This window comes from Melospiza georgiana, chromosome 22 (genome assembly GCF_028018845.1).
Source record: "Melospiza georgiana isolate bMelGeo1 chromosome 22, bMelGeo1.pri, whole genome shotgun sequence".
Lineage (NCBI taxonomy): Eukaryota > Metazoa > Chordata > Aves > Passeriformes > Passerellidae > Melospiza > Melospiza georgiana.
The window spans coordinates 9,426,449-9,631,593 of record NC_080451.1 but is presented as its reverse complement, the minus strand read 5'-3'; the positions used below and the strand labels follow the sequence as shown (position 1 = coordinate 9,631,593).

At 42.3% G+C, this 205,145-nt stretch overlaps 9 protein-coding genes across 18 annotated transcripts; 3 read left to right on the top strand and 6 right to left on the bottom strand.

Annotated features, from left to right (window-relative positions):
• Positions 1-2,936: 2,936 nt before the first annotated feature.
• Positions 2,937-22,646, bottom strand: SSU72 (SSU72 homolog, RNA polymerase II CTD phosphatase). Its single transcript, XM_058039430.1, has 5 exons — positions 22,503-22,646; positions 16,719-16,862; positions 5,859-5,998; positions 4,650-4,768; positions 2,937-3,587 (listed from the first exon to the last, which is right to left on the bottom strand). Exons 1-5 carry the CDS (start codon positions 22,580-22,582, stop codon positions 3,486-3,488), a joined length of 585 nt encoding a protein of 194 aa, XP_057895413.1. The 5' UTR covers positions 22,583-22,646; the 3' UTR covers positions 2,937-3,485.
• A 2,348-nt stretch (positions 22,647-24,994) lies between these two features.
• Positions 24,995-27,679, bottom strand: FNDC10 (fibronectin type III domain containing 10). Its single transcript, XM_058039161.1, has one exon. It carries the CDS (start codon positions 27,677-27,679, stop codon positions 27,005-27,007), a length of 675 nt encoding a protein of 224 aa, XP_057895144.1. The 3' UTR covers positions 24,995-27,004.
• A 3,581-nt stretch (positions 27,680-31,260) lies between these two features.
• On the bottom strand, positions 31,261-48,116 carry LOC131092577 (Golgi integral membrane protein 4-like). 2 transcript variants are annotated; one of them, XM_058039350.1, is made up of 13 exons: positions 47,553-48,114; positions 44,127-44,201; positions 42,935-42,984; positions 42,462-42,515; positions 40,536-40,686; positions 40,222-40,304; positions 39,755-39,892; positions 38,764-38,921; positions 37,721-37,893; positions 36,892-36,953; positions 36,312-36,476; positions 34,504-34,575; positions 31,261-32,666 (listed from the first exon to the last, which is right to left on the bottom strand). In XM_058039350.1, the coding sequence occupies exons 1-13, from the start codon at positions 47,737-47,739 to the stop codon at positions 32,556-32,558; spliced, it is 1,479 nt and encodes a 492-aa protein (XP_057895333.1). In that variant the 5' UTR covers positions 47,740-48,114; the 3' UTR covers positions 31,261-32,555. The 2 variants fall into 2 exon arrangements, with proteins under 2 accessions (XP_057895333.1, XP_057895334.1); XM_058039351.1 differs by having other exon boundaries at positions 32,547-32,666; positions 34,491-34,575; positions 47,553-48,116.
• A 9,262-nt stretch (positions 48,117-57,378) lies between these two features.
• MIB2 (MIB E3 ubiquitin protein ligase 2) lies at positions 57,379-102,111 on the top strand. 3 transcript variants are annotated; one of them, XM_058039339.1, is made up of 19 exons: positions 57,379-57,637; positions 70,011-70,331; positions 71,815-71,986; positions 81,162-81,268; positions 83,265-83,459; positions 85,045-85,187; positions 86,805-86,912; positions 87,945-88,049; positions 89,074-89,236; positions 90,670-90,803; positions 92,579-92,727; positions 93,389-93,545; positions 94,114-94,268; positions 94,750-94,876; positions 95,710-95,940; positions 96,674-96,852; positions 97,740-97,924; positions 99,672-99,737; positions 100,211-102,111. In XM_058039339.1, exons 2-19 carry the CDS (start codon positions 70,085-70,087, stop codon positions 100,450-100,452), a joined length of 2,865 nt encoding a protein of 954 aa, XP_057895322.1. In that variant the 5' UTR covers positions 57,379-57,637; positions 70,011-70,084; the 3' UTR covers positions 100,453-102,111. The 3 variants fall into 3 exon arrangements, with proteins under 3 accessions (XP_057895322.1, XP_057895325.1, XP_057895323.1); XM_058039340.1 differs by lacking the exon at positions 57,379-57,637 and adding an exon at positions 65,844-65,864; XM_058039342.1 differs by lacking the exon at positions 87,945-88,049.
• A 6,374-nt stretch (positions 102,112-108,485) lies between these two features.
• On the top strand, positions 108,486-121,726 carry MMP23B (matrix metallopeptidase 23B). Its single transcript, XM_058039331.1, has 8 exons — positions 108,486-108,786; positions 111,870-111,979; positions 114,578-114,717; positions 115,597-115,764; positions 117,241-117,405; positions 118,558-118,668; positions 119,780-119,906; positions 120,906-121,726. The coding sequence occupies exons 1-8, from the start codon at positions 108,619-108,621 to the stop codon at positions 121,078-121,080; spliced, it is 1,164 nt and encodes a 387-aa protein (XP_057895314.1). The 5' UTR covers positions 108,486-108,618; the 3' UTR covers positions 121,081-121,726.
• A 1,024-nt stretch (positions 121,727-122,750) lies between these two features.
• Positions 122,751-140,750, bottom strand: LOC131092615 (cyclin-dependent kinase 11B). 7 transcript variants are annotated; one of them, XM_058039399.1, is made up of 20 exons: positions 140,663-140,750; positions 138,963-139,094; positions 137,646-137,761; positions 136,967-137,091; positions 135,798-135,936; positions 134,719-134,849; positions 133,003-133,125; positions 131,605-131,703; positions 131,384-131,515; positions 130,607-130,672; positions 129,847-130,022; positions 129,338-129,428; positions 128,982-129,103; positions 128,580-128,685; positions 127,941-128,062; positions 127,701-127,808; positions 126,347-126,463; positions 125,934-126,082; positions 124,626-124,815; positions 122,751-123,518 (listed from the first exon to the last, which is right to left on the bottom strand). In XM_058039399.1, the coding sequence occupies exons 2-20, from the start codon at positions 139,071-139,073 to the stop codon at positions 123,426-123,428; spliced, it is 2,316 nt and encodes a 771-aa protein (XP_057895382.1). In that variant the 5' UTR covers positions 139,074-139,094; positions 140,663-140,750; the 3' UTR covers positions 122,751-123,425. The 7 variants fall into 7 exon arrangements, with proteins under 7 accessions (XP_057895382.1, XP_057895384.1, XP_057895383.1 ...); XM_058039401.1 differs by having other exon boundaries at positions 129,847-130,016; XM_058039400.1 differs by having other exon boundaries at positions 131,605-131,700.
• A 1,068-nt stretch (positions 140,751-141,818) lies between these two features.
• Positions 141,819-153,148, bottom strand: SLC35E2B (solute carrier family 35 member E2B). The gene is made up of 9 exons (XM_058039474.1): positions 153,044-153,148; positions 149,827-150,358; positions 148,834-148,969; positions 147,864-147,991; positions 146,887-147,007; positions 146,368-146,421; positions 146,036-146,108; positions 145,687-145,832; positions 141,819-144,462 (listed from the first exon to the last, which is right to left on the bottom strand). Exons 2-9 carry the CDS (start codon positions 150,140-150,142, stop codon positions 144,222-144,224), a joined length of 1,215 nt encoding a protein of 404 aa, XP_057895457.1. The 5' UTR covers positions 150,143-150,358; positions 153,044-153,148; the 3' UTR covers positions 141,819-144,221.
• A 134-nt stretch (positions 153,149-153,282) lies between these two features.
• LOC131092568 (uncharacterized) lies at positions 153,283-162,630 on the top strand. Its single transcript, XM_058039334.1, has 9 exons — positions 153,283-153,340; positions 153,493-153,574; positions 154,451-154,604; positions 155,620-155,765; positions 158,178-158,354; positions 159,312-159,425; positions 160,594-160,680; positions 161,490-161,637; positions 161,964-162,630. The coding sequence occupies exons 1-9, from the start codon at positions 153,330-153,332 to the stop codon at positions 161,993-161,995; spliced, it is 951 nt and encodes a 316-aa protein (XP_057895317.1). The 5' UTR covers positions 153,283-153,329; the 3' UTR covers positions 161,996-162,630.
• A 1,147-nt stretch (positions 162,631-163,777) lies between these two features.
• Positions 163,778-187,501, bottom strand: NADK (NAD kinase). The gene is made up of 12 exons (XM_058039333.1): positions 187,431-187,501; positions 182,447-182,660; positions 178,037-178,120; positions 174,332-174,461; positions 173,422-173,530; positions 173,088-173,173; positions 172,722-172,824; positions 171,748-171,899; positions 170,692-170,791; positions 169,348-169,505; positions 168,120-168,202; positions 163,778-167,059 (listed from the first exon to the last, which is right to left on the bottom strand). Exons 2-12 carry the CDS (start codon positions 182,617-182,619, stop codon positions 166,915-166,917), a joined length of 1,323 nt encoding a protein of 440 aa, XP_057895316.1. The 5' UTR covers positions 182,620-182,660; positions 187,431-187,501; the 3' UTR covers positions 163,778-166,914.
• Positions 187,502-205,145: the final 17,644 nt, after the last annotated feature.

The following is a 205,145-nucleotide window of genomic DNA, read 5'->3' as shown; positions in this document are numbered from 1 at the left end:
GGCACCGAGCGGGGAGCGCGGGCACCGACCAGGGAGCGTTGGCACCGAGCGGGGGTCGTGGGCACGGAATGGGGATCGCTGGTACCGAGCGGGAATCACGGGCACCGAGCAGGGGTCGCGGGCACCGAGCAGGGAGCGTTGGCACGGAGCGGGGATCACGGGCACCGAGCAGGGGTCGCGGGCACCGAGCGGGGGTCGCGGGGTTGTCACGGGCGCCGAGCGGGGGTCGCGGCCCCGCGGGTTCAAGGGAGGCAGCGGAGCCGCCCGGAGCGGGGAGCAAATCCCAGCCCGGCTGGAAACGCTCCCTCGGAAAATCCTCCCTCTCTTAACCCCCCCGAAAGGCCGGGCTGGGGCGGAGGGACCCCGGCAGGGCTGGGACACCCAGAGATTTGTCCCCTCTCTGTCCCTAAGGGCGAGGGTCCGTTTGTTCCACACCGTGCTATCGGTCTGTCCGGCTTAGGAGCTGCTGGGGAAAAATGGAAAGAAAAAAGAAAAGAGAAGTGACCAGGCGGTAACTTTTTGCTTGTTTGGTTGCTGTTCCTTTCACAGCGAACGGGGCGAGGTGGAGGGAGCAGCACGTGGGGAATGGGCGGCAGCTCAGCTCGGTGTCCTGCAGAGCCTCCCCTCATCCCCACCTTCCTCACGGTGACTTTCTCCTTGCCAGAATCCAGGTGTTCCCTTTTTTGGGGGCGTCTCAGAGTGACCGAAGCAGAGTTTGCTGGTGCTGGGTTTTGCATTTTTGCAAATTTGTTTCCCTCCTGCTCCTCAGGCCACAATCAGCCTTCTTATGTAATGACTGGTGTTATATAAACTCCATTCTTCAAGGAACAGTCATTAACCTACTACTGGGTATTGAAAATACCAAAATACTGTCACACAATTAAAATCACTAAATGGTGTCCTCAAATTAGAGCACAGATTGCATTGCAGATTTTTTTTTTTTTAATATTAAACCACACACATGAAACATTTGACAAGCCAGGCTCTTCATGCCAAGGAGCAGCAGGGCAGGGAAGGCACCTCTTGCTTTATCCTGTCCTGAGCTCAGAAGTGGATTCTGCCGTGGAAATGCGGAGCTCAGGGAGGAGGCAGCTGGTTACTCTGCCTGCTGTAGGAAACAAAAGCGTTTCTAAAGTCACAGCTGAATAAAACAAGATGAGGAACAGTTTGAGGACAAGTCTCAGCGAGTTTTGTGGAGCTGAAGTTTTCCCACAAGCCAGGCTGGGTCAGTCTCAGCTGGGCTCAGACACTGAGGAGAGATTTTGTCATTGGCTCGGGTAAAGCCATTTCCCTCCCTGTGCTTCTGGAGCAAAAGCCACCCAAAAATCCCTGCTGTGGTCGGTCCTGGCTGCTGGGGATCCCAAAAATCCCTGCTGTGGTCGGTCCTGGCTGCTGGGGATGCCAAAAATCACCGTTGTGGTCAGTCCTGGCTTTTGGGGATCCCAAACATCCCTGTCCTGATCAGTCCTGGTTGCTGAGAGATCCCAAACATCCCTGCCCCAGTCAATCCCGGCTTTTGGGGACCCCGACCATCCCCGACAGGTGACGAACTCCAGCCTGGTCCTGGCCCAGGTGTCACCAGCTGTGAGCCAGGGACATTCACACCTGAGCAAAGACCCTCTAATGGGTGAGCTGCCCCCACAATGGGTTTGTTAACGCCTTCCTAATTAACAATGGGTTTGTTAAACTCGTTTCTAATTAACAATTAGCAGCACTCCCACCCTGCCTGTGGCTCCTGCTCAGCCCCAAGCTGTCACCACCACCACCCTCACCCCGAGGGGTGCACAGGTCCCAAATCTGATGCTGTGACCCATGTGGAGATGGGACAGAACCAGCAAAACAAACTCTGCAAACCTCATCGCAAGCGCTGCTCCCCATTCCCTTGCAGAATTCCTGCTTTAAGTGTCTTTAACAATCCAAAAAACCCCAGCACAGGTAATTTTGGGTTATTAAACATGCAAATCTGACACAGTGACCCATGGGGAGATGAGACAGAACCAGCAAAACAAACTCTGCAAACCTCATCACAAGTGCTGCTCCCCATTCCCTTGCAGAATTCCTGTTTTAATATAAAACAGCCCGAAACCAGCCCAGCACAGGAGATTTTGGGTTATTAAAGATTCCCAGCCCCAAATGTGATGCCGTGACCCATTTGGAGAGAGGCCAGCAAGGCTCTGAGCTGGCACAGGGCTGAGTTCCACCACAGAGCACAGAGCACAGCCAAGCCCAGGAGTGCAGAGCCTTCACTGAGGGCTTCACTCAAACCTCAGCAGCTGCAGCTGCCAAGAATTTTTATAATTTATTAGAATTATAATCATAATTATCATAATAATTATTGTGATTGTTGTGTTAATCCCAATTAATATTATACTTGTTATTAAATATCAGTTATTGTAATTTAAATTACTATAACTTCTACAACTTTATTAAAAATTCTATAATTTTATTTTATATATATTTTTCTATTATTTATTATAATTTTAACATATATTAATATATAATAGAACATATAATGTAATATAATACATTGATATATTTATTGTATTTTATATATTAAATAAATTTAATAGTGAAAAATTTATATTTTACATATTTAGATAATATATAGCAATGTATTTATATATTATAATTTCTTATATTATATATTATATATTTATCTATTGTATAAATTATATATTGTATATAAATTATAGAAATTAAAATTATTTAAAATTTTATATATATATATTTATACATTATATATCACAATTAATTATCGTGATTAATTGTAATAATAATCACAATTATTGTGATCCCACCTAATCACAACTTTCAATTATTTCTATTGACAGGAGTTTGCCCCCAATTCCCTAAATCCGGTTGAAGCCTCACAGTCTTATTCACCTCACCCAAATATTCCATATTTTACCCCAAAAAGAACAGCCACACTTCCTCAGTTTCTATTCTGAAACCAGACAAACTTAAAGGTTTTTTCATTTTTATTTAATGCTTCCAACTTTATAGCTAATAATATACAGATATTCAATTTTTCCATTGTTCCATTCACATCCTCACAGAGTTCAGCCATTCTGTCACATTGAAATAAAATAAAATAAAAAAAAAGCACAACTGAAATATAATAAATCAAATAAATCCAAAGGCTGGAAAAATACATTATAAACTTATATTCAAGAAACATTCTCTTTATAATTAAAAACCTACTTGTAATAATTAAAGTAGGATTTAAAGAAAAAACTTGATTTGAATTTTTAAATAGGTGGCTTTTGTGTATACTTTTAATTTTATATGTACAAGCCCAACCAGTATCTCTGCCTACCTGTGACAGAATACCTGAAAAAAAACCAAAAAAAAGACACTGAAAAGGAGTTTTTAAACAAACAAACAAACAAAAAAAGGTCAATATTCATTTTCCAAAATACAGTATAATCAGAACTTGAAACACATGCTCCCCTCATCTGGGTTAAGGCCTAAGAGACAGAGGTGCTTTAATAAAAGCAGACAGTATGAAGAAAAGTCCTTCCACTTTTCTCTTCAAATTCCTGTAACAGCTCATCTATTTCATTCTCCATGTCTTCTGTGTGCTGGATCTGCAAGAGAAAAAGCGTCTGAGCAAGCAAAATCCAAGGGTTGGATGGTTACAAAACTCCAATAATCCAATTTTGGGTTTGCTGGGAAACCTCACTGGGCAGGCTGCACCCAATGGGCTTTATTGAACTTTACTGAGATCCCAGAATTCCCAAATTTCTGATTTTATTGAGATGCCCAAAGGCAGAGATACTCTGATTTTATTGATCATTCCCAAATGATCAGACATTCTGTTTTTATAGAACAGATATTCTGATTTTATTAATCATTCCTAAAGGCACAGATATTCTGATTTTATTGATCATTCCCAAATGATCAGACATTCTGTTTTTATAGAAGATATTCTGGTTTTATAGAAGAGATATTCTGATTTTTTTGAGATTCCCAAAGGCACAGAGATCCTTGTTTTATAGATTCCCATAGGCACAGATATTCTATTTTTATTGATTATTCCCAAAGGCACAGATATTCCAACTGTATTGATCATTCCCAAAGGCACAGATACTCTGATTTTATTGATCATTCCCAAATGATCAGACATTCTGTTTTTATAGAACAGATACTCTGATTTTATTGATCATTCCCAAATGATCAGACATTCTGTTTTTATAGAACAGATACTCTGATTTTATTGATCATTCCCAAATGATCAGACATTCTGTTTTTATAGAACAGATACTCTGATTTTATTGATCATTGCCAAAGGCACCGATATTCAGTTTCTATTGATCATTCCCAAAGGCTCTGATATTCTGATTTTACTGAGATTCCCAAAGGCTCTGAAATTCTGATTTTACTGAGATTCCCAAAGGACCAGACACGTTTTTCAGGTTTTTCAGGTGAATATTACTGTCCACTCTACAGCTGCCCAGTCTCTGAATGGAATGAGGATTTTACTGAGCAGCAGTGAAGTCCTGAAGTCTGGAAAAACCCCACAAGCACAAGCCAGGAGAATGTGGAAATTTGCATTTTGAGGTGGATTTTAATGGAATAACTGCAGATGCAGGGGTTTTAGGAGCAGCAAGCCCATGGCAGCCCCAGACTGGTGATTCTGCTGTACTCACACACTGGCAGAGCTCACAGATGAGGAAAGCCCCCAGCGTGGCCTCCTCGTGGTTGTCCTGGATGTCCACGTTGATGACGTGCACGGGCTGACACGTCTCCTGCTCCCTGGAGTTTAAATCTGGATAAAAAGGCACAGCAGCAAAAACTGGGCTGAAATGGGGTCACACCTTACACAAAAAAGTAACAGGATTTTTAAAAATACATAGGTGTTGTGACATTTAAATATTCCAAAGTATTTTTTATAACTTACTGCATATTTTCTTAATAATAAATTGTATTTTATATTATTTTAATATTATATACCACATATTTATTCAATATATTTGTATAAATATTCTAATTATTTTATCCTATATTATTTTATTATTTTATAAAAATAAAATAATCTTAAGTTATAAACATATATTTTTGATATCTATTTTAAAACATATATTTTATAATATACCTTAATGTACTATATTTTATGCTATATTCTATATTGTATTTTATATATTATAATTTATATTATATATTCTATTTTACATATTATATTCTATATCATATTTATATTATATTTTATATATTATAGTATATATTATATGATATATTATAGTATATATGTTGTATTATATTTTATATATATTATATTTTATACTACTTTTATATATAATATATATTACATTTTATATTTTATATATTATATTCCATATTATATTTTATATTATATTTTAATATATAATGTATTTTATATATTATTGCCTTAATAATCCCTTTTATTTCAAAAAACAAGAGGTGGATTTTGACAACATAGGAGTTTGTGATTTTTTACACATCTTTGGGGGGTCACTCCCCACGTGTCCAGCACTGTAATAATTAAACCCTCTTGTTAACATTAATTAATTGCTGTCTGTGCTTCCCTCCCCTGCCCAGGAGGTGTTTAATGGGATGAACTGCTTGGGAATCCTGCAGGGAATGCAGCTCACATTTGTTTTTCCATCAGCTCATCCCCAGTTTGTTCAGTTTTTCAGATCCACGAGCATTTCCAAACCAAACATGGAATTTTGAGAATTCCCTTGCTGTGCACACACACTCTGAGGAGCTGCCAGCACCTTTGGGGACAGGTGCTCACCTCTGTGAATAAATCTCCACCAATAACTGCAGCTCCTGGAGGTTCAGTTCGAGGGAAAAAACCCCAAAATTAATTTGATTTATCAGTTGAATCTCCTTACCTTCTACTACTTGATCATAGACTCTTTCTTCACACGTTAGGATCAAATCAAAAACGTCTTTGCAGTTCTGGAATCTTTCTGGTCGTGGCTTGATTCTCTTATTTCTGTCCAACATGTGTAAAATTCCATTCTGTGTGTATCTGAAGTTGCTTGAGTTAAGTATCTTGAAGGAAAGTCATGGTTTGGAGCAAATGAGCACCACAAGGTCAATTATTAATTTGTAAATGAGTAATTTTAAATAATATTTTGAAATATTTATTTAAAATAAAATATTTTGTTTGCAAACCTAAAAATCAGTGACCACTAAAGAAATTCCTAAGGTGTGACCTCCATCTTGCAGCTGCTTTTTACAGCTTTAAAAGGCTCTCAGAATTTTGCTTGGGAAATTATTTTTATATCCATAAATATGTGACCCCCCCCAACCTTTTTTTCTAAGAAATTTAAGACATTTTTTTAAAAATTTCTGTGCTGCTTTGTGAGCAGGACGTCCTCCATTCCTCCTCACTCTTCAAAGGCCACCCCGAGGTGTTTCAGGCACAAAGCCCTACCTGGAAATGTGAATTTCTGCAACTGAAACTCCAGAGGAAGCCAAAGAAAGCACAGAATCACATCCCACAAAAATATCCTGAGCTGCATAAATGGGGAGGAATGAAGAAAAACAGATTTTGTGCCTGTCAGAGCCTCATCACTGTGTGAAAGGAATCTGTGATGCTGCTTGGAGCTAAATTTATGCTGCTGCTGTCACCTTGAGGCTCTGATTTTACACCCTGAGCCCTTTGTTCAGGCAGGGCTCTCCAGTCCCACTGTTTCCCACCTCTGTGGGATTGCACTTCCATTGGGAGCCCTCCAGGTCTGACTGACACATAAATCTGCTGGCTGCAGTGAAAGCAAACAGCTCTGAAGGGAAAGTTTGAGGGGAAAATTGGGAATATCAGGAAAGTTTGGACTGAGAAAGCCTGGGAGGGGATGCAGCTTTGCCTGACTTTATATTCTTGTTTTTCAGCTGTATTTTTAACCATCTGAGGAGGTATTTTTACAATGTAACACTAAGGATAACAGCCTGTAACTTCTTGACATAACAATTCTGAGAATAAAACAATTTCCAGTATTTGCAGCAATATGTAAGAGGTGATCTGGGCTCATTTCCTTGCTGAAAAAGTGACAGACGGGTATTTCTTTTCAGAAACCACTCCTGCTGTTTTTATAACAAAGGACAAACAATTTCCTGCCTTCCTTTTAGCAGGAGCTCAAATTCTGCTGCCCAGATGTGCACCTGTGTGCTCAGAGCTCCTGTCCAAGCAAACACCCTCCAAAGCTCTCAAATCCTTCAAATGTTTAATTTATATTAAAAATTAACCCAGTTTTCTACCTACAAGAGTCTACTTCATGCTGGAAATAGATTCCCGTTGGAAACAGATTCCTCTGTGTGTCTGCCTCACTGCACTTCAGCTCTGTGTAATTTCAATTTTGCACCACAAACTGAGTGCTGGGATGTTCATCACAATTAAATCTTGACAATTAGCCTGACTTCTGGAAATCAGGAAAATTTGGATTGAGAAAGCCTGGAAGGGGATGCAGCTCTGCCTGACTTGAGCACAGCTGTATTTTTAACCACCTGAGGAGATTATTTTTACAATTAATAGTAAAGATAACAGCCTGTAATTTCTTGAGATTACAATTCTGAGAAAAAAACAATTTCCAGTATTTGTGAAAAAAACCCAATTTCCAGTATTTGTAGCAATATGTAAGAGTGATCTGGGCTTCAATTCCTCTGTGTGTCTGCCTCACTGCACTTCAGCTCTGTGTAATTTCAATTTTGCACCACAAACTGAGTGCTGGGATGTTCATCACAATTAAATCTTGTCAATTAGCCTGACTTCTGCTGCATTGCTTTTCTCCACATCACTCTCAAGCCTTTTTTACTCTTTTTTTCCCTTATTTTCTTAAGGAATTGTCCTTTACAGCCCAAAGCAGGAAGTGCACACCAGCACCCCTGGGAATTTTCCTGGGGTTTGTCATGTTTGGGGAAAAAAAAAAATAAAATAAAAACCACTTGGATGGAGCCATCTACGACCCCTGGTTATTTGCAGAGCAGGGAAATGACAGAATTTCCCAAATCCCATCTCCAGAATATCTGCCATTTCCCAAAGATGCCAACATCTGCCTGCTCAGTTGGGAGGGGAGCCCTCCCTGGGCTCTGCACTCATTTCTACATCACTGCAGCTCAAAAGGGGGAAAAAATAAATTCCACAACATCCCACACACTTCTTTGGGTTCTCTTTTTTCCCTTTCTAGGATAAAATGTTGCTGGCATCTGTCCCCTCGCTCTCCTGAGTGAGCCTGGAGACAGAATTACGCACATTCCCAAACCCACACAAGATTTCTGTTCCCAGCCCGGCTCTCTGCTGCCAACTTCCAGCTATTTTTTAGTTTTTAGTTTTTATTTTTTTTTTCCCAAGGGTCCATCTGCCTATAAAAGGAGACTGAGAGAAGCAGGGAAGATTTATGGATTTCCTATTTGGTTGCCTGGGATCTTTTTTACCTGGAAAAAGCCAGGAAGGGGGTGGGCACATTATTGATGTGCAGGAAGGTTCTGCACATTCTTATCATTACAAGGAATTTATTTTTATTAATTTTATAATTTATTATTCATTAAATTAGCAATAAATTTATTTATTTATTATTCTAAAATTATTATTAATTAAATTTATTATTTATTAAATTTATTATTCCAAGGAATAATAAATAATCCAATTCTTTGCTCTTTGGGAGCTCAGGTAAATGCAAATACAATTTATGAATGGTTTCCACCACACTGGCAGGTGCTGGGTCATTTAAGTCAGGCTCTGCTTTGCTCCCAACAGATTTTAATTCCATTCTCCCTGTCCTGTGCATCCCTGCTCTCTTTTCAGGACTGAATTTTCCCTGATTTTCTGGGCTTTCCCCTGATTTTCTGTGCATTTTGTAGCCCTGCCATGCTGAGGACAACAGAACTTGCCCACATTTCCCTTCACCCACTGCAAACTCTTGGCAGAGTAAATCCACCACATTTTCATAGATTCTAATTCAGATTTCACCTTTAATTTCACCTATAAACAGGCCCAGAGTGTGGTGTAATTTAGACAGAAGACTCAGCAGTGGAAAAGTTTGATATAAAAAGGAGATGTTGCAGCACAAAATTGGGTTTTTCCAACAGGCACAGCATTGCTGCTCATTCTCATGGAGAATTTCTGTTACTGACTGTGCATTCTCTCCTCTGGGCTCAGGTTAGCCCATTCTAGTGATGAAATTTATTTGAAAAAAAAAAAGCAATGTGTTTAGCTAAATCCCTAAAGTTTTCACTGCTTTTGTTACCCAAATTTAAAATTCCTGTCATGGAACCAGAAATGCCTTTTACCATCCAATGGATGGGTCCCTGCTCCAGACATGTGGGTAAATTCCTCCCTCACCCCTCCAAATTTATCATTATTTGTCACTGACCCAAAAATCACTTTTAACCATGAGCACCCAGCTAGAGGTGGCCAAGAGATTCAATTCTCTATCCTGTATGATTAAAGAAAAATGATCTTGCTGATCCAAGTATTTCCTTTTAAGTCCCATGTGAGGCTGAAGCTCACAAGTGGTTTGAGCTGGAAGTGTTGGGGCACAGAAATTAATTCTATTAATTAATTAATAGATTAATCTATGAATTCTTTAGATTTAAAATTCCCATCCCTTGAAGGCCCAAGGGCAGGCTGGGGGAAGCTCTGGGCATCCTGGTCTGTGCCAGCTGTTCCTGCCATGCACAGGGTGGAATGGGATATTTAAGGTTCCTTCCAACCCAGGCCATTCCTGAAAATATAAAACCTAATTTATCAAACCTAACTGGGCAAATGATACTTGCTAAAATGTACATACCCTGTTTAGGGGAAAAAAATAATCTTTAAAGTAATGGCTGGCACCTAAAGCTTCTACATCTTCAAATAAATCTGATTATTTCCTCAAACACTGCATTTCTTCTTTGGGAAAAGCAGAGCAGAGCAGAGTGCTTCTCACCAGAGCACGAGTCTCTTTTCCCTATTATTCTTATTTATTTTTTAGTATCTGCATTATAATCAGAACACCTTGTGTTAAAGTTTGTCTAGAACTTGCTATTTCCTTAAGTGAAATGTGTGAGGGGGTGAGGCTGCCCAAGCATCTTCCACCTTCAGAACCAGCTCCTTTTGGAGGGAATGAAGGCCTGGAATGGGCACAGGCACCAAAATTCCATTTTCCAGGCCCAGTGGGTATGGCTGCAGTGCTGCCTTCACTCCACACCCAGGAACACACTGCCTGGGCTTGGGAATGGAAACTGGGCAGTGTGGAACACAGCAGAGAAAATTCACAAGTCTTTTGTTGGTCCTTAAATTAATAAAGTCTTAATGCTGAACCATTCTATTGGATTCAAACGGAAAAAGAGCAGGGTAAGGTGGGATATTAGGAAAAAAATTCCTAATGCAATGCTTGTCCTTTGGAATGGAAACTGCAGTTTAGAATAAACCACAGATTTGCACTTTATCAAGTCTTAAGCTGAACTATTCTATTGGATTCAAATGGAAACAGAGCAAGATAAGATGGGATATTATGAAAAAATTCCTAATACAATGCCTGTCCTTTGGAACTGAAACTGAGCAGTTTAGAACAAATCAGAGATTGTTCACAAGTCTTCTGTTGGTCCTTAAATTAATAAAGTCTTAATGCTGAACCATTCTATTGGATTCAAATGGAAACAGAGCAAGGTGAGGTGGAATATTAAGAAAAAAAATCCTAACACAATGCTTGTCCTTTGCAGTTGAAGCTGAGTAGTTTAGAACAAACCAGAGATTGTTCACAAGTCTTTTGCTGGTCCCTGACTCGATAAAATCTTAATGCTGAACCATTCTGTTGGATTCAAATGCAAACAGAGCAGGGTGAGGGGGGATATTAGGAAAAATTCCCCCCTGTGAGGGTGGGGAGGCCCTGCTCAGGGTGCCCAGTGAAGCTGTGGCTGCCCTGGAGGTGTTCCAGGCCAGGCTGGATGGAGCATGGAACAATCTGGCACAGTGGAAGATGTCCCTGCCCATGGCACAGGATGAGCTTTAAGGTCCCTTCCAACCCAAACCAGTGTGGGATTCTAAAACAAGCCATCCAAAAGGATCAGGAAGATGCCAAGCTGAATGAGCTGCAAAAATCCTGCATTGTTTTCCTAGTGAAGGACAAGCACCCAGCACTGTAATCCATGAGCTGCAAGGAGAAATCCAGCTGCTCCAAATATAAATCACCATAAATATAAATAACCACAAATAACCACAAATATAAATAACCACGTGGCAGCCCAGCCCAAAGCTGAGGGGTCTGTCCCACACATCAGTGAAGGCAGAAAATACCTTGAGTTTAGCCCTGAGCTCCAGTGCCAGACAAGAATTGATCAGTGCTGAAGAACTGATCGGTGCTGAAGAATTTATTTGGGGTGAGAATGGACAGGTCCAGCTGCCAGAGAGGAAAGAGAGGGAGTAATGGCCAAGGACAGGGACAAAGAGTGGAGAAGGGATGTCACAGATGCACTGGAGGGTGACAAGATGACTGGAGGATGTGGCACTGTGTCTGTGCCATCAAACAGATAAGCCTGCACCTCATCCAAGTGGAAATTCAAGAGGAGTTTGCTTTGGATTGCTGGAATCCAGAGTTTGATCAGCTGGCAGTGAGTGACAGGGAGATGTCACTGCTACAGCAGGTGAGGGAAGGGCTCAGGGCTCACACAGGACCTGGGGCTGCTCCCTCAGCTCTGGGAAGCTGGGCCAGGATCCAGAGAGGAGCAGCAGATGCAGGACTGGGAGGGAGGAAGTGTTTTGAGGAGAAATCTGAGGGAAAGGATGAATGAAACTGCACCAGCATTTCCAAACTGCCTCTGGCACTGCCACCCTTGTGCTGGGAAACTCAGGATTTCCAGTCCCAGCTGAAGGTACCTCAGACAGAGCAAAGCACAAACCCTAAATCGATTAAAAACCATTTAATTGAGCACATTTGGGAAACCTGAGAGTACAATGAAGAGCCAGCAGGGCCACTTGGCACAGGAGGCTGCAGAGAATGCAGCACGCTGGGTGAGGTGTGCAGGGAACATTCCTGGCCTGCAATCAACACCAGTTTAAGGAATTACACTTGAAATGAAAATGGAAATTGGTTTGGAATAAAGAAAAGAGAAGTATAAGCATCCCTAATGCTGGCACAGAAGTTTTGTGTTCATAGGAGGGAACTTCAAGGCAAGAAGCACCGACTGTCACCTCACTCCCCTCCCTCAAACTGGGATGAAAGTGCCAAAGAATGAAATCACTGCAGCTCTGAATGGATTTTACAAAAATCATCAGCCTCAGACTGGATCCTCCAGTCAGAATTGCTCAGAGCACGTCTGGGACTCACCTTGGATAAGGAATAAACCTTTCAGAGCACCCAGAACAGCCAGGATGGCAGAGGGTGTTTCATGTTGTTGAAAAGCATTTGCTGTTAGATCTGAGTCTGGAGTTTCTGCCATGTCCCACAGCTCAAACAGTACTTAAATAATAAATATCCAGCTCATATATTTTTAATATTTTGATGTATTTCCTTTTTAATGTGAATGAAGGCAAGATTAAAGGCAGTGTGATCAGAAGGCAGATGAAGAAGTGCTGAAAATTTGTTGCCTTTGGAAGTACCAAGGTTTTGTGAAGCATTTTACAACCCTTCATGGAGAAAATGGAGAAAAAGGGATTGGGATGCAGCATGTTGATTTGCAGAAATGTGCCTCAGAAGCCTGTTAAATCCAGTTTAAACACTTCTTTCCACCCTCATCCCTTCTCTCCATTTCTAGGAGCACTGAAGAGCTTTGTAAGACATGGTGAGAAAGAAAATGAGACTTGTACTGCTCTGCTTTGGAAGAAGTTTTGCCACTGACACCCAGGCCATGATTTCTTAGTCTTTGCAAGGTTAGCCTTCAAAAAAAAAAAAAAAAAAAAAAAAGAAGAAGAAAATACCCAAATTCAACAAAAAAAAAATCTAAATGAAACATTCCAAAGTGGCTTCCAGAGACACAGCCCCCAGGAGAGAGGCTGACAAGTGCTCAGCAGTTCAAATCCATGAAGAAAAAGCAGATGAAAATGTAAGATATAAAGACATGCATGAAGAGCTTACCTGAAGCAGAATTTAGGTCAGTTACTCCTCAAGACTGAGCTATACATAAAATATCACATGGGCATCCAAGTTCAACAGGAGCTCAGAGTTAAAGCCAGATCCCAGCACCAAGATCAGCACAACTTTCTGGGGTTTTTTTGGCAGAAAAGAATCAATGTCTTCAAGGGAGATGCACAGAGTTCTTCTTCATTTCTGGAATTTTCCTCCTAACTGAAGCAGCTTTAGGGACTTCTTCAGGACATGTTTTCCACCCTCCCCTCAATTTTATAACCTCATGGAGTTAAGGAGCTAAAACTGGAATCCTGTCTGAAGTCAGGGAGGACAAATTAAGAGAGGAGGTAAAAAATGTCAGGAGCAGAGTAGGAGGCCAAGATTGCAGGGTAAGTGCAGGCTGCCTAGAAATCCTAATTAAAAATACCCCCAATCTGTGAAAATCATCTTTAATGGGAGGGTCACAGACACAGCAGTGCTGAGGAAAGGAGAGAAATCAGCCATGGAGCTTCTCACATTGCTAAAGAGCCCAGGAGCAATTCCTGCAGAATTTTGGCCAAATTTCCACTTGAACAGCTCCTATCCCTGGGCACAACATCAACTGCTGATGAAGATTTAAACTGAGTTTCAATTTAAACTGTTTAGCAAGTTTCACTCTTGACTAGTTTCTGCTTCACTTGAAGGCAAAGCTCAGCAGCAATTTTTGCTCTATTTTTGTTTCAGCTTTAAGGTCACCACCACAGAATTAGAATTAAGTCCTCAAACCCCTTCAGAGAGTTGTGAGGGGCAAATAATGATAAGGACAAATAATCCTGATGTGGGGAAGGTGGGTTACATATGCAAATACAAGGTGGTGGATGGGAACTACAGACCCTCAAACCAGGAGCAGAATTCTCTGTTTTATGTCCTAGAAATAACAGAGGAACATTTTAAAAAGCAACATTCAGAGAGTTGTTAAATGGTTTTGGGGCTGTCCTTGATTGGGGCTCAGGGAATTGAAATTCTACATACAAGGTGGTGGATGAGAACTACAGACCCTCAACCTAGGAGCAGAATTCTATGTTTTTGTCCTAGAAATAACACAGGAATGCTTAAAAAAGCAACATTTACAACACTGTTAAATGGTCTTGGGGCAGTCCTTGATTTGGGCTCAGGGAATTTAAATGCTACACACAAGGTGGTGATGAGAACTACAGACCATGGCTGTGCCTCCCTCAAACCAGGAGCAGAATTCTCTATTGTTGTCCTAGAAATAACAGAGGAATGTTTTAAACAGCAACATTTAGAACACTGTTAAATGGTTTTGGGGCAGTCCTCAACTGGGGCTCAGGGAATTTCAATGCTACATTCTAAACACTCAATGGGAGATTGCTGACACTTATTTTAACTCTAAGTTTTAACTGCCACATCTTAAAAGGCTTTGAAGTGCTTCCATTTTAGATCTACTGTAACCACCTACTCAACTGAATCTGTATTCCTGGCTCCATTAATCCCCTACTCCTGTGCTGTGAAATTCAACATATGCCTTCAAGGTATGAGAGCCTGTGCTCTATATTTCACTAATTAACTGCAATGAAGGTGCTTTGCATCTCTGCAGAGTGGGTTTTTAATTGGTGTTCCCCTCCTCAAAAGTGAACAGCAGAGGTTCAGTGATCTCTTCTCTCTAACCTTGCTCTGAGTGAGGTCCAGCAGCTCATTTTTGGTTGGAGCTTTCTGAAGCTGGGGTTGTTTATTTGGGCAGAGGATGTTCCCTCACAGCCACAGTGGCACTGAGCAAGGAGAGCACTCACACCTCAGGTGTCTCCTCACTGGGATTTGGGAAAAGGCTCAGGTGTGCCCTCACTGGGATTTGGGAAAAGGCTCAGGTGTCCCCTCACTGGGACATGGGAAAGGCTCAGGTGTGCCCTCACTGGGATTTGGGAAAAGGCTCAGGTGTCCCCTCACTGGGACATGGGAAAGGCTCAGGTGTCCCCTCACTGGGATTTGGGAAAAGGCTCAGGTGTGCCCTCACTGGGATTTGGGAAAAGGCTCAGGTGTCCCCTCAGTGGGATTTGGGAAAAGGCTCAGGTGTGCCCTCACTGGGATTTGGGAAAGGCTCAGGTGTCTCCTCACTAGGACAGGGAACAAGCTCAGGTGTCCCCTCACTGGGATTTGGGAACAAGCTCAGGTGTCCCCTCACTGGGATATAGGAATAAGCAGAGTGTTGGCAGCAAGACTCAAAATTTCAGAGTACAGATGATGAAAGCAAGGCTGGGAAACAGAATAATCAGCTCAATCATATGGAACCCCCCTCCTTTTGTACCCCCATCCCAACCACACTCCCAGCCCACAGGTAACTCCCAGCCCCTCTCTGAAGTTATGCTCACCCAACACAAAAATCTATTCCACAACTCGCTGATGAGAGCAGGTCTGGTTTTGGTTAAAATCTTTACCCTCAAAACCCACTTCTGGAAATGGAGCTGCTTTCTGTGCTGCCAGTCTTCATCTGAAAACCTTAAATTATCTGAGAATCAAAAAAGCAAAGTCACAGAGGCATTTGTTGGTGCCCTATTTCCCTTGCAGTGGCTTTTGTTTAAAGCTCCTTTATCCTGAGAAAAGGTTTAACTGTTACACTGCAAATATATCTGGGGAACACAGCAAGGCATGGAGCAGAACCACAGTGGTGACTCCAAATCCTGCTGAGAGGGGGAACAGGTTGGCTTCCTGTTGTTTTGGTTTTTCTCAAGTGCTGCCATATTCAGCACAGCAGCAGTGAAGAATTCAAAAAGGAAATCTCAAGTCCTTGGTGCTTGTTAAAATTAATTCTCAGTTTGAGGGATTTTCTTTTAAGCAGTTCTTTTAATCAGGACATGGATATGGCATACCTCATTAAGATGGGTTTGCAAGATTTTCCTTTTCTCTATAGGCAGAAGGATAAAAAAAAATCAAATAAAAAATATCAAATAAACCAGCACATCACATGTGATATATTAAGACTACATCCTACATTTTGAACTTAAAAAAAAAAAAGGATCCTTGTTGAAAAAACATCTAGAATGAGTTCCCCAAGTTTTGTTTGTGGGTTTTCTTATTAAAAAAAATCAACTTCAAAAACAGGTATTTTAAAATAATGCAGCTGGGACATTTTTAGCAGTGTGCCTAACCCTGATCACCTTTGCTCTCCAGGATTAAATGTCACTGGGCCCTCCTCTGGCCATTCTTTATAACCAACTACAGAGTTATGTTCCCTCGGTGCACAGAGCAAATCACATATCACAAAATCCTCAGTGAGAAGGGTGAGCTCTTTAATGAAAGGCATCCTCTCTCCCAGAGAAATATTCTGTAAGCCTTACCTGGCACTTTGTCTGAGCTAAATACAACATTAAAGTCGAGGTGGTCGCTCTTCCCACATCCAAACTCAGGACAGTCTTTGCACTGAGCAGGATCCACAGTGCAGGGGAGGCAATGCACAATCTGAGGGTACTGATGTGTTCACTCAAGAGCTAAACATGGTAACACACTACAAAAGAGCATTTGGGACGTGTGTAACAATTTACAAGGGAGCATTAGAGGCCCACTGTTAAAAAAAAAAAACCTCCTATAAACTTAAAATCATTTAAAGTTCTGCAGCCAAGCAACTCTAAGAGATTCTTAATGGCAAATAATGAATTACACCTTTCAAGGATGAAGCACAGTGGATTTTTTAAAGAGGCCATGCCACAGGGATACAGTTCTTTGTCTTTCCTAAGCAGATCATTGTACATCTGATCATAAGTTGTTTTGAAGTCATAAACATTGGGCTTGTCCGGGGCTGGTCCTGGCAGTTTCACGTGAGTCCCTGTGCCAAAGGATCGCACGCTGAACCCTCGTTTGCTGAAAGACACAAGGGAGGGGGAGGAGACAATGAGACTGCATGGAATTGGAAATTAAAGTGCTGAAGAACATTAAAATGAATTTTAAAAACATCTCTTAAAAACACCTCTTAGCCAGCAGCATTTGAGCAGCCAAACTGCCTGAAGTTCCCACTGTGGATTTTCCTTGCAGTCACAATGTGAACTCACACACATTTCAAGGGAAGCACCTCTATCTGACAGGAATTTTCTTACAATTATGGTACAGAGCTATTTGTAAATGTCATTTGTGCTTTCCTTTTGTGCTTTCCTTTTGTCTTCTCCTTTTGCATCCTGGATTTGCACCAAACCCCTTCAGCATTCATGACAACACAAAGATGGTTTTCTCTTGATACAAATAAATAACTGCACTGCTGATCAATATTGAAGTGTCCTGCTGAGACTCTTTGCTGCCCAAAGTGCAATTTAATTAGCCCAGGACAAACATTTGTGTGCCTGCCCCTGAAAACCAAGCATTGCAATCACCTTTACATGAGTGGGGCAGATGCTCTGCTGGCTGCTCTCTGAAACTCTTGGCCAAAGCAGGAATTACCTCATCCCATTCTTACAAACAACTACTTGTTTATTATTTAAAAAGAGGCAGGAACCTGCTTGTCTTTAGGAGCAATGCCAAAATCTTCTTGCTGATTAACTGAAATACTCAAACCTCAATACCTCCTTCAGTAATACTAAAAAATACAGCAATCTATGGAATAATGGGACAAAAAAAGAGATTTTCTGGTGGTCTAAAGGACAAAGTGACATGGTGAAATAGTGTTGCTATCACCATCTGGGTCTGTAATGACAACAGAACTCAAAACAGCGAGAGCAGGAGTTAATCTGTTTTTTTAAGGACTCACTTTCAGTTTGAATGATTTTAGCAGAGAGTGAATGGAGTGAACAATGTTAGAACAAAAATCAGGTGAACACCCCCAGAGCCCCAGAATGAACCCCAAATCTGCAGGGCTTTCCTGCTTCCCTCTGAGGGGAGTGGGCAGAACAGGACCCAGTGCCAGAGCCGGCCCCAGGCTCTGCACATCCAGGGAAATTCAGGAAACACCAACCCCAAACTCTCTGTTTGCCTTCAGAGGTGTCCCCAGAGTGACCCCAAATCCTTCTGGGCACAGGCTGGGATCTCCTCCTGCCCAGCCTCAACCACAGCCCTGAAAACACCAACCCCCGTTCCTGCAGCTCCTCCTACAGGCACACAGCTCCCCCCTCTCCCTCTTCTGTTCCCCACACTTTTCCCCCAGCACTATTTATTTACAGGGGCCTATTTCTGTAAACAAACAAGATACACGAGGGTTTCTGCTTCTTTCTGCAGGACTGGTGACTGAGAAGTGATGCAAGTGGAAAAAAGTGCAATTTTCTGTCCCTCCCAGCCCTCCATCACATGGAACTGGTGCAGGTATGAGTCACTGTACATTTATTTTCCCTGCAATACTTGGAAGATTCAAGTTTTGATTCTGCTGGATGTGGAGAGAGACATAATATGTACAGAAGAAATTGCAGTGCTAAAAAATTCATGTTTCAATTTGATCTTTTCTTCTATGGCTTCATTTTCTTTCTCTTTGGAACAGCTCTGCTTGGATCACACACATTAAACCTTCACCTCTAATTGCTGTAAAGTCCCTGAAGTTTGCATGATCTCATATAAAACAAACCTGAAATCTTTGACATTCAACACATAAAAATTTGTGCCTCCAAGGCCCATGATCCATTTAAAATTATTTCCTTGAATAGCTGGAATATGAGTTCCTCACATGGAATTTCGTGTTTTGTACCTTGGTGAGTGGTGGTGTCAGTTTTTACACTATATATGCCCCAGGTACAATAAAACATTCTAAAAACATTTCTTGCAACAACTGGGGCACAGGAAAGGGAAATTGCCTGCAGAAAGCCATTAGTCAGGAGCTTTTATTAAATATTACTCAGCTTTTATTAAATATTATTCAGCTTTTATTAAAGAGCTGGACATACCCAGTGTAGTGAATCATCAGGTGTTTGTGGAAATGAAAAATGTAAAAATAAGCAATTCCTACAAGACAATGGGTTTGGTTTTGACCTCGTAAAATTACCCAGATAATGGGGGAAAAATGAGCTTGGGCAAAAAAAATAAAAGTTTAATAAAGACAAACAGACTGTCTCCTGAAAATGTGGAGCTTAAACTTTACAGGTTAATAATGACCTTATTTCAGGGAGTCGTTTCTGTTAATGCTATTAAGGCTGATGTGGATAAACTCCAATTTAAGGACAGAGTGAGTCAGTGCCCAGATCTCAGCCCTCAGTCCAAAGCTCATCACAGAGAGTCACCCAAGAGCCCTGAGCATTTCCCCCAAAGATCTCAGAGCTCACTGAGAATAATTCTGAAATCCAAAACCAACCTGGACTGCACTGACAGGGACCACTGGAAATTATTATTATAATTTGTGCAGCTTCAGACATGAACTTCTGTCCACACCTTTCTCTTGTTCCACTGTTATTTGTGGATCTCTCACATTCTTATTAAATAGAATTTAATTAAATCTTATTTTCAGTTTATTTTATGTTCCTTTCCGATGGCTGCAGGAAACATTGCTAAACATTAAAGCAAATGTAATAAATCCTGCAGTGCCACTGCACTCAGAGTGGGGAAGGATTTCAGGGCACAAAATAAATTTGAATTTTAAAATTAAAATTATTAATTTTACCACATCCCTTTCCACAAGAGGTAGCAGGAAAATAACCAGCAACCCTTGTAGGTTACTTAAAAAATAACTCATGCCACCCAATCAATATTAAAAAAACACCCCCAAACCAAGCAGGACTAAATCACTGTTCACTCACTTTGAATACTAACAACTTGTAATTTGCATTATCACTACAAAGCTGGCAAATGAAAGTGTGCTTTAATATAAAAATGTGAAAATATCTCCTTCTTGGGGTAGGGAGTTAATAATTTAGGATTTCTTACATTAGGCAATACAGATGTCAATACCTGCCTGCATTTTGGGGCTGACAGGAGAGAAATAACAACTTCTAGAAGCAGCACAGGGGCACTTTAAGTTCTCTTACACCTCAATATTAAACTACAAATTTTAACATCAATATGAGAATTAAGTTTTTGCTACAGAGGTTACAATATTTTAATCTCCCTGCCACTAAGATTTCATGTTCATACTCCTAATTTCCTAAAAGTTAGTTTTCTACAACAAGGGACATGTGGCACAATTGTATCAGCATTTTAGAACTTTTTATGGCCAGTAAGTGACACAGAGAACTTGAACTCAGTGACTCCCTTCCAAAGCCATCAGGGTACAACCAAACAAACAGAAATGTGGAAACTGCTGAATAAAAAAGTTTGGCTGTAAGAGATTTACCCCTCTGCCTTCCTCCTTAGAGGGAGAGCCATGGCCTGAGTCTGCATGACAAAATATAAAATAAATGATAAATTCACTTTTACAATGTGCTGGTTTTGGCTGGGGTAGGGTTAATTCTGTCCCAGCAGCTGTGCTGGTGAGTTGTGTTTGCAACAGAGGATGTTTTTGTTACTGCTGTGCAGGGCTCACAGCAGCCAGGCCTGCTCTGCCTCTCACCTCACCCCACCCCGGCAGAGCCTGAAAATCAAATAATGCAGGGTGAGCAGAACCTGACCCAGGGCGGGTCACACAGCACTGCAGCTCGGGGAGGGGTTGTGGTTTCTGACTGCTCCTCCTGCTTCCTCCGCCCTGTGCTGATGCCTCTGACTCTAGCAACCAACTCCAGACAGCCCTTCAGGCTCATTTCTGCTGCAAAATTGGAACAAAGTGTTTAGAACTTGGTTAATTACAAAATATTCAAGCACACCCTGGACCCCAGGCTTTGTTTTCCAGCAGCACACAGAATTTGTGTTGTTTTAAGTCTTGTTCATCCACTAACAAACTACCTTAAAATTTTGTAATTCCTCAGCTTCTTCTGCTGGAAAATTGGAACAAAGTGTTTAAAACCTGGTTAATTACAAAATATTCAAGAACAGGCTGGATGCTGGACCCCAGGCTTTGTTTTCCAGCAGCACACAGAATTTGTGTCTTTTAAAGTCTTGTCATCCACTAACAAAATACCTTAAAATTTCGTAATTCCTCAGCTTCTTCCTCTTTTAATCATGTGTTTTTTCCAACTGCATTGCAACACACTGCCCTCAAGGGGTGAGGCAGCCTGGCTTGGAGCCAACACAACATTTTCCTCAAGTTTACTGCAAATGGGCTGTTATTTCCTTTGCTTTGCCATTTATGCTACTGCTGCTGTAACTACAAAAGGTGTTAATAAAATATAAAGTTTTCTACATAAGGTTTTGTTGTTTTAAATTCAAATCTTGAGAACAGACTTTTAAAAACCACCCTGCCATGTTAGGCAAACACCAGTAACACAGGAAGTGATTTATTTCTGCAAAACCACGGGGGAAGGAAAGGGCCAGACATCAGAAGTAAATTTAACTTGGTCCTAAACACTCAGCTTTCAATTCCAACTCAGTTCCAGCATTATTAGAGGAAAAACAATGTCCTGTTTTCACAGATAAAATCCGATGCCAAGAGTGAGCGTGAAGTGCATGAAATGCTGTCACAGTAAAATGGCTGCCACATCAAATGCTTCTATTATTTATTCCTTTCAAAGCTTTTATTTTTATTTACATGTAGCACACAGCTTATGCACGGTTGTTTTGCTTATTATGCCATCAACGTGTATTTCTAATGTGAATGTTCCTGCAGTGCAAAGGGGAGATTTAGGGACACGATTTCAGGCAGATTCAGGTCTCTCCTGTCCATCTGTCTGTCCCAAGCCTCCCATCTCACCTCTGCAGCCAAGCTGAGAGCACTGGGAGTGCTAAACAGATTAACAATCATAATCTCAAAGACATTTAGCACTCTGAACCGAATGTTCTGGTTCTCCTGTGGGAGGAGAGGGTTCCCCTTCAGGGCACAGAGTGGCTCAGTTTCCACAGAGTGTTAAAGGGTGGGAATGGACTTTAAACCCAACCCATGGGCAGGGACACGTTCCACCACCCCAGGATGCTCCAAGCCCCATCTAAGCTTGCCTTGGACACTTGCAGGGATGGGACAGCCACAATCTCCCTGTGCCAGCGTATCACCACACTAAAAAAAAAAATATTCCTAACATCTAACCTAAATTTCCTCTCTTTCACTGTGTACCTATTACACCTTGCCCTATTACTCCAGCTCTTGATGAAGAGCCCCTGTCCGGAGGGGGGGGAAACCCCAGGGAAAAAGGAACATTTAAGTCTCCACACGCACACGGCGAGACACAGGCCCGGCTCCACCCGAGCGCCCGGCCCGTGTTCCAGCGCTGAGGCCGCAGCTCCGTCAGGGAGGGCCGGGACCCCACCGCGGCCTGGAGCGGGGCGCGGAGACGAGATAAAAACGAGGTAAAAAGAGGATAAAAGGGAGGTGAAAAGGGCGTACGAACAGGGTGGCAGCGAGGTGAAAAGCGAGTACGAGCGGGATGAAGGCAGGGTGAAGGCAAAGTGCTGCCCCGCAACCACGGGCCTGCCGGGCCGGGCGCGGGCCCCACAGCACGGCCCCATCCCTCCGCGCCTCTCTGACAGCGGAGCGCCGGCCGCACGGCGGGTGAGGCGGGCGGCAGCGTTTACCTGAGGATGTTGTGCGCCTCCATGCTGCGGTTCTGGTTGCTGGAGCACACCACGGCCACGCGGAGCGGCGCGGACGGCATGGCGGGCACGGCGCTGGGGCTGCCCGCGCCTCCCTCCCTCCCGGCCGCCGCTCCACAAAATGGCGGCGGCAGCGCGGCGGGCGGGGACGGGACGTGTCAGCAGGGCCCCGGCGCGGCCAACCGCGGCACGGCGCGGGGGAGGCGGAGCGGCCGCGGCCGCCAGCGGGGGAGTGCCGGGAGAAGGGAGCGGAGGGTGCTGGGCGAGAGCGGGTGGAGTGCGAGCTGCCGGCGAGCCGTGGGAAGCGTTGGGCGCAGCGTGGAGGGAGAGCGTTGTGCCACCTCACCGCCGAGGGCGATAAATAATATATTAAAAAATGATATGTTTATAGATGTGATATCGATATATAGATAATTATATATTTATAAGGTGTTCGTGCTCAGAGGAGGAGGAGCGTGAGGGCTTGTCCAGCCTGGAGGCGGCTGGCCTCATTGCAATGTAGAACTTTGTGAGGGGAAGAGGAGGGACAGGCACTGATCTTTATGGGGACCAGATGGGACCCCGGGAATGGCTGGAGCTGTGTAGATGCGTTATCGATATATAGATATAGATAATTATGTATTTATAAGGTGTTGGTGCTCAGAGGAGGAGGAGCGTGAGGGCTTGTTCAGCCTCATTGCAATGTACAACTTCGTGAGGGGAAGAGCAGGGACAGACACTGAACTCTGTGGGGACCAGCGACAAGACCCCGGGAATGGCTGAAGCTGTGTCGGGAAATTTAGGTTGGATTTTGGGAAATGTTCTTTCCCCAGAGGGTTCTGGCTCCTCAGGGAATGGTCCCAGCCCCAAGAGCTCCAGGAGGGTTTGGATGCCGCTCTCAGGGATGCACAGGGTGGGATTTTGGGGTGTCTGGGCAGGGTGAGGGCTTGGAATCTGATCTTTGTGGGTTTCTTCTAGCTTGGGATGTTCCATGGCTGTAACGCTTCTCCTTCACCTCATCCAGGGAAGGGAACGGGGCTGGAGCCCCAGGAGCACCTGAAGGAGCTGGAAAGATGCTCAGCCTGGAGAAAAGGAGGCTCAGGGGGAGACCTTGTGGTTCTGCAGAACTCCTGACATGAGGGGACAGTGAGGGGATTGGGAGTTCTAACATCAGGGGACTGGGATTTCTGACATGAAGGGACAGCTGAGGGGGATCAGGATTTTTGACATGAGAGGATCGCCAGAGAAGATCGGGATTTCTCCCAGGGAACAGAGGGAACAGCCTCAGTTCCCTCAGGAGAGGTTCAAGGTTGAACATTAAGAAAATTTTATCACATAAAGAGCGATGAGGCCTCCAGCGCTCCCACCACCAAAATGCCGTTCCGCGCCAATCCCTGAATCCCTCTGCCTCTCCGGGCTGTGGGATTAAAAAGCCCGTCAGAAAAGCGGGTTTTTAGGGCAAATCTCTCTCAGTTTGGCGCTAGATGGCAGCCGAATGCCGCGGCGGGGCTGGGAGGATGCCGCGGGAAGGGTTTGGATGCAGGATTGAGTCATCCCGAGGAGGAGAATTGGGCTGGACACCCTGGATGAGCCCTGTGCCCAGGGGGATCCACAGCGAGCAGAACACTGCCAATACTGTTCCACCGGGAACACAACACTGCCAACACTGGTAGGATTAAATATGGAATTCAGCATTCCAGCAGGAAACGCTGGCGCTTTTACTGCAAACTGCACAAATTAGAGCACCAAAACTAGGAGTTATTTATATTATTTACTCAAATATTTCACCCGACTGGTGAAATACGCTGGTTTCAGGATTGTTTTCTTGCATTCAGGTCAAAATTATCACGGTGCTCAGCCCAGCTCAATCCCATTTTTCTCTGAGGTTTTTGTCATCTTTTCCCTTTTTCTGCTTCGGTCTCCTTGCACTATTACAATGGCAGGAGGAGCTAATGGAGCAGGAGAAATACAGGGGATAAACCAGGACATCAAAGGAACAAATCTATTCCCCAGCCCAGCTGAAATTCACTAGTGAGGACTCTCACCTCAGTAATTCCTAAAAATATTTTCTGCCCTTGCATTGATATTTTTTTTCCTTTTGTGCTTTCTGAGGATTTTTTTCCCCATTATCACCACAGAACTTCCAGCTCCCACAACCACCATTTTCCTCCATGTAAAACCTCTCCCTCTCTTTTGTATTTTCCATCATCCATTAGGGTTATAGCATTATTATTATTATTATTATTATTATTATTATTATTATTATTATTATTATTATTATTATTATTATTATTATTATTATTATTATTATTATTAAGGGTATCCATTGTAACCTGCAGAAGACAGTCATATTCCAAACTGTAAATTAAATTTCCATTTCCTCACACTTACATCAGTGTTACCACTTGAATTACCCAGTTATCTATAATCCAAACCTCTAGTAAATAAATTGGAATATTCAGAGAGTAAATCTCTTATTTTCCCATTAATGCTGTCATAATTTTACAGTAAGCAATGGAATATTATTATGACCAGTTTGGGCAGACTCACTTTGAGTCAAGCAAGATCTTGAACCTTTAAATATTTATGAGCTTTTCATTTCTCTTCATCATCCTCTTAATTTATTAAGTTCAATGCCAAGGTGGTACAAGGCTCGTTGTTTATACAGCTGGTTTTCACATCTGGCAACTCATGACAAGATGAGGAACAGAACAGTGACATTGCTTGACAAAAGGTGACAGAAATGCACAAAATCAGTGGCACTCCAACGCTCCTGTGGTGAACTGGCTACAGCAAAAAAAAAACAAACCCTGAAACCTTTAAAAGACCAACACTTGTCTTAATGTTCTTCAAAATTGCCTTTTCTTCCAGCAGTCCATGTCCTTAGGGATAAAAACCCAAAAATGAGGCATCAGTGAGGTGCTTCAATCCAGCAAGGTAACAAACACAGAGCAGCTCGGTGGAGTCAGCTGCAGGTGAGAATGAAACACGGCAGGAATAACAAACAAAGGAAAATGTTGATGAAATTCAGACCTTCAGCTCCTCAGCCACTCCCAAGTCCTGGAAGAAGGGATTCTGTTCAGTACAAATACTGGGTATTATTAAGGATTCCACACATTTCCTATATTTACCCTCTACCACAAACGACTTTCACAAGGAAAAGCAAACAGGTCGTTCACCGGTGCTAAACATTTACACAAACAGATCACACTGAACCTGACAGTCCCTTTAAAAAGAGCCTTCCCCCTACTTTTTTGTTTTTTTGCTTTAAGTGCACAGTTCCTAAGTGATAATAAATTAATTTTTTTTGTGTTACAGCAGTCAACTACATACAAACAACACGTACTAAAAACTACCTCACTAAATACCTCTCTGAAGGTAACTACTTTGTGGATATAGTAAATTTCAAGTAATGCTCAGCCCAAGTTGTTTGTTTTTGTTTTTTTTTTAAAGAAAACAATCAGACAAACCAACAACCACTAATTCCGGAGACAAGAACACGAGGGAGACACACTTAAAACTACGAGGACTACAGGAACAGCTACACCAAGAGAAATGGGACAAATTCTCAGCACTAAGGCACAATAGAATCAGTACTAGAGTATGGCTAAAACCTTACTTCACTACAGCATCAAGTGAGGAGTTACCAGGGAGTGTTCCTACGCTCAAAACACTCGGCTACAACATCAGTGAGTTCTGTGGTCAAGAAGCTTCTACCTTAGTGCAGCTGCTTTGCTAAAGGAGGGGATTTCAGGGGGCACTCACTTCTATCTTATAATTAAGGGTTGGTTCCTACTTGCTCAACGAAATGGAGTTTTCTTATTCAATTTATCCCTTTACCTGCACTCTTTGTGAAACTACAACGCGATTCTGATGGGAGAAAAGCAGGTGTTGGATGTTGATGGTCGAAAACCCTCGACCAGAAAACCCCCGTGGGTTTTGGACAGTGGCCCCAAAATTTGTGACCACCGTAAAGCATGACAAAAACCCCACCTAAACCACGAAATTAAGTGGGCTTTGGATCAAGCACACCCTTAGCTATGGGGTTTGTGGTCCCACCAGTCAGTCCTACTGAACTTTACACAACTTTACCCCACAGGGAAAAAATCAAGCACGGCTCTGAGACCAAGAGGTTTTAGGCTTAAAATAAGGGTGTTCTGGAGAGTCTTTTCAAACAGGCCCTCGGTAAGATCAGCCGCTTGCCCTTAAAAACAAGACGATTTCTGACACTTGGGGACCTCTGCTATTGATTTTTGATCCGCTGAGATGCCAAGAGTTCACCACGAACGGCTCCGGCCGAGAAGCCACCGCAGGAGGAAGGAGAGCTCCGAGCTCCGCTGGGAACGCGCATCCCGCAGGTTCGGGCACAGCGCTGCCAGAACAGTCTGGAAAACCTCTTCCCGGAACGGGGGCCGCGGGAGCTGCCGGGCGCCGCAACATCATCACCATCACCATCATCATCACCATCATCACCATCACCATCACCACCACCGTCCCCTCCCGCACTACGCGCGGCGCGCAGCGGCCGCCCCGTGCCCTCCGCGGGCCAGCGCGGGGCTCATGAGGTTCTCGGTGATGTAGGCCACGAGCAGGCAGATGAAGACGAGCATCACGCAGATGGATCCCCCCACGGCCGTCATGGCCACCACGATGTCGCGCATGGCCGCGGGCTCCACGCGGAACTCCACGCACTGCGCGGGCGGCGCGGGGCGCGGCGGGGCGAAGCGCGGCTGCAGGCACAGGCGGTAGCGCACGCTGCCGTGCGCCTCGGCCAGCAGGTAATCGCGACACGCGGCCCCCAGCTCCACGCTGTCGCAGGGGAAGCGCGTGTAGGTGCCGTCCCAGGAGCAGTTGAGCGCGAAGCCGCGCAGGGCGGCGGCGGGGCGGGCGGGCGGCCCCCAGTGCCGCAAGCCCCACTGCAGCAGCACGCTGCCGTTCCGCAGCACGTTGGCCACCAGCGCGCCGCCCGCGGAGCGGTGGGCGCGGCACGCCCGCGCCGAGCACTGGAAGCCGCGGGCCGGCGGGCGGAAGCACAGCCGCGCCCCCGCCGCCGCCGCCGCGGCGCCATCGCCGCCCACCTTGTAGGGGCACCACGGCTCGTCGGGGTCGGCGTTGGGCTCGGCCAGCCCGAGGCACAGCAGGGCGAGCAGAGGAGGCAGCAGGCTGGGCGGGCCGGGCATGCCGGCGGCCGCCGCCGCATGGAGCCGCGGAGAGGCGCGGAGCGCGGCGCCGGTGGATGCGCGGGGCTCGGCAGCCGCCGCGGGGCCGCCAATGGAGAGGCGGTGCCGCCGTTAACTCTCGCCGGGCTGCGGAGCACCCGCCCGATGCGGCCGCTGGTGGCCGCCCGGACGCGGCTCTCGGGGATCCGCACGGAGCGCTGAGACCCCGCGGGGGCGGGGACGGGGTGCTGAGACCCCGCAAAGACCGGAACGGGGATGCTGAGACCCCGCAAAGACCGGAACGGGGTGCTGAGACCCCGCAAGGACACGCACGGAGAATGCTGAGATCCCACATGAGGGGGATGCTCAGACCCCGCAAGGATTGGCACAGGGATGCCGAGACCTCCCCAAGTGTCTGTACAAGGATGCTGAGATCCCCCAAAGGTTGGCACAGGGGATGTGCAGCCTCTCTGTGCCTCCCCCGGGCTCTCTTGTGCCCGCCGGGGTCATGTCCCTCCAGGGCTTGGGGGGCTGCTCAGTCCTGTCTTGGTCAAGTTGCAGATTTCATCTCAGACCAAAAAAAAAAAAAATTCTTTTAATTTGTCCGTAGTTTTGATCTGGTTTTACATAGCATCCTATTTTAACTTTTATAGCAGAACATAAGCATTTGTCTATATTTAACTTGTAAAATAGAATAGTTAACATATGATTTTAAAAAAATCCTCAGAAATGTGCCTGAACACATTGCTGTAGTTCCTCACTGTGTTACCTATTTAGAAACACATTGCAGTTTCCTGTGTATGTTTCCTTTAAAAACAACATTTGATTTATGTAACTTGAAAATACGACAAAAATAAGACCCCAAGGCCTGTTTTCATTTCACAGCCTGAACAAACCCAAACCCAAATCATACCTGGGAGGTGAGGCTTGCATATACACAAAGTATAATTTGTTTAAATAATTTTGCTTTCTGATGCATTGAACATGAATGTTCTGACATCAGGGCACCTTTTCCTGTTGGATTTTTCAAGTGTGTGCTTCCTGAGGAAATCTTTAATTTACCAATGTCAAGTATTTCAAGTTATTTCCACATTAATTTTTCACCAGATTGAATGGGGGTGTCTGCTAGCCTATGGAAAGTTGCCAGAAATCTCCTTTGATACCAAGAGGGATCAATAAAAAACCAGGATCAGCGTAGAAAAGGATGCTGAAGGTGCAGTTATGGCTTGGAGAACACTCAGATACTGGAGCAGAAGAGGTGCTGTGCTGCTGAAGGCACTTCTTGGCAAATTTACGTGTGGAATTGAGCCAGGATGCAAAAACTGGAGCTCTGACAGCCCTTCCTGAGCAAGGTGAGCGTGTTCAGAGAGTGGCTGGAGCCAAACCAAGATTTTCCTCCTTCAAACTTTGTGTCCTTGCCCTGACAGCAATGATTGTTCCAGAGCTGTCATTGCTGTGTCCAGAGAGGAGATCTGGCACCAGCCTCTGTGGCTGCTTGTGATGGACAACTTGTGAGGGACAACTTGTGAGGGACAACTTGTGATGGACATCTTGTGATGAACAACTTGTGAGGAACAACTTGTGAGGAACAACTTGTGAGGGACAACTTGTGATGGACAGCTTGTGAGGGACAACTTGTGATGGACAGCATGTGATGGACAGCTTGTGAGGGACAATTTGTGATGGACAACTTGTGAGGAACAACTTGTGATGGACAATTTGTGAGGGACAACTTGTGAGGGACAACTTGTGAGGGACAACTTGTGATGGACAATTTGTGAGGGACAACTTGTGATGGACAATTTGTGAGGGACAATTTGTGATGGACAGCTTGTGATGGACAACTTGTGAGGGACAATTTGTGAGGGACAACTTGTGATGGACAACTTGTGATGGACAACTTGTGAGGAACAACTTGTGAGGGACAGCTTGTGAGGGACAACTTGTGAGGATCGACTTGTGATGTACAACCTGTGATGAACAACTTGTTATTAACAACCTGTGATGAACTCACCCTGTGTTCTGCTGGGAGATCCAAGGGTCTGGAGTGTGCTGCAGGGAAGGAAAATGGTTGGCACAGCAGTGAAGGCCCTGAACCCATAAAAGAAATTATAACACTCCAGGTTAACTACACTTTCTACTCTTTGTTTGGCCTTGCACTGTGGCTGGGCAAAACCCCAATGATTTATGCAGAGCCAAGCAGAACCCTGTGCTTTGGCTTGGCCAGCCTGGCTGTGCTGGCTCCCTGGGAATCCTTTATCTCATTGTTTGCTCTCTTATCAATCCATCTGTTTCCTGGACTTGTTCTGTGCAGTAAAACCCAGCCTGGGCTATTTCATGGCATTGCTTCAGCATTCTGCTGCTCAGCTCTGATGTTCCAAGCTGAGAAGCCCCAGCAGGATCCCAGATTGCTTCAGAGCCTCCAGCCAGAGCCAGCACCATCACAGGGTTTGGCTTTTCTGCTTCTCCTCCTCTGGATTTATTGTCTCTTCTCAAGGAAACACTGAAGGAGTATCAGAACTCGCTGTGGGCCGGGCAGTGAAGCACTGACAACCTCCAGCTCACAATTTATGCAGCACTCTGCTAATTTTAGCCTCAGATGTGGCCGGGGCAGACGGTCCCCAGGGCAGAGATGTTTGCTCTCAGCTGAGGGCAGCACATGACATATGGTTCCTAAAGCACCCTCCAAGCTGGGAGCTTTGCATTCAGCCGAGTTGCTGCACTTCCCTCCGAGTCATAACTCTGAGGATTACTCACCCTAGACGTGCAAACACAGAGAATCTGCCTCCTAATTTAGATTTTCCTGCAGCCTGAATCCACGAGCAGCCTCACCCCCATTGGGCTTCTATTTCCAGTGCTTGATTCACTTCCAGTCAGGGCTGAACCAGCCAGAGCAGGGAGGGAGAGCTGAGCTGAACACAGCTGGGGTGATGGAACCCTGGCTGCTGAAAATATTAAACTTTCTGTCTAAAATGAAAACTTTCTGTGCTGACAGGCACAGAAAACTGCATTTGACCTGAGGCTGTGGAGAAGAGTTCCAAAATGGAATGATGGAACTGGGATTGTGGGTGTGGGGTTGGGTAGAAAAGAAAAACTTAAAGAGTTTGGGGTTTGGGGATCACAGGTTGGAAAATATAGGAGTTTGGGGTTTTAGAATATAGAAATAAATATGAAGCAAGATGGAGGCTTTAGGGTGGAGCCAGGTTGTTCTACTTTACCTTCTTCCTTCTTCTCCATGGGTTTGGGTGGTTTTGTGTAATTGGACAGAAAAGTCCACATTGAGGATTTCGAGGGATCAGTTATTGGGTTAATAGGGAAATTAATTTAGGTGCCATTTCTTAATTAGATAGTTTATCCTTAAAATGCCTTGTAACAAGAGATAGTTGGCCATTTTGTGCATCTTAAACCCCACCAGGGTTTGGTAGTGAGCTCCTTACTGGGCTCCATGAGCAGCTCTGGCTCTTGGCTAAAAGATAATTTCCTGAAATTGTCCCTTTCCTTTTTCTGCTCCATGCCAGAGCTGGACTTGCACAGCTGATTGTGCTGGTAAGAAACACAAGCAGAATGAAAACAAAGAACCAAATACTCCTATGAAATGTAAATTTCAAGCTCTATTACAACCAGTGGAAGAAAAAAAAAATCAATGCTGTCAGAATGAAAAAGGCTGAGCTTGTTGGAAAATAAATATTGTTTTCCCCAGTGCCTAAAAGTGCTTGCAAAATATGCCACAAACAAGGGATTAGAAAGAGCTCAACTAATTCAAATAGAGAACAAAGATGCTCTGATTTTTTAGCAGGTGATGAGATTCAGGCACAATTCCCTGTGTTTGGTGATTGAGTGCCAGAGTCTGGTGATGAGGAAGGAGGACACAGCTCAGGGCAGGAGTGGGACAGCTCTGCCCTGCTCTTATCACTTAAAGAAGGCTCTGGGCTTTGAGATATCGTGATTAAACCCATTCTCCTTTCATTTTCAATTCCAGCTGACTGTTCCTTCTTTGTCCCTGAGGTCAGGTTAAGTCTTTTGGAGGCTGAGTAAAGTCCCACAGGATTCAATCCACTCCACCAACAACTCCCATCTTGCTGATCAAAACCTCTCTAGAAGACACAAAATTTACCTTGGCTCCTGCTGGGAGGCTGGCAATAATCCAACCAGGCTGGAACTGCATGAATTGGGCTGCAAATATTCCTTTTTTTTCCCTGTTTCTTGGCGTGGCTGTCACTGTCCCCACGGGGAAGATCTCAGGGCAGCCCTCACCTCCAGCAGGGGGGAGGTCTCCAGGGGACACTTTGAGGCCAGCAGGAATGTCACACAGCTCAAGGGCAGGGCAGGGAGAGCTCTGCAGGGATCTGCTGCCAGTTTCTGGAGGGTCTCTGCAGCAGGAAAGTGTCCACATCCACACACACACACATTTTTCTGGCTGTGGTTGGTGCTCCTGCACATCTCCAGGGCAAAGAACAGGAAATTTCCTCTGGATCCCTCCCCACCCTGCTCGGAGGATGTGTTAAAGAAACACAAAATCATTTATGAAGACAGATTCCTTTGTATTTGAGTGAGTCCAGGGACCCCTCTGCTGCCCAGAGGGGGTAAAAAACACCCCCAAAACCAGCCCCAAAAACCCTCTCCAGCTCAGAAAGGGGATGTGAAGAACGAGAGGGCGAAGAACACAGTAAATCAAAAAGTGCTCCTAAGAAAAGCAGCAGGGTAAGACCATCCCCAGTCTGAGAGATCTCAGAGGCAGCAGTGGCCCCACACTGAGATGGGATTTTCATATTTTCATCTGCAAACCCCCTCTTTGTTTGGGGGAGTTCTCTCCTCCTGCCTCTGCTCTGGGCAGTGTTTCCTTCAGGAGGAGCTCCCATCCCCTCATTCCTGCAGCATCCTGGATTTGCAGCGGCTCTCAGAAGTAATCATCCTTCTTGCCAGCACCTCCCTGCCTTCCCACAGGCTCCTTCTGCTCTTGGACAAGCTCCAGGTCGTCGTTGTCATCCACCTCCCCTCCATGATCCTCCTGGGGGCACAGGGAACAGCCAGGAAGGGAAAAAAAAATCAGCAAAAAGGAAATCCTGGAGAAGGAGATCCTAAAGCACACCACGCTATCCCTGAGCAGAACTGTTCCACCAAACCAGCCCAGCTTGGAAACCTGGGAGAACAGGGCAGAACCCACCTCTGGTGGCACCTTCAGAGGTGGTTTAGGCACATTTTAACATCCTGGCAGTGCAATGCAGATGGAAAGAGCAGGAGCTGATATTTTACATCCTCCACATTTCAAACTGTGTCACCCACCCCAGCCAGGCCGTGCAGAGCCTCCAGGGAGGATTTTAGCTCCAAGCATCCATTGGAGACACCTACAAGAGGCCTGGAATCACTCAGGGAGAGGAGACCTGACACCAACCCTGCTCTGCCCACCCTGTATTTCCCTTCATTCCCAAACCCTCAGCAATCCTGGGAAACTGCAGGAAAAATCCTCAGGAGCCACTCACAAAGGGCAGGGAGAGAATGAATGAGACTGGGAGAGGATTCATTTCTATGTCTGAAGGTACCAAGGTGACCCTGTCCAGCTCATGCTTGAAAAATATTGATCTGGCATTGCTGCACCAGCACAGCCTTGGTTCCTGCTGGGATTAATTCCTGTTGTGATTCCCCTAAAATTCCTCCTCTAATTCCTCCTGTGATTCCCCCTGTGACTGATTCCTGCTGTGATTCCTTCTATAACTCCTCCTGTGATTCCTCCTATAATTCCTCCTGTAATTCCTACTGTGATTAATTCCTGCTGTGATTCCTGTGGTGATTCCTTGTATAAATCTTCCTGTGATTCATCCTATATTTCCTCCTATAATTCTTCCTGTGATTCCTCCTATAATTCCTCCTGTGACTGATTCCTGCTGTGTTTCCTCCTGTGATTCTCCCTAAAACTCCTCCTATAATTTCTCCTGTTTCCCCTGTGATTGATTCCTCCTGTGATTCCTCCTGTAATTTCCCTTATGATTCCTCCTGTGGTTAATTTCTCCTAAAATCCCTCCTATAATTCCTCCTGTGAGTCTCCCTAAAATTCCTCCTATAATTTCTCCTGTAATTCCTCCTGTGATTCCTGCTATAATTTCTCCTGTAATTTCTCCTATAATTCCTCCTGTGACTGATTCCTGCTGTGATTCCTCCTGTGATTCTCCCTATAATTCCTCCTATAATTCCTCCTGTGATTCCCCCTATAGTTCCTGCTATAATTCCTCCTGTAATTTCCCCTATGATTAATTCCTCCTGTGATTCCTCCTAAAATTCCTCCTATAATTCCTCCTGTGACTCCTCCTGTGATTCTCCCTGTGATTCTTCCTATAGTTTCTGCTATAATTCCTCCTGTGATTCCCCCTATAATTCCTCCTGTGATTCCTGCTATAATTCCCCCCAGTTGCTGTTTGGGAGCACCCCACAGCTCAGCTGCTGCAGGTGAGTGCAGATAGAAAGGAGGAGGGCACAAAGAGCACAAAGGGTGCTCTGAACACCTGGAAAAGACAGCAGTGGGCTCCAGGTTTGTTCTGAACACCTGGAAAGGGCAGCAATGAGCTCCAGGTTTGTTCTGGACACCTGGAAAAGGCAGCAGTGGGCTCCAGGTTTGTTCTGGACACCTGGAAAAGGCAGCAATGAGCTCCAGGTTTGTTCTGGACACCTGCAAAGGCAGCAGTGGGCTCCAGCTTTGTTGTGGACACCTCACAGAGCAGGCAGAGGCAGACCTGGAGTCCCTGCTCACCCCTGGCCCCCCAAAATCTGAATCCCCCCAAATTCCTGGCTGCCACCCCCACCCCAGGTGACCCCACAGCAGAGAGGAAAGAGGAAGAACCTTGGTGTCGTACAATTTCTTGCTCCTGATCTTCTTGGTAATCCTCCAGTGGCTCTTCCCTGGGCTTGGCAGCTCTGCCAGCATCCTGAAAAACACAGGCAGGCAGGGTTGGGAGTGCCCAGATGTCGGGATTCAGGACATCCCTCTGTCTGTCTGTCCCTGCCAGGGGGCTCAGAGACCCTGGCACAGAGCCCAGGACTCGGTGACTTTGATTGTGACCCATGGAAAAAATTACCAACCTTACATGAAGATCTACAAGGCACAGAAGTTTAAGTAGAATGATAGTGAACTTATCATGGGGTGAAAAATGGATTTTTTGGGGTTTTTAGAATGGGGGTTCAGGAGGCAAGATGGAGGAATCTGGGCATGTCCAGCCTTTCTCCTCCTTCTTCTTCTTGGTCTCCATCTTCTGGGTGATGTTGGCACTTTTGGGTTGGTTTAGAGTAGAAGCTCACTGTCTAACACAGGTGATGGGTATTGGAAAGGAATTGTAAATATTGTACACATAGATTTTAGTATAAAAAGATAAAACCAGTGTGCCTCTGTCTGTCCTGCTGAGAGGACCTCAGCAGATCAGGAGAGAGAATTTTATAGATAAGAAACAATAAACAACCTTGAGAATGAGAACTGAAGAGTTCTGACTCCTTCTTCAAGTGCCAGGCTGGGAAAAGAGACTTTGTGACACATTTTGGGGCTGGTAAAAGAGATTTTCTGACACATTTTGGGGCTGGTAAAAGAGATTTTCTGACACATTTTGGGGTCACTGTGAGCAGCCAAAGCCTGCTGCCAGCCCTGCCAGGACCCAGCTCCTGCCCCACGCCCCAGGGCAGATCAGGGGGAGCAGAGGCACAATCAGGCAGCACAAACTCCATTTATTTTTTTGCCACCCAGTCTCTTTTCCCAGCAGCTGGCAGTTCTCTCTCCTGCAGCAGGAGGGCCCCAGGGCTGCTGCATCTGGAAAATTTTGGGTTTTTTTAGGGTAGAGCTTTAGGGAGAACAGCACAGGCAGATCTGAGAGCCAGGTATTTACATCACTAATTCTTTCCACATTTTCACTAATCTCAAGGACGTGCCAGCACCTCTCTCTTATTTGATTTTGTTGGCCTGGATTTCTTTTTTTTTCCTTTCTTAATCCCACCATTAATCATGATTTTAGAGCCTGACAGATAAAACACTCCTTTTCTTTTTTTAAAACAAGCAACGTTCAGCTGCTTGTCAAAACAAATGAACATTTCCCTGATGCAGAGTCTGGCTTCAGGCAGCAAGAAACACTTGGTGAAACAAATGGATTCCATCTGCAGGGAAGCAAACAAGGAGGCAGAGCTCTGAAATGCTGCTTGTGCTGATAAAAACCACAAGCAGAATGAAAACAAAAGACCAGAAAGTCCCACGAAATGTAAATTTCAAGCTCCACTACAGGCAGTGGAAGAAAAAATAGGTTGGGTTTGAGCAACCTGCCAAAGAGCTTTCTGCTGTCTGCCACATCTCACAGTGGGGTTATGGATCCACCAGGAATTTGGATTATGGATCCACCAGAAATTTGGATTATGGATCCAGCCAGGAATTTGATTATAGATCCACCAGGAATCTGGATTATGGATCCACCACGAATTTGCATTATGGATCTACCCAGGAATTTGGATTATGGATCCATCAGGAATTTGGATTATGGATCCACCCAGGAATCTGGATTATGGATCCAGCCAGGAATTTGGATTATGGATCCACCAGGGATTTGATGTTTCCCTTCCAGCCCTTCACTTCTCTTGCCCACCCATCCATCCCCAGCTGGGATCCCTCCCTGGCCCTGCTGGTTGTCACCTTTGGTGGCTTCTCCTTCCACTCTTCTTTAACTCTGGGCTCCTTGAACTTCTCCGAGGCTCCCACCTTCTCCTCAAAGTCAGGCCTCTCCAGCTCAGCCTCCTCAAACTCGTCCTCCCCCTGGTTGTTGGGGTCCTGGGCAGGATCTGCAGCATCATCTGGCACCTGGACAGGAAAAGCCTCTTGTGGCTTTTAGTTATTTATTTTTATTTATTTATTTATTCCCTCAGGAGGCAGCAACCTGCCTTCCCCAGCAAGCCAGGAGCACTTGCACCTCTCCAAGCCTGTTAGGGTTTGTTAAAAAAACCCCAAACCATCTTTGTTATCCCTCTGCACCCAGGGAGTTTGGAGTTCACAGAAACTTCTGGGTAATTATTGACTGATTGAGCTCTTATTATTGGATGGACTCTTATAGCCAGAGTTGCATCCAGGTGAAACAGGGCAGGATGAGAACGTGAAAACTTCTCAAAGCCAGGCTGGGCAGGGCTTGGAGCACCCTGGGACAGTAGGAGATGGGGTCAGATGAGATTTAAGGTCCCTGCCAAGCTTTGGAAGGGTTTGTGATGCTCTGGTCACTCACCATGGGCTCCTGGACCACGGGCTCTTTCTGGGAGTGCAGCTCCCTGTCAATGACTCCTGCATCTGCCAGGGACAGGGACAAGAATATACAGTATAAAAATATATAAATACAGATATATAAATATATAATGACTAATATATTAAGATATAGGTAATATAGAGAATATATATTATATAATATGTAATGTATAACATATAACATATAACATATAATATACAATATATAACATGATATATATAATATTATATACAATATATATAATATACATGTAATATACAATATACAATATATAATATAATATTATATATAATATATAATTTAGTATATAAATTTTTATAATTATAATTATATATATAATAGATATAATTATTATATATAATATATAATTATAATATATCTTATAATAGAAGTATATGTGTGTACATGTAACAGTAACCCATTGGATAAACTATACCCGGGGCAGTAGAATTAAGCAAAGGTGATAGGTTAGAAAAAACAAAATTAACTTTGTGGCAACTTTCCATTGGATTACAATGTTATATATTGTAACAAAGAGACTTTTGACTACTTTTGACCTACGTCTGACTGCTTTTAAAACTTCCAAATCTCATTTTAAATTTTTAATTTTAAATCTAATTTAAAAAAAATTTCAATCTCACAGCCTTTTAGGCTTATGTTTCTATGTAACATTTTGGTTTTAGCCTGGCAGTAGTCCCATCCCTTCAATTCAAGATAACACTTGGTGTTTCCAATATAAATAAAATGAAATGAAATAAAATGAAATGAAATGAAATGAAATGAAATGAAATGAAATGGATAATTTCCATACCCATTTGCAGCTCCTCCTGGTCGGCCCCGTCCCCGTGTGCCGCTGTCCCTGTCCCGGGGGTCCGGGTGCTGCCCCTGTGCCCATCCCTGGGGCTGTCCTGGGCACTCCTGGGCTGGCCCTGCCCTGGCCCTGGGTCCCTCTGGGCATTCCCTGGGCTCACAGGGACCTGCCAGCTGCAAACAGACAGGATTGGGTGGGATTGGCAGGGAGGAATGATCACCATCGACCCCATGTGCTCCAAAGGCTCATTTATTATTTTATTATACTATATTATATTCATGTAGTATCATAAAATAATGATATATAATATAATGATATATACTATAATATACTATGATACACTACAATACACTGTAATATAATATACTATGATATAATATAATATAATATAATATAATATAATATAATATAATATAATATAATATAATATAATAATGATTATATAATACAATAATGATATATCATATAATGATATATAATGGTATATACTATACTATAATATAGTATATATACTATATATACTATATATCGTTTATATATAGTATGTATATATACTATATATACTATATATATACTATATATAGTATATATAATAATAATAATATATTTTATATATATACACTATATATAGTATATACTATATAAATATACTATATATAGTATATATAATAATATACTATAATATAATGTATATATTATAATATAACATAACATAATACAATATAATATACCATAACATTTTGAAATCAGCATTTCTTACCTCAGAATTTACTTGTAAATACATACTACATAAACCTACTATAAAAATTTAAAAATTCTCTACAAACCTATTCCCCACATCTGTACAGCGTCCACTGGATGCCCAAAATCCCAGGAATTCCAGAAAAACCAGTAAAAAAAATCGCATTTTTCAAGCAAACCCACAATAAAGACAAGTGGAGCGATGCTCCTTTTGGGCACCTTCATCCCAAAAGCTGAGAGTAGAATTCTGTGTCCCCAAACCCAGTGAAAATGCCCATTTTGAAGAATTTTGTGTCACCAACCTGTGCGGGGGCAGCTCTCTGCTCCCTGCTGGGCGCTGCCTGCCTGGCCCTGGCGCATTTTCTGCTGCAGATTTTGGTCCTGGCTCAGGCAGGGCCAGCCCAGGGGCCGGGCTCTGCTCGTGGCTCCTCACCTGGATGTGCATCTCCATCTCCACATCCTGCAAGGAGACACTCCTGGATTTATATAAATATATACAAATAAATAGAAATATAAATCTATTTTATATATATATATAAAATAACAGCCCCAAATCTGGGCCAGAAATTCCTTTTTTAAAGAAAAAACATCCTCAAGTGCTCCAGAAGAAATCAGCAGCCCTGCCCACCCTGCAGTAGAAGGCCCCTCCTCTCACGCAGCCAAAAAGGAAAAATTCAGATCCAGCTTTGGCTGGGAATAATTCAATAATCCCAAAAAAAGGAATAATTCCAAAAAGGAATAATTCCAAAAAGGAATACTTCAGATCCAGCTTTGACTGGGAATAATTCAATAATTCTAAAAAGGAATACTTCAGATCCAGCTTTGGCTGGGAATAATTCAGTAATTCCAGAAAAGGAATAAATTCAAAAAGGAATAATTCAGGTCCAGCTTTATCTGGAAATAATTCAATAATTCCAGAAAAGGAATAACTCAGATCCAGGTTTGGCTGGGAATAATTCGATAATTCCCAAAAGGAATAATTCCAAAAAAGGAATAATTCAGATCCAGGTTTGGGTGGGAATAATTCAACAGTTCCAGAAAATGAGTAATTACAAAAAAGGAATAATTCAGATCCAGCTTTGTCTGGGAATAATTCAATAATTCCAAAAAGGAAAAATTCAGATCCAGCTTTGTCTGGGAATAATTCAATAGTTTAAAAAAGGAATAATCCCAAAAAGGAAGGAAGGAAGGAAGGACAAGAGCAAACTCTGAGCTTTCTTGTTTTAAAGCTCCAGCAGCCTTGCAGAATGTTTATCCTGGTCTTTTCCAGGGAAATTCCAGGGAATTCCACACCTTGTGCCTCCCTGGCTGCAGCTGGCTGCTGGCTGGCACCAGGGGCTGCTGCCCCTTCCTTCCTCCTCCTCCTCCTCCTCTCAGGCCTGGCATCTTCTGCAGAGCTTCCTTGAGCTGCCTGAACTCCTCCATCTGCGCCTGAGGGGAGAGAAGGACACAGAGAAACCTCACAAAGGGTCAAACATCTCCACTCTGGGACCTGGATTCATTATTTGTAGAATATTTATCATTTAGAGAATATTTATCATTTGGAGAATGTTTGCCCAGGCGGTTACCTGGGCATTGAGGGTAGAAGGACGCAGAGAAACCTCACAAGGGGTCAAACATCTCCCTGCTGGGAACAGGGAACTCTAAATATTCTCTAATATTTAAAGGATATGTATCACTTAGAGAATATTTATTATTTGGAGAATGTTCATTATTTATACAATATTTATTCTTTAGAGAATGCTTGCCCAGGTGGTTACCTGGGCACTGAGGAGCTGGGAGTGAACCTCCAGGTGAGCTTTCCTGAGGAGTTTGCTCTCTTCTCTGAGTTTCTGCACTGTGTCTGCAGGAGGAGGAGAACTTTGTTTAAAGAGATTTTTTTTCATTTTTTTCCAAGTGTGGCATCTCCCTTTCTCACCACAAATCCCTCCTGACCTCACAGACCTCTCCAAGCCCAGGAACCACAAACCTGCTCCAGCAATTCCTTCTCTCCAGGCTCTTCCCCAGCTCCTGCTCTCATTTCTCGCCACAGGACTCGGAACAATAATTTGATTTTTTTGTGTTTCCCCCTCACCCTGCAGGTTGGTGACCTCGCTGTCCCTCTCCTGCTGCAGCTGGGCCAGTTTTTGGCTGTGGCTCTCCAGGCTCTTCCTGTGCTCCAGCCTGAGGCTGTTGTGCTGCAGCTGCAGCTCCAGCAGCTGCTTCTTGACATCGTCGTGCTGGTTCTGGGGAGAAAGAAGGGTCAGAGTCACAGAATAAAGCAGGGATTTATGGAAAGGATCTCCTCAGTGGAGACACCTTGGGCAGCACAAGAGCCCAGCCTGGGCTGCACCCAACATGAACCAAAACGGTCCCAAAATGAACCAAAATGATGCCAAAATGAACCCCAGATGAAACCAAATGGCCCCAAAATGAATGCAGGATCTGCCAAAATGGTCCCAAAATGAACCCAAGATGAACCAAAATGGTCCCAAAAAATGGTCCCAAAATGAACCAAAATGGTCCCAAAATGAACCCAAAATGGTCCCAAACAGGATGAACCAAAATGGTCCCAAAATGAACCCAAGATGAACGAAAATGGTCCCAAAATGAGACCAAGATGAACCAAAATGGTCCCAAAAAATGGTCCCAAAATGAACCAAAATGGTCCCAAAATGAACCCAAAATGGTCCCAAAACGAACCAAAGTGGTCCCAAACAGGATGAACCAAAATGGTCCCAAAATGAACCAAAATGGCCCCAAGATGAACAAAAATGGTCCAAAATGGCTCCAAAATGGTCCCAAGATGAACCAAAATGGTCCCAAGATGAACCAAAATGGTCCCAAAATGCCCCCAAAATGAACCCAGGATGAACTAAAACGGTCCCAAAATGAACCCAAGATGGTTCCCAAAATGGTCCCTAAATAAACTCAAGATTGAGTTTATTTGGGGGACCCAATCATAATGAACCCAGGATAAACCAAAATGGCCCCAAAACGAACCAAAATGGTCCCAAAACGACCCCGGGATGAAGATCCCATTTCCCAGGTGTGACAATGCCATTCCTGGCAGCAATCCTCTCCTGATCCAGCCAGTTCCACTGGGAACATTCCTGCCTGGGCTCCAGTGACAGAAGTGTTACCCACAGCCTCACAATGGGCTAAAAAACTGCATTTTCTGAGACAAAAAAAAAAAAAAAATCCCATTTTTTTGGAAATCTCCCACAGTCCCAAGGGCTGGTTTTGTCCTTCACCAGCTGTAAATGCAGTTTAGAAAAAAAAGGAGATGGTTGGGGTTGTTTTGTACATTTTTTTCCCACTCCTCCAATAAAAGGAAGCAGGAGAAAGGGAGCCAGGAATACAAAAAAGCTCTGAGTGTCCCCTGAGAGCAGCAGAGCATTCTGCTCATGGTGCAGTTGCTATGAGGAGGAATTCTGCTGCTGCAGAGCATTCCCAGAACCCACAGAGCTGGAAAATGCCCAAGAGACAGAACTGTACTTCCTTTTTCCCAGCTGGAACCCAGAGCCGGCCCAGCTCAGCTCAGGAAATGCAGCCCAGGGGTGCTGGGGGCTGCTGGAACCCAGCCCTGCTTCTCCAGGCCAGACTAAAATCAGCATTTCTCTGCCAAGTTCAGACCAAAAATGTTTCTTAAAAACCACCCCGGCAGCCCCCAGTTGCATTGCTCCAACAATATAAAAATTGAACACCCAGGTGTGCTTCAGGTAGGGCAGGTGATGAGCTAAAAAATGGTACAAAATGGTATAAAATTGTATAAAATGCCATAAAATACTGTAAAATGCTATAAAATGCTTTAAGCTGAGCCTCTTCCACGGACTGGAATATTTGGTGGGAGCCCAAAGGTGAGCTCCAATGGATAAATCCCATTTTCACACTGAGAGACAGAAAAAGCAGCCAAACCCTGGGTGATAAAAGTGCTGACGTTGCAGCAAGAAAAATTATAAAGAAAAATAGAAAAATTACGGAGAAAATCCCTAAAACTCAGCAGCCAAAGCTCCCTTACCTTCAGGATCTTGTGCTGGGAGCTGAGGGCCCCGTATCTGTTCATGGAGTCTTGCTGGGGAGAGAAAAAAGATCCAACAGTGCCATTAGAACCCAGAAAAATCCAGGAAAGGGAGAAAAACCCACAGAAACACCTGCCCAAACCAGCAGAACATGCAAGGCAGGAAAACGTTGAGTTTTTATCTTGTTTTTTGCCAGGGTTGGGATGAAATGTGTGAGATGGAATTTCTTGTCTGGACTCAGATGGCACCAGAAAAAAAAAATATTTCCCATTGTGGGGCAAATATTTCTCATTGTGGGGCAAATATTTCTCATTGTGGGGCAAATATTTCCCATTGTGGGGCAAATATTTCCCATTGTGGGGCAAATATTTCTCATTGTCAGACAAATATTTCTCATTGTGGGGCAAATATTTCTCATTGTGGGGCAAATATTTCCCATTGTGGCACAAAGCCTGGCACAAAGCACACCCACCTTCTCCTTGTTGAGAGCTTCCTGAGCTTCCAGCTTGTACACTAAAAAATCTGCAAAGGGGAGAAAAAAAAGGAGGCACTTTAATGGGTCAAAGGGTTGTAGTGTTTGAATAAAGCATTGTTCAGCATATATATAAATATTTATATTTATAATAAAGGTTTAATGGTTAAATAAAGTATTGGTCAGCATACATAAAAATATTTATATTTAGAGTAAAGTTGTAATGTTTAAATAAAGCATTCTTCAGTTTACACTTTTATTTATATTTATATGTTTATAGTTACATTTATACTTATAGTTATAGTTTATAATAAAGTTGTAATGTTTGAATAGAGCATTGTGCAGTTTGCACTTATATCTAAATTTATATTAATATCTATATTAATATGTATATTTATATTTACATTTATATGTTTATAGTTATAGTTTATAATAAAGTTGTAATGTTGGAATAGAGCATTGTGCGGTTTGCACTTATATCTAAATTTATATTAATATCTATATTAATATGTATAGTTATAGTTATAGCTATAGTTATAATAAAGTTGTAATGTTTGAATAGAGCACTGTGCAGTTTACACTTATATTTGAATTCATATCTATATTTATATCTATATTTATTTAAATATATATTTATATGTTTATGGTTATATTTATGCTTACAACTATAGTTATAGTTACAGTTATAGTTAGTTATAGTTATAGTCATAGTTATAGTCATAGTTACAGTTATAGTTATAGTTATAGTTAGTTATAGTTATAGTTATAGCTATAGTTATAGTTATAGTTATAGTTATAGTTATAGTTATAGTTATAGTTAGTTATAGTTATAGTTACAGTTACAGTTATAATAAAGTTGTAATGTTTGAACAAAGCATTGTTCTGTTTATATTTGCATTTATAGGCACGTTCATATTTACATTTACGGGTATATTTTATATTTATATTTATATTTATATATATTTATATTTATATTTATATGTTTATATTAGAGGTGTGATGTTTGAGTAAAGCATTGTTCAGTTTCTATTTCTATTTCTATTTCTATTTCCATTTCTATTTCCATTTCCATTTCCATTTCGTTGTGATGTCTGTATAAAGCACTGTTCAGCATTTCTATATTTCTATATATTTCTTCAGCCACCTTGGGGCACCGGGGCCTTTGTGGCCTTTGGGGACAGCTGGGTCTCACCTTCCTTGGTCTTCTTGTGCTCCCCTCTCTCCTTCTGCAGGGAGCGCTCCAGGCGGGACCGGTGCTCGTACACCACTGGGGACAGAGGCACAGCAGGACAAACTCCATTTATTGACACACAGCTTTCCCCACAGGTATTTCCCCACCATTTAAAAAAAAAAATACAGATATTTTTCCCACCGTTAAAAAAAAAAAAAAAAATCAGATTTTTCCCACCATTAAAAAAAAAAAAAAAAATCAGATATTTTTCCCACCATTAAAAACAAAAATTAGATATTTTCCGCACCATTTAAATTCAGATATTTTCCCCGCCATTAAAAAAAAAAGGATTTTTTCCCACCATTAAAATATATATATATTTTTTTTTCCCCCACCATTTAAAAAATAGATATCTTCCCCACCATTAAAAAATGAGATATTTTCCTCACCGTTAAAAAAATTCTGATACTTTTTCCACCATTAAAAAAAAAAATCAGATATTTTTTCCACTATTAAAAGAACCCCAAACAGATATTTTCCCCACAATTAAAAAAAAAAACAGATATTTTCCCCACCATTAAAAACAATCAGATATGTTTCCACCATTAAAAAAAATTCAGATATTTTTCCACCATTTAAAAAATCAGATTTTTTCCCACCATTAAAGAAAAAAATCTGATTTTTCCTACCATAAAATAAAAAATCAGGCACCATGGCAGTGCCAGCATCATTCCCCAGAGCATCTCTCCCCTCTGCCCCTTGCCAGGCTCCCCCAGCAGCCAAACCCCAAAAATGCAGATTTGCCTTTGCTAAAATCATTGGATTTCATTGGAATGTCTGCTCAAAATAAAAATAAAGCAGGGGAGCCATGGCAACAGCTGCGTTTGGGAATGGCAGCTCTGACTCTGCCAGGCTTGGGATCCCAGCACCGGGCTGAGCTCTCACTTTGGGGGGAAAAATTATGAGTTTGGCTCAGTTGTTGGGCTGCTGTTCCCAAAACTGAGGTGCCACTGTCCCACCCTGGGGATGCAGGAGGTGCTGGCACAGCAGGGAGGAATAATTTGGGTTAATTCCTGCATAATTTGGGTTAATTCCTGCATAATTTGGGTTAATTCCTGCCCTGCTGAGCTCTGCACACCCCAAACTGGGGCTGCAGGTGGGAACCTGGCACAGGCATGAAAAAATTTATGAAAAATTCCGTCGCAGATTTGATGAAAAATCCTTTCCTTAGGATTTTTATTTTTCTCCTGAGAAGCTGAGAAGCCTCAGAGGAAAAGAAAAACAATGGTTATCTGCTGCTGTGGGATGCAACAGGTGCATCTGGGATTGGTCTCGTGGGGTTGTTTCTAATTAATGGCCAATCAGTCTGGCTGTATCAGACTCTGAGAGTCACAACAATTTGTTATCATCCTTTTCCTTTTCCTTTCTTCCATTATTTTAGTACAGTTCTAATCCATCATTTTCTTTTAATATAATACATATCATAAAACCATAAATCAGCCTTCTGAAGTCAAGATTCTCATGGAGTCAAGATTCTCATCTCTTCCCATGTTGGGAAATCCCTCCAGACCCCAAATCCCAGCATGCAGCATCCATCAGCCCCAAAATGCTGCCACGACTTTTTAAATCCTGAAACAACCTCTCGAGAAGGAGGTGGGTTTGTCAGTGGGATCAGAAAATTCAATTCTTCCTCCTCCTCTTCTTCCCTGCTTTTGAGGGAGCTAAAAATCTGCAGGATCCATCAGCCCCATCCTTTTTTATTCCCAGACTTTTTTAGTCCCAGACCCAATGTCTCGAGAACAAGGTGGGTTTGTCAGCAGAATCAGAAAATCCAATTCTTCCTCTTGCTTCTTCTCTCCCCACTCTTTTTAGGGAGCAAAAAATCTGCAGCTCCATCAGCCCCAAAACGCTGCCACCACTTTTTTATTCCCAGACTTTTTTAGTCCAACCCAAAGTCTCAAGAACGAGGTGGGTTTGTCAGAGGGATCAGAGAAGCCAGTTCTTCTTCCTCCTCTTCATCCTCTCCCCACTCTTTTTAGGGAGCTAAAACTCTACAGCATCCACCAGCCCCAAAATGCTGCCACGACTTTTTAAATCCCAGATCAACGTTTCGAGAACAAGCAGGATCAGAGAAGCCAGAGAAGAATTCTTCTTCCTTTTCCTCTTCCTCTTCTTCCCCCTCTTTTTAGGGAGTTAAAAATCAGCAGCATCCATCAGCCCCTAAATGCTGCCACGACTTTTTAAATCCCAGATCAACGTTTCGAGAACAAGCAGGATCAGAGAAGCCAATTCTTCTTCCCCTTCCTCTTCTTCCCCCTCTTTTTAGGGAGTTAAAAATCAGCAGCATCCATCAGCCCCTAAATGCTGCCACGACTTTTTTAGTTCTGGACTTTTTTAGTCCAGACTTTTTTAGTCCACACCAACCTCTCTAGATCGAGGTGGGTTTGTCCCTTGCAGCAGCCGGGACAAAACTCGAGGGAAGATCAGCTCCCTTCCCTCCCTGCTGGCTCCCACTCGGGGCAGAGGGAGCGGAGCCGCCTCCCCGAGCCCGCCCCGCGATTTCACTGCCCCGCATTTGGCCTGACAGGGGCTGGGAACTGCAGCCAAAGGGAGAATAAATGGAATAGAGGCGACACAGCCGAGCTCACCCACCCAGCTCTGACCTCTCTTTGCCAATTCCCACTCAAATGTGAGCCCCAATTCCTGACACCCAAATGGGGGAAGGAAAGAGCTCAGCATCCTCAGAGGCAAGGGATGAACGGGGGACCCTGATTGTGGATGGGAGGGAGAGAATTGGGGCAGAGTGAGCACACAGGGACAGATCCGGAGGGGTCACTCATCTTGGGGCCCTGGAGGGGTCACTCATCTTGGGGTCACTCACTCTTGGAGCTCCAGACAGGGTCATTCACTCACCTGGGAGCTCCAGAGGGGTCACTCACTCACCTTGGGGTCCACTCACCCTGGGGCTCCGGAGGGGTCACACCTTGGAGCTCGGGAGGGGTCACTCATCTTGGGGGTCCAGAACTGGTCACTCAGTCACCTTGGGGCTCCAGAGGGGTCACTCACCCTGGGGTCACTCACAGGGACAGTTCTGGAGGGATCACACATCTTGGGTGTCCAGAGCTGGTCACTCACCCTGGGGTCACTCACAGGGACAGTTCTGGAGGGGTCACTCATCTTGGGGGTCCAGAGCTGGTCACTCACCCTGGGGTCACTCTCAGGGACAGCTCTGGAGGGGTCACTCACTCACCCTGGGGCTCCGGAGGGGTCACACATCTTGAAGTCCCCTCACTCTGGGGATCTGAAGGGGTCACTCACAGGGGTCACTCACTCACTCACTCACCTTGGGGCTCCGGAGGGGTCACTCACCCTGGGGTCACTGACAGGGGTCACTCACTCCCAGGGGTCACTCACTCACCTGTGGCTCGGGAGGGGTCGCTCACTCACCTTGCAGCTGTGCCGACAGCGCTTCCTGCTGCAGTTTGTATTTCTGCGCCAGCGCCTCGGCGCCCCGCACCTGGCTCTGGAGGTGGCCGTAGAGCAGCGCGGCCGAGGCCAGGCCGGCCAGGCAGAGCAGGCCCAGCGCCGAGGGCAGCAGCCCCTTGTGCCGGCGGGAGCACATCCCGGTGCCCATGGCGGAGCGGGGCAGCGCAGCCCGGTTCGTGGCGCTGTTAAACCATCGCCTTATTCCGGCCCCGCCGCTCCTCTCCCCGCGGATCCCCGCGGAAAATGCGGGCTCGGCTCCGCTCCCAGCCGCGCTCTATTCCCCGCTGTCCGCCGGGACATCCGAGCGGAGCCCGAGCATCCTCGGGGGGCGAGGGCAGCGAGCAGCGGCAGCAGGAGGAGGAGGAAGAGGAGGAGGAGGAGGAAAACTTTTGCTTCCCATGTGCTGCTGCTGCGGAGGAGAGGAGGAGGGGGGGGCGGGAAGGGGGTACCGCCGCCTTTGGCTCTTCCCACCGGAAAAAATAACCCGGCGAGAGGAGGAGAAGCCCTCGGGCCCCCTCCCCGCGGCGGATCCCGCAGGAAGCGGCGCCGGGAGAGCGGCCAGGAAGGCAGGAACGCGGCGGCGGCATCCGGGCTGCGGGGCCCGGGGTCCGCCCTCGGCAGCGGGAGGGGCTGCGGGGACACGGGGGGACCGGGGGGGGACAGCAGAGTGATGGGACCCGGGAGCCGGCATCACCCGGAGCCCCCGGTCCGCGTGTCCCGTCCCTGCTGCTAACGGGACGCGGGAAGGGATGGAGCAGCAGAGCATCCTCACAGGAGCATCCTCACACAGGCAAAAGATGGGGTTTGTCCTCACACAGGCAAAAGATGGGGATTTGTCCTCGGGAAAATAGGAGGTGATGAAGGCAGGAGGGCGGGAGGAGGGGAAAGATGGGAATTTGGCTTTTCCCCAATGGTTTGGGGCTGGGAAAAACAGGGACAGGGCAGGGACAGCTTCCACTGGCCCAAGGTGCTCCAAGCCCCGTCCAACCCGGCTTTGGACACTTCCAAGGTGTTCTGGACATGTGGGCTCCTCTCTTTTGAAAGAGCTCAGCTGGTTTTACAAGGTGTGTGATGCTCATGGTTGTACCCAGGTGTGTGATGCACAAGGTTTTACTCAGGTGTTGTACCCAGGTGTGTGATGCTCATGGTTGTACCCAGGTGTGTGATACTCATTGTTTTACCAGGTATGTGATACACATGGTTTTTCTCAGGTGTGTGATGCCCATGGTTTTACCCAGGTGTGTGATGCCCATGGTTTTACCCAGGTGTGTGATGCCCATGGTTGTACCCAGGTGTGTGATGCTCATTGTTTTACAAGGTGTGTGATGCTCATGGTTCTACCAGCTGTGTAATGCTCATGGTTTCACCAGGTGTGTAATGCTCATGGTTTTACAAGCTGTGTAATGCTCATGGTTTTCCCACGTGTGTGATGCACAAGTTGACCTTTAAATGTCCCTTCCAACCCAAACCATGCCATGATTTTGTGCCTCATGGGACAGACCAAGCTCCTGGAGCCTTGCCCGGGTTCTGAGCTCAGATCTGAGAGCCCCAGGTTGGAAATGAATCCTCTCTGACTGTGAGCTTGGCTCATCTCCTATCTGAGCTCACAAGGATATTTCTCCAGGAATTCTGCCAAGCTCCCTCTTTCAGGCACCTGGGGAACAAGCAACGATCACAACAGCTCTCCACAGCAATTCCCCTCTCAGAGTCGTGCCTGGTGGTTGCAGAAATGTGAATCAAATGAGCTGCACAGCTCCGCTGGGAATTGCTTGAGTGGCACTTGTGTCACCCCCACTTGTCATTGGGAGAACTGAGGCGCAGTGTTCCTGTAAGGTAATTATTTATCCAAAATAACTTTTTTTTAAGGTAGGATTTTTTTTACCCCCCTCCCCAAGCATTTTTAAGTGGATTTGGTGGATTTGTTCTGCCAGACCTTGCTGGAAATGGGGTGATTTGGCTCTGACAAAGCTTCCACTGACCATTACAGGCTTTCCTTAATGAATTAACTGATTACTGCAGCTCCTTCTGGACACCAGAGCAGCACTGATGGGAAATCCCATGGCAGAATTTGTGTGCCATGGATTGAGTGTGCAGGACCAGGGATAACCTCGTTCCTATTCCCAGACATTCAGTGCAGGACGCTCCACTGTGCCAGATTTACTGCCCAACTGGAATGTCCTGTCTGCACCCTGAGGACTGAGCAAACCCCTGGGATGAGGGGTTTCAGTCTCAAGTTTGCCTCTATTCAGCACATTCTTATTTTTTCTTTATTTTTTTTTTCCCCTCCTGCACTCATTAATTACTTCCTCATGTGCTGATTCCTAACTGAGAAACACTGGGAGTTTTTGAGGTTTTTGACAGAAAGAAGTCTGGAAAAGGTTAAAATCTAGATGAGGGGATGTTTATCTGAGGAAGATTTGATTGACAAAATGTCTGTGATCAGGCACTTAATACTTCTATAACAAATAACTTTTCCCCTCCTTCCTCATGTGCTGATTCCTGCCTGGGAAACACTGGGAGTTTTTGAGGTTTTTGACGGGGAGGAGTCTGGAAAAGGTTAAAAATCTAGATTAGGGAATGTTTATCTGAGAAAGATTTGACTGACAGAATGTCTGTGAGAAGGCACTTTTGTAATAAATGACTTTACTCCTGCAATAAACTCAGGAGTGTTTAGATTTAACTCAGGAGGGTTTAGATTTAACTCCATTTAACTCAGGAGAGTTTAGGTTTAACTCCATTTAACTCAGGAGGGTTTAGATTTAACTCAGGAGGGTTTAGATTTAACTCAGGAGGGTTTAGATTTAACTCCATTGAACTCAGGAGAGTTTAGGTTTAACTCCACATTTCTGCACCAGATTTAAGGCCAGTGAAAGCTAAAAGCTTCATGCTTGTGTTTTACCAATATTTAAATGATTCAGAGGATTCTTCCTCATACAAATCCCACAACATCCCACATCTCTAAAGGTCTGCACGAGTATTTTTTAGGGAGATACAGAGGAGGAGAAACCCCTGAGGTAACAAATGGACCATAGGTGACATCTCCCTGGAAACCCAACCCCAAATGCCTCAGGGGATTATCTGATCATCTCCTTTTGCTCCTCTAATCCAGGGGTGATCACATCTGATGCCAGCTTTGAAACAATAATCTGAGCAGAACAAGCAATTCCCATGGGAAAGCTCGGGGTGGGGGAGCTTGCACAGAAAATGCCACATTTTCATCCTGCAGAACAAACTGTGAGCACTGACCATCTGTGCAAGCCGCAGCCTTTGAATCAGAGCTCTGGATCCCGCAGCAGGATTTAATCAGCTCTGGGAGTGTTTTCAGCCAGGTTATGTCAATTCTGTCAAGGAAGCAAGAGGGATGGGTGGAAGGAATGTGCTGCGAGGAGGCTGCATTGTTTAGGGGTTGTAATTTTATAAATACACAGATAAATGTGCCACATTTCACGCCCTAAAGGCTTTGTGGGGTTTGGATTTGCCTTCCAGGGAACGCCAGTGCACAGATGAGGGAGGGCACGGGCTGAGCAGGGCAGGAGGAGCCCAGGGGGTGAGAAATGCCAGGCACAAATATTTGAAAGTGTTCCAAGCGGATTGGGAGCACAAACCAGCACTCCTGAGCTGCCCTTCCCCACGCAGAAATTCCCAATTCTTTTCCCCCAGCACCAAAAATGCCCCAAAATTGAACCATTCCTGGGGACCTCGGTGTCTCCGGGGTTAAGGGGTGGGAGAACTGAAGAATTCCTGTCCTCCCATAACAAGAAGTGACAGCTCCTAATTAGGATTCATTAGAGGCAGCCCCGGGGAGATGATGGGACCATTTTTCAGGATGTGTTGCTGAAATTATTTTTCATCTGACGATGACAACTTGGCTCAGTTGCAAATGTCCTTTGAGTCATTTGTTCTGAGCCTAAAAACTGAGCAGATGAGATCCCAGGACCTTCAGCAAAGCCTGGGCATGGCCATGGTACACGAGAAGGGGAATGGAGGAGCAAAATGGGGCAGAAATGAGGTTTTTTTGGGTTACAAGGTAAAATTCATCATCTAGGTGAGCATTCCATAGAAACTGGAGCACAAGGAGATCCACAAGTATTGAATGTCTGGACATTCTGGCAGTTATTTTGCATTTACCTTAAAATATCTGCTCCCACCAGAGTCAAAATATTCTGAGAGAAACTCTTTATTCTTTCAAAAAATTGTCCTTACTCCAAGAGTTTACAGTGCAAAAACTTCCACCATGTGAAATTCACATCCTCTGGGAAAAACCCTCAACTTTGCCTTTTATTTCCACCTCATGTTTTACAGTTTGGACTGAGAATCTTCCTTGCTTTGAGTCCTCGATCAGTCTCTGATTTGGGTTAGTTTTTTCCTCAAAAAAGCAATAAAACACCAGGCAGGATTCTGGAGGTGCAGACCTCCAGAAATCATCACGAATATAACAATTCTATCATTTTCCCTGCATGTGGGTGAAGCACCATTTGTCAGTGAGTTGTTGTGGGGGGTATTTCTGGGGAAAATGAAGCACATTTGAATTGCTGTTAATGAATCAGGCTGAGCAGGTGATGGTGGGAGGAGGAGGCAGCAGCAGCAGCAGCAGATCTGTTCTGGTGCCTCCTCCAGGATGTTCTGCTGCTCTGTGGCACCTCAGGACAACAACAGAGAGATGAGAATTCCTCATCATCCCCCTGCAGAGTTTTCCCTTTGTGCCTGCACAAGCGTTCTGTGGGATCAGCCAGCCTCATCCTCACTTGGGGCTGCTCTGTCTGACTTCATCCCTGCACATACCCACGACACATCCAGCTGCAAAGATCATTTCTGAGCAACTCAAGCTGGCATTTCTGCACGGGAGGTGTCAGCAGGGAGGTTTCAGCCTGGGTTTTGATACCCCCCATAAGCCAAGAGCTTAAATCATCCCTGCTTTGTCACTGTGCGTTAAGTGTGGACAGATTCAGGGTGAGATTTCAGACACTGCTTAATCATCGTTGGTTTTAAATAGGACAGACTTTCCTGAGCCTTGCTTTTGGGTGCTGAAAATCCCACTCAGCATTTTCTGCACATGGATCATGGGAACACGCTCCAAAGGGTTTGGGTGCTGAAAATCCCATTGGTTTTTCATAAAACAGACTTTCCTGAGCCTTGCTTTTGGGTCCTGAAAATCCCATTCAGCATTTTTCTGCACATGGATCATGGGAACACACTCCAAAGGGTTTGGGTGGGTCCTGAAAATCCCATTCAGAATTTTCTGCACATGGATCATGAGTACAAGCTCCAAAGGTGCTGAAAATCCCATTGGTTTTAAATAGAACAGACTTTCCTGAGCCATGCATTTGGGTCCTGAAAATCCCACTCAGCATTTTTCTGCACATGGGAAAATCTGGATATTTAGCAGCTTATTCTGAGTTCCTTTTCTCTGTCAGACGCCTCCTCCACACAACCTTGGCCTTTAGGCACAGCCACCCCAGAATTCAGCCAGCTTTCCACCTGGCACTGCTGGGACACAGCAAAGATCAGAATTCTGACCCAGATTTCCTCATTTTTCAGTGATGCTGACCCAGATTTCCTCATTTTCCACAGATGCTGATCCAAATTTCCTCATTTCTCAGTGATGCTGATCCAGATTTCTTCATTTTTCAGTGATGCTGAGCACTGGAGGGATTCCTGCCTTAAATATTGTGTGGAGCAGCCACAGGAGGAGGAGGAGAGGGCTCCAACTACCCCTCAAAAATCAGAATTGTTGGCTCAGGTTCAGAGTCTGTCCCTGCCTGCTCCTGCTACCCTTAATTATTCTTTTTTTGCTTCATTTTCCAGTGCTAAAAATAGGGAGGGGATAAAGAGGAATCCCCCTTGGGCTTGGGTTCTATTAAGCTGTGTTTCTATTCAGAGGAGAAAATCAAAAGTGGAGCTGAATTTCCTCAAAGTTAATTCCCAGAGCTGGGCACTGGAGGGATGTAGGTCACTTTGCTTTGTTCTGAGCTATAAATAAATTGGTTTTTCCCTGAAAAGTGGGAGCAGACTCATCCTGGCTGCTTTATCCAGGTCACTGCCTCTGAAGGTAAGAGCAGAGGCTCCTGCTGCCACTTCCAGGCTCTGCTTTTAAGGACAGATTCTCCAAAATATTTTTTTTTTCATGTATTAAGTGTGCAAAACAGCACTGCAGAACATGCACTTGGATTAATTTATACTTTATTGTTTTTTATATTTTATAATATATACATTTATATATTTAATATATTTATATTTTATAATATACTATTAAATTATTTTATTTATGTACACAATAATTTCTATATGTATTTTATTATATTCTGTATTATGTATTATTCTATAGTATTATATATAATTATAACAATATAATAGTATATATGATTATAATAGATAATTATATAAATATATTTTATATAATATATACAATATCAATTATATATATTATATTTCTATACAATATATATTATATAAATTATATATAACATGATAATATATAATATGTAATAAAGGATATACAATATATTATATATTATATACTATATACTATATATTATATACTATATATTATATAGTATACATTATACATTATATATTATATACTATCTATAATATATAATATATAATATATAATATATAATATATAATATATAATATATAATATATAATATATAATATATAATATATATACATTTTTATATATCTATACATTAATACATTCTTTTATAGTTTCTATTTTATAGAGATATTTTTTACCTCTACAGATCCATAAAACACATCTTGGCAGCCTATTTTCCCCACCGTCACCAATATATTTTTATCCCACCAACACATTTTTATCCCATGAAATATTCACCTTCAAACAACATCACTAAGGGATCAGGTGTCCCGAATTTTCCACGTGGAAAGTGCAAAATATTAAGGAGATTTGTTTTGGGGGGAAAAAAAAGGCAATTTAAAACATTATTATTATACTATTATTAATATTTTATTATTAATAACATATTTATTTTATATATTTGAATAATAACAATAACAATAAAATACCAATAACAATAATAATAAATAAATAAATTTAATATTTTAAAATTAAAATTTTTAAAGAAATCCACAAAGCCTGGCTGACCCTGGAGTGGCTCCCATGGCTGCCAGAAGGTGCTGAAGGAAAAGTTCATGAATATTTCTGTGGAACAGCGGCATCCAGTGGGCAAAGAGCAATTCCTGCTGATTTCCTTGGAAAACCAGGACAGGCCACAAAAAAAGAGAGGTTTCTCCCCAATATTCAGTACTTTGCAAACAGTCAATTTTATTTTTAATTTTATTTTTATTTTTAATTTTATTTTTAAAAGAGAGAAAGCTTGAATTTTTTTTTATTTTGAACAATTAATTTTAATTCTAAATTTTGTTTTTAAAGCGAGTTTGGCTTGAATTTTAATTCTTTTCAATTTAAAAATATTTAGGATTTAATTTCTATTTTTTAAAGAAAGGAAGCTTGAATTTAGTTTTTTTTTTTTAGTTTTAAAACACTTTATTTTTATTTTTTAATGAGAAATTAGCTTGGAAAAAGAAAACCCAACTTGAGATAACTCAGAGCCTGGATGTGCAAGCTCCTGTTTAGAAAAAGTAAGTTGTAAACAAAAGTAAGTCCTGAATGATCTCAGTATCTATTAAGTGATCCTAAAACTCAAAAAATAAATCCTCAATTATCTCAGTATTTATTGAGCGATCCCAAAACTCAAAAATAAATCCTCAATTATCTCAGTATTTATTGAGTGATCCCAAAACTCAAAAGTAAGGCCTGAATTATCTCAGTATTTATTGAGTGAGCCCAAAACTCAAATTTAAGTCCTGAATGATCTCGGTATTTATTGAGAGACCCCAAAACTTAAAAGTAAGGCTTGAATTATCTCAGTATTTATTGAGCCCAGTATTTATTGAGCTGAAAACTCAAAAGTAAATCCTGAATTATCTCAGTATTTATTGAGTGATCCCAAAATAAGTCCTGAATTAACTCAGTACTTATTGAGTGAGCCCAAAACTCAAATTTAAGTCCTGAATGACCTCAGTATTTATTGAGTGCTCCCAAAACTCAAAAATAAATCCTGAATTATCTCAGTATGTATTGAGTAAGCCCAAAACTCTAAGAACGGATCTTCCCAATTGGTGCTGCCTGCACTCACCTGCCTCTAATTCATTTTTTAATTTAGATTAACACAACTCTGCCTGAGGGAGGGCCCACCACTGACCACACTCCTTGGTGCCACGTTCCTGCTGGCTGTTGGTGCTGGCAAGGTTTTACCTCATTTAACCAGGGTTTTAGGCAAAGGCAGTGGAGTTTTTGTGTCTTCACCTGACAGGAGAGTGCAGGATACTAAAGCTGGCAAGGTTTTACCTCATTTAATCAGGGTTTTTAAGCAAAATCAGTGGAATTTGTGTGTCCTGCACCTGACAGGAGAGTGCAGGATATTAATGCTGGTAGGGTATTAGTGCTGGCAAGGTTTTACCTCATTTAACCAGAGTTTTTAAGCAAAATCAGTGGAGTTTGTGTGTCTTTACCTGACAGGAGAGTGCAGGGTATTAATGCTGGCAAGGTTTTACCTCATTTAACCAGAGTTTTTAAGCAAAATCAGTGGGGTTTGTGTGTCTTTACCTGACAGGAGAGTGCAGGGTACTAATACTGGCAAGGTTTTACCTCATTTAACCAGAGTTTTTAAGCAAAATCAGTGGAGTTTGTGTGTCTTTACCTGGCAGGAGAGTGCAGGGTATTAATACTGGCAAGGTTTTACCTCACCCAGGTGTCTCTGAGCAGGAGAGTGCAGGGTATTAATACTGGCAAGGTTTTACCTCACCCAGGTGTCTCTGAGCTCAGCAAGGGCAAAGTCAGCAGAGTTTGTGTGTCCTGCGCCTGACAGGAGAGAGTCACATGAACGCTGTCATCACTGTTGGCATCACAGACGTGACACAAACGCCTAAATTGCCTCTGAAGGTAATTACAAAAGGAGTAGTCCTGTGATTTAAGGTTCAAGGCCAGGCTGGATGGAGCAACCCGGCCTTGTGGAGGGTGTCCCTGTCCAAAAGGGGGTTGGAGCTGGGGGATCTTTAGGGTCGCCTCCAACCCAACCCATTCCACGATCCAGGTGTTTAAATTCACCTCTGGTGGCACTTCAGCCACCCACGATCTCATTCCAGGCACAAGGCTGGGACAGGAGGAGTTCAAAAAGGCATGAATTCCCTTCATGCAATCACAGAACGGTTTGGGCTGGGCGGGGACCTTGGAGATCACCTCTTTCCACTCCCTGCCATGGGCAGGGACACCTTCCACTGTCCGACCTTGCTGCAAGACCTCCAACCTTCCACTGTCCCAGCTTGCTCCAAGCCCTGGCATTGAACACTTCCAGGGACGGGTGATCTACACCTCCTCTGAGCGACCTCTCGCAGTGCCTCACCCCCTTCACAGTGCAGAATCCCCCCTGATATCCAACCTAAACCCACTCTTTTAACATTTAATTCTGCTAAACCAAGCACTTGTTGGACTGAGCGATCCTAAAGACCCCGAACACGCAGCCCACGAGCATCCCCCCCTCATTCCCTCCCGCGGGCTGCGCGGCCGCTCCGCCCGGGCAAACCGGGCACTGCCCCGCGCCTTCCCCTCACCGCCGAGCCGAGCCGGGCCTGGGGCTCCCCGCGGGCACCCCTTGGGCTCCCCGCGGGCTCCCGGGAGTTGTAGTCGGAGCGCCCGGAGCGGAACTACGGCTCCCGGCTGCCCGCGGGAGCGCAGGCGGGGCGGCCCCGGGGCCGAGCTGCGGCTGCGGCAGCAGCACCGCGGGGACGCGGCGGCCGCGGGGACACGGCCCGGCTCCGGGGACACGGCCCGGCTCAGGGCAGCGGGGGTTTGCTACAGCCACACCGGGAGGTGCCAGGGTAAGGGCGGATCCCAGCCCCGGTGCCCGGCTTCACCCGCGTTCTCCGCCCGCCCGGGCGCCGCTGTGGGCATGGAGGAGGGACGGCGGCGAGCGCAGCGCTGGGCTTGTGGCTCTGGGGATCCTCGGCTCTGCCTTGGCGCTGAGGTACGTGCCTGGCTTTCACCGGGGTGTTCCCCTCGGGATGGGGCAGCTGGAAGGGACCGGGGTGGTTCTGGCTCCTTTACCGGGGTGGTTCTGGTCCCTTTAAACGGGATCGGGGCCGCTTTAGCCGGCGTGGTTCTGGCCCCTTTAAACCCGGGTGGTTCTGGCAGCTGTAGCCGGGATTGAGCCCCTTTTACCGGGGTGGTTCTGGCAGCTGTAGCCGGGATTGAGGCCCCCTTTACCGGGGTGGTTCTGGCCCCTTTAACCCGGGTGGTTCTGGCAGCTGTAGCCGGGATTAAGGCGCCTTTACCGGCATGGTTCTGGCCCCTTTAAACCCGGGTGGTTCTGGCAGCTGTAGCCGGGATTAAGGTCCATTTACCAGGATGGTTCTGGCCCCGTCAACCGGGATTAAACCCTGCTTTAGCCGGGGTAGTTCTGGCCCCTTTAACCGGGATTGAGGCCGCTGTAGCCCGGGTGGTTCTGGCAGTTTTAGCCGGGCTGGTTCCGTCACCTTTAGCCGGGATTGAAGCTGGTTTATCGCGGGTGGTTCCGACACCTTTAGCCGGGCTAGTTCCAGTACCTTTAGCCGGGATTTTAGCCGCTGTAGCCCGGGTGGTTCCGGCACCTTCAGCCGGGATTGGGGCCACTTTAGCCCAGGTGGTTCCGGCCCCTTTATCCCGGGCCTGGGCCCGGCCCGGCCCCGCTGTCGGTGTTTCCCTGGCGGGTTTGAGCCCCGTCCTGTTCCCAGCCGGTCTCTCAGGTAAGGCCGGGCTCAGTGAGCCGGGAGCGCTCATCCCTGCGGGGGATTTCGTTTTCCCTGGAGCGTGTGGGGAAGGAAGCTCGGAGCTGAGGCACGTGTGGCTTTTTCTCTCCCGTGTTTCTGTGTTTCCAGTCTGTGAATGGAGGCCACACTAAACCCAGAATAAACCCGGAGAAGTTGGTGTGGCTGCGCTAAAGACACTGGAGGTGTTTGCTCTCATTTCACTGCCCATGCTCAGCTGCAGAATTACTTTCTGAATGTCACAAATTCTGATTCCTACCTCGCTGGGAAGCAAGCGAGCCCTGGCTCACCTTCATGGAGGTCACTTGAGCTTGGCTTTACTGCTGAACCTCCTCTCTTTTTGGCTAAGAGCCTCATGACATCCTCTGCACTTCTCTCTTGCTATAGGAGGAGTGTATTTGGCTCAAGTGAGATCCCATTTTTATTTCTCCTCTGTTTAGCAACTCCCTGCTTTCCTGAAACTGCTTGCTGTGGAGAATGATGCAGTTGTTCATCCTTCTAGGACCTTCCTCTGTGCTTGATTACCTGTTGAGTTTTTCATTCATGGTTTCAGGATCTGGAGGAGTGAATTGTCATGGGATGCAGCTGCTGTAAATAACCCACATCCCCCATTTTTGTGGTGGGAATGATGCTGTGTGACAGGTAGATAATGGAGATGTGAAAGGGGAAGCTTCCACAGCCTTGGCAGAGCTGGAGAGGTTCTTACCCTATTTTGAGCTTTGCTTTCTGCTCTGAGTTGTAGTGTCTAGGTTTGTGTCTGGAGCAGGTGATGTTTTTTGGTTCCTTTAAAAAGTTCTTTTTTGACTTACAGGGCAGTAGTTGGGTATCTCTGTGTAGTCTCAGCTCTGCCACTGGTGTATCCTCAGTACCTTGTGCCTGTTTTTCACACTGATTTAATTCTGTGCTGGAAGGGCAGGGGTTCTTTAGGGTGCCTGCAGTGTTGTTATTGTGCCTGCAGACTGTCATTTAACCCCATCACCACAGGCCCTGTTTTATTGTTTTATTGAAGAGATATTTCCTTTTTAGGCTTCACAAAGGTGATTGTGTTCCCCATGCCTTCCTCTCTGCACAGCTCTGTGAGTCACTGCCATCAGAAGGAGCTTCATATCTGTGTGATACTTGGCTCAGCACAATTCTCTGCTTATTCTGATTTTGCTGTACAGCATCATATGTTTTGACATTTATTTTGAGCGCATGTTTGGAGCTCCGTGGCTGCGAAAATCTTGTGCCAGATTCGTGCATGAAGAATCTGTTATTCCCCTGCTTTGCTCTGCAATGGGCACTGCTGGGATTGTTTGGAAGAACTGGGATGCCTTTTCCACTGAAACTTTGTCAAACGTCTGGGAAACTGCAGGAAAAAACCCGTGGGAGTGCTGTGAGTGTGGTGGTTGCAGTTGTCTCCTTCCCTTTTTCTGGGGAAGAGGGATGTCCATGGCTTTTTCAGCTGCCTTGATGTGGAAGTGGGTGGCTCCAGGAGCGCAGGATGCTCAGAGCTGTGGCTGCTGCCTCAGAAAGGAGCTCATCCCCTGCCTGCTTTGGTTTTGCTGCTCACAGAGGCTGCTCCTGGTGGTTTCTGTGGAGTTCAGGGCTTTGAGGTCGTGTTGTCCCTGCCTGTTCCCATCAAATGTGTTTGCCCTGCTCCAGAAGTGCCCCTGGGCTCAGGCAGGATTCAGGGCTGGGCTGAGTGTCAGCCCTGCTCCTGCCCTTTCCCTTCAGTTCCTGTTTTCCAGGGAGAGAATGGAGAGTCCTGTTTGAGTTCTGGCTGTTTGTCAGGGATTATAACTCATGGCTTGTCAAGGGCATTTTTGGAGGGGCCAGAATTGTAATGCAGTGTTCTCTCACCTTTCCATTGCTCTCCCTGGAAGCTCTGATGGGAGACAGAGAGAATTCTCTCCCACAGTTCTCCTCAAGCAAAGTGCAGTCTGTTGTTTCTTGGGAGACTTGCAGAACTTAAATATTTCTTTTCCCTCTGTACCAGTGTTTGAAATTTCCAAAAACACAGAAAAAAAAATCTTCCAGAATTTAGTTAGGAGCATGGAATCAGTGAAGTTCCATTGATGTGCTGGCAGGATATTCAGCTGATTGATCCTGGACCTTGAGCCACGTTCCCTGATGGAATCCCAAGGGAATTTAGGGGTTTGAAACTTCCTTCCTTCAGCTGATTGATCCTGGACCTTGAGCCACGTTCCCTGATGGAATCCCAAGGGAATTTAGGGGTTTGAAATTTCCTTCTTTTCCTGTGACCAGGCTGTGGAGAGCAGAACTTGGCGTTGGGATGAGCTTTGTTCCTGGCTCTGCCACCAACCCCGCGTGTACCTCAGTTTCCATTTCCCATCTGCAGGGTGCTCTTGGATTCTCCAAAATCCCCAGAGCACAAAGAAAACATTTGGATTTGTGAAATGCACAGACCTGGGGGTGAACTGATGGACCTGCTGCCCCTCAAACCTTCCTGAGTAAGAAACCAAGAGCTCCTCCTTGCTCTGTGCTGCTCCCTGTGCCTGCCTGGCCAGAGGCATGTCAGCAGAGATTAGGTTTGAAGCTCCTGATCTGCTTTCAGAGCACACAAAGGGCAAGTTGCAGGCTGACAGCAGGCAGGAGGGCAGTGCTGACCCTTCTGGGAGCCTCAAGGGGGAATCTCAGGTTGGCAGGATGAGCTATCAAGGCTCATCAGGGATCCAGCGGGTTTTATGCTCCAGCTGCCTCCTGCCAGGCTGAAGGAGCTTTGGAAAAATTGGAGGAGGAGGAGGAGGAAAAATTGTGTTCCTAATAATCCCTTTGTGCCACCAGTGCTGAGGGTCCCAGAGTTTAAACACCTGTGAGCCACAGCTCTCTGTTTCCTCAGCCCCACTGTTCAACCCTCAGGACGTCAGAGTTAATTCCTCTTCATTTTTTCACTCCTGCAGTGAATCGGGATTTTGATTTTTGAACGACTTTTGGGGGGACACTGGCTGACTTTATGGACAGAAAAGGCAATCGTGTCATTAAACTTATGAACTTTTAAATGCTTGAACTGAGATTTTAGTGGTAAATAGGAGTTGATGGCTGGTGTGAGGGAGGTGCAGAGCTGAGCTTCACCAGGGCTCCACACCATCAGCTCTGGGCCAGATGGTCTCCTTGCCTCTGAGAAATATATTAGAGCAATGTCAAGGAAGAGCACAGCTGAAATCCTCTGCCAAGACAGATTTCTCACTGTTGGAATATGTTTCTGTCTGATCCTCTATTTCTAGATGATTGAAAATAGTTCTGGAAGGGATTTTGCTGAGGCCACCTAGTCCATCCTTCCCCACAAGGCATGATAAAGTGCACTGAAACCCTTCCTGATGGATCTCTGAGCTTGTTTGAGATTTTCCAGCTGCCCTGGGTGGTTGTATTTGACTTTATTAAACTGGGTTTTTTTAATATTGTGGCTTTGTCACTGCTCTGGGCACAGGAAAAAGGGATGCAGGTGGTTGATTGTTGACCTCTTAGTGCCAAGGGCCAGAAAAGTGATGGTGATTCCTGGTAGGAAATGCAGAAAAATCACTCAATCCAATAATTATTGAGGTTTTGTTTCTTTTCCACAGAGATCTTCCATGGAAAAGTTTAAATACCATTCTCCCATTTTTTTCTATGCAAAGATCTTCATTCAAACTTAGCAAATAATTGGGGTTTTTTTTTACTTAAACAACATTACCTAGTGCTTGTGTGTGTGGGCAGGGAGTATTTGTTTTTATTGTGAAGCAATATAAATTTAACTCAAGAGATCTGCTATTGAGGAAAAAGTGGATTCAATGCAGAAGAATCACTCAGTGCAATAATACTGAGTTTTTGTTTCTTTTCCACAGAGATCTTCCATGGAAAAGTTTAAATACCATTCTCCCATTTTTTTTCTATGCAAAGATCTTCATTCAAACTTAGCAAATAATTGGGGTTTTTTTTTTTACTTAAACAACATTACCTAGTGCTTGTGTGTGTGGGCAGGGAGTATTTGTTTTTATTGTGAAGCAATATAAATTTAACTCAAGAGATCTGCTATTGAGGAAAAAGTGGATTCAATGCAGAAGAATCACTCAGTGCAATAATATTGAGTTTTTGTTTCTTTTCCACAGAGATCTTCCATGGAAAAGTTTGAATACCATTCTCCCCTTTTTTTCTATGCAAATATTTTCATTCAAACTTAGCAAATAATTGAGGTTTTTTTTACTTAAACAACATTACCTAGTGCTTGTGTGTGTGGGCAGGGAGTATTTGTTTTTATTGTAAAGCAATATAAATTTAACTCAAGAGATCTGCTATTGAGGAAAAAGTGGATTCTCATCAGCTGCTGAGCTTTTTCAAGGCTCCAGGCTCCAATCTGCAAACTGTCAGCTCCAATTAAAGCAAATGGCTGGAGCTGTTTTTCCTCCCTCCTGGAAAGAACACAGTTCATCAAAAGCCAGAAGGAAATTTTCATCATGAGCAATGAGCAATTATCCCATGGGATGGAATAAGAGAGATCCACGAGATGCCCAGTGTGAACTCTCACTTGGAATCACTTTTAATTCTCCACTGGCCACACCAGCGCTGATCTCAGCAATTTGGAGCCTGAAATTTTCCCTCCCTGGTAGAGAGAACTTGTGCTTTTGTTGGGGTTTGGTTGATGTTGATGTGGAAATGTGAATTTTGAGCATCCCTGACCTTTCTGTGTCGGGTGGGTTAAGCCTGACAGAGAACAGGACTGGAAAGGTGAAATTAAGGAATTCCTCAGGTGTGAGGATTGCTTGGAGAGGCAAAGAGATTCTAAACATTGCCCTTTTCTATTTCTTCTCCCATTTTTTATTGCTGAGCACCTCCGGGTGCTCTCTCTGTGAACTTTCACTTGTAATCACTTTTAATTCTCCACTGGCCACACCAGCACTGACCTCAGCAATTTGGAGCCTGAACTTGTGCTTTTGTGGGGTTTGGTTGATGTTGGTGTAGAAATGTGAATTTTGAGCATCCCTGACCTTTCTGTGTGAGGTGGGTTAGCCCAGACAGAGAACAGGACTGGGAAGGTGAAATTAAGGAATTCCTGAGGTGTAAGGATTGCTTGGGAAGGCAGAGAGACTCCAAACATTCCCCTTTTCATTTCTTTCCCCAATTTTTATTGCTGAGCATCTCAGGGTGCTCCTTCCCAAATTCCTGTGCACCCTCAGCCTCAGTGGGAAAACCAGGGAAGTTTTGGATTGTTCAGCCCCAGTTTAACACCCCTGTCAGCCCTGCCACAGCTTCTGCTGGTTTTTTTTTTTTTTAATTTTATTTGTGGTTTGTGCTGGTGTTTCCTAAAGGTGCTGTTTGCATTTCAGTGTTTCAAAGCAAATATTGACCATTGTGCAACCCAGATTGGTTCCATGCTTCAGTCCTGCAGTTAGCAGGGAGCTGATTCATGAAAAACGCTCTGTGTGTCTTTGCTGCTGGCTGGTCCCTGTCACTTTCTGTTTAATTAATTCTCCACTCGCTGCTGACAAAAAGCCCTTTCTGGTGCCCAGCTCTCAGTGACAAAGCCAGTTGGGGTTTGGTGCAGATCAGTGTTACATTTTTGGAGCAGGTTCAGATTTCTGTGCCTGTGGTCATCAAAGGGAGGTGAAATCTGAGTTGAATTGAAGGTTCAAGGCCAGCTCAGTGCAGTTTCTGTGTCCACTGCAGCTTTTGGGTTCTGCCATTCTCACACAAAATGAACCCAAAATTCAGGGTGTGCAACTTATCTGTCCCTTCTTCCACCTTTAGGAAGAAAAATCATTTATTTAGATCATTTATTCTCAGGTTGATGTCCATTTTATAGGAAACCAGAATGCTGGAATGAAGGGTTTGCACAAAGCTCCTGAATATTAATACATTTATTGGTGCTTCCTTTAGATCTACATCCTTTAACAAGGTGAAATTAATAAATTTACGAGGTGAAATTAATAAATTTACAAGGTGAAATTAATGAATTTACTGGTTTATGTCCATTTCTTAGGAAACCAGAATGCTGGAATGAAGAGTTTGCACAAAGCTCCTAAATATTAAATTTTCTGTTCCTTCTTTTAGACCTACATCCTTTAACAAGGTGAAGTTATTAAATTTACAGGTTTATATCCATTTTTTTGGAAACCAGAATGCTGGAATGAAGGGTTTGCACAAAGCTCCTGAATATTAATACATTTATTGGTGCTTCCTTTAGACCTACATTCTTTAACAAGGTGAAATTAATGAATTTACTGGTTTATATCCATTTTTTAGGAAACCATGAAGAGTTTGCACAAAGCTCCGGAATATTAATAAATTTGTTGGTGCTTCCTTTAGACCTACAATCCTTTAACAAGGTGAAATTCGTAAATTTACAAGGTGAAATTAATAAATTTACTGGTTTATTTTGGAAACCAGAATGTGCAAACTTCATTCCAGCAAAGCTCTCGAATATTAAATTTACTGGTGCTTCCTTTAGACCTACAATCCTTTAACAATTTGTAGAAAATAGATGGAAAAACAGAGCGAGAACCACTCAAATATTACTGAAAGGCAAAGAAAGCAGCTCAGTGCCAGCGTAAAAATGAAATGGAAAATTCACTTTGGGCAAGCCAGATCAATGGGCTGGCATTTGCAAAGGCCGAGTGTTGATTGCAGAGATAAATCCTTGCTGGGGACTGAGCCTGGCTGGTTATTTTTAGCTTTTCCTCCCTTGTGCTTCAGGATGTGCCTGTGCCTGCTCGGAGCTGGAGTGACAAGATATTAAATCCCTGAGCAGAGCCTTATTAATCACCTGCTTGATTCTGTTTATGTAATACAGTTAAATATACTCTGGGAGCACGTGAGGTTTGGAAATCATTTCACCTCACTCAGGGTTTTATTTTTTTTTATTTGATTGATTTGTTTCGCCAGTGGCAGCTGCCCCATATTTGATTTTTTTAAATTTAATCTCAGACTGATTCTATCATTAAAATGGGTTCATTTATCTGCTGTTGGTATTTAAACTACAAAAGCAGCATCTGCTCCTTTCTGCCTTCCCCCCATGTGCCAGTGATGCCATTTTGCACTATTTTAGACCAAATAAAATTCCTGATTGCATGAGGAGAAAGGAAGAAAAATGTCATTGAGGCTTTGCAGAGGAATATCCTGGAATTCCAGGCTGGAAGGGACATTAAATCCCATCCTATTTTCCTGCTCCAAACCTGGCCTTGGACATTTCCTGGGATGGGGCAGCCCCAGCTTCTCTGCTGCAGGGTGTCAAAATCAAAAATATTTTGCTGCTTTTCTGCTCTGTTTTCCTCTAATATCAGCTGGTTTTGTGTGAATTCCAGGGTTTTGGCGTGAATAATGAATATTACTAATTACCTTTCAGGTTTTTGGCATGAATAATGAATATTACCAATTACCTTGGTGATAAACTTAGCAGCTATAAGCCTTGAGCAGAGGTATTTGATCCTGGTTGTGTTATTAAAGAACACAAAAGTGTTTATTTCTGCCTTGCAGGTAGGGGAACAATAATTGATGGTGCATTGAGCTGTGAAATTTGTGTCAGGAAAGGGGGAAAACCCTGCTGAGCCTTATTTCTGTAGGGAAATACAGGAGGAGGGGGAAAAGTGCTAAAACCCAGCAGATTTTAATTCAATATGAGCTGGCTTAATTCAGCCAGGACACCAAAATTATGTTGATATTTTTGATGTGAGAATATGCAAAATTAAGTCTTGAAATAGTGGAGAAAGTGCTAAAACCCAGCAGATTTTAATTCAATATGAACTGGAGGACACCAAAATTATGTTGATATTTTTGATGTGAGGATATCCAAAATTAAGTCTTGAAACAGTGGAGAAAGTGTTAAAACTCAGCAGTTTTTAATTCAATATGAGCTGGTTAATTCAGCCAGGACACCAAAATTGTGTTGATATTTTTGATGTGAGAATATGCAAAATTAAGTCCTGAAATAGTGGAGGAAGTGCTAAAACCCAGCAGGTTTTAATTCAATATGAACTGGGTTAATTCAGCCAGGACACCAAAATTGTGTTGATATTTTTGATGTGAGGATATCCAAAATGAAGTCTTGAAGCTTTCCAGTGGTGGTAGCTGATTAACCTACACTTTTAATGACTTGGTAAGAATTTATTTAATGGCACTGGAAGAGGCAAATAGAATGAAAAGAGTAAGAAATGGACAGTGGTGTTATTTTCAAATTCAGTGTAATTCTGGCTGATTTGGGGGCTGATCACTTGGGGAAATTGGGAATTTGGGGGAAATGTGGGATTTGAAATTACCTGAGGAAGCATCTCCTGCACGGGCAAATCTCAAAAGCGGAGCGATTCACCTCAAGACAATTCAAACTGCAAAATATGGTTAAAGGGAAGAAAAAAAAGCTCTTTTTAAAATTTTTTTTTCTTTTAAACATATCCTCTGTTTACCATGCTGTTCAAATAATGTGATCACCAGGCACTGATTTTTGTCAGCTGTTTCCAGCACTGGCTTCTGTTTGCTGTGGGGCCACACCAGCAGCAACCTTTGCCTCCCAGCAGGTGGAAATCGGGCTGAAATATTGAAATATTGGCAGAAAGTTGCCACAATTATTGCAGCTTAAATTTTGTGGGCTGAAAGCTGAAATCCAACCAATTAATCTTTTTTTCCAATTAACTTTTAGTGGGATTTCCTAAAGCTGAGGCGCTGCTCTTTCCTGTGTCACAGCAGGCAAGGTCACAATGTTATTTGAGGATTCAGAAATCTGAATTATTCCTTCATGCTTACCTGAAATTCCCATGGGAAACTGATGTTTCCTTTCTGAATTATTTCTGGCAGCTCCACCTGGAATAATTACAGCCCAGGCAGCATCAGGGGAGGAGTATTTGCTTCAGTGAGTGAAACATTTCCACTTAGGGAAATCAATAATGCTGAGATTTGGAGCAGCTTTTCCCTCCTGTTGTGCATCTCCCCTGAGGAGGGGATGGGAGAAAATGTGTGGAAAATGGAATATTCAGGTTAGGAAGGCATCCTCAAGGGCTGCTGATGCTTTTTGCAAAACTGACAGCTCCTTTGAAGGATTTCAGCAGCATCCAAAATTTGTGGGAAAGTGCACAGGGAAATGCGGGTTTATGAAGGATATTCTTTGATAATTCCTGCCACAATGGATGTTCTTTGATAATTCCTGCTCTTTGTGGGGCACAAAGAATATTCTTTGATAATTCCTGCTCTCACAGAGAACATTCTTTGATAATTCCTGCTCTCACAGAGGCAGTGAACACCGGTGTGCCTCCAGCTCAGCAGTGTTACATCCACCTCCACAAAAACAAGTGAAAGATCACCCAGGGAGACTTCAGTGATGATGAGGAGGGAGGATGGTGTGGAGTTCACCAGGACAGCTGCTTTGATGCTGCCCTGCTGTGCCAGGGGTTTGGGTGTCACAGCGCTGAGGACAGGGAGAGGCTGGGGCTGAGCACAGATCAGGCTCACGCTGCAAATGTGCATCAGTTTTTGGTTTTTTTTTTTGATGGTTTTGCATTAAACCACTCCTCCACGCATTCAAAAGGGGATGTTTGGCTGGAGGACGGGTTTATTTTTAGGGTTTGGTGGTTTTCAGATGTTTTTATTGGTGGGTGGCAGCGTTGAAAGCGCATCCCAGGGCTGAGCACATCCCCTCAGCTGGGGCAGCTCCCCACACTCTCTGTCCTGGCACTGGGGGAGCTCTGCTTGTGCCATCCCCATTTTTCATCCCTTTGCATCCTTTCTTTCAATTTTTGAGAAAATCTGGGTGTTGTGGATAGCTCAGGAGGAAGATCCAGGGGTGCCCAAGGATGCTACAGGAGATTTTTCCAGGCTCTGCACATCGAAAGCCACATTCCTTTTGTCTGTCTTATGCTTATCCTTGTCAAACAAGGATTTGAGAATCTGCTTGATTTAAGAATCTGCTTGAATTCAGAATTGAGGATGTGCTGCATCTGTGTGGTGTTCACCTCATTGTCATGGCAACAGTTGGGAAGGCTGGCCCTGTCTTGCTGATCTCACTGATATTCTCCTGAATATTAATAAATTTCCTTCCTTTTGGCCTACATCCTTTAACAAGCTGAAATTCGTAAATGTACAAGGTGAAATTAATAAATGTACTGGTTTATATCAATTTTTTAGGAAGCCAGAATGCTGGAATGAAGACTTTGCACAAAGCTCCTGAATATTAAATTTACTGGTGCTTCCTTTAGACCTACATCCTTTAACAAGGTGAAGAAATAGATGAAAAAAAGAGTGAGAACCACTCAAATATTACTGAAAGGGAAAGAAACAACTGAAGTAAGTGAGAACCACTCAAATAAAGGCAGCCCTAAATCTGCTGGGTTTATTGCAGGTGGAGCAGCAGCCCTGCCCTGTTCCTGCTGTGGCTCATGGATAAATAACAGGAAAGGACTGAAATTAATCTGACATTGACCATGTTTTTGTGAAACTGCCTTTGCTTGGGGGAAACAGGCAAATGCTTTTTTCAAATTTTAAAACTTCCTGTATCCTCAAATCAAAACCAAAACTGACTTGAAGGGCAAGTGAAACTTGACAGTGCTGTAAAAAGATGAGATGCATGTGGGGAGACTTCCTGAAAATGGACTGAAATTCACTTTTATTGCTAAAATCCTGCTGTTTGTGTTTTCTTGCTCATTTCCTTCAATTTTATTTACTGTGCTTGCTTGTTTCTGCTGCTGTTGTGTCTCTGTGTTCATTCTTGAGTTTGGGATCAAGGGCTGGTACTGGAATTTTGTAGACTCCTTGCCCAGTTCTCTTCCCTAATGCACAGCTCTCTGGAAGAAGTTTTTGGATTTTATTGCAGGTGCTGATGAGCCTTGGAAGCCTGGTTAGATTTTCTATCACTCCCGTCAATGCTTAAGCTGTGAGAATCCCATTTGTGAACGTGAAAAACTCCAACCGCTTGTTTTTAAAATTTTGAAAGTTTAATAATAATAAAATGGTTATAAAAATAGCAGTGTAGTTAGAGTAATAATAATTTGGACAATTTGGACTAGGATAATATGAGACAATAAAAATAAAGAGTTATGGATGACCAGGTACCTTTTCTGGGCAAAATAAGCCCAAAAAAGGACACAGTTAACAGAGGATTAACCCTTAAAAGCCGCAGCCTGTTGCATATTCATACACCTCATTAGTGATGCATAAATTCCATTTAAATACAGGATTCTGTCTGGTGAGTGTCAACTTCTTCCTCTGAATCCTGTGGGCATCTTCATGGCTGAGTGAGGCAGGAAAAAGTTTCTCCTGATAATGGAGCAATAAATTCTCTTTCTCTGAAAGATTTCGGTGTCCTGTGGCTGCTATCTCCCTGTGAGTGCTTTCTTTAAAAAAGTTATCTCACATAGCATAGTTTCTATTTTAACATTATGTTAAAACTATAGTTAACACACTAAAACTATATTTAACACACTACTAAAAAAATTAATACAGCATCACTGTCTGACATAACACATATGAATATTTGAATATTTGAATATTTGCCAAAAGCCAATCATAAAATACACATTTTTCACAGCGAATAAAGCAGATTTATCTCAGCAAGTCAGGATTTTTCTGCAGATTCTGGGGTGGGGGATGAGATGTGATGTGTGGATCACACTCCCTGAATTTCTGCTGTTTCGTTCACAGGCGTGCTGACCATGCTGGCCCCGCCCGAGACCCCCGTGCAGCAGGAGCACGCGTAGGGTTTGCTGTGCAGATCCATGGAGCCGGACCCCCATGCCAGCATGCAGGTGGGGATGAGGGTTGTGCGTGGAGTGGACTGGAAGTGGGGCAGCCAGGACAGCGGCGAGGGCAACGTGGGCACCGTGGTGGAGATCGGCCGCACGGGCAGCCCCACCACGCCCGACAAGACCGTGGTGGTGCAGTGGGACCAGGGCAACAGGACCAACTACCGCACGGGCTTCCAGGGCGCCTACGACCTGCTGCTCTACGACAACGCCCAGATAGGTGAGCACAGCAGGGCACGGCCCCTGGCACTGCCATTCCTGCCCCTGTGCCAGCCTCTGCTCGCGGCCTGCGCGGCGATGCGCGGCCAGGGGTGTGCAAAATAACCCAGCAGTAATTTAGAGCCTTCATTTGTGCATGTCTGTGTGATCTGTAAAGAGTTTAATTTAATGTTTCTCTCTGTGCAAAGAGTGCAAGGGCACAGCCCCTGGCACTGCCATTCCTACCCACAGCACCCCTGCCCCCTGTGCCAGCCTCTGCTCGCGGCCCGCGCGGCGATGCGCAGCCAGGGGTGTGCAAAACAACCCAGCAGTAATTTAGAGCCTTCATTTGTGCATGTCTGTGTGGTCTGTGAAGAGTTTAATTTAGTGTTTCTCTCTGTGCAAAGAGCGCAGAGGGCAAGGGCACAGCCCCTGGCACTGCCATTCCTGCCCACAGCGCCCCTGCCCCCTGTGCCAGCCTCTGCTCGCTGCCTGCCTGGCGATGCTGGGATTTGTTGGTGGCAGAATAACCCAGTAATAATTTAGAGCCTTACTTGTACGTGTCTGTGTGATTTGTAAAGAATTTAATGTAATGTTTCTGTCTGTGCAAAGGCTCTGCTGGAGCAGGGCATGGGCAGGGGCACAGCCCCTGGCACAGTCACCTCCTGTCCCTACACTGTGTGATGGGACAGCATTTAGCACCACCTGATTTCCCTCTTTGAAAAGGCTCTGCTGGAGCAGGGTTTGGCACTCTGCAGTACTGGAAGGGTGGTTATGAAATCTTGATTTTCCCTGGAATTCCTGTGGATCTCAAAGGTCTTTATCTGGAAGGGTTTGGCACTCTGCAGTGCCGGAAGGGTGATTCTAAAATCCTGATTTTCCCTGGAATTCCTGTGGATCTCAAAGGTCTTTTTCTGGAAGGGTTTGGCACTCTGCAGTGCCGGAAGGGTGGTGCTAAGATCCTGATTTCCCTTGGAATTTGTGTGGATTTTGAAGATCCTTTTCTGAAACGGTTTGACGTATTTGCAGTGCTAGAAGGGTGGTTATGAAAACTTGATTTTCCCTGGAATTCCTGTGGATCTCAAAGATCCTTTTCTGCAGGGTTTGGCACTCTGCAGTACTGGAAGGGTGATTCTAAAAACTTGATTTTCCTTGGAATTCCCGTGGACATCCAAGATCTTTTTCTACAGGGCTTGGGCATTCTGCAGTACTGGAAGGGTGGTTATGAAATCCTGATTTTGCCCGGAGTTCCTGTGGATTTTCCCCGGAGTTCCTGTGGATTTTCCCCGGAGTTCCTGTGGATTTTCCCCGGAGTTCCTGTGGATTTTCCCCGGAGTTCCTGTGGATTTTCCCTGGAGTTCCTGTGGATTTTCCCCTGGAGTTCCTGTGGATTTCCCCTGGAATTCCTGTGGATTTTCCCCGGAGTTCCTGTGGATTTTCCCCGGAATTCCTGTGGATTTTCCCCGGAATTCCTGTGCATCTCCCATTCCCTTTTTTCCCCCCAGGTGTCCGTCACCCCAACATCATCTGCGACTGCTGCAAGAAGCACGGCATCCGCGGCATGAGGTGGAAGTGCAAGCTGTGCTTCGACTACGACCTGTGCACGCAGTGCTACATGAACAACAAGCACGACCTGGCGCACGCCTTCGAGCGCTACGAGACCGCGCACTCCCAGCCGTGAGTCACCCCTCCCTCCTTAAGGAGAATAAAAAAATAAAATAATACAATAAATATCAGTTTAATATGAATGCCATGAATATTATAATGTAATTTAATACACTATTATATGTAATATAATTATATTATATATATGTGTAATATATATAATATAATATGTTATATATAATGTAATATAATGTAATATAATGTAATATAATGTAATATAATGTAATATAATGTAATGTAATAAATTGAATATGTAATATAATATAATATGTAATATATATAATATGTAATATATATATTTAATATATATGTAGTATATATATGTACTATATATATGTACTATATATATGTAATACATATGTAATATGTGTAATATATTATATGTAATATAATTATTATATATTATATGAATAAAAACGTATATAAATTATATAAAATATAGAAATAATAAAAATAGAAATAAAATAAAATAAATAAATACAATAGATAAAAGAAAAATATAAAAGAAAAATAGAAATAAAAGAAAAATAGAAATAAAATGAAAGTAGAAATAAAAGAAAAATAGAAATAAAATAGAAATAAAATGGAAATAAAAGAAAAATAGAAATAAAAGAAAAATAGAAATAAAATAGAAATAAAATGGAAGTAAAAGAAAAATAGAAATAAAAGAAAAATATAAATAAAATAGAAATAAAATAAAATAGAAATAAAAGAAAAATATAAATAAAATAAAAATATAAGAAAAAAAACATAAATAGCATAAAAATATAAGAGAAAAGAAAGAGACCAATAAATGACAGAAAAAATAACAGAAAATTAAAATATAAAAATAAGAATAGAAATAAAATAAAAACAGAAATAAGATAAAAATATAAGAAAAAATAAAAATACAAATAGCATAAAAATATAAGAAAAAAGAGACGAATAAAGAGAGAGAAAATAACAGGAAAGAAAAATATAAAAATAAAAATAGAAATAAAACAAAAATAGAAAAATAGAAGAGAAAAAGAGACGTATATATAGAGAGAAAATAAAAATATAAAATAAAATAGAAAAGAGAGACATAAGAATAGAGTGAAAATAAAAATATAAATAAAAGAGAAATATAAGAAAAGAAAAAGAGACATAAAGAGAAAATAAGAGGAAAGAAAAATATCAAAATTAAATATATAAATAAAATAAAAAATATAAATAATTTAAATTTATTGTTTATTTTATTTATTAAAAATATATAAAATAAGAGAAAAGAAAAAGATACATAAAGAGAAAATAAGATAAAAGAAAAATATAATACTAAAAATACAAATAAAAATATAAACATATAAGAGAGAAGAAAAAGAGTGAGAAAATAAAAATATCAAAATAAAAAGTAAGGGAAAAAGAGACTTATAAAAAGAGAACATAAAAATATAAAAATAAAAAAATATTAAAAAAAGAAAATATATATAGGAAAAGAAAAAGAGACATATAGAAGAGAAAGAAAATAAGAATATAAAAATATAAAAATATAAGAGAAAAGAAAAAGAGACTTATAAAAAGAGAGAGAAAATAAAAATGTAGATTAACTTTAAAACATCTGCAACAAAGTGGGACAAAAAACTAATAAACCAAGAAACACTTCTAGTAGTCAACTTCTAATTTTAATAAATTATAACATCTGTATTATCTCACCCTTCTCATAAAACTAGAAATAAAATAAAACTTTTTAAAACACCTCTCAATTACCCCATCCCTAAGTAAAAAAAATTTAAAAAATTAAAAAATTCAAATATGAGTAAAAAAGATGGGTGCCCTGTGTGAGGGAAGAGGCAGCTCTGCACTCTCAGCCCTAATTTTAATAAATTATAACATCTGTATTATCTCACCCGTCTCATAAAACTAGAAATAAAATAAAACTTTTTAAAACACCTCTCAATTACCCCATCCCTGAGTAAAAAAAATGAAAAAAAATGAAAAAATTGAAATATAAGTAAAAAAGATGGGTGCCCTGTGTGAGGGAAGAGGCGGCTCTGCGCTCTCAGCCCTGCCTCAGGCACTGCAGATCTTTTCAAGAACTGAAATTTCCTGCCTGTGACTCACTGGGGCTATTGCTCACATCACTCATCTCTCTTTCTTTTTTCTCTTTTTATTTTTTTTTTCTTTCTAAATAAAGTAGACAATAAAACCCTTGGCAGCTCCTTAGGGACAAAGGGAGAAAATCAAAGTATTTTCTTCTGGGTTTTTTTCATCTTCTAAGTAAAGTAGAGGAGAAAACCTGTGGCGGTTCCTTAAGGACAAAGGGAGGAAATCAGATTATTTTCTTTTTTTCCTTCTAAGTAGAAGATGGAACCTTTGGCAGTTCCTCAAGGACAGGAAGAGAAAATCAGAGTATTTCATTTTTTTCTTCTAACTAAAGTAGAAGAGAAAACCTTCGGTTGTTCCTTCAGGACAATCAGAGTATTTTCTTTTTTTTTTTCTTCTAAATAAAGTAGAAGGAAAAAAAATAAGAGAAAAAAATAAGAGAAAATCAGAGTATTTTCTTCTATTTTTTTTTTCTTTCTAAGTAAAGTAGACAATAAAACCTGTGGCAGTTCCTTAAGAATAAAAAGAGAAAATCAGAGTTTTTTCTTCTAATTTTTTTTTTTTCTAAATAAAGTAGAGGAGAAAACCTTTGGCAGTTCCTTAGGGACAAAGAAAGAAAATCAGAGTAGTTTCTTTTTTTACTTCTAAATAAAGTAGACAATAAAACCTTTGGGAGTTCCTTAAGGACAAAGAGAGAAAATCAGAGTATTTTATTTTTTTCCATCTGAGTAAGGTAGAAGAGAAAACCTTTGGCCGTTCCTTAAGGACAAAGAGAGAAAATCAGAGTTTTTAAGGAGTCAGTGGTAAATGCTGGGTGGATTTTGGCTTTTGTTGAGCTCCTTTGGGTTCCTCCTTTCCCTGGCAGGATTTGGGATGCTTTGGTCCCTCACAGATTCCTGCTGCTGTCCCAGAGCCCTGCTTGCCGCAGGTCGGTAATTCAGGACTGGGGGGATTTCATGCAGGATTTGGGGGATTTAACCCAGGCAGGCCCTGCAGAGGTTCCAGTCAGTCTCTAAAGAGGCTTTGCTGACACCTTTACCTGCAGAGCTATTTCAGCTCCTAAAATGACCTGAGGTTGAACTTTAGGGCATAGGAAGTGCTGATTTTTTTTTTTAATTTTGCTATATGGGGTAATCTCTTCCTGACCTCCTAATTTGTTATTTTTTATTGTTATTTTTGTTTATTTTATAGTTGCTTAGATCACTCATCTCTCTTTTTTCTTTTCTTTTGTTTTCCTTCTAAATAAAGTAGAAGAGAAAACCTTTGGCAGTTCCTTAAGGACAGAAAGAGAAAAACCAAAGTTTTTATTATATTTATATAATATTAATATAATATTAATATAATATAATATAATATAATATAATATAATATAATATAATATAATATAATATAATATAATATTATATTATATTATATTATATTATATTATAATATATTATATTATATTATATTATATTATATATTTTTATTATATTTCTATAATAAATATAACGAATATATACTATATTCTATATAATATTATATATAATATACATTATATATGCTATACTATATATTATATACAATATATACTATATGTTATATATTAGATATTATAAATAGAATTATATATATTATACATAATACATGATATTTTATATTATATAACATTTTTATATTTCTATAATAAATATAGCAAATATATACTCCATTATATATAAGGTCATATATTTTATACATTATATACTATATATTATATACTATATATACTATATATGATATATTAGATATTATGTATGATATATATAATATTTTATATATTTTATATATTCTATATATTATACATAAAATATTATACCTATAATGTTTATATAATAAATATAATAAGTATTATTTTTATTTCTTGTTTAGTTTGGATTTTATGGCTCTTGTGGGAGAGCCTCTCATCCTTGGCTGAAAGGATGGAACTGAGTTTTGCTGAAGAGCTTTTTTCAGAGCTGTTGTATCCATTTCCTGAATATTTGCTGAATAATTGGGATGTAAATCAGTGTCTGTGAGCAGAGCAGGGCAGCAAAGCAAAGCTCGTCAGTTTTCTCTTAGGGCTGGAAAATTCAGGCACATTCTGGTGAGTTCTGCAAAAAAAAAAAAAGGAAAAAAATCTGGATAAAGGAAAAATCTGGATAAAGACAGTTCCTGAAATAGGTTTCTGTAATCAAACCTGAGATAATCTCCTAGAAAATATTAATGTTGTTCTATTCCCATGCAACACCAACATTTTGCTTGGATCACCTGCTCGGGGTTGGGCTGAATTTCAGATGTGGAATAATTTACCCAGGTTATTTTCTGGACTTTTCTCACCAATAAATCACAGCCTCAGTGGTTTTTCACAAGCCTTGTTTTTTATTTTTTAATTTTTTTTCCTGGCAAACAATGGAGCTGGAGGAGCCAGCGAGCTACACAGGGAAATGTTTTGTGTAATCAAGCACAAGAAATACAAATATTTTCTCCCATTGTGCTTTATCCTGTAGTCACAACAGAAATTGCAGTTATTTTCAGCTGTAATTCTTAAACCAGCTCTGGCTGGTGGAGTTGGAAATCAGATCCAGGAACAAGTGTGTGCTCTGATTTAGGTCTGGACAGTTTCAATAATCCAAATTCCCATCTGTGGCTCTGGGAGCTGAGCTGATCCAGCAGCTGAGTGACAACTGCTGGGTGTTTGATTTCTGGGCAATAATATAAATAATGAAAATTATTTACACAGCAACCTCCTCAGCAGGTGGTATTTTTAACTATTTATTTTAAACTTTGCTTAAAAGAAATAGTTAATAAATAGTTTAATGATAGTTTTTTAACATTTGAGCTAAGAAATTTGGGTGAGGAATGTTTGGAATCAAATTAACTTATTAATATGGGTTTATTTTTTTTAATCTATTAATGGATTTGTATTTTACTTTAGAGAAATTTTATTTCATGGAGAAAACCACCACAGTTTGCCAGATAAATTGCCTGTGCCTCCTTAAAAAACCCCAACCATGAGCACCAAGGTGTATTTTCATACTGGGGCTTCCCTTGTGTAATTTGGATTATTCTGTTTCATTTCTAGAACAGGTATTGACATATGATATATAGACATATTCAGTGAGATATTTCATCTTTATCTTTGCTGGAATTACATGATCAAAACTTCAAGCAAGAGAAACTGACCCAGCTTTGGCTGGGTTTTGAGCTAATAATGAAAGTTGGAGGATGATAAAATGGCATTTTCACTCTGTGTGCTCAGTGGTGTTCCTGCATCTCCTCAGTGCAATATTCTGCTTTTTAATGCTCTGTGGGAACATCTCTGAGTGAAAATCTGTCTGCAGGAACCTTTTTAGTTCCCATTTTGTAGCCTTGGTCTGAAACCTTCCCTGCTGTGGCTTTTCAGAGCAGGAATTGATCCAAATTACTTTGGGGGTTACCAAAAAACCACAGCTTTTATTGGTAAAGATGTGTTATAAGGCTGGTTTTGTCAATAAATATGTCCTGTCATGGAAGGAGAGGATTGAAAAGGAAAAAATCTGGGTAAAGGCAGCTCCTGAAATAGGTATTGGGATCCAGATTACTTTGGGGTTACCAAAACACTACTGTTAATTAATGTGTTTTAAGGATGCAGCTGGTTTTGTCAATAGATATGTCCTGTCAAGGAAGGAGAGGATTGAAAAGGAAAAAATCTGGGTAAAGGCAGCTCCTGAAATAGGTTTCTGTGATCCAAATTACTTTGGGGGTCACAAAAAACCACAGTTTTTACTGATAAAGGTGTGTTATAAGAATATCCACATTTATGATATAAGGGTACAGCTGGTTTTGTCATGAACTTTGCCTTGTCAAGGATGGAGAGGATTGAAAAGGGGAAAATCTGGATAAAGGCAGTTCCTGAAATAGGTTTTGGGATCCAGATTACTTTGGGGTTACCAAAACACTGCTGTTAATTAATGTGTTTTAAGGTTACAGCCTGCTTTGTCAATAAATGTGCCTTGTCAAGGATGGAGAGGATTGGAAAGGAAAAATCTGGGTGAAGGCAGCTCCTGAAATAGGTTTCTGTGATCCTGATCTCAGTCTGGTTCCTGCCTGAGCAGCCAGCAGCCATCTGTCAGAAGTGCCTCCTTTATCCTCTGCTGGAAGAGTTTCAGGAGAAGCTTTGCTGGGGGGATTAGAAAACCTGGAATTTCTTGCTTTGAGGTCACTTTTGTCTGTAGTTCCTGCAAGAAATTAATGATTTGGCTTTTCTGGAGGTGAATCTTTGTGTGTGCTGGCTGGGATGTGGGGTTTGTGTGTCCCATGAGTTGAAAATCTGGTTTAGAGCTGTGCCTTTGTGAAGGATTTAATGTGATATTTATTTATTATCACAGGTTTATGGGCTGCCACTTTACAGGGTTCCCATCCCTTCTACTTCTTGTCCCTTTAATTGTGTTTATTTCTTCAGGTAAGAACTTTCTGCAGCAGAAAAATCCCTCTAAACACGTCAGCCATGCCTGGTGTGAAGGAGCTCTGGCTTGCTGCTGCAGATTTAAAGTAGTTTTTGTTTGAATTTCTCCAGATCAGTGGATTTGGATCTCCCATCCCTCTCTTTAAAGCGGGGCTGATGCTGCTGTTCCAGATGCAGCTCAGGGATGTCAAAACCCAAATCAGCACCTCAGAGAAGCTTGAGCAGGCAGAGCATCCCCAGGGAGTGGTTCCCAGAGAGCCACGACTTCATTCTGGACAGTTCATGCTCCCAAGTGCTCTCTGGGCCCTGCAGTGATTTAATATCCTTGGAATTTGTAGGGCAGGAGTGGCTGCAGACTTGTGCTGTCATAATTAAATTTGTTATTAAAGGCAGCACCATGTGATTAAATTTATCCCAGGGGTATTTTTGCATCACACTGGGTAACTTTGGTGGCTATCCAGTATTTGGAGCAAAACATTGAATTAGATTAAAACCTTGATAAGAATCTTTGGCTGAGGAGATTTGGTGCTTGCATCAGAATCAGGGTCAGAATTTTGGTGAGGCTGGGGAAGGAGGGCACTTCTGGACCCAGAGTTTCAGCAGGACAGGAGATGGAGTTTCTCACAATTTCCTTTTTTAAGGAAACTCAGCTTTCTAAATTGATCAGCTTTGTTTTTTTTTGGTCTCCATCCACAAGTTTCAGAGGAGGTGGCAGGTTAATGTGAGAGGGTTGAGCTGGGGAGTGACTGCTGTTACATGATAATCCAAAAAGGGAACTTCTGCTAAGAATAGAATGAGGGGTGGATATTTTGCTATTTAAACATCCTAAGCTCAGCTTGGTGCTTTATTTTACTATCACTAAGAATCTTTGCATTGAATCCCATCCCTTGTGACAGGAGGCTTTGGAAGAGAGAATTATATTTTTATCACTTTGTCTCAGGGCTTGGCTCAGACATCTTTGATAAATTATTAGAAAAACATTGAACAAAATGCAGTGAAGACATCCAGGCTGCTTCAGAGGCTCTACCCAAATCCATGCTGGTTTTTGGAGCCAGTCTGTAGTGCCTGACAGTGCAATAAAATGAATGCTGAGCAGTGGCTCTTTATAGCTGAGCCTTTCCCTCCACTGTCATTATCTTCTTTCATAACAATATCCAGCCTTGATGGTGCTTAAAGCAGACAAAATCTCCTTCATTTTCCTCCTGCTGAGCTCCAGCCTGGCTAATTAATGAATATTAATTATTAGTCATCATAACAGCAAGGCATTAATAGTCCCTCCCTCTTTTGCAACCCACAGGGTTGGAAAACCACAGGTTAAGAAAAGTAAAAGACTTAAGCATTTGCTGGATAAGTAAACACTAAGTTCAAGCCTAAGCTTTTTATCCTCCTGAGTCTCCACCTTCCCTCTGGAGGTATTAGATGGAAAAGAAATGCTCTGAGGTCAGCCCTGCCCCAGGAAGCTTCCCCTCCCTCCCTCCCCTTGCCCTGTGCAGCAGCTGCTGAACTTGGGCTGCCCTGTCTGGGCTGGGGCTTGCCAAGAGCCTGTCTGGCTCCAGGGCATGGATTGGGGCACCTGGAAAAGGGATTGGGGCACCTAGAAAAGGGGTTGTGGCCTGAAAAGGGATTGTACCTTGAAAAGGGATTGTACCTAGAAAAGGGATTGTACCTAGAAAAAGGATTGTGCCCTGGCTGAGCAGACAGGCAGGACCCTGTGGATTTTGGTGGCTTGGAGACTGATGAGAAGGGAATTTTGGATTGTACCCTGGTTGAACAGTCAGACAGTCCCTGTGGATTTTGGTGGCTTGGTGGCTGATGAGAAGGCTTTGTGGATTTTATCCTGAAAAGGGATTTTGCCCTGGCTGAGCAGCCAGACAGTCCCTGTGGATTTTGGTGGCTTGGTGGCTGATGAGAAGGATTTTTGGATTGTGCCCTGGGTGAGCAGCCAGGCAGTTCTTGTGGATTTTGGTGGCTTTGTGGATTGTACCCTGAACCTGAGCAGCCAGACAGTCCCTGTGGATTTTGGTGCCTTGCTGGCTGATGAGAAGGATTTTTGGATTGTGCCCTGGGTGAGCAGCCAGGCAGGTTTCTGTGGATTTTGGTGGCTGATAAGAAGGCATTGTGGATTGTACCCTGAGTGAACAGCCAGACAGTCCCCGTGGATTGTGGTGACTGATAAGAAGCCTTTGTGGATTTTATCCTGAAAAGGGATTTTGCCCTGGCTGAGCAGCCAGACAGTCCCTGTGGATTTTGGTGGCTGTTTTGACTGTGCCCTGGCTGAGCAGCCAGACAATCCCTGTGGATTTTGGTGCCTGCTGGCTGATGAGAAGCCTTTGTGGCAGCCTGGGGACAGCAGAGGAGCTGCCTCTGTGACACTATGGGCATTGGGAGCTGCTTTAACAGGACATCAGACCCCCTGTTCACCATCACGTAGGTGCCTCTCTCCTTCTCCCTGCACTGGGGGGTCTGTGCTGGGCTGGGGGAGCCTGGAATGTTCCAGAATTCCACAGCCCTGCTGCTCTGAGTCTCTGCTTGCAGAGGTGCTGAGCTCCATCCCTGCCTCCCTGCAGGGCCACCCCAGAAATTCCATTACCCAGAAGTGAGGGGGGTCCTCAGCTGGAGCCGAGCTTTGGCACTTCTGTAACAACAACAAATTCATCTGTTCCTCTGGTTCTGTTTTTGCAGGGTCCTCGTGAGCCCTCGGCAGAACCTGACTCGCATCACCCTGAAAGGGACTTTCCAGGGGGCTAAAGTGGTCCGTGGGCCTGACTGGGAGTGGGGCAACCAGGATGGTAAGCTGCCTCTGGGATGGCCTGTAGAATTTGATTTTTTTAATATATATTTAAAAATATATATTTAAAATATTTTATTTTTAGTATATTTTATTTTATAGCTTATAGTTTAATTTATTTAATATTTAATGTTTTTATTTTCTTTTATATTTTATATTTCCATTTTAATTTATATTTTCTTTTTATATATTACATTTTATTTTTATATTTTATGTTTTAATTTCAATTTATATTTTATATTTATATTTTCTTTTTATAGTTTAAATTTTTATTTATTTTCACATTTCCATATTTATATTTTATATTTATTGTTCATATATATACTTATATTTCTACTTATATTTATTTCATATTCATATTTTTGCATTTATAGTTTATATTTCTATTTTATTCCTATTTATATATTTATCTATTTTTAAAAATATATAGCTCTTTATTTATATATGATTTTTTAGCTGATTTTGGGGTGTAGTTCCTGTCCTGTTTCTGTAGGAATTGAAACCTGGCTGAGACTGCAATGGGACAAAAATGGATTTTTAAAGCTGCTTTTGGGATGTAGTTCCTGTCCTGCTTTCTGTAGGAATTGAAACCTTCAGGCTGAGAATGTAGTGGGACAAAAATATTTTTTTTAACTGTTTTTTGGGTGTAGTTCCTGTCCCCAGGTCAGTGACAGCAATTACTCCAGGGCTGAGGGAGCTTTCCTGCCCCTTTGTCCCAGAGCCCTGCACACACCCTGTGATGTTTACAGCTCCTTTTCCCCCCTCAAGAATTAAGTCAAAAGTTCAAAGGTTTCCAGAGTTGACTCTGCCATTTATTGCAGCTCTGGGTTCAGGGGAGGATGTGGATCCTTGCAGGGTCTGAGAGGAAATAATCAGCTTATTCTCAATACAGCTTATCCATCCTCTGGATTTCACAGCAGCATTTACATGTCTGAGACTGGTGCTGCTGACCTGGGCAGGAGCAGAGAGAGGAGCCCTAAATCCCCCCCTCAGCTGCTCTCTGCTGGGAAAAAAGAAATTAAGAATTTAATTTCTTTAAGTGGGATAACTGAATCTGAAATTAAACAGAGTTTAAATGGGATAACCCAGAATTTAACTGGATAACTATAGCTCCAGCACTGGTTCTGGATAAATCTGGATAAATCTTTTAAATATCTCCCTGGGAGTGAAAAATAAGCTGTTAAGATACACATTGCAAGAATTCTGGCTCTGGTTTTGGTGGAGCTGCCACAGCCATGGGCTTGTCATGAGTAGAACTGCCAGCAAAACCCAGAAACCTTTGCATTGTGCTGATAAATGAGTTCAGCTCCTTCAGATGTTGCATTTCAGGACTATGCAGATAATCAGAAGTTCCTCAGTGAGACAGATCTTGCTGTCCTTGTTTGGAGAAGTCCTGGGGAAGTGTTGGTACTTGCCCAAATTGAGAATCTACAAATGCTGATTGCCTTCACTGTGTTCTCTCTTGGATCAGAGCACAGAGTCCCAGTGCCCAGCCAGATCCACCTCCCCACATCCATCCTCCTCTTCTAGATCCTTCAACCTCTTTGCTTGAGGAAAACCAAGTTTATTTGATGTTCCTCCACCTGCATGGGGTTGGGGAGAGATTTAAAGATCCTGGGTGGATTTTAGCACTTGGATCTTGGATCTTGCAGCACATGGATGGGGTTGGGGAGAGATTTAAATATCCTGGGTGGATTTTAGCACTTGGCTCTTGGATCTTGCAGCACATGGAGGGTGTTCAGGAGAGATTTAAAGATCCTAGGTGGATCTTTAGCACTTGGAACCCGGATCTTGCAGCACTGCTGAATATTTTTGTTGCCACAGTGTGGTGCCATGACACCACATGTGCATCCCCCAACTAGGCCATGCTCCTGCACACCAGGAATCCTCCACTGAATCATTCCAAAATGAACTTTAACACAGAGATTCCCTCCCAATCACCCAAAATGAATTGTCTGTGATCCAATTTTCCTGATTTGCACTTCTTTTCCCCTCAGGGGGTGAGGGCAAGACCGGCCGCGTGGTCGATATCCGGGGCTGGGACGTGGAGACCGGCCGCAGCGTCGCCAGCGTCACCTGGGCCGACGGAACCACCAACGTCTACAGGGTGGGCCACAAGGGAAAAGTGGACCTCAAATGTACTGTGGAGGCTTCTGGGGGCTTCTACTACAAGGAGCACCTCCCAAAATTAGGTGGGTTTGGAGACAAATCTTTGCTGGGTGAAGTCTTTGTTGAGGAGTTGTGATTCACGCGGCCGTTGGCGCTGAAGCCATTTTTAGTTTGGAAGACAAAACCACCTCCCTATTTTCTAAATTTCCTACATAATGAGGTTTATTTGAGAGAATTTGGTTTGTGTGTGAACATCCTGCTTGATCTCAGAGTGATTCATGAAATAGTTTGGACTTTCAGTGTTAAAACCATCAGATCCCCACAGTTCTATCCCAAGGAATGCAAACTCTGCTGGAAATGCAGGAAATTCCCTCTCTGGTACAGAGAACCCAACTTTGCTCACTTTTGTTACATTTGTCAATCCCAAGCTTTTCATTCTTCAGGCAAGCTGGTGTTCACTGTGCTTTTAGAGAGCAAACACTGTCCTGGTGGAGCCAAAAGGGGAAATGTGACCAAAGGGAGAGTTTGGAGAACGGAACAATCAAAAAAAAGTGATGTGAAAAAGTGATGTCTGTACTGGCAATTTGCTGCAATCCTCCTTTCTTCTTAAGTCCAAGAAAACTCCTTGTGTTTTTGGACTTGAAGCTTCATTTTACCCAGGTGTAATTTAGCTGTGAGGTTGTTTTTCTTTCAATGAGGTGCAGGGACCATCTTGGGCTCCCCTGAAGGAAAACAGAGGGGTCTGTTCTGGTGTTGCAGCAGCACAATCAGGGTTTCTATCAGATAAAACTTATCAAGCAGACTTTTACCTGCCCTTCTCAAACTTTTCTCTCCCTGAGCATCCTGGCAAGAGCGTGAGGGGAGGGAAAGGGTTGGATAAGGAGCTTAATTCCAGGGGTAGGGATGGGTGGGAGGGTAAGGAACTCCTCAGAGTTGGGGGGAGAACTAATTTTGGGTGCTGTGTGGGCATGTCTGAACAGCATTTGTGGGTGAGTGGATTGCTAAGAACAGCTCCTGGTGTCTGCCACGGCCTGAGAGGCATTCACAGGGACAAAATGGCTCTTGTTAGAGCTGTTTTATTAATATAGTGTAATTCTATATTTTTATACATATAAAATATAATTTATACTAATATAATTTATATCAATAAATATAAATATATTTATATTTTATTGATATAATTTATATTAATAAAATATATAGATTATATTTATGTGTATAAAATCTACATAATTATAATTATGTAATTATACACTGTTTTGTTAATATGGTGTAATTACAATGGAATTGTAATTGTAAAATTGTAACTTGTAAAATAGAATTGTAATAGAATTTAATTATTAATTTAATTAGAGTTAAATCCTACAGATTTCTCTGCTACCCTATAGAGTGTATAGGGCATGAAAAGGGGTTTTAATATAGTGTAATTATAATAGAATTGTAATTGTAAATTGTAACTTATAAAATGGAATTTTAATAGAATGGAATTATTAATATAATTAGAGTTAAATCCTACTAATTTCTCTGCTGCCCTATAGAATGTATAAGGCATGGAAAGGGTTTTGCTCCATTCTGCCCAAATTAAAGTTAATTTTCAGCACTTGTAAGGCACCCAGGGTGTGTGAGTGCCCCCTGCATGCCTGCGGGTGCTGTCCTTGTTCTCCCCAGGGAAACCAGCAGAGCTGCAGAGGAAGGAGAGCACAGACAGACACCCCTTCCAGCACGGGGACAAGGTGAAGTGCCTGCTGGACATCGACATCCTGCGGGAGATGCAGGAGGGCCACGGGGGCTGGAATCCCAAAATGGCTGAGGTGAGGCCCTGGCTGCAATCCCAGCCTCTCCCTCCTTCTGCACTGCTCAGGAAATCACCAGAACATCTTTGGGTGACCTTAGAGTTCAATGAATCACAAATGCAGATTTTTTTTAGTGATAGGACGCTGGAGTCAGAGTTATTTTTAAGTATTGTTGGATGAAAATGGCCTCGTGGATCTTTGCAAAAGTCTTAGAAGCAAAAAAAAACCAGTCTGGATTGTTTGTTTTTAAATGAGCCACGAGTTTTCTTTGCTGTTCTGGATCCATTCCTTGTTTGGCTTCTTTTGTGCTGTGCATTACTGGTAATTAGAGTTTGTGTTTTGTCAACACTGGGCTCTGTCCTTGGCCAGGGATAAAATTTCTCAGCCCATATCAGATTTTTGGAGCTTAGTCTTGCCTTTAAATTAAGAGCCATCAGTCTGCTGTCACCTGTTGTTTTAAAAAACCCCAGAGAGTGGAGGAAATAAAGATAGAAATGGCATTTATTACTGTAAATAGCATGAATAAATACCATAAAATTATAAGATATGTTAAATATCTATCCTGGCCTAACCTCCCCTATAGGTGAGGAGACTTTTTGAAACCAGGCTTTAAATTAATGTCAAGGCAAACTCTGTTATTTCAGTTTCAACGTGAAAATCTTTTAACTGAACTATTTTAACTTTTAACTGAAATATTTTTTTGGATTTTTTTTTTCAGCCTGGCAGGCAGGGACTTGGCATCTTCTGATGAACTTTAACAAAGCTGCCAGTGGAACCATGAGCTTTTTAATTCCAGCTCAGGAATTAGATTTTGGGTGTTGCTGTGTCTTTGTTGGTGGTTAAACCTCTGTGCTCCTGAATTCCTGTTTTTGGGGAATGCAGGGGTAGAGAGGGATATTAAACAGAGAAACAGCAACCTCCTGTCACCTCAGAAATTGGCATTTTTTTCCCTCTTTATAAACCATGAGCTGCTCAGAACCTGATCTAGAACCCTGCACCGCACAATGGGATTAATGGGAAAATGCAGAATTTAGGACTCACAGGAATTTAGGACTTGGAAATGCTGGGATAAATGGAAAAATCAAAATTCAGGTTTGGGAAATGATGGGATGAATGGGAAAATAGAGAATTTTGGACTCACAGGAATTTAGGATTGGAAAATGTTGGGATTAACAGGAAAATGCAGAATTAGTATAGGGAAATGCTGTGATTAACAGGAAAACGCAGCATTTAGGATTGGGAAATGATGGGATTAACGGGAAGATCCAGAATTTAGGACTGGGAAATCTGGGATTAACAGAAAGATACGGAATTTAAGACTCACAGGAATTTAGGACTTGGAAATGCTGGAATTAATGGGAAAATGCAGAATTTAGGAGTCACAGGAATTTAGGACTTGGAAATCTTGAGATGCACAGGAAAATCCATAATTTAGGTCTGGCAAATGCTGGGATTAATGGGAAAATGCAGAATTTAAGACTGGGAAATGCTGGATTTGCATGAAAATCCAGAATAAAGATTTGGGAGCAGCGTGGATGGGAAACGCTGGGTGACTTAGCTTTAGACACCCTCTTTCCCCACTATGAGAGAGGATGATCTGTCAGAAGCTCTCCCCTGTTGTGTTTCTGTCCCCAGTTCATCGGGCAGACGGGGACGGTGCACAGGATCACGGACAGGGGCGACGTGAGGGTGCAGTTCAACAGTGACACCCGCTGGACCTTCCACCCCGGAGCCCTGACCAAGGTGGGTGCTGCAAATGCTGCAGGAGGGAGGGCACTGAGCCTCAGGGTGTCCCCAGAGGTGCTGAAGGAACAGTCTTCTAAACACAATTTTCCTGTTTTTTAAACTTTTCTATTTGCCACTCCTGAAGGTAAACTGCGTTTCTTAATTTCAGCTTCCAGTCCCTCATCCTTCTGCAGCTGCCTTGCCCTTCTGATGAACCTTTTCTCCAATAATTTCCCTTTGATTTTTTATTTTTTGTTCTTCCTTGTTTTGTGTCTCCACGTTGTTCTTTTTTGCATCTTTGTCTCACTTCTCTTTGATTTCTTCCGAGTCTTTAATCCAGCCCTTCTAATTTGGTGGCTGCATTTCTGAAGCTCACAGCTCTGGCCTTCCCCAGAGGTTTGAGGACTTTGAGAAGTGGATAATTAGAAATAGAGATAATTAGGTTGCTGGAAAACCATAAAATTCTGACCTGAGCAAGGTCAGAATGGTAAAAACTCTCAATACCAGTGGAAAATGCAGTGTCAGAGTGTTTTGCACAAAATCAGTCTGCTCTGAAAAGTCTGTTTTGACACTGCTCCCTTCCTAGCTCAGTGAGCAGAGGGAGCATCTGGCAAATTCCCAGCACAGATAAACCCTGCTTTGCCTTTTCTCTTTGAAATAACAAACATTGAACTTCCTTATTAGAGTGAATTAAAATCTCCAGTGCCAAGCCAGGTGTAAGGAGGAGATGACCAAGAAAACTTTCATGCTTTATCTGGTATTAATAATAAACCAAAAAAAAAAATTAGGAAGCTGTTCCAAATTATTGGAACAACTGTTCCAAATTATTTCCCTACTTAAATGTGCACTTGGCTTAAAAGAGAATTGGGTTGTGTTTATTGTCTTGGTAGCTGCATTTATGTTTTGCAGTTCTGTTTTTTGACTCAGTGGGTGTCCTGTTTGTTGGGATTTTTGGGAGTGGGGTGGAGGGGGCTAATCACTGTTAATTTTTTGTCTCTGTGTGTGTGTTGCTTCATCCCCCAAAAGCTTATGACTTTCTTTTTCTTGTAGCTCAACACCTTTTGGGTTGGTGATGTGGTCCGGGTGATAGATGATATGGAAACGGTGAAGCGCTTCCAACCTGGTCATGGGGAGTGGACAGATGAGATGGCACCTGTGAGTGTGCTCCAGTTCCAGGACAGTCCAGTAACCTCCTGAGCTTCCCCAAGAAGACATGGGCTTGTCCCCCACCCCAAAATTCCTGCTGGGAAGTCCCTGCCCAGCCCCTGCTGCTGGTGGCACTCGGTGACGCCGTCGTGGCCACGGCGCCCAAACGGGACAAGGGGGAATCCAACAAAAAGGATTTGGCTGCCACCAACTCATGGGAGAGGTTTCCATCACCAAAGTCCTCTTTGGCTCTCTGGAATGAGGCAGGGAGGTGGAAAAATCAGCCCAGTGTGGTTAAAATTGGGGTGCAGGTTCCTCCAGGGTGTTTAAGCTCAGAGGAAACATCCCCAGTCCCAGTTTGATCAGTTCTTCTCAGGTTCCTCCAGGAGCAGTTTTAAAGCCCAGAGGAACGATCCCCAGTCCCAGTCTGATCAGTTCTTCTCAGGTTCCTCCAAGAGCAGTTAAAGCTCAGAGGAGCCTGTTCCCAATCCCAGTTTGATCAGTTTTTCTCAGCACCTCTCCCCCAGCCATTTCCAGTGTGTCTGGAAAACCCTTCCATGGACAAAGGGGAATCCAACAAAAAGGATTTGGCTGCCATCAGCTCATGGGAGAGGTTTCCATCACCAAAGTCCTTTTATCCCCTCCCTGACTCTCTGGAATCAGGCAAAAAGGTGGAAAAATCAGCCCAGCATGGCTAAAATTGGGGTGCAGGTTCCTCCAGGGTGTTTTAGCCCAGAGGAACCATCCCCAGTCCCAGTTTGACCAGTTTTTCTCAGCACCTCCCTCCCAGCCATTTCCAGTGTGTCTGGAAAACCCTTCCCTGGCAAAGCAGTGAGAGAGAAACTGCTGAGAACCTTTTGGTGTCCTCGAAGTGGGAGCTGTCTGTGAATGTGTCACTTGTCCAGTGCTTCTTTTCACACAGCAGGAGCTGCAGCTTTACCAAAAAATAAACCCAAAAAAACCCCTGGTTTTTGGGTCTGGGGATTTTTGCAAAAAAAAAAATTTTTTTTTTTTTTTTTTTTTTCCCTTACAGACCCTGGGGCACATTGGGAAGGTGATCAAGGTCTATGGGGATGGAGATCTGCGAGTGTCAGTGGGGGGACAGTCCTGGACCTTCAACCCTGCCTGCCTGACAGCCTACCAGAGGGAGGAGGAGGCCAACCTGATGACCACAGAGAGTGCCAAGGAGCCCAAAAGTGAGGGGCAAACCCGCTCCCACCAGGGCTGGGAGATCTTTGGTGCAGCTCTTGGGGTGGTGGCAAAACACAGGGGTTCTTACCTGGGTGGGGAAGTGAAGTTTGGCTGTGATTTACTGGGCAAGCAAAGCTGGGCCTTGGGAAAATGCGGGATTTAGGAGTCAGGAAATTATGGGGTTAATGGGGAAATGCAGAATTTGAGACTGGGAAATGCTGGGATTAATGGGGAAATGCAGGATTTAGGAATTGGGAAATGCTGGGATTAATGGGGAAATGCAGGATTTAGGAATTGGGAAATGCTGGGATTAATGGGGAAATGCAGGATTTAGGACTCACAGGAATTTAGGACTTGGGAATGGTGGGATTAGTGGGGAAATGCAGGATTTAGGACTAACTGGAATTTAGGACTGGGAAATGCTGGGATAATGGGGAAATGGAGGATTTAGGACGTGGAAATGATGGAATTAATGGGGAAATGCAAGATTTAGGACTCACTGGAATTTAGACCTTGGAAATGCTGGGATTAAAGAGAAAATACAGAATTTAGGACTCAATTAGATTTAGGACTGGGAAATGCTGGGATTAATGGGGAAATACAGGATTTAGGACTTGGAAATGCTGGGATTAATGAGAAAATACAGAATAAAACTTTGCTGTGCTTTACTGGGCATGCAGAGCTGTCTTTGACAGGAAAATGCAGGATTTAGGACTAGGAAATGCTGGTGTTAATGGGGAAATGCAGGATTTAGGACTCACTGGAATTTAGGATTTGGAAATGCTGGGATTAATGGGGAAATGCAGGATTTAGGACTTGGAAATTCTGGGATTAATGAGGAAATAGAGAATAAAACTTTGCTGTGATTTAATGGTCAAGCAAAGCTGGCCTTGACAGGAAAATACAGATTTTAGGACTTGGAAATGCTGGGTTTAACAGGAAAATGCAGAATTTAGGCCTCAGAATTGCTAAGCACAGCTCTGCCCTGGGCTCAGCGTTTGCCTCATCCCTGCCGTGTCTCAGTTCCCTGTTCCATCCTGTTTCCTGTACAAGGACGCTGATTCTTGTGAAACACTCCAGGTCTGTGCCTGGAGCTGTTGTGAAATCAACAATTGTTTGGCCTAATGTGCCCTGAAATCGAGTTTGGGATCACATGGTGCGTGGAGGGGAATTTTTTTGTGCTTTTCACATCTGTTCAAAATTTTTTTTTTGTGGCCTGACCATCTTTATTTCCTCTGAGTGTCAGGATCATGTGGGAGAGAGCAAAGACTTGCCAGGATTTTCTTTTGTTTTTCTGATAGAGATCTGGAACTGTTTGCTCAAATCAGACTTGAGGCAGAAATTACAAAATTTTTTGACTTTGCACTTCTGACACCTGTGTCCCCTCAAACACTGAGAGGGACTGTGGGGTGACAGGTGAATTTTTTGTTTTTTTCAGGTACTTTGGTGACTGTCCTGGAGAAGCTGCTGTCCCAGAGGACAGAGTCAGAGCATGCAGGGTGCCTGGTCATTTGTGCAGCCCTCAACAATGCAGCTAAAATCCGGGAGCTCCTCCAGAAATACCCAGACAAGGCAAGTTTGGAAGACAAAAATGTTTATTTTTCCTTTGTTGCTGCTCTTTAAAACATCATCATCAAATTTTGTACTCAAGCAGGGAAAAGGATGTGAGGAAAACAATACATTTGTCAGGCTTAGTGGTATCTCCCAACAGCTGGAATATTATTTTGCTGCAATTTCTGCAAGGATTGCAATTGCTGCAAGGATTAAATTCACAAATTAAATGTGCATATTTTATGCCTCTAGCTTGTGGCAATAAATCTGAACTGAAGCCCTCACAGCACCTTTGCCAAGCTGGCTTTTCCCAGATTTCCTTCAGCTGTAGAATGAGGGAGAGAGGGGTTTATCTATAGGAAAACAGGAGCAGAAATCAGAGATTTGCTGGAAGAGAAAGGCGGGGCTTGTGTCTGGCTGTGCCTGTCCTTAGAGGACCTTGTAAAAATCACAGTGTTGGAATCAGGAGGGAGAAAAGCTGCCCAGATCTGTGCAGTGTCTTATCTCATGTCTGACTGGAGCAGGGAGCTGGGCTGGACTCGTTGCTGGACAATTTCTGTGCTTGCAGAATTCCAAAATGTCAGGATCACATCTCCAAAACCTCCTCCAGGGAGGGGCTCAGGGTTTAGGAACAGGGCAGAAAAAATAGGAACCACCAAATCTTTCAGTATTGTGTCCTTGGAAACCATGAGGAACAAAAAGAGGTTTTGTTGGGGGTGTGGTTGTGGGGCTGTGACCCAGGATCAGAAGATTAAATTCTTCTAAATCTGATTTAGTGGTTATTTGTCTGGTATTTATTGTACTTCTTTATTTATAAACTTAAATTTAAGTTTATAAATAAATGCAAGTTTATAAATAAACTTTTGGGGATGGGAAGGAGACACAAATACCTGCAATTCTCAGATTGAGCCCAGATAGGAAAGTCCCAAGAATAAGGAATCCATGATATGATCATGGATTTTATTAGACTTCTATTTCTATTTAATATTTATATTAATAAATTAGCTGTTATTTTTATTAGTTAGATTTTATTAGACTTCTTTTTTTATTTAATATATATATTAATTTATTAGCTGTTTTTATCAGAGTCTAACAGAGAGATCAGGCTGGATCTGAGGCTGACTCAGAGCAAGTTGGGATTTCTTGGCAGGGTTTTTCCAGTTTATCAGCTCTGTCTGCCTGGTGTAGATGGAAGAACAGCAGTGACCTCTAATTCCTCTTTGCCCAAAGGACTCTCCCATCATTTTGAGCCTGTGCAGGGAAGTGCTGCCTCTCCTGTGCTCTGACTGCTGCAGGGATAAAACCTTGATTATTAACTTGTTCTCCTTGCCAATCTGCTGAGGTTTTGTGCCTCCTCCTCCTCTCCCTTATCCTCCACTGCTTTCAGAAGCTGCTTTGCCTTTTTTTTTTACCTCTTTTCTTCAGTACCTTTAACTCTCCAAAACTCTCACTGCAGCACTTGAGCCCCGAGGTGTCCCCTGAAGCACCTGCAGCAGCAGCACAGCGGGGACTTGGCGCCCGCAGAGCTTTATGCAAAGCTTAATTTGATTTCCTCACCCATTTTCCTCTCGGGAAGGGAGTTGTTGGCAGAGCTTTGTGCTCTCAGGCACAGAGTGATTTGGCAGCAGGGCTCTGCAATTACAGAGCTCTGTTCTCTCTAAACATGCTGCCCCTTTTCCCCTTCCAGAATGTTCTGGGCAAGCTCAGCTGGGCACGGACCCTGTGGCATTTCTGGGCTGTTCCAGGCACTAAAACGAGCTCATGCCTGAATTTGTGTGTCTCTGCCCTCCCCAAAGGTGGATGCCAAGAACCAGGGCAGGACTGCCCTGCAGATTGCCTCTTACCAGGGGCACCTGGAGGTGGTGAGGGCTCTGCTGCAGGCTCATGCCAACGTGGACCTGCGAGACGACGAGGGGGACACGGCGCTGCACTACGCAGCCTTTGGGTAGGACGCCTCTGCTGCTGACATGCTTTGTGAAAACTCTTTTTGTTAAGGTTTTTTTCCTCTCGAGAAGCTGAGAAGCTTCAGCTTCTCCATGTTTTGTTGTTTTAGAATGTGATTTGGAGAATTGTTTACTTAAAATTGTTTACTTAGCATGTAAAATTGTTTTTACTTGATGACTGCTGACAGCTAATAGTGTCGAGGCTGTGAGTAATCACAAGATTGTATTATTTTATTTTTTTTTTATTATTATTTGCTAGCTTTTTGATGAAATTTTTTTATTCTTTTAGTATAGTTTTAGTGTATAATATATATCATAAAATAATAAATCATCTCTCTGAGATGCAGAGTTCACATCCTCATCTCTTCCCTTGTCCTGGGACCCCTGTGAACACCACCACACACCTCCCCTCCTGCTGGCCCTGATGGAAATAATAATAATAATAATAATAATAATAATAATAATAATAATAATAATAATAATAATAATAATACCACCAACCCAAACAAAACAAACAGAAAACCCAAAACCCCCAGGATTTTTAACACTAAGAGGAAGCGGGGTGGGGCTGAGAGGCTACAAAACCTGATTTCTGTTGCTTTGCAAAGAGAAAGAATTGACTGGAATGACTCAAATCTGCTTTTTTCCCTTGCTTTAAACCAGAAACCAGGCAGAAGTTGCCCGTGTGCTGCTGGCCAAGGGGGCCAGTGCAGACCTGCTGAACAATGCCAAGTGCACAGCCCTGTTTGTCGCTGTCAGCCAGGGCTTCACCGAGGTGGTGAGAGCCCTCTGTGAGCTCAACTGTGATGTCAACCTCCCAGTAAGTTTGGGATTATTGCAGGGAGGTGCTGGAGGGTTTTTTGATTTTGGTTTTGTTTTATTTTTGAGGTGGGGAGGTGCTTCTTTATGGGAAAAATTTGATTTACAGCCTCAAGAGAAGCTTAGGTTAATGTAAAAATACAATACACAGACATTAAACAGAAAAATCACAAACTTATGTTTCTATAGTTGTAAGTAAGAATATATCAAGAAGCTGTATTGATAAAATAGTGAGGAGTTTATAATGTAAAAGTGTAGTTATATAAAATAAGCTAAGAATTTAGAAGTTAAAATAGAAACATACTTATAGACAAGAGGTTTCCCAGGAGGTTTGTTTGGACAAGATTTTTAACATTTTTAAGGCAGGAAGTGATGGTGACTTGGACCCAGCCCATTTTAAGAGTTTATTGGGTTTATTGCATATTATTTATTTATTTATATATAGGTTTTATTGTATTCTGTGCTGGGTCATCCCTCAGAGCTGGTCAGGAGTTCCAGCAGCTCCCAGGGGGTTTCCTTGGGGGTTTCTGGGGTTGGTAACCTGGCTTTGCTTTGCTCTCCATGTGTAGGATTCCCAGGGAGACACCCCCCTGCATTATGCCATCACCCTGGACTACAGAGTGGTGATTGAGATCCTCACTGAAGTTCCCAACATCGATTTCACTGTCCAGAACTGTCAAGGCTTCAACCTGCTCCACTATGCTGCCCTGAAAGGCAACAAGCTGTAAGTTACCTTTATTTTTTTTTCCATTTTTATGCCTTTTTCAGGTGTTAATTTGTCCTGGCTGGCTGAGGAGGTGGCAGATGTGGTTCTGGGTAGTTGGTTAAATATTTTTTGGGTTTGAATAGGTTCCTTCACAGGAAGCTCCTGCCTGCTTTCCCCATATTTCTCAAGCTTCCCTAGGCTGGGAAATCTCCGTGTATGGACAGTCTCAGATATTTGGGTCTTAGTAAAGCCTCTGGAACTCTTCCAAAAATAAATCTGATTATTTTCAAAGCAATGTGGCTTTCCCCTACTTTATTAAAGGTAACTGAAGGCTTTTGTTGTATTCTTATAATTCAGTTTGTGGGTTTGAGGGACTGCTCTTCCTTGCTGGTGTCATGGACATTGCTGACTCCTGAGCAATTTATTCTGAGAATTCAAGAAATTCTGAGAATTCAAGAAATTCATTCTTCCATCTTTAATAACCTCTCCAACCCTGCAGAGCCATCAAGAAGATTCTGGCCAGGGCTCGACAGCTGGTGGACTCCAAAAAGGAAGATGGATTCACTGCCCTGCACCTTGCTGCTCTCAACAACCACATGGAAGTGGCTGAAATTCTCATCAAAGAGGTAAGAAGTAAAACCAAAATCAAGAAAAAGTTTGTCAAACACCTCTCAGTGAAATTGTCTGACAAATTGGTGCTTCTGTGCGGCGCAGATAACTCAGCAAAACTCAGCAAAGGTGCAGTGGGGTTTGGGAGCTGCCAGGCCCCACACTCCCATTTCTGCAGCCCCATTTCCCCCTGGGGCAATTCCTGCTTTTCCAGCGTCCCACGAGGGGTCATTTTACATTATTGAATTTAAAGCATCTACAACATGGTATAACTAAAACTGATAAGCCAAAACCCACTTATTTTATTGTAATTAGGAAATAGTTAACTCCTGATTATGATGGTGTGAATTAAAACATCGGTATTGTCTCACCCTTCTTGTAAGACTAGAAATAGAATAAAAGTTTTTAAAGCATGTCTCAGCTGCCCCATCCCTGGGTCAGAAAAGGATTTTATTGTCTGACAAATCAGCATCAGGAGCAGACAGCTTGGCTAAGTGTTCAGCAAAGGTGCAGTGGGGTTTGGGAGCTGCCAGGCCCCACACTCACCCTTCACATGGGACTGAAAATGGAATAAAAGTTTTTTAAACACCTCTCAGTTACCCCATCTCTGGGTCAGGAAATGTGTTGTTGTCTGACAAATTGGTGCTTCTGTGAGGAGCAGATAACTCAGCTAAACTCAGCAAAGGTGCAATGGGGTTTGGGAGCTGCCAGGCCCCACACCCTGAGTTCTGCAGCCCCATCTACCCCTGGTGCAATTCCTGCCCCACATTCCCTGGTGCAATTCCTGCCTCACCTCCCCCTGGTGCAATTCCTGCCCCACATCCCCCTGGTGCAATTCCTGCATCTGCAGGGTCGCTGTGATGTGAACGTGAAGAACAGCAGGAAGCAGAGCCCCCTGCACCTGGCAGTGATCCAGGGCCACGTGGCCATGGTGCAGCTGCTGGTGAGCCAGGGCAGCGATGTCAACGCCGAGGATGAGGATGGTGACACCGCCATGCACATGGCCCTGGAGCGGCAGCAGCTCTTGGCCCTGGCCCTGGAGAAGAGGGACGGGGAGATGGGAGCCACCCTCCTGGCCAAGGTGAGCACAGTTCAGCAGGACACCCACAGAGTGTGGTGTTTGTGTGGGTTTTGTGTGGTATATATGATATACATTATATATATTTAAATATGTATATATATATATATATATATTTAAATATATATATATATTTAAAATATATATTATATATATTTATATATATATATTTAAAATATATATGATATATATTTGTTATATTATAATATATTATATTGTTGTTGTATTATATTATAATTTATATTATATGTTATTATATTGTTAGTATATTGTTACAACATATTTCATTTTATGTTATATATTATGTTGTTATTATATTATACTATACTATATTATATTATATTGTATTGTACTATATTATACTCTATTATTATGTTAGTATATGTTAATTGTATAGTATTTTATTATATGTTAATGATTTTAATGTTCATTATTATTAAATTTCATGTTGTTGATGATTTATGATGCTTTATATTAATTTATTTTTATTTTATTTTTATTCTTATTTTATTTATCATTGCTGTTATTATGATTTTATTATATTTTATTTACTATTATGAATATATTATTTTTATTATTGCTATTTTATTTTTAGTTTTTATTATTGCATTATCATTGTACTATATTATTATTATTATTATTGTTGTTGTTTTTGTTGTTGTTGTTTTGATGCAAATCAGAGCAGAAGCTCAGAAGCTTGGGAGTACATTTGAGTGTTTTTCTCAATTTCTTTTAGCTGCAGGCCTCTGGCTTCCTGGGGAACGTGGAGCTGAACATTGGGACTGCCATCGCCTGCTACCTGGCACAAGAAGGAGCAGACATTAATTATGCAAATCATCGGGGAAAATCTCCTTTGGACCTCACCACGGATGGGAGGATTGTCCAGATCATCAAAGACTTCTCACAGAAATTCAGGTGAGCCTCAGGAAACCTTGAAAACCAGAATTTCCCCCAGCCCTGGTGCCTCTGCAGCTGCCCCAGGAGCGATGGGTTTGTAGAAAATTCTTGAAATGTAACAGAAAGTTCACATGGTATACATCTCCATGTAAATTTTGAGGTAAGAAATGTTGATTTAGAAATGTAATAGAACAGAACAGACAATTGTTGGGAGAGAAAATGAATTAGAAACAAACTTAAATGTTAATTTTACAAAAAAAATATTTAATACTTCAGAGAAATAGAACTATGCTCCTGGAGGGATGGAGAATCTCTGAGACCCTCTAGAGCTGCTGCAGGAGAAATGGATTTGTAGAAAATTCTTAAACTTTAACAGAAAGTTCACATAGTATGTGAACATAGAGTTCATATCTGTATGTAATTTTTGAGGTAAGAAATGTTGATTTAGAAATGTTATAGAATAGAACAGACTTTGAATTAGAAACAAGTTTTAAAGGATTACCTTACCAATAAAAAGATTTATTATTTAGAGAAATAGAACTATGCTCCAGGAGGGGTGGAGAGTCTCTGAAACCTCTGCAGCTGCTCCAGGAGAAATGGATTTGTAGAAAATTCTTAAACTTTAACAGAAAGTTCACATAGTATGCATCTGTATGTAAATTTTGAGGTGAGAAATGTTGATTTAGAAATGTTATTGAATAGAATAGACACTGAATTAGAAACAAGTTTTAAAGGATAACCTTACCAAGAAAAAGATTTAATACTTTAGAGAAATAGAACAATAAAAGATGAAATAAAATTTTTTAAAACGCCTTTTAGTTACCCCATTTGTGAGTCAGGAAAAGGCCCAGTGTGCCATTCCCCAGTGCTGGAGCAGCCTGTGGCTCACCCTGTGCCCTTTGCAGGGATCGGCAGGTTTGCTCTGAGAGCTCCACCATCACCTGCAGCCTTCGGCGCGTGCACACCACGCCCAACACCATCACCAACCTCAGCGTGTCCAGCGCGGCCGCGCCCTCCGAGTGCCTGGTCTGCTCGGAGCTGGCCCTGCTCATCCACTTCTTCCCCTGCCAGCACAGCATCGTCTGCGAGGGTGAGTCCACACTGGCATTTTTACCCCATATTTTTGTCGCATTTGATGAAAAATCTTTTCGTTAGGATCTTTTTCTCCTGAGAAGCTGAGAGGCCTCAGGAACAAAATGCGGACAATAATTTAATGTCTGCATTATTTACATAATATAATTAAAATTATATATAATAATAAATATTGTTTGTGTAATATAAATATATTTATATAGTTGTATTATATAGATATATACATATATTTATATAAGATAAGTTTGTATTTATATTGCGTATATTTACATGTTATATATTTATATTTATATAATATAGATGATATAATTATATATATAATTGTAAATATGCTGCTGTGGAATGCAACAGGTGCATCTTTGATTGGTCTTATGTCGTTGTTTTTAATTAATGGCCAATCACAGTCAGCTGGCTTGGACTGTCTGAGAGTCACAAGATTTTATCATTCCTTTCCTTGCAAGTGTTCTGATGAAATCCTTTCTTCTTTTCTTTTATATATAATATATATAATGTATTTTATATTTATCAGTATATATAATATATTGTATATTATGTATTATATATAGTGTATAATATATATAATATATAAAACAAAAATATATCATATAAATATATATAATATAATTATAAAATAAAAATATATACAGTAGATTATATATATATAAATATATATAATATATTGTATATTATATATTATGTATTATATATAGTGTATAATATATATAAAATATGCCTTCTGCTGAAATCCTTTTTTCTATTCTTTTATATACAATAAATTATATATATTATATTATATTATATTATATTATATTATATTATATTATATTATATTATATTATATTATATTATATTATATTATATTATATTATATTATATTATATTATGTGTATTTTTATATTCTTTTATATATTATTTATTATAATATGTATACCATAAAATAATTAACCAGCCTTCTGAAACACAGAGTCAACATTCTCATCTCCTCCCTAGTCCTGAGACCCCTTTGAACACCACCACATTTTTTTTTCATGGTTTTCTCCCCAGCCTCCCTCTTTGCCCTGTCAGAATCCAGCCCTGCTCAGACACAGAAGCTTTTGTGCTGTTTGTGTCCTGAAGCAACCCCAGAGTGATTTCAGCCTCTCAGGCAGCCAAAGTTATCTCTGGAGAACACAGAATGTTCTGCCCACCTGCTGCTTGGGATCCAGGGGAATTCAGAGGGAAAATTCTGCCTGGCAGTGCTTGATCCCCCAGAAACCTCCTGAGGAGGATTTCCCTCTCCTCTGGCTCTCCCAGCTCCTCATTCCTCAGGATTTCAGCTGATTTAAGGGCAGCCTGCTCAGACTTGTCAGCAAGTTCATCTCACAGAGGGAGTGAGCACGGGGAGTTTGCTCAGAACTTTGTGCCAGAGCTTCATCCTCCTCCCCAGAGCTGCAGCAGCTCCAGGGGCGCAGAGCAGGGAGGATTTAAAGCGGTTGTGTTTGCTGCTGATCTGATTAAATAAAAGAGTATTAAATAAATAAGTTTAATTAATTTATTTAATACTCTTTTATTTAATTAAATATATATATTTTTAATTTAAATTAAATAAAATATTAAATAAAAGAGTAAGGCACAGCTCAGAAGGCAGGTAGTGACCTCATTCCATGCAGGAGCAATCCCTCAATCACCCAGGGAAGCCTCAGGTTGTTCAAATCTCATCTTCTTGAGTCTGTTGTGTGTTTAATTGTCAACTCTCCTTGTGGCAGAGTGCTCCAGGAGGATGAAGAAGTGCATCAAATGTCAAGTGACAATAACCAAAAAGCTGAAACAAGGTATGTCCTGCTGGGCAGGGCTGTGGGGAGGGTCCTGCACAGGCTTGGTTTGAGGGGCAGCAATGATTTCCAGTCAAATAAGAGCTCATTTATTTTGGCTTTGTGCGTGTGAGTGTGCCTGTTGCATTATCCACCTTTAGAGGAGGAAAATAAGTGGATTTTAATAGATTTTCAAAGGTGTCCTAAGCCAAGCTCAAGCTGCATAAACAGGACAGGACATTTAAGGGAGATTTGCCTGGGCCTGGCTTATTTTGTGTATTGGAAGCAGTCAGGTTTCACATGGGGTGGTTTAACAGTGAAAATTCAAACACACACAAACCACTGAGCAAGTAAAAAAGAGAAGCATCACCCCAAGGGTTTTTATTTGACCCCTGGCTGAGGCTGAGTGCAGAGTGCAGTGTGAGTGGGCTGGTGCTGCTGGGGGGGCAGGAGGGGAGGTTAATGAGTTCATTAAGGCTGATCTCTGCCCACAGACAGCACGGAGGTGGAGTGCAGCCCCAGCTCGGAGTGCACGGAGCAGAGGAAGCTGATGGAGGAGCTGCAGAGCCGCTACCGGCAGATGGAGGAGAGGATCACCTGCCCCATCTGCATCGACGACCAGATCAAGCTGGTGTTCCAGTGCGGGCACGGCTCCTGCCCGGACTGCAGCACGGCGCTGACCGTGTGCCCCATCTGCCGCCAGGCCATCCGCGAGAGGATCCACATCTTTGTGTGAGGGAGGATCTGCATCTTTGTGTGAGGGAGGATCCACATCTTTGTGTGAGGGAGGATCCACATCTTTGTGTGAGGGAGGATCTGCATCTTTGTGTGAGGGAGGATCCACATCTTTGTGTGAGGGAGGATCCACATCTTCGTCTGAGGGAGGATCCGCATCTTCGTCTGAGGGAGGATCCGCATCTTTGTGTGAGGGAGGATCTTCGTCTGAGGGTCTGCTCCTCCCTGTGCCCCATCTGCCACCAGGCCATCCAGGAGAGGATCCACATCTTTGTCTGAGGGTCTGCTCCTCCCTCCATCCTCGAGAGGATCCACATCTTTGTCTGAGGGAGGATCCACATCTTCATCTGAGGATCTGCTCCTCCCTGTGCCCCATCTGCCTCCAGGCTGTCCGGGAGAGGATCCACATCTTTGGATCCATGTCTTAGGCTGAGGATGCTGCTCCTCCCCTGCCCTGACCCTGTGCCCCATCTGCCCAGGAGAGGATCCACATCTTCCTCTGAGGATGCTGCTCCTCTCTGGCCCTGACTGTGCCCCATCTGCTGCCAGGCCATTTGGAGAGGATCCACATCTCTGTCCAAGGATGCTGCTCGTCCCTGTGTCTCATCTGCCCCGGAGAGGATCCACATCTTCGTCTGAGGATGCTGCTCCTCCCCAGCCCCTGTCCTGCCATTCTTCCTCCCTCTGCAGGGGTTTGGCTCCCTGGGAGAAGGAGGGAAGCCCAGGAGGGATGTGCCAGAGGAGGAGGAAGAGGAAGAGGAGTCTCCTCTGGGGTGTCCCTCCCTCACCTGTGCTGCTCATCCACCATCAGCACCGGACCGAGCACGCGGCAGAGCTGGGCTGGACATGGACAGACCCTGGGCTGACCATGAACAGATCCTGGGGTGCTCCAGAGCTGAACAGATCCTGGAATGTTCCAGGGCAGAACTGAGCAGATCCTGGGGTGCTCCAGAGCTGAACAGATCCCTGAGATGTCCCAGAGCTGAGCTGAAGAGATTCTGGAATTCTCCAGAGCTGAGCAGATCCCTGGAATGTTCCAGAGCTGAGCAGATCCTGGGGTGTCCCAGAGCTGATCCTGGGATGCTCCAGAACTGAACATGAACAGATCCCTGGAATGTTCCAGGGCAGAGCTGAACAGATCCTGGGGTGCTCCAGAGCTGAGCAGACCCTGGAATGTTCCAGAGACACCCAGAAGTGCTCCCAGCTCCCAAGGAGGTCCCTGGGACCAGCTGAGGGGACAGGGACAGGGGGGGTGATGTCCCCAGAGCCCCCTGGGCAGAGCTGGGTCAGGAGTCCCACAGACAGAGTGTGTGCCTTAGAGAAAAAGTAGTGAACACTGATTGAGATTGGAGAAAATCTGTTACAACAAATATTTCTGACCTCTAAGTGACACTCTTCTTCTTCTTCTTCCATGTTTTATTTTATTTCATTTCTTTTTTGGCAGAGCCGTGTGTTCAGAGACTCCTGAGCTTTCTATCCATAATGCCAAAGGCAGGTGTTCAATACTCCAATCAAGGTGTAAAGAAAATAAACAGTAATAATTAAGATACGAGGGGGAGGAGGACAAAAAAAAAAAAAAAAAGGGATTTCATTTTTGTTTCTTTGTTTTGCAGCAAAACTTAATAAAATAAAAATATATATTTTCCTGAGCATTAAAAATGAATGTACAAACAGTAGCTGTATTGTTTTCCAGCTGGGTGAAGATTTATCACCCACTCAGTGATCCTGTAAAGTGAATTTTGGTGGAAGTGTGGCTGTTTGTCTGGGTGCCCAAACCTCCTGTTTGTTACATATTGGAAGCAATATTTAAACAAACAAAACAAAACAAAATTTCCAGTGTTCCTCTCCTCCCTTTGTTCGTTAGCAAAGAGGTGGAAAATCTTTTAAAGCAATGTGGAACTGTGTGGTGGTTGTGGGAATATTGATTATTTATAACCCTGTGGTTTATTCACAAAGATAATATTTAGATTATCCAGATATTCACTTGAGTTTGGTACAATTTCAATAGATTTTTTAAGTTGTCAAAATAGATCAGATTTAACCCCTAAATTATTTATTTGGCTCCTACTTAACACCCAAATAACCCAAAGCTGAATTTCAGAATCAGCTTTGGTGCAAAAATCAGAGGTGCAGATTCTCAGTATTTCCTAGAAATCCAAACTGATGGGAATCCCTTTGGAACAATCCAGAAATTTCCCCAAAACCTTTGCTGGAGAAAACAAAAGTGCTCAAAAATACAAATCTGAGCCAACTTTTATCCTTTTTTTGTCCTTTTCTGCCTTTTTACTGTTGGATTTCTTGTTGGTTTTTGGATTTCTTGTTGGTTTTTGGATTTCTTGCTGGTTTTTTGGATTTCTTGCTGGTTTTTGGATTTCTTGTTGATTTTTGAATTTTGTGCTGATTTTTGGTCCTTTATGGTCCCACTAGTCTGTGCTGCTCCAAGAGGACTGGTCCACCCACAAATGAATTATTAATATAAAATTAATTATATTATTTAGATTATATTTTATTATACTTATATTATAATATATAATAATAATTAAATATAATTATATATTATAAATAGACATAATATATATAATTAACTATAATTTAATTTTACTTATTTGTATTGTATTACTTATATTAAATTTATATTGCAGTATAATACATCAATAATTATCAATATTTATAATTTACATTAATTAATACTATTAATAATACTTTATAATATTTATATGTAATATCACAGTATATTATATATATAATATAATATAATATAATATAATATAATATAATATAATATAATATAATAATATTTTATAATAATATATAATATAATAGAATAGAATAATAATATAATGTAATATAATATAATATAATATAATATAATATAATATAATATAATATAATATAATATAATATAATATATAATAATATATTATAATGTATAATATAATATATAATACAATGTGTATAATGAATCTATAATATAGCATATGATATAATAATATATTGTTAATATTTATAATTTATAATTATTAACACATCCCACCAGAGAGCTGGGACAAAAATTTCCCCACCCAGGGGAGCAGTTTTTAGTTCACTGTGGATTCCCTTTGTTATTTGTGTTTTGGGAAACGTTTTTCCCTGGTTTCTCCCCAGATTTCTGCTCTCAGGTCGGGCCTGGGCCAGGCCAGTGCAGCATTTCAGTGAAGCAAAAATTCCTGTTCCTGTGCCAGCTGGAGCCGCTCTCAGCCCGTTTGTTCTTCATCAGAGCATGGACTTTTCTAGGAACATCAGCAGACGCTGATCACGAGGGGCTGCAGGGTAAAAAAACGGCAAAATTCTCTTTATTAGGCCCCAAACATTCCCGTCCTCCCTCCCTGGGGAGCATCCAGCACACAAAACCCTTTTTTTAGCCCATGACCCACAGAAAAATCCAATTTTTCAGTGCCATTCCCACAGGAACTGTGCAGGAATGTTGGGTTGTTGATTTTATTTTCTTTTCCCCCCAAATTGGGGCTTGTTGATTTCTTTTTTCCCCCCCAAGTTGTGGGTTGTTAATTTATTTTATTTTTTCCCCCAAACTCGGTGTTGTTGATTTATTTTCTTTTTTTTTTCTCCACGTTGTGGGTTGTTGATTTATTTTATTTTTCCCCCTAAGCTGAGGATTGTTGATTTATTTTCTTTCCCCCCAAGTTGGGGGTTGTTGGTTTTATTTTCTTTTCTGCCCATATTGTGTAGAGTGTGTGGTGATTATGGGAATACTGATTATTTATAACCCTGTGGTTTATTCAGAAAGTTATTTCACCAGTTCTTGATTTCTAGCAATAACATTTATCCAGATATTCACTTGAGTTTGTTACAGTTTTGATAGATTTTGGTTTTTTTTTAATCTGTGAAAGTAGGAGAGAGGCTTCCAAGTGGAGTTGGGAGCTGAAGGGTGAAATCTCTGAGTGGTTTTTAAGGGAAATTTTCCTGATTCCTGTGCCATGGACCCAGAGGTCAGACAGAGGCACACTGGTGTTATCTTTAATACTAAAAACGACATGTGCAATATTTACAATTAATTCCCAATACCCATCACCTATGTTAGACAGTGAGCTTCTACTCTAAACCAATCCAAAAGTGCCACCATCACCCAGAAGATGGAGGCCAAGGAGAAGGAGAAAGGCTGGACACACCCAGATCCCTCCATCTTGTCCCCTGAATCCCCATTCTAAAAACCCCCCCAAAAAATCTATTTTTCACCCTATGTAAATTCACTATCATTCCACTTAAACTTTTGTTTAGTTGCAGATCTGCACTGGTTTGCAGATTTCTCCATCTTGGGACCCCTGCACCCCCATTCTAAAAACCTCAAAAAAAATCTATTTTTTCACCCTGTGCTAAATTCCCTATCATTCCACTTAAACTTTCATGGCTTGCAGATCTTCCATCTTGGGGTCCTGATTCTAAAAACCCCCACAAATCTATTTTTCACTCCATGACAAACTATGATTCTTCTTAAACTTTCTTGACTTGTAATTCTTCACATAAGGTTGGTGATTGTTTTTTCCCAGGGGTCAATCAAAGGCAGGGGGGTCTGGGGCTCTGTGCTGGGGTCTCTGAGCCCCCCGAGGAATTCCCTGGGTTCTGACAGAGCCCAACCCGAATATTTGCACTGCAGACCCTGGGAAGGTGTGGGAGCATCCCAAAGGGTTCTAAATCTCTGATTTAGCAGAGATTTCACCAGGAGAGCTCAGCAAGGATTTCCTGAGGCTGCGTCTGGGAGTTCTGGATCCTCAGCTGACTCTCACTGCCCTAAAAACTGAGGTTTGTCTTGGCCTCGGTGCTCAGCTGGTTTCTCAGCAAATATTTGGCTTGAACTCAAGTAATTCTGCAGAGCTCTCTGCAGCCAGGCTCTGGTGGGGTTGGATGTGCTGGATTTCCCTGTGGATGGGCACAAAGTGCTTTCCAAGAAATTCTGCTCTGCCTTCTGTCCCTCCCTCCTCAGGATAACCTGACAGGGGATCCTGCAATGTCCCAGAGGGTTTGGATCAGCTCTGCAGCCAAGGTTCCCACTCGGGCAGCACAGGATAAACCAGATCGTGTGCAGCACGATGGGCTCTTCCCGTTCAGAGTCGTCTGTGACTCATGGAAAAGTCACAGAGCTTTCCTTGGCCCTGCTCACCCTCGGTGGCTGCGTGGAGAAGCGTTCAGGAACACTGAAAATGCACTTTGCTGAAGCTCTGTGCGCTCACTCAGCTGTGCTGAGATGGATTCCACAAAAAACTTTCACTTCATGAAGGGAATTCTTGCTCCCCTCAGGCTGTGCTCGCGTGAGTCCCCAAGCTCTGCTCAAAATTTGGGTTCTTCTCTTCACAGAAATGGGTGAGTGCCACAAAAATGGGTGAGTACCACACAAATTAGTGCCACAAAAATGGGCGAGTGCCGCAAAAATGGGTGAGTGCCACAAAAATGAGTGAGTGCCACAAAAATGAGTGAGTGCCACAAAAATTAGTGCCACAAAAATGGGTGAGTGCCACAAAAATTAGTGCCACAAAAATGGGCGAGTGCCACAAAAATGGGTGCCACAAAAGTGAGTGAGTGCTACAAAAATAATGCACTAAGTGGGTGCTTGGAGGCTTTTAGGTCCTGCCAGATTCCACATGGACCTTGGGCAAATCTCCTCACCTGCCCAGTGCTGGTTTATAAACCCAGTTTAATCGTGCCTGTCCAAGGTGCAGGACAAAGCCCTGCCATGGGTCAGGATTAAACTGCCCTGGTCAGGATTAAACTGCCCTAAATTGGGATTAAACTGCCCGAAATAAGGATTAAACTGCCCTGGGTCAGGATTAAACTGCCCTGGTCAGGATTAAACTGCCCTAAATTAGATTAAACTGCCCTAAATTGGGTTTAAACTTCCCCAAATCAGGATTAAAGTGCCCTGCTCTGCTGCAGCAGGAGGAGAGCAGGGTGTGCAGTGCATGAACTGAAATCTCCCTCCTGCTCTGCTGAGTCCTCCAGCTCTGGGAGAGGCCCCTGAAGCTGGGACTGAAGCTCAATGTCCTTCCAGCTCTGGGGTTGATAACAATATTTTTCTTTCAATCCAGGGCTGCCTTGCTGGAGAAGAGCTCTTGGCTGGAGGTCTGGAGCCCCATTTCAAGGCAAGTTTTTCCTTCAAGATTCCCCTCTCCATCAGCATTTTTCTGTCCTCTGCAGGCTCTAAAAGAAACTGAGAATTCAGGCATAGCTCAGTTGAGTTTCTCCCTTGGTGCTGTGATTGCAGCTCAAACCACCAAAAGAGCTGAGTTTGCATCTGTGTGGAGCTCCAAATGCAAAAAAATTGCATTTTTCAGAGCCGTGCACAGGCACAGAGCTGCTGGGGAAGGAGGAACCATCCCTGGAAAGCAGCTGAGGGAGAGCTCTGGACCCTGGGGTTCTGCTCTTCCTCCCCTCTGGAATTCTGACCATCCTTTCCTTGCCTGTCCCTCCTTATCCTTTCCTTTTCCTGTGTCTGAACCACTGCTGCAATTTTCTGCCCTTTTACTGTTGGATTTCCTGTTGGTTTTCAGATTTTTGCGGTGGTTTGTCTTGGTGACAATTGAAAATGTTCATGGAATTGCACACCCAGACTCCCTGGCCTGATTTCTCCTGAGCTGTTTGACAGCTCCAGGCCAGCTTGAGGCTGCAAATATATGAAACTAATAAAACAGCGCATGAACTAGGGTGGAAAAAATTCCAATTCGAGCATTTTTCATTTATTAAAATTACAAAGCTTTTCTGAAACCCTTCGAACGCCTCAGATGCCCCCAAGGAATTTTTGCATGGCCTTCCCCCTGCCTGACATTTCTGGTGGAACTGGGGAGAAAATTCCTGCAGAATTCTGAGAGAGCAGAACTGGGGTTGAGTTCACCCCACTTCAGGGTGAGACAGAAAAGTGCAGCTGTCTCTGAAAACCTGAGAATTTCTGAGTGAGATTTTTGAGCTCTCTCTGAAAACCTGAAAATTTCTCAGTGAGCTTTTTGAGCTGTCTGAAAACCTGAGTATTTCTGAGTGAGGTTTTTCAGCCCTCTCTGAAAACCTGAAAATTTCTGAGCTTTTTCAACTGTCTCTGAAATCCTGAAAATTTCTGAGTGAGGTTTTTTCAGCTCTCTCTGAAAACCTAAAAATTTCTCAGTGAGCTTTTTGAGCTGTCTGAAAACCTGAGAATTTCTTAGTGAGCTTTTTCAACTCTCTCTGAAACCTGAGAATTCCTGAGTGAGATTTTTGAGCTGTCTCTGAAAACCTGAAAATTTCTGAGCTTTTCCAACTCTCTCTGAAAACCGTAAAATTTCTGAGTGAGCTTTTTCCGCTCTCTCTGAAAACCTGAGAATTTCCGAGTGAGATTTTTCAACTCTCTCTGAAAACCTGAGAATTTCTGAGCGAGCTTTTCCAAAAAGCCCTGAATGGATCTGGAGATGCCTCAAAGAACATCCCAGGCAAACCCTCTGAGCCTCTTTGGGACGCAAACCCGGCGTGACACCAGAACAACCCAAGCCCAGCAGAAATTGCAGCTCCCAGCCAGGTTTGCTGCAAGAGGGGCTGCTCTTTATTTCTGTGGGAGTTTCTCATCTCTCTGAGCGCTTTCCCAAGCAGAGAGAGCCCAGCCTGCTCTCCCAGCATCTCATTTTTCACCCGGGACAGCTGTGACAAATGACGTGGAGCATCCCCAGCGACACATTCCAAGGGGCTGATTCCTCTGCATTCCTCTTGCTGCCCTCTCCCCCGGTTTTATTTGAGTTTTTTTCCCTCATTGCACGAAGCTGAGAGCTGCAGATTGCTCACAGAGTTAAAGAGAGGAGTTCATGTCCAGCCCAGCTTGTTTCACTTTGCTGCTGCTCCCGGGCCAGCCCAAATTTCAGCTGCAGTAACTCGATCCCACTTGGCAGAGCCTGAGAGAATCTTTGGCACATTGCAAAGAGGCTTAATGTAAAGTCTGCTTTTTTTTTTTTCCTTTTTAAAAAAATCCTTTTTTTTTTCTTTTCTTCTTTTTTTTTTTTTTTTTTTTTTTTTTTAGGGCATTTTGAAACTCCTCTGCTTGTGTGCACAGCTCTGGCAGCAGCTGCTCACAAATGTGAGCTCCAGGATCACAAATGCTTTCTGTGCAGGGAATGCCTTGAGTTCCTGACCCCAAAAACTCTTCCAAAGCCCTGGAGAAGGCATGGACGGGGCTGAGCAGCTCCCTGCGGGCAGGAGAAGCTCCCCGAGCCTGGAGCACAAGAGGAGCAGGGGCTGCAGGACCTCGCTGGGGATCCTGTGTCTGTTCCCCATCCTGGCTGTGCTGGCAGCTGTGGAATTTCCAGCTGGAGCTGCAGTGCAGGAAATTCAGGTGAGGAGGAGGAGGAGGAGGAGGAGGGATCTGAGCCTCAAATGCCTGGGAGGGGAGGGGGGGGGTCCAGGAGAGGTGCAGGTGTGCTCTGGTTAGAGGCTGAAACCTAAATATCTACATGTCTAAAGGTTTAAATAACTAAAGGTCTAAATGCCTAAATAGATAGACAAGTGTCTAATCTAAATGGATAAATATGTGTAATAGGTCTATAGATAAATATATCTAAATAGATAAACAGATCTATAGACAAATAGATCTAAACGGAACTGAATAGAAACAAATTGATCAAAATAGATAAATATCTTAATAGATAAGTATCTAAATAATTAAATAGATAAATAGATCTCAATAGGTCTAGAGACAAATAGATCTAAACAAACCTAAATAGATAAGTATCCAAACAGTTAATGTCTAAATATCTAATCTCAATAGATAAATAGATCTATAGACAAATGGATCTAAACAGACCTCAATAAATACAAATAGATCAAAACAGATCTAAATAGATAAATATCTTAATAGATAAATGTCAAAATATTTAATCTAAATAGATAAAGAGATCTCAATAGATATAGAGACAAATAGATCTAAGTAGATAAAGATCTGACTAGATGAATATCTAAATGTCTAGTCTCAATAGGTCTGTGGACAAATAGATCTGAAGTATCTGAACAGATAAATGTTTTAATGTCAAATATTTTAATTTAAAACGAGCAGAGCCCAGGCAGGAGGGTTGGGCTCAGCCCTGCAGCTCCTCTCATCCAGCAGTGATTGATGCTCTGCTTTGGATTTTAAGCAGAAGTCACATATTATTTTAATTTTTTCGCTTTGTCTGTTCAGCACTAATGGCCTGAAGCTTTTATTCTCAGTAGTTATAGAAAATAAAGCCACTTTTCTCCCCTGGGGCTGCAGTGTTCCCTGCAGGAGGAGGAGCCAGCAGGCTCTTCCTGGCTGGAATTGTTCTCTGCTGGTGCCCAGGGGCTGGGAGAGCTCAGGGCTCCCCCTGGGCTGGAATTTAATTATTTTCATTAAATAGAACAAATAATATATGATACATCAATATATGATACATCAATATATGATATATGATATATGATATATGATATATGATATATGATATATGATATATGATATATAATATATAATATATAATATATAATATATAATATATAATATATAATGTCTTATCTATTATATGTTGTATATTATATATTATATAAATATAGTATAATATATTCTATATTCTATATTCTAATATAGAATGTATTTTATAAAATATATATAATAGATAATACATATTATATATTATCTCTTATATGTATAATGTATGTAATAGAATATATATATTACCTATTACATTATATATAATGCATATAGTATATAATCTATAATCTATAATGTATGATTGATTATATATAAAATGTAATATATAATATGCAATCTATAATATGTAATATAAATCTAAAATATGAAATATAAAATGTAAAATAGCTATATTATATATTAATATATATATGTGTATATATATATGTGTATATATATGTGTATATATATATGTGTATATATATATATATATATATATATATATATATATATATATATATATATATATATATATAAATTTGCACAAAATGTCTGTCCTCACAAAGCTGCTGCTGGTCTCAGCTGCAGGAAAATCTGAAATCCCTCCTTGGAGGAGAGGAAAATGCTGAGATTTGGTCAGAAGAGAGGGAAATGGGGCTGCCAGCCATGGGCAGGAGATTTTTCCAGCCTTTCAAGCCATGGAAAGTTCCTGTGCTCTCCAGGCCCTGGTGACACCAGGAATGTGGTTTGGCCACTGCCTTGATGCCTCTAGAGCCCAATTTTCAATGTTTTAGCCCCAAAAAAGGGGAGACAGAGTTGGAAAACTCCCAAAAAATCCCAGATTGGGTCCCATTCATTTCCCTCCAGGTTTTAAAGGCTTTTCCAGCTGGAGCCAGACGTGTCACTCCCAATTCCAGGAGGTCCTGGGCTGCTCCCTGCTTTAGAGGCACTCCAGGCTTTGGGGGCATTTCAGAGCTCCGTGCACAAAGAGTTCCCTGTTTCAGGCATTGCTCAGATTTACTCTGGGCAGTGATGGAGGAAATGAGAACTTTCCAGGCAGAGCTGCAGCACTGGCGGTGGCCAGGAGCCTCCTGAGGGCTCATTCCTGCATTTCAAGGAGGAGAGGGGCTGGGTTGGGATGTTTGGGATGGTGCAAGGATGTTTTGGGATGTTTTGAGGATTTTTTGGGATGTTTTGGGATGATGCATGACTGCTTTGGGCTGGTTTGGGATGTTTGGGATGATGCAGGGCTGGTTTGGGATGGTTTTGGCTGGTTGGGGATGTTTTGGGATGATGCAGGGATGTTTTAAGATGTTTTGAGATGGTTTGAGATGTTTTTCTCTGGTTTGGGATGTTTTGGGCTGTTTTGGGGATGTTTTAGGATGTTTTGGGCTGGTCTCATCCCTTGGGTACCCCTCAGGCAGAGCCAGAGCTGCTCCCAGCCCCAGGTTTTGCTACATGGAGGTTTTTATTCTGCAGAACAGAGGCTTTTAGAGAATAAATTGGGATTTACTAAAGGCCTTCAAGAGGTGCCCCTTGGGCAGTGAAAAACCTCTGAGGGTTTTCAGAAACCTCTGGGTTTCCAGCCCAGGGTGGGTGATGGTCACAAGTTGTTCACACAATTGAAATTTGGTCCTTTTACATATCAGGGGTTAATCCTCCAATTGCAGCTTCAGGTAATGAAATCATTCACCCCAATTCTCCCCCGAAATTTAATTTTATACTTTTATTTATGCTTTTATTTATACTTTTCAGGGCCTGAGGCTGTGTGGGGTGTCCTTGGATCTCAGGCCTGGAGGAATTGTTGTGTCTGACAAAATGTGCAAACACTGACTAAGACTTTATTATGGAATTCAGAGTGATGCAGTGCAGCATTTGAGAAATAAAGGCTAAATAAATATAAAGAATAAATATAAAGGATAAATATAAAGGCTAAATCTCAAGGCATCAGCTGTCCTGGGTGTCCTGGAGTGTCTGCCATGTCGTGTTTTGTCTTTAAGGAAGATGTGCCAGGCCCAGCTGTGCCCAGCCCAGCCCCTGCCCAGCGCAGCCGGCGATACACCCTGACCCCCGGGCACCTCAGGTGGGACCACTTCAACCTCACCTACAAGTAAGAACTGGAACAGCCCCAGAATCACCCTGGGGCCTTCTCCTGCTCTATCCAAAACCATCCTGGGGCCTGGATTCTCCTGGGATGTCCAGTGCTTTTGGGTCTTGGCCCTGTGGTTTTTGTAAGAATCGGCTGCTGGGATCCCGTGGGGTCAGCAGCAGGTGGGGAAAGCCACAGGACAATGAGAATCCAAAGGTGGAGAAAGCCACAGGAGAACATGGATCAGATTCATCATTCCTTCATAAAATAATAAATTATCCTTCTAAGAACATGGAGTCAGATTCATTCCTTCCTGCCAGGGGGCACTTCAAAAATACCCCAGGGTGTGCTGTGTGTCCCTGCTGTGCTCTTTTATATTATATAATATTATAAAATAATAAATTATCCTTCTAAGAGCATGGAGTCAGATGTTCTCTATTGTATTCTAAGAACATGGAGTCAGATTCATCTTTCCTGCCTGCCAGGGGGCACCTGATAAACACCCCAGGTGTGCTGGGTGTCCCTGCTGTGTTCTTTAATATAATAACTGGAATGGAATGGAATGGAATGGAATGGAATGGAATGGAATGGAATGGAATGGAATGGAATGGAATAGAACAGAACAGAATGAAGAATAAGAGGAAGACTGAGAACTGGAATTGAAGAGAAAACAAAAATGAATAGAATAGAATAGAATAGAATAAAGAATAAAAGGAAGAATAATAATTAGAATGGAATAGGAAACAAAAAATAATAGAATTATAGAATAGAATAGAATAGAATAGAATAGAATAGAATAGAATAGAATAGAATAGAATAGAATAGAATAGAATAATAGGAGGAAGACTGAAAACTGGAATTGAAGAAAAAACAAAAATGAATAGAATAGACTAGAATAGAATAGAATAGAATAGAATAGAATAGAATAGAATAGAATAGAATAGAATAGAATAGAATAGAATAATAAGAGGAAGACTGAAAACTGGAATTGCAGAAAAAACAAAAATGAATAGAATAGAATAGAATAGAATAGAATAGAATAGAATAGAATAGAATAGAATAGAATAGAATAGAATAGAATAGAATAGAATAGAATAGAATAGAATAGAATAGAATAGAATAATAAGAGGAAGACTGAAAACTGGAATTGCAGAAAAAACAAAAATGAATAGAATAGAATAGAATAGAATAGAATAGAATAGAATAGAATAGAATAGAATAGAATAGAATAGAATAGAATAGAATAGAATAGAATAGAATAATAAGAGGAAGACTGAAAACTGGAATTGCAGAAAAAACAAAAATGAATAGAATAGAATAGAATAGAATAGAATAGAATAGAATAGAATAGAATAGAATAGAATAGAATAGAATAGAATAGAATAATAAGAGGAATACTGAAAACTGGAATTGAAGAGAAAAAAAAATGAATAGAATAGAATAGAATAGAATAGAATAGAATAGAATAGAATAGAATAGAATAGAATAGAATAATAAGAGGAAGACTGAAAACTGGAATTGAAGAAAAAACAAAAATGAATAGAATAGAATAGAATAGAATAGAATAGAATAGAATAGAATAGAATAGAATAGAATAGAATAGAATAGAATAGAATAGAATAGAATAGAATAATAAGAGGAAGACTGAAAACTGGAATTGAAGAAAAAACAAAAATGAATAGAATAGAATAGAATAGAATAGAATAGAATAGAATAGAATAGAATAGAATAGAATAGAATAGAATAGAATAGAATAGAATAGAATAGAATAATAAGAGGAAGACTGAGAACTGGAATTGAAGAGAAAAAAAATTTAATAGAATAGAATAGAATAGAATAGAATAGAATAGAATAGAATAGAATAGAATAGAATAGAATAGAATAGAATAGAATAGAATAGAATAGAATAATAAGAGGAAGACTGAAAACTGGAATTGAAGAAAAAACAAAAATGAATAGAATAGAATAGAATAGAATAGAATAGAATAGAATAGAATAGAATAGAATAGAATAGAATAATAAGAGGAAGACTGAAAACTGGAATTGAAGAAAAAAACAAAAATGAATAGAATAGAATAGAATAGAATAGAATAGAATAGAATAGAATAGAATAGAATAGAATAGAATAGAATAGAATAGAATAGAATAGAATAGAATAGAATAGAATAGAATAATAAGAGGAAGACTGAGAACTGGAATTGAAGAAAAAACAAAAAGAATAGAATAGAATAGAATAGAATAGAATAGAATAGAATAGAATAGAATAGAATAGAATAGAATAGAATAGAATAGAATAGAATAGAATAGAATAGAATAATAAGAGGAAGACTGAAAACTGGAATTGAAGAAAAAACAAAATAGAATAGAATAGAATAGAATAGAATAGAATAGAATAGAATAGAATAGAATAGAATAGAATAGAATAGAATAGAATAGAATAATAAATTGGCCTTCTGAGAACCTGAAGCCAAATGCATCATTCCTCTCTCCCCCTGCTAAAGACTCCGGCTGTGCTGTGTAATCCAATCCAATCCAATAATAAATCAGCCTTCTAAGCACACGGAGTCAGATTCCTCCCTCCCTGCCCCGCTAACCCCCGGGTGTCCGTGTGTCCTGCAGGATCCTGTCCTTCCCCCGGCACCTGCTGAGCGCCAGGGCCACGCGCCGGGGGCTGGCGGCCGCGTTCCGCATGTGGAGCGAGGTGTCCCCGTTCAGCTTCAGGGAGGTGCCCCCCGAGCTCCCCAGCGACCTCAAAATCGGTGAGTGCCCCCCGGGGCCCTGCAGGGGGGGCAATTCCAGCAATTCCAGGGTGTAAGGCAGGATCTGGAGGCAGGAGAGCCCTCCTGGGCTGGGGGGGCGCTTGGGTAACGTTTGGGGCTCCTTTGACTTTAGACAGGCAAAAAAAAGTAATTTTGTCTGCTCAAGGAAATATTAATGTTTATTAAATATTAATGTTTATTAAATATTAATGTTTATTAAATATTTTTATTAATTCCCACAATTAACACTTGCTGGGAAGCTTCAGGCATTTGCCAGGAATGAACCCTCAAATTCTGCAGCTGGGATCCCACAAGTGGGGAAACTACAGGAGAATAAGGATAAGGATAGGAATAAGGATGAATAAGAATAAGAATAAGAATAAGAATAAGAATAAGAATAAGAATAAGAATAAGAATAAGAATAAGAATAAGAATAAGAATAAGAATAAGAATAAGAATAAGAATAAGAATAAGAATAAGAATAAGAATCCACAGGTGGGGAAAGCCACAGAACAAGAATCCACATTTTCTCATGTTCTCATGGAGATTTTTTGTGGATGACGTTTTCTGACGACATTTCTGTGGATGACAGATTTTTTGTGAGGAATTTTAGGGATTGGTTGTTGGTTTGATGTGATTATTCTGCAATTGTTTTTTGACTAATTTTTTGAGAGCACTTACTTTTTTTGTTGTTGAAGGGGTAATTATTAATTTACTCAAATGGGATTGTCAGTCTTTTAGTCAGTTTTAAGGTGGTGAGTGCTACAGTGCTATGTCTGAGAATTGGATGAAGCATTTTGAGACATTTTTGAGGATTTCCCTGTCTCCCCTGACCCCCAGGGGCACAGAAAACCCTCCAGCTGCTGCTTTTCCCCACAGGTTTCTACTCCATCAACCACACAGACTGCCTGGAGTCCCTGACCCACCACTGCTTCGACGGCACCACGGGGGAGCTGGCCCACGCCTTCTTCCCTCCCCACGGCGAAATCCACTTCGACGACCACGAGTACTGGATCCTGGGCAACACCAGGTTCAGCTGGAAGAAAGGTGAGCACAGGGAGAACGTGGAGTGCCTGGGGTTTGGATTTTAGCCTGGGATGGGCCTGAGCTGGGAAAGTGGCAGTAGGAATTGTTGGGGGTTTATTGTGGGGTTGGAAGTTGTTGTTCCTCTGCCCTGAGCCCCAGCTGAGTGGTGGAAATTCCATTTCTTGCTGGAATTATTTGAATTAGTGAAATTATTGGATAGTTCAGCCTCATCCTTCTGTTAAAATCCATGTGTTGGATGCTGCCAAGAGGCTTCAGTGGGTCAAACCTTGGTGCTCCAGAGCAGCTCTCCTGGAGCCTGGCACTGCTCTGGGAATCAGAACCACATGGAAATCACTGGCTGGGCTTTTAATCCTCCTGGACTTCTGTTCCCAAGTTCTTGAACATCCAAAGGAATTGGTGGTAGCAGTTTCTCTCTTGGCTCTCACTGTGAAGGTTGGCCTTGGACAGAGTTAAAGAATAAAGCAGGGATTTAGTAAAAGTCCTCAATGGATCCACCTTGGGCAGCACAAGAGCCCAGCCAGGGCTGCACCCAAGATGAACGAAAATGGTCCCAAAATGAACCCAGGATGAACCAAAATGGTCCCAAAAAATGGATGATGGGTCACAAAATTATCAATTTTAGTCCATTTACATATTGGAGTGAATTGTCCCATTCCAGCTTTAGCCCCTGCAGTCCCACCCTTGTTTTTCTCTCTCCAGCCCACGCTGTTTGTGCTCTGGGCTGAGATTTGGATCATTTGCCCTTGGTGCCCAGCTGGAGCAGGAATTGTTTTGTGTCCCTGCTCTGTGCACAGAGCTCACCATCCCATAATGTGAACCCAGACCCACACACTAAAGCAGCACAGAATGAGAAAAATAGAAAAGCCAAACCTGAAACATCAGTACAGAATCTGGAAAATAGAAAAGCCAAACCTGAAACATCAGTACAGAATCTATAAAATAGAAAAGCCAAAACCTGAGGCATCAATTTGAGCACAGGATTCATCAGTGCCATCATTGTGTGGAGTCACTGCTCAGTTTTTGGGTCCAGGCTCTGAACCCAATATATAAATCTATGAGTTATGAGTTAGCTCTAATTATATCTAAAGAAGAAATTGTTTTGTCTCCCTGCTCTGTGCACAGAGCTCACCATCCCCTGATGTGAAGCTCAGACCCTCAGATTAAAGCAGCACAGAATGAGAAAAACAGAAAAGCCAAAACCTGAGGCATCAGCACAAGATCTGGAAAACAGAACAGTTAAAATCTGAGATATCTGTACAGAATCTGGAAAATAGAAAAGCCAAAACCTGAGGCATCAGTTCAGAATCTGGGAAATAGAAAAGCCAAAATCTGAGTGAGGCACCAGTACAGCATCGAACAACAGAAAAGCCAAACCTGAGGCACCAGAGCCTTTGCTGTGGTTTTACAGCAGGCAGAGCAGTGTGCAAAGCTGCTGTGCACCAGCCCCAGGTGTTTCCCCTCCTCTCCCCTCCCCAGGAGTGTGGCTCACTGACCTGGTGCACGTGGCTGCCCACGAGATCGGGCACGCCCTGGGCCTGATGCACTCGCTGAACCCCAGCGCGCTCATGCACATCAACGCCACCCTGACGGGCAGGAAGAGCATCTCCCAGGACGAGGTGTGGGGCATCCACAGGCTCTACGGTGAGACACGGCCTCCGCGTGGGCAGGGCTGGCCCCAGGTGGCAGCTGGATGCTGTGGAGCAGTGCTGGTGTCACATCCCAGCTCGGGCTCCTGTAGCGTGGATATTTGAAATGATGAGGAGGATTCCATTGCTATCAGAAGGCCAATTAATGACTTCATTATGCTATATTATTTTATATTATATTAAATTACATCTAAACTGAATCTGCCAAGCATCAACTGCCCAGAATCTTGTGATTGTCACCCTCAGTCCACACACACACCTAGGCCCTGACAGGCCAAGGAAACAAAACCCCATCACTTTGGGTAAACAATCTCCACATTGCATTCTACTTTTGCTCAAACACAGGCACAGCAAATGAGATAATAATTGCTTTTCCTTTCTCTGAGGTTCAGAGAATGTGAAGCTCAGAAATATTCTTGGTGTTAGGAAAATTAATCCACAAACATCACAGGTTTATGTCCAAAAAGGAGACAGAGGAGTCCCTTTTTGCTTTATTCCAATAAAGGGAGAGGCCATGGGGCAACCCCTGGGGTCTCTCCAATTTTTGGAGGATGCAGCCTCATTTTTATCCCAATTTCCCAGCCACATTTCCCTTCTCTCTTTTCTCATTTCTGAGGTACTTGAGAGGTTCAGGCTTCCCAAAACACCTGATCCCAAAGATTTCCCTCTAATGTACAACCCTCTCTATTAATTTTTAATTCTTACTGAATTTAGGGGTTTTCCCCCATTTCTGAGGTACTTGAGAGGTTCAGACTTCCTGATCCCAAAGATTCTCCTCTCATGTACAACCCTCCCTTTTAATTTTTAATTCTTACAGAATTTAGGGGTTTCCCCCATTGCTTCTTTCATCTCTCAATGTCCAATTTCATTTATCAGCAAACCTAAAGTTGATTTGTAAAAGCAAATCTCTCTTTCCATTCATCAATCAGTGGAATCCTTCCCATTGTTTCTTTTACCTCCCAGAGCTGGTTTTATCTTCCAGCAGAAAGACAAATCCACCATTCCTCTCATTGGGAAGAACTTTTCTCTGAACTGTGGTGACACTCCTGCCTTAGAGAGTTCCCCATCCCAGCTCCACCTTGCTCCTTCTGCCATTTCACCTCAGGCTGGTCGTTCAGCCTCTCTGACAGCTCCTCTCCTGTCCCAGGCTGCAAGGACAGGTTATTCATGTGCCCAGGGTGGGCCAAGAAAGGGTTCTGTGAGGAGCGCAGGAAGCTGATGAAGAAACACTGCCCGGCCACCTGCGACTTCTGCTACGGTACCAGGGCTGGGGAGGAGGGAAAATGCACAAGGATGGGGTGAAAATACTCAGGGAGGAGGGAAAATGCACAAGGATGGGGTAAAAATACTCAGGGAAGAGGGAAAATGCACAAGGAGGGGGTGAAAATACTCAGGGAGGAGGGAAAATGCACAAGGATGGGGTAAAAATACTCAGGGAGGAGGGAAAATGCACAAGGATGGGTAAAATGCACAGGCAAAGGGAAAAATACACGGGTGGGGGGGAAATGCACAGGGAGGGGGTAAAATGCACAGGGAAAAGGGAAAAGTGCACAAAGAGGAGGTAAAAGTGCACAGGGAAGAGGGAAAAGTGAACAGGGAGAGGTAAAAGTGCAAAGGGAGGGGGGAAAGTGCACAGGGAAAGTGAAAAGTGCACAGGGAAGAGGGAAAAGTGAGGCTGGAACAGGGGAAATCTTCATTTCACACCAGGGATCAGTGACACCAGTGAGCCAGCTTCGTCTCTGGAATTTAATTCCTGTCTTTAGCTGAGCAGGGAATAGCAAGGCAGGGAGAGGGGCTGCAGGGATGGGGTTAAACAGGACAAAAACATCCCCAGCACGGCTGGATGGAGCTGCTCCCAGAAAGGTGATTAATACAGGGTGTTAATCACCTTCTCCAGCCCCAGCTTGTGGATCCAGGTAAGGAACTAATGCAGGGCAAGCTGCTGCAGCTGTGGTAGATAAATTGAGCTCAGATAAAAAATGCTGGAATAAAAAAATGAATAAAAAATATCCCTTAGGATGTCCTGGATAACCAGTGCATCTTCAGCACAGAGAGGTTTTGTTTTTAGGGCCACATAAATGAAAGATGCAATTAGATAATTACAAACCCAGATATTCCACAGGCTTTTCACACACTGGACTCTTCACATCCTCTTTCACAGCTGTGAAAGGAACAAATTGATTTTTATCACACCACAAAATTTTTATATTTGCACATCAATCGTGTTGTTTGTCCATCTGAGAATTGCTCAGCCAGAGGAGGCACTTTTAAATTAATACTTTAAAATCTGCTTAAATTATGATTTTGTGAAAGGGTTTTGGGGGTGACAGAGCTCCTGAATTGCTGCATTTCCTTCTCTCCCTGCACAGAATTCCCATTTCCAACGGTGCCCCCCACTCTGCCCCCACCAAGGACCAAAACCAAGACGGTTTCTGAGGGCAGGAACGTCACCTTCCGCTGCGGGCAGAAAATCATCCACAAAAAAGGCAAAGTCCAGTAAGTGCTCTGCTCATCCAGGAAACCTCACATGCACCCAGAATCCAGGAGGAAAAATCATAAAAATAGGGTGAAGGAAAATGGAGTTTATAATCTGGAGCTCAAGGATAAAATCCCATTTTTTATATATATTATATATAGCACAAAGCTAATTCCTACCATCAAACTGAATTCCCTGGCTTGAATATTTCTATTCTTTAAATTCTGCAAAATAGTTATTAAAATTTTATATATTTATATAAAAGCATATATTATATTATATTATATATTATATATTATATTATATATTATATATTATATTATATTATATTATATTATATTATATTATATTATATTATATCATATCATATCATATCATATCATATCATATCATATCATATCATATTTTTATAATATAACCATATATAGTATACATATTATTATATAGATCTTATATATAGTCTAATAAATATCTATAAATAACAATAAATATATACAAATATAAATATGTAGATATAATAATTATATACTATATGCTTTATATATATTTATAATTTTATAATTTTATTTTTAGTATTTTAATAATTTTTTAAAATTTCTTTTTAAAATGTAAATATTTCTATTCTTTATATTAACTGTAAAATTTAAATTTACCTTTTCAGGTTTTAATTAGTTGGTTGTTACTGAAGCATGCACAGGTTCTGGATGTATCTAAAATTTAGGTTGGCTCAAATCCATGGGGACCCAAATTCCCATCAACTTTCAGAGATTCAAACTCCAGAATTCCTCATGATTATGATTATTAATAATTATCCACCTGAAATAAAGAGTAAAACTCAATTGTGTTTTGAAGTCTCTACTCTACACTTATTCAGCAAAATTTATTATCAGAAATAACTAATATTAGTAGAAGTAACTAATAATATTGCTATTAGAAATAACTAAGATTCTGTAATAACTGTATTTTTATTAGAAATAATTAATATTCATATTTACCTTCCATTCTTTTTCTTCGGCCAGCTGGTACAAAGACAAGGAACTTCTGGAATATTCCTACCCAGGGTATTTATCCCTCAATGAAGATCACATGAGCATCATTGCAAATGCAATTAACGAAGGAACTTACACTTGCATAGTGAAGAAAAAAGAAAGAATCCTCACTACTTATTCCTGGAGGATCAGACTGAAGCACTGAGCCAGCCCTGGATTCAGTTCCTGCTCCTGTTCCCAGCTGGTTTTTGGCATTTTAGATTTTATCCCCAATAGTGCACCTGAATTCTTCATCGGTGCTGTGGTACCTGGGACTGGTTATGGAATATCAAACTCTTTGGATTCCTTGGAATGATAAAGAATTTATCAACTATTTGCTGTACAGAGAATTAAAAACCTTTTTTTTTTTGTATGAAAAGTGTCAGATGGAGCTGTGTGAGCTGCTGCAAACCAGGAGCAGGCTCTGCCCAGCCCCTGGGACTGTGGGATGGCAGGAAAAGGACAAGTTTAACACTCTGAGTGTTTTCCTGCCATTTTTACAGAACAAATTACACTGCTAAGCCTAATTTACTTTTCTTTCCCTTGTCAGGAGGATGAGAGTCACACAAACCCTGATTTGCTCCTCATTCCAACACGTTCAGCTCAAGCATCCACAGAACAGCTCTTACCCCAAGTGGATTCCTGTGGTTTGAGGGTTTTCCTCTTCCCCCAAGAGGCATTTCTTGCTCAGAGCTTGATCCTTGAGGGGTCTGAGCTGCTCAGTTTGGTAATTAAGGGATCTGAGCTGCTCAAAATTTGGTAATTAAGGGGTTTGGGCTGCTCAGAGTTTTGTAATTAAGGGGTCTGACCTGCTCAGAGTTCTTGAAGAGTTTGAGCTGCTCACTTTGGTCCTTGAGGGGTCTGCATTGCTCAGTTTGGTCATTAAGGGGTCTGAGCTGCTCAGAGTTTTGTAATTAAGAGGTCTGCACTGCTTAGTTTGGTAATTAAAGGGTTTGAGCTGCTCAGTTTAGCAATTAAGGGGTTTGAGCTGCTCAGAGTTTGGTTATTGAGGGGTCTGAGCTGCCCAATTTGGTTCTTGAAGGGTCTGCACTGCTCAGAGTTTGGTCCTTGAAGAGTTTGAGCTGCTCACTTTGGTCCTTGAGGGGTCTGCATTGCTCAGTTTGGTAATTAAGGGGTCTGAGCTGCCCAGTTTGATAATTAAGGGTCTGCATTGCTCAGTTTGGTAATTAAGGGGTCTGCACTGCTCAGAATTTGATCCTTAAGGGGTCTGAGCTGCCCAGTTTGGTAATTAAGGGCTCTGAGCCCTGAGCCCAGTGGGATTGGGGTGATTCCCTCCCTCAGGATGGGGTGACGCTGCCCCATCCAGCTGGAGGGGAAGCTGGGAAGGAACAGCTCCATGTCATGGCCAAACTATGCACTGGGGTCATGCTTTAATCCTGCACAGCCTCCCTGGGTTTCTGGGGAAGCTTCTGGAATCAGCCATGTTCAGCTGTTCCTCCTTCAGGCTGAGGGAACACAGGAAAACATCCAGGCTGCTTTTCCAGCTCACCACAGTGCAGCACGGCCACGTCCCAGCCCCAGCAAAGCTCCCCAGAAGGGGCTGAATCTGATAAATAAAATGTTTAAGGTTGGAGTTAATCCCTGCCTGGCCTGGTGCCCAGCTGTGGCTGCAGGAAAATGTGGTGTTTTCAGATCTCCCTGTTCCCAAAACAAAGTGACAGCTTCACAAATCAGAGGATGAGATTGCACCAGGATTCCTCCTCTCCTCTCTCCCCAGAAAGGACTGGAATGTGGCCTTGCACAACCACTGAGGCTGAGGTCTTCTCTGCATGGAAAAAGGGCAAAAAATATAAAAAACCAAACTTTCACAGAAAATAATGTTTCAAGTCTCCATATTAAATCTTTTTGATTTATAAAACAATAGAGTAATTTGTTTTGCACCACTGTAAATACATTTACAGAACAAACAAAAAAAATTCTGGTCAGGGAGTATCAAACCCAGCCCAGCCCTCTCCAAGGATACAACCTCAGAATTGTCATTTTTCTTTTTGCCCCAAATATATTCAGACACAAACAATTTATTACTTAAAATAAAAAATAAACTCTCTTTACTGTCACCAACATCCCACTTTGCTGCATGTGAAGCAATGAAATCCTTCACACTATTAAACAATTGAAAATGTATTTTAATTCTACAAATTTACAAGGAAAAAAAAAAACACAAAAAAACCCAAAACAAACTCAACAAGAAAAAATAAACCAGAAACTGTTCCAGGACTATTATTTCAAGTTGTCCTTTGTCACAGTTTGTGATGATCCTGGGTTTTCAGGTAACTCCAGTCCTCTAATGGAATGCAGCAGTTAAACTCCACATTGATTTATAAAACAAGAGCCTTGGAATCTGTGATAATCTTTGAGTTTTTTTCACAGGGAAAAACATCTGTGCCCCTGACACAGAACAGAACTGGGGCATCAAATCCACTCACATGAATGGTGCTTTTTTTTGATTTTTGGGGATTTTTTTTTCCCCTCTCCTTTTTTATGTTGAGTTCAAAACTTGAGGCTGAAGCCAGGTCCTGCAGCAGATGCTCCTTGGTTTGTGGTGGTCAGATGGAAACCTGTGTCCTTCAGGTCATCATCACCCTGTGAAAAGCAAGCACAGGGCACTGAGCAGGGGCTGGGCAGCTGCACTTACCCCTCCAAAACTCTAAACAGCAAAAATAAAGTATCTCAAGATGAGAAATAAATGTTTGATTTAGTGCCATCACAGTTAAGGTTATTCATAACCTTTAAATATTGCTATTTCAAAATTGGCCATTGCCAAAAGCAGTTGGAGTGTTCCTAATTCTGTACCCACTCTGGACTGCATGAGAAAGAAAAAAATGGACTCTCCCTGCCAGTGCAGGTGAATCTCAGGATCCCAACCAAATCCCAGCCCCAGGGGAGGCTCTGGAGCTGTGCCCAGCTCACACTGACTTTGGGAAGGAAAGCTGGACTCAGGATCCCACGCAAATCCCATCCCAGCTGAAGCCCTGCCCTGTGCCACACTCACAGCTGGCTGTAGCCCTGTGTCACACCCACACTCACAGCTGGCTGTAGCCCTGTGTCACACCCACACTCACCAGCTGGCTGTAGCCCTGTGTCACACCCACACTCACAGCTGGCTGTAGCCCAGCCCTGTGTCACACCCACACTCACAGCTGGCTGTAGCCCTGTGTCACACCCACACTCACCAGTGGCTGTAGCCCTGTGTCACACCCACACTCACAGCTGGCTGTAGCCCTGTGTCACACCCACACTCACAGCTGCCTGTAGCCCTGTGTCACACCCACACTCACAGCTGGCTGTAGCCCAGCCCTGTGTCACACCCACACTCACAGCTGGCTGTAGCCCAGCCCTGTGTCACACCCACACTCACCAGCTGGCTGTAGCCCTGTGTCACACCCACACTCACAGCTGGCTGTAGCCCTGTGTCACACCCACACTCACCAGCTGGCTGTAGCCCTGTGTCACACCCACACTCACAGCTGGCTGTAGCCCTGTGTCACACCCACACTCACCAGTGGCTGTAGCCCAGCCCTGTGTCACACCCACACTCACAGCTGGCTGTATCCCAGCCCTGTGTCACACCCACACTCACAGCTGGCTGTAGCCCTGTGTCACACCCACACTCACAGCTGGCTGTAGCCCAGCCCTGTGTCACACCCACACTCACAGCTGGCTGTAGCCCTGTGTCACACCCACACTCACCAGCTGGCTGTAGCCCAGCCCTCCCTCGGGGGGCCGGGGGCTGGTGCCCCTCTTGACCCTCTGCTGCTCGCTCTTGGCTGGCCAGGTGGGGAACATGGAGGGGTCGATGGGCAGCGGGGTCTCCCTGAAGTACTCGTGCTTCAGCCCGTCCTCGGCCGTGATGCGCCGCGCCGGGTAGTACGTCAGGAAACTGCCAAGGATGCAGGAAAAGGAGATTTTAACCCTCCAAAACTGTCAGGAATGCTCTGGAGGGCTTTGGGATGTTCAGCAGAATTGTGGCACTGGGTATTGGGGTGATTCTGTTACAGGTGTTGGGTGGAATTCTATTGATTTGGTGGAATTCTGTGAGCAGCTATTGGTATAATTCTATTGCTGTGGTATCATTTTAATAGAATTATACCAATACCTAGTAATAGGATTATACCCAGTACCCAGGAATGATACTAACTTAATACAAAATGTCCAGTAATAAAATGACACCAAATGAACAGAATTATACCCAATGTCCTGTAATTGAATTATACCAATTTAATACCCAATGTCCAGTAATAAAATGTACCAAATTAATAGAATTATACCCGATACCCAGTAATAAAATGATACCAAAGTAATAGAATTATACCCAATACCCAGTAATAAAATGATACCAAAAGAACAGAATTATACCCAATGTCCTGTAATTGGATTATACCAAATTAATACAAAATTTCCAGTAATAAAATGATGCCAAAGTAATAGAATTACACCCAATACCCAGTAACAAAGTGATACCAAAATAATAGAATTATATCCAATGTCCAGTAATGAAATGGTACCAAATTAATAGAATTATTCCTAATACCCAGTAATAAAATTATACCAAAGTAATAGAATTACACCCAACACCCAGTAATAAAATGATACCAAATTTATAGAATTATACCAATACCCTTGGATAGATAAAGCTCCAAAGGGACCCAGGGTAATTATTCTAAAATATTTACAATTTTTGCTATTTTAAGAGATATTTTAGACATTCTATTATTGGGTATAATTCTATTATACCCAGTACCCAGTAATAAAATGATACCAAATCAATACCCTTGGATAGAAATATAAAGCTCCAAAGGCATCCAGGGTAATTCCATCAGAATATTTACAATTTTTGCTATTTCAAGAGAGATTTTAGCCATTCTCCTAACACACCAGCTACTCCTGTAACACAGTGTTAACCACACAACCTGGGCATGATTTTATAAACCTTTCACAACACAGAAAATTGGTTTCCTGCCCAGGAATTCCCAGGGTTCCCTGGAATTTGGCACCCACTTGTTCATGAGGTCGAAGCCCTGGTCGGAGAGCAGAGCCCCGAATCTCTTGCGCAGGTTGTTGTAGGGATACTCTGTGAAGGTCATTTTCTTCACTGCTGGCAGCTCGTTGTAACCTGGCCAGATCTTTTCACTGGGAGTGCCCAGATCCTGCAAATGAAAATTCAAATATCCCTTTAATAAACTCAGAGTGCAATCCTTTATTTATTTATTCATGGGGAATTGGGAAGGATCCAGAGAAAACACTAAACAAATCATGGTCTCAGCCTGCTCGAAGTGTGGTAAAGCAGATTAAAGAACTTTTTATTAAATAACTTTTTATTGAGGCTGAATCTCTGTTAAAGGACAACAAGCACTACACCAATGCTCCTGTTTCTAGAATCAGTTAAAATCCCAAAATATTTTCAAAATTACCTTAAAAACTTTGTTAATCTGGTCGATCTCTGACTTCCCTGGGAACAGCGGCTTCTGTGTCAGCAGCTCCCCAAAAATGCACCCCACTGACCACATGTCTATGGCTGTGGAATATTCCTGGGAAGAAGGGAAATCAAATTACAGCTCAGAAAAATCAGGAAGATTTTTCACTGAGTTGTTTGGAGGGATGTTGTGGTTTCTGGGGGTTTATTTGGGTTTTTTTTTGAGCAGAACTCACACAACCAGTCCCACACCCAAGGGCCAGGTCTTGATTATTCTCTCAATATCTCACTGTAATTATTTCAGATTTCTAATGATGAATTATGAGCAATACCCTTGTACACAAATCTATCAGGATGAAAGGTGAAAGTCTCCACACGGATGCCTCTCTTTTCCACTCACAAACAAAGCAGCACAGCTGAAAAATCAGAATTTTTTTCTGACAGGGCTCTTGGCACTGCAGCCCTACAGAACCCTGAATTCACCCAGATTTCAGCTACCAGCAGGGAACATTCTAGAATAATTCTGCTCTCAGATGTCACAGGTTTTAGACTAATTTAAAAAGGCATTTAAAATCCAGCTGCCAAAAGTGACATTTTGCCACAATCCATCAGCACTGAGCACATCAGCTTTCCAAGGAACAAAATCCATCTGCCACCCACCCTCCCTCTGTGTGGGAAGGGTGGAAGGGTTTGAGATGTCATTAGGAGGATAAATAAGTAAGTAAGTAAGTAAATAAATAAATAAATAGTGCAATACATAATAATATAATATTTCCATTATTAGGAAAAATATATAATATTATATCATAAAATTATATAAGAAAAATATTATAATAGATTATATATTTAATAATATATAATAATGATAACATTTAAAATATACAATAATAATATATAATTGTATACAAGAATAAATTATACAATAGTGATAATAATAACAATAAATCTATAATCTATAATATATAACCGTATAATATATCTAATAATATAATATATAATATTTCCATTATGAGGAAAAAGATATAATAATATATTATAAAATTATGTAATAAAATATTATAATAATAGATTACGTATTTAATAATATATAATAATTATATACATGAAGATATACAACAATAATATAAATAATGTAGAATAATAAATTATATAATAATTTATATATTTATGGATGATAGTGATATAGGATGATAGGATGATAGTGATAATAATAGTGATGATAATGATGATGATAGAATAATCAGGATTTTCAGCTATGAATCAATATAATTAATTGCTCAGACATTGATAATGATTTATAAAATCCAGCCAGGTGTTTTTTAAATGCAACCAGAGGAAGAAGAGGAGCTCACCTTGGCTCCCAGCAGCAGCTCAGGAGCTCTGTACCACAGGGTCACCACCACAGGGGTGTAGGGCTTCAGGGGGGACCCATATTCCCTGGCCAAGCCAAAATCTCCAACCTGACAGGAAAACAAACAACATTTCCAGCACTGCTCATTCACCATCAATGCCACTGCACACAACTTTGGGCACAGCTACAACTCTGCAGCACAGAATTTGTCCTGATTTCCTCATTTCTTCCAAATTCTTACTTTTAAAATGCCTGAATGACTGAGCAGCAGGTTGGAAGTTTTCAAGTCTCTGTGAAGGATCCAGTTGTCGTGGAGGTGTTTGACCCCTCGTAGTAACTGAATCATCAAAGTCTTCACTTCTCCTGCAATGATAAAAAAATAAAGAAATAAATGATAAAAAATGCATTGAAGAAAATAAATAAATGATAAAAAATGCATTGGAAAAAATAAATCTACCTTGAATTTGTGTTTTGTTTGTTTGGAGGGCAGGAAGGAGTGTCTAGTTAAAGCACAGTAGGGCCTGCACTATAAAAATGTGTCACAGAACAGGAAAATTCATTTGGGCAGCTGGAATTCCTCCAAATTATACTCAGAAATTATTGTCTCTCATGGGAAGCAGCCAAAATTAAACCCCAGTGTTATTTTCCAGCTCAGCACAGGTGAAACTCCCCCACTTCCACCCCAAACACAAACTGGATTCATTACCAGCACGAGGCTCAGCCAACACCTTAACTTGGGTCAGGTTTTGGAGAACAAACAGAAAAATGCAGGAAATGTCAGTTCCAAGGAACACAGGACATTGCAAAGCAACACATGGCAGTGCCCAGAGCCAGCAGGGCCATTTGTGCTGCCCCCTGTGCAGCTCTGAGATGCCAGCACCTGGCAGGAAAGGCTGTTTCATGGTTTCCATCAGGCTCTTGAGGTCGTGCTCCACATAATTCATCACAATATAGATTTTATCCATGTTGCTGCCCACAACAATCTCCTGCAACACACAACCAGATGAGCAAAACTTACATATGGTGTTTAAAAAGCATCCAAAATCTATTTTAGGAATGTACTGGAAAGAGGATGGAGGCTGCCATTGGAAAAATCCTTAAAAATGGTATTTTTTCTATTAAAAAAATTGCTCTTTTTTTGGTAAAATATCAGATTGTGCCTTATGAGCAGCACACAACTGTTCACAACAGCAAGATCTGCCAGGGTTGCTGGTATTTTTATATTTAAAAGCCAAGAGGAATATTTCAACAAAATGAAAGACATAAAAGATTGCAGCCTTACTCTGACAGTGACAATATTCAGGTGCTGAGCTTTCAGAATTGTATTTATTTCTCTCAGAGAAGTAATGGGGAAACCTTCCTTCTCCTTTTCCATTTTCAGTCTCTTCAGAGCCACGATTTCATCTGTAAAGGAAACACATTTCCCATCACACAGCTAATAATTCACATTACCAGGTGCTGTCTCACTGATTAAATATTTAATTATCTGTGCTGTTCTGCCTTGAAAATGAGCAAGTAAAGAAATATTGCTGGTAAAGAAGTATTTTAAATAGATTTTGTTCATCACTAAAAAATGCAAAATAATAATTTCCAGCCCTAAATAAACACCCTGAGGAAGAGGAGGGCTCTGATACCCACCAGTCTTTTTGTCCTTTGCCCTGTACACCACTCCATAGGTTCCCTCCTCAATCCTGTTCAAACACTGGAATTCCTCCACGCTGCGACATCCCTGAAAATCAGAGACAAAATTTACTCCTCCAGCATCTGGGGAAGGTTTTGCTTTTATAACAACTTCAGCAGCTTCACAGTTAAAATTTACCAGAAGAATTCAGCTATAAACCATATGAGAAAGGTGTCTTTGGGGTTTGTTTTTCATGGAGTTTCTAAAGGAATCCTGTGTTTCAGCAGATTAATTCAATTATTCCATTCACTTTTGCACAAAGGCAGCAACTCAGCACCTTTCACATAATTAATTAGTAAAAATCTCATTTTTATTAGTATTTTTTACACTTTGCTGTTGGCTGCATAAAGAATAACCAGTGTCTGTTTATGATAACAGAACTCTCATCAGGATCTATTTTCAGACAGCAGCAACAAGATAACAGATCTCAATGATATCAAAAATATTGGAGAGGGTGATTCCCTACCTGCAGGGCAGGAAGATATTTGGGAAGCTCCTGTTTCAGCTCGATGGGGGAGGAAGCTGGAGAGTCAGGAATGTACTCCCCTTCTGTCATGGCATTGGAGTGAGGGGAGCCTTCCCCCACCTCCTCCTCCTCCACCTCACTCCCTGCAGAATCCCGGTCAAACCTCGACTCTGGAACTTCAAAAGTCAGAATCAGTGGTGGAAAGAGGAGCTGTGAGGATTAAATAAACTTAATCCTTCATTGATTTAGGGAAATCAAGGTGGTGACATTGAGCACAGCGTGGCAGAGGATGGTGGAGAAGGCAAATTTCTCCTCTTGGCTTTCAGGAATTCACCTACAGTTTCCAGGTCAGAAAAATAAATTCACACTAGAATTGAAGAGAAAATTGACCCAAGACTCTCATTCTCACTCTGGGTCTCATTCTCTGATTTTGATTCCAGTGTTAATGCAGCAGGTCAGAAAAATAAATCTTTTCACCAGAATGGAAGATAAAATTGACCCAAGATTCTCAGTCCCATTTTGGGTCTCATTCTCTGATTTTGATGAGAAGACAAAAGAAATGAAAGAGAAGGAAACATCAGCTCATTAGACTGATTCCCTCTAAACACAAAGCTTGGAGCAGATTTTCAGATTTCAAGGAATTTCTGAGTTTGACATGAGAACAGCATTTTGATATTTTAAATATTTGTAGAAATAGATTTATCTAGCTGCAAAAACTCAGGCAAACACTTCTTTAAAACATTCAATATTTGCATTGTACCAACTGGGATGTGGTTTCCATTCTCCCGTTCCTCCTCTTCACTCATTTCCTCCTCGCTCACCTCCTCTGCAAAACAGAACCAAGTTTGGTTGGAAAAATCCAAATTTCTGCAGCTCCCTGGGAGGAAATCCCTGCTGGAATCCTCTCCCACCTCACCAGGCCTCTGCACTGCCATGAACAAGAAATTCTGTTCACTTCCAACAGGGAACACAACTTTTACCAATTCTCTGGGAATTGGGAGGTGGGCAGGTAAATCAATAATTAATATCTCCTAACTAATTGTAATTATTTTAAAGAAAAACACCCAGCCATCAATCAGAGCCTGCTCTTGTGCCTTTACTAATTAATGACAAGAACAGCTGCACTCAGACTTCTTTACTGAACTACTGAACTTTGAATTATTTTCTGCTGCAAATTTCAGAAGTTTTTTCCAAATGAATGAAGATAACACAAAATGCCAAAGACATTTGGATTTCACCACCCCCCAAAGTGCAAATTGTGCTCTGCAGAGTATTTGATGCCACAGAACCACCTGAACCTCTGACAGAAATGGCTCTCAGGTTTCTGCTCTGGCTCCTTAGATAAGAATTGGTATTACCTCTACCAAAAGGACAGAATGGGACTTGGACTTGGGGGTTCTCTTTTTAGTTATCTTGACCTGTGAGGTCTCAGCCTAGCCTAGACTAAGAGAAAAGGAAAATGTTCAAATAAAGCAGCACAGCATGAGGAGAATAAAGAAAATAAAGAAAATCAGACAGCCCTTGGTGGAATCCTCACCTGCTGATTGCTCAGACACCTCCTCAGAATTGCTTCCTGTCTCCTCCTCCTCCTCCTCCTCTTCCTCTCCCTCCTCCTCAGAGCCTTCACTGCTGGACTCTTCCTCCTCCTCTTCTGAGCCTGATCCAGATTCTGTCCAGGAATAATCAGGCATTAACACTCACAGTGAAATTAATTACATCTCTACAATTAATTACAGCTCCTAAATTGCATTTCATCACCTGAGGAAGACTCTGCTGAGCTGGTTTTTCTCTCACTGTCACTGATGTCCTGCAAGTCTGACAGAGGATCCCTCTCTTCTGGTTTCTCTTCTTTTACTGCTGAAACCACAAAAATTAAAAGCACAGTGCTAATTGAGTATCATTTCCAAGCCTCTGAATTCCCTGCTTCACTTTCTGCTGGCATTAAATCAGTGCTGAATATTCAGTACTGGAAATTCACAGCACTAAAAAAATAAATAATAATCATTTCACACTCTGCTCAATGACAAACAGCTTTTCTGAATTGTAGTGGTGTAGGTTTAACAACCAAAAATATGGAACATTGACCTGATTTTTAAACATGAGGTGTTCCTAAGATGAATTAAAACAGGGGAAAAATGGGGAAAAAGCACCATGGTGACAAAAATCACCAGGACAGGTCCCTGCACACTGGTTACTGTCAGTGCTCACTGCTCCAGTGATCACCATGAAAAATCCCTGCTGGTTAATGGGGCAGGAGCTTCCCAGGCCTTGCTGCCTGCCTGCACCTGCAATTGCAGCTGATTTCATCCTGCTCTGGGTGGAATTCCAGCTGATTCCATCCTGCTCTGAGTGTCTCCACCTGGAATTCAATCTCTACAATTAATTCCAGCTGATTCCATCCCACTTTGGGTGCCTACATTTGGAATTCCAGCTGATTCCACCCTGCTCTGGGTGCCTACATCTAGAATTCCATTGATTCCATCCTCCTCTGGGTGCCTCTACCTGGAATTCCATCTCTACAAAAAATTCCAGCTGATTCCATCCTGCCCTGGGTGCCTCCACTTCTTTTCACAGCTGCACACATCAGAGCTTTCCTCCCTCAAACAAAGGCATTTTTATGCCACTTGTGCAAATTCCCTACCCCAAGAACCTTCAGGTGGGATCATTTTCTGGCTTGTATAACAAAATTCCCCATCTAAGCAGAACTCTGCCTTCAGTATCTAATTATTCTACAAGATGACAGAATCAGTGATGCTCACTGAGGTCACTTTTCAAGGTAATTTAGCTCCTAACCCCAAATCCATCTGGAGCTGGAGTAACCAATCCCTTTTTAACCTGCAAGGCAATTCAGCTGCAGGATTTTAAAAATTCAGTCAGCTGCTTCTTTCACCACTGAAAGGGGGTAATTCATTTAGAACCTTTTCCAATTGCTACTCCTACCCCTAAATATTCCATTTATCACTTGTGCATGTCCTGCAAAACCAGCACAGCTTCAGGAAAGAGACCTTGGTGAGGATTCCAGATTTACGCCGCTGGGGCTGAGCTGGAACTGAGCACCTGGGATGTTTGTTTGAGACTAAAAATGAATTGGATTTGATTGAATTTGATTTTTTACCCCAGCTGTCCCCCAAGACAGTGTAGAGTGGCAGATGCTACCTGGTTTCCTGCTCTCTCCTTGCTCAAGCTTGTCTCTCTGCTGGCGCAAGGGGCTGCGACTCCAGGGTCTCATTTTTACTTTGTCTCCATATTCTTCCCTCACTGTTCTATGGTGTGCAGAAACTAGGGAAAACAAAACCACAAGAAATTGTTACATCTGCCTAGTTAGAGTTGTCCTGTCTGCCACAGCCACCTGATTGGAATGTTTTAATTATTTTTTAACAGGGTAATGGGGAAGAATGGGAGAGGAACCTACTTAAATCAGTATTTAAGTATTAAATTTAAGTATTAAACTTAAGTATATTATATTATATTAAGTATTAAATCAGTATTTAACTCTTCTTTCTGGGAGAATGAAGGGTTTTGATTGATCTCAAATAAAATATGGGTTTGTACTGCTTAGAGAAAGCTGCTGCCACACTTAAAAACAGAAGCAAGCTGCCCTGTATGTTACACAATAAAAACCCTGATTCTAAAGCATTAATGCCAGAGAAAGAAGTGGAAAATATGTAAAAGAATCAAACCAGCTGAGGTTTAGAAGGAGCTGACAGAACATTCAGAACAATAAAATCAATGAAATTAAAAGTTACACAGATTGAGCACTATCAGCATAAAGCCAAGCACAAAAAGGAGCTGTTTGGTATGAGCTGAGCAAGAAAGAGAAAGCAAAAAATATGAATTGTTTTGCTATGCTTGAATAATCTCTGTCACCTGATCACAGGAATGGGCTCTGATTTTTACCTCTGAAAGCTGGGCCAGAGATCCTTGAACCAAAAATGATCTGAGATTGCAAACACCCAACATGCAAAAAGTGCAAAACTTAAACTCTTCAGGCACCAGAAAATCCCACCTGACTCCCAGTGCAGCATTTGCCATGCCTGGAGTACTTACATGACCTCTCCCCCTTTGCAGTTTATTCCCCCAAATCCCTAAAACATTGAATTTTGATGTTTCAACCTCTATCAAACTGAGTTAGGCTCAGCCAAAGAGTTCAGAACCACTGAACACAGTGGCACCTCCAGAAATCCTCTTTTTATGGGAAACCTCCCCTCAGAAATCCTGCTTTTATGGAAATCTCCTCCTCAGAAATCCTGCTTTTATAGGAAATCTCCCCCTCAGAAATCCTGTTTTTATGGAAATCTCCCCCTCAGAAATCCTGTTTTTATGGAAATCTCCCCCTCAGAAATCCTGTTTTTATGGAAATCTCCCCCTCAGAAATCCTGTTTTTATGGAAATCTCCCCCTCAGAAATCCTGTTTTTATGGGAAATCTCCCCCTCAGAAATCCTGTTTTTATGGGAAATCTCCCCTCAGAAATCCTGTTTTTATGGGAAATCTCCCCTCAGAAATCCTGTTTTTATGGGAAATCTCCCCTCAGAAATCCTGTTTTTATAGGAAATCTCTCCCTCAGAAATCCTGTTTTTATGGGAAATTTTCCCTCAGAAATCCTGTTTTTATAGGAAATCTCCCTGACAGGGAGAGGCAAGGACTCACTGACCAACTTCTCAGGATATTCAAGGCCCATAACATCATCACATCATTTTATCTCCCCAAATAAAACTTGAATTTCCTTTTCCCTCCCATGCCAGACCCTCCCCACTTTAATATTTCTTAAATTCTGGTGCTGCTTTAATAAAAAACATTTCTACCCCTCCATTCAGCAGTGTGTAAACAGGTAGGAAAGTGCTAGTAAATCTGATTTATGCAGAGGGAGTCACCTTCTCTCCTGGCTTCCCTCTCCTTCCTCCTCTCCTCAGCTCTCCTCTCCCTCTCCTTTTGCTCTCGCTGCTCCTTCTGCTGCTCCCGGATTTTCCTTTCCCTTTCTCTCTCCAGTTGCTCCAAACGATCTCTGGAAAATAATTTTTGTTATAAATTCTGCTGGTGAAGAGAAGGACAACTGGTTAAATCTGAAAATTGGTTCAGTCTGGTTAAATAATTTTTGTTTGTTTCAAGTTCAGCTGGTGAAGAGAAGGAAAATTGGTTTGCAGCATCAAACCACTGAACTCAATTTCCTTCTCAACACCTGCAGTCAGAAACAGGTGGAGTTTTTCAGGTGATCCCTTAAAAAACAGGTTTAAAAGATCCAGACCAGTATTTCTCCACCCTATCAGGATTTAAGCAAAAATTAAGCCAGTTCAGTTAATTAATCCCATGATAATCCAGGTAATTAATTCCCAGTGAAAATCTGCTTCGTACTTATTTTTTAGGTTGGAAAAACCCCTAAGACCATCCAATCTTTTTATTTATTTAAAATTAATGTATCTGATTTCTTTAAAAATTAATTATTGTATATAACTATATATAATTATCTAAATTTAAATTAACTACATTAATTTATCTTTTCTGACCAATAACTAAATAATAAATTTGACCAATAACCAAACACCAAGATAAAAGTGATTCCAAACCCATGATTTTAACCCCTCCTTCTATAAAATCTTTAAAAATTGTTCCTTGAACTGCAAGCCTCAGTTGATTATTTTTATTTATATATTTTATTTTATTTAAAATTAATTTCATTTAAACATTAATTGCTGTAAATAATTATATATAATTATCTAAATTTAAATTATTAATTGCATTAATTTATTCATCTTTTCTGACCAATAACTATAAGAAATCACAGTCTATCATGCAAGAGCAAGGAAATCTTCACAAAGCTTCATATTTTTATTCCAGTGAATACCCGCAGTAATGAAGCATTTAAAAATAATTAAGTGAAGAACAAAGTGGATTTTTTTGGTTGTTTCCCCACGCCCAGAGCAGGCAGGTGTGGGGAGGGCAGGGGTGGATGTACCTCTCCCTTCTGGAATGTTCCCTTGCCATCTCTCTCCGTTTCTGTCTCTCCCATTCCCGCCGGGCTTTGTCCTGCTCCTCTCTGTGTCTCTTCCTACGCTCGTGCTCCCGTTCCTTCTCCTTCACTCTGGCGTGTTTCCCTTCAACAAACACAAATTCATTTCAATTTCCCTTCAACAACAAACACAAATCAATTTCTGAGTGTTACTGCTCCAAATAATCACCGAAAGCAAAACTCAGGGGGTGAAACTGATGAGAACCATTGCCATGAGCTCTGTTGTTTTCTTAAATTTTCTTAACACAGAAATTCCTGTTCTGAAAGGGGGTTGGAAGCCCAAAGTCTGTAAGTCATATTTTGCATGAATATTTTATTAAAGTAAAAAATGGTTGTTATTAATGGGAATGACTCTAGAAAGGATATTTATTTTTTCTTGGCAGGTACAAAGATCAGAGATCTTTCACTCAGTGAAGCCAAAGAGAATATCTGAATTAAAATAAAAAATGGTTGTTATTGACAGGAAGACAAGGGGAATATTTCTAGAAAGGATATTTTTTCCCCTTGGCAGGTACAAAGATCAGAGATCTTTCACTCAGTGAAGCCAAAGAGAATATACTTGTAATAAAGTAAAAAATGGCTGTTATTGATAGGAAGACAATGGAAATGTCTCTAGAAATGATATTTTTTCCTTAGCAGGTACAAAGATCAGAGATCTTTCACTCAGTGAAGCCAGGAAGAGTACTTGTATTAAAGTTAAAATATGGTTCTTATTGACAATGGGACTGTCTCTAGAAATGATATTTTTTCCTTAGCAGGTACAAAGATCAGAGATCTTTCACTCAGTGAAGCCAGGAAGAGTACTTGTATTGAAGTAAAAAATGGTTGTTACTGATAGGAATATCTCTAGAAAGGATATTTTGGCAGGTACAAAGATCAGAGATCTTTCACTCAGTGAAGCCAGAGAGAATCTTATCAGGCTTCAAGGAGTAAAAGTGACCTCAGAGTCCCTGTGCCAAAGTGATTTCTGTCCTCTGACCACGCTCACACCCCTGTCAGTCCCCTGAGGGCACCAAAACAGCCAAAGAAAATAAACAATTTAAATTCCCCTGTCTATCCAGCTGCTGGGTTTCCCCCAGCCTGAGTTATTTTATTTATTCTACTCCCAGAAGCACCTTCTGCAGAGTGGCTCCTGTGCCTGCGTTTCTCTTTCCTCTTCTCATCCTTCCTGTGATGGGTTTTCTCTTTCCTGGACATTTGCTGGGGGGGTTTGATGGCCAAGGAATCATCTTCTTCTCCCCTGGAAGGCAGGACAGGAATGAACTCAGGGAGGGGACAGGGGAAATGCACACATTTCCTTGGCTGGAAAAGATTCCTGGTTTGTTTTGGGTTTCCACAATAAATCCAAACTGGAACACAACACTTAAATTGGTCTCCTTGCTTGGAAAAGATTCCCATTTTATTTTGAGTTTCCACAATACATCTAAACTGGAACACAACACTTAAATTGGTTTCCTTGCTTGGAAAAGATTCCCATTTTATTTTGAGTTTTCACAATAAATCCAAACTGGAACACAACACTTAAATTGGTTTCCTTGCTTGGAAAAAGATTCCCATTTTATTTTGGGTTTCCACAATAAATCCAAACTGGAACACAACACTTAAATGGGTTAAATCTGGTTAAATCTTAACCAGTGCTTCACAAGTGTGTGCTACAAAAAGGATTTTCCCTTCTAAAATTTGATTTTCCCTTCGGATATTTGAAACCTTTTCTCAGGACATTAAAAGGTTAATTTAAGGATTTGAAAGGTAAATTTCAGGAATTTTTTCCTCTTTTTATTTCCTCATGCTCACCTGTCTTCCATGGAGTCTTCCCTCCTGTAGGGTGAGTTCCTGATGGTGATTTCCATGCGATGGTCTCTCAGCTCCCCCTCCTCAAGAGAATCCCTCTTGGAATCCCTGTCATCTGACTGAGGCAACAGGGAAAAATCTGTTTATTTGTATGGCTCAAAGGGAATAAAATGAAATATTACTGAAATCTTCCTCTGCTGGCCCAAAAATTCAGCCTGGATTGGTCACCCCTGTGAAATCACTGATTTGTGACAGCAGCACTTTGGGCTGAAGTGCATTAATTTGACAAAATTAGATAAAACTAAACAATGGGGAGGAGTGCAATAATTACTGTGTGGTATTTTCTGCAATAATTATTTTGCACACAGCTGAACAAAACTAAATAGCAACAGAAAAGTGATTCCAAACCCAGAATTTTAACCCATTCTTCTATAAAACCTTTAAGAATTGTTCCTTGAACTGCAGGCCCCAGTTGATTAATTAATTTTAAATGAATTAAGATACAAATATATAGATATATATAAATAAATAATTTTTCTTTAAAATTAATAATTACATATAATTATATATAATTATCTAAATCTAAACTATTAATTACAATAATTTATCTTTTCTGACCAATAACCAAACAGCAACATAAGAGTGATTCCAAACCCAGAATTTTAACCCATTCTTCTATAAAATCTTTAAGTTATTCCTTGAACTGCAAGCCCCAGTTGATTATTTTTATATATATTTATATATCTCATTTATTTAAACATTAATTATTGCATGTAATTATTTAAATCATTAATTGCATTAATTTATTTCTCTTTTCTGACCAATAACAAAATAATAACTTTTCTGACCAATAACCAAACAGCAAGATAAAATTTATCCCAAACCCACAATTTTAACCCATTCTTCTATAAAACCTTTAAAAATTGTTCCTTGAAATGCAAGCCCCAGTTGATTATTTTTATTTATTTATCTATCTATTTAATTTAAATTAATTTAATTTAAACATTAATCATTGTATATAGTGTATATATATATATAATGATCTAAATTTAAATTATTAATTGCATTAGTTTATTTCTCTTTTCTGACCAATAACTATAAGAAATCACAGTATATCATGCAAGAGCAATGAAATCTTCACAAAGCTTCATATTTTTGTAAAACTTTGGAATTAGAGACCACACAGAAAAAACTTCAGCTGACAGAGCATCAGAAAAAATCACCAGAAAATCAGGATACAGGCAGTGCACCCCATTAAAATGCAGTTTTCTATTAACAAAGTAAATAATTTAATTAAATGAGTCCCAAAGTGCAGCTTACATTTTTCATACGTTTGATCTCTGCCTTCTCCTCTTGCTCCTTCCTTCGTTTCTTCTCCTGGAGAATCTCATCTAAAGTCTTCACCTTCCAAGAATCCTTTTCATCACCCATTTGAGTTCCAAAAAACACCCTCTGCAAAAGAAGCAGACATTGAAAAACCCCACAAATAAATAGAAACAAATCTATTTTACACCCATTTATTTAATGTTTTGTTTTAGAGTAAAGCCATGATAGAGCTGATTGATGGTGGACCAAAAATGTTTGTTTTACACCCAAAGAAAGACTCTGTAAGAGCTCAGGGAGCTGCTGGAGGGCAAGAAAACCAATTTATGCCCATTATTTAATAATGACCTGATGTAATAAAGCTGTGGAAAAAAAGAATGCAGGATTTATGGCAAAACTCCTGAGATAAGGAAGAAAATAATGAAGCCAACTGTGCTGAAATCAGCAATCACTGAGGAAAAGGTAATTCCAGCACAACCACAGAGAAAGGCACTAATTAGCAGGAGAAGTGGAAGAATAATTAACACATAGAAGGCAGAATATTAATTAACAAGAGTACTATGTCACTGTCTGTGTGTGTGCCTATATATATGTAACTATATATATATATAAGTGACATAGCATATATATAAATATGTATATAGTATTGAGATTTATAAACAGCAAAAATTTGCAGCAGGGGTTTGATTTGTGGAATACTCCAAGCACCTAAAAGGAATGGTGGATTTGTCTTTCCAAACCAGCTGTGGGGCTGCTGGTGGATAAAACCAGCCCTGGGAGAGAAAAGAAACAAGGGGAAGGATTCCACTGATTGACGAATGGAAAATGATACCTGATTTTACAAATAAACTTCAGGTTTGCTGATAAATGAAACTGGATATTGCAAGATGAAAGAAACAATGGGGAAGAAAAACACCTAAATTCTGTAAGAATTAAAAATGAAAAGGGAGGATTGCACATTAGAGGGAAATCTTTAGTATCAGGTGTATCGGGAAGTCTGAACCTCTCAAGTACCTCAGAAATGGGGAAAACCCCCTAAATTCTGTAAGAATTAAGCATTAAAAGGGAGGGTTGTACATTAAAGGGGAATCTTTGGTATCAGGTGTATCGGGAAGTCTGAACCTCTCAAGTACCTCAGAAATGGGGAATGAGGGAAGGGAAATTGAGATAAAAAGGAGGCGGGCTCCTCCAAAAATTGGAGAGACCCCAGGGGATGCCCCATGGCCTCTGTCTTTATTGGAATAAAGCAAAAAGAGACTCCTCAGTCTCCTTTTTGGACATAAACCTCCCCTCAAAACCCCCGGTGTCCCTTCAGAGCCCCCGGTGTACCCCTGGTGTCCGCTCAGAGCCCCCGGTATCCCCTCAGAGACCGTGGTGTCCCCTCAGCGCCCCGGGCGTACTCTCAGAGCCCCCGGTGCCGCCCCAATGTTCCCTCGGAGCCCCGGTGTGCCTTCAGACCCGCCGCTGTCCCCCCGGTTTCCCCTCAGAGCCCCGCTGTCCCCCCGGTTTCCCCTCAGAGCCCCGGTTTCCCCCCCGGTTTCCCCTCAGAGTCCCGCTGTTCCCCCGGTTTCCCCTCACAGCCCCGGTTTCCCCTCACAGCCCCGGTTTCCCCTCAGAGCCCCGCTGTCCCCCCCGGTTTCCCCTCAGAGCCCCGGTTTCCCCCCCGGTTTCCCCTCAGCGCCCCCGGCCCCGCTCACCGCCGCCGCCACCGGGGACTCCGAGCAGCCGCGCGCGGGTCACGCGTCACTTCCGCCCGCCGCCGCGCGCCGATGACGTCACCGCCGCCTCACGGAGCCCTAATTAATGCAAATCGTTAATGAGGCGTTAATTGAGCCCCGCCCGTCAGAACGGCCGCGCTGAGGGGCGTTAATGAACCCGCGGGATGGGCCTGGGCAGCGATAAACGCGGCCAATGGAGGCACTGGGCCGCATTTAACTCCACATCAATTAGTTCAGAGTTTGATGGAATAAATTAAATTTTATTGAATCAATTAAATTTAATTGAATAAATTTAATTGAATAAATTGTATTGTATAAATTGGATTCCAACCCAAAAGCTGCAATTCCTACACGGAAATGAGTGAGGGAGGAGGTGACAGAGGTGACACGGCCCAGAACAGCAAAGATCCCTAATTAGGATCTCTAAAATCACTAATTATCCATCCCCCATTGGAAATATGAGAATATAATGGGAAATATTGATATATAATGGGAAATAATGATATAAAATGGGAAATAACGGGATATAATGGGAATAATGAGAATTTAGAAGCAGAGGGAGTGCTGTAACACCTTCCACCTGCACCTCAGCACATCAGGAATTCACATTTAAGTGAATTAAAAATAGAAAATGTTTTTAATATTTTAAATTATTTCAATTATTAAAATTCACTCTGAGCGAATTAAAAGTATAAAATAAATTAAATGCACAGCTGCAGCTCACAGAGATCACCCTCATCACAGACACCTGGGTGTGGCCATGAGAAATGCAGGCACAGAAACTCTAAAATATTCCCAAAAAAATCAATTTTTCTGTCACAGGAAGAGCTGGCGTGGAAAATTCTTTACAAAGAGCAAAAAGCTCCTTGTTTACACAAGGGAAAAGAAGATTTAAAAGGTTTTTGGTTTGTTTAATCTACATAAAACAAAGGCTAAAAAGATGGCAAAGAAAAATACACAAAGGGACAAAGCCCAGCAGAGCAGGGGTTAAAATCCCAATCCCAAATCCTCCCAGGGTCAAAGAAAAACAATTTAGAAAATCCCAAAATGCTGGGATTTTTTAAAAATCATTTAAAATGATGGGATTTATGTGAGAGCAGAGCAACCTAAAGCAGAAATATGACACAAAACACACTTTTGGTATTTTTTGTAGTTATAGTTTCAAAAATCTCAGTGTATTTGGCAGAAAACAAATTAAAAAAAAAAAAAACCACAGAGCTCCACAGTCCACAGCTTTTATAAAAGTGACAAGAGTACAAAAGAAAACAAAATACCACAGACATATCACATACACAAGGATGAAAAAATTGGCATTTTTCTCCCTCAGATCTTTGGGGAATCTGCCCCAAGATTCCACTGAGGTGTGGAAATGTGATTTTACAGGAATTCCAATTGTAATTTCCTGATAACCGTTATTTTTACCACTATACATCCATGCTCCAACCTTCCAGAATAGTGGAAATTATTAAAATCCACTCATTTTAATTTAATTTTTGTTCCCAAAAAGTCCATGTGAATGTTTTTGTAGCTACATGTGTGCTTTTTTTTTTTTTTTTTTGTCAAAACTGACTGTTCAAAAGGAAAATGAACTTTTAATCTTTGATCTACCACAGAAAACAAATTTCCTTTTAAAAAAAAGGAAACTTAAAAGCAGCAGAAATCAAGATTTGCCTCAGTTTATGGTTAATATTCCTCCCATCTGTCACAGATGCCTCTGAGATTTCTTTATATAATCAGAAATTAGATATTTTACACACAGGTCAGACTCATAACCCTGAGTTTCTAAAAGGCAGCCTTTTGTTGCACTCTTAGAAATAATATTTTAAAAAATCAGTTTCTTTCCTCATGCATAACAAAATGAAATTAAAACAACAAAATTGTTTTTTTACAGAAATACAGAGATTTGCCACCACAATTTTCAGTGGTTTTTAACCTCTAAGCAACTACAAATATTGAATTCAACACTCCATTTACACAGGCTATGTGTGTGAATATTTGCATTTCAGTTTTGTCAATAATGCAACATTTCCACATTAAATTTTTATATTTTAAACCACTACAAATCCTGGATTTGTAGGCAGCAGCTGGAGCTCACCACAGCTCACTTCCCACACTTTGCTTCACTAAAGTTGTTTATTTTTGGGAGAGAAAAGGGTGGGAATCCCAATTTACACCGGGTATGTGTGTGAATATTTGCATTTCCATTTTGTCAATAAATGAACAGAATGCAATATTTCCATATTACATTTTTATATTTTAATCCACTACAGATCCTGGATTTGTAGCCTGCAACAGGAGCTCACCACAGCTCGTTTCCCACAGTTTGCCTCAATAAAGTTGGTTTATTTTTGGGAGAAAAGGGTGGGATTTCCAAACCCTTTTGGAATTATGGAAGCCCCTGAGTGGGAGGGGACCCACAAGGACCATCCAGTCCAACTCCTGCCCTGCAGAAAAATCAAAATCCACCCCAAAATCCCTTCTGGTGCTGTCACGATGCTCCTGGAGCTCTGGCAGGGTTTGGGGGCCCTCAGGGCTCGGGGTGGGACAATTCCCTCCTTGGACTCTTCCATCTCTGCACCACAGCTCAGGAAATGCAGAGAACATCCAGAAACTTCCACGAGGCACCAACTGCATCCCTCTGCCAGCAGAACTCAGTGGTGGGGCCCCATTTTCACATTGTTTGGATGGGGAAGGACAATTAAAGCAATTGTTTTAATTGTTTTCCCACAGGACACCAAAGTTCTTCCACAGCACAGGCCTGGGTGTGATTTGGTGTGAGACACAACAATTTGGAGTCAAGGAGAGACAACAAAGGCCAAGTTTGCCACGTTCCAGGTCCTCTCTTTGGGGCATCAGGTTCCCAAGGTTTTTCTGGATCCTTCCCAGCTCCTTCTTGCTTCAAATCCTGGGTGAGACCAGCCAGGAACTCAGAGGAATCAGAGGAACAACCACAACCAGGAGGAATTCAGGAACTCAGAGGAACAACCACAACCAGGAGGAATTCAGGAACTCAGAGGAACAACCACATCCAGGAGATTTCAGGAACTCAAAGAACCAGAGAACAGCCACATCCAGGAGGGTTTCAGGAACTCAGAGGAACCTGAGGAACAGCCACATCCAGGAGGATTTGAGGAACTCAAGAGAGGGCGATCTGAGGAACTCAGAACAACCCCATCCAGAAGGATTTGAGGAACTCAGAGAAACTTGAGGAACAGCCACATCCAAGAGGATTTGAAGAACTCGGAGAGGAGGATTTGAGGAACTCAGATGAACCTAAGGAACAACCCCATCCAGGAGGATTTCAGGAACTCAAAGGAACATCCACATCCGGAGGATTTCACGAACAGCCACATCCAGGAGGATTTCAGGAACTCAAAGAACCAGAGGAACAGCCACATCCAGGAGGATTTCAGGAACTCAGAGGAACTTGAGGAACAGCCACAACCAGGAGGATTTGAGGAACTCAGAGGAACCAGAGGAACAGCCCCACCCAGGAGGATCTCCATGGAGCCACACTCAGCTGTTTATGATTAACCCATTAATCGTAGGGTTCCAGCTCCTTGGGGACGAGGGGCTCGGTGTCCTCGGCAGGCCCTGAGGGCTGTGGGGCCATGGCCAGGCTCTGCAGGGTCTCCTGCTGGTGCTGCTTGGCCTTGTTGTAGAGCAGGACGCCCACGGTGACCAGGACGGTGCCCACGGCTGACAGGCTGGTGATCTTGTTCCCAAAGACAATGATGCTGAGCCAGATGGACAGCGCGTGCTTGACAGTGCTGGCAACGCTGCGGGGACAGCGGGGACATCAGGGGACAGCAGGGGATGTGAGGGGACACTGGGGATGAGGGGGGCCATCAGGGGACAGCAGGGGATGTGAGGGGACACTGGGGATGAGGGGGGCCATGAGGGGACAGCAGGGGATGTGAGGGGACATCAGGGGACATTGGGGATGTGAGGGGACAGCAGGGGACATTGGGGACATGGGGGCACAGCATGAGGGGACATTGGGGATGTGAGGGGACAGCAGGGACATGAGGGGACGTGAGGGAACATTGGGGATGTGAGGGGGCATTGAGGATGTGAAGGGGCATTGGGACGTGAGGGCACAGCAGGGGACATTGGGGATGTGAAAGGACATGAAGGGACACTGGGGAATTGAGGGGACATTATGGATGTGAGGGGACATTGGAGACCTGAGGGGAAATGAGGGGACATTGGGGATGTGAGGGCACAGCAGGGGACATTGGGGATGTGAAGGGACGTGAGGGGACATTGGTGATGTGAGGGGACATCAGGGATGTGAGGAGGATGTGAGGGGACAGCAGCTCTGCCACATCCTGGCTTTGATGTCAGCCTTGCCCCTAAACACCATCAAATTCCACTCCCAACCCCAACATCCCATGACTTCCCTCGTTCATTTCTTTGCAAAAACCTTAATTTTCCATTTTTTTTAGCACCACCTGAAATTCCACTTCCATCCCCATCCATCCTGGAATTCCCCTCATTTATCTCTTCACAAAACACCTGTTAAGAATTCCTTGTTTTTTTAAACATCACCTCAGATTTTTCCAACCCCAACCATTCTGTGATTCTCCTCATTGTTTTCTTTGCAAAAACCTTAATTTTCCACTATTTTAGCACCATCTCAGATTCTACTTCCAGCCCCAAGTATTCTGTGATTTACCTCATGAATTTCTTTGCAAAACAGCTTTAGTTATCCTTTTTTTAAAACACCACCTGAAAATCCACTTCCTCAAAATGAATATAAAATAATGTTCCTGACCAAAAAATTATAAAATAACATTCCTGACCAAAAAATTATAAAATGGTGTTGCTGGCCAAGAAAGAAATTATAAAAAAACATTGCTGAAAAGGAATATAAAACAGTGTTCCTGACAAAAAGATAGAAAATAATGTTTCCTGATCAAAAAATACAAACCAGTGCTCCTGATCAAAGAAAATTAAATAATATTTCTGATTAAAAAATAGAAAATAAAGCTGAATTTTACCTGAAAGTGACAGGGGAGATTTTGCCCATCAGGGCATAGGCTGTGACACTCTGCAGGTGGAACAGGACTCCATCAATCAGGAGCAGAATTACAATGTCCTGGTTGTAGCTGAAGCTTCTCCCACTTTTCCCAATCACAGGCACATCCTAAAATGTCAAAAAAAAACCAACCAAAAAAAAAAAAGTAGAGTGTTCAGTTCATGAGAAAAATCTAAAAATTATTTTCACCCAACTGTTGGAAGCAGAGAGTTTTATATTTAAATTTTAGCCCAAAAACATACAAGACATTCAGATCCTGAAATTAATTTTAAAAAATCCCTAAATTAAGTAAAATAATGAATTCAAATTACCATGAAAAAGATCCAAGCTGGAATGAGCATAACCACAGCAGCAGCACTTGTGTAGAACTGAAGCTCTGGGGCTCTACAAAGGGAAAAAAAAATAAAATTAAAAAAATTAAAATAATATTTTTATATAAATATTTACATTTTATTTATATTTCTATTTTTAAATATTTATTTCTGGGAGTTCTGAAGCTTGCAGTGGGAGCTCAGGGAGTTTTCTTACCCTGATAAAATAATAAAGATGATCAGATTTACACCTTGGTGCAATAAAATGATAAATATTCAATTTATTTATTCATCCCTAATAAAACCAAATCTGAAATATTTTGAATACTTACGAAAATCTGTATTTATCTCCACTGAGCAGTTTTTTGGAAAAGACGTTTTGCAAACTAGAGAAGAAAAAGAAAAAAAAATTAAATATTAACAAAAAAAAATTTAAACATAAAAAATATTTAAATGTAAATTTTAAAATTAAAACATTTAGAAAATTTTTTAACAATTAAAAAAATTAAACCCCACCATTTAGCTGTATTTTAATTAGGACAAATCAATCAATTCATCAATCCTCAAGTGGATAAATGTTTCTACAATAAATGTTTCTCAGGTGGATAAATGTTTCAACAAAAAGGAGTTTGGGCTGATGAAATTTTATTATTTAACCTCAATATGCTGTTAGATATAAGAGAATAAGTAAGAATAATTTATATTTTTAATAATAAGATGAATTGATTTAAAATGCATTTTCAATACCAACATTTGAATGCACTGTACACAATGAGCCGTGTTAACCAATTTCCTTTCCTCTCCTAATTAAATTAATTGTGTTCCCCCACCGCAGAGCTGCCAGTGCTCACCAGTCCATGATGTTGGTGGACAGGGCTGCAGAGAAGCCCAGGATGTTGAAGCTGATTTCGGTGGCTGTGCACAGAGCCAGGCCCCCCATCACAGGGATCAGGGACAGATTCACCAGCAACCCTGCAGGAAAAAGGGACAGAATCATTATTTGTTATTTTTGTATTGGAGAGAATTTGAAATCCCCAACAGCAAGTAAAAAGGACCACACTGAACTTCAGTTTTTTAAAGCCACAATAATTTCTTGACAGAAAAATAACAACAATCCCCTTCCACCAAACCCTTTAAATACTATAAATTCATTGTAGATTCTTCCAGATTCATTTATTATATTTTATATTATATATTTTATATATGTTATAGATTATATATTACATATTATATATATAATATATATTACATATTTATATATATTATATATTACATATTATGTATATTATATATAACACATTGTATCTATTATATATATTATGTATAATATCTATTATAAATATAATAAAATAGTATAATAAAATATAGTATAAGATTATATGATATAATGATATAACATGATATAATATATAATGTATAATGTATAATATATACAATATATAAAATATGCAATATATATAGTATGTAGTATATATAATATAACATGTACTATGTAGTATATAATATATAGTATGTAGTAAATAATATATATGTAATATATAATATATAATATATAATATATAATATATAATATATAATATATAATATATAATATATAATATATAACAAATATATATAATGTTATATATAATATAATTTATTTATATAGAATACATAATGAACAATGAATATCAAATAATGAATATTGGATAATAAATATTGAATAATGGATATTTATATTCTCTATTATATTATTATGTCATATTTATCATATTTTATTAATTTTAGTGGTCAGATTTCCACCACAGCCAATTAAGAAGAGATTAATTAATCTCATTTCAGGCCTCACCAGTGTATTCCCCCAGAATCATGCGGGACATGATGACAGTGAAAATGGGAGCTGAGCTTTTCACAGTCTCTGCAAATGACACTGCCACATTCTTCAGGCTCACCAGCCCCAGCACCACTGTTGCAAATCTGCAGAAGGAGAAAAATCACAATAAATTAATTTTTAAAATGAATTAATTCATTACTGCACCAGAAGAAATTAAAATAATGCTTCAGGAGCTACTCTTAGGCACTCAGCATAAAAAGAATTGCACTGAAATTTCTCCTGCACCTGTAAGGTCAGATCTTTCAATGTGGCTTAAACATTATTTATTTAAAGCAAATAAAGGCACTCTTGGGCAATGTGGAATGTCTTTGGCTGCAGAGTGCATTTCCAGAAAACAAATTTACTTTTTAACTCACTCCAAGGTTCAAGTGAGCATTTTTTAAGTCAAAGTTTTCAACAGGTTCAGTTAAAAAAGTGAAAATCTTCTATAAAACAGAAAATCACCAAGGAAACTTTATTTGCAGTTATCCATCTTTAGTGTAAATTAGATATGCTCATAATTACCACTGTTTAAACTCTGAAATTAATTGAATTTATCACTTATTTGATTTTCTTTATCAGTTTTGCAGGGCAGAGGAAACAAAACGAGGCATTTTTATTCCCTCCTCCACCACAAACTAACACAACCCCAGCACCCAGCAAATATTTACTTTTCAAAAGATAAATTTTAATAGCCTGGATGACTTTTGAGGCAAAAGGCTGATAAATATTAATGCACTAAACAAACATCAGCCTCAACAGAGAGCAGGGAGAAAGTAAATGGAAATAGAAGTGAGAACTGAAAAAATGGGCCCAAAAATTGAAATCTGGGTAAAGAACAGCAAATAAAAATAAAATTATTCTGGGACATTTCACAAGAACAGAATTTTGGCTTGGAAAAGCAGAAATATTAGCAAAGATAGAGCAGGAAATGTTTTTTATTTACCTCATTAATCCAACAAAGAGCATGATCATGATGAAATTTGGGGGGTAGGAGATTCTGGTCTTGTGCTGGTACAGACAGCAGGGGACAAACATCTTGATGCAGCCAATGAAGGTGGTGGAAAGCATCTGAACAGCACCTGAAAAAGGATCAGAGAGGGGAAATCGAGTCAGGTCACGAGCTGGAACACAACAAATCAACTGTCATGGGAAAATCTCTTACACAAACCTCTCTGTGGTGGTTTTGGCAGTGTGTGCTTTATATATTCTCACTAAAGCCCTTTATTTCTATAAAGCAAATGTTTATAAACCTGGTTCACAGATAAAGTGCCCTTTGTTTGCCTCTTAAGAAGAAAAAAAAGAACTAAAATGGGCATTGCTAAGAGAGATAACCAAAGGTAACTCTTGCACCGCACAGTTCAGGAGAGTATCAACAATTTACTCAAAATTTGACTTTTGTTAAATCCTCCAGCACAGAAAACTAAAAAAAATTACTTTTTATTTTTCCTCTTAAAGCTCCTCTACGAGGAAAATTTCATCTTTCAGCAAGTGGAGGAAAGGAGAGTGGCAGAAACCACTTCAAAGGCCAAAATCCCAAGATCCCTCCCCACACCTTCCAAACCAAACATTTGTCACTTCAATTGAACCATTCTCTCCCTCAGCTTTATCTGGAATTATCAGTCATAGGATGATAGGACTTTAAAGGCCAAAATCCCAAGTTCCCAGCCCCAAATCCCTCCCCACACCTTCCAAACCAAACATTTTCCACTTCAATTGAAGCATTCTCTCCCTCAGCTTTATCTGGAATGATCAATCCCAGGATGATGGAACATCCTGAGCTGGAAGGGATCACCCAGCCCAACTCATCCCTGCACAGACACCCCAAAAACCCCTCCCTGCTCCTGCCAGCATTATCCAAACACTCTGGGAGTTTTTTGGGGGCTCCCATTCCATTAAACAAACCAATTTCCCCCAGAATTCAGGAAGAGCAGGGTACCAAGCATGCTGGGCTCTCCCTCCAGCAAGGACAGGATGTATTTGTTCAGGAACAGAGTGCAGAAGCTGAAGAAAAACCACAGAGTGAGGTAGATGAGGGCGTGGGAGCTCCAGATGCCCAGGTCGGACTCGATGACCGTGGTCTCTGTGATTGTGATTTTCAGCACATTCTCCTCTGGCAGGCTGTCACTGCGAGCAATCACAAATTTCTCACTCCTGTTAGCAAAGAGGGAGCCCAGCTGGAACAGGGATTTTCCTTTTGGCTTCTCCTCCAGCTGGGGAGGGCTCGGGGCCTCCGGGGTCAGGGCGCTCGTCATGGCGAGGTGGAGAAACAAATATTTCCTAAATATTTCCAAAATATTCTCTGTCCTTCACAAGCGAGGCTGAGAAAGCACTCGTTGAAATAAAAATGTCGTGTGGTCAATGCTTCATCTCCCAGGGGCCTGCAAAACTGGGTTTGGTCCTTCAAAGAACATCTTGGAGGAATAGAAACTCCAAAGGATTCTTCATGTGGGCTGCTCCATGTTTTCTGCCTAAAGGGGGGAAAAAGGGAAAGAAAAAGTGTGATGTTTTATATCCCTAATGCAGCAAAGACAGCACATTTCACCTACACTTTATGAAAGATAAAGAGAGTTCTGTAATCCCTCAGGCTGGATTTTGAACTCCTGATGTCTTCATGCCAAGATTAAGCAACAAGAACTAATCTTAGGGAGGTTTTTTATTCTAAAATAACACCCACCCACCCACCAGACTTGGTGGTTTTATGTCCTTTTCCCTCTGGAGCACCTCAACACAGCCTTTCCAATTATAACTAACTCCTCTTCCAGATTCCACAGTGTCTTTGATCTCAGTCTGCCTTTAAACACTCCCCAGGAAAACCTTCCCAACCCAGCAAATCCAGGCAGGAACCTCTGCCTTTCAGACTAATTAACCTGTAATCAACCTGAGCAAAGACAGCAATAATCAAGGGCTGTAACCCCAGTAATCCCAGAGCTACCCTGGTACATGTATCCAGGTGAAAAAAGTAGGGAAATATGTCCAAGAGCTTTCCAGAGTGGTTATCTATTTAATTACATGGGAATAATGCAATATTCCTCATTTTACCACACCTTCCAATCCAATATTAGCACTTGCAACTCATTCTTAATGCCTTTTTAACAGATTTGGCAGCAAAAGGCATTAAATTATGTGCAAGCAGAGCATTTTCCTTTTATAAATTACACAAAACGTGGCAAGTTACAGAAGCAGAGCAGAGGGAACAACAAAACCACCCTGTGAAAGAAAGAGAAATGCAAGAGTTCTAACAAAGCTACTGCACCTGCCCTGATCTTGCAAACAGTTCAATCTTTTTTAAGATTTTATTTTTAAGTTTTTAAACTTTTATTTTTAATGTTATTAATGTATTAATTATTATATATAAATTATAAATTAATTTTATTTTTAATGTTTAAATGTTCAATGTGGCATCTCAAATAAACAACAAAGAGACACTGAGGAGTTCAATATCTGGTGTCAGTCTCAGTATCCTACACAGCAGCTGCTTGAAAAGTGAAATTTTCCATTCCTCACATTCTCTGGTTGCTACAGCCATGCACTGATGATTTCCATCTCCCTGCCCTTATCTCTTCCCATTTTTCCAGGAATTCATGCCAGCAGCACACTGAGGAATGGGACCCTCTGAAATGATCCCATTAAACCACAAACCTGTGCTGACCCAGTCTAACACAAAACTCTGAAAAAAGAGACACGTTCTCCAAGAGAATTTGCTCAGAAAAACGGATTCTTGACTCCTCCTCCTTTTCCAGGTCATTAAAAAAAATACCCCTCTAATTCAAAACAGTTAATTATCACAGTTTTTTTTCTGTTTATACAAGTTAATTAAAACCACGGCCAATTAAGCACAACCAAAACCCCGCCCTCAGCAGCGCTGTGATATCAGCTTTGATATCAGCTTTGATATCACTGATTCCACACACGGCACGGAGCAGAACAGCAAACAACAACAAAATTACCCCCCTAAATTACTGACCTGCTGGCTTTAATCAACTGGAAAGTCTAAATGGGCTGAAAGAGTTCTCCATCTGGAACTAATTCAGTCTTCCTCCCTCAAGGCCAACCAGCAGCTGATGTTTACCAACAGATGAAAACGTGGCAGCGCTTGGCACTTGTTTCTCTTGGATTACTCACAAAGAACCGGCAGTGTGAGCGCCTCTCACCCTCCTTGTATCTTCTCCAACCCTTAACTACACTCCTAGTAACAATTATGGCGGAAAAAATATCCACGGAGAACTTTGGAAAGTCGGCTTTTCACAAATAGAAACTAAAGCTCAATGCGTTGCAAGGGCTGGAGAAGCTGAGGCTGCTGTGACAGTGAAAAACCAAAGGGTTGTGTCCATGACCCTTCATCCGTTATGCTAAAGGTCACTCAAACACTGCTCCAAACACAGCAAGAGCACAAAATCCAGCACCCTGAGCAAGCCTCGCTCATTAACACCGCTCACTGACGGCAGGAGAGCATCCCAGATGTTACAAACACTGCAAATAGAACAGAAGAGGCTGAAAGGCTGAAACAGCTCAGCCCTCTGTGCCATCCCAGCTGTGATTCTGCTCACCCACTGCCAGAGCCTTCCCTGCGCATTCCCGACCGCGCTCCATCCCCATCCCCATCCCCATCCCCGGTGCCCGCAGCTCCCGGAGCATCCCCCGCACATTCCCAACCTCTCTCCATTCCCATTCCTATCCCCGTTCTCATTCCCGGTGCCCGCAGCTCCCCTCACACCGCAGCGGCTTCGGAGCCCTCCCGGGATCACCGAGACCCTTCCGAGCCATCCTCCGGGCCCGGGGGCTGCCAGCACCGCCATCCCCCTGCCGGGCCCGGCTCGGATCCTCCTCCGCCGCTCTCATCCCTCCCTCCATCCCTCCCTGCATCCCCGGAGCCCTCAGCGCATCCCGGCCGGCACCTGCGCTCCGCGCTCGCTGCTGCCGCAGCCCCGGCGCTTCCACGGCTCCGGTAGCACCGGGCTGGGCAGCACCGAACAACGGCAGCACCAAGCTCTGGTAGCACCAAGCTCTGGTAGCACCGGGCTGGGCAGCAGCGGGCAGCGGCCGCCCATCCCGTGCCGTGCCCGGAGCCCCGTGCTGCAGAGCCGGTCCGGCCGCGCATCGCCGGGCCCCGGGCTCGCCCCTTTGTCCCCGCGGCGGCGGGGAGGCCATTTTACCCAAAGCACGAGGAGACCGAGCCGAGCCGCGGGGGTTACGGGGCACTCGCTGCCGGGTACAGCCGCGCACAGCGCCTCGCCGCGGGCCGCCCCTCCATCGAGCCGGGCGGGCTGCCCAGCGCCGACGGGACCCCCGGGGCGGAGGGGCGGGAGCGCGGCGGCCCCGCCGCCCGGGAGGAGCCCGGCAGCGCTTCCCGCCCGTGCCGGGGAAGTGACGCGGGGCGGGCCGGCCCCGGAAGCGCCGCCGGGACCCCTCCGCAGCCATGTAGGGCCCGCGGCCGCCGCCATGGACGGCAGGTACGGGCGGGCCGGGCCGCACCACGCGCGGCGCGGGGGCGCCTCCCCGCGCTCCCCTGGAGGCGCCCGTGCTGGGGATGGGGGGTCGCGGGCCGTTCCCCCCCGCGGTGGGGGTGGTACGGCCCCTGACGGCCCCGCTCTCTCTCCCACAGCGGCGCCGCGGCTGCGGCGGGGCCGAGCGTGCCCAACCTCACCCCGCGGCACCGGCAGCTCATCCCCACGCCCTGCGGCCCCGTGAGTACATCGCCGCTGCTGCCGGCGGCTTGCCGCTGTCCGCCGCGCTTCTCTGCCCCGGGGGGTGTGGAAAAATATGGCTTAAATCCGCTTGCGAAGTCAGGTCAGCTCGCCGAGGCGTGGCACAGCTCTGCTGACAGCACCGTGGAGTGTCCTGAGCTGGAAGGGACCCTCAGGATCACTGATCACCCCCAAATCCCACCCTGGGCACCCCTGGCAGCCTCTGTGCCTATTCCTGGGCAGTGCCCAGCACCCTCTGGGGGATGAACCTTTCCCAAAATCCAACCTGAACCCCCCTGGCCCAGCTCAGGGGTTCCCTGGGGGTGTCCCTGTCCCAGAGCAGGGATCTGAGCTGTCCCTGCAGCCCCTCAGGTCCCCCTCAGTCTCCTCTGGCTGAACAAACCGAGAGTTAAATCCCTGCCAGGATTTGCTCCACCTGAAATATTTTAATAAAAGAAGAGAAGGACTTTGCCTTCCTGGGAACACTGACCCTGTGTTTACAGTTTTCTAAAAGTGAAAGCGTGGGAAATGTTATTTCTGACAGGTGTGTATGTGGGCAGTGTCCATGCCGTGGGTTATAACACCATGGCCTGTGAGGCACAAAGCCAAGCTGTGGGTATAACTTTATTTCATAATTAATCTCAGCCTAGATAGTCCTGGTTTATACCCAGGACTATCTAGGCTGAGATTATTTTTGAAATAAAGTTACACTTCCCCCTTCCTCAGCAGTTTGGGAGTTTCAGTTCAATAGTGGAGTTTCTCTTCCCAGAGGAAACCCTGCACTGTCTCATTTACCCCTCTCACCTCAGTGTAATTTTTAGGAACAACAATGAATTTATTTTACGTGATGTGTTAAAGAATGTTCTCCCTTTACAGATAAAACCATGCTCAGAGCTCTCATTCCCTGTGAAGATCTACTTCTGTGTCACTATTTTGTCCCTGCTGAGTGTCATAGGGCTGACCATCGAGACCCTGGTGCGCCAGGCTGAGGAGGATTTCACCATTTCCTTCATTCAGCTGGTTGGAGCTGGTAAGAAACCCGGCTTGGGTGGAGGAAATAATGAAAATAATTAAAATAATAATTAAAGTAATAATAATGAAAATTAAAATAATGAAAATAATAATAGTGAAAAAGAAAATAATGAAAATAATATTGAAAATAATAAGAAGAATCTTTCATTTAGTTCAAATGAACAGCTAGACATAATGTTCAGTGTGGTATTCATAGAATGACCCAGCTGGTGAGTTTTCCTGCAATAGGTGAACATCCAGTATCTCTTATATAAGAAACCTGAGTTGCTGCTTAATTACAACAACATCATTATCCTTATTATTGTTGTTATTACTATATTTATAATGACACTTTGGATAATACACTGCCATTTTCATAGTGGTGCTTCACAAACAATTTAAAAATCAATAATTAAAATGAGATAAAATCAAAATTAAAACAATTAAAATTAAATACGTGAAATAAAATTAAATATTAATTTTATTTAATTTTATTACATGTATTTATAATATTTATATATTTATAAATACTTATATATATACGCATGCATGTATATATTGTATATAAATATATACACAATATATACACATTGTATAAATATATCTACCATATATATTGTATATATATTTATATAGACACATGTATTTATTATACATGAAATATATGTGTCTATATAAACATATATACATATTTATATATATATTTATATCTACACATGTATTTCATATATAATAAATTAAATAGAATTAAAATAAAATAAAATATAATAATAATAATAATAATAATAATAATAATAATAATAATAATAATAATAATAATAATAATAATAATAATAATAATAATAAACTAATAATAGCTAATTATTAATTGCCTGTGTGCTGAACAGAGCAGGGAGTGTTTACTTACCTGGCTCAAGCTCCTTGGTAAGAACCAAGGCCGGGGAGCCTCGGGGCCCCTCTGAGCCCTGACTGTGGGTACAGAACTGGGATTTTGCCCCTGTTTGAGCTGGCACTGCTGTTCCCTCTCTCTGCAGTGTTCTGTGTGTACTATGTGAGCAGGGGCATCCTGCAGGAGAACCGCCAGGAGCTCGTGGTGTTCGTGCTCTCCATCCTGCTGCTGATGCTGCGCTCCATCATCAACTTCACCCTGCTCCCTGCAGGCCAGAAACCTCAGCTGCTGGTCAGTGCCTGCCCCTAAAGCAGCTCTGCCTTCCCCCAGAAACCTCAGCTGCTGGTCAGTGCCTGCCCCTAAAGCAGCTCTGCCTTCCCCCAGAAACCTCAGCCCCTGGTCAGTGCCTGCTCCTAAAGCAGCTCTGCCTTCCCCCACTGCCTGGGGCTGAAAATGCAGAAAATGCAGAAAATGCAGCGTGGGGAAGGCAGCATGCTAACACAGATAATTTTAAATATATATATATATGTATATGTATATGTATATGTATATGTACTTTTATATATTTATATGTAAAAATCAAATATTATATATAAATTAATATATCTTGAAAATCAATTATTATATATTTTTAAGTATTTTTAAAATTTATTATATATTTGAATACACATGCCTATATATTTTTATTACATATACTATTATATTACTATTTTATTGCATATACTATTAATACTATATATAACAGTATATATTAATACTATATATACTATTAGTATATATACTAATAGTATATATTAATACTATATATAATAGTATATATAGTATATATAATAGTATATATAGTATACTATATATATACTGTTTTCTATATGATAATTATTATATTTATCATATATATGTATTATATTCATATATGATGATAAATATATTATATTCATGTAATACGATATGTGATATTTTCATATATTTGTTTTATTATATTTTTATATATTTGTTATATTATTGTTTATTTGTATATTTGTTTTATTATATATATGATATGTTCTTTTATATTTATAGGGTTGTGTTTATTTATTGTATATTTTTATTTATTATTATTTCTATTATATCTCATATATAATAGATAGAAATATATACTGTATATAATAGAAATATATATAGGTAGAAATATATAGCTGGATCTAATAGAAATATATATTATATATTTGAATTTATTTGGTATTTTTGTATTTAAATTTTTGTATTTTAAATACAAAATTAGGTGGGTTTTTTAATTTGTTTTTTGTATTTTTGCATTTCTTATGTCTTAATGTATTTTTGTTACTGATAACAGAATCAGGCTGAGTTATCCCTACTGCACAACAAAACGTGCACAGCCACAACTGCAAATCTTCTCTGAGCTGGTCTCTGAGTTTCCTTATGGCAGCACCCAAAAATAACAGAAATATCAAAGAATTACACAAAATTTCTGTAGAATTTATCCTTCCCTTCACCTACCCTGCTTCAGCTTTATCACTGTGGAATGTCTGGCTGAAATAAATAAATGTAACCTAGGCTAGGCATTACCCAGTGCTCTTAAATGTGATTTATGACATTTCTGGGAGCCTGCAAGGAAAGTGATGCCACTCCAGGTTATCTTGTTTGCATTTCATAGCAGTAAAATTCATTAAAAACAGTAAAATTCATTAAAGGATTGATTTCTAGCCCTTCCTAAGGTTTCTAGTTCAATTCCAACTTGCTGTGCTTCCAGGAAGTGCTTTCTTTTTATCACATATTTCTCCAAAAGCTGTGAAGTCATCCAAAAATTACTGTTCAGGAGTGGCAGCCAAGCCAGGGAGAGGGAGCAAAGCAGCTTTGCCAATTCAGTTTATTTATAATTCAGTTTATTTATCATTCAGGTTATTTCTCATCCATTTAAACTCACTTTACCTGCAGCAGGCTGGGTTGGTCAGGCCAATAAGGAAAATATATCAAAGAAATGCAGGCTCCTTTTAAGATGCACAGCCAAGTCAGTTTAAATATTAAACAAGAACTTCAAAGGAAAGCCTGCTATAAATGTGAAAAGTAATTTTGGGGTTTTTTTACTGCTCTAACTGTAACTTGGATTACTGTAACTCTGCTTCCTGAGCCAGAATAATTTCTATTATCAATATTTTCTATCAGTGTAACCTATTGTGCTTATGGGGCAGGGAGGAGTGATGAACCTGACTCCATGTTCTCAGAGGGCTCATTTATTATTTTATGATATTATAATATATTAAACTATACTAAAGAAAACAGAAAGGATACTTACTGAATGATAAAAAGATAATAATGAAAACTCCTGACTCTGGAGTCCAGACACAGCCTGACCCTGACTGAGCCAAAGAGTGAAAACAACTCCCAGCAGAGCCCAATAAAACAATCACCTGTGGGTAAACAATCCCCAAACACATTCCAAAGGGGCACACACAGGAGAAGCAAATGAGATAAGAATTTGTTTTCCCTTTTTTCTGAAGCTTCTCAGGAAAAAATTCCTGGGTGAAGGGATTTTCCCAGAAAACATGAATGTGACAGTGACCCTGAGGGACATTTTACCACTTGAGCCGTCCTTAAAGCAGGAATTTTCTTGCTAAAACTGTGCTTTTAAAACACATCACTTTTGGGTTTGGGAGGAACCTGGTGCTGATCAGACACATCAAATGCTGGTGTTTCTGCCCTCAGGCCCGTTTTGTGCTGATCCTGCTGGTGGGGTCCTTCGATGTCATCTGTGCCCTGCTCCTGATGCAGAGCCAGTCCATGATGGCATTCAGGGTGGGGGGAGCCCTGGAGAGCCTCCAGGCCCAGTACTTCATGCTCAACCTCTGCTTCTCCATGCTCACCTTTGATCTGCAGGCACAGGTACAGAAATTCCCTTCTTTCCTTCTTCCTGATGATACCTTGGGCTGGCTGAGCTGAATTATTCCTTTCCAAAATCAACCCTCTCTCTTACCTTTATTACATTGTGGTGGTGTTCACAGAGGATGAGGGAAGAGATGAGGATCTGACTCCATGTTTCAGAAGGCTTGATTTATTATTTTATGATAAATATTATATTAAAACTACACTAAAAGAATAGAAGAAAGGGTTTCATCAGAAGGCTAGCTAAGAATAAAATAAGAAAGAATTATAAAGTTTTGTGGCTCAGACTCTGTCTCTCAGCTGACTCTGATTGGCCATTAATTAGAAATAACTAACATAGGCTAATCAAAGATTTACTTGTTGCATTCCACAGCAGCAGATAATTATTGTTTACATTTTGTTCTTGAGGGCTTTCAGCTTCTCAGGAATAAAAATCTTAAGGAAAGGATTTTTCAGAAAATATCATGGCTACATTATATTAATAATGGTTGTAGCTCCATATGTTTGTTATAGCTTAGCTAAAATCCATCCAAATGAATCAAAATAGATTTCATTGTTGTCCTGCACAAAAGGAGCTGATTTTGGGGAGGTTTATCCAATAAACAATTGCATCCAGGAGCTCCAACACCCCTGAAGTGAGCAAGGCTGTTCCTGCCCATCTCAGCCTCCAGGCTCCAGCATTGAGGAAATGATTCTGGAGTGGGAGAGGGGAACTTGACCAGCAGGGCAGTGAGACAGAAAATGAAATTACAGCAGGGGGAAGTGAGCCCAAGAGCTGTTACTCTGTAAGCACCCCTCACCCTCATTTCCTGCAGCTTTACTTTGCTCTGTCTGCTGTGTTATACAGGGAATGACCTCTGTCCCTGCCTGAGGAATAATTCAGCTTTCAGACCCAGGGGGTTTGTGGCAGATATTTTTTTTCCCAAGAGTGATTCCCTGCAATGTTTCCTCCCCCAGCTGTGCCTGTGCATCCTCCTGATCAGCCTGCACGAGGTCACCCTGCTGCACAACATCATCTCAGCCACAGGCGTGGTCTGGGGCTGCCTCAAGGTCACCGTGGGCATCACTGCAGTGAGTGGCACCTGCAGGGGACACACTGGTGTGGCACTGCCCAGGGAAGGGAGAAGCAGAGCAGCAGCAATATTGAAGCCAGGCGTTGTTTAAATCTGTGTCTGAGCTGAGCACAGGGAGTGAAGCAGTCACCTCATCATTGGGCCATTCTGAGGGATGTTTTTCGTCTCAGTCCTTGATCACTTCAGTGAAATCTGGAGGATCACACTGGCTTCAATATTTCTGCCTCTCTGCCAAGGCTGGGTGAAACTGGGAGCAGTTCTCAGGCCTTAAATCCTTAGGAACCCACACCAAAAAGATGAGGGGTCCTTTGTTGGGGCATCTCCTTCAAAGCTCAGGGACAATTTCCAGGTTAACCTGGAAGATTTGTGAACTTGAAATGGGATTTTGAACCTTCTCTGAAGTCCTTAGCCTCTCTTCCAAGAGTGATTGCAGAATGAGGGCCAAAGTACATCAGATAAGTGAGGTTTTTATTACCAGGAAGGAGTTGAGGGGTTTTTGGGGGTGGATGTTGGTTTAGGCTCCTGGGCTGTTTGCTTTAGTCATTCACACAAATTCCTGACAGCTGAAATACAGCTCCCTGTGTGTTTTGATGGCTTTCTTGCTAAAATTGTGCTTTTAAAACACATCAGTTTTGGGTTTGGGGGGAACCTGGGGGGATCAGATGCATCAAACCCAATCCTGACACTGGCACAGTCACTGCTCCCACCCCCAGAGGCTCAGCTGCTTTTCCTTCCTTTGCTCAGACCTGCCCTCCCAGCCCAGGGCTGCTGCAGTCCCTTTACTCCTTCCCAAGCCCCTGGGGGAATTGTGAAATGAAATTCCCCTGGCACTTCAATCCTCTTGCTTCTCCCACATTTCCCTCCTCACTGACTGCACTTCTGTGTGGCAAAAAGAAAAGTGGAGAAAAAGCCTCAGGGAGCTTTCAGTCTGTTACCTGTGAAAACAGCTGCTAGAGAAAATCTGAGTGTGCCCAGAGAGAAAGGTCAGGGAAAACAGCCCGAAATTCCTGCTAAAAAACTCAGAGGGAGAAGGGAAGTGGAGAGCAATGCTAAAATTCAGAACTCAGCTTAGCCAGCACTTGGAATGCAATGAAAAATCAACTATTTGTAGATTTTTTTAGAATAAATAGCACCTTAAAAAAGCTGTATCTCACCTTATTTTGCAGATTTTAAAAGAGCTGAAGCCCCTGGTGTGGGTGTTCCTGATCCAGAATGTGCCTGAGGTGGTTTATCTCACCTACCTGCTCTACACGGTAAGGGCAGCAGGGCTGGGGGTCTCACCTCATCCTCCTCAGGGCCAGGGTGTTGCTTTGCCCTTCCTGCAGCTCCTGCTGGATTTCAGGAGAGCAGAGCCCATCCTGCCTCTCCAGGATCAGCTCTGCAGCACAGGGATGAAGTCAGGTTGCTCCTGAACTGATCAGAGGGAGGTTCTGGGAGTCCCTGCAAAGAATGATGAGGGAAAAATGAAACAAATTCTTGTTCAAAATACAAAACTCCTCAAAAATACCTCCCCTCCTTCACACAAGCCTCAAGTGGTGCCAGAGAATTTGACCAGGGCTCAGTTGTTGTATTTTAAAGAATTTCTTAGGTAGCACCCACAGCTAAGGATTCTGCTGTAGCCAAAACAAGGCAGTGCAAGCCCAACAAAGTCCAGTTTGGGGCAGGTTCTTGGCTCTGTAACACTGATAAAACCTTTATCAATGAGCACCTCCCACCAGATGTGAGAGAGGAGAGCCAGGGGCAGCCAGGCTGGGCAGGGCTGGAATGCTGAGAGTGCCAGTGCTGCGAGTCCTTCCCACCCAAACACCCAGGGATCATCAGCCCCCCACAGCCTCATTTATCACATGCAGCTCCCCATTAGTGCAGGCTGTTTGAGCTGGCACAGCCCAGCAGGACTGTACACCATGAAATCAGAAAACTCAGCTGGTTCCAAAGTCACCTGTTGGGTTTCTATTTTGTCTTTTCCCCCAGTTCCTACCTGGTGACTCCTCTCAGAAATGCAGCTGCACGTTGTGGCTCCGAGGTTTTGTGGTGATGGTTTGGTGTCTCCCTTTTCCTGCAGGTGATCAGGGAGTGGGGCAAAGGCAATTCTTACACCCTGGAAGCTGCTTTCATCACTGGCTCCTGCATTTCTGTCACAATCAAATCTGTTCTGCTCTGGGCTCTGCTCCACGTCTACCGCAGCTTCGGGCAGGGGCTGAGGGAGAGAAGTGAGTACCCAAAAACGCCCTGGGGAGGTGGAGCTGTTCTGTCCCAGTCACAGGGAAATCCTGAACAGATCCCAAATCAAGCAGCCCCAGAGTGACCAGGCTGCCAAAGCTCAGAAGTTGGGTGGGACAGATTTGGCTTTTCCCTGGCAAAGCTGATGCCAACCTGAGCAAGAACTGCTGCTGTCTAAAGAATCCCACCTGTGTGGGCAAATCTCTGCTCGCACTATTTCTGTCACACACAGTAAAGCCACTGATGTGGCACAGCCCAAAGCTCCTGTCCCCAGGGTCTCTCAGTGCTGCTGACTGAGCTCCCTCTCTTCCCACAGTGTTTTCCTCCTATGGAAGGATCGACTCCTGAGCCCTCCCTGTGCAGCTCCCACAGAGTGAAGCCACCCCAGAGCTCCTGCCCTGCCCTGTGCCAGGATGGAGCAGGGACAGGAAGGTGTCACTTGTGTCTTGGAGCAGTGCAGGTGGGACAGAGCTTAAAGCAAAACCTGTTTGGGAAATTCCCAGCTGGGACCAAGCACCTTTCACTGCTTTTCCTGCTGCTCTGGAAGCACAGGGGGTCACACACACGGGGTCACCCCTGCATGTGAGCTGCTCCTTTCAGTGCTTTCTGCCTGGGCAGACACAAACATCATGAAGGAAATTTGCACTCCCACCCTCTGTACCTGAATTCAGAAGGGGATTGTGCTGCCCAGCTTGGATCTCCTGCAGAGCAGCTCAGCCCTGATGGTTTGGTGACAGTGGTGTCCCCTTTCTAAGGCTTTTTTTCATCCTCTGGCTTCAGAATATTTCCATTATTTTTTGTTAACCCCAGCTACCCATGGAAAATGCTCCCTGTAAGCTCAGCCCTCCTCAGTGTAACCAAGGTGCCATTTCACACCAGGGGGACTGTTACAATTAAGCCTTTAATATTGTAATTTAAAAGTTTGGTATTTTATTGACTGGAACCTTTAACTACTGGCTATTTTGTAATAAAGCATAAGCACAGTTTGTGTTTGGATAATTATTTCATATGGAACAGCACCAATTCAATGGGAAATCCCTTCCAAAACTCAATAGGGAAGAGGTTGGGACTGGAATTCCTGGGTGCTGTGGACATTGGCACTACACTTCTCTTCAGACACTGCAAAAAGCAATTAAAATTAAAAATTTACCACAGCTTATTAGGGAGGTTTACAAGGATTCTATAAAACTGCTGTAATTTTTTTCTCCTCATCCTGACCATCTAAATCACAACCTGTATTACAAATATGTATTTTTCTCATCTTGCTCTCCTAAACCTGACTCAAATTCCTTTACCTGCAGCCCCAGGGAGGCATTTAGAGGTTAATGTGTGACAGAGCAGCAGCTGCCTCTGACTTCACCCCACAAGTGGCAGCAGGGATTGGTGCTGGAAGAATTAAACATTTAAACATCCCAACAAAACCTTTGCAGTCCTTCCCTCAGCCCAGCCCAGTGGGAAACCCTTTCCAAGGTTCCTGGTAAAACAAAAACTTCACTTCAAACCAGCTCCTTTACCTGCAAAAGGAATCTCCTTGTCAAACAAAAACTCCATTTGAAGGCAGCTCCACACATCCCTCTCAGCTGCTGGAATGAGTTACACATTAATTATGAAATCAAAAAATTCATTAATCTCAATTCCATGGGAGAAATGCCCAGAACTTCATCAGAAGTGATGAAATGTACCTGAGGAATTTAAACCTCATTTGCAAGTGTGCTAATACAAGTGTGCCACAGGCATTTCAACCCCATTTTTAACCCTGAACTTCCTGGATATAAGTTATCAGATTATTTGACCAGCTTATCTGACCCTTATCTATTTCACCCTTATCTATTTCACCCTTAACTATTTCTTTCCTCATATTTCTATTATTGGGCCTTTAAAACAGAATTTAATGCAGCCCAGCTGGTTGTACACAAGATTTGTTTCAAGCTTCACAGCAAATCCAGCAATTATTTTAATATTTTTGAGGAAAACCTGGTATCAAACATTCCAAAAAAAGCCCTGGGTGTATTCCCACAAAGAGATCCCACTGTCCCATGAGAAATGTCAAATTCCCCACACAATTCCAAGCAACTGATTGGGAATTCACTATTTTCTATTCTCCCCAGTCAAAGGGCAAATCAACCAATCCAACTTTACAAAAAGGTTTTATTGAAAGGATTGAAAAATATTTTGTTTCTCAACAATATTTAAAACCAAGTTTTCAATATGTTAACAATCTGTAACAGGATTATTTTAGCTCTTAAAAATTCAGTACACTGCTTTATTCCCTACTACAGTTGGTAACAACTTCTTCCATTTCTACCAGAGGATAACTTTTTTTCTTTTTAAAAACAAATTAATTTCCCAGCTTCCATTTTGGCCCTTTGTAGATGAAAGGATTTGCAGGTGCCAGTGACCTGTAAACCCTTTTATTAAAAACTCTTAATCAGCAAACCCCTGTTTTTTAGCACAGTTTGACCAAGTTATTCTGAAGAAGCTACATTAGCACAAGGAGGTTTTATTGCCAATAAAGTGAGGTGCATTTCAGCTTTTTTCTGCTTCTGCTCCTGGAGCAGTTGAAATGCACAACTCCAGGGCTGCTGCAGCCTCACTCTCCTCAGTTTGCAGATTAAAAGCCTTGGAAAGGGACTTGGTACACTCAGATTGGTGATGGATTAACAGAGAGAATCAAGGCAGCTTTTGGAGAAGCCAGGACTGGATCCCTGAGCCAGGGCTGCAGCTCTGCCTGGGCTCAGCACCCCCAGAAAATGCCTTTTGTCAGCAGAACTCTGTACAAGCAAAGCTGCAGCAGCCTCAGAGGCAGCAATGCCATTGCAGCAGGTGATAAATTGAAAGAAGAAATTTCAAGCCAACCCCTAATGTAGATCTAAAGTACTTCAGTACACTTTGATTACAGATTTCATTACCTGTGCACTCTGAAAATTAAAAGTCTGGCAATTTAGTCAAGAATAGCTTTACTATTATAAAAAGCATAAATAAAAAGTGCTGAATATAGTTTTATCTTTAAAAAAATACTAGATAAGGCTCATAAATCATTTCACCTCTGCAAAATGATTTTCCACTCCCCAGTGTGCCTAGAACTGCTCATTCTGCACTCATCCACACGTTTCTCTAGACACCATACCCTGCTCCTTCTCTCAATTATTGCATGTTTAAATAAAATAGTTCCAAAGCAAAAAAGCCTGACACTTCTCTAGCTCAAAAAGTAACCAGTTATCAAATAACTGAATACTCACTCAGGAAACCCGTAAGCAGCTTCAAAACAGTGATAAAACAATGACTGCAGATTCAAGTGAAAGAGAAATCCCAAAAGCTCTCTGGATATTCTCCAAGATATCCCAAAATCCATCTGGTTTTGACCAAACCAAAGCAATATTCTATGTTACAAAATGTACAAACCAAGTGTTCATTAATACCAACGCTGTTCGTTGTGATTTTAAATCATTACCAAGAGTTTGTTTCTCTTTTCTGGAAAAGTGCTCTCACCTGCATTTCATGAGCTCAGCCTCCCAAAGGGATGAGACATTATTGAAACCACCAGAGGACAACAGGTCAGGCAGAGGCTGGAAATGAAACCATTTCCCATTTCCACTTTGGACCACAGAAACAACGTAAGACAATCATGAGAAATTTCAGCAGAGATTCTCCCTCATGCCCAAGGAACTCCCACCTCAGGCAGGAAATTCATTCCTTGGCACTGAACAGCTCCTGGCCCTTCCTTCAGTGAGCGATGCAGCAAGACTTGAAAATGCTGAAGTTTGGATAAAATGATCAAGAGACTGCACCACAGAGAACATAAATGTAAACATTATCCTTGGGTTTGCTATTTTGCAGTTGAAGTACAGTACAAACCCTTTCCCCCCACCCCAACCAGTTCTTTTGGTGGGGTTTGGTTTTTTTTTTTTTTTTTGTTCTTTCATAAAAGCACATACAATAAAATATGTACAGAGAGAAGTTAGAAACACCTGAAAGCATCTTAAAAAAAGTAAATGTGAGACTTAGAATAATCTTGAGTGTGCTGAAGGCACCGTTGCTACTCCACTGGGAATGTGTCCTCTCATTTCTCCACCCAGCAATGCAGAATCCCACCCTGGATTGCTCAGCACCAAGAGTTGGAAGGTATCCATGGAAGTTGAGGGCATTCAGGATCTCAGAACAGGATATTTTCTTCAGGACAACAGTGAATTCAGTAGCAAGTGAAGTCCAGATTCTTCTTGAACACTTGGAGAATTATTATTATTATTTTTAAACATGATAGTCTCTAATGCTACCATTTATCCCAGGGAATCAAACAAAAATAATAACAAAAACCAGCACATGGATGATTCCCACCAAGAGGAAGTGCAGAGCTGTGAATCAGCTCAGCTACAAATAATCAATGCTCATCCCTGCTGTTTGTGGCTATTTCCACAGTGCTGACAGCCAGGGTCAACCACTGCTCAAATGGGCACAAGAGAAAGAAATGTATATATTAAAAATATATACTTTTTATTACTAATTCCATCTATTAATAAAAAAACATCCTTTGTGGATGTTTCTTCAGTGTGTCACACTTGCAAGTAAGAAAGTATTTTCTGGGCAAGATAACAAAGAAAAACTATTATTTTTAAAAAGAAAACTTCTCAGAGCCTTTCTGTTCCTAGCAGTGTTAAATGGAGTTATAACCTATCAAATGGAAGATTTTAATGCCACTTTTCTGCTGCCACTTTTCCCTAGTGTAGCTACATTCAGCCTACCATGGAACTGGTAAGTCAGAGGTTACAATCAAATCTGCAGATGTGGTTTTGGATAGCAGTCAGGAATAATCCACTGCTCATTGGAAGGAAATTCAGAACCATCAGAGCCTTCCACTCCCCTCCTGATGCACAGGAAGGAGCAAAACCCTCCCCAATCCCAACCCCTGAGGGACATCAACCACAACCACAGGGCAGCTCCAAAATCCAGCAGAGGGGAGGGATTCTGCCACATTCCCCTGCTCCAAAATCCAACAGAAGGGAGGGATTCTGCCACATTCCCCTGGTCCAAAATCCAACAGAAGGGAGGGATTCTGCCACATTCCCCTGGTCCAAAATCCAACAGAAGGGAGGGATTCTGCCAGATTCCTCTGCTTTAAAATCCAACAGAAGGGAGGGATTCTGCCACACTGCCCTGCTCCAAAATGCAACAGAGGGGAGGGATTCTGCCACATCCCACTGCTCCAAAATGCAACAGAGGGGAGGGATTGTGCCCCCCTGCCCTGCCAGAGCCCTGCTGGCGGGGCACACTCAGAACTCCTCCTCCACACCGAAGTTGTTCTGCTTCTTGCGCACGTTCCAGTGCAGGCACTGGGCCAGGCTCTCGAACCAGTCGCTCACGGGGTCCCGGAAGCAGATGGAGGGCAGGGGGTAGCAGGAGGTAGTGATGCTGATACTGCAACAGCACAGGGCAAGTCAAGCAGGGACAGCAACAACCTGAACAACCCCCAGCCTGTCCCACCCAGCACGGAGCTGATTCACTGCCGAGCAGCAGCTCTCCATGCTCAGTGATCAGAGCCACAGCTGATCTCAGAATAACCAGCAAAGTTCTGGGGACGCTCTGTGTGACGTGTCTGGGAACCCTCCATGGCATCCTGCACCCACACAGGGACAAAGGAAACCCAGGGCATCACCTTGGCCTTTGGCTTTCAAGTTTTAAGCAATAAACCCAAAAATTGCAGAGTCTAACCAAGGGCCAAACCTGGTGTTTGAATCTTTACTGGGCACTTTTCAGTTTCAAGTTTTAAGCAACAAGCCCAAGGATTCCAGAATGTAACCAAGGGTCAAACCTTGGGTTTGAATCTTTATTGGGCTCCTGAACTCCTTTATAGATGATCCAAATTCCTTTATAAATTACCCAAGCTCAGAGGGAATAAAACCTGCTCAGGATGGAGGGTTACACCCAGCTCTATATTTTCCTTCATGGCACCTTGTGTGGGCCAAGAGGAAAAAGGGCATCCTGAAAAACCAATCTGCCAATCTCCCTCCCAGAGCTGCCTTTAACACCTCCACAGCACATTCTGAACACAAAACTGAGGGACTTCACACCCTTCTGCTCACTCAGGGCCACAGCAAGTGACCACAACCCCTCCCAGTTAACCCAGTTTAATCCGTGTGGAGTATTCCAGCACCTGTGCTCACAGGCAGCTCCTGTTGCTTTGTATCTTTCAGAATTCCTAAGATTTATCTTGAAGTTAAAATTTAGAGTTTTCTAAAGATAAGCCCATGCAATGTTTACAGTCTGAACATTTCACTTGCTTTTATGGGCAGATCTGAAGAACTCAAGTTAGAAATGAAATCCTTTTAGTGCAGTCTGTGCTCTGGGAGGTGTTAGGGTTTATAAAAGCTTCTCCCTCACTGCCAAAAACCCTTTTGGCAGATGTTGGAGATGAAGGAGCTGCATGAATCAGGATTTTCTATACTTAGAGATAATACAATCAGCAGAAAGGTCTGACCTGTCTCCATGGCAGATTTCCTGCCTCTTCCTTCCATCAAAGGAAACCCACGCCGTGTTCCTGGCATCAGGGGAGAGCATGATCTGCAAAACAGGGATGGTCCAAAACTCCAGAGCAAGGAACAAACACCTCCTCCACCTCCCTCTGAGGCAGAACTCAGCCCTTGGAGCTCCAACTAGCACTGGAATTCCTCAGCTGTCCATGGCAGCAGTGCAGTAACACCACTCAAGCTCCAAACCTTTATTTTTTGTTTATAAATATGTTTTTCTATATGCAGTAAATCCACTTTTTATAAGTACAAGGTCATAACCCACACAGACCTTCCAGTTCCAGCCCGTCCCTTCCTTCCAGTCCAGTTCAGTTCCTGTAACTTTAATTCAGTTTTAATTCCTGTAACTTTAATTGAGGAGCTGAATTAGCTTTCCTTTCCAGAAAAATAATGAAGTTAATCCAAAAAAATACATTTTAATACATAATGAATCCAAAGGTATCAAATTTAGGAAGTTTGGCTCTTATTTAAATTACATTCCCATTAAAAGAATTAACTACCACTGGCCAGTAACACCCACTGACATGAAAGTGTGGGCTGAGAGCTGTGCCATGAATAAACATTGAATTTATGTTGTAAAACAGGAACAAAAAGTGCAGAACACATTTATTTCTCAATACTAATCCTCCAACACCCCCAGGACAAAAGGATTCTTCCTTGCAAAATACCCCTTAACCAAGTCTATCTTATATTCAGCTATTAAAATGTCTTTTTTTCTGCAAGACAATATTTAAAAAACCTAAATGCTGAATTGCAGATAGTGCTACCAGTGTACACTGAAGATCTGCAATATTTCTGCATGAAAGGAGAATTTTTGATTCCCTTCACTGATCATTTACAGGCACTTTTAGCCAAGATTATGGAACATTTTTCAGGATGCAAATGTAGGAATTCCCATTCTGTAGAATGTTACAGAGCTACAGTCCTGTTGGAAAAGGGTAAAATATTCCAATTAAATTTATCAAAGTGGACAAATTCTTCAATTTGAGGGGGCAAATTCTTCAATTTGAGGGGGCAAATTCTTCTAAAGAAAGGCATAATCTTGAGCCAGACTTGGTGGGATCCAGCCCCAGGTGAGAGGAAGCTTCCCACAGGACACCTCCCACCCTCCCCTCATTCCAGTGCCCACCCCAGACGTTTTTAACCCACAAACAGCAATAAAATGAAGGTGAAGCTCACCTTGAGTTCCACCCCAGCAGGAACCACGATGGGTCTGAAGGACAGGGAGTGGGGGCAGATGGGGGTGATCATGATGGCCGGGACGTTGGGGTGGATCATGGACGCTCCGGCCGCGGCGGCGTACGCGGTGCTGCCGGTGGGCGTGGACACGATCACCCCTGGGGACAGCAACAGACAGGGACACAGCATGAACACCAGGGACTGCCCTGGGGGACACCAACACATCCCACTGTCACCCCTGGGGACAGCAACAGCACAGGGACAGCAGCATGAACCACCAGGGACTGCTCTGGGGGACACCAACACATCCCATTGTCACCCCTGGGGACAGCAACGGCACAGGGACACAGCATGAACAAAGATTGCTCTGGGGGACACCAACACATCCCATTGTCACCCTTGGGGACAGCAAACAGGACAGGGACAGCAGCATGAACACCAGGGACTGCTCTGGGGGACACCAACATATCCCATTGTCACCCCTGAGGACAGCAACAGACAGGGACAGCAGCATGAACAAAGATTGATCTGGGGGACACCAACATATCCCATTGTCACCCCTGGGGACAGCAACAGCACAGGAACATCAACAGGGATTGCTCTGGGGGACACCAACACATCCCCTTCACCCCTGGGGACAGCAGCATGAACCACCAGGGACTGCTCTGGGGGACACCAACACATCCCGGGGGACAGCAAACAGGACAGGGACAGCAGCACTGAACCAAGGATTGCTCTGGGAGACACCAACATATCCCATTGTCACCCCTGGGGACAGCAACAGCACAGGGACAGCAGCATTAACAACAAGGGATTGCTCTGGAGGACACCAACATATCCCATTGTCACCCCTGGGGACAGCAACAGGACAGGGCCAGCAGCACTGAACCAAAGTGAAGCCCTTCCTTTGCATTTCCCAGCTCCACTGCAGCCCAGCACACACAAAGTGAGAAGTTCCCCCCTGACCCTGCCACGTGCTTTCAGGAGTTGCACAAACTCAGGTTACACAATTGTGTAACAGTGACTTTAAAGCTCTTAAAGAAAAAAAATGAAAGATAACTCCTGCTCTTTATGAGTTGAGTTGTTTGCCTTCAGCAATCCCAGGTATCCAAGCCAATCTTTCTGAGCTATTTCTTACCTTTAGCCTGAAATATAACATCCCAAAAAAGAGCTACCTGCCCTCACATGCCCATAAACAAAACCTTTCAGCACCTCAAGCCTCACTGTAGGAACACAGCCATTCTTTGCACACTCTGTTTGCTGTCAGCAGTGAACTGGAGCTGTTTCCAGGAGAGAAAATCCCCAGGCAAGCCAGGCTGGCCCTGAGCTGGGAGCAGCACTCACCATCCCCCTGCACCGTGGTGATCAGGTGCCCATCCAGGAACACATCCACGTTGGACAGGTAGGAGGAAGGGCCACGATCCACCACAACCTCATTGAGGACCTGCCACGACACCAAACATCACTGCAGCCTGCTGCTGCTGCCTTGGCAGGGAAATAAATGTCAAAAACTGAACAGGCTTTCCACATCTCCTAAAAATTCAGTTATTTAGTACCTGCAAATTAAAGTCTCTTTACATTTCTGTCCTATCGAGTGCCAGCTGAAGTTTAAGAATTTAGTTTTGAATATTTAATTAGATTTAATTCTTAATTTTAAAAATTAAGTTTTGAAGTTTAAGAATTAATCCCCAGGGGTGGTGACTAACAACATGCAGAGTTTTCCTTATTTATAAGAACATTTGGTGTGCCTGACTTTAGAACTACTACTTTGTTTCCAAAACAGAAGGAAGGTTGGACTCAAGCTTGGAGATATTTCTCAGCCTAAACAATTCTGTGAAATTATTTCTGTTTTAAGGATTATTCCCCGGGAGTTGGTCACTAACAACATGCAGGGTTTTTCTTCTCATTTAAAAAAATGAGAAGAATTCTGAGAATATAAAAATGTAAATGTCTGATGTGTCTGACTTCAGAACTACTTTGTTCTCAAACAGAAGGAAGGCTGAACTCAAGCTTGGAGATATTTCTCAGCCTAAACAATTCTGTGAAATTATCTCTATTTTAAGCATTACTCCCCAGGAGCTGGTCACTAACAATGTGCAGGGTTTTTCTTCTCATTTATGTCTGGTGTGGCTGATTTAGAACTACTACTTTGTTCTCAAATGGAAGGAAGGTTGGACTCAAGCTTGGAGATATTTCCCAGCCTAAACAACCCCGTGAAATTATTTCTAGAGCAAAGTGTGAGATGAGCACTTGTGATTGCACAAAGGAAATTGTGCAGCAAAAAAACTGGGAAATTGAGCAAAGCCCAGCCCCACACTGCTGGGGAGAACTTTAATGAAACAAATACAAATTACACACAATATCTTGGGGTTTTTTTTTTTGTTTGTTTTTTCCTCTAACCTGATATTGCATAATTTGTTTGCCCACTTCTTTCTCCAGGCTTGCAGACACGACTCCATTCTCCTCTATCCCATTCTGCACTGAGCCTTTGTCCCTGTGCTCCTTCACCACCTTCACCTTGAGCCTGCTCCGCAGCACCAGAGCAGCATTACCTGGAGCAAAAACAGGGAAAACACTCAAAAAAGGAGATTCTGGCCCAGGAAATCACCCCAGCAGTGACTAACCCACTCTAGCAAACCCCACCCAGCTATTCCTGAGCTTCCAACACTCCCAGTTTCATTCACAACATAATTGGCTGCACTTGGCTGAAGCTCAAAATTGATTTTTAGTAGCAACGAGCAAAAATCAAAGCCAAATTTTAAGCCAGTCCCTTCCCACTTTTCTTATTATGTTAAAAGAAAATTTCAGTTTTATATAGACATGATTAAAATGGGAAAATACTGTTGGGCTCGTGATCTCCAGTAAGACAAAAGCTAAGCTTAAAGAAAATTAAAGCATTAGAAACATGTGTTAAAAGAGAACATTCTAGTGAGAGTTTTAAACATCTCTGCAGGATCTACTTTGGATGCAACTCAAAAGAATTTATTTCCTCAAATACTTTATTTGCCTGACTTCTCAGTATTTAAACACTGCACTTTATTTCTATGTTTAGTTGCCATTTAACATAAATTCTACATTATCTTACACATATTTACTAAATAAAGTTATTTCTTAGCCCTTTTTTTTTTTACAGAGCAGTACAGAGAGCAGCACTGGATGGGTCAATGCAATGCAAAACTTCTGTTAATTTAAAATATGTTTCTGGTAATTTAAGATATATTTTTTGTAATTTAAGATACATTTCTGGTAATTTAAGGTGCATTTTTGGTAATTTAAGGTGCATTTCTCAAGTTTCAAATCTTAAGGGCTGCCCTAAAAGAATTTATTAAGAAAAAGTAACAAACAAACACCACACCTTGTCCCCTTAAATTTACCTTCTATAACCTGAGTGACTTGGGACTGAAAATTCTCAAAATTAAATGGAGTAAGAAATCCAAGGGATCCCAGATGAAAAGCCATAACTGGAGGTACACTACCCTATCAATAAAGAAAAGAGTTTTAAAGCTACTCAGTCAAAGCAATCCATACTTCAACTATTTGCCTGTAAATATTGTGACTATTGATGAAACTTCAAGTGTGCTTCATAAAAAATAACATATTTAAATGATTTTCACAAGGTAAAAAATTGAGAATGAGGAACAAAAGACAAATGCTGAACTCAGGAAAAAAGAGGGGGAAAAAACACTTTTAAATACTTCCAAAAGAAAAGGTTTATGGGTTTATTTCCCATAAGAACCAACCTGGAAAAGTGAAGAAGCATAAAGCAAGGTCCCATCTCCTCCCAGGCATATGATAAAGTCTATCTGATTGGAGATATCATCATAGTCTAGGAGAAACATTGAAATAAAAAGTTTTCATTTCAATTGTATCCACATTCTTAATTTCCTAACAAAATTTAGGAAGAAAAGTTACAATTTGCAGCATACAAACATTCCCTCACATATATAAAAAAGCACAATTAAGATGTAACAACTGCCTGCAAAAGATATAAAAGTTTTAAAAATCTGACCCAACAATTAAGAAAACACCAAGAAAAAAAAATACAACTGTCCTTTTAAGAAATCCTTTCCATACCTTCTCTGAAGGTGCAAAATTTCTTCTTCACTGGTCCAAAATTCTCATCATTAGCTATAGCAGGGTCTTCCAATACTTTTTTTTCTACATACACTATCATGTTGTTCTCCTGAAGAGAGAGAAATAAACTTGTGAGGGACCTCCCGACAACACACTTAATTCTCTCCATAATTTCCATTTATTTAGTTCTATAAATAATATTTACAGTAGTGTTCTGCATCTGCTGGCTGTTTTTAATGTGTGATTTGATCCTGATGAGAATTCTGCAGCATGCACAGAACATTTAATAAATGCTTAAATTTATATAAATATATACATGTTTAAATTTAAATAAAAATTTAAATAAATATTTAAATGTAATAAATTAAAGCTTGGGATTTGGACTATAGATTACAGATACAGCAATAATGCTGTGTTTGCTCAAGGCTTAAATGTTTTTTAAAATTATATACCACTCCTGTAATTCAGAACTGCAAGCAGAATGGAAATTTTTACTTTAATTATTTTAATTAATTTAATAAATTTAGTTTTAAGCCTCATACTGATCTTAAATTCTGCACAAGAAATTTTTTAGTACTGCCAGTGGCAGTGGGGATGAAGATTTGATTGCACAAATTCTGCACAGAATCAGCAGTAATTTCTATTTTCTCACCTCAGTGAGGCACACACAGAGCTCTTTGAAGGGCTGCAGCAGACTGGCATCACGGATCTTCTTAATTTCGATTAATTTAATTTTATAATTAACAATTTTAATGAATTTCATCAATTCAGTTTTAAGCTTCATACTGATCTTAAATTCTGCAACAAGTTTTATTACAGCCAGTGGCAGTGGGGCTGAAGATTTGACTGCACAAACTCTGCACAGAATCAGCAGCAGGAGAGATCTGAGGTGTAATTTGAATTTTCTCACCTCAGTGAGGTACACACAGAGCTCTTTGAAGGGCTGCAGCAGACTGGCATCACGGATCTTCTTAATCACAAGGACACTCTTGGGAGGTTTGTTCCATGTCAACCGCTGGCTTGCTGGGTCCTGGATGTGCCTGGGGGACACAAACACCCAAACATCAGCACAGGGTCTGACACCCTCCTGACCTGGCCAAAATCCATCCTCCAGGATGGGGAACACAGCCCTGTGAACCAGGCAGGGAAAGGCAATAATTCCCATTGCAGGGATCTGAATTTATTTATTGATGTATGGGGAACACACAGCCCTACACACCAGGCAGGGAAAGGCAATAATTCCCATTGCAGGGATCTGAATTTATTTATTAATATATGGGGAACACACAGCCCTGTGAACCAGGCAGGGAAAGGCAATAATTCCCATTGCAGGGATGTTCCTGAGGAAACTGCAATAATTCCCATTGCAGGGATCTGAATTTATTTATTAATGTATGGGGAACACACAGCCCTACACACCAGGCAGGGAAAGGCAATAATTCCCATTGCAGGGATCTGAATTTATTTATTAATGTATGGGGAACACATAGCCCTGTGAACCAGGCAGGGAAAGGCAATAATTCCCATTGCAGGGATGTGAATTTATTTATTAATGTATGGGGAACACACAGCCCTACATACCAGGCAGGGAAATACAATAATTCCCATTGCAGTGATCTTCCTGAGGGAAAAGCAATCATTCCCATTGCAGTGATATTTCTGAATGAAATGCAGTAATTGCCATTTCAGGGATGTTCCTGAGGGAAATGCAATAATTCCAATTGCAGGGATGTTCCTGAGGGAAAGGCAGTAATTCCCATTGCAGTACATTTCTGAAGGCAATAATTCCCATTTCAGGGATGTTTCTGAATGAAATACAATAATTCCCATTGCAGGGATGTTTCTGAATGAAAAGCAGTAATTCCCATTTCAGGGATGTTTCTGTGCTTTAATACACACAGGTGATAACACAGAATTAATAACTCTGGTCCCTGCTGTCCTGTGAATGAACTTTGCCAACAGAAGCACCACAAAACTCTCAGAAAAAGTTCCTGAACTGACACCACTGCTTCCTCCTGGTTTAGTGCTGACTCAAAGGAGAAATATTCAATTAGAGGATCTGAAAAAGTCACAGCTTCATTTTTCCCCATCCAACACTCTAAATGTAAATTTAAAATCCATTTGATTTCAATGCTCACGTTCAGCAGAAACTGAAGGTTAATGCAGGGCTCTAATATCAATAATGCTGACAAGAAATAGGGATTGCAGCACTGAACAAAGCCAGAATTAGCACCAACTCCATTCAAACAGCCTGCCTGGTTCAGCTGTACTCACCAATTCCATGCACTTCTACTGAATGAAAAGTTATTCATAACTTGCTTTAAGATCTTCATGTTTCTTTCCAGGGCTCAGGCAAATGTAACAGCTCCAAATAAAATAAAATGCTGAGGCTTTTATCACTTATTAATAACTGCAACCTCAGAGGAATACATGTTTCCCTTAAAAAATGTTTTTTTCTTCTACTGAAGATTTCAATCAATTCCAATAAAAAATTGCGAGGCTTTACAAAAAATCCTGTGGAAAACTTTACTCCAGATCCTCGAGGCAAGGTTTCATAAAGAAAATCCCATTTGAAGAAAAATAAACAGGGATTTGATTTCCCCTTCTCTCAAGAGCACAAGCCCCCTGATCCTTTCTTCACTGAGTGTTCATTCCATTCATCTGCTCATCAAAAAGCAAATTTGCAAGTTCTAGAGCTGCTGGTTGTATTGAGAGACACCAAACCTTCCCTAACTTAAATCTGCACATAAAAACTATGATTTCTGTTAAAAATAATTTCTCCAGTGAGGAGAGTTTAACAAAATTACCCACAGCAGAGGGGAAAAAACACCAACAAGGTTTTGCTTGTTTTTAAAACCCACAAAACCTCGTGTGCAGCAGAAGTAATTTCCAATTTGCTTTTTCAAACAAATCCTTGCCTTCAGCAGCCCGGGACAGCTCTGCTCCCAGCCCAAGGTTTCCCTGGCAGGATCCTGGCCCTGGTTTTATATCCCAGGGCTGGGCCAGCCCCTGGGAGGAGCAAATTCCCAGTCAGGTGGGTAAACACAGCATGCAGCACCCAGGGCTCCTCACAGAACCAGGAGAATGAGGAAGCTCTGAGCTGCCAAAGGGAGGGATCTGGGTGGGATTTCCCAGGAAAGCCTTGGATATCACCAGGAAGGTCACAGTCTAGTGAGGCAGAGATTTGGGCAAATAAACATTGGCTGCAATGACTTACAGTTTACTGGAAGAGCAATTAAAGAAAACTTTTTTTTTTTTTAAGGGGCAAAAAATAGAATGGTTTGGGTTGGAAGGGCCTTAAAGCTCATCCAGTCCCATCTTCACCATCTCAGGTGGCTCCAAGCCATGTCCAACCTGGTTTTGGACACCTCTGTGCCAGGGCCCCCCAAAACCAGGGAGCACCACCTTGGTTAAAGCCTGAAATTCCTCACCTGGCCAAGCCAGGACCCCATTTATTAAGTATAGAAAGCAAGACTTGAACTTTGTCAATCTACAAAATTAAAATGTTTATTTGCCCCACTAGGCAGAAACCAGCCCTTATTCCCACATTTATCAACAGTCTAAAAGCAAACTTGCTTTAACTGAAAGTACCAGAGACCAAACAGAAAAATTGAAAGCACAAATTTAAACATGATCACCAAGGGAGGGAGAAGGCTCCCCTCAGATTTCACAGCACACAGAACAGCTCCTCTTCCTCCCCTTGTGGTGCAATAAAGAACTTTTATTGAGCTGGAAATATGGGAGTTGCCCTTTTAGACACCAAACCATGGATTTGCAGGTCATGCCAACTCGGCAAAACTGACCCCAGGATGGCAATCAAGCAACATGAAAACCTCTAAATACAGGTAAAATGCAAACATAAAATACAAACACAGTGCTGAGGGAGCTGGGGGTACTCAGCCTGGAGAAAAGGAGACTCAGGGGTGACCTTGTCACTCTGCACAGCTCCTGAAAGGTTCATGTGCTCAGCTGGGGTTGGGCTCTTTCTCCAGGAAATGACAGAACCAAAGGGCACAGCCTTGAGCTGCACCAAGGGAAATGCAGGTTGGATATTGGGAAGAAAGTTTTTCCAGAAAGGTGATAAAGTTTTCTAGAGAAAGGTGATAAAGTTCTGGAATGGCTGCCCAGGGAGGTGCTGCAGTCCCCATCCCTGGGTGTTTAACAAAGACTGGATGTGGCACTGGGTGCCAGGGCTGAGTTGAGGGCTGGGATCTTTAAGGTCCCTTCCAACCTGGGGATTCTGAGAATTTGAGGGAATTCTGGGAATTCCCAGGAACCAGGGAGGTGGTGGAGTCACCATCCCTGGATGTGGCACTGGGTGCCCGGGTTGAGTTGAGGGTTTGGCATCTTTAAGGTCCCTTCCAACCTGGGGATTCTGAGAATTTGAGGGAATTCTGGGAATTCCCAGGAACCAGGGAGGTGGTGGAGTCACCATCCCTGGGTGTGGCACTGAGTGCCAGGGCTGAGTTGAGGGTTTGGGATCTTTAAGGTCCCTTCCAACCTGGAGATTCTGAGAATTCTGATTATGAGGTGAACAAAGTGGAAGCAGAGGAAAAGCAGAGTGGTTTTCTTTGCCCCAGCAGGAGCAGAGTGCCACTGCTGGAGGAATACTCACATAATGGTTTTGGGATTCTGCAGCATGCAGGCCTTTGGTCCAAACGTGGTCACTGGGCATGGTCCATGCAGGGAACGTGTTCTCCTGAGGGCAGAAGGACAAGCAGTGAGATGTGCTGACAAACTGCCTCTGCCTGCCTGCCCCAGCACCAATCCTGCTCTGCAGCAGCTGCACCAAGAGCTCAGGGCAAAGAGCATTCCTTGAACCCACGAGTGCTTCCCAGGCAGGTCACTGTGCAGAGCAGCTCTCACCTTCCCAGGGCCTGCACAGAACATTTTTATTCTGTGGTTCTCAAAGCACCACACCTTACCTAAAAGCACATTTTGCATAGAACATTTTTATTCTGTGGTTCTCAAAGCACTACACCTTACCTAAAAGCACATTTTAGAATGGCTGAATCTGGTATAAACACAGCTAAAACAGCTGAGTGAGTGCTCTCCCCTCTGAGGGCTTTGGGTTTCCCAGTGTGTCACTTGACAAGGAGCTCTCCAACACCAGTCATGGACATATTTTATGAAAAACCTTTTTATTAAGATTTTTTTCTCTTGAGAAGCTTCAGCTTTTCCATGTTTTGCTGCTTTAGAATGTGATTTAGAAAATTATTTTTACTTGATAACTAATGAACTACTTGTGTCAGAACTGTGAGCAGTCACAAGATTTTATTACCATTCTTTTTTATTCTTCTCAAACTTTCTGATAAAATCCTTTTTTCTATTCTTTTAGTATAGTTTTAATAGATCATTTTCTTTTAATATAATATATATAATAAGATAATAAATCAGCCTCCTGAAACATGGAGTCAGGATTCTCATCCCTTCCTCATCCTGAGCCCCTGCAAACACCACCACAAACACCTCCAGGTGTTTTTAAGTCACAGTGTCTTGGTCATTTAAATTAATAAATTAATCAAACAAATTCTTCAACCCTGAGGCACATGGAGACTTGTATCTCCAGTATCAGGCTGAAGAAGAATTGCTGTTTCCCCCCATTTATTTCTCTAATAAAATATTTGTCCTCAAAGAAACAGGGGCTCTGAGGTGCCATTTATCCTCAGAACTGAATCCCACCAGGACACAGGGTTATTCCTGGCTCTAGGATGAGATTAGCTGGAGAAAGCCACAACTCTTCTGCCTCACCTTCCTCCCAAACTCCTGGAACTGGCAGCAAAACTTGCTCAAGCCATGGAACTGTTCAAGCATTATGTGACTGCTATTAGAATTATTGCATTATAAAAAAGGGGAAACATTTATTTCCTGGGCTTAATTCAATCACATCTTGCTTGCAGCAATCATCACTGCAGTGCCTTCCATTGTGTGTTACAAAGCAGCCCAGGCCAGCCTGATGACTCAGTCCTAGAGCTAAAAAAACCCTCAGAAATTTAATAAAAATCAAAACCAGATCACAGGTTAAACATATAATTAAGGAACAACAGCAACATCTTATTAGTTCCTTGCCCAATAAAATATGCCAGTCTAAGATCTGAATTCCAAAAACAAAACCAAAATAATTTCTTTTCCATTTGTAATCCAGGCATGACTGACCCAGTCAGATAAGAGCATTACTAAGTGTTTGATAAACTTTACCTCACTGATACTAAAACAGAAAAATGAGCAAGGACTGACATAACAAGAGATTAACTTGTCTATCAATGTGGGCAAAGGGAAGAGAAGTCTTTATCTACTTGTGAACAATTACCCTTGGCATTAGCATGGTTAAATAACACCCTGGCAGCATCACCTCCCACTTCTTGCCCCACTCCTGCTTCTCCCAGATAATTCCAATTTTTGCCCTCTCCCAACACAGGTCATTATTTGATGCCACTCCCAGTAATTGGCCAAATTCTGTTCCCATGTGAGGCTTTAAATATCCAGTCTGACCTTCATAACATTCCAAAAGTTTCCTCTGCAAGCCCTAATTAAGAAGTGGTGTAAATTCTCCCTGAGATTCCACATGGTTTTATTAGTGCTCAATAAAGAGTGAACAGAAATTCAAGTTATTCCCAGCCAGGCTGCCATTGCTGAGAATGAGCAGCAATGTCCTGGAAATTGCACATCTTTGAGGAAAATCTATTTATCAGTTCCCAGCAGCTGGGCAGCTACCTGGAGCAGAGCAGCACAGAGGAACCTGAGAGCAGCATTTCCTGCCAGCCTGCAAAATGCCTTGAGACAATTCAGCTCTGCAGTGAAGACACCAGAGAACGACTGCAGAGCATCCTAATGAAGGAAAATCTCAGAAGCAATTACCCTGAATGAAACCCACAACAGACAGAGCACTTCTGGCTGAAAAAGGAGCTGTTCAGCTGGAAAATAATACACAAAAATTTAGACTTTCTATGCAGACTGAGTGAAAGGTTTGAGTAGAGAAGGGCAAACCACCAGGAATATCAAATCTTACACATTGACCAGAGCTCCAACAGAGCACACACAGCCCTCAGAAGACAGAGCACTTCTGGCTGAAAAAGGAGCTGTTTAGCTGGAAAATAATACACAAAAATTTAGACTTGCTATGTAGACTGACTGAAAGGTTTGAGTAGAGAAGGGAAAACCACCAGGTTTTACAGCACAGATTAAATATCAAATCTTACACATAGACCAGAGCTCCAGCAGAGCACAGCCCTCAGAAGACAGAGCACTTCTGGCTGAAAAAGGAGCTGTTTAGCTGGAAAATAATACACAAAAATTTAGACTTTCTATGCAGACTGAGTGAAAGGTTTGAGTAGAGAAGGGAAAACCACCAGGAATATCCAATCTTACACAATGACCAGAGCTCCAACAGAGCACAGCCCTCAGAAGACACTTCCCAGAAGCACCAAACCCACTGAACTACAAACCCAGAGCAGTTCTTTCCCTAAAGCATCAAACACCCTTAACTACAAACCCAGAGCAGCTCTTTCCTAACCTCCCAAGGTTTCAGTCACCTCCCTTCACCACCCCCTGTGCCCTCAGCCTCACCCGTGGCTTCTCTTGCCTCCCAAGAACATTCCTACCAGCAAAGCAGGAGCTCTGCACAGGAATTGCATCTGCTGAGCAGCTCCCTCGTGGCTCTGCCCATGCTTCAGGGACAGCCCCAGCACAAGGAAGGTGAACAGGCCCTGCTGTGCCTCCCCCAAGATCCCGACACGGCGCTGCCCCTGACGCTGCTCAATATTTACAGCAGGTCCAAAGATCAGCAGAGCAGAAGTTCTACCCACCCTGCCCACATGACAGGAGCCTTGCAGTGACATCAGAAAGTTGGCTTCAAAAAAAAAAAAAAAAAAGAGTGTTTCTCACTGCTCTGACACCATCTGCAAACACAAAGTCACTTTTTGCTGCCTCACATGCAGGTTTTTAACACGGAGCACTGAAGCTCTGGCGTGAGTGAAAGCTTTTGTAAAAATCTGAAGAATTGTCTGTACTGTTGACTGATTATTTTTTGAAGACTGTGAGCTCTGCAGACAAGCCATGAAACTTTGGATTTGAGCCCGCTCTTAGTCAACACCCCACTTCAACTCCCCACCTTCATTTTGAACCTTCCCAGGTGCATTTTTAGAATGAGATCAGAAAGCTGCTGGCTCTAAAAAAAAAATGGGTGTTTCTCACTGCTCTGAAAGTGTCTGCAAACACAAAGTCACTTTTTACAGGTTTTTAACACACAGCACTAAAGCTCTGGCTTGAGCTTTTGTACAAGTCTGAAGAATTGTCTTTGCTGTTGACTGATTATGTTTTGGAGACTGAGCTCTGCAGACACCTGCTTTGATGAGCCATGAAACTCTGATTTGAGCCTGCTCTTAGTCAATACCCCACCTTCAACTTCCCACCTTTGTTTGGAACCTTCCAAGGTGCATTTTCAGAATGACACCAGAAAGTTGGCTTCAAAAAAAGAACGGGTGTTTCTCACTACTCTGAAACTATCTGCAAACACAAAGTTACTTTTTGCTGCCTCACATGCAGGTTTTTAACAATTTTTTGGAGACTCTGAGCTCTGCAGACACCTGCTTTGACGAGCCATGAAACTCTGATTTGAGCCTGCTCTTAGTCAAAAAACCACCTTCATTTTGAACCTTCCAAGGGGCATTTTTAGAATGAGATCAGAAAGTTGGCTCCAAAAAAAAAGAATGGGTCTGAAACCGTCTGCAAACACAAAGTTACTTTTTGCTGCCTCACACGCAGGTTTTTAACACAGAGCACTAAAGCTCTGGCTTGAGCTTTCGTAGAAATCTGAAGAATTGCCTCTACTGCTGACTGATTATTTTTTGGAGAGTGGACCTGTTTTGACAAGCCATGAACCTTTGATTTGAGTCTGCTCTTAGCCAACATCCCACCTTCATTTTGAACCTTCCGAGGTTCATTTTTAGAATCCCTCATGGCCATATTTAAAAAGTACTAAAACCTGGTTTATTCCAGCAGCAGGGGGAAGGAGCAGGGGCCTCACCTGAACTCTTTGGTGCTTCCCAGGGCAGGTGAAGCTGACAAACTGCGTGACTTGGCGCGGCCCCGGCTGGTGCTGCCCCAGTCCTGGTCGCCGTGGCACGCCGAGCACTGGTAGGCAGAGTCTGAGCTGCCATCAGCCTTGCTGGCACACAGCTTCTCCCGACTCATCTCCATGCTGCCACTGCAGGAACCTCAGCCAGGCAGAAATTCAATCCCTGCAGGGGAGAGGGACAGGAAAAACCTCAGTGTTTGCAAAGGGAGCGGAGCTTTCCTTTCAATTCCCATGGTGGCTGCAGCCGGCTCAAGGAAAAACAGAAATTTGTTATGGCAACAGGCTGAACATCAAAAAAACCATACAGTAATCCTATAAGCAGGATGATTTAGGGCAGGGCATTGAAAAGGAAGTTTGTTATGAAAGAACAGTTGACATGCATGGTTGTTATAAAATAAAATAAAATGAAATCCCTTGGTGATCTGCAGCCTTGCAGAATATATATAATTCTATTTATAATAGCTAATCTATAACATATAGTATATATAGTATATAATATATAGTATAACATATATAATGTATATTATATATAATATTATATATAATATAGTATATATTTGTTATATTTATTATAGAAATATAATAAAAATATATAATATTATATAAATATAATAAAAACTTTGGTTTTTTTCTTTCTGTCCTTAAGGAACTGCCAAAGGTTTTCTCTTCTACTTTTAGAAGGAAAACAAAAGAAAAGAAAAAAAGAGAGATGAGTGATCTAAGCAATTATAAAATAAACAAAAATAACAATAAAAAATAACAAATTAAGACATCAGGAAGAGATTACCCCAAATAGCAAAATTTAAAAAAAAATCAGCACTTCCTATGCCCTAAAGTTCAACCTCAGGTCATTTTAGGAGCTGAAATAGCTCTGCAGGTAAAGGTGTCCTGGGGTGGCTGCAGCCGGCTCAAGGAAAAACAGAAATTTGCTATCTCAATCCCTCTTCTCTCAGTAGATAACATGCTGAACATCAAAAAAACCCTACAGTCATCCTATAACCAGGATGATTTAGGGCAGGGCATTGAGCAGGAAAAGTTTGTTATGAAAGAACAGCTTACAAGCATGCTCGTTATAAAATAAAATTCAATCTCTTTGCAGCTCTTTTTGGGGGATGTCCTGGGGTGGTATAAAGGTGGTCTGATGACTCTTGGGAAGTTCTTGTTCAGGGGAAAAAGAGTGAAACTAAGAATGGGAAACTGCAATAAAACTGGAGTTGTGCTTAACATGAAGGAACTCCTGGAGTTGTCCAGAGGAGCTTTGCTGCTGAGCTGAGCTGTGCTTTGAGCCATTCCCTGTTTTCTGCAGCCCCTGCTCTGTGCCCAGCACTGCTCACCAGGGTGCAGCTCTGCCAGGGCCCCCACTGTGGTTTTTATAATTGTTTTGCAGCAATTAAAGTGTTTTAAAGTCCCTGCAAGAAAATCTGGAGGAGCATGTGACACTAAACACAGTTTGCACACACTAATAAAGACCTCTCCAAAGAATCTGGGAAGTTCTTCAAGGTAATCAGAAGTTCCTGGAATTAAAAATGACCACTGTGTTCCCAGACTGAGAAGGGGCCCAGCACAGATTTGTGTCTTCAGTTACACAAGAGATAAAATTAATTTTTTTAGCTATTAAAAAAAAAAAAAAAAAAAAAAAAGCTTTAAGTATGTGCCAAGGAATCAAGGCACAGGAAAACTATAAAGTCAGGAAAAACCATAAAGTTTCCTATAGGGTGATACATATATTAAACAGAGAAAATAAAATACTCAAAGAGAAAAAAAACCCATCAACCCCTGTCAGATAATGCCATGGAAATAACCTTAATAAGCTCCAGCTTTTAAAATAAAAGAGACAAAAACAAGCTGGAGGACAATACCTAAGCCCTTAACTCATTTCTGACAAACTGGGGAGATGATCCAAAACAAACAGGACAAAAGAAGGACAAATGTGCAGATTTCAGTTCCATGAAGAACCAGCACAAATGAGAGATAAACAGCTGGTCAGAGCACAGCTTTGCAGACATAAAAAAACCAAAAACCACAAAACCAAAACAAACCAAACTTGAAATAACTGCAGAAGTTGTACAGATCTTGTGGGTAAGCTGTCATCATTACTTGAAGCAATAGAGAAGAAATCTTATCAGAATATCAGAATAAAAATAGAAACCAACTTCCAGTGTATGAACAAACACTAAACCATAAACAAATGGTATCCATGAGAGCGCAGCACATTCCTCAGTTGATTCCAACACAGGGGGGAAAAGTTGGTTCAGTAAAAATTTGCAGATGTTTTTCCCACTGGTTTCATCACTTTATGAAGCTCCCACCTCATCCTGTACAGAGAGAGAACCAAACATTGGTGCAACCATGAAAATGGAGTGTGGCTGTGGGAAATCATCATTTAACGAGGATTATCTGGGGGAAATTCCCCAGAGAATGCCAATCCCCATCATTCAACCTCATCCTGCTCAGAGAGAGAACCAAACATTGGTGCTACCATAAAAATGGAGTGTGGCTGTGGGAAATCATCACCCAGTGAAGAAATCTGAGGGAAATTCCCTTTGTTTCACCAGAACCCCAACCTGCAGACAACAAAACCACCCACAAAACCCAGCTGTAATTTCAGACTCATTACTAAATTAGACAGCACCACCTAATCAAATGAGAAAGTGCTCCTGCTGTAGCTTAGGCTTACCCGAGGAGAGCATCACTGCAGAGAGGTGCAATTAATGCCAGCCATTAATGATTTATAGCACCCTGCCCTTGAGAGGTATCAATGTTTAACTGGGGTAACTCATGGCTCTGCCACCTCTGACGACCACGGCTTGGGAAACAGCCATTGCAACAGAGCTGCAACTCTGTCCAGCTAAGATTAGAAAAATGTAGCTCTATTTTTAGGCAATTTGAGCTGAAATATAAATTTTGTGCCCATCAGTTGGGCAAAGGAGGCAGAGGATAATTTATGTAATAAGCAAGATGTGTTTCCACGTGGCTTTGAGTGAGGAATGCTCATCTGACAGATGCTGACAGTAAAGAAAATCAGATTAGCACAAAAGTGGAAGTAAGAAGTGCACAGACATACTAAATACAGCCTAAGAACTTGATATTCCCTCCATGTAATGCTTTCCAGTTCAGGATGTTTTAACCACAGCTTACACCATGTACTGTTTAATTAACATTCCCTCACAAGACCTTTATTGAATAAGCAGACTTGACATAAGACAAAACTGCCACTGAGCAGCTTCCAGGATGGGATCCAAAAAACCTTTAAGCACATGGTAACAAACTCATGAAAAGGCTGCTCTGTTTTAAATCATGGCCAAATTAAAAACAACACAAGAAAAGCAAGTATGTCTGCAGAACGAAGGACAACTGAGAAAGCGTCAACATTTAACAACAAATACCTGTGATGGTGACAAACAGCCAGGTGAATCACCTCTCACACATATCCAACTCCAGTTTTATTGCAGTTTCCCATTTTTAATTTCACTCCACGTTCCCTTGAACAAGAACATCCCAAGGGTTTCATCAAACCCCCTTTATACAAGCCCAGGAGCTGCAAGGCTGCAAATCACCAGGGTATTTAATTTTATTTTATAACGACCATGCTTGTAAGCTGCTCTTTCATAACAAACTTTTCCTGCTCAATGCCCTGCCCTAAATCATCCTGGTTATAGGATTACTGTAAGGTCCATCCTGACAAAATCCTCACAGTGCTTTAACCAAGCAATTTCTAAGAAATCACCAAGTGATTTCTTAGAAATTATATCAGTAATTCAAAACTCATTTTGTGCTTTATTACTGACTTTCTCTTGGGGCAGAAGAGGACAATGTTCTATGTAAAACTGCACCTCTTGTCCCATTGCTACAGAGCACTGTGTGCTTGATCACTCTGCTCTGTGGAGCTTTCTTTTGTTGAGTTTTGCTGAATAAAGCACTCCAGCAGAGGTTACATGCCTATGACTCCATCCCCAGGCACTAAACCCCCTCTCACACACACAAAAATGATGGAACAGACACACAGACATCATCAGACAGACAAAGCTTGGTTTAGTTTAGAACTTCATATCCCAGCGAGCCTGCAGAGAACCACAACCCCTATTAAACCCCGGCAGCCTGGCAGCAGATACAATTTTAGGTTTTGATTACACACCCAAATGCTATTTCCACCCAAACCCGGGCAGTTTTGGGCATCAAGCGTGCCCGGCCCAGGCAAAACAAATCCAATTATTAACCCTTCATGTGCCGGACCCAGCGCGGCCCGGGCACCCGAACCCAGGGTGGGACCTCGGGGGGCGAACAGCAAATCCGGCCCTCGCTGTAATGACAACACAGAGAAGGGGTTTTTACTGTCCTGCAATTAATCCCCACTCCCCAATAGCTCTGCTGAGAGAAAATGGGAGAAAAATCAGCATTCCAGGATGGAGACAGGATCCATACCCTGTCCTGGCCGGCACAAACTGCCCCGGGATGAGCTCGATTCACCTCCTGAGCTGTGTGGGGAGAGCAGCCCTGAGGGTCTTCCCTAAAAAGACCCAAAATTCAGTCCCTGCAAACCTGGAATTCACCCCAAAATTCAGTCCATAAAAACCTGGAATTCACCCCAAAATTCAGTCCCTAAAAACCTGGAATTCACCCCCAAATTCAGTCGGGAAGCGTTACCCGGCCTCGGTGGGCAACCAGCGGGGCTGGCCCGCGATCCATCCCTGCGGGAAGGGTTCGCCGGCCTCGGGGCTGCCCCGGAGCCACCGGGATGAGGGAATGCGGGACCTGGGACACACGCGGGTACGGAGCGGCCCCGGTGGGGACAGACACCGGGCAGGGGACAGAGGGACACGCACCGGCAACACGGACCGGGGGGACAGAGGGACGCGCACCGGGGACACCCGCCCCGCTCTCCCCTCAGGACCCCGCGGGCTGCCCCGCACGGCTCCCCCGCGCCCCCACTCACGGCGTGGCTCAGGGCCGGGCCCCGCGGCGCTGCTGGCGGCGCTGGGCGCTGTGAGGGGCGCGGGGCCGGCGGGCCCTGCGCGCCTCCATCGTCCCCTCCCCGCCGCCCCCGCGCAGGCGCGGTTCGGCCGCGGGCCCGGCGCGCAGGCGCGGGCGGTGCGGCTGCGCGGGGCCGGCTCTGGCCCGAGGGGTGATTAGCGCTAATTAGCGGTCATTAACCGCGGGGGGGAGCTGGGTGGGCTGTAGCAGCTGGGATTGCATCGGGTTTTAGCCGCGTTGGAGGTGCCAGTGGGGGATACGGGCGGCGGGCACGTTCAGCCAGCCCACATCCCTCACAGCGCCCCACAGTCACGCCTCCGAATTCCGGCCATCCCACAGCCCTCACACGACCCCTCAGCCCCTGGACCATCACACCTCCAATTTCCAGCCATCCCACCCCTCACACCACCCCACAGTCACATCTCCAAATTCCACCATCCCATCCCTCCAACCACCTCACCTCTCACCATCCCATCCCTTCAGCCATCCCACCTCCAGCCATCCCACACCTTCAACCATCCCATCCCATCTGAGAGCAATGGTGGATTTGTCTTTCCAAACCACCTGTGGGTCTGCTGGTAGATAAAACCAGCCCTGGACGATAAAAGTAAACCATGGGAAGGATTCCACTGATTGATGAATAGAAAAAGAGATTTGCTTTTAGAAATAAGCTTTAGGTTTGCTGATAAATGAAATTAGACATTGAAAGATGATAGAAACAACGGGGAAGAAAAACCCCTAAATTCGATAGGAATTAAAAATGAAAAGGGAGGGCTGTACACTAGAGGGAAATCTTTGGGATCAGGTGTTTTGGGAAGTCTGAACCTCTCAAGTACCTCAGAAACGGGGAAAGAGAGAAGGAAAATGTGGCTGGGAAATTGGGATAAAAAGGAGGCTGGGTCCTCCAAAAATTGGAGAAACCCCAGTGGAATGACCCATGGCCTCTCCCTTTATTCGAATAAAGCAAAAAAGGATTCTTCTGTCTCCATTTTGGACATAAATCTCTGGTGTTTGTAGATTAATTTTCCTAACACATCCCCTCCCTCCAGCCGTTTCACCTCCCACCATCCCATCCCTCCAAGGCCCCCATCCCACATCCATCTCACCTCCTCCATGCCCCTCAGCTCGGGCACACACTGCACCATCCACTGCTCTCCTCCTGCCTTTTCCCTGCAGCTCACACCGCCCTTGGCCCAGGGTGTGGCTCTTGGCACATCCCTCACGCCCTGCTCACAATATCAGTCACCAACTTTTACCTTAATCCGGCCTTTCATCATCTGGGAAATGCCCTTTGTGACACAAAACTGCTCGACAGCCCACACCGCTTTGTGAGGATCACTCCTCTCAAATACAGATTTAAGTGGTGAAATGTAAAAAAAAAAAACATTCTCCAGTCTCTACTTGAAAAAAAAAAAAAAAAAAGGTTTTGGTACCTGAAAATCGTCAGGAGCTTTGTCACAACTTCAGCAGAGGGAGGATCCAGCGCCTGGGTGAATGCCAGCAAGAAAACAATTCTTCAGTTACCAAACCTATCAGGTTTTGTAATTTCAAAATTGCATGTTCTGCTTTAAAGAGGCCACACTCATGGGATAAATCACACAGGATGAACTCACACAGTAAGAGCAAATTACATCATAAGAGAATGTGGCACTTGGGGATTTTTTTTTTCTTCTTCCTTTATGTAGTAATTTGTTTTTGGGGAACCAGGGAGCTGTAAATAACCAATGGTCAGTAAAGGCTGTAACAAACTTGAAAAAGAAGAAGCAGTTGCTAGATGTGGGAAAATACCACTGGCCATGTTACACCACTCTTGAAAGTACAGGATTTAGAGGTAAAATTCCTCTTTAGTCCTTCATCCCAGAGCAAGGAATGAAGGCAACAATTCACAGTTCTGTGCAGTTAATGAGATCTCAGAGCCTCAAACGTCTTGAATGTGCTGGAAGGGATTCTCAAAGTGTAAAGGGACACCAGAACATGACAATTTAGGAATTCAGCTTTAAAGAGTCAAACATTGCCCTGAAACCTGAAGGGAAAAACCATCCCAGGATGGACAGGGCAGCTCTGCCACGCACCTCTCACTGAGCAGGGCTGGCTCTTGGGATGGGCTTTTCCAAATTCACCAGGGTGAAAGTGATAAATCCCCACTGTGAAAAACACCAATCACCTGTTGCTGTTATCTCTGTGCAAAGACTTTCTTGATTATCTCATCCCTTTCTTGAGTTAGTTGAAAAGTATCTTACATAGCATCGTTTCTATTTTAACATTATGTTATAATCTAAAACTATATTTAACACACTACTTAAGAGAACTAATACAGCATAACTTTCTAACATAACACATATAATATTCATTTTAATACTTGTGAAAAAAACAACAGTAACATGCCCATTTTTCACAGCCACGACAACTTACATTGGCTGCTCAGAAATAAACCCTTCAAGTGGCAGGCTGCCCTTCCCACAGCACAGCCACTGCCCTGCTGTTGCTCAACATTTTGTAAGAGGCCTGAACCCTGCAGCAGGAGCAGCCCTTATCCCTGTAAGTGTGGAGATAAGGCTGCTAAGCAGCTGAGCCTGTCCTATTTATAAAGGGCTGCTGTTAAAACAGCAGCTCCGAGCTGGGCAGGCTCAGCAGCGACCTTGGAGCTCTGCTGGGCTCTTGGGATGAGAGTCCTGGGCTGTGGCAGCTCTGCCATCCCCACAGTGCAGTGACAGCACAGACAGAGGGGTTTGGGTCCCTTCTGTGAAAAACGCCAATCGCTTGTTTTTAGAATTTTAAAATATCAATAGTAATGAAATGGTTATAAAAATAGTAATGCAGCAGAGTAATAATCATTTGGACAATTTGAATTAGGACAATATGAGACAATAGAGACAAAGAGTTACAGACAGTCTGGGTACCTCTTCTGGGCAGCACGAGCAGAGGATTAACCCTTAAAAACAACAGCCTGTTGCACATTCATACACCTCACACTTGATGCATAAATTCCATTCAAATACAGGATTCTGTCTGGTCATCATCAACTTCTTCCTCTGAATCCTAACAGCACCTTCAAGGGGGAAGAAGTTAATTTCTTTTGATAGTGGAGCAATAAATTCTCTTTCTCTGAAAGATTCAGGTGTCCTGTGGCTGCTGTCTCCCTGCAATCCTTTCTTTAAAAAAAATATCCTACATAGCATCGTTTCTATTTCAACATTTTTATAACCTAAAACTATATTTACCACACTACTTTAAGAGAATTAATACAGCATTACTTTCTAACACAACACATATAATATTCATTTTAATATTTGTGAAAAGCCAATCATAAAATACACATTTTTCACACTTTCAAACATCTCCTCCTTGACACCACAAGCAGCTCAGCACTCTGAGCCAGGTTGTGCTTCCTTTCTCTCAGGGAAGAAAACAAAGAGAAATGTTGGCAGGAACTTGAGAAACGAGCACAAAAACATTCTGCTTTTTTTTTTTTCCTTTTTTTTCCACTGGGGCTCTCAGTTCCTAGAAATAACAGAAAAGATAATTTCCCCAAAATGCTGTTGTTTGACAACTTGCATAGATGTGCCTGGTGCAGAACCTCCACCCACACCCCAAACCTCCCTCCAGCAAAGGAGGCATTTCCACTCAGCAGGAAGCAATTAGCAAATTGTCTCTATTAACATCCAGCAGGGTGGAAGAACATAGTTCTTACCTCTCAACCCTCATTTCAAACAGCCTCAGATGACTCAGAATTCCTGAGGGATCACGAGAAGTAAAAAAGCACCACAAAGGCTGAATTCTGCTGGAGATGGTGGCACGTGCATGTGACAAATAAATGATTTCTCAATGCTCACACACTGACACAGAGACAGGGAAATGCTTTTCATTATTCAGGCTGATTACCAACACCTCCAATCGTTATGTAAATGTCACTGTCCCACTTCTGAGGCTGAGCTACATTAATTGACTTGCATAAGGGTTAATAAATCTGAGTGATTGGGAATGCTGGCCTGATACCCAAACTCCATCCCCACATCATCCCTGACAGTGTCAGGGTAGGGCTGAGAGCTGCTGGCAGCCACTGAAGTTAGGTGAGAGAAGTGGAGAGACTTTGGAGAAGTCTAACATGAAGAGAAATATCAAAATACGCAGCCAGGAAAGCAAAGTTAGGTGAGAGAAGAGAGATTTTGAAGAAGTCTAACATGAAGAGGAATGTCTAAATATGCAGCCAGGAAAGGAAAGTTAGGTGAGAGAAGTGGAGAGATTTTTTAAAAGTTTGATGTGAAGAAGATAATCAAAATATGCAGCCTTGAAAGGAAAGTTAGGTGAGAGAAGTGGAGTAATTTTGGAGAAGTCTAACATGAAGAGGAATGTCTAAATATGCAGCCAGGAAAGCAAAGTTAGGTGAGAGAAGTGGAGAGACTTTGGAGAAGTCTAACATAAAAAGGAATATCCAAATCTGCAGCCAGGAAAGGAAAGTCAGGTGAGAAAAGTGGAGGGATTGTTAATAAGTCTACCATGAAGAGGAATATCAAAAACTGCAGCCAGGACTCACCTCCTGTCTCGAGCAGGATGTGGAGGAGAGAGAGATTTGAGATTCAGCTTGGGGTGTTTGGGGGTGCTCAGTGTCTCCCCGAGTGACTAACAGTGTGTTTTTGTGCCTTTAAATAGATAAAATCAATTGCTTTCCTCTTTACCAATCTTGTAATCTCCCTGACACAGGAAATGCATCATTGCACGTGCCCCAGAAGTGCTCAGAAAGGGATGGGTTTTCACTTGTAAATAAAAATAATTCTTAAAAACTGGTTTGCTTGTCACACCATTTCACTGTTTACTTATCACATCATTTCACTGTTTGCTTATCACACCACTTCACTGTTCCCAGGACAACTGGTGACTCTTTTGAGGAAGGACCTTGGTTCACAGCAGACCTCGATTCTTCTTAGGAAAGCAGCCTGATGAACTGGAAAATGTGAGAGTTTCTGGTTGCTTCATTTTCCAGCTGCTTCTGCAAGCACATTGCTGCAGCACTGGATTTTAAACCAATTTACCAGAGAGATGTGCAGCCCAGAGGAATGAATTCTGTTTTCTGCAGGATCCCTCTAAAACCAAACACCCCTTAAACCTTTTCTGGGCCAAATTTTCACGCTGCAAAGTCAATATTGCCTGTAATTCTGGGTGAACTGTGGGGAAAACTCTTGGTTTCCTATAAAACACCTTTGATTTGGGGAGGTCTGGGAGCTGCAGCTGCTTCCTGCCCAGGAGCCACCAGTAATTCCAGCATTTATGGCAGGAGTTCAGGAAAGATGGCAGAATGCCTCACAGAACTCTCAGTATTTCAAGGAAAAGAGCTTATTTCTATCACCTGGATTATCATCAGAACTATGGAACAGAACTATGAAAGATGCATTGGAGTAAGAGCCACGAGGGGTAATTTTAGATTATTAACTTTAGGGAATTAAAGCATGGTGTGCCTAAAGCTGATAGGCCAAGAAACACTTATAATGAAATTAGGAAATAGTTAACTCCTGATTGTGATGAGTGAATTAAAACATCTGTACTGTCTCACCCTTCTCATGAGACTGAAAATGGAATAAAAGTTTGTCAAACACCATCTCTGGGCCAGGAAATGTGCTATTGTCTGACAAATTGGTGCTTCTGTGAGGAGCAGATAACTCAGCAAAACTCAGCAAAGGTGCAGTGGGGTTTGGGAGCTGCCAGGCCCCATGCTCACCCTTCACAAGAGACTGAAAATGGAATAAAAGCTCTTCAAACACCTCTCAGTTACCCCATCTCTGGGCCAAGAAAGGATATTATTGCCTGACAAATCAGTGTGAGGAGCAGATAACTCAGCTAAACTGTCCAACAAAGGTGCAGTGGGGTTTGGGAGCTGCCAGGCCCCATGCTCACCCTTCACATGAGACTGAAAATGGAATAAAAGCTTTTCAAACACCTCTCAGTTACCCCATCTCTGGGTCAGAAAAGGGCTCAATCCAACACCCAACACCATCACAAACTGCTCAAAGATACTGAAATTGCCACTCCAGCTCCAGCTGGGCCTTGACAGTGGTGGGACTGGTTGTTCTGGGGCCTTTCCTTGCCAGAAATCCCCCAAGTGCAGCGAGGAAGACAAACAGCCTGCTGTGAGAGGGGAGGAAGTTGGGTCAGCAGCTTTCACAACTGCCCAGGCTTTGGGAACAGCCTGAGGAGTGACAAGAGTGAGGTGGATTCCTCTTTGTTATCAGAGGCAGGCCCTGGCAGCTGGGGAATGACAGCAGGCACAAGCTCAACAGGTGACAGGAAAAGCCAAATGGCCAAACCTTGTTTTTGTTGCTGGCAAGGGAAAGAATCATCACTGCAGGCTCTGTGCAGGTGTGAAATGCCATGTTCTTGTTCCAAAGGGAATAAAGATAGTGGGGGTCTCATTCTTTTTTTTCTGCCACAGCAAAACCTTATCCCAAAGCAGCTGCTCAGCAGGTACCAGAATCCTTGGAGCACTGCAAGCACATCCATCCTGCAGGGAGGCTGATCCTTGTTAGCTCACCAGGAGTTAACACCAATTTCTGCTCTCAGAGCCTCCAGGGAGCCAATTTGCAGCTTGGTCATTACCAAAAATTTCCTTGCAGGCCTCAGACTCTGCAGTTTTAACTTTGAGAGCTTTGCTGTCCCCAGTTAGCAAAGTCACTGCCATCACCTCACTGTGTGGCTCTGCTCCATTGCAGTTGTGGCTTATCAAACACTCCAACCTTGTCTTAAACTCTGGTTAAACCCCCCACTAAACAATCCAGGGATTAAAAAACTGCTCATCCTCTTGTCATTGAGGCTCTTTATTCCTTTGACCTTCAGGTTTGTGCTGCCCTGGGAGTTATTTGATAGCACAAGAGAGAATTCTGACCAGGGACTTGATATCACCAGGACACTTTTAAAAGAAAAATGTTTAGTTTTCTTATTAAGAAACCTGAAAACTCGATGGAAGATCATCAGAACTAAGTGCCTGAATCCAATTTGCTGCTGAGGATCAGATGGAGCTTTTCACCAAGAGCAGAGTCAAACTAAGGCCAGTGCTAACACAATGTGGACTTGAAGAGACAGAATTAATGCTTGGAAAAAGTCTCTGCAAAGGGAGAAATTAAATCTAATTCTAAAAACAGAAACCTCCAGTTGATATAATCAGAACAACACAAATGCAGAGGAAATCAGTCTGGGATCCAGAAGCTTCAGCACAAGGTAGGATTAGTTCTGACTATCAGCCTTACATCACACTCTTGTGACTGTCAAAAACAGAAATGAAAAGAGACTGGGCTCTGCCAACTTCTGCTTCATTTGCATCAGAATTCTCTACAGCCCAGCATTATTAACTTCTTCTTTTCATGTATTCAACTCCCTTGTATTTTGCAGATGCTCAGATCCCAGATGCATTTGAAACCCTTCCCATTCACCCCCTTTGTTCTAATTCTCAGAAAGGTGATGCAGATATCCTTTGCCCGTGCACAAAAGGAAATATACCTCCCCAATACCCCATATTAAAAGAACATCTTGCACTGTGGTTAAATGATCCTTTTTCTTCATAGAAAAGAGCAGGGTAATTTTTCAGATGAAAGAATGACACACTCAGGAGCTCTGCACCTGCATTTACAATAGCCTGGGTAAAATTACTGGTCCTGCTGCCTCAGACAGAATGTTGGGAGTAACTGTGGCCCCCAGTGAAGCCTCTCCTTTCCCCAAAACATTTCAGCAGAAAGAAAAGCACCAATGTGTTCTCTAGGACTGGTTTGTTCTCATGGTTACACTCAGACTCCCATTTTCCTTCCCTCTGCATCCACAGATGATGTTCCTAACTCTGGGGCCAGGCAGGTATTTTAAAAAACTGCAAAAAATCACCCAAGAATAATCCAAAATAACATCCAAAATTGCCCTCTCCCAGCAGACCTGCCTCCACCTCATTCCCTTTTCTTAAAATTTCCTTAAAATTTGTGCTTTTTCTGAACAGCAGATACTTCTTTATTCCCTGCAATTCCCAATTTCTCCCTGTACTGCTGCAGAACAAACTTTCCACCATTCCCAGAGCTGGCAGAGCTCCCCACTCACCAGCACAGACTCCCAGGCTGATCCTGAATCCTGTTTGTCCTTCCTGTTGTGTCCCTGAGCATCACCTGTTGTGAAAGCAAGCAGGTCAGGTGCACAAATCCATGCCTGAGCAACTGCCAGCCACAGGAAAACAGAGCTGGGGATGCCTCAGGCTGGGATTTATCCCTGGCATGTCCTGCTGCAGTCACCCCACACATGTGGGGGATCCCTGAGGAGGTCACACATCCCTCAGGATCAGTTTTATCCTTGGCATGTCCTGCTGCAGTCACCCCACACATTTGGGGGATCCCCAAGGAGGTCACACATTCCTCAGGCTGGGTTTTATCCCTGCCATGTCCTGCTGCAGGATTGGGGGATCCCTGAGGAGGTCACACATTTGGGGGATTCCTGAGGAGGTCACACATTTGGGGGATCCCTGAGGAGGTCCCACATCCCTCAGGCTGAATTTTAGGGTTTTATTCCTGCCATGTCCTGCTGCAGTCACCTACAGAGCTGGGGGACCCCTGAGCAGGTCACACATTTGGGGGATCCCCGAGGAGGTCCCACATTTGGGGGATTCCTGAGGAGGTCCCACATTCCTCAGGCTCATTTTTATCCCTGTCATGTCATGCTGCAGTCACAGAACTGGGGGACCCCTGAGGAGGTCACAAATTTGGGGGATCCCTGAGCGGCTCCCACACCCCTCAGGCTGGGTTTTAGGGTTTTATCCCTGCCATGTCCTGCTGCAATCCCCCGTGAGGAGGTGCCACACCCCTCAGGCTGGGTTTTAGGGTTTTATCCCTGCCCTGTCCTCCTCAGGGCCTGGCAGAGATGCTCACCCATGGCACACACAGCTCATGGGCACCCTGTCCCTCTGTCCCCAGGGCAAGGACACCCCGAGTCTGGGACAGGAAGGGCATTGCTGCTCATCGTACCCCAAACCCTGCTCCAAAACCAGAGCTGGGCACTTTTTGGGGTGTCCTGTGTAGGATCAGGGGTTGGGCTTGATGCCCCTTTCCCCCGAGGCAGTTCTGAGTTTCTCTGGAGCCTGGAAGCAGAGCAGAGCTGCTGTGGAAGGCAGCAGTGCCCTCTGCTGCTCCTGCAGCCGCCAAAGCTCTTCCCCAGCCTCTTAATTAAGCTCAGAAGGTTTTAATCAAGCTCAGAAGGTTTTAAACACCACAGATGAACTTTTCCCCTGAGCTCAGGGCGCTGCTCCCGTCACCTCTGTGAGAGCACAGCCAGGCCAGCTCAGCTTTGGCTTTAATTCCCTGCAGGACATTTTTAGATCTGTTTGGAACACACACACACAAAAATTGGCTTTGAGACTCCTTCACACATTGGCTGTCAAGATTGATTAGTAGAGAAAAACAATTCCTCCTCATCGGCCTTTATGTCTATAAATGAATGCAGAAAATTCACATTTCACTCTGTGAAACCCAAGAGGGCCAGAAGGATGTGGCAGGAGGTGCTCTGCAGGTTTTACAGAAATATTGTCTGTAACAATTCCCTGACAGGAGCAGCTGTCCATCCCCAAAGCACGGGAATACAGCGTGCTCTGGGGGGCATCTTTGCTGATATAAATAATTTATTGGGGCAATTGTGGTGTTTGCTCACCAAGTGGCCACTCAGCATGAGCTTTAAGCTACTCCACATCCCCCAAATCCACTGCAACCAGTGCCATATATTCCATTTTATATATTATATAGATATAGAATGGAACATGTATATGTATATATTTATCACATATATATAATATATATAATATATAATATATAATATATTATATATTATATATGATATATAATATATATTGTATAATATATTAATTATATTATATTATATTATATTATATTATATTATATTATATTTTCATATTTTCTCCTATATTTTTCTAGCCTATGTTTTGGTGTCTCATTTGCCCCTAAAATATATATATGTTTTGTATATATATATTGATATATTCATAATTTCTCCTATATTTTCCCAGCCTGTACTTTGGTGTCTCATTTGCCCCTAAAATATATATATAATATATTTATATATAACATATATATATATATATATATATATATATATAAATTCGTAATTTCTCCTATATTTTCCCAGCCTGTATTTTGGTGTCTCATTTGCCCCTAAAATACATATATAATATATTTATATATAACATATACATATATACATATATACATATATATATATACATATATATAAATATAAATATATATATATAAATATATATATATATATATATAAAATATATATAAATATATATAAAATATAAATATATAAATTCGTAATTTCTCCTATATTTTCCCAGCCGGTATTTTGGTGTCTCATTTGCCCTTGTGCCAAGCCTGGCTGTCGAGGAGGACCCTTAATTTCCCGTGTGTCTCACTGGTCCCAGTTCCGCGGCCAAACTGGGCGCCAGCACCAGGTGGCAGCAGCAGCCGCATCCCGGATCTCTGCACGGCCCCGTTTTCCAGGAAAAAAGAGAATTTTGTCCCATTATCCGGAGGTTTGGTGCGGTTTGCCCGCTCTCATGGGATGGTATCTCACCAAAGGAGTCAAACACAGCAGTTATTGATCACTTATCGATCAGCAGCTTCTGTTCTGTGCCAATAAAAACGTCCCAGCACGGGGCAGAATCCACAGCTAAAAAGCTTCTGAGGAACTTTAGGGTCTTATTCCCTACCCCTCATATTTGTTTCCTTCTGTAAAATCAGGAAATTCAAGCACGTGCTGTCAAACATCCCACTCAACCTAAAATTTCAATGTAAGCCATCAGAAATGAAATTATTTTATAAAATGAAGCTGATTGTTAATTACATAGTTATGATGAGAGGCTGGAAGCCAAATGTCACAAAAGCCCAGGAAAAGCAGAATTTGATGTTCACAGCACCTGACCAATCATCCAAAAATTAAATTATTTTTCTAAATAATACTTTTATAATAGTATATATTATAATCTATATTTCTACATTTATATAAATGTTTTTATGTCTTTAATAATATTTTCTGTTATACGATTTGATAATATTTTCTAAATAATATTTTAAATATTTATTTCTAAATAATTACTATGGGTTGGTGCTCAATGCTCAGGCTCTGCTCAGGATCCCCAGGCTGGATTTGAGCCCTCCTGCAAGGGTGGGATCCAAACTAAATTCAGCACCAGTTTCAGCACTGGACCCTAAAGAGCTCTGGATTCATGGTGAAAATTGCTGATTTTGGGATATGGAAAAGGAGGGAGAAGGGGGAAGATCCATGTGATGCAGTTGCCCAGTTATGGAAATTTTCAATTATTTTATGGTCTGCCCTCCCTCCACAGGGCTGGGTGTCCATTTAACATGGAATTAAATCCTCTCAACCACCCACAAAATCCAGCACTGAGGAGGAGGAGCTGATCAGAAATCCCTGAGCTGAACTGCAGAGGATGTCCCATGAAAACTCAGCCAGACACAGCCCCTGAGATGATCTAATTAGAGTAAACTGTAAAATTGAGAATATTTGTGCTGTCTCTGGCTCACACCCAATGTATTACAGATCCAGGAGTGTGGTGAAATCCTCTGGGAGGTTTTGCCTTTGCAGATGGACAGACATTGTCAGAAATTGCCTTTGCAGATGGACAGACGTGGAGGCATTGCTTTATCAAAGGGGCTCAAATGGGCACACACAGCTTTAACAATTCCTGGATTTCTTTAAAAAAATATAAGAAAATGTTTGAGGTGAAGAGGCTTCTTTGCAAACTTCTCCCTGCAAAAGCAAATATTGCCAATGCTGCTGTTTCTCATTCCATATTTCCCAGAATATAAACAGTGAGGCACTAGAAATGGTAAATAAATAATTTCAATTATTCAGAACCAACAGGAGGACAGCAGGGTTTTGGAGCTCTTGGCAGAGGTACCACCAACTGTTTCCCATCCAGAATTTACCAGATTTTAATTGATGGAGTTGCTTCAGGTGCCAAGACCTGCCAGGTAAAACAGGCCCAAGAGCTTGGATTTATTTTTTTTAGTACAGAAAGATAAATTAGCTCTGTTAATTAGCTCTACAACTCAATGAGGGACTTTCACTTTCAGATCAGAGCTGAGGTCAGAGGCTCCCATCTGGAATTTCTGGTTAAGTCACCCTTGGTGGAGAGAACAGTGACAGGCTTCAAAGGCCAGCAATGATCCTTTTGCTTGTGAAATTTAACCTTCAGTTGTGATAAGCTGTTCCTTGAGGTCTATCTGTAATTGCTCCATTTCCTGCCACCAAGGCTGATGCTATCACTTGATGGAAATAAGCCTTGGGAGGAGGGAGGGAGAGAGAACAGCTCCAAAAATCCTTTTTTAATTCCAACATCACGTTTTAGAGCAGCACTGACAGACCCAGCCTCAATGAACCTCACTCCTTTTTCTTCATGCTGAATGTTCTTGGATTTCCTCAGGAGCTCACTCAGAGCTCATTCCCAGGGCAGCTCTGTCACCTGCATTTGCCAAGATTTGCCAAGATTTCAGCTTGCAGTGGGTTAAGCACTCATGTCTGATGCAAGAGGCAGCTGAAATATGGAATTGTTCAATTAAGTGATGCAGTCATCCTTGGCAAAGCTCCCAGATCTCTCATTAGTGCAAACTGGTGTCCATCACTCCCTGAATCCTCATTGTTCACTCAAGGCTCAGATCCCCAAAGAGGAGCAGCTATTTGAGCTCCTGGGCTCTGAAAACCCTGCAGGGAGCAGGGGAGGTGGAACTGCTGCTCTTCAGAGCTCAGAGTCTCACTGCTCCTCTCCTCACCTGATTTTTGCTGCTTTCAGGGTGGAAGGAATTGCTAAATTCCTAAACAGGTGAAAAACATAGATCAGTGTGAGGCTGAATTTTCAGTGGTTCCAGGAGTGAGATGCCTTCAACTCCAGCTAATACCATCCATTCTGGATATTTTATATATATATATATATTAATATATACACACACACACACACACAAATATATATATATATAGACATATATATCCAGCTAATACCATCCATTTTGGATATTTTATATTTAATAAATAAAAAATATCAAATATATCTATCTATATCTCCACATATTTATATATATTATATATATAGGCATATATATCCAGCTAATACCATCCATTTTGGATATTTTATATTTATGTAAATAAAAAATATAAAATATATCTATCTATATCTATATCTACACACACACATATATATAATATATATAGACATACACATCCAGCTAATATCATCAACTTTGGATATTATATATATATTTTTATAAATTATATATACACACGCACATATATATTAAATAAATAAATAGTATTATATTATATCATTATATTATATTATATTATATTATATTATATTATATTATATTATATTATATTATATTATATTATATTATATTCATTCCTTTTGGAAAAAAAAAATCATCCTACTGGGCATAAACTTTGGCTTCCCAAGGTCCCTCAGGTACTAACAGGGAATTCTGAGCACCTTCTGTGTGGAAGAAAATACAGAACAAAATAACTCAGAGTTACAAATCTTGAGTAATTTTCAAAGTCAGTTGTTGTGTCCCATTCACTCCAAACCCTCTCTGCTTCTCCCCACTGGAGTGAGCAGCAGCTCCAGGGAGCCAAGCATCAAACATGATTATTCCCATTGGACCTCCTTTCAGTTTTGCTTATAACACCCCAGGAAGTAAATCAATAAAGCAAAGATAAGGAACTCTGGTGAAAAATCAATGGAAGTTGAGATAAATTTATGCAGTTACGTGTTTTCCAGGATGACTCACCCTGCCAGGGTAGGAAAGGAGCTGCTGCTGCTGCTGCCTACTGCTCCTCGCTCAACTGCAACCCTGGGCGTGCAAGAGAGAGAAAAAAATCCTAAATCTTAGAATTCTACATCCTAAAATGTGTTTGGTTTTACAAATGGGGGTTTGGAATGTAAGTGATGGTTCTCTCAGGTGCAACAGCAGTGTGTGTGTGACAGCAAAATCCAAATTTCCACTGCAGAGGGACTTCCCTGCCACAGCACAGGGCACCAGATCAGCAAGAGTACCCTGCCAATTAAAATATATTAATTAGCAACTCCAGATCCTCATTCCTACCTAAGGCAGAGGAGGGAGGCTGAAATGAGCAGGGATTCTCATCAGGGCTGTGACAGAGCATGGCAAAAAATGTGAGAGGAATACTGGGGAGAGGGGCTGGAGAGAAATGGAGGGAATCCTTTCTAAATAAGACTTAGAGTCGTCCAAGAGCCCCTGCTCCAGTTAAATACCCTTTAGAAAGGGAACCCTTTCTAAATAAGACTTAGAGTGGTCCAAGTTGTTCTAAATAAGACTTAAATCTGCCCAGGAGCCCCTGCTCCAGTTAACTCTGCCTCATTTTTAACCTCTCCATCTTCACCAGCTGAGGTTTTTTTTTTTACATGAAACACTGGGAAAAGAAAATCCCTCCTAAAGTAAACATTGGGAAAAGCTTGTTTTGTTTGTGAGGCCTTATGGAAAAATCTGCCCACGTTCAGAGGACCCTGGAGACACGGGAAGGAGGGAGGGAGGGTTCCATGAGCTGCAGCCAAACCCAGCACAGGCTGCTGGCACACACGTTTCTCCCTGCACTGACCATTCCATGGCTCTGTACCAGCAGATGGAGCTGCACTGCCTTTTGTATTTTTATTTATTTTTTCCCACCCTTTTAAACAGACTTTTCCCTCCCTTATCTAGTTGCCATTTAAAAATCTGTTACATCAAATAAACTTTTCATTTTGCACTTCCAGTTCCCCAGACAATTCCCTCTCAGGGTCAATCACGTCTCACTGCACTCAGCCAGAGCAAATGGCTTCTGAATAATTAAAGCAGGAAGATTCTCTTTGTTCTATTTTATGACAAAATTGTCTTGGGTTAAGCCAGGAATTACTTGAATGAGTATTGAGCAGATTCCTAAAGGGTGAGTTTGGAGCAGCTCTCTAAACAATGAGAAGTTCACTCAGTTTTTATTCACATTTCTATGGCTTGTTTTTCCCAGCTAAGTGAAATACTGGATAATTTTACCAATGCAGTTACTGATCCTTATTTAAAAATACTCACTGTACATTGCATTGTAATACTTTTTAGTGCTGATATAAGGAAAAGCTGAGCACAGCCCAGGAGTGCTCAGGCAAAGAGAGGAGAGAGCAGGAATTTTTGAAGCCAACAGGTAAAATAGAGCAAAGTAATTAATGTTTAAATCACTGAACACGTGTGATGCAGGCAGGACAGAGGGAGGAGAAAAAACAGGAATTTTTGAAGCAGGCAGGACAGAGAGAGAAGACAGAGCTGGAATTTTTGAAGCCATCAGGTAAAATGGAGCAGAGAAATGATGTTTAAATTAAATCATTGAGCACATGTGAGGCAGGCAGGACAGAGAGAGTAGAGCAGGAATTTTTGAAGCAGGCAGGGCAGAGAGAGGAGACAGAGCTGTAATTTTTGAAGCAGGCAGGACAAAGAGAGGAGACAAACCAGAAATTTTAGGTAAAATGGAGCAAAGCAATGATGTTTAAATGACAGCACATGTGAGGGAGGGAAGGAGGACACAGAGAGTAGAGCAGGAATTATTGAAGCCATCAGGTAAAATGGAGCACAGAAATTATGCTGAAATCATTGAACACATGTGAGGCAGGCAGGACAGGAGACAAAACAGGAATTTTAGGTAAAATGGAGCAAAGCAATGATGTTTAAATCATTCAGCACATATGAGGCAGGCAGGACAGAGAGGAGACAGAGTTGGAATTTTTGAAGCCATCAGGTAAAATGGAGCACAGAAATGATGTTTAAATGACTGAGCACATATGAAGCAGGCAGGACAGAGACAGGAGAGCAGGAATTTTTGAAGCAGGCAGGACAGAGGAGACAGAGCAGGAATTTTGAAGGAATCAGGTAAAATGGAGCACAGCAATGATGTTGAAATCACTGAGCACATGTCAGGACAGCAGATGGCTGCTGCCACCTCTGGGAGCTGCCATGTGCCAGGGCCATTCCCAGCAGGAGGGGCAGGGAATGCACCAGGCATCCTTGTTCCATGAGGGAAACTGAAATCTGGCTTTCATTTTTGCTCACACAGCCCTGAAACACAACAAATTCAACTTTCCACTTCTCCATTGCATTCCAGCTTTCACTGGAATGCAATGGAAAAAGAGCAACTCATCACTGATGGTAAAAGCAGAGGCAGACTCTCAGAAATTACATGAAGAGAAGAAAAAGAGAACAGCACCATGCAAAAATAGCCAGCTGCTGTTAGAACTTGTTCATCAGCCACTTCTTTTCTTCTTTCCCCTCCAAAGTGAATTCATGCTCACACCTACACTAAAAAGTGTTAATCATGAAAGCACCAGGATCCTGCCTTGCTGCAGAGCCAGCACAGAGCTCAGCACGGGTGACAGCTTTTATTATTCTTTATTTACTCTGCCACTTCCCAGAAACCAGATTATGCTATTTTTAGCTCCTATAGGGCATGATTCAATCAGTCATTTCAAGTGTGTTTCACAGCTGATTTCAAACACTCCATGGGACTTCATGGTCAAAAGGTAGAATGCCCAACTCAATTTTTTTTTTTTTTTGCTGGTAGTAGAACCTCAGATGTTTTATTTAATTCATGAAGAAATTAAAGGCCTTGAGGGGCACAGAACATGCTAAAGGTCTTAACTGGAGCTCCTGGGACTGAGAAATCTGCTCTGTCTTCCTTCACCCCCTCCTTCAAACTCCACGAGAGGATTCCAACCCCATTCTCACAGATTTTGTGTTCTCAGGTCGTGGAATCTGAAGCAGAAATAAGAAATTAGCACCAGAAATTCAGCAGCACTGGGGGAAGCTGCTCTTTGGAGCCACCTCCCACAATTATTCCAACTCAGAGTCTTTTCCAAGCCCACCGAAGGAGCTTGTAGGTAAGATGACATAAATAATTGTAGGTAAGATGACATAAATAATTTTGATTCGGGTCTATCCTAAAATTAAAGGCATTCAAACCTCAAAGTTTTGGCCCAGACTCAAGAGTTCAGAGCTGCTCCCCTTGCACACCCATTTTTCTCCAGTAGCAGCTCTCTGAATAACCAAACACACAATGAAAAATGTTTAAATCAAAGAAAATTTCATATTTAACATGGAAATAAGAGTAGTGAGAGGCAACTGCAACTGTTTGCATTTCAAATAAATCCCAAAGGGCTGCACAGCAGCCTCCTGCCACAAGTCACTGTCCTGGGGTGTTTTATGGCCAGGGCACAGAGATTTAACACATGGATTGAGATTAAGGAGGGTGAGACAGATCATTGATTTTATTACAGACCAGACACAGTCACACATGAAACATCCTTTGGAATAAAAATATTCCACATGAGTGGAAACCCCACAGCTACAGCATTTGGAATTGGAAACCACTAAATCTGAGTTCCCAAAATTCAGCATTTCCAGCCATGAGCTACTTACCAGTCCCATGGAGCCCAAACCCCAGAGCTCACAGCTGGGCAATGCCACCATCACATTTTCCACACTCCCAGCTTTGAAAAACCTCTCCACTGAGGCTGAGAATTTCCATGTTTGGTGTGAGACCATTCCACAGCTTTGGAATTTCTCTTGGTTGATGTGAAATGAGGGAAAATCCATTTTTGTTT

What these genes read in the sequence shown, in the direction of transcription:
- SSU72 (XM_058039430.1), bottom strand. Translation starts at nt 22,582, where the DNA reads ATGCCGTCCGCGCCGCTCCGCGTGGCCGTGGTGTGCTCCAGCAACCAG. An exon ending in GAGGCGCACAACATCCTCAG is followed by an intron (nt 16,863 to 22,502) that starts GTAAACGCTGCC and finishes TGTGTCTTTCAG; the next exon opens with CAAACGAGGGTTCAGCGTGC. An exon ending in CTATGATCAAGTAGTAGAAG is followed by an intron (nt 4,769 to 5,858) that starts GTAAGGAGATTC and finishes CTTTTTATCCAG; the next exon opens with ATTTAAACTCCAGGGAGCAG.
- FNDC10 (XM_058039161.1), bottom strand. Translation starts at nt 27,679, where the DNA reads ATGCCCGGCCCGCCCAGCCTGCTGCCTCCTCTGCTCGCCCTGCTGTGC.
- LOC131092577 (XM_058039350.1), bottom strand. Translation starts at nt 47,739, where the DNA reads ATGGGCACCGGGATGTGCTCCCGCCGGCACAAGGGGCTGCTGCCCTCG. An exon ending in CGAGGTCACCAACCTGCAGG is followed by an intron (nt 40,305 to 40,535) that starts GTGAGGGGGAAA and finishes CTCCTCCTGCAG; the next exon opens with ACACAGTGCAGAAACTCAGA. An exon ending in AAGATCAGGAGCAAGAAATT is followed by an intron (nt 32,667 to 34,503) that starts GTACGACACCAA and finishes CTGTGCCCCCAG; the next exon opens with GAGGATCATGGAGGGGAGGT.
- MIB2 (XM_058039339.1), top strand. Translation starts at nt 70,085, where the DNA reads ATGGAGCCGGACCCCCATGCCAGCATGCAGGTGGGGATGAGGGTTGTG. An exon ending in GACTTCTCACAGAAATTCAG is followed by an intron (nt 96,853 to 97,739) that starts GTGAGCCTCAGG and finishes TGCCCTTTGCAG; the next exon opens with GGATCGGCAGGTTTGCTCTG. An exon ending in GCACAGCATCGTCTGCGAGG is followed by an intron (nt 97,925 to 99,671) that starts GTGAGTCCACAC and finishes TCCTTGTGGCAG; the next exon opens with AGTGCTCCAGGAGGATGAAG.
- MMP23B (XM_058039331.1), top strand. Translation starts at nt 108,619, where the DNA reads ATGGACGGGGCTGAGCAGCTCCCTGCGGGCAGGAGAAGCTCCCCGAGC. An exon ending in CAGGTTCAGCTGGAAGAAAG is followed by an intron (nt 115,765 to 117,240) that starts GTGAGCACAGGG and finishes TCCCCTCCCCAG; the next exon opens with GAGTGTGGCTCACTGACCTG. An exon ending in CACAAAAAAGGCAAAGTCCA is followed by an intron (nt 119,907 to 120,905) that starts GTAAGTGCTCTG and finishes TTCTTCGGCCAG; the next exon opens with CTGGTACAAAGACAAGGAAC.
- LOC131092615 (XM_058039399.1), bottom strand. Translation starts at nt 139,073, where the DNA reads ATGGGTGATGAAAAGGATTCTTGGAAGGTGAAGACTTTAGATGAGATT. An exon ending in AGATCAAACGTATGAAAAAT is followed by an intron (nt 137,762 to 138,962) that starts GTAAGCTGCACT and finishes CTGTTGCCTCAG; the next exon opens with TCAGATGACAGGGATTCCAA. An exon ending in CTCAGCAGAGTCTTCCTCAG is followed by an intron (nt 131,516 to 131,604) that starts GTGATGAAATGC and finishes ATTCCTGGACAG; the next exon opens with AATCTGGATCAGGCTCAGAA.
- SLC35E2B (XM_058039474.1), bottom strand. Translation starts at nt 150,142, where the DNA reads ATGACGAGCGCCCTGACCCCGGAGGCCCCGAGCCCTCCCCAGCTGGAG. An exon ending in TCCACCAACATCATGGACTG is followed by an intron (nt 146,422 to 146,886) that starts GTGAGCACTGGC and finishes TTTCTTCTCTAG; the next exon opens with TTTGCAAAACGTCTTTTCCA. An exon ending in CAGCTTGGATCTTTTTCATG is followed by an intron (nt 145,833 to 146,035) that starts GTAATTTGAATT and finishes TTGACATTTTAG; the next exon opens with GATGTGCCTGTGATTGGGAA.
- LOC131092568 (XM_058039334.1), top strand. An exon ending in TCCCCACGCCCTGCGGCCCC is followed by an intron (nt 153,575 to 154,450) that starts GTGAGTACATCG and finishes CTCCCTTTACAG; the next exon opens with ATAAAACCATGCTCAGAGCT. An exon ending in CCTTTGATCTGCAGGCACAG is followed by an intron (nt 158,355 to 159,311) that starts GTACAGAAATTC and finishes TTCCTCCCCCAG; the next exon opens with CTGTGCCTGTGCATCCTCCT.
- NADK (XM_058039333.1), bottom strand. Translation starts at nt 182,619, where the DNA reads ATGGAGATGAGTCGGGAGAAGCTGTGTGCCAGCAAGGCTGATGGCAGC. An exon ending in CAGAATCCCAAAACCATTAT is followed by an intron (nt 174,462 to 178,036) that starts GTGAGTATTCCT and finishes TGTGTCCCCCAG; the next exon opens with GCACATCCAGGACCCAGCAA. An exon ending in CTGCTGGGGTGGAACTCAAG is followed by an intron (nt 168,203 to 169,347) that starts GTGAGCTTCACC and finishes CCTGTTTTGCAG; the next exon opens with ATCATGCTCTCCCCTGATGC.